Source organism: Nelumbo lutea, chromosome 3, assembly GCF_056320005.1.
Source record: "Nelumbo lutea isolate HS-2025 chromosome 3, American lotus-T2T, whole genome shotgun sequence".
In the NCBI taxonomy this organism is placed as follows: Eukaryota; Viridiplantae; Streptophyta; class Magnoliopsida; order Proteales; family Nelumbonaceae; genus Nelumbo; species Nelumbo lutea.
The window spans coordinates 112,461,684-112,736,251 of NC_142686.1; the positions used below are offsets into that span (position 1 = coordinate 112,461,684).

General features: G+C 37.8%; 8 protein-coding genes and 2 pseudogenes across 19 annotated transcripts; 4 read left to right on the forward strand and 6 right to left on the reverse strand.

The window, feature by feature from the left end:
- Positions 1–12,077: 12,077 nt before the first annotated feature.
- On the forward strand, positions 12,078–73,580 carry LOC148867698 (uncharacterized). Of its 2 annotated transcripts, XM_088979490.1 has the most exons (26): positions 12,078–12,218; positions 12,352–12,414; positions 15,849–15,929; positions 16,092–16,191; positions 16,299–16,383; positions 16,472–16,521; positions 16,607–16,672; positions 18,402–18,481; positions 21,783–21,842; positions 37,547–37,646; positions 37,743–37,820; positions 41,933–41,997; positions 42,160–42,228; positions 42,340–42,417; positions 42,799–42,894; positions 51,202–51,272; positions 51,362–51,439; positions 51,579–51,672; positions 54,713–54,811; positions 70,639–70,853; positions 70,963–71,077; positions 71,924–72,055; positions 72,142–72,249; positions 72,385–72,494; positions 72,569–72,670; positions 72,762–73,580. In XM_088979490.1, exons 2-26 carry the CDS (start codon positions 12,370–12,372, stop codon positions 73,258–73,260), a joined length of 2,676 nt encoding a protein of 891 aa, XP_088835616.1. In that variant the 5' UTR covers positions 12,078–12,218; positions 12,352–12,369; the 3' UTR covers positions 73,261–73,580. The 2 variants fall into 2 exon arrangements, with proteins under 2 accessions (XP_088835616.1, XP_088835615.1); XM_088979489.1 differs by having other exon boundaries at positions 12,117–12,414.
- Positions 73,581–89,148: 15,568 nt separating this feature from the next.
- Positions 89,149–90,693, forward strand: ATOEP16-2 (Mitochondrial import inner membrane translocase subunit Tim17/Tim22/Tim23 family protein). Its single transcript, XM_088978232.1, has 7 exons — positions 89,149–89,418; positions 89,488–89,539; positions 89,634–89,705; positions 89,878–89,909; positions 90,098–90,131; positions 90,213–90,280; positions 90,403–90,693. The coding sequence occupies exons 1-7, from the start codon at positions 89,293–89,295 to the stop codon at positions 90,544–90,546; spliced, it is 528 nt and encodes a 175-aa protein (XP_088834358.1). The 5' UTR covers positions 89,149–89,292; the 3' UTR covers positions 90,547–90,693.
- A 207-nt stretch (positions 90,694–90,900) lies between these two features.
- Positions 90,901–97,149, reverse strand: LOC148867700 (pyrophosphate-energized vacuolar membrane proton pump-like). Its single transcript, XM_088978231.1, has 8 exons — positions 96,513–97,149; positions 94,519–95,093; positions 93,793–94,172; positions 93,609–93,695; positions 92,806–93,136; positions 91,760–92,170; positions 91,565–91,624; positions 90,901–91,388 (listed from the first exon to the last, which is right to left on the reverse strand). The coding sequence occupies exons 1-8, from the start codon at positions 96,745–96,747 to the stop codon at positions 91,182–91,184; spliced, it is 2,286 nt and encodes a 761-aa protein (XP_088834357.1). The 5' UTR covers positions 96,748–97,149; the 3' UTR covers positions 90,901–91,181.
- A 13,842-nt stretch (positions 97,150–110,991) lies between these two features.
- Positions 110,992–116,070, forward strand: LOC148867701 (uncharacterized). 3 transcript variants are annotated; one of them, XR_016110840.1, is made up of 3 exons: positions 111,248–111,436; positions 111,927–112,840; positions 115,345–116,070. XR_016110840.1 is itself a non-coding variant. In XM_088981348.1 (2 exons), exon 2 carries the CDS (start codon positions 112,015–112,017, stop codon positions 112,786–112,788), a length of 774 nt encoding a protein of 257 aa, XP_088837474.1. In that variant the 5' UTR covers positions 110,992–111,436; positions 111,927–112,014; the 3' UTR covers positions 112,789–113,193. The 3 variants fall into 3 exon arrangements, 2 of the variants coding, with proteins under 2 accessions (XP_088837474.1, XP_088837475.1); XM_088981348.1 differs by lacking the exon at positions 115,345–116,070 and having other exon boundaries at positions 110,992–111,436; positions 111,927–113,193; XM_088981349.1 differs by lacking the exons at positions 111,248–111,436; positions 115,345–116,070 and adding an exon at positions 111,475–111,645 and having other exon boundaries at positions 111,927–113,193.
- A 14,649-nt stretch (positions 116,071–130,719) lies between these two features.
- LOC148867702 (Pseudouridine synthase family protein) lies at positions 130,720–134,482 on the reverse strand. 3 transcript variants are annotated; one of them, XM_088978567.1, is made up of 4 exons: positions 133,801–134,482; positions 132,862–133,639; positions 132,500–132,626; positions 130,720–131,042 (listed from the first exon to the last, which is right to left on the reverse strand). In XM_088978567.1, the coding sequence occupies exons 1-2, from the start codon at positions 134,318–134,320 to the stop codon at positions 132,951–132,953; spliced, it is 1,209 nt and encodes a 402-aa protein (XP_088834693.1). In that variant the 5' UTR covers positions 134,321–134,482; the 3' UTR covers positions 130,720–131,042; positions 132,500–132,626; positions 132,862–132,950. The 3 variants fall into 3 exon arrangements, with proteins under 3 accessions (XP_088834693.1, XP_088834692.1, XP_088834690.1); XM_088978566.1 differs by having other exon boundaries at positions 130,720–131,312; XM_088978564.1 differs by lacking the exon at positions 130,720–131,042 and having other exon boundaries at positions 132,356–132,626.
- On the forward strand, positions 134,425–141,480 carry LOC148867703 (Peptide chain release factor 2). 5 transcript variants are annotated; one of them, XR_016110010.1, is made up of 7 exons: positions 134,425–135,040; positions 135,219–135,431; positions 136,284–136,385; positions 136,675–136,812; positions 140,370–140,687; positions 140,813–140,966; positions 141,067–141,480. XR_016110010.1 is itself a non-coding variant. In XM_088978561.1 (7 exons), exons 1-7 carry the CDS (start codon positions 134,600–134,602, stop codon positions 141,199–141,201), a joined length of 1,488 nt encoding a protein of 495 aa, XP_088834687.1. In that variant the 5' UTR covers positions 134,445–134,599; the 3' UTR covers positions 141,202–141,480. The 5 variants fall into 5 exon arrangements, 3 of the variants coding, with proteins under 3 accessions (XP_088834687.1, XP_088834689.1, XP_088834688.1); XM_088978561.1 differs by having other exon boundaries at positions 134,445–135,040; positions 140,370–140,674; XM_088978563.1 differs by having other exon boundaries at positions 134,448–135,040; positions 136,675–136,792; positions 140,422–140,674.
- A 5,156-nt stretch (positions 141,481–146,636) lies between these two features.
- On the reverse strand, positions 146,637–149,141 carry LOC148867704 (ribosomal RNA small subunit methyltransferase pseudogene; annotated as a pseudogene). The gene is made up of 3 exons (XR_016109600.1): positions 149,031–149,141; positions 148,105–148,368; positions 146,637–147,292 (listed from the first exon to the last, which is right to left on the reverse strand). The product of XR_016109600.1 is annotated as a ribosomal RNA small subunit methyltransferase pseudogene (transcript).
- A 1,366-nt stretch (positions 149,142–150,507) lies between these two features.
- On the reverse strand, positions 150,508–235,948 carry LOC148867705 (uncharacterized). The gene is made up of 24 exons (XM_088981173.1): positions 235,321–235,948; positions 225,736–226,111; positions 225,257–225,411; positions 224,785–225,021; positions 223,157–223,266; positions 222,965–223,042; positions 222,775–222,881; positions 201,566–201,660; positions 201,362–201,477; positions 200,317–200,420; positions 200,166–200,243; positions 199,928–200,006; positions 199,543–199,711; positions 192,971–193,041; positions 177,461–177,541; positions 177,298–177,368; positions 173,986–174,082; positions 173,836–173,895; positions 155,020–155,074; positions 154,509–154,912; positions 152,432–154,429; positions 151,745–152,317; positions 151,493–151,551; positions 150,508–151,026 (listed from the first exon to the last, which is right to left on the reverse strand). The coding sequence occupies exons 2-24, from the start codon at positions 226,095–226,097 to the stop codon at positions 150,831–150,833; spliced, it is 5,355 nt and encodes a 1,784-aa protein (XP_088837299.1). The 5' UTR covers positions 226,098–226,111; positions 235,321–235,948; the 3' UTR covers positions 150,508–150,830.
- Positions 235,949–258,918: 22,970 nt separating this feature from the next.
- Positions 258,919–261,877, reverse strand: LOC148867706 (uncharacterized). Of its 2 annotated transcripts, XM_088980662.1 has the most exons (7): positions 261,636–261,877; positions 261,322–261,381; positions 260,762–261,061; positions 260,504–260,677; positions 260,292–260,398; positions 259,891–260,207; positions 258,919–259,801 (listed from the first exon to the last, which is right to left on the reverse strand). In XM_088980662.1, the coding sequence occupies exons 1-7, from the start codon at positions 261,819–261,821 to the stop codon at positions 259,167–259,169; spliced, it is 1,779 nt and encodes a 592-aa protein (XP_088836788.1). In that variant the 5' UTR covers positions 261,822–261,877; the 3' UTR covers positions 258,919–259,166. The 2 variants fall into 2 exon arrangements, with proteins under 2 accessions (XP_088836788.1, XP_088836787.1); XM_088980661.1 differs by lacking the exon at positions 261,636–261,877 and having other exon boundaries at positions 259,040–259,801; positions 261,322–261,617.
- A 6,232-nt stretch (positions 261,878–268,109) lies between these two features.
- Positions 268,110–268,830, reverse strand: LOC148867707 (uncharacterized; annotated as a pseudogene).
- Positions 268,831–274,568: the final 5,738 nt, after the last annotated feature.

Sequence of the window (274,568 nt, forward strand, 5' to 3'; positions counted from 1 at the left end):
CCTCGGTCCCAATGTACTTCGACATTCACCCCAGGTCGGATCTAAAGAGCACTAACTCGTGTAATACTAATAGACCACTACATGGTAACCCCGAAGATCTTGCCATCAAATTTAGAGTCTCACGGGATCACGCCTCATAACAGTAAGCCTTATCTCCTCCCCGCCCGGTTCGGGTGGAATTCATAAGCCCTATCAGTTATTCCCCATTAACGCGGAAATGGATCTCATCGTGACGAGGATCCCGGAACCGCTCCGCAAAACCCGCGAAGACTCAACTATATAAAGGCTCCAATCCCGAGGCACAAGGTATGCGTGATTTCTATGCTCTCTAGCTCTCTCCATTCTAAAGCTTTTCAGCTCGCAATCAAGTATACTAACTTAAGCATTGGAGCGACCTCACCGGGCAAACAACCCTAGGTTCTCTGATCCTTCTTTTGCAGATCGACCTAGTTCGTCGTTTACTAGAAGACAGACCACCTCCAGTAGGGAGCAGTCAGATCGTGCTTTATCGATCATCATTTGCATAATCCCTTCAATCATCCTCGTAAATCATAAATAAGTGTTTGATAATTAATAGACTTCGGAGAACTTACAAATACATGCAAAGATGGGAGATAATAGACCTTCTCCCATGTAATGTAAGCCTCTTAGTGATTCAAACTTGAGGCATGATGGTAGGTTCTTATCATTTGTGACATAATTGACTAATATGCCAAAATCTTCAATATTGTTGTTGGGGGCATGTCAACTTGTAAAATAAGACCATTTAACATTTAGAGCTAGGGGTTAATTGAACCGTGGGTTTTTTTTTTAAGACAAACTAGTACTATCGATTTTTGGAAAATTGGTAATCGAAACTGAATTGAAGCCAATCGGTTTGCCAATTTGGTTAATCGTCAAATCAATTCGTCGGTATTTCAGTTTTTAATTTTATAATATATATAAATATATAATATTATGTTTTAAATAATAAATAATGTATCATGTATTATAAATATATATTTATATACAATGCATGTTTATTGATTTATAATATCTACAAATATATAATATAGAAATATATGTACATTGATCGGTTCAATTAACTGCCTGTTTTCTATATTGATTAATCTAAACCTAACTGAATGGTTCAATTAACCGATTTTTTTATTTGGTTTTGGTCTTTTTTTTTCTCACCCCTATTAAGAGCCACATTGGCATACTAAAAAGTATATGCATGGTATTGACACGTATTGACTTTGAATGAGATGCCCAATACTTTTTTTACCTTTTTATTGGGAGCATGTTGTAGCTCATGATAATTCTTAACGGCATGATTTTGTTGAAAATTGGATTATTTGGGACTAGGTAGACCTTGTCTGTAACCAAGTAATATTTGTTTTCACTAGCGTGACCCGTGCGATGCACGGATATGAAGGAAAGTAAACTAATCAAAACTTATAATTAAGAAAGTAATGCAATGTTGTTTAAAATAATTTAATATTTATGTTAATACTTTGCTATAAAAAGTGTATTACTAATTTAGTAATTTAGATTAATAATAAATCATTTTATGTGATAAAATAATTGTTTTTTCATATTATTTGTTAGTGCTCTATTTTACTTATTTTACTCTATTAATGATTAAACCTTTCAATTTTTTTTTGCAAGTATCACTTAAATATTTAAAATACTCAAAGATCAATAAATATATAAATTTAGGCTATAGTCATAATTAAATTAATCTATAGTTAACTTTTTTAGGCATAATTAAATTAATCTAAGCCAAAATTTAAGGTTTGAGACTTTGGTTTAAGCTTTGATTAATCTTTATCCTAACCCAACCCACTCAAATTGCACGCATCATAACAATCGTAATTAGACTGAACCAAACCAAGTGCAACCTATACATGCATTATTTATGGGTTTTTTTAACTAATTTTAGATGATATTAAAGCCAAATGAGTTGCGAATGATAGGTTACCCCCATTGTGTAGCCCAATGAAATTTTTGATAGTATATTATCAGTTTTTAAGGTTGCCTGGCCTAGCCCATCACACAACTTAAGTGTAATAATATTTGTTTGGGCCTACAATCTTGCCCGTGTTAATTATAGAACTATGATTTTTTACAAACTATATTTTTTATTTAATTATAGTATAGTATAAAAATAAATGTAACATTACTCTATGTATATTAATATAAAATTTGTTATCTAAATACTATATAATAATATTTACCATATATGCATATAATTTTCAAGTTCAGCTTGCTTAGTGTAGACATGCCATATTTGCGCTATTCAGTCTTTCTATAGCACTTTGAGCTTCACTCATGCTTCAGCTAACCCCATGGTCGACTTGGGGGAATTTTTGAAATTTTACAAAAGTTGGGGCCTCAAGGATCCAAAACCATAGGTACGTAGAGACAAAAAAACCATACCCAAATACACCAATATCACAAAAAACCGTTGTTTACCCCTTTGTCTTTAGACCCAAAGCCGAAATCGTTTAATCAGAGTCATTTTGACCCTAAACCACATTTCACACCAAATCGGAAATCCAAAACTATAAGTACATAAAGCCTGAAAATCCAAATCCAACGACACCAAGATCACCCAAATCCAACACCATTTACCCCTTCATCCTGAGACCCGAAGCTAAAACCGATTTCGATCGTCCAATTGGAGTCATTTTAAACATAATCCTCATTTCACATTAGATCTAAAATCCAAGACCATGGGTACATAGAGCAAAAAACTCTGAATCCAACGACACCAAGATCGCCCGAATCCGACACCGCTTACCCTTCATCGCAATACCCAAAGCCAAAACTGATTCCAATTGTCCAATCGAGATCATATCTGATCCTGAATCCTAACCCCCATAAAATCTGAAATCCAACATCATATATGGATAGAGCTTGAAATTATGAGTCTAACGGTACCAAAATCGTCCAATTCCGATACCATTAGCCATTCCATCTTGAGACCCGAAACTAGACTCGATCTGAGCCCTCCGTTTAGAATCCTCTTCACAATAACTTTGAACCTAGGGCATTCGACGATCCAAACCTCCCCTCAGCCTCTAGAGACATCTTAAAAATCTAAGATTTGACCAGTTATAGCCTCCAATCAATCAATCCAATCACCTAAACTTTAAATGTCCAAGTTAGGTAAATTGGTGAAATCTTTCACACTTTATCTTGATTGATTGAGATAATATTTCACAAAGTTGTCTTGACAACCCATTATCTCAATCAATCTCCTTCCAAAAACCATTTAAACATCAACCATTGATCTCCCTTATCATCCATCTCAGCCCTTCATTCCCCTCTCAAAAAATCTATAAATACCCCCCCCTCCATTTTCTTACATCCAAAAGACAAAATATAACCTATACAAAAACTAGTTTAGGGTAAGTGTTTAACTCCCAAAGCCTCCCCACTCACTCTCCATCATCCCTAGAGTCCCTCCATATTAGTTTGAAGCCAAAGAGCACCATTGGGTCGTGCCTCAAATCAAGAGAAAAAGTATGAAGCCTTTTTTAAGCAATATCGGTGTAGAATAAATTTACAAGCGAATGCAGTCGTTCCACACCATTCGGGCTACATGACCAATGTCATTGGTCCACCAAAATGAACAAAAAATCGATCTAAAGCTTGGGAATCAATTAAAGAAAATAAAGCATCCAAACAAGTACACAAGAATGGCAATCGAGGTCAATGGTTTTGGTTGCATGTTTGAAAGCTATTGAATGTTACGTTCCGTAACATGGCTATTCTTCTTTCACTTTATTGATATTTTTTTGTCTGAATAGTAGAGTACCCTATCAGGTAGCTGAAGACGAATAGAGTTTTACTCCAATCTAGTTTATTGTTTTAGGTCTTTATTTTAATACCTTGTGGTTTTAGTTGATTACACTTAAGGTCACTCCATAATATGTCATTTAGCCCCTTGCACTTATTACCTATGTTCGAGTATTTGTTTATCATAATAAGATATTAGTTTTTTTTTTCGTCATTTTAGCAATTGGTTCCATGGTTGAAAACCGGCATTAGAATAATTATTTTACATCCCATGATAACTCGTCTCATTCACATGCATCAAACATTCATGTAATACGACATGGAATCTCACAAGTTATTCACTCCAAATCCTTCCATCCGTGGTCACTATTCATACCATGCATCAAATATTTAGTAATATGACAATCTCAAAATCCCTCCACCCATGGTCACCATTTACATAGTCATTGGATACTTAGGCACACAATGTATATCTACTATTTATTGCTTCTTATAATTCCAACATATGTAGTTAGCTAGTTTCAATAGTTTTCAATTTTTTGTGTTAGTTCTTTAATTAATTATTTATTGACTTAATCCTTTTCATTGCAATTTGGTAATTGTTTGGATCATTAGTTTAGTTAAATAATTTATTTTATCCATCATTTTTTTAATTGTTTTTCTCCTTTCTAGCATTATCTTGTTGTTTATGGATAAACTTTTTTTTTTTTTGTTTCTAGGTAGCTAATTTATCTTTTTAAGCCCAACTTTATTAAATCTTCATTGGAACATTGGTGAAGTAGAGGCCGGTTTAACCGGGTGAATGTGGGGTGCCTAACACCTTCCCACACCGTACCTTGGTCCCCGGACCCTAAGAATCTCATCCCCATTGGGCAATGAGTCACCAAGAAAGCAAAATGTTTTTTTTTTTTGAAAAACTCGGGTTTTTCTATATTCCCAATTCCAAAAATTTAGGTGGCGACTCCATCCAAACCCCATATCCAAATCCGTCCCTCCCTCTGGGTTGGGCAGCCATACTTAGCTTGAACCCTATTCGCCAGGGCCATCATTGGACTTCGAAAGTTTGATACCCAATTAAACTTTGAATCCGATTGCCCCGTATTTTCTTGAGCCTATAAATTTATAGGTCTAGCCGGGTTAAGCTATCTATTAATACTATTTTTTAATTAATCTCTTAATTATTAATAGTTGCTAGATATAATTTTGCTAAATTTTAATTTTATTAACTTTAGTGAAATTTTATTAATTTTATTTACTAAGTTACAAATTAATAAAACATAAACTAATTATAGGGTCATTTTGGTTCACATAAAATCAAAATCACATATTCCTGATGTCTATTTGGTTTAGTCGGGAATTGAAATTAGATTATGATAGTTATTGTTGGGTTCACTTGGAGTTGGAACCAAAATAAACTAAACAAATTTCAAATTTGTATATTTTATTAATAACTTATTATTTTATTACTATTTTACTAATATCGTGTTAACAGCTCATTAATATTTGATTGTTTTATTAATATTAGGATTTTGGGGATTTTTTGTCATGAGTTCTTTACTCTTTAACAATAGACTTTGGATTGGGAATTCCATTCCATTTAATGGTATTAAATTGTCGGTTTTAATTCAAATTATAGGCATCTATTCGAGGAGCCAAATAAACCTTTATTGTATTATGTTATATTTTTATATATTCCTTCCCCCTCTTAAATATCTCTATTAAATGTATTATAACATGCATTGAGATGATAGGCTTGAAAAAACCAACCGTCTATATTTCTCTCTACCTCCTGCTCTTAAATGTATTTTTTAAACGTAAAAATAATATGCATTAAAATAAGAAGCTTTTGAAAACCCAAAGGTTTCCCTCTCTCTCTAACAGTGTCCAGCTTTATTAATCTAATTGAAATAGACAATGAATAGCTTCTCTAAAATGAGAGTCATGTTGACATGTACTATCCAATTTTATTATCATATATAGAATATATGGGTTTAATGGACCTATAACTATCCCAATTATTAATCAAGACAGTCTCGTCTAGCCCAATTATACTTGATACGTATAATTACACCTGATAGTAACAATTTAAATATTAACTTTTTGACAATGTAGTCTCAATAAAAACAACAATACATTATTTGCACATTGATAAAACTGTTATTTTTAATCAAAACTATCAATGGAATTTGGTTATTGATCTTATGTTAAATGTTAAACACTCGAGGGGATAGAGGGCTATACAATCAAGAGAGCAGCTTAGAAGTTGACGATTATGTACTTCCCATATATATATATAATGAATGTATTTAAAACTTAATAACTAACGACAATAATTTTTTTCTATTATTGTGTATACAAAGAACTATAAATACATTAAAGCTATGGGGAATCATTGTTACGACATTTTTTTTCCCTTAAAAAATACATTTTTAAACAACAACCTTTGCATTGCATGAGTAGCCATTATTTTAACGTATTATTTACAATAGAGGTTTATTGTTGCAATGTGACTCATGATTTGGCAATATTAGGGAAAATAAACATTGATGTCTAAATTATTCACCATTAATAAAAGTAAATGTAATTATGGAAAATTACATTACTTTTAAATAAAATGAAATCATTTGTTGTTAATTAATGTAAAACCAATTATGGTCGAAGTCAAAACTAAATGATCTAGATCGGTGTGGATAGACTTAATAATTTTCCTAACTTATTTAATAATTATTTAGTGTTATTTAAATAATTATGATACGGTTTATGGTATATCAATTTCCTATTTTCTAATAATTATTTAGTTGAATAGTAATAAATGGATTATTCATCAAATAGTTATGAAGAATATTTCTCATAGATTAATTTCTTGTTTTTTTAATTACGTATTTATTGTTAGTTAAAGAGTTTCCCTAAATTATTTGATAGTTGTTAACTATAATTATTGATTTTATAGAAATTAACAAATCATGCTAATTGGTAATATCTTTTATCAATAGATTATTATTGTAAATTTTTAACGAAATTTTATTAAATTATAATGATTAATGTGAATTACGATAAATGTTGGAATTTTGAACAATTATTAATAACCAAAAATTATCAATTAATGGATTGTTGATTAATTTTTTTGTAGAATATTAAACTATTTAATATTTGTTAAATAATGGATTATTTCTGAAATAATTATTTTCATCATTTTTGATATAATATTTTTCCCAACAAATTTTAATAACTAATTGATCATTTAACAATAATGGAAGATGCGATGAATATATATAAGAAACTTCGAATTCTCCTTATTCCCCTCTGTTTGTTTGAAATCACGTCTATGGATATAAATATTTTTGATTTGGAAAACCAAGTCTTAATAAATTATGGTAGCATTTTTATGAGAAAATGGGAAGAATAGATGGAAATTAGATATAGAAGTAAAGGAAAGGATAAAACATATATTGAGCTAATTAAGGTGATAAGTTGGGTTGTTATAGAAAGTGAGAGACGTGAGTTTGGGGGGAAAGAGGGAACCCAATGGGAATCGAGATGAATGAAGAGAGAGGGTGTTGAGATGAAAATTTGGGAGTGACGAAAGGGGGGGAGGAGAGAGAGTCAAAGAGAATGCAAGGCTGGGGTAATGGAGCAAGGAAAAGCAATGTGGCATGGAGAGATTGATTTTATATATTTATTATAATTTATACAATTTTTTTAATGGATCATTTGATAACAACTGATGTGATACTTAAAAGCTTATTTTTTTGCCTTTTAACTGGTCTTTGTTTTTTCATTGACCAAGGATCAACATGGGCTTTGGGGAAAAAAAAAATTTGGTGACTGGACCCAAGCCCAGCCTTGAAAACACCCTAGTAGATCATATGTTATAATATGTTGATAATATGTCATTTTATATGTTTATATTAATACTATAATATGACACCTATGAAGCATATTACATGAATACCTTATATAATCTTATAAAATAAAACGCATGTGCATATTACATGATATATTATTATATATTTATAACACATTTTCCCCCATTAAAATTTTGTAGATAGAAATGACCAAGGTAGGGTGTGGCAAATTTGGAGATATTTGTTCCTTGTAAGGACGTGATATGGGGCTAGGAATTATAGCCCAATCAAGGTACATGGTAGGGACAATGTGTAGTACATGTATTTGAGTCCTTGATGACTGTAAATTCTTGCCCCGTCTCTAAGGCTATGTTTGGCTTGAAGGAAAAGACAGGGAAGGGAAGGGAAAGATAAGAAAACCAATACATGGTTTGTAAGGCTCGTTTGGTTTGTGGGATGGGGATGAAAAAAATGTGGTATTCGGGATCCCAAAATCGTGGAATCGGGATTGCACCAAAATAGTGCAACCCTGATGGAAAACCTCGAGAAAACTCAAGAGCGGCAATGAATCAATAGTGATAGCGGCAACGAACCAACAACAACAGCGGCAACGAACCAGCGATGGCCCCTTCCCATTGTCTCTCCACTTTTCCTCTCTTTCTCTCTTTTCTTCCTTCATTCTCATTTGTGGGCTCCCCTATTACCACCAAACCAAAGGTTGTTCATTGCCTTCCTCATTCAAACAAAGGAGGCAGCGATGACAGGAGAACTAGTGCGAGTGGTAGAGGAACGACGGAAATCTGTAAAACAAATCTCCCTCTCTTCGAACAAGGGTGGCAGAGGAACGGTGGTCTCCTCTCCCGATATATTCATCATCTCTCTATCTCTCCCTCCTTCTTCCTCTTCTCTCTTATCCCTCACCTTCTTCTTCTTCTTCCTATTCTTCCTGTCTTCCTCCCCGTTTCATTTATTTTTTTCTCTAATCGCTGTTGCAACTCTTGGTAGTGGCGATCTTCTTTCTCAACACTCCTATCCTGCTCTGCTCTCCCGATCTCCTCACTTGATATGCTTTCTCACTAGCGGCAATCCGATGAAGAACCAGGTCGTGGCGATAGTGTTCCTACTATTTTTCTATATGTAAAACCAAACAATGTAAAGTTAAATTTGACACCTTCCCATCCTATCAAAATCTTCCCACAAACCAAATGGAGCCTAAGGGGGCGTTCTTTTTTTGGATTTTGAGAGGTGGGAAAGTTGATCAATTGGATTTTGATTCCCATTGACCAAGAACCCCATGTTATTTTTTAGATTTATGGGGGGAATAGGGAAAGTTTATTTTACTAGGTATCATTTACCTTGGTAAGTGATACTAATCTCTTATGTGGGTAAATGACTTTCCCACTTTGGGAGGAAAGTTGGCAACACTTGAATACAAAAATACTCCTTTTCATAATGGACTTTTACGGCTACAATGGCCATTGCCTTTTTTACATGAAAAATAAAAGTACATGGGTAAATACACTTACCCCTGTAAGTCTTTATTGGGAAACGCATACCCAGGTATGTGCATTTACCTGGGTAAATAACTTACTGAAAAGCAAATAGGGCCTAAATGTTTCCCTACCTTTCCTGTCCTTTTCCTACATTTTTCCTTCAAACCAAACATGGACTAAGGTTATTGGCTCCTTAATGAATGAAGCTAAAGTTTGGTAGACCACTACCCTTAAAAAATGTTGATTGTGCTATCAACCAACAAAGCAAGACATATTTATGTTCGGCAACTTCAGCCAGCATCAAACGGTTGTTGAGACTTTAAGGCTATATTTGGTTTGAAGGAAAAGGGTAGGGAAACCTATACAAGGTTTGTAAAGGTTTCCCTACTTTTTCCTTCAAACCAAATACAACCTAAATGAAAAAAAAATATTAATGAATTGAGCCTGAATCCACAATCAAATCAAATCTGAATATATCTGATTGTTACTTCGATATGAATATATCTTTTGTCTAAAAGTAAAAGTATTTTTTGGGATAAAATCCTACTGCCACCAGGCTGGGGGAGACCAAATATCCTAAAAGCAAAAAACTCATTGGTTATGACATCTAGCTACACATTAGGAGTATTACACTATTACCCATGCATAGATGATAAATTAATGGGGAGATGTTCCCAATGCGTGGTTGGATGCTTTTGCTTTGAGAGCTTGTGCATAATTGTTGCACTCAAGAGATCCCATCATGAGTTTGTATGGGAGTTATGGGTATAAGGATCGGCTACCATATAGGGATGTGACATGGGCAAGTTCGGGTTGTGTTTTTTGCCAAAATTTGAATGGGCCTAACCTAAAGACATAAACCCAAAGTACTATAAGATGCCAACTTGGGGCCAACTTGAATTGCAACATTAACCAGCCCGCATTGTGTAGCCCTGTGACTCCCACAAAAAACATAAGAAGAAGAAGAAGAAGAAAAAAAAAAAAAAACTCTAAGGGCCCATTTGGTTCACGGGACCAAGGGTTTGGAATTGGAATTGGAATGTCCCATTTTCATTTCAATTGTTTTGTCGGACGGACTTAGAATACTATTCCTAGTGGAACGACATTTCCCTATTTGAAGGAATGGCCATTCCCTCCTCATCACTGGGAATGAAATACCAATACAGACTCCAATTCCTATTCCGATTGTTATTTAAATCAAATAGACTATGGGAATAAATCATTATGGTTTTGATTATGATGGGCCCCAATGCTCTTTTAAGGATGATGAGGATGACTATGTAGGTGTTTGAGATTGATGCCATTTTTCTCAAAAGAATGGTGCCACATTAGCATGATATTTGGTAAAAAAAAAAACAAAACAAAATTTTATTAGACCATGCATTGGAAATCAGAAAAAGAAGGCGTGGTATGAGAAAACACCATTTTTTGGTGTTTTCTCATTTTCTTTTTTCTACATTGTTAGCAATAGTATGCTGATATGGCATCGAAAAATGCTTATATGGCAACAATAATAACGATACCAAATACAAAACCAGAGAAAACGTTTTATAAGAAAACAACATGTTTGCATAACACCGTTTTATGAGCAAATGTTTATCAGGAAACAACATCGATCCCAAACACCATCAATATCAAATTGAACTGAAATGGATTAATCCTTGCTTGAAAAATTAGATAATTTTAGGAGCCTGAATCTGGTGGTCAGATGGTAATAATTAATACAAAAAAAAAATATCTGGTGTGTGATGAAATCTATTAAAGGTAAAAATTTTGCACATATTGTGAAAATACAGGCATTCAGCCGCACACTATAAATGTCTTTCTATACATAAAATGGCATATTTGTTCAGTCCACCTAACAAATCTTACATCGTCTGTATAATTGGTAGGTATCAGCTCGGAATCGATGCCAATACATGAGGGGGTAATGGAAAAAAAAAATTGAGATACATGTACGGAGTTAGATGCCGTATGAAATTTCAGGAGCACGGGCAGGTATCGTATATCCATTGTGTTCGTGTGCTTGGTGCTTACTCAACATTTTCACCGAGTATGCTGTATGCCTATGCCCACTAAATGCGTACCACAAATGGAAATGTGCTATCTTTTACTGCACGTGACGATCGACGACGCAAAAGAGTGGCATCATCGTTAACCAATCAACTCACACCACTATCCCCCACATGCCACGTGTTCTCCGATAGCACCAAAGGTCATAATCAGTTCACTCGTTCTTAACAAGTCTGGATATCGTTGTCCAAATTACTGGAATAACCCTTTCACCATAAGCACCGTTACTTTCGATTATATTTCAAATTTGTCAACTATATACATTTTTTTCTTCTAAATGGATTCAACTTCTTCAATTATTTGTCCAATAACGGCTTGGAGACACGTTTGATGAATAAACGAGTCCAGCCAAATCTCATCCATTCATCTCCTCGTAATACAGGGCCAATAGGTGTGCACCAGCTCAGCCCCGCAACGTGGGGTATATACGAGGTCGATGCAGCTGACCATGGTTAGTCCGATATCCACCGGTTTCCTTCCGTGGGCCGTAGGACTCGAAGAGCTATTATGAACGTTATTGAGCTAAAAAACGATTAACTCGTGACTGGTGTGAGTGGTGACTGGTGACTGGTGAGTAAGACCGTGCTGAGGTTTCGCAGCATGAACAAAATTCCATGCTTGGTCTTTGCTTCCATCTTGCGTTGATACGAGATTGGAATCCATGTAAAGCGGCCCCACCGTGGATCAACGGCAAAAGGCTGGTTAAGGTGCTCACGTGGGGAGTGGGCTGTGTGGTGTGGGGAACCCCAATGTAAATGACTCCTTTGGCCAGCTATTATTTGGACTTTGACAGAATGACAGCCCGTCTGCACTGAGCAACTGCGCAGTCAGGGGATGTTCTTGGTATTTTATATAAAGGAAGAGGATTTTCTGGGGATTCGGCATTCTTGTATGTTTCTCAATTCTCATTACTTCCGTCGAAGGGCGGGGAAAGTGAACAGAAAATAAAAGCGAACGGAGAGAGAGAGAGAGACAAAGAGAGAGCGGAGAAATCCGAGGGTTCTCTTCGACGTTAATGGCGGTTAGGGTTTTCTGTTGATCTCTAAAACTCAAATCTCCCGCCACTTCCACCTTTCGTTCTTCTAAAGTTCCATTTAATTTCCTATCTGTTATTTCCGATTTTCCCAAAGAATTTCCCGTAAATTTTTATTCAGGGAGGAGAAACATAATTGATGGGCGGGCAAGGAAAGACCCCAGCCATTGCCAATTCGATGCAGGTGAGTGTTTTTCGATTACTATTGAAGCTTTAAGTTACTCATTCCGTGGATTTTGATGTTGCCCTAGAATCATAGTTGATGGTTCATCTGTTGTTATTCCTGGATTAAAAGATTGAGCTCGATTTTAGTAAGATAAATACATTTTCTTTGAATTCCAGTTCTTTCAATCCTCTCTTGAAAAGTTCTGTTCGTATTTTCGGCTTTGATTCAAGTAGAATTTCTAAATATTTCAATTTTGCTTGTTTATTCATCTCGATATTTTCAAGATCCCCCCCCCCCCCCTTTTGTTGAAGTCAATTCGCGGCTTGTTCGTGAATTCTTATTTTGCTCTGAGTTCTCTGATGTAGTCGTATTGCAGTAGAGGGTCTACATGTTTTCTGCTAGACTGGCTGCTTGAATTCATTAATCAATTGAGTCACCATTTCAATTCTTCTGGCGCATATCGTAGACATCTTATCCATCAGTTACCAGTTTTGGTGAATAATCATATTGTTGACCATATTAAAGTTACTCTACTCTTCACTCTTTACATTGAACGTATGAGCCCATGGGACCCCCAAACCGTCTTTTTCTGAGCTAGAAAACTGATTATCTTGTACTCTTGAAGCAACAGCAGATATTAGACACTTGTCTTTCTATTCTAAGTTACTACTATAAATGCTGAATGGGTGACTTGGGATCTTGGATGTCTGAAAAATGACGTGATAATGCAATTTTTTGCCCTCACACTAGTAGAGTTGCACAGGGAGAAACCACAATCTTGTAGTGCCTGGGAAAAATTGAAGTATCATTTCTGATATTCAATTGCTATTCAGGATTGTGGTTTATATCTTACTGCCTGAGCTTCTTATTTGTTTCTCATCTAGTTACAGTATGAATTTGTTCCACAATATTGAAGCGTTCTATTGTTACATTCTATTGGTGTCTACTCATCCAATTTTTGCAGGTGAAAGTGTTTTGCTATTTTTCCAGATAAGCAACAGAAACTTTATTGATTATAGGAAAGAATAAGGAACAGCTTCATTACAAAGATAGTTAGTAGCCCCAAAGACAATTGGCCCTAAAAGTCCCATTTCCTCGGTCCCTCCCCTTGTTCTGTTTGGTCCCAAACTATCCCCAATAATTTCTATCTATTAACCCCTTGTAACGTTGTTTGGCTAGACATATGCCAAAGAATTTGCAATCTTGTTAGCCAACTATAAAATCTTTTTCTTTGCCTAACTCTTTTTTTAGAGTTCCAATTTGCAATAAATTACTTATCCATTAATAAAACATGGATTAGTATTATCCAACAGTTTTTTTTCCGGTCATTGGCAACAATTAGGAATATTTTATTCATGAAATTTAAATGAGAGAAATAACCTATATTGCTCCATATGAATTAATAGGGGGAAAGCTATAACTGTCCAAAGTTGACAAAGCTCATAATCTCATGCAAAAGGCAAATTTAGAGTACTCAAGGGTCCAGAGTCCCCTACTAGGACTTGTGCAACCACTCCTGTCCTTGGTCATATTCAAATAATCTTGTAGATGCTCTCTCTTGAATGATAACTTTCATTTTCCTTTCATTACTTGAATCTCACTATTTTTATTTATTTTTTGATAAATGATTAAGTGTTGTATTATAATATAAAAATGAAAAGAGAGGGCAAGATACCCTCCGTAACACAAGAATGAGGGGTTTGGAAAGAGTAATGTGCCCACCATTACAGAAGAATGCTGGAAATGTTGCCTTGATCTTTTATGAGGCACCCGATGAGATACCCTACTTCATAACACATGCTTACATATATGAATTAATTGACATTTATAAATAATAAATATAACATATGGTATTTGAAACTAGAATGATAGAGGGTGCACATATCCATAAAATATAAGGTTTAGCATTCAACAAAATAATAACTGACCGACTAATGATCATATACGTTTTACATTTCAAGTTTCAATGTCCAAAGTTCTCAAATTATTCGAATGAATCATACTGCTTTAGATCATAAAATTCTTCCATCATCATTTTTTTTTTCACTGATGGGATCATATGATGGATCATCCATATAATTAATATTAGATTTCTGGTCATATAACAATTTAGAATAAAGGAGACAATGTAGTTGTTTTGATCTATGTAAAAAAGTCAATAAAAAGAAATAAATCCATTAGGAAGGGAAATGAGAAAAATAACAAACTTGGGCTGTTAGATTTCCATCACCCAAAATGTAGAATAATGAGGAAAAAATTCCCACTTGATTTAACTAAGAATCAAAAGAGACTTATGAAGCTTCTTCTTGACCCTTGTTGCATTGAACTTTCCTGAAAACAATAAGAAAAATTAAGAACTTGATTTTCCTAGTTGGATTTTCATTTTACTTTATTTTCGTTATTTTCTTAATTACCAAACTTCTCCTCATATATTTTGAACTATAAAAAATACATGTATTAAATCAATCAGTTGTTATTGGTTCTTGAGGCTTATGCCTTTCCATGCCTCAAGCTATGCCTCATGAAGCATGCCTTGAGGCATGAGGCGTATGCCTCTTCCTGACAAGGGCTTAAGCCTCACATCAAAGATATGAGGCTTAAGCCTTGAGGCAAAATCTCTGCACCTCGCCACAAGGCGTACACCTCACGCTTCAAGGCTTAAGGCTTTCCTCTTTAATACCCAACTACCTTGCCTTTGTGTAGCCTGTAAAACCTTGGGTTATAATAAAAAGGAACTATACAAATTGTTTATAAAAGAAATAAATTGTACTCTTTGCATGCATAAAATTGTAATAAATATATATCTGTACATATATCTGTTGCATATTATTTATATTTATATATACATGCAAATTAAAAAATTATATGCATATACTTGTATATAATATGATACATACTTTGAGTCTGATGCCTTGCCTCTCTGATACCCAATTGCTTTGTCTTTGCATTTAGCCTTTAAAGCCTTGAGTTATATTACTTCCTGTTTGCTTGTAGATTGCCCAACACATACACACACATACACACACATACACACACACTCTCTCTCTCTCTCTCTCTCTCTCTCTCTCGTAAGTTTTGGTTTTGTAAATCTTATCCGTAATTTATGTGCTCACTCTTAACTATCAGAAAAGTTAAGAAAATTTCGTCTCGCTTGTTTATTAGCCTTATGTATCCGTTCTTGCCTTATGGTGTACCCGAGAACTGCACTTTGCAATTACATGCAGGAATTTGCAATGTTGCTACCTGTTCATCATTTATTAATCTTGTGCCCCTCCACTCTGCTGCTACCTGTGTTTCTGTACTCCAGACACAGTTGAAGTACTTCATTCTTTTCAATCATTTATGGATTTTCATGCGTTTTTTCCTGTGTGCTTGTTGTTTTGGATTGAATTCTTATTGCTTGCATATTTACTAATATTATGATGGACTTGGCGGGTGTTCAAAATTTTCAGCGTGTTAAGGTATACCGTTTGAATGATGATGGTAAATGGGATGACCGGGGAACTGGGCATGTCACTGTTGAGTACTTGGAGGTTTGTCCATATACTTGTTATTCTTTTCTATATATATATATTTTTTGTTTGACCAGTCATATTATTCGATGAACTGTGTCCTAAGTCCTGGAACTTATTACAAAGATTGACAGTCCTAAGTCAAGTGTTATAAATGTTGATCAGCAATGCTTTTGAATGCAGAGATCGGAAGAACTCGGTTTGTTTGTGATTGATGAAGAAGATAATGAGACATTGCTTGTGCATCGTATCAGGCCAGAAGATATCTATCGAAGGCAAGAAGGTATTTCATATTTGTGTGAAATGCAATATATCACTAACCACTCTTCTTATGTAATGTAACAATGTAAGATGATGGTTGACATGGCATGATTTCATTCTTTCCCTCAGATACAATCATCTCATGGCGAGATCCCGATTATTCTACAGAATTAGCTCTTAGCTTTCAAGAGGCTACAGGATGCTCTTATATATGGTAATATATCCTTTTCTTTCCAACTTTTAGTTGTGATAAGAGTTCACTTGAACTATTATTTCATCATGTAATTTTTGGTTTTATATAGGGACCAAATCTGCAATGTGCAGAGGAATATGCACTTCAATAATCTTAGCAGTAAGTATTCCTTATCTGATGGATTTTAAGTACATACTTCTCTATAGTTTGTCTGCTAAGTCTATAATCTCTCGACATTCTGTAGGTATGGAGATTGGTCAACGTCCACCGACAGATGCCTTGGAGACATCTGGAACTTCCCATGCCAATGGTAACTTTCTTATGTGTTCTGAATAAGAATTTCCATGCTGCAATCTGTCTTTTGGGATGAGTAGCAGTTTAGGGCTATCTCCCATTTGTATCTTTGGGGATCACGCACTAGCGTGCTGCCATTATGCTAAAAGTTGAGCCTTTTCTTTTCTTTCTTTTATCTATTTGTTTTTCTGGGCCTGAAAAGTTTTTGATCAGTTAGCGATAAAAAGTCTTATCATATGTTATGAGGATGGGTTGGATAACTTTTTTAACAGGTCATTGGTTGTTTCCTCTTGCACATTTCCAGCTTTTACACATTAACCTTATTACTTTAAGATATGCCTAATCTTAATGTATGTATTGATCGATCAAGATTTTGCACCAAAATTTGGGCTTATCTTCACGCCTTTTGAAATTATTTTTTCTGACACCTAGTTTTTTCCCCTTCTTTTGCTTTTTATTGGTTAAACTGTCGAAGCATTTATTTGCAGTGGATGACAGCCCACCCTCATAGGATGAGAATTTTTGTTCCTTTTTCTTTGGTTGTGGTCAGGGTTGAGGGAACAACCAAGGCAGATACACCTACCACGAGTGGAGAAAACAATATGACTGTTAACCCATTAATGTAGTCTCCAAATATAAGGAGCTAATCCCCTCCATCTCTGGCCAGGCTGTCTTTGTTGATCTTGGGACCCACTGGAGCAAGCTGTTCATATTTGAAGCCAAAGACCTCGTCTTCCTTATGTGCCGTAAGTTTTGTGGATCATCAATGAATGAACACATCTATCCTACCACTATACAGTTTCCCTCAACCTCCGGTCCTAATGTTTAGTTTACTGTGTTCCTGAAAAAAAAGCTTTGCTCTAATGAAGTTCTCCACTCCAATTCATGGTTCTAAGTTTTGGTGAAATTTTGCTGATAGAGAAAAAAGGATAAATGTTGCGAATTTTCAGTTTTGGCCATTTGACAAAATATGAAAAATTTTGGGTGCAATTAGCTGAAATATTGCAATATGTTCTAAAATTTCGGGTGTCCATCACTTGTTATTTGTAAAAGATCATGTTGTGATATCAAAATTAGTAAAGATAGATAATATGCATATATTAACAAAATAAAATTTTTTCCGGAAAGAATTGTTCTGGATTAGGGTCCAAAATGAAAGAGATACCCAATTTCTAAAACCATGGTCCATGGGATTAGAAGATTTCACTATTGCCTCCTTCCTGTGAGAACACCTTGCCCCTCAAACTTAAACCTAACTTGTTTCTGCTAATATTGCTGTCTTTGAGTGGAGAAACTGGCACCTGTTTTCCATCCTTTAAGGATTCATCCCTAGACATGATCCAATTAGCCACACTTGTTGTCACAGAATCTTGGATGGCATTTCCATCTAATCTTTTCTCTCTTCCTAAAGGCTCTACAAAAGTGCTGCTCTACTGCACCTTCACAAGATCTTCACTCTTCAGATATGAGGGGATTGGAATTCTGTCTTAAATAGTTCTTTTTATTAGTGGTATATGTATATGCTTTTTTTTTCCCCCTTTTGGGGAAGATGTTGTTAGTATAAATATTTTTTTTATCAATATTGCACATAAGCTATTAGCCTATTACTTGTGATTTTATTTACCTTCTGTTTCCACAAGTGTCAATTATAGTTGCATGATCCAGTTAAATATTGTATGGTGGATATAAAATTGCATTGTGGTTGGGATGGCAAGATTACCAATTCATACCCGTTACATCTGCAGATGATACATTTCATGGTGTCAACAGCGAGTTGAGGGAGCTGCCAGCAGTTGAACTGTCTACGCTTCCCTTGATATTAAAGGTGTTAATGGGGACACTCAACCTCCTTTCGTGATACAACTATGCTTCTGATCTTTCCAATGCAAGGCCATTAAGTCAATGCTGTTACTCTTGCTTCTACTTTACTCATTTAATGCTGCTAATTATGTATTTAATTTGAATATAGCGGCTTATTGTTTTTGAATCTAGTTCTTTATGGTTGTTCTCTGCCTCCATTTTTCTGTTTTAGTATACTATTCATGAATGTGTGATGTTTATAATCCAAGGCATTATAGTTTACTTGTGTAAGGAATTTATTATGCTGGTTATTTGCTAAATTGTTTTGCTTGATGAAAGCTAAATTTGCATTGAACTTTCTATATGCAGTTTCTATTTTTTAAGTTGTTAATTTTTTTGTACTTCATTGTTTGCTTCGTTTAGATGTTACATACAAGCTTGGGCTAAAGGTAGTAGACATAATGGAAGTAAAGTCATCATATTAGGTTTTGCAAGACACAAGGTAAAAGTATAGAACATGCAAATGTTGGCATACTCAATTGATCAAGTTCATCCACTTATCAAAAAGAAAGTGTAATACAACAGCATGTCCAAAGGCTTCTGGTTTGAAAATAAGATAATTGAGTTTTCTGTTGTCATATATATTAAATTGATTAATTGGGAGTACTTTTGTATTCCTTATTGCCTTTGGATATTCTGTGGCATGTAGGAGGGGCAGGATTTTGGGGAGATGTACTATAGTAGTGGTGCTTTGGACAGTTTTGGAGGAAAGGAACTCAAGAATTTTTGAAGATAAAGAACGGAGTAAGGAAGCTTTGGTAGAAATGATAACTCTAAGAGTGGCACAGTGGGCTAAAAGTCTAAAACTTTTCTCAGATTTTAAGGTTGAGGATTTTTTCAGGTCTTGGTAGAAGTAAGGAAGCTCTGGTAGAAGTGATAACCAAGGATCGAAATATCGCAATGTACTGGGGCGTATTGGCCGATACGAATCGTATAGGGGCCCCTCCTATACACCCCTATACTTAGTGTTTCGGGGTCTTACCTATTTCAGGGGGTAGATGGGTCTTAAACTGACACCCTCCACCCTGAACCAGTTTCAAAGAAAAAGACTAAAATAAAGCTAACTTTGATAAGGATGATACACCGGTGTATCGATATTTTTGAATCTTGGTGATAACTATAAGAGGATTTTAAGGTTGAGGAGTGGTCACCCCCAAACTGTGGTAGGGAGAAATTGAGTTTTGATGGGAGTTGTGTTGGCAATCTGGGTTCCTCAGGCATTGGAGGGGTCATTTTTTTTTGATAGATGGCATAGGAGGGGTCATTAGGACAGAAAAGGAAACATCATAGCCTTATACTAGGGAGCAGCTGAACAAGAAGGTGATGCGGTTAGATCAGAGCTACTGGCTGCAGTATATGGGGTTCAGAACGCCAATGATTTGGGTATTGATTGGTCATTGTGGGTGATTCGAGAACTGTTGTGAACTGGCTGAAGAAGGGGGATGGGATGACATGGCATCTAAGAAATGAATTCAGGAAATTTAAATGGTTATCAAAAGACATGACAATCCGAGTTAAATGGGTTAGGAGAACTGCCAACAGTCTGGCAGATGGTTTAGCTAAGCAAGGGGTACAAAGAATATCCTTGTATTGGGCTCAATTATAGTTCTTGGGTTGGCTCAGCTTTTTTGAAGCTGTGTCTTTTCTTTTTCCACAACCTCTTGTTGTAATTATTTTTTCTATTAATGAAGTCGTTTCTGTGTTGCTGATAAAAAGAGGAATGAGGTTAGCACTACAGCTTGGTCTCAATGATTTGGAAGTTGAAGGAGATTCACAACTAGTCATTAATTGGGCAAAGCAAGCCAAATCAGAACCTTGAAAATATAGACATGCTTTTAGGGAAATTAATGCCATTGCAAAGCAATTAATTTCTAGTTTCAGCTGGGTGAGAAGAGTTGCAAATGGGGAGGCAGATGTTCTTGCTTAACAGGGAGTTGACAGACCTAACTTATTCTGGAAAAATTTGTAAACTCACGTGACCAGGGTCTGTTGGAAACCTCCAACAGTTGTATTAAGTTTTAATTTATTAATGAAATCCTTTTGCTGATAAAAAAAAAACTCAGGTCTGGGGCAGATCGTGGTCTACTTTGCACACTTACAATAATCTAGTCCACTTGATCCCTTCCACCCATATAGCCCGACTTAAATGGATTGCCTCATCTTAATTGGTTTGCCAACAGCGATAGTCCAGTTGAGTCAAGACCCAATTCACTTGAATATTTGATAGCCACAGTTAGAATATTTTACTTGGTTAAAATTTTGGACCTTCTGATGATGCGATCCGATTTATCACTACATGACAGTACCTTCAATTGTAGTTCTGCCCAGCTTCTATTTATGGCAGATTTTAGTCCTTGTATGAGGGCTGATAGCTCTGCTTTTAGCGAATTTCCATTGTCATCAGGCCTTGATTAGCTAAATAAGATATTTCCTTTATCATCTCTAACTACACTACCAAAACCTGAAGTTCCTGGGTTCCTAAGCTGTCTGTTATCCGTCAAAATTTTGTTTCCTTCCCTCTTGCTCTAGGGAACTCTTTTCCCCTATTTACTTTCCACCAAGCAAAGAACAACACATGCTTATGGTTAATTTTCTATGCTCTATGTAAAAACCTACATGCTTAGAGTTAACATCTGTTTTCCTGATCACTTTCTCCTCTTTAATCATCTTTCATGTACTTCTGTTCCTTAAGCTAGAAAAGGAGTAATGTTCAACTATTTAATGACTATGAATTCCCCAAAAATGACACATCAACTCAATCCATCTACTTATCTCAGCTACTTTTGATTTGGCATAGAGATCCTGTACCACCACTCCATTCTATTTGGTATATAATCATTTTTAGATTGTTAATGCTCAAGTTGTTTCTTTGTACCTTAACAAATGGATTTTTTCGTCATTCCCTTGCCCTTTAGAGGTTTCAGCTTGCACCCTATCATAAACCCCAAAATAACAATAGCTAGAAGAATGAAACCTTCAGTACAGAGAATATACAAAAATTTTTAGGTATGGTTCTTGGTTTTGAATTCCAATGCTACCACAATGTTCAATATGGTATTTGCTGTAATAATTGCTGGTTGCGATGGTGGATAATGCAATATTTTTCTTGTTGCTTTCTCAGTTGAGTGTCATTCCTTGTAGAGATTCTATTCTTCCATTTACTATAATTGTCTTAGTTCTCTTGACTAACTGCAATTATCTCACTTTTTTTTTGAATATTTTTTTTCACATGTTTATTTGCTAATGAAGATATGATTTTATTGCAGACTGTAACAGAGAGTGGCATTGCTGATCAGATGCGTGTGACAGACCTCATGTTACATGACGTGAGCTTCCTCTAAGTTTTGTGGGTTTCAGAAAATTCTGATAGTTTTTCTTCTAAGGGTCAACACCCTTATCTTGGGTGGAGACAGTGTATTACATTAAATATTCTCTATTGAAAGTTGCTGTTTCTGATTAAAAAAATTCTGATAGTTTTGTGAGAATGACTTGGGTAATCTTATATTGTTTTGCTTCTGGTTCATGGGATAGATTTTTTATACTTTATGAGCGTAAAACCTAAAAAGTTTTTGACCATATAGAGATAATCGCTTCATCATAGCCAGATTGAGAAAACAGGAACTGATTGAGAAAGTTCCTCAGCTTTGTAGGCTTCTTTTTTGATTGAACTGTCAAATTTATGATGAATGTGTGGAAATTATAAATTGTATAGAATGTTATGGAGGATATAAATTGTCCTTTATCATTTTTAAGAATCCCATATCCCCTTCTTTCATCTTTTGTTTTCCTTTTTTGGGTACATATATGTTTCCTACACTTTCAAATGTCTTGTGGCATTTAAAAAAATACTTAGAGATGAAATGCCACAACATAGAGGAAAATGTTGGGGAGTGGTAGGTGGAGCTGAAGAATGCGTTTAACTAATTAAGAGTTCAGAGAGGGTGTTGGATTTGGGAGAGTTTATTTCTGCAATAACAGACAAATATAGGGTTCATGGTTGATTTATGTAAATTAAATTCTAGTTTACAGGTAGGGGGATGTTTTGGTAATCGAGTTTTGAGATTTATTAGTAAACGTAGTGTTCTCAGTGATTCCAATCCATTTAGAATTTCATATTGTTCGGTAACAAGTGAGTTTAAGACATAATTTTTATTTGAGAACATCATGCACCTTGACCATTGTGGTGATCTCAACTCAGAAGGTACAAAGCATAAGCAGTTTTTACCCCATTTTTGCCAATACAATTGTTCATGGGAAGTTATTTATTGTCCTCCTATGATTTAAGGGGCACTTCATGGCCAAGCCCATTATGTGAGCATGTCTTCAAGTTTTTACGGAAGGGGATCTTTTAAGTGACAGCCTCTTCAGTTACTTCTGAATGTAGAATATTTGAGGTAATGGTGTCTTCAAGGTTTATTTGGTGAAGGATGATGACATCTGTGTTATACTTTTTTTTTGATCAGTAACAGTAAAAAAATTTATTAATAAATACACAGAAAATACAGATTTACAAAACAAGGGGGGTTGGCCACCACTATATGATTCTTCGAATCTCTCTCCACAATGATCCATAGTTGTCAAGGCGTCACCTAGGCGACTAGGCACCCTTGGCTGGGCGCCTTGCCCAAATGCCTTGACTTTTAGCAACTAGGCGCCCTTCTAGGCGACTAAGCACCTGCCCAGGCGACAAAAATGACAAGGTGGACACCTTTTATGATATCATTTATATTGCTGTATCATATTAACGTATGTGTTCATACATTTTATTATATGCTATATATACAATTGTACTTTGTTTTAATGTTTTACTATTGAAATTTAAATAATCAAAGGGTTTTGAGGAGAGAAAAAAAAGAACGAAAGAAAAAAAGAAAGAGGAAAGAAAGAATAGAATTATAAAATTTTTGTCGCCTAGTCTAGGTGCCCCCAATGTCGCCCAGAATCGCCTAGACACCTTGAAAACTATGCGATGATCCTTCTATAATTTAGATATTTCCTTAACTTTAGGCAATGTAACACTGCTAATAGTTCTGCCGCCGTTGAGTCTCCATACTCTATGGGAAGAGGCATGATAGATCCATCTGCACATCTGAATGCCCTGTATTCCTGAGGGTCATGGGTTCCCCAAGCTGCATCCATCAAAGTTCATCTTGAGGCTAGGTAAAGTAGCCAACATCCATGAAATTCTTAATCTTGTTCTTGCAGAATCCAAATTGGCTACAGCTTGTTAATTCCTAAGAATGTTTTCACAGGAAATAGAGAGCATCTTTAGGTATTTCACCCAATACATCTCTTACCATAACTATTTCTTACACCGCTTTTTCTGAGTGGGTCTTGTCTAGGAAGATCCTGTTATTTCTATCATGTCTCTTAACTAGGAAGATACTAGTTGGCAATTTTACTGATGCATGATGTGGCCTTTAATTTTCTTCCTCATCCCTATCATCTCTTAATTCCTTTTCTCACTACCTCATTCCTCTGCAAATTTTTCTCATTAATTTCTGCAATTCATAGAACTTGTGTAGGTATGGGGCCATTTCTCTGGGAAAAGTCTGAAAGGATTGTTTTCTCTATCCTTTCTTCTTCTTTCTCTTCATACTAAAGGACCTAAATTCTTACATCAATCTCATCTTTCCATTTATCTAAGACATAAAGAAAGTTTGTTAATTATCAAGTCTGTGGGCCTGTGGCTGGTAATTCTTTTTTCTCTGCGATTGTATCTCTATTCCATTTACACAGCTAGTTAAGGCAGCTAGTGTATTTCCTACCAAGTCCTAGGTGACAATGAGGGGGCACCAAGGTGATAAAGATGAATACATAAATATGCACATATTTTCTAATGTACATAGATGACCCATATAATTGGGATAAGGCTTGGGTGATGATGATGTGTGCTATATATAAGTATGTTTAATTACATGTTAATTATGAACTATTATACCAGATATTAAGTTATCAAATGACAACTTACACCTGATTTCCAGAAAAAATGACAAGATTTTTGAATATCCTCCTTGGTTCAAAGGAAAATGCAAATATTCATATAGGGATCAAGAGCCCTAATTTCTAGCTTTGCTTGCACTCCTCTTGTCCTAAAATTAAATATTCTCACTAATATGGTCATATCTCATATAGGAAGGTGTTGTGAATCTTATTTATTGGTTCTGTGTTAGTATGCTGTTAGTATGTTGTCAGCCTAGTTTTCTTCCCTTGTTAGTTGTTTGTTATTAGGAACTGCCAGGGGCATTCTTGTAACTTCAGTTCTTATTACATTAAGTGAATATAAATAAGAAGCTGGGAACGACCATTCCAGAGTTTTTGAGTCTCAATCGGCTCTCTCTTCTCTTCTCCTCTACGTTCTCTTCTCCTCTTTCTTCTCTTCTCTCTCTCTCGTCTCTCTCAGGAAGGAACACGGTATAAGAGCAATAATTCTGGGCTCGAAAATTGCTTTTTCTCATCTGAATCTCAGTCTTTTTTATGTTCTCTTGATCTCTTGGACGTGGAAGACCAAGAATTCTATCGGACTGTTCAGAGTTCCTGTGGCTGTTGTTTTTTGGGTTCCTCCTTGGTCGTAACACCAAGGAAACCCTAACAGAAGGAGGGCGATGCTGGAATGACTATCCTCTCTTAGTTCGGTGCAGTGAAAAAGATTTTTCTGGGTTTGCACCTTCTTACAGGTGCTGGACAGGGGTATGTGTCCCCTTTTTTATCTGTGGTCTATGCTGTGAAGGGCTGAGAAGGCCTTGGTTTTGAGGTTTACACCTTTGTACAGGTGCTGGACAGGGGTATTTTTTTCTTTTTCTTTTTTTTTTTAACTCATGTGCTGTGGTCGAGCTGTTAGTAGTTTCTTATTTTAATGATTGCTTGTGGCCGAAATCTTGCTGTTAGTAGACTGTCTTCAATAGCCTGTTAGTAGACTAGTTGCTGGACTAATTTCTGGGCTATTCCAAGGGCCGAACTATTGCTGAACTGATTTCAGCAGTATCTTTCTCCTTTCGGAAGTGAAAATTCTTGGGAGTTTAGCATTCTGTTTGTGTGGAATCTGCTCTGGTATATTTGTGACCTTTTTTTTTTCTCAATGGCAAACTATGATTCAGCATCATCTGGAGTTACACCAACTCGTAGTACAATTGGTATGGGGGGTGAAAACATGATATTTCCCATGCGAATTACCCCTTTAAATGGCCTGAACTACTTGGAGTGGGCTAAAAGTGTGAAACCTTATGTAACAGCAAGGGGAAAAATTGGTTACATAAATGGCAAAGTGAAAGAACCCAAGTGTGAGACAACTGAACATGATAGGTGGGACCAAGAAAACAGTATGGTGATGTCTTGGCTCTTTGCAGCCATGGAACCCGATGTGAAGAAGAACTTTATGTGGGTAGACACCGCGAATGAGATTTGGGAATTGATCAAAACCACCTATTCTGAGCAAAGGCATTATGCCAAGATTTACCAGTTGCAAGCTGAATCCTCAACCTGTAAACAGGGAAATCATAGTTTGTCCGCCTTTTATTCAGCCCTTACTTCCGTATGGAAAGAATTGGATCATTATCAGGCTATAGAGTGGAAACATGGTGATGATGCTAAGGCCTACAGTAAGCTGGTTTCTTAGTAGCGTGTATTTGCCTTCTTGTTGGGACCGAACCCTGCCTATGAACCCTTGAGAGTTTAGATCTTAGGTAGCAAAGAGTTGCCGTCGGTTCAAGAGGTATATGCCCTTGTTCAATATGAAGAAAGTAGGTGGAGTGTGATGGTTACAACTGAGGGGGAGCAACAGGTAGCATTGGCTGCAATGAGTACTAACAATATGGGGAAGAGAAGTGACTCCAAGAAGGCTGATGATAAAGACAAGTTGTTTTGTACCCACTGTCGGCGCTCGTGACATACACGTGACACATGTTGGGAAATTCACGGGAAGCCCAAGTGGGTAGTGAAGAATCAAGAACAGGGTAAAGTGCAAGGTTAGAAGAAGACGAGTACAACACATAATGTAGCACATGTGGCAACCCAAGATACTTCGGTTATTGGTACTACCCGGGACCACTTTACTAATTCTGACCCCAAGGAAGATATCATGAATTCCTTCAGAGATCACTTGGAGTCATATGGAAGGGCTTTGCGACAGATGGTTAGTTCGGTCACTGGTACTCCTACTTCATTTGCATCTACATTAGGTAATGCAGCTTCTGCATTCCATATCACCACTACTGATTCCCCTTGGATCATTGACTCAGGGGCCTCTAACCACATGACCGGTAAGCCAAATTTGTTTCAGACTTGTAGCCTTTTGTCAGATTGATCATTCTCCTCCTTTGCAGGCCAAGGATCAATATCCCTTCCCCACGGCCTTAACCTAAATAGTGTGTTGCATGTTTCCCAACTTCCTATAAATTTGCTTTCAATCAGTAGCATCACAAATTCTTTAAACTGTAGTGTAACCTTTTTTCCTGGTTCATGTGTTTTTTCATGATCTAACTTCTGGGAGGACGATTGGTAGAGGAAGCCTAATGGATGGTCTCTATATTCTCGACAACAAAGCTGGTCTCTTGGTGTTGTCCTCGGAGTCATTTAGTCAGTCAGATAAGAGTCTTTTTTTTGTGGCATAGTCGATTAGGTCATGTTTCCTTTGAAATAGTGAAATCTTTGTTTACATTTTTATTTAAGTCATGTTCAGTGTCAAACGTGTCAGTTGAGCAAACAACGTAGAACAACTTTTCATTCAAATAATAAAAGATTCAATTTTCCTTTTCATATTGTGTATTTTGATGTATGGGGGCCCACCACTATAACCTCTGAGGGCGGGTATAAGTACTTTATCTCTTTGATCGATGATTTATCCCAATATACATGGGTATTCCCGATGTGTAGCAGAGATGAAGTTCCAATGATCGTGAAAGACTTCCAGAGGATGGTGTTTACGTAGTTCCATGTCGAAATACAGATCTTCCAATCAAATGATGCTAAGGAATATTTCCATGATGAGTTGAGTGAGTTATTTGCCTCCCATGGATCTATTCATAGGAGCTTGTGCATAAGAATGCTGTAACAAAATGGTGTTGCCGAAAGAAAAAATAGATACATTCTTGAGGTAGCTCGAGGGATGATGTTACACATGAATGTTCCAAAGAAGTTTTGGATGGATGCTATACTTGCAGCTGCTTATGTCATCAATCGCATGCTCTCTAGAGTGCTGAACTACATGGCCCCTCATTAGTTGTTCCCTCAGTCCCCTTTATTTTCCATTCCCATGAGAGTCTTTGGTTGTCGTGCCTTTTGTCTGTGATTTGTCTTCGTCTCGGGGTAAGTTAGACCCTCGGTCCATTCCTCGTATCTTTCTGGGGTATCCCTACTCTTAAAAGGGGTATAAGTTCTTTGATCCTGTTAGTCATAAATTCTTTGTCTCTATGGATGTGTCCTTTGAGTCTGAACCGTTCTTCCCTGCTTCTCCTTAAGGGAAGAGTAGTGTGGAAGAGGAGAAGCAGGTTCAGGTCCACCAAGTCTCTCTTCTATTCCAGACTTGGCCCCCTTTCGTGTCTTCAAACGTACACGCCGTAGAGATCAACAATGTGATAGAGATGTGGAGCTACCAACCACTGAGCATTTAACACCGTTAGACTCCCATGAGGTTTAATCTAAACCTTGCTACACCTATTGACACCCCTGCTCCTACTGTGGATGACCTTGACATTTCTATTGCTCAAAGAAAGGGAGTCAGGTCATGCATTACCAAACATCCCATCGCCTAGTATGTCTCCTATGATCACATTTCCCCCTCATACCGAGCCTTCCTATCTGCAGTTGATTGCATCCCTGTACCAAAAAATGTTGCAGAAGCCTTAAAATGCCTTGAATGGGCAGATGCTATGAAGGGGGAGAATAATGCCCTCCATAAAATCAAACTTGGGAAGTGGTAGATCTTCTAAGGGGGAAAGACCCAGTGGGGTGTAAGTGGGTGTTTACAGTTAAACATAAGGCAGATGGGACAATTGAAAGGTATAAAGCAAGATTGGTAGCCAAGGGGTACACTCAAGTGTACGGAGTTGACTACGATGAGACACTTGCTCCAGTAGCTAAGATGAACTTAATTCGAGTTCTTTTATCATTAGCTGCTAATCTTGATTGGGAATTGCAACAACTAGACATTAAGAATGCCTTTTTAAATGGTGACCTAGAGGAGGTATACATGGTTCAACCCCCAGGATTTTGTGCCAAGGGAAGTGAAAAGGTGTGTAAGCTAAGAAAGTCTCTCTATGGATTGAAACAATCTCCCTGGGCTTGGTTCAGTAAGTTCCATATGGCGGTTCAGCAAGTAGGGTTCAAGCAATGTCGGTCTGATCACACACTCTTTGTGAAGAGATGTCAGGAACATGTTGCTGTTTTGAGAGTGTATGTGGATGATATCATCATTACAGGAAATTAGAGTTCAGAAATACAACAATTGAAACAATTTCTTGCGTCTAAATTTGAAGTGAAAGATTTAGTCCCTCTAAAGTATTTTCTTAGAATGAAGTTGCCCGCTCAAAAAAGGGTATCTTCATTTCTCAAAGGAAGTACACTCTTGATTTGTTACAAGACATAGGCAAGTTAGGTGCAAGGCCAGTAGATACTCCTATGGATGTTGATCATAAATTGGGTAACTGTGATGGTGAACCTCTGAAAGATGTAAAACAGTTCCAAAGGTTAGTGGGGAAGTTGATTTATTTGTCCATGACTCGTCCAGACATTGCCTATTCACTTGGGGTCCTGAGCCAATTCATGCACTCTCCTAAGAAACCTCACTTGGAGGCAGTAGAGAGAGTTCTTTAGATATTTAAAAAAGTATCCAGGAACAGGTCTACTATTCAGTAAGCATAATCATCTAAAGGTGGAAGTCTTTACAGATGCTGATTGGGTTGGTGCGGTGGATGACAGAAAGTCTACAAGTGGGTATTGCATATTGTGGGAGGAAACCTAGTAACCTGGAAAAGCAAGAAACAAAGTGTGGTAGCAAGGTCAAGTGCTGAAGCGGAGTATTGGGCTATGGCACATGGGGTGGTTGAAGTTCTTTGGCTTAAAAATCTCCTAGGGCAGCTTGGAGTTACTGTTCACAAACCTATGTCTCTTTATTGTGACAACAAGGCAGCCATTAACATCGCCAACAATCCTGTCCTACATGAGAGGACCAAGCACATTGAAGTGGACAAAAACTTCATAAGGGAAAAATTGGAAAGAAAGGAGATTTGCATCCCTTATGTCAACTCCAAGGAACAACTTGTTGATGTCCTCACAAAAGGATTTCCGTACTCGCGACACAATGAGTTGTGTGACAAGTTGGGCATGATAGATATATACGACCCAATTTGAGAGGGAGTGTTGTAAATCTTGTTTATTGGTTCTGTGTTAGTATGCTGTTAGTATGTTGTTTGGGTCTGTGTTAGTATGCTGTTAGTATGTTGTCAGCCTAGTTTTCTTTTTTCCCTTGTTAGTTGTTTGTTATTAGAAACTACCAGGGGCATTCTTGTAACTTTAGTTCTTATTACATTAAGTGAATATAAATAAGAAGCTGGGAACGATCAGCCCAGAGTTTTTGAGTCTCAATCGGCTCTCTCTTCTCTTCTCTACGTTCTCTTCTCCTCTTTCTTCTCTTCTCTCTCTCTCTCTCTCACTCAGGAAGGAACACAAAAGGGCCTATTTACTTGCTACTTCTAAGGTGTTTATGACCAGACAACCTAATTGGTTGGTTATAAGTGATGCGCCTTCAAAATGCTTAGGCAATTGCTTAGTCAATGCCTAGGTGATACTTTAAGTAAATTGTTTTTTTATTAACATAATATACAATACCGGCTAGGGGTGGATTTGAGCCGAATCGTATGAGGCTCGAGCTTGGCTTGCCAAGGTTGTATAAGGCTCGAGCTCGATTTGAGGAAAAATATTTTATAAAAATAAAAATTATATGTAAAATATTTTTTTTATTTGATATTTAAAAATTAAGAATTATAATATTTTTATTATATATTATTTTCTATAATGTTATGTTCTAGTGGACTCGCAAGCCTCACGAGCCGAGCTCTATTAGGCTCGAGCTCGACTCGTTTATTAATTGAGCCTGTAAATTGGGCTCAAGCAGCTCGTGATAAGCTCAGCTCGTTGCCACCCCTAATATCAGCCTACCGGGTCAAAAGCATGTCCACTAGAACCCCCTCGTCTTTTTGATTAAGTTAATGTATCATGGGAAACATTGTCTTCGTTCTCTTTCTACATTATTGTGTTGTAAAACTTAGTTATTTGAAAGGTGCACGTGCCTAGGTGCATCGGCAAGGCACATGTATTTTCTTAAGAAAAATTATCGTTCACATGTATGAGGGGGGAACAAGAAGGTATTCCCCTTGTTCGAGGGGGGAATCAGTCTCAAAGTTGGTAAAGGGGATAGGGTTAAATTCTGGAAAGATCATTGGTGTCTGAACCATACCTTGGCTGAAGAGTTTCCTCTCATCTATCAATGTGCCTCCAACCAGAATGCTTCGGTGGCTGAAGTATACACAGTTTTGGGCAATGAGGTGACATGGGTTCCCCAGTTCAGAAGAGGTTTTTTTGATTGGGAAGTTCAAGAAGCTACGAGGTTGTTGGAAACTTTACAGGTTCAAAACATTGCCTACAATCAGGATTACCAGTGGAATTGGGTTTGGTCCAATGAGGGTATTTTCTCAGTAAAATCTCTGGCCAGTAGACTCAGTAGTAGAGTGGCAGTGGAGGACTTCCCTGCTGAGCAGGTTTGGAATTCAGTTTGCCCATCAAAAGTTAATTTCCTTGTCTGGACAATGGCCTTAAACAATGTCTGTCCAGAACTAATCTTGAAAGAAGAGGATTGCAGATCCCGGATAAGTATTGTGTCCTTTTTGATGATCATCTGGAGTCTACGGATCATCTCTGCATTCATTGCCCGTTTGCTGCACAGGTGTGGTATCACTTTTCGAAGGCTGTGGGGATATGTTGGGTCATGCCTAAATCGGTTAAGGATCTGCTCTGTAGTTGGAAGCTCAGTAATTTGAAGAAAAGAGGGAAACTGGTCTGGATTTCCATCCCGGCAGCAGTGATTTGGTCTATTTGGTCTGAGAGAAACAACAGAATTTTTAAACAAAGAGCGAGAGGGCCTGAGGAAATAGTCCATATGGCTGTTGGTAAACTGATATCTTGGATTTCAGTCACCCCAGAATTCAGACATATAAATGTAACTCAGTTGCTAAGAATCAGTCAATTTGGTGCTTGTAATAGGGGGGTTCTCAGGCTTGCCTTGTTGTTGGCAGGTTCTGTTTTGTACTTTTAATAGTTTGATTTAATAAATTTATCTTACCTTTCAAAAAAAAACCATGATATCAATCCAAAAATCAAACTATTTTGCAAAGATGCCCAAAACAATTGCTCCCTTTCTAACCCTTGTTTAGCTACGGAGTCAGATAACCCATTTGCACTTCTTATCCATTTGAATTCAGCACCCCGATCTCTTGCAATCCTTTCTACTTCCCTATAAACATTCTTGAGGGTTCAAGGAATATTTCTGTTACATCTTGCCCAAGAAATGATTACTTTTGAGTCCCCTTCCACCTCCAATTTGCTGAAACTCAATTGCTTAGCTACCTGAGGCCTTGTAGTAAAGCCACCAATTCATCTTTTATGGAATTAGCCACACCCATTGGTCCGGCGTAAAGAGCCAATAATCTTCCCTTTGAATGTCTTACTGCCCCACCAATACCTTCCATGCTGGGGTTACCAAAAGATTCCATCAAAGTTCAGCTTTACTGCCTTGTGGGGGTTTCTATTCCCATTTTTTATTATGTCTGTCTCTAGAGGAAAATGCTATCTCCTTCCAAGCCCTTAGGATATCTGTCATTGTGAAACTCTGAAAGTAATCCAAAATTTTAATCTAAAATGGTACCTTCACTTTTATTGTCTCTATTACCTCCTCCACAGGTCTACTTTTGCCATTAAAATTCTGTTGTTCCTCTCCTCACAAACCACCCAAATAGTTGCAGCCTTGGTAACTTTCTACATCAATCTTCCTCTTTTCTTTGGTTGCCTAATAAATTGGATCTGAAAATGTCCACCACCTCATGGGGAGGGATCCATCTTCAACCAAAAACATAACAGAAAAACTCCCTAGATATGTCGAACAAAGGAGCAAGAGATTAATTTATGGGGTAGGGTTTCTTCACTTTTCCTACACAAGAAGGACATATGAGGAGAGGCACAATCAAAAGGCCGCCTTTTTTGCAGCACATCACAGGTGTTATCCTTTCTAGGGAAAGATTTTCAATAGAAAGCTTGAACTTCTTTCACCGGGAAGTCCACCCCTTGTGAAGCATGTAAGGTTAAGAACATGAAAAAAGGGGCTAGTAAAGAGTCCATCAGGTGATGGAACCTAGATTCTAGAGTCATCCAAGAGAGGGTCAAAAAAAGAAGTCTCCAAGATATTAAGATGGTTAATCAGAGAAGAAAACTCACACTCACTTAGGTCTCTTTTATAACGTAAGTCCCAGTTGATGCCTGAGGGGGAAGGAGTGCCCAAAGAGGATATTGGTGCACCTTTACGGTTAGAGAGGGCAAACAAGTCAGGGAACTGGTCCTTTAAAGGATATTCCCTTATCCAAAGGTCTTTCCAACACCCCTTCCCAAATCAAAGCATGTAGAACTGAGGAAGGGTATATCTCATGAATTGTTTTCCACGGGGAGACAGGGAGGCTGAAGTTGAATGATGGTTGAGTTTAGTATCCCAACCATTACCTTCCACACCATGAATGCTTGCTGCTTTGTCACAGCTTGCCTCTTTCAAAGGGGACCTCCATAACCATTTAACCAACAGAGCGATATTCCCTAGCCTTAGACCCCCTAGTTTCTTTGGCTGACATACCTGTTTCCACTTAACTAAGTGATCCTTTTTTTTCATCCTTCAGTTTCCACAAGAAATCCCTCATATATTTCTATCTGTCTTGCAATCCTTGTTGGTACACGAAAATTGGATGGGAAGTAAATAGCTAGTTTTTTAGCAATCCTCTCTAACACCGGTTTCTGGAAACCATCACCTCTCAGGTTTCTCTCAAACTCAAAGGTAGTCCTAGGTAGATTACATGCCAACTCCTCACCTCACAACCCAACACCTCTGCAAAACTTGAAAGTTCTTCCTTTTCCAGGTTATTTCCTGCAAAACTTGAAAGTTCTTCCTTTGCAGGATGCACAACATCCTGCAATTCCACCTCTGCAAAACTTCAAAATTGTATCTTCAGCATACTGGAGGTGTGAAACCACAACTTGGTTCCTACCAATTCTCCACCACCTAATGAGATGTTGTGCATCTGCAGCCACAATCATACCACTCAACACTTCTGCCACAAGGGGGAAGAGAAAAGGTGATAAAGGATCTCCCTATCTGGTTCCTCTTCTAGCTAGAAAGAAATCTTTTTCTACCCATTTATAAGAATTGAATAATGGACTAAGGTAACATACCCTTTCACCCAGGAAGTGTATTACAAAATCCATTTCTCTTGGACTTCTAACTAAAAGTTCCATTCAATTGAATCATAGGCCTTTTCCAAATCCAATTTGCAACCAAGATCTCCATCTGCAGTTCTTTTGGGAGCACTTTCAAGACTGTAGGAGCATAACAACCCAGGGAACAACTATTCCAATTAGGGATGTACTGATGTTTGCACAGCTCAATTCAGACTTGTGAACTGATCCATGAGCTTGGTCTTAGCTCAGGCTCATTTTAGCAGTTTAGCTATACTCAGTGCTTGCTTGGCTCTTCTTCTTTTGATATTAGAAGGCAAGGTTCATAATATTGATATGCCCGATACGCCGGTATGGGCGTATTGAGCGAATCGATATTATTTTATTTAGTTTTTTTTTATTTTATTTTTCTGAAACTGGTTCAGGTCTCCTCCATCCTCTGAACCGGTCATACCTCTTATACACCCACTATAAGGGCGTATCGGTGGGGTCCCGAAACGATATGTATCAGCCGATACGGGTTGATACTTTGAACCTTGTTAGAAGGTAGAACCACCTTATCCCAAATATAGAGCCCATGCTTTGAGGTCCTCATCATTAAACCATTAATTTTAAAATTTAAGTTTTTATTTCTTATTAATATTATGTTTAATATTTTTGATTTTCTTTTGCATTTTTTTGGAATTTCTGACATTGGTTTTTTAGCAAATTTTTGTATTTTTGTGCCTTGCTTCAAAAAGGCACGTGTCTTGGGTGCAAATTGGCCCTTGGGCTTTTATTTTATTTTATTTTTATTTTTTGCGCCTTGCTCTTTTAAAATGCTGGTCTACTGCCATAGTTTTGATTGTTAACCACTAAGCGCTGAACTTTGACTTATATTCATGGATGGAATATCCCATTAAAATCTTTAGTGGTGCCTTCCACCACACTTTCACGAGTTTTCTCCATGCCAATGGCAAATCCACCGCACGGTCTATATTAATATGCTAGATTGGTTGAGATGCTCATCTATCAAGAACATCTCATGCAACTATTTTTGGTGCTATTATCAAAAATAGATTGTCTACTCATAAAAAAAATAATAGATTATCTGGCTATTTAGCATTGGATAGGTTGTCAGATGTGCTGAGGTGGTGCACTGCTATGTGCTTTCATATATCCAAGTACACGTTTTTTTTCCTTAGTTTTCTTTTTTCTTTTTTAACCACATGGAATACATGGATACACTAAGGGCTTGTATATATTTGTCACATGATAAATTTGACCACATCACATTTGAAATACTGCTAGATGATGTGGCATGAATCAGCATGGGGACAAGGATGCAAAGTACTATAGCCAAATCTGATGGCAAGAAAATAACTTGTTTTACTTCATATCCAAGTGCAAATGGAACCAAAGTTTTATAATTTTTTATTTCCAGCTTTCACTTTTGAAACCTAAATATTCAGCTTTCAGTATACCAAACAGCCCAATTTAATTTTTAAAAGAAAAATCTTACAAATGCTTCAATCTAAAGGTCATTACTCAATGGTGGTCTCAGCTGTCTGGTGTATTGTGATGGATACACTGTATACAAACTTTATCTTATGTCTCGTTCTTTTCTCCAAGTTGCCTCTCTTAGATTAGAACCTCTGTTCTCATGCTTGTCATTCTGAGGTTTTACCATTACACCAAGCAATGGCCCCCAAGTGCTTTAATGTGTAAGTTGAAATTAAGGCTCAGTTTGGAAAGAGTACAAATACAAATAAGTACCATGCAAATATATACAAAATACCACAAAATATAAGGTTTTTTAGTCTACAAATTTGTATTTGTACTCCTTCCAAACTGAGCCTAATATTTACGAGTGGACCTAGATGCATGTTTATACCATTTGATCTTTGAACAAAATGAATAACTGGCCTCTGTACGTGTTTAAATCTGATTATAGTCAGGCTAGGTCGAGCTTTCCAACTATGATCTTTGGAAAGACCTTAGCTTTGCTAATTGAATTGAGTTTTTCCTTTTGTGGTTATCAATTAGGATCCAAATATGACTTAGTTGGATCAATTATATATCATTTCGGACCCAAATTGATCAATTAACAGCTTTGTTTCTAGATGTTGCAATTTTAAATGAACAATTATGGTCTATAGGAGCTTGGGTTGGACCAAAAAAGAACAGGGATTGGAGTAGTGAGAAAGGATTTAAGGACCCATAATTTAACAACTGATGCGGCAGTGAACAGAGCTGAATGGTGGAGCATGTTTCATATGGTTGACTCCATACAGTTGGGACAAGGCCTAGTTGTGTTGAGTTAAGTTGAATGTTCATCAAGCATTTGAACAGATATCTTACCCGTGAATCAACAAACTACATGGCATTGTGTTGAGTTAATTAAGCTATATTACAGTAGATCTGGGTGTGTATATCACCTTGTGACTTGTGAGGTGTAAACCAAGTGGAACACATTGGTCCTCTCTACTAAGGAGAAAACTAGGGAATCATTGATTTGAGAGTCGCTAGGTTGGCTCATCGGTTGGATAAGGGGAAGAGTTTAAGGTCCAAATTGATGATGATATATTGATTGCTGGATAGATGTGGGATTAATGTGGTGGGTCATCAACCAAATAGAGATGCCCTTATATTAGAATGATTTCCTCCAATCAATCACAAAACCACACTCAGCTTTGACAGAAGCTGTATTGGGAATCTGAAGGCTTTAGGGATTGGAAGGTTATTCAGATGTCTTGATAGTAAAATGTTGATAGCATATGCTGGACCTATAGGAGGTGACTCAAACTGTGATGAGCTTCTAGTGCTTTTGTCACTCATTTGGATGCTATCATTTTGTTAATAGAAGATTTTTCACTAGTCAGAGTTGCTCCCTGTTGTACTGATATGCTTGCTGCTGTTTTGGTTTTATTTCCTTTCAAATCAAGGTGCTCTCATTATTTAACTGATAAAGACATCCTTGAGCTTCATTGTTTAATTAGAACTTTTCTCTATTGTCTCGGGATAAAGTCATAAAACTATTTTATTGCATGTGTCCTGCTATGCAAGTTAGTTTACTTCTGTGTCCTGTGTATGCCCCTTTGGAAAATTATGTTTGAGATGGCCTTTGATTGTATATTCTAACACCATCAATGTAACATCTTGGGGATTTTTTTAAATCTTTGTTTTTTTTTTAATTTTCAATAAATTAATGCACATTGTACCATATATTGGACTATGCTTTGGTATCTGTTCTCGATCCAACTTTGCATTATGATATGTGTGCTAAGTCTGTTTTACATATATGCGTTGCTATGCTTGGTTTCTTATTTTAACTTTTCTTTCTTCAGAGGACAAGCATATCACCACCACCATCACCCATCATCATTTTGCACTTGCGCTTGGGATTTGCTTTATTTATATTTTTCATGTCTTCCACCTGGACAAATGCCACAATTGTCATAGTATTATTTCTGATAGCATTTTTTTCACTGCCTTGCCTTCCTGCCTCTTGTTATTACTACAGGTTTCTAACTGTGTTTTGAAAAGAATTTTATTGTTTCTTTTGCAGCAATATTTTTTCCCCAAGCTGATGGACCTGTTTAGAATATGCGAAGACTTAGAAAATATTGATGGTCTTCACACAATATTCAAAATAGTCAAGGGGATTGGTTAGTAGTTTTGCTTTTGTATTTTATTCTCTAAGCCTATCTTGCAGTTTTTTGCGTTTCTTCTGTTGATACAAACTTCTTTTTGGTTGTCTGCAGTTATGCTTAATAACTCTCAGATCTTTGAGAAAATTTTTGGGGATGAGCTCATCATGGATATTATTGGGTCCCTCGAGTGTAAAGTCCTATACGCTTATGTTAAATTTTAAATTACTTTTTGTTTTGAAAACTAAATTTTACTAACATGATCAGTTTAACATACTGTCTATGGTGAGGATCTTGTTTGTAGGTACCAGGTAGTTAAATTTTCATGGTCATATTACAATATTTGGGACTGTACTTTTTATCTTAATGGTTCATTGTTCTCCCATTTGCCTTTTAGTCAAAATTTTAGCTGAATGGTAATTGGGATTGCAGAACAGGTTGCTGAAAGGTTTTGATAAGAAGCTGTTTTGTTTTAGTGATGGTACAGTTCCTTCTATTTTTGGGTCCACAAGTCCAAACAGTCAAGAGAATTTATCACTTTTAACATATATCATGATAAGATCATATGATCAATTGTAGATTTGTAGGGAATATATGCACTTACTCCATATCATGTTTTTGGGGCCCTGTATAGGTTTCAAGAAATTATCCACATGGAAAAGGAGCTATCAGGAAGAATAACTCTAATTAAATTCACCCTTGTCAACTTTGCAAGTTTATTCCCTTTTGGTTTTAAGAATGCTAGTGTCATGAGAGATTTTCTTTGGGAGCTTGGAAACTAAAAATGATTAGCTAAAGTAGAGTATTGTAATAAAAAAAACAAAAGGGAAGCTAGGTAAAGCTTGGGTACACAATCTCTTAGACATTCTGCCTTGCTAAGTCTATGGTTGTGGTGTTTCTTTCTGGATACAACAAACTTTGGCATGCTGTGATTAGAAGTATCCATTGCGTTTTGGATGATGGATGGGGTATTGGCTTAACGATAGACAGTTATGTCTCCTTGGAAATCTTTTTTTTTTTGATCAGCAGAAAATTTATTTTATTATATTTATTTATAAATGAGATCAGTACAACTTGATGATAAAAAGGTCATCCCCCAACAATCATAATTAAGGCCCGTTTTGTGCGTCTTTCCATGCAGTCTATTGGCTATTTAGAAGCCTGGCAGACTATGTTTTGGTCTTTTCCCCATAGTTTTCAAGGCGTCTAGGCAATGCTGGGCGACATGGAAACGCCTAGTCGCCTAGGTGATAAAATTTTATAATATAAAATTCTAACTTTTGGCTAGGTCCTAGTTCCCTAGTTTTATATACTGTTCAGCATGTATATTAATTGAAAAAATAGCAATTCTCTTTATTAAGAACATTACATTTCCTCTAAAAATGTGGAAAATCATCACATGTAAAAGATAAAAATCTTTTACATATATTAATTTAATTATTTGCAAAAATAATACTGCTATAATAAGGATTTAGTAGAGAATTTCATATCAATTAGCAGCTAAAGGTCAACTTTATATGCTAAATATTCAAGATGGAAAATAAAATAGCGAAAACAAGGATGGAGTTTTTGTTTTATTTAAATGAGAGAGAGAGAGAATAGAAAAAACAGAACCTCTTTATAATTCTATTCTTTCTTCCTTTCTTTCTTTTTCTCTCCTCAAAACCCTTTGATCTTTTAAATTTCAATAGTAAAACATTAAAACAAAGTATACTGATATATATGGCATATAATAAAATGTATTGACACATACATTAATAAGATGCAACAATATAAATGATTATAAAGGGTGCCCGCCTTGTCATTTTTGTTGCCTAGGCAGGTGCTTAGTCACCTAGATGGGCGTCTAGTTGCTAAAAGTCAAGGCGCTTGGGTGAGGCACCCAGCCAAGGGTGCCTAGTCGCCTAGGCGATGCCTTGACAACTATGCTTTTCCTGTTTGGTTTGTTGGAGATCTAGCCGCCAAACGACTGTGTGCTGAAAAGACATGCGAAGCCCATTTTGGGTGACTTTTGGAAAGCTCCAAATGGAGCTTTTTTTTTTAAACTCGTCTTCGCGCAGAAAGATGCGTGGAAAGATATGCCTTAACCGAATGGTCTTTAGGCTGTCAAGATCTTAATGCAAAAGCTCACTACATCTTTTGACTGTCAGAGCTTCCAGAAGATAAAAAGACTTGCCAAACGGCCCCTAAAGTTACATGGAAGCCCAAAGCAATTGTTGCCTCAGTACCCCTTGTTTTGCAAAGGAGTCAGCTAACCCATTTGCAATCCTTATTACCAACTTGAATTCAGCATTTATGTCTTTTGCAATTCTTTCCACTTCCCTTAAAATGTGTTTCAGAGTCCATGGGATATGTCTATAGCCGTTTGCCCATGAAATAACTACTTTTGAATCCCCTTCTACCCCCACCTGTCTATAACCTTGTTGCTTTGCTAAATGAAGACCTTGCAACAGTGCCAATAATTCAGCCTTCAGGGAGTTTCCCATGCCAATTGGCCCTGAAAACAGAGCCAATATCCTACTCTCAAAGTTTCTGATTACCCCCCTATTCCTGCCATACATGGTTTACCAAAAAGAGCTCTCACAGCCTTCAGGGAGTTTCCCATGCCAATTGGCTCTGAAAACAGAGCCAATATCCTACTCTCAAAGTTTCTGATTATCCCTCCTATTTCTCATACATGGGTTACCAAAGGAGCTCTCATCAAAGTTCAATTCTACTTTGTTTCCTTCTGCAGGTTTCCACTCCATTCTTATTTTTTATTTTTCTCTTGAGGCCTGCGTGGCTGTGCTACCTCGGTCCAGGCTCTTAGGATGTCAGTGACTGAGAAAATTTAGAAGCTATCATAGGTCTTACCCACTGTGCTACCTTCTATTTTATGTTGTCTATTACCTCCTCCAAAGTTCTGCATTTTCTATTAAATATTCTGTTTTTCCTCTCTTCCCAAACTACTCAACTAACTGCTGCCTTGGTAGCTCTCCATTGTATTCTCCCTCTTTTCTTTGGTTGCCTCAAGAAGTTAGGATTGAAGATGTCCACCACATCTCAAGGGGGGTCCCACTTGCAACCTTAAAGAGAACAGAAAAACTCCCAGATTCTATACACAAAGGAACAGGAGATTAATAGATGGGAGAGGGTCTTGCCACTACTCCTACATAAGAAGCACAAATTAGGAGATGGTCTCCTTGGAAATCATTCTCTTTTTTTCTTTTTGTGATCTTTGTACCTGAGGGTTATTGTTTCTATTGTTGATAAAACCTGGTTTTGGGACAAGTGGATAACCTATGGTGGGGTGACATGTTGTTAAAAGTTTCCTACCTTGTTTTCATTTGCTTCTAGAAAAGAAGTCTATTTCTCTTTCTGCTTCCTTGACAAATGCTGGGATTTCCTGAGAATTTGGTTTTAGAAGAGGATTGAGATATTGTGAGACTTCGTTGATGTTGGATCTCATTCATTTCCTTCATGGGGTTTTTCCTGATCCAACCTTCCTTGACCAAAGAGTGTCAACCTTGAATTTCAAATGCATCTTCTCCTGTTCTTTCTTTGCCTTGTAAGCCATTTAATGTGATTTTCTGTCAAAAGCCATTTGGGCAGGTCCTGTGCCACCAAAGTTTGACGTTTTTTAGGAGGAATACACTTGAAAGTTAGCACTTGTGAGGTCATGCAAAAAGGGAAGACTTAACTGGTGCCTTACGTGCAAAAAAAAAAAAAAGACTGCTATTTGCCTCATTGTTACTGCGTCCTTTTAAAAGCAGAGTCATAGAGAAAAATGTTTTGGTGGGTTAGTTCAAAAATTATGATCAAGTAATAGTGGAATTTGTTAGTGTTTGTTGAAAACCCAATGATCGAATCTTATGTTTGGGATATATGATCATTTACTAACTTGTCTCTCTTTTTGGTGATACTTGCATGATTTCACTTTGGTTTTTCATTGGTAGAACTTGAGATTCCTCCCAAGTCAATGATTTCAACATTACTTTCTAGCTGCTTTGTGTAATGTCTTAAACAAAATTCTCATTTTTGCATTCATACAAACACTTGAAATTCCTTTTATGTTTTATTTTTTTACTTTAACTGCCATGCTTTCTGAAAACACACCATTTCTCATTGATTTTCAGTTAACATGTGCATTTGTATTTTGAATTCTATGGTCTTCTTGAATAATATTCAAATTCTTCATTGTTGGAGTATTCATGTGAGTAAAATTATCTTAATTGCTGGTTTTGGATGTATAGTTTCTTTTCTTACTGGTGTGTTTAGTGATCCACTAATGTTTCTGCTCTATTCTTCATAATATTGATCTTCAGATGATCCTGACATTCCTCATGTACAACATCGTTCTTTCCTGAAGGAGCATGTGGTTTTTAAAGAGGTAGTATCATACAAAGTTGCTCTTCTTTCAATTTTTGGTTATAGGTATTTTGTTTCCTTCTTTTTTGTGGGGTGGTGGTAGATTTGGAAGAAATTGACAGTCTTCAGTCTCATTCATATGGAATGATTACTTTTCTATGTTATATTATTCTCCCATCTGTAGGCCATTCCTATCAGAGATCCCATAGTTTTGTCGAAGATCCATCAAACTTACAGAATTGGTTATATAAAGGTCTGTATTACTTTATATCGGGTTACTCACTGTTTATTTTTTCTCCTCTTTTCTTTTTTTTTGGTTTATTTATATTTTGGATTGAGGCACTTTAGCTGTTGTCATTCTTAGGATGTTATACTGCCAAGAGTTTTGGATGAGGCTACGGTTGCTAATCTTAGTTCCATCATTCATTCAAATAATGCTGTGGTAAGTTCCTTTTCTTTGAGTGTTTAACATTTTGATGATCCGTGTTCTTTTCATTTTTTTATCAGTAAATAAAGATCTTATTAACTTCAGTTGAGGTATTACTATTACCCCATTAGGCAATTTTAGAGTTTTGCCCAAAATAATTGTTGTCTACCAGTCCCATGTTTAGCCAATTTATCTTCCATGGCGCCATCCCATTTGCTGTTCTTCTCACCCATCTAAACATAACATTCATCTCCCTTGCTAAACTTTCTATTTCCCAAATTGTGTGCCCATAGGTCCAGTTTTCACTTAGCTTTAATATGTGTGCCTATTTCCCGAATTCTGTGTTCTTTTCAGTTTTCACTTAGCTTTAATATGCAATGTTCTGCCTTGCTGTAGGTTGTTTCTTTGTTAAAGGATGATAGCACCTTTATTCAGGAATTGTTTGCAAAGATGAGATCACCCTCCACATCTGCAGAATCAAAGAAGAATTTGGTATTCTTTTATTTTGTACTTGTAGTTTATATTAATTTTATTTATCAGATTGCATCAATATCTTAAATTTAGAATACACACTTTTTTCGTCAACTAGTCCGTGTCTAGGCACCATCTAGTCATTGCATTGACTATTGTGGCCAAAATGACTAATCGCCGCTTCACCACATAGATAACACTGGGCCATGGTGATGTTCTAATGCGTTCACTATGCCTTCTAGATCAATATTGATGTATATTATGTTGCAGTGATTGAAGGTTGCTTGTAGGTTTTCTTTGTGAACAAGAGGACATTGTTGAATGTTTTACATCAGCAATTTTTTTCTGTAACCAGATTTGATATCAGGAAAATTAAATCACTTTCTCCTAGTTTTTTGGCTCTTCATGATCCTTTCTGAGTGAGGTTTTTTTTGGGGGGGTCAAGTATCCTTTCCCATCCATTAAGAGGGGGAAGATTCTGTGGAAGTGTGCTAGCATTGTTATATTGCAGTGTGTGTAGGATGGGAGAAACACTAGGTTGTTTGAAGACAAGAAGAAAATTGTTAATGATAAATATAAATTGTATGAAGATCATATTATTATTAAAGTAAAAAGGAGGGTGAGAAACCCTCAAAGTATAATATAATTGCTGACATGCTGATCATAAGAGTGGCTCACTAGGTAGTAGGTACTAATAATGAAGGAACTTGGATCATCTTGGTAACACTGCTGAGGAAGTTGCATGGTGGCTCACTAGGTAAAGTGGTCTTGTTACACACTTCAGCGACAAGCAAATATTCCATTGCAGTACTAATATAGTTGTAGATTTTTATATAATAGAAAGGATCATGGGCTACTCTAGGGAGCAGATGCTCCAACTTCTACAGAAGTGTTTTAGACAATGGTAAGCAACAAAGGGAAATAGTAAGGAAAGAATAGATTGGGTGTGGCAACTAATTGAAGCATCTAACAAAGGTCGTAATGGATAAGGAGGTGGTGGCTGAATGAAAGGCATTCCTCTGCAAATGCCTGGTTGTGTGATTTGAGGGTAGCTATCCTGTGCTGGGGGAGGTTAGAATTAGCTGTGCTAGGTTGTATGTTCTGTCAGAAGTCAGGTATTAGAAGACTTCTTAGTGGAAACCTCTTCTTCATTCTTTCCTAGGGGGTGGAGGTCTTGGACACTCTTCTTCATGGTCGTTTGATCCTTTTGTGGGAGTTGTCCAAGCTTCTGAAGGGTGTGGATGTTGGTGGTAAAGGTGTTTGGAGTTCCTCTTATTGCATGGTGTCTAGCAATGTTTATGGATATCTATGATACCTTTTGGTTTTATTGAAGTTGATGAAGGCAAAATTAAGTTGGAGAGCTTTGGGCTCTATTCTCCTTAATCTGGGAAAGATCTTTATTTAAGTAAATAAAGATTTTATTAAAATAAAAAGAATACAAGAAAGGCAACAAGAAGTTTCGTGAGAACAAAAAAAGTCTCCCCCAACCAGATATAACCATCTGACCTCCCTGCCTTGGACTCAAAAAAATCCCAGAAGAAAAATCAAAGCTAAAGTCAGTCAGATACACCCAAACCAACATAAGACCAAAACCCACAACCCTAAACCCATGCACCAACTAAATGCACAAAAGCACACACAAAAGATTCCCAAACAAACAACCAAAATTTCCACATGTATAATTGTAGAAACCTAGCTCAACACTACTTAAGTTTAATAAGGTGCACAACTTCTTTAGATATATGAGCAGATATCTAATTGCTTTTGTTCAAGACTTTCTTTGGTTTCTTCACTCTTTTTAATGGGCCCAACACTAAACCATCCTTCTTTAACGTGTGGGAAGGGTAGGTAACGTAACAGATGGGTGTACCTGAAAAGCAGTAGATGGTTCTATGGAGGTAGGAGGGAGAAGAGTTGCAGAGGGAGCTTAAGGGAAGGTTGGGAACTCAAACTAACAGAGCTTACGCAAGGCAAGTGTAAGCCCAAGGTGAGGACTTCAGGCCTCCTCTATTTATAGAGGAAGCTCATGTAATGAGATAGGAAACATTCCCCAAGCATGAAAGTTTGTCATTCTGTTAGATCTGGAACAAGTGGGCACAAGTAGGGTTTTTCCATGTGTCCCTGCAGAGATCCTGGGGTTTGGGTTGCCGCCCTTTCCCTTGGGATTTGCACATGAGCATGAGTGCAGCTGCTGCCCTCTTTGTAGAAGCCTGTTGTGACTTAGGCCTCATTCGTTTTGCGGATTTTGGAAGGGGGAAGTCGGTCAATGGGATTTCGATTCCCATTGACCAACTCTCCCATGTTCTTTTTCAAGATTTAGGTGGGACCCACAGTAAATGCCTTTCCCTTGGGTATCACTTACCTGGGAAAGTGTTACCCTTCTCCCACTTGGGAAAGTTAACTTTCCCTAACCCCCATCCTCTTAAGGAGGCTTACACCTCCTTGTGTTCGGGAGGCTTATGCCTCTTGCATTCTGAACTACGCCTCATGCCTCTAGGTAGTGGAATGCCTCTCGTCACGCCTCCATGTTTTAAAACATTGGTATGTATATAGTTGGGTAGGGCTCGGGCCGGGTTTGGGCTACCTAAAGACTAGGTCCGAGCCCGGCCCGAAAAAAATGCTCGACTTCTTGGGCCTGAGGACTGAAAATCCAAGCCTAGCCGGTGTAAAATTCCGGGCTGGGCCCGCCCAAGTTGCACCCCTTGCCACTTTATCTCTCAATTGTTCAACCATGTGGCCTTTTAAAGAGCCACGTGACTTACTTAAGTCTAAGCCACTTTTTGGGCCACTTTATTTCCGAACTGTTCAATCATGTGACCTTTTAAGGAGTCATGTGACTTAAGTCTAATCCACTCACTTGGGCCGTTTTACCATTTGGTGCACCTGATAAGTCTTGGGCGGTGGGCTTTTTCACAGGCCCATCTTTGGACACCTGTAGCCACTCTTTATTGGACACATTCTGGTTTAGGCCTACAATTGGCCCAACTGCTTTGGACTTTCCCTAGGCCAACCCTTCCCCTATTTTAATCCCTGTCAGTTGGTTTCCTTTAGCTACACGCTTAGGAAAGCCCTCCTGTTCCCTGCCTTTTGGTCTCCCCAACTCTTTAGCTTCCATTTTGGTTCAAAGTCCATTTACATTTGAATCCACCAATTCTATAGTGCCACACAGAGCTTCTTCAACCTTCTCATCTCCCTCTATACGTGCTTCTCTCCAGAGCTGAGCTTCAATGGCTGATAGCCAAACTGAAACAACCTGCCCTTCCTCCATTAGTTCCACTTTCCATGGTATCTCCTCAGGTTTTACTCCATTTAGACTGATATCTGCAAGGTGATCTCCCAGTAAGCACCATCAAGAGTTGCACCACACAATTGTGCAATTGATTCAACAATTTCTTGCCTCCACAGGTGAAAAAGGCAGGCCCAATAGTCTCATTACAACCCCATCTTCCAACAAAGATATCTCTGGAGTTTGATCCTGGACACCAACTTGAGATTGTGAAATTTCCCATATTGGATTGGATGTTTAAGGCCATGCCTTACATTTCTCAAAGGGTGTTAAAATGAAGGTTTTCTTCAGCTTCAGCCTTACTATTAACAGACCTGCAACTGCCTTCCAATCCTTTATCCAGGAGCTAGCTACAACTATAAGTTTCTTTTCCCAATCTTCTTTCTTTAGATTCACTCCTATTCTGTCTCCCTGCACTATTCGCCACTACAAGAAACTCCTGCTCTTCCATCTTATCTTGACTTGTATGAGTGTTATCTGATTCTTTCTCTGTTTTTTCCTCCTCTATTGTACCTTCTTGTTTTTCTGTCTTCCATTTCAGTATTTCTCCCCAAGCCCCCACTTATCTCCTTCCATCCATGACTCTGCCTTCCCTCTGGGAAGCAGACAATTTGCTTCTTTCCCTTAAAAAAGTACTCTGTTAGTGATATGAAAGACCCTTTAGAGTTTACCTTGCTTTCTATCACATATTTTCTTCCATCTTCAGAGAGATATTCTTTGCAGTTGGTTTGCTTGCACTTGTAACTTGCTTGCTCCACAAACTCCTTGACCCATTGAATCACTTCTAACCCTGTTAGCATCACCATCCCTCTCTTAGTTTCCCTAATCTTCAAACCCTGCATCCCTTTCAGCCTCATCTCTTTGAGTAGAAATGACTTTGCTTCTACCTTCAAAGCTTTTTTCCAATGACCTACATCTTGGAACCTCCCTTTTAGCTTCATCTCTGTGAAATTAAGAAACTCCTTCATCCATTTCTAAAATTGACCAAATTCTGGTAAAAAAAATCCAATCCAACAGCCAATTCCCAATCTTTGAACAAAGCTTCTCCTTGCTTCTATTTTTGCTTTGGAAAACTCTCCCATTCCTCTCCTTCCACACTTCACAACAAGCTGCAAACGGAATGCCAAAATAGATAGATTATTGATCAGATATTAATTGCAAATGAGAGTGTGGAGGATTTGAATAGAGTCAGGAAGAAGGGGATTATGTGTAAATTGGATTTGGAGAAAGCTTATGATATGGTGGATTGGTCCTTTTTTAATTCAAGTGATGGAATGCTTTAGTTTGGGTAGAAATGGTGCAAATGGATTCTGGGGTAGGAATGGAAACGGGTGGGGTACTTGTGAAAATTGCTCTTTCCATTCCCGAACCCGTTTAGGTACCCTTGAGCCCAAGCCCATCCCTAACCTGTTTACCTTTTCCTCCCAATTTTCCAAACTCGTCCTGTCCCAAACCCATTTAACCCGCCCCACCCAATTATTATTTGACATATCCTGTTATTGCTATCATTTATCAAATTTTAAATCCGAGTTTAATTACCTTAATTAATAGCTATTTCATTTATTATAATTGACTCCATAACCTTATTTAACACACCACTTATAACATTAATTATCTTCATCTAATAATTAATTCAATTAATTCCATTTAAGTATTTTTAAATAAGTATTGTATAAAGTCAAAATATTAGAAGGTTGAAACATAAGCAGAAGAGAGGAGAAATAAGGAAGAAGAAGAGAAGGGAGAGAGGGGAGAGAAGGGAGAAGAGAAAGGTTTTGGAGTCAACTGAACTGACTGGTGGTGCCAGCTTATATTAATATATATAGGGCGACCATAATTAAAAGGGAAAAGACCCTTATGCCCATACTTAAGTTAGAGTACATAAACAATGATTACAAACTGCTTTAACCAAACCAAACAGACCCTAACTCAGCAGAATACAAGCATAAAAGTAAAGTAAGCATTCCAACAAAACATAATTATTTTAACCACTAGGCCACTTCATGATATATTGTTGAACTAGCATTGATAGGCACCCTTATTATATTCGTGTGTATTGAAGTATAGAAAATATTCATTTTCAAATACCTAGGTCTCGAATCATAAATCCCATAATAAAACCAGATTTGAATGCTTTTACCTCTATAATCTCAATTATCCATTTAAGCTACTTTTTTATGACTAATTTCTTTGGAGAATGTGCTCTTTCAACTATACATAACATGATCATTAATGATATTTATAGTATTAGTTTGTTAAGCTATGCATATGTGTGTATATCAATGTTTCCTTGGTACATTTTGATGGTTTATACATCCCATTTTTATGGTGAAATTACACTTCACATAAAGTCATAAACTATTAAAATACATTTTTCTTATGATATATAGAGTTATTATAGTTGTAGATTATAAAAAATTCATATATTTCTAATATTCATTTAAATTTCCATGGTGCATCCATGTGTATCTTAAATTTTCCATTGTATCTATACATATCCAAAATCCAAATACATTTCTTTTAATTGCATCATCAATATTCTTTGCATTTTTTGATACTTTGAACCTTGCAAGTAAAATGTGATGCCCCTCTTAAAAAGAAAGTGTGCTATGCCAGTTCTAAAGATGTTTAGATAGATAGATAAACATGTTTATAGTTGGGTATTGAGAGCAAATACCTGTGTTACCTATAATTGGGTTCGAGTACTGGGTACCCTAAGGTCAAACCCGAACCCTATAAGGTTTTAATATAAAATCCCAAACCCTATATGTTTTGATAAATGGGTCCTATTAGGGTGGGGACGGGTCGGATATCTTAAAATTTCTATGAAATTTCCATCCCTATTCTGGGGTGTATTGAGACGTGTTATGATTCAATCTTGGTGAATGGAACAATAGTGGACCACTTTTTGACAATCAGGGGGGTTAGGCAAGGGGGCCCTCTCTCTCCTTTCAGCCTTTCCTCTTCACTTTATTTGCAGAGGTGTTGGGTAGATTAATAGAGAGAGTCGATTGGTTAGGGGTTGGAAGAGATAGAATACCTACTACTCATCTATAGTTTGCTAATGATACAATTCTATTTTGTGAAGGCGATGATGTGAGGTTGGTTAGAAATTTGTTGTGTGGTGTCGCAGTGGCCTTTGCATTATTTGGGATGCTTTTAGGGATAATTCGAGAAATATTAACTTTTGGAACCCAGTAATTGATAGGTTCCTGAGGTTAGCCTCTTGGAAGAAGAATTATGTATCTTTGGGTGGTAGAATCATTTTGGTAATATCTACTTTGCCCAATCTACTAGTGTATTTTTCATTTGTCTTTAGAATCTTGAGAGAATAAGCAGAACTTTGGAAAAATTGATGAGAAATTTCGTGTAGGAACCATGAGTGGAGAGAAGAGATCATAGGGTGAATTGGGAAATAGCTTCTAAGAGTAGAGCTGAAGGAGGTTTGGGAATAGGAAACATCAAGAGGAGAAATGGGGCTTTGTTGGAAAAATGGCTGTGGAGAATACAAGGGGATAGTGATAAGTTGTGGGCTAATGTAATTTTGAGTATCGGAGAGGTAGAGCTAGGACGTTGGGATTTTGGCAAGGACTACTAGAGCTTCTTCTTGGAGATCCATACACGCCATTCTTCCGTCCTTTTTGTCGTTTATCAAGTATGACCTTTGCTCTAGGAAACATGTGAAGTCCTGGGAACATCTTTGGGTGGAAAATATGCCATTGAAAGATCAATTTCCTCTTTTTGTTTTCATTTTCTTGGTATAAAGGGGAGGTTGTGTCTACTTTCTTAGTTCCTTCTGAGTCAAATTTTGGATTTGATTGGAACTTAGGTCTTACAAAGGCCTTAGGGATTCAGAAGTTGATAAGGTCTTACAAAGGCCTTAGGTCTTACAAAGGACTTAAGTTTCTGAATGAAATGGTGTTGGATCCTTCAAAAACGGATAGTAGAGTTTGGACCTTGTTTTCCTTTGGTGTTGTTTCTTGTAATAATTTCTTCATAACCCTGGTGCGGTCCCCTAGCAGTAATGCTCAAACATTTCCAGTAGTGGAAGTGTGTGGGGGGGACTGGCCCCTCCGAGGATTGGAGCTTTTTGTTGGGGAGCCTTCTTGGAAAGATGCAACACTTGTGATTTACTCCAAAGAAAAAGGCCTACTTGGTGCTTATTGATAAGTTAATAACCTTTTTTAGCTACTAATTGATATGAAATTGCTCTATTAAATACTTAATATAGTTTTATTTTTTTTGAAATTAATGAAATTAATATATGTGAAAATTTTATCTTTTAGATACAATGATTTGCCACTTTTTTAGAGGAAATTTAGTGTTTTTAATAAAGAGAGTTGCTATTTTGTCAATCAATATACAAGCTGAATGTATATAAAACCAGGGAACTAGCCAAAAGTTTGCTCTTTGTATTATAAAACTCTTATCGCCTAGACATTGCCTAGGCGACTAGGCGCCCCAATGTCACCCAGAATTGCCTAAATGCCTTGAAAACTATGACTGCTTCCATCAAAGTTCAATAAAAGGGCAGGTAAGCATGGCCCGCTAGGTCTGCGTGCCGGCCCAGCACGACCCGTTACAGTTCCGGCAGCTGGCACAACCCACATTACTCTTCTAGATACATGGGTCCTGTTTCACCATTTTGTTCTGTTTGTCGGCATACACATATCCATTGTTTAAGTTATTCGTGCTTAATCATTTCTTTTTACTACCCATAACCTTTTTGGTCTACCTCTAGGCCCTAGCCCTTCTATCCCCTTTAACTTGCAACAAATCACTTCTTAGTTCTTACAGGTGCAGAATCTCTGGAATTCATTATTCTTGGGCAGTAAAAGAACCATTTATGTTGGAATATACCATGTTATCAGAGGCAAATCTGACTTAAAAATTATCTTGCTGGATGTTAAAAAAAACACTAGCGAGTTTTACTTGCTGAGATATGGTATTGCTAGATTCATTGTCGTATGCATGCTTGTAGAATTTTTTTATGTAGGCTGGCTTTTCATTGATCGGTCTAATACAACTTTTCTTTGAATCAGGTATTCTTCTTGTATGAATTCTGTACTTTAAGTAAGAGTCTGCAGCTGGTCCAGCAACTGCGACTGTTTAGGTAGGTAATTGGATATGGTGACTGCTTGTTTGTTGTAAATATATTGGTTCACAAAGATATGTATGTGAATCGTTTTTTTTTTCCTGTAGGGATCTCATGAATGAAGGCATTTTTGACATCATTACTGACGCTTTGCAGAGTCAAGATAAGAGACTTGTGTTGACTGGGTAATGATTAAATTTGTGGTTTGTTTTGACTGTTCCATCTCTTTCAGTATATGCTAACATCTTTTTGGCATTGTTCTCATGGTAAATTATTAAAGGCAATAATTGTAATAATAATCTGGTCATTCTACTGGGGGTGCAGGACAGACATCCTTATTCTTTTCCTGAATCAGGATCCAAACCTTCTCAGGACATACGTCATTCGACAGGAAGGCAGCCCTCTTCTTGGACTTCTGGTATTGTTTGATTTATCATACTTTTTCTATTTGTGTATTTGTTTGTGTTTTTCTTGAGCTTCTTTTTTGAAATTATTAGAAATGAAAAAGAAGCAATATATATATATATATATATATATATATATATATATTCAAAAAATTGAATTAACAGCGTTAACGAGGGTGGGCTTTGGCGCAAACGGTTGGGTTGCTCCAATGTGACGTGGGAGACCGGGTCACATTGGTGGGAACCTTGTGCACTAGGCTGCCATTTTTTAGCAATGCTAGCGGAATAATAGAAGAATACTAAATTATCTACTAGAATATATTTCGTTGTAACCTATTGCAATGGTGCCAAATGTTATTCACATTTCTGCTATGATGCTCCAATTATTTAAAAGGCATGCCTAGTTGAACAGACAAGGCGCCCCTATGCGCGCGCCTCGTTTAGGTCCCAGGCGCACCACTTTCAAAAGGTGCACAACTAGTTTGCCTTGTGCCTGAGTCCAAGCGTGCACTTTTTTTTGGTGCCTTTTGGTGTTTTTTAAGCTTGGTTGAAGCAAACGCAAACAAGTCTTCTAAGAACCCCTATTAAAATTTATAGTTATAAAATCCTTTTTTAGGGGTTAAGAATTTTAAGACCCTAGCGTGGATTTTTTTGGGCTTGCCTCAAGGTGCCTGGTAGTTGGTACAAAGGTGGCTTGTAAAATTAGGAACGAAAGATGTGACATCACATCAACTATTTGAAATATTGCAATTGTGAAAGAAATGAAGAAATTAAAAGTTTGACATGCTGAATATGTTTTGTCTGCTATTTTTTAATTTTATATTTGCATTTTTGACTTTGGATACATTTTATATATTATGTTTATGTATTTAAATTTGAGCTAATAGGCTTTTTTTTAAAACATTTAGTGTAAAATTAAAGTATGATTTTTTTTAATGAATTCTATTTTTAATATTTTCCTTTTTTTTTTTTAATTTTGCGCTTTGCTTGAAGAGGTGTGTGCATTACCTTGCGACTTGTGCTGCGGGTGCAAAATGGCCTTCACTTTTTTTGTGCCTTGTGCTTTTAAAACACCGTGGTGAGTCTGGTGACCAGATAACTGCATGTTGACTAATGTACTGGTTTTGGGCATGTTACTTGCTTGATATGATACCAGATACTGTATAGACACTTGAGTATACCTATTATAACTGATATTTTTGTCACTTTTAAAATATAAATATAAAATCTTGTAAGAAATCATACTATTAAAATCAGTATAAGTTAGAAGTTCAATTAAATTTGACAAAATAAATGTCTTGAGAAATGACTCTTAGCTTCAAAAACTAGACATAAAAGTTAGAAGTTCATATAAGCACATGCTCTTTACTTTAATAATGCAAATGCCTATCCCTTTTTCCCATCTGTATGTATATCATAGCATTCTGTATATAAGGTATCAAAACCGTTTTTTGGGGTTTGCATTTTATATTGGGCTTTGGTGTTGTCTAGTGTGCCCCTGCCTTGTTTTGTTCTTGGGCACTTGGCTTCACTGTTGTGTTTTTTTTTTTTTTTCTGGGTTCGGCTTAGTAGTAGTTGAGCCTGTACATTCTCTTCTTTTCCTTTTTTTTTTCTTTAATTTAATTTTATACTTTATCTTCTTCAGAAGAGGCCTCAAAATTCTAGTCTAGCTTTATAATAATAGGTGTTGATGGTTTTTCTGGTATTGGAGGTAAACCAAATATCTATCCTTGATTGATTTATACCAAAGTACCAATTTGATGCTATTTTCCCCAACAACACTGTCAATTGATTTGTTGGCTTGCTACCTCATGTGAATCCTCATGGAAACATTCTGAATTTCCAAGTTGTTGTTTTACAGCTTGAATAGTTGATATTGTTCAGTTGTAGTTCCGTCCTGGTGGGGATGGCATTAGTATGGGTTTTGAGTGGTGTTCTAACTGCAATTCATTATGTGTGTGGTTTTACACCTTGAATATCTGATATTGTTCAGTTGTGGATTTTGAGGGTTGTTCTACTTATGGTAAATTGTATTTGTTCTTGCATATTTTGGATTGGTTGACAATGAAATTTGATGGGAGATGAGCTGTTTCCCCTTTATCAGCTATTATTTGCCTATATGGTATTTGAGAGTCTCCTGTTAATAGTATTTTAGATTGCGATGGTTTGGATAAGAGACAGATTTCAGTGTACTAGAGGATTCTTTATAAGATCAGAGAGGCATATTCTTTGTTTTTCAGATTGAACTTTTGGTTCTAAGAGATCCTAGATGTTACATCTCTGGAGACTGACAACCTTGCTAGGAGTAGGGGTTAGGGGTGATCATGGACCAGGCAGGGCCCAGCCTGGATTCCGGGCTTGAAACATAGGGATGGGCTGTGCCTGATTCTGGGCCTATTACTTTTTTTTTTATATTAAATATTACACATACATATTTTATATTAAATGGCACATATTATGCATATAAACATATTTTATACATTATGTAATATAATATATTACATAATATATTATAGGTGTCATATCATAACATTTATGTATAACATTTATAATATAGCACAAAACCTAGACTTGGCCTTACCTATCCCACAAATTTCTGATTTTGGAAATTACCCAAGCTGACGTCAGTTCCTGAAATTTGTGGTCTGGGTCTGGGGGCAATACTATATACATATGTGTGTGTAATTCCGTATTATATTATATATTATATTTTAAGAAGCTGGTTGTAATTTTCTGTACAAGGCAGACATATTTTTGGTATTGGACTGCCAAATGCCGATGACTCCATTTGGGTATTCCAACAGTGTGTGCTTCCTATTTGCCTGAAGTTATCTAAAATTATTGTCTTCTTGTCACTATGGTAAAAAGAAAGAAAAATGAGGTCATTATAAATATTGGTGGGAAATGTGAATGCTATATTTTTTCTGATAACCAAAAGCATAAATATTTGTAGGGTAGTATTCAGACATTTTTCCATCTTGGCTTTTTAAGTCTTTTCTTTGCAATTTGTTTTCTCATTGAAAGGATAGATAAGTCATAGTGGTTCATCTACAGGTTAAAGGTATGATAACAGATTTTGGCGAGGACATGCATTGCCAGTTTCTTGAAATTCTTCGCAGTTTATTGGACCCATATACATTGTCTGGAACACAGGTGCAATAATTACTCATGTGTTTGTGTAGTTTCTTTTCTTTCATTCAAGTAATTTGAATAAATTGCAAGTTGAGTTTCTTTTTTCTGAAACTTCACCTTGATGTTGGAGTTCTGATTTTCAAATACCAAAAGAGTACATTACATGATTATGTCTATAATATTTAAATCTATATGGATATATCTACGCTAGATTTACATTCTACCTATTGGTAAAGTTGGTTTAAATGTTGTCTATTTATTAGAGAGTCATTGGTTCAATTTTCATAGAAGTTATTTTCAATTCATTTTATTCTTGATACTCAATATTGATGTCATTTTTTTTTTAATTTTATTAATAATGTACAATGTTTTGATTAATTTTAGTTTATCTAATCAATGCTATTCAGTATCCAAAGTCGATGCGAATTTGATTCAACTTCAATCTAAATCTGATTGATAAGATTCAATTTCAACTCAATTATTAAGTAATCAAATTTCAATCTAGGTATATCTGATTCTATCTGCTCTAATTGCAGCCCTATTGTTGTTTTCATGACATATTTGCAGCTTCATCTATGAATTGTATACAGAAAGGCTGTAGAACTTGACTTTAACTCAACTAAGCCTTGTCTGGTTTATATTGGATCAGCTACATGAATTCTGTTCCCCCATTTTGTTCTGTTTAATGCCATATTCATGTTTTGTGCCCTTAAATAATTTCTTATTACTTCATCCTGTGCCTTTTTTGGTCCGCTTTGGCTATTCAAGATCCTTCAACTTGTAACAGAGCACTATTCTCATTGGTAGTGTGGCCTTCTAAGGGGGTTGGAACCACATGGTTTGAAGCACACCACACTCCACAAGGTGTTCTGTACTGTGTTGTAGATGTATTGTTAGCAAAGTTTTAAATAAAATATTTCAATCATTTACCACAATACATATAGTAATCAACCAATTTACCATGGTGTGGACTGTGGAAGAGAAATTGGATATTTTGTGTTTCAAAACCATCCAGAGATGGTCCAAAATGCACCACGCCTCTAAAAGAATGCCTAATGGGTGTTGCATGTTTCAAAATCATATTGAGTACCCCCTAATCTACTTTTCTTATCATCTATTGAATCTACTCCTAGGTTCTTTTAAACAAGCTCATGTCTGATCCTTTTCTTTTCTGGTTTTCCTACTTATCCATCTCAATATTCTCATTTCTGCTAAACTCATTTTTTGGAGATATTACATATCACATTACTGAATTCATCCCATATCTTTTATCTTTCCAGTTGACAAAATGTTAAAATACTAGTATGGCATCACCAGTTAGCCAGGCCATGCATACCATCAGGTCTGCCATTTTATGGCATGTCGAAACATACCCAAAATAGCTTATGAAGCTGGATACATTGTCTGTCTTGTTGAACTGCCAAAACCTCATTGTTTGTAATAGGCTGCTTACAACCATCAGTTCCGCTACTACTTATGTACACCATATACAGCTATTCTGTGAAAAAAATGTTATAGGTTTTTTCTTGAAGCCTAAGAGCAAATAATTTTTTTTTTTTGTCGAAACAGGCAACTTCGAACACCTTTTTTACATTCAAAATCTCATCCCTTTACACTCCCATCTTAGTGCACCCATGGGGCAAATCACGTTAGGTTAATTGGATGCTGCCCTTCTTGTTATAATTTTTTTGTCAGTCAAGTATGAATTAGGTATGGGGGGCTATGTGGTAGTACTCTCTTCTGGCTGAAACATTAAAAAATGGATATTTTAGTTTAGTAAATATTTATTTTATTATTATATTTTTCAAACAATTAAGAATATAGAAGGATTTCATAGTACCATGTACAAATTAGATTGGTGATTAAGTGAGGTGACCCTCCATGAGCGCCTTACCACCTAGGCATCACCTTGACAACTCAGTGCAACAAATAGGAAGTACTATTGTTAATATTTAAATGACTAAAAATGCAAAAAGAAAAAGGATCTCTAACTTGTGACCTGCTGACCAGGTTGACAGTTCAATTGCTTGATTGACCAAGTCTCTGATCGGGTCGGTGGTTTTTTGCTAAAAGGTGAGTTGTGGGTTAACCCAAGCCAGTATTATGACTAGGCAATGGGTTGAATAGTTTGACCGGTCAGGTCAAGGAGTGTTTGAAAATTGCTAGGGAGTAATTTTGGGTTCCAAGTTCTCCTGTCCATATAGATAACCTTTATCCTAACCTGATGGGAATTCATCATGAAGTGACAAGTGCCCACACCATTGATACTCATAAAACTGAACCTGGTTGCCCAATCCACATCTACAGAAATATTCTTTGTGAAGTCATTCATGTGCTTTGGGATAAAGGACCATACTCCAAAAAGTTAAATGGGGTATAGAATTATATTCTATTTCTTCTCAGGCATGCACACTTGAGCCCATTTCACAATTTTGAAAGATTGGCCTGCCCAATTTTCATGTTTTCTTAAATTTTATTCTATGTACATGGGGACAGATTTGGAAATGGTTGCCCTTGGTGCTTATTGATACTCTAAGAGCATGTACTTCTCATAATTCCTATCTATCACAACTTTTGAGATCGATTTATTCATATTGCCGAGGAAGAACTTGCCTCAGATGGTTCTATCTAGGGAAACAGGAGTGCTTAGTCCATAAGAAGAACAGATAGGATGTTCACAATTATAACCTTATACAGTGAAAGCACCATATAGTAAGCAGTACATATGACCATACGTTCCTGAAATGAAATGTAGGACAAGTATAAGGAACTGACCAGAAAATTTTTGTTCCCTTGGCCAGACTGTTCGCTGACCTGGAAATCTAATTGAATTAGTGATTCATTGTAGATACCAATAACCTGGATTATCTTATGAGATGACTTAGGTTAAATCAGTCAGGCCCATAGCCCATTGAACTACTAAGCTTGAGACTTTGGAGAAGTGCTAATTTTTCAGCCTTCAAAGAGTTTCCTTCTCTAGCTGGTGACTTATCAACAATTTTCTAGTGTGATGTCAAGTATGGTACTCCTAAAGCATCATGACTTTGTCCTTGTGCATGTAGTAATACTAAAATCAATGACTCTTCATATGATCTTTAGGGTTGACTTGTACCCTTAGAGTTGTGTATTGTTATGGTGGAAAGGCCTTGGTACTAGATGACTTTCTTATGGATTTTCACAACAGCTTTAATCCATATATTTGTTAGGCAACATTTATAAGGTGATCTCTAAGGTGTGGGCTAACTGGACTTAGAGGGCGTTTGTCAACGGTTGTCATATCCTTGATGGATCCCTCATTGCCAATGACTGGATTTGAGTTTGCAGGAGGGAAAGGATTGAGGTAAGGGGATCTGGTTGATACAAGGGATGAGGTAGGAGGTCACATTTGAAGGTTGCGTGTAAGGACAATCCTAGAGATTGCCATGAAGAATGATATTTCTGTAGTGCCACATCATATGTTTGAGGCAGTACACTTCCAAATATTAGTGGTAACCCATTCTAATTGGAAAGGTACACTTCTAAATATTGAAAATTGGCTGCTGCCCTATAATGTAGATGTGGATCCTTTATTTTGAGAATGCTCTTGGCCTTTCCTTGGGAATGCCCTTGGTGAGGAAATCAACTAACTATCCTTCAAAAGTGATGAAAGGTAGACACACTTCTCTAGAAGCCACTCTTTATCAAATGAAGTGTCTGTCAACTTCAATATGTTTGGTTTTGTTATGTTGCACTGGATTGTGATTAATGTAGATGGAAGCCTGATTATCACAATACAACATCAATGGCTTATCATGCTCAATACCCAGTTCCCCCATCAAGGATCGAAGCCACAACAGTTCAGAAACTTCATGAACCATGGCTCTTTATTTAGCTTCGGTTGAAGATTTGGCAACAACTGATTGTTTCTTGCTTCTCCAAGAGACAATATTACTTGTTACCAAGCTACAGTATCCAGAGGTAGATCTTTTGTCATCAATATGTCCGACCCAATCAGCATCTATGTAAGCTTCAGGATTCATATGACCATGCTTAGAAAATAGAATTCCCTTTCCTGGAGAACCCTTCAAATAACATAGAATTTGCTCTGTTGCTGCCGTGTGAGTGTCCCTAGGAGCATGTATGAATTGACTAATGCAACTGATAGCATATGCAATGTCTGGCTGAGTCATGCATAGATAGAGAAGCTTCCCAAGTAGCATTTGGAAGACTCCCTTATCTTTCAACAATACTCCATCTGAGGTAGAGAGTTTATGACTCGTATCAATAGGAGTAGCAACTGATCTAGCACCCATCTTCCCTGTTTCAGAGGGCAAGTCAAGTACTTCCCTTATCTTTCCCCCAGATCTTTCATCTCAAACTCTGTATGAAGGAAATATTTAAGATCATTAATCCTTGATACATCATTACCAGTCATAACAATATCATTAACATACACAATCAGATAAACTGCCAAAGATCCTCTCCTCTTCACAAAGAGGGTACGATCAGATTGAGTCTATACAGAGCCAAAGTTAACAAGGGCAGCCCTAAACCTTTCAAACCATGCCCTAGGGGACTGTTTAAGTCCATAAATAGATTTCTTCAGTTTGTAGACTTTCCCTTTCATATTTGTTTCATACATCCCTGGAGGAAGAGACATATAGAACTCCTCATGTAACTCTCCATTCAGAATTGCATTCTTTACACCTAGCTGGTAAAGTGGCCAGTCTGAGTGCAGAGATAGCAGAACTCTCACATAAGTCATCTTGGCAATAGGAGCAAAGGTCTCTAGATAGTCAATCCCATATGTCTCCGTATAACCTTTTGCAACCAACCTAGCCTTGCACCTTTCAATGGTGCCATCAGCATGATATTTGATGGAGAAAACTCAGTTACAACCTACTGGTTCCTTCCCTTTAGGTAAATCAATCACTTCCCAAGTGTCATTCTTGTGCAAGACATCAATTTCTGTTCTCATAGCATCCCTCCATTCTGGAATAGTAAGAGCTTTTGACACAAACCTGGGTATTGGGTTAGAAGCAGTAGAAAAAAGATAGCCAAAATATGAAGGAGAGAGCAAACTATAAGAAAAGTGTTTGGAAATGCAATGTGCAGATCACTTCCTTTTTCCTTTCCTGATAGCAATAGGGATATCAAGATCTAGAAAGGATGGCTCCAAAGGGGTTGTATCAGTACCTGTTGTCTCTTCTATGACTGGAAGTGCAAGAGGTTCATGTGGTGTAGGGGAAACAATCTGCTCACTTATAGTTCTCTGCCATTGGTACAACCTGGAATTAAAAAGAGGACGAGGAGGTAACGGAGGAAGGATAGGAACACTGGAATGAGAATGAGATGACTGATCCTCCCTTGACTCATTTGAAGGAGAGGGGTCTCAAAAGAAGACTCAACTGGGACAGGAAGGGGGAGAGCAAACAACAATGACAAATTCTCCCCCTTTGGACAATGCCTCTCCCGAGAAGAATCATAAAAAGAAGAAAGTTCATCAAAGGTGACATCCCTTGAGACATACCGAGTTCCAGTCTTCGGATCAAAACAACAATAACCCTTTTGTTTGGGGAATAACCAAGGAAAATACACTTGTGGGCTTTTGGTTTAAATTTATGTCTCTGGACACTTGGGATATGTACATAACAAGTGCAGCCAAAGACACGAAGTGGAATAGATAAAAGATCTTTGCCCGGATGAAGAAGACTGAAGGGAGACTTAAACCCCAAAATCCTGGATGGCATACAATTGATTTGGTAGGTTGCAGTGAGAAGAACATCACCCCAAAATTTTGTAGGGACATGTGAGGCAAATAGGATACTTCTCGCAACTTCAACAATATGCCGATTTTTTCTTTCAGCAACTTTGTTCTGTTCTGGGGTCCTAACACGAGCTTTGGTGAATAACCCCCAAATCAGTGAGATCACAAGTTATGTTTTTCTTAAAATATTCTTTTGCATTGTCGGATCTGAAAATTTTATTTTTGTATCAAACCGGGTTAGAACAAATTCATGGAATTGCCTCACAAGTTTGGAACCTCATCACGAGATTTCATAAAAAATATCCAAGTGAATCGTGAAAAATCATCATTGAACAAGATAAAATATTTGTAGCCATTCATAGAAGGTAAGTGGTAAGGCCCCCACACATCAGTGTGCATAATATGGAATGGTGAATATCTTTTATTACTCAAAGGATAACTGCTTCTACAATGTTTTGACAACTCACAAGACTCACAAGACTCACAATGAGGACTGGACAAATTAATTCCCTTCAATAGTTCTGGGAATAAACGACTTAATGCTGAAAAAGATGACCAAACGAAAATGACATAACTTGACTCAACTTACAAACTCTGAAGATGTAGATCTGTAGGTGGGGCCACTCTGTTCGTAGGGTAGAATGTACCTAGTCTATTTGTTATGTTTTTCTGTTATTCTAGTTGTTATTTACTTTTCAGTTTCATATTGTTAAGTGTTATGATGTAAACACCAAGGGCAGATGTGTCCTTTCCTGTAACTAGCATAACATATAAATATTAAGTTGAAGTGGCGGCGGCAGATGAGTTAGAATATGTCCCTCCTTTCAGCAACTTGTGTTCTCTTGCTTCTCTTCTATTCTCTCCTTTTCTCTCATCTTCTTTTATGTTTTACAAACCTAAAACCTTTTAGGATTCAAGACTGATTACAATCTTGATCTTCTACATGGTATCAGAGCCTATCTAGGGCTTCTCATGTGTATCTAGTCCAGCCGACCACATGAGAACTAGCTAGGGCTGGAAGTCTTGAAGAAGTTTTTTGGCGGTTGAATCTTGGAGATTACCAGGAGAGGTTCGCAGCAGTTGAAGATTTGCCGCAGCCTACAGAGAGTTGGTAATTAGGAAGAGGAAGCGAAGGTTAGGGTTCAGGTAACCCTAGAAGACAGTACACCGAAGGCAGGTAATCAGTAAGTAAGTTTGTTTCTTTACTGATTTTTAGAGATTGCAATCAACCGAGATAGGTTGGACCTATCTAGAAAGAGGGGCCGAACTGTGTTCAAGTTTGCTCTAGGGTTTGGCTTGTCGAACTGTGATTAAGTTTGTCTAGGGTTTGATTGTTGGGCCGAACTCTCCTCTTCAAAGGGGATTAGTTTTTAGGGTCTCACAGTGCCCTACGACAAGTCCCACTGGTGCGGACTGCTTGGACAGTGCAACTGAGCATTTTAGTGATTTCAGATCCTCAAACCTACAGTTGAAACCCTATTTTTGCTCTCACAGTAGTGGGCCCACAGTAGTGATTTCAGAGAACAACATATTAGATTGATAGGCGATTGATTTCAGATTAGTTTTGTGTTAGTATTCTTGATCGGATCAGACCAGTTTCAGATCACATCGGTTTTGTGTTGGTATTTCTGATCGGATCAGATCAGTTTCAGATCAGATCAGTTTCGGATCAGCTTTTAGACTTACTTCCTTGACTCTGTTTGAAAAGTAACTGTCTTTTCAGATCACATCAGTTTCTCTACAAGATCCAAAAGCAGTTTTTCCAGGTTGTCTATGGCTCTGTCCAGGAGTGTCCAACAGATGTATTCCATTCGCCTAATGGACACTCCTAATCACTTTCTGAGACTCCAGATCCTGAAAAACATCGTAGGAAGGAAAAATGTTACACAATAGTTCAAAGACTTAGTTAGGCTGCTTACAATCAACAAATTTGTATTTAGTTTGGGTACATGAAGAGCAGAATGAAGTACCAAGGGATTTGTAGCCTTGATGGTTCCCTTGCCAGAGATTTGAGCAAGAGAGCCATCGACTAGGGTGATTTTGTCACAGCTAGGGAGTAAATCATAAGAAACAAACAAGGTGAAAAGGCTGGTCATATGATCAGAAGCACCAGAATCAATAATCTAAGGGATCCTACGATTACTTGAGATAGTTGCATGATTGGTAGAAGTCCATACCTGAATGAGCTAATGCAGAAGAGGTTGAATTTCTTGGAGGGTTGGAATTTGAGGCCAGGCCCTTTAGGTGACTGATCATCTTTTCAACGTAACAACCCTAGTCGTAGGGTTACATCTAGCATGAGAGAGTTTAATCTTTGTGGAGAATTTTGCATTGCGGAACCTCCCTCTTCAGCAAGCAAATTTTACTTGGTTAAACTTCCAAGAAAACCCTACCTGTTGTCGATTGGATAGGTTCCTCTTTATAGTGGATTGGGAAGATGAATGGGGGATTTTTGGTGTTACAACATTGTGGAGACCTATTTCAAATCATTGCCTAATCAGGTTGTCTCTAGAAAGACTAGATGGAGGCCCGTACCCTTTTAGGTTTGAAAACATGTGGTTACTTCATCCAGAGTTTCTAGCTAAGGTAAAAGAATGGTGGGAAGTGGACTAAGTGGAATTCCAATGGAAGGGGTATAGGTTTTACAAGAAACTACAACTCTTGAAAGCTAGACTAAAGATTTGGAATAAAGAGGTTTTTGGTAGATTAGAGCAAAAGAAAGTGGAAATCAGTCAGAGAGTGCAGGAGCTAGATGGACTAGAAGCTGAAAGAAGGCTGGGGGAAGAGGGTAGGGTGGAAAGATGGAATTTGAAACAAGAATTGGAAGATCTTCTTAGGATGGAGGAGATAAGTTGGAGGCAAAAATCCAGGTGCAAATGGCTTAAAGGAAGGGGACATCAATACAAGGTTTTTTCATTCGTCGGCAAAATGGAGGAGAAGGAAGAATTCTGTTTCAAAATTGGGGTGGGATGGGCAATTGTTGACAAGGGAAGATGATATAGCTCAAGCTTTGGTTAATCACTTCAAATTAGTGTATGACAACCCTGGGAGACCTAGTGAGAGCTTAGAGGACTTGGAGTGGAGGGTGGAAGATAGTGTCTTCTTGGAATCTTTGGAAAGAAGATTTGAAGCCCAAGAAGTGAGAAATGCAATCTTCTCCATGGATGGAGCTAAAGCTCTTGGGCCTGTTGGTTTTTCGATGGCCTTCTATCAAGATTGTTGGGAGATAATTAGAGAGGATTTGTTTGAGGTTTTTGAAGAGTTCTATGAGAGGCAAATTTAACTCGGGAGCAAATGCAACTTTTATTGCCTTGGTTCCTAAGAAGGACGCTCTCCAACCAAAGGATTTCAGACCTATAAGCCTGGTGGGAAGAATGTATAAGATCATCTCTAAGGTCCTAGCGCTAAGATTAAAAAAGATCCTTCCGTCTCTAATCTCACCGTATTAATGGTTCTTTGTAGAAGGAAGACAAATTGTAGATCAAATACTTATTGCCAATGAATGTGTTGAGGTGAAGAGGAGGAGAAAGGAGGGTTGGTTTGCTGATTGGATCTTGAAAAGGCATATGACATGGTGGACTGGGACTTTTTACTAGAGGTTCTCAAGCGGAGAGGGTTTGGGGAGAGATGGTGCAGTTGGGTAAAGGGATGCATTTCTTCACGTCATTTCTCAATATTGGTGAATGGTGTAGCTAGGGGTTTCTTTCCTGCAAAGAGGGGTATCAGGCAAGGAGATCCATTGTCTCCATTCCTCTTTACCCTAGTAGCTGATGTGTTGAGTGTCATGATTTCGAGGGCCAATGCTAACAATTTGATAAGAGGTTGGAGGATTGGTAGGGAAGAGGTGGTGGTCACACACTTACAATTTGCGGATGACATCATCTTATTTTGTGAAGGGGAGGAAGGGGAATTACGAAACTTAAAGAGTCTAGTGCTTCAATTTGAATGGAAGTCCAATCTTAAAGTGAACTGGGGAAAAATTCGTGTGGCAGGGCTCAATCTATGGGAGAGGAGGTGGATTCCCTAGTTAGGATTTTGGGGTGTGAAGTGGGGGGGGGGGGGGGCTGGCCTTTACAATATTTGGGGCTACTACTGGGAGGGAACCTAATGGTTGAGAGTTTTTGGTACCCTGTAATTGAAAGATTCTCCAAGAGGTCAGCAAATTGGAAGAGGAATTACATCTCTTTAGGGGGTAGGATAACCCTAATCAAGTCAACCTTAGCTAACCTGCCAGTTTATTTCCTGTCTACCTTTAGAGTACCAATGAAAGTAGCTAACTAGTTAGAGAAGATAATGAGGGATTTCTTGTGGGAACCAGGGGATACTAAGAAGGATCACTTAGTGAAGTGGTAGGTGGTTTCTAAGAGTAGGGATGATGGAGGCCTTGGGTTAGGAAATATAAGATTAAGAAACATGGCTTTGCTGGGGAAATGGATTTGGAGACTATCGATGGAACAAGACAGACTTTGGTTTAGAGTGATTGTTAGTATTCATGGATTGGCAGATAACGGCTGGGATGAAAAATTCGACCCTGGGGCTTCTCAGTGTTCTCCTTGGAAAGCTATTCAAGGTATTTTGCCTCTTATGCTTCCTTATTTGAAATATGATGTCTGCGTTGGAAATAAAGTCTTGTTTTGGGAAGATGTTTGGGTTGGTGAAAACTCCCTTAGAGATTTATTTCCTTCTATTTACTCCTTGTCTGAAAACAAAAGAAAAGTGATCTCTTCGGTGTTTGTTGATAACTCCCGGGATTTGGGCTTGAGAAGAGGTCTAAGGGATTCTGAAATGGGGATGGTTGATGATTTGACCACTCAGTTAGGGGAAGTCTTTCTTGATCAGTCCTGTAGTGATAGCAGAATTTGGAAGCCTTCCCCTTCTGGTTTTTCAATTTCTCTTCTTTTTATAACATTTTGCTTCAGACCTCTAACCTTGTTGGGAACTTTCCTCCAAAGGAGGTGTGGGGTAGCCATGTACCCCCTAAAATTCAGGCTTTTTGTTGGGAAGTGGTACTCCAAAAAATCAACACCTTGGATTTATTGCTGAAAAGAGGCCAAATATGTGCCTCTCCTCCCATGTTTGTTGCCTCTGCTTGGGTTCTGGTGAGACAATTTCACATTTACTAATCTCATGTCCCTTTGCGTTCTTTATTTGGTCTTGGTTCTCTTCTCTCTTTGGCTGCAGGTGGACTCCCTCGTCGAGCGCGGTGAACCTCTTTGATCCAACTTTTTACAGGCAACCAACAGTTCGTGGAAGGATTATGTGGAGAGCCACTAGAGCTGCTGTATTGTGGTCAGTGTGGGAGGAAAGAAACAATTGAATCTTTAAAGGCAGATTTAGATCCAAGGAAGAGGTTGTGGAAGGAATGACTACTAAGGTTATCCATTGGTTGAAATCCTGTGATCTTTTTAAGGATTTCTCAGTTGAAGACATTTATAGAAGTTGGGGTATTGTGGCATCTACTACTACTTCCAAAGCTATGATACAGGAAGTTTGGTTCCCACCAGCACAACAAAGGGTGAAACTGAACTTTTTGATGGAAGCTCTATAGGTAATCCAGGCCCATCTGGTATAGGAGGCGTTTTCAGAGATGATGAAGGCAAGATAATGGCTTTGTTTTCAGGTCCAGTAGGAGTTGGAGATTCCTTAAGAGCGGAAATGTTGGCACTACATCAAGGTGTAAAACTGGCCAAACAGTTGGGGCTACAGCAGATTGAGATAGAGGGAGACTCCAAGTTGGTAATTGGGTGGATGCAATCACGGCAGCTGGGAATTTGGCAATATAGACAGCTGATAAGGGAAACTCTTAGCATAACAAGGGAGGTGGGTGTTTGGTTCAAGTGGGTAAGGAGATCAGCAAATGGTTTTACTGATGCCCTAGCAAAACAAGGGACTGTAAGGGAGAGTCTTTTTTGGGCAGTGCGTGGATGCAATCAAGGCATCTGGGAATTTGACAATATAGACAGCTGATAAGGGAAATTCTTAGCATAACAAGGGAGGTGGGTGTTTGGTTCAAGTGGGTAAGGAGATCAGCAAATGGTTTTGCTGACACCCTAGCAAAACAAGGGACTGTAAGGGAGAGTCTTTTTTGGACAGTGCGGTAATGTTAGATGTTTATTGGATCAACCTTTTCTAATAATGGTTGAATTCTGTATTTAAGGTTAATTTATCCATAATGAAAGTTATCGTTTCTGATCCAAAAAAAAAGGCATGTTCTCCTAAAAGCAGTGGGGGATTAGGACTTTGACCTATTAGAATGATGAACATGCTCTCCTCAGTAAATGATTGTGGAGTTTGGGAGTAGGATCGAGACATTTGGAGAGGAATTATTTGTAACAAATTGCAGCAAATTGGAAGCACCTTCATAGATTGGGAAACACGGCATTCCTCAATATTATATGGATCAAGCTTGTGGAGAGAAGTTTTTTAAAGGCACATTTGATTCAATCTAGGTGCAAAGGAATTTGGGGACAAATACAGTTTCTTAATTGATACACACACTAGCCTTTCAGAATAATGAAACAAGCTCTTTTTTTTTGAGTGATTTTCCTATTTTTTTAGAATGTTTATAATTACTAGTTTAAAAAAACAATTAGTAGTTTCCCTTTTTGTTTATGAAACTATTAGTTTGTATTAACTACCATTTTGTTCAGTTTATATTTCCAGATATCTATTTTGTAATTTTCCTTGCTTATAATTTCTGGCTACTTGAGTTCTTTTCTACTGGGACTGTAATTCGAATGTAAGAAGTCTATAAAAGAGATGTAAAGGGTGCCCAGAAACAGTTTTCTGGGGCTACAGGGATCTTCTTAAGAAAGCTAATTGGCTCACAAGGAATATGTCAGTCAGATTTCAGTGGGTTAACAGATCAGCAAATGCTATGGCTGATTCTTTGGCTAAGCAAGGGGTCTCAAGGATTGAATTATTTTGGGCTACCTTATGATTGTATTCTGTCAAGAGTTTGGTTATGCTGTCACCTTCAAGGGGAGGTAACAGCCTGTGCTTCCTCTTAGGGTGAATTTACATTTCCTTTTCTTATTACTAAAATCATTACTCATTTATCAAAAAAAATTTGCCCATGGGGGGGGGTTGGATTTTGAGGAAATCTGTGGGTTCGTTATTTTATTTTATTTTTCTATCTAGTTTTGATCATTTTGGGACAAAACTCACCAGGCCACCATAGAACTTTCAATCTTCAACCTTGTTTCACGAAGATAAATGCCAAACCTTGAGTTTACCTACTAACCAAATGCTATTTTTTAAAATTGGTCTTAGTCTCCTTTGCATGGCAAACCTTGAGTTCACTGTGTTGTCATAATAATCTCATTTTGTAAATATCTTTTGTTAAGTATGGGTAGTTCTGGAAGATCTGAAGTCTTTTCTCTTCATGGAAAAGTGTTTGGCTGAACTTCCAAGGGTGGTGTTTGCAAGATCTTAGAACCTTGCTCAAGAAAGCAAATTAGGACATGAAAAATATAAAAATATGGTAGCCTTTGATTATTCCAAACCAAGGGTGACATATTCATTTAAAAAACTGAGAGGGCTCTTGTTCAATGGGCTGCAATTATATGCAATCTGGAGGGCTCAGTTAAAATCAATTTAGGAATCAGTAACGAATGGGCTTCTGTATAATTTTAGATCAGTGTAATAGTTTCACAAGATCTACTTCATTGGACAAGCTGCAAACAGTATTTGGTTTCATTCAAGAAATTGATGCATCATTTACATGCTTTTGTAGTAGTCTTGTGCATGGTTTCAAATGTCGCGAAATGCCATTAATGTCGCCCGATATATGTCGATGTTGAGGCTCATTGACATGAAAATGGATAGTAATATAAAAGTTACATTATTTCGGTCGACAAATCGCTCCAAATAACAAAAAAAAAAGACAGTTTTTCCTATTATGTTGACAGGATGTCAATAATGTCAATAGGATATCGACTAATGTACATTAATAATATAATATTAGTATATTATATTATTATAATACAGTATATTAATATAAATTATTCCATTAATAATTTCAATTTAATATTTCAAATAAAATATTAATAAAAAAGAATTAACAAAATATAAAAACAAAAGAACAAATTAATTACTTTATAATGTAAAACATAAAATATTTTTCAAGTAATAAAATATTAACTAGTTAGTATTTTTTAAAGTATTTATTAAAATCAGAAAATGTTTATTAAATCATATTCTACATTTAATATAAAAAATCAGAATAAATTTATTAAGTTTTATACTAAATCATAATTTATTATAAGTTTAGTATTAAAAATCATAATAAATTCATTAAGTTTTATAAGAAATCAGAATTTATCATAATCTTAATAAGGAGAAACAGTTTATTAAATTTATAATAAAACATAATGTATTATAACATTAATATTTAAAAAATCAGAATAAATGTATTTTTATTTACTAGTGTTAAATAAATATATTAGAATTTATATTAAGTCATAATTAAAAATAAGAAAAGAAAATATCAGATAACCTTGTAAGAACATGTAAATGCATAATAAATCACTAAATCGCCATTTACTAATTTATTATTGATTTTAGTTTCTTAGCTTTATATAATGGCTGGGAATAAGATAATTGTCTAGAAATATGTATTAATGCTTCTTTTATCATTTTACAAAGTATCATTGCATATTCCCACATATTTCATAATATTTCCACAATGTCTAATTTTTACAATATTTCCCCTCAACATTTCCGACATATGTCCTATATTTTGGTAAGCGACGTTTCCTTCAACATCGACATTTTAAACCTTGGTCTTGTGATTCAATGATGGTTGAGGAAAATTTTCTCAACTTTGTCACTATCACTGATTTAGAAGGCACGCCTAGGTGCATAGATGAGGCGCATTTTAGGATAGGTGCTTTGCCCAGGTCCTTGGTGCAGCACTTACAAAAGATACATGGCTGGTGCACCTAGGCATGCATCTTTTGAAAATTTTATTCTTTTTTGCTTTTCTTGAACCTAGCGCCTTAGCTCTGGAACCCCCTATTTGATTATGTTGTTCATTCATTAATCCTACTAAAATATCTTCTTAAAAAGCAATTAAAATTATAAAATCATCATTTTTTTGCGTGAGAACTAAGAATTTAAAACCCTAACATGGACTTGTATGGGCTTGCCTCGAGAGGTGTTGCACAAAGGCGGCTCGTAGAATCAGGAATGTAATATGTTTTACATCACATTAGCTACTTGAAGTAATGCAATTGAGGAAAAAAAGAGATTGTGGGCTTTACATGCTTGAAAATGTTTTATATATTTGATTTTATTTTTAAATTTTCATTTGGATATGCTTTACATGTTATGTTTATGTATTTTAATTTTAGATAATAGGTTTTTCAAAACATTAATTTTAAAATTTAAGTTTATATTTCTTATCAATATTATGTTTATTTTTATTTTTTTGAATTTTTGGTGTTTTGTTTTAGAATTTTCTGACTTTATTTTTTGATTTTTTAACAATTTTTTGTATTTTTGCGCCTTGCACTTTTAAAACACTGGTGCCTTGAACTAAATGGTTCCAATGGTGTTGTTTGTGCTGCTCACTTTATTTAGTGGTTTGACTGGATGTCTCACTTTAAAATTTCTGGAAATCAATGTTCTACAATTAGGTTTACTTAGGAATACTTACATCTATCAGTTAATATAGGTTTCTTCTGTTTTTTGTGCTGCTCATTTTCATATGTATGTTTTTAGATAGCTTTTCTAATTTTTCTATTGCTCCATAATATGCTATAATCCTTTCTCATTAGTTGTTTTGACTGGATGGCACTGTTAGGCAGTTCCATCTTGTATTTTTTATTACATGGCATGCTAAATCTTAAATAGTTTAATATGTTTATATGTCCATGATGTATTTTTGCATATGGTGTCCATTGAGTTTCGACATGCAAGGCATTGAATGCCCAGTTGAATTTGATTGTATTTTCTGGTCTGAATTGTTGTAAACTATTTCTACTTTCTAGTAAAATTAGCATTAAGAGCATTTAATAGTTGGTTCTCTATATGATAGTTCTTATGCATTGACAATATTACATTGATTAACACATTCTTTATTTCTTTCTTTTTGTTGCAGAGGGACACTATTATAGAGATTTTCTATGAGAAACACTTGGATCATTTAATTGATCTTATAACATTATCATGCCCCTTGAAAGGTGCTGCAAAATGTAGTAAATCATCTGGCTCTGGTGGAAGGACTGAAAATCAAGCTGCTACAAAGCCTGAAATTTTATTAAACATCTGTGAATTGCTATGCTTTTGCGTTCTTCACCATCCGTACAGGATAAAGTAATTTATAAAAATTTTGTGGGCACGATTTAACTATTCAGAATTGGTGTGGTGGTTCTGTTTTTTCAATAATACGAGCTTCTGACATGGTCTTGTTTTCTGTTTCTAGGTGCAATTTTCTCCACAATAATGTGATAGAAAAGGTCTTGTTTCTAACTCGCAGAAAGGAAAAGTACCTAGTTGTTTCTGCTGTCCGATTTATGCGCACTATCATTTCTCGCAATGTGAGTGCTTGCATTCTAAATATAAGATGCACTCCATAAAGTGTACTAATGCATAGAAAACGATATTTGTAATTTTTTGCATGTAATTATCTTATTTCATTATGCATTGTGTGGTAGGAAAGTGTTGTTACTTGTGTGCTTCACATCTGAGTTGTGAATTGTCTGGTTTCACATGAGTGCCATTGAGGAATTAAATTAAGTTCTAGGATAGCAAATAAATACCATGTTCTGATGTGCAATATGTGTCAGCTTTGGATTGTGAAATCCTTCAGTTGGTTGAATTGGCATTGGATTATATTGTTGCTTTTTTTCTCTGGAGTTGGAAAAACTGTTGGAATGTGATTCTATATTGTCGCTTTTCCTTAATCCTTGTATTTTATATCCTCGTGACTTGATGTCATGCCACTGGGAAGGACCATTCCCCAGCTTGGTAGTCGTATCAAATGAAATCTGCAGTCCTCCTTTTCCTGTTCTGATTCAAGGGTTACTTAGACTACAGAGATTCTAGTGCATAAACCTTTAGTGCTAAGAATATTAATTAGGGTCAAACTAATTTACACGTTAAATTGTTTTATCAAATAAGAGAGAGAAAAGAAAATTCTTCATTCAGTTTATGCATGGATATTAACCTCAAGATTGCCTTTGGTTTGAAAGAAAAGGTAAGGAGAGGAAGGGAAAGGTAGGGAACCCTGTACCAAGTATCCCTACCTTTCCCTATCTTTTCTTCCAAACCAAACACAGCCTAATATTTATACTTTCATTTCCTATTCTATCTACTGGAACAGCATTTGTGATAGGCTCCTAAGCTATGGATGTGAGTTGTTTACTGAACTCATGATTATGCAGGATGACCATCTGCTGCGGCATATTGTCAAGAATAATCTTCTAAGATCAATTGTAGAAGCTTTCGTTAGTAACGGAAACCGTTATAATCTACTCAATTCTGCTGTTCTGGAACTGTTTGAGTATATTCGAAAGGTGCTTCTCTTTCTTATTCTACTCTCATTTTATGGTTCTCACAACTACAATTTGTTCTGCTAATATATAAATATGTTTTTATGCAGGAAAACCTCAAAATCTTAATTGCATACATAATGGATTCTTACTGGAATCAGCTAGCCAATTTTGATTACCTTGGATCTATTCAAGCACTGAAAATTAAATATGAGCAGGTGGATAACTATATTTTATGTATTTCTTTTTCACACACACATGCAGACGTATAGGTAGATGGATGAATAGATGGATATATAGACATACAAGCTTGACATTTAACAGCTCTTGTTATATGACATGTTATTTGTCAGTCCCTGGAGAGCTGTGAAACTAGAGGTCCTACCAATGTGGTTGACCCAAGAAAGCGAATTGATGAACGGGCTCTTGAGAAAGAAGAGGAGGATTACTTCAATGAGGACAGGTTACAACTTGTGAAGATAATATATGTTGTTTCCATTTTGAATTTATCTCCACTGAGTCGTTTTTATTTGGCAGTGATGAAGAAGATACTGCATCTGCTCGCACATCACATGTCCATAGCCAACAAAGCCAACCTGGCTTACCCAATGGAGCCACCGTCAGTTACCCATTGCTGAGGTATTAATGTAGCCTCTTTTTTAGGAGATTTAGAATGTTTTATTGCAAATGTCATTCTGATGCGTACATATGTTTTGTCTTGATTTCGTAGGCCTGGATCTGGTGGATTGGTTGACTATGATGATGACGATGATGATGAAGATTACAACCCACCACCAAGGAATAAAACAGAGACTTCTTCAGATAACAGAACTACAGACTCCTCTCCTAGGTCAAAACGGAAATCAATTGGTAAAGAAGCGGAGCTTGAGCTGACAAAGAAGCATAGGCTAGATAAGAACCCAAAAGATACTGCCATCAGTTCTGTTGCTTCAACAGTGAGCCATGGATCTTTGGCTGGTAGGAAAGTAACCGCCACGTGTCTTGCTTCAAGAACACCCGATGGTAATGGCAGTTCAGATGAAGAAATTCATGGCGACCAAGATCCCGCGGTTCCAAGAGGCTGTTCCAATTGCTCACCCAACAATTCGGGCACTAGGCAATCAAGTGGGGAAGATTGTTCATTGATACCCCCCAGCGGTAACAACTCATCAGAGATGGCTGTAAATGGCGCCAATGTCACAGGTTCGGAACCATATTCAGTACGATGACTTCATTGCATCCATATATTAACATTATTTGATTTCTGCCCGAGCCAGAGGAATTACAAGAGGTGTTGACCGGGACAGCTTTCCTCGTTCAAATGGGAAAAAATGATCCATACCTAAGGGTAAGTGGACCAAACAGAACGAGTGGTTGAGTTTCGGGTTCTCTATCAACGGATGTCACCGCAGCGCATCGGAATTCACAAATCTCTTGGTTATGTTGATCCTCTCTGCGTCCATGGTTTGTCCTTCGTGGGCCAAAAAAAAAAACAATCTTGTTGCTCCTGTAAACATTCATTATACTTGAAATGCCTCTTTTGCCCTTCTGTTTGTTAGTCCTTGCCATTTTTTTCCGTCATCCATATCATAGAAGGGCAGCAATATTTGCCCTCGCATTTATCCTCGTTTCTTTCTTTCATATGTAAATTTTGCCGGGTTCTTGGGAGTAGTTTAGGCTTAACTTATAAAGTAATTCTTTTCCTTTTCTTTTATCGTTTTCCCCCTTTTCTGTCTTTTACAGCTGGGGATCAGAGTCTCCGACAATGTAATATGTTATGTAGACTTGACTGTAACATAGTTGTTGGCAGGCGTAACCATGGTATATTGCATTACTTGCGGGGAGGGGGGGGGAATAACTAGTACAGTTCATATATTTTTTTCAAGGCCTAGAAATCAATTGCATAAAGTGGATATTGCCTGCTTGTGCTACGCCACATTGTATTTAGTCTTTCCTATGGGCAACATGATTATCTATTTTTCATTTAAGACTGCACAAATAAGGGCTTATTTTGGAAATGTGATTGGTTCTCAAGATGGTGGTTCTCCCGCTGTCCTGCAATTGAAGGGTAAGAAGTAAGATGCCAGTATCTCATGCCCTTTTGGGCTCCCTTGTAAGTTGACACTGAGGAAGATTTTCCGTTTGTCTAGAATTAAAAATCTTTATAAAATGATCGACTACCATTTCCGTGTCTGGGTTTTCCTAGATCTCATTTTGTTTGTAGTGGAATTTTATTTGTACTGGTGCAAATGCACGAGAGTTGCAAATAAGAATAGTGAAAATTCTTGCCTATTTTTGCTTTGGTTTTTCTTTTACTTCATCTGCTCTGCGAACAAGCAAAACTATTGTTGTATGGTTCTCTCTCTCTCTCTCTCTCCAAGAACAATTGTAACTGTGGCAGCCGCACAACGCGATGTCCAGGATTTCGAGATGCAATTAGTTGGTCGATGGTGAAAACCGGACATGTCTTGGACAATAGAGAAGCTTCTGCAACTGTGGTTCGAGTAGCAGCAAAGAAGCTCTAGATGTCGATCCCAAAGCTGGAGTCTCATTTTATAAGCCTAAATCCTATGAAGCTCGTCACATGTTGCAGATTTTGATCCCAAAGCTAGATTTCATCTAGGAATTGATTTTCTATGGGTTTTCTTACCAAATTCTGTCTACAAATCCTATGAAGCTTGATGTGGGTTAGTTTGGCCCAACCTACATAGGACTGGGAGGCCCAACCCACTAACGCCTGTTAGCGTCACCAACAATCAGGGAGCCCTGCTGCCTCCATACGGAGACAATCATATAACTGTTTGGAGTACTCGCCAGGGCCTGTAGCCTGACCTCGTACGGATTTCATCCGGTGCGTTCATCTTCATCTACCACCAACACGCTGAAGTATACATAAGAGGTAATTGCCCCTTAAAAGAGGTTGGAACGGGATAACTCCAATATCACTCACTCATTTACTTCTTGCACCTACATTGCCCACCTAGCATTAATTCAGAGAGATCTGGTGCATCCGAGGACTCTCTCCTGTTTTACACCTCGTACTAACTTCAACTTCGGTGCCTCTGCCTCTAATATCCACCCCGATGCCTTTGACATTCCTTGTCTTGTAGTAACTTTGGTCACTAGGAATTCGCCTCTGGTCCTCGGAAGGAGCACCTCGCCTCGGCTTACAATCCTTTGCTTTGGGCAATACTTTCCGAAGCCTTGGGGTCCTTGGCCAACCCTCGGAACTTGAAGAGTGAATTTACCTCGTTGCCCTCAGCTAATTCACGCAGTAGCAATTGGTGTTGTCTGTAGGAACGTGATTGGTAAGACGACCCCCACTTCAGGATAAACAATAATAACACTCTAGATCCAAACCCCCTTTAGGCTTAGATGTCATGGTGAGGAGAGCTAGGAACAATCCAAGTTTGGTTACCTACGAGCAGTTTTAGGCCGTCCTTGATTGTTTGGACCACCTCACCAAACGAATGGAAGAAGTTTGCCCCCGAACAGGAGGTCCCTCTCAAGGCAACCGCCTCGCTGGGGTGTCAGAGGATAAGGGATGACACGAGAACATCAAGGTACTGGCTCTCGACCACGATAATCCGTTGGCCGAACTGTCAAAATCGAGCAACAACCTTCTCCCAGATTCACCACGAAGGAATATTTGTCCTCCTACCCGAAGGGAGAGCATGCCTGCTTAATTCGAAAACATTCATCAATCTTTGGAGCAGCACCACCATCGTCGCACGGAGGCCCCCCAGGACGATGGCAGGCAGTTCAGCCGCTTTGGAGTTCGCTCCCGAGGTGAGAGCCGACACCACCCCACTTCACCTCCTGTCTCAAACTTCATGGATGTTCAGAATGATCGTCGTGCCCGCTGAGGAGCGCGCGACCCTATCTTGGAGTATTCGGGAGTCCGATCCGACACCCATCGAGTCCACGAAGACAAAAGCAGGGCCCATACTCATGCTGACCCAGGGCTTTCCAAGATTGAGGTTGTCAAAGGATGAGCTCTGCTGGACACATGGACGCATTGACCCTGGAAATTATCGCAGAGCCTCTCCCCCCACACTTCAAAGCTCCCACACTAGAGACGTATGACGAAAGCATTGATCCCGATGACGACCTAGGGGGTTTCAGGGTGCTCATGGTACAACACGTATATTCCAACGCTTTGATGTGTCAGATCTTCTATCTACCTTCAGGGGGGCCACTTGCCACTAGTTCTCCAGCCTTCCTCGATCAATCAGCTCATGGGAGAAATTTACAACCTTGTTCCTCGCCCGCTTCATTAGTAGTAGACGATGCCAGAAGAGCGTAGTGTCTCTGATGTCACTCAAACAGGAGTCGGGTGAAAGCCTGTGGTCTTACATCGACATCTTTAAGAAAGATGAGCTTGAAGGTCGAGACATCGACCCTATGGTCTCCATGCACGTAGCCATTAACTGCCTCCACCCCGGCTTGGCTCTCGAGTGCTCGGTTGCTAAGACCCCACCGAAGACTAAACTCGAATTCCTCAAAAAGGCCCAAAAATACATCACGGCCAAAGAGGCTTCAGTTGGGGACAAACAAGAAAGTTCAGTCGAGCGCCACGATGGGACCCCGAAGAATAAGAGGAAAGGTGCGGACCAGCGCCACTTCGGCAACAATGGCAGCAGAGATAACAAGTAGCCACTGGCTTTGGCCTAAAAGGACTACACGCCACTCAACTCCACCCGCACCCAAACACTGATGTAGATAGGGGAATAGAAGTTCGTGAAGTGGCTAACAAAGCTGAAGCGGAACCCCAAGAGGGGGAACCCTACGAAGTACTACAAGTACCACCGCGACATCGGGCACGGCATCGAGAACTTCTACGATCTAAAAATGAAATAGTCCCTCATCCACAGAGGACACCTCAAGAAGTTCGTCGGAGGAGAGGTCAGCGCCTGATAATCCTAGCACAGTAGCAACACCACCACCACTAGCAAGTGGCAGACATCATCGACGTCATCGTCGGGGGCATGGCCTAGGGTGGAGACTCAGCTTCAGCTCGAAAAGCCTATGCTAGGCAGCTCAACATCCAAGAGCTTGTCCCAAAGAAGCAGAAGTACCCGGACACTGCACAGAGGTCGAGCTGTCCACATGCCCTTGTCTTCACCAATGAGACTTAGAGGGGGTTACTGTCCCCCACGACGGTGTCCTCATGGTTGCAGCCATCATCTTCAATTTTATGGTGAAGAAGATCTTGATGGATAGCGGTTCGTTAGCCGATATCTTTTTTTTTACGACACCTATGAAAGAATGAAGCTCACGCCAGAAAGACTCCAACCAGTTGATGCTCCCCTTGTCGGCTTCTCTAACAGTGTCACCAGGCCGTGAGGCCGGAAGGAAAAGTTACCTTACCCATCACGGTAGGGACAAATCCACACCAGGTGACTTGGATGCATGAGTTCCTAGTGGTGAAGGTTGCTTCTCCCTACAATGTGATACTGGGAAGACTAACCCTTCATGCGATAGGGGCAGCCATGTCCTCTTATCACCTGGCCCTTTAAGTTTTCCATCGAGCATGGCGTTGGAGTCATTCGTGGGAACTAACAGATTGCTCGCCAATGCTACGTGGCAGCACTAAAAGGAAAGAATAAGGAGGCCTTATCACTAGAAGGCCTCGACCCCTGGGAAGAACCAGCGAGTTGAGGACCTCGTCTCAATTCCCTTGGATGAGTCAACCCCAGAAAGGGTAGTCCGTGTCGGGTCCAATCTCCCCCCTGAACGCCTATTTGAACTGGTAAGTTTCCTCAGAACTAACGCCGATGTCTTTGCTTGGTCCGCCGTTGATATGCCTAGAATTGACCCATTAATCATAGGCTAAGCGTGGACCCGAGCTCTAAGCCAGTTCGACAAAAGAAGAGTAACTTTGCATCGGAACGATGGAAGGCTATAGGAGAGGAAGTTGATAAGCTACTTGACGTCGATTTTATCCGTGATGTACATTACCCCAACTGGTTGTCTAATGTGGTTTTGGTAAAGAAAGCTAATGGGAAATTGCAGATTTGTATTGACTTCGTAGACCTTAACTGAGCCTGACCGAAGGATAGTTTTTCTTTGCTGAGGATAGACCACCTCGTTGACGCCATTGCAGGGTATGAACTACTCAGCTTCATGCGTGCCTTCTCCGGGTACAACCGGATCTAGATGCACCCCGACAAGGAGGAGAAGACATCTTTCATCACTGAGCACGTCACATATTGCTACAAGGTGATGCCGCTCAGCCTTAAGAATGCAGGGGCCACTTACCAGTGCCTTGTCAACAAGGTTTTCAAGAATTAAAGGGGGATTGACACCAACCCAAGCAAGGGACAGGCCATACCAGATATGGCACCCCCTTGGTCAGTAAAGAAGACTTAGAGACTCACCGACAGGATAGCCGCCCTTAACCGTTTCATGTCGAAATTGACAGACCGTTGCCTTCCCTTTTTCCGCACCATCAAGAAGCTGAAATATTTCTAGTGGATGGAGGAGTGCCAGCGTGCCTTCGACCAGCTCAAGCTATACCTCGCCTCACTCCCGCTCTTTGCTCGGTCAGTATCAGGGGAAACCCTGTATTTGTACCTATTAGTTGAGATCTTTGATACTCTGCATAAATTCAACATTAAGCTCAACCCGAGCAAGTGTGCATTTGGGGTTACTTTGGAAAAATTCTTAGGCTTTGTCATCACTTAAAGGAGCATTGAATCCAACCCAAGCAAGGTACTGAGCCATACTAGATATGGCATCCCCTCGTCAGTAAAGAAGACTCAGAGACTCAGTGGCAAGATAGCCGCCCTCAACTGTTTCATGTCGAAATTGACAGACTGTTGTCTTCCCTTCTTTCGCACCATCAAGAAGCAGAAAGATTTCTAGTGGACGGAGGAGTGCCAGCATGCCTTTGACGAGCTCAAGCTATACCTCGCTTCACTCCCGCTCCTCACTCGGCCAGTATCAGGGGAAACCCTGTATTTGTACCTATTAGCCGGAGATGAGGCCGTCAGCTCGGTCCTGGTGAAAGATGACAGAGCCCAGAGACCTGTATACTATGTCAGCAAGGTCCTCAGCGACACCGGGACCCAGTACCCTGAAGTGGAAAAGCTTGTTTACACCCTTGTAACCTCGGCCAGAAAGCTTAGGCCATAATTCCAAGTGCACTCCATAGTGGTCTTGACAAATCAGTCCCTTAGAGTTGTCCTCGCCAAGCCACAGACTTCAGGACGCCTGATTAAGTGGGCAATAGAACTGTTAGAGTTTGACATACAATACCAGTCGAGGCCCGCAATCAAAGCACAAGCCTTGGCTAACTTCATAGCAAAAACCACTTTCAATAGGCCCCTCGGCCGTCCTCACGAAGATGAGCCGGAAGAAGCATGACCGGCCGAGGAGGTCCCCCCCGCATGGAGACTTTTTGTTGACGGTTCATCCAACGTCAAGAAGAGTGGAGCAGGCTTCATTCTCTTCACCCCAACAATGTCGTCATGGAGTATGCGCTGAGATTTGAGTTCCCTACGTCCAACAACGAAGCTGAGTTTAAAGCCCTCTTGGCGGGGTTGCAGCTCGCCTGAGATCTCGGCTCCAAGCACGTCGAAGTCCTCAGTGACTCGCAACTGGTGGTGAATCAAGTGAACGGTGAGTACGAGGCCAGAGAACAAAGCATGGGTAAGTACCTCGCCAAAGTTCAAGAGTTAGCCCGCCACTTCCAACGTTCTCTCTACAGTAAGTCCCGCGAGCCAAGAACTCCCGAGCCGAAGCTCTCTCCAAATTGGCGAGCACCTCGGATGTGCCCCTTGGCCGCACTGTGCACGTGGAAAGATTAGCCTGGCCCTCCATGGAGGACGCCCAAATCCTACCCGTAGAGGCCGAACCATCTTGGATAGATCCTATAATCGACTTCCTTCTGACGGGAAGGCTACCCGATGATAGGAACGAAGCCCGAAAACTCCGACGACAAGCAACACCCTACACTTTTATAGAAGGAAATTTTTATAAGAGGTCCTTCCCCTTGCCTTACCTCTGATGTCTCCGCAGGGAGGAGGGCGAGTACGTGCTCTAGGAAATTCACGAAGACATCTACAGCAATCACCTCGACGGCCGTACCCTAGCCCAGAAAATGTGATCAGTGTTAGAGATGTGCCAACCTTTGCCATCAACCATCCACCACCTTCTTGGCCCTCTATAGCCCCTGGCCCTTTGCCAAGTGGGGGATGGACCTCCTCGGCCTCTTCCTTCAGGCAACGGGAGGTTGGAAGTACCTTGTCGTTGCTATGGATTACTTCACTAAATAGGTGGAGGCTGAACCCCTAGCCACTATCATTGCATAGGAAATTCAGAACTTCTTTTGGAAGAACATTATTTGCCACTTCGGCCTCCCCCACATGCTGGTCACGAACAACGGAAAACAGTTCGATGATGCTAAATTCTAAGAATGATGCACCTCCCTCGGCATCAGGTAATGGCACACCTCAGTGGGCTACCCCCAAACGAACGACCTGGCCGAGGTCACGAACAAAACCTTCCTGGACGGACTAAAGACCAGGTTGGATAGAGCTAAAGGTATATGAGTAGATGAACTACACAACACCATTTGGGCGTACCGAACAACACCTTGGACAGCGATGGGAGAAACCCCTTTCGGCCTGACATATGGCACAGAAGCAGTGATCCCACTGGAGATTGGCCAACCAACGCTTCGGATCCAAGGGTATACTAAGGCCGAGAATGAAGAAGCGCTCAGAGCAAACTTAGACCTACTAGAAGAAACCCAAGAACAAGCATAAATTAGGATCACCACTTATCAGTAGCGAGTGCCTACTACTACAACTCTAGAGTGAAAGAGAGGCACTATAAAGAATGAGACCTTGTCCTCAGGAAGGTCATCGTTCCCGAACTTGGAATAGGAAAGCTGGGTTCCAACTAGGAAGGCCCTTACCGGATTAAGCAAGCTCTCGGCCCCACTCATTTCAAATGGAAAACTTAGATGGATGACCCGTCCCCCGGACGTGGAACTCAGAGAACCTTCAGATGTACCCCAAATGAATGTAATTTTTTGATAAAAGTAATGAATGAATAAAGAAAAGTTCTTCTTTACCTCACCTCATCACCTCATCATCTCAGAGCGTAGTGACCCCCTCGGCTATCTACACTTAGCACAAAGAAAATAACGAGACAGAGCCCTCCGCTTCGCCGATGGGATGCCTCGGCCACCCCTGAGAAAACACTTGGTAAGAATGAGTTAGTGGAGCTGCACCCCGTTGGTGCTACTCCTCCATGGATCTTCATCCACCCAAGTACCTTGGCGGTATACCTTGGCCAGGGTGCTAGGTCTCTTCGGCCTTGCCAGGGATAGCACGAGATTTGGAAGCCAGGCGAGCCCCGCCTCGAACGTATGACTCCTCCTCGGTTCCCAATAACCCGACAAGTCGAGACGAGCGTGCAAATAAACAAATACTACAACCGGATCGTGTGTGCCTTGTGTATCATGGTATCAACCTTTCGGAGGGTCAAGGACCTCTCGCAAAAAAAAAAAAAAGAGAAAAAGAGAAAAGGGAAGAGACAACATGCACGAAATACAATATGCACAAAAAATGGCTTCATTCACTATTCAGTGTTGGTCTTGTATAGCCTTTACAAAATTTTGTATTGCCTTAAAAAAAAACAAACAACAAAACAGATGGAAAGTATTAGAACAATAGAACAAAAAAGAAGGGGGGGGGGGGAATCTACGCCTGCGCCTTGTCATTGGAAGGAGGGGGAATGGCATCTTCGGCTGGTTGGGCCTCGGTAGGAGCGTAAGTGGTCACTTACAGTCCCTTGACATCAAAATCTGGCAGCACCAGTAGGAGTGCCTTCTTGGTATCTTTAATACCGTCGAGGTTGGACGATGAAGCACACTTCGTCAGCGCATCCAGGTAGTCGGAAGACTTCTTGTACACCTTCACTACCTCGGCCACTGCCTTCTTTGACTCCTCTATCGAAGCTAGGGCTTTGGAAGCTTTCGCCTCCACCTCGGTAGCTCGTCTCTCCGCTTCCGTAACGTTGCTCTCCAGCCGCACCCGCTCCATTTTCTCTTTGGAGAGCCCTTACCATGCCTCGTTCAGCTGAGCCTCATGGCGATCCTGAAGCGATTGTTCGTCCAGAAGCGCCTTTTGGAATTTCTGGTGCTTCTCCTCAACGGTGGCGGTTGCCTTCTAGAGCTTCTCCCTTTCCCTTTGTAGCTTCTCCTCTGCGACCTTCTTCTCCTTCACGGCCTTGTCGGCGTGACCCATGGACAGCCTTGTTCGGTCCCCCAATCCGACGAAGTGTAGACATGCCTACCACAAAACTGATAAGTGAAAATAAAGAATAAAAATATATACATAATGAAATATTGAAGAACGTCTTACCTTGGCCAAATGGTACAGGCCCTCATCGTAAATGGACTTGGGGTCGCTTTGCAGAAGGTGGTAGCGATCCCTTGACAGGATGGATCCGCTAACCAACTCTTGGCTGACCCCCTCGTCACGGATGGAGTCCCTCTCTCAGAGCTGTCATTGGGGAAGAAAAGTCTTACCAGCCCCTTCGATCCTCTCAGAGACACCTTGTACTGGTGGAGGGGCTGAGGAAGGCCCGGATGGGCGCTCCCCAGGCGTGGACCTCCGCACCACCTCCTCGGCCTCCCTATCCGTGTTGGCAAGCTTCTGTGGGGGCTCCTCCCTTGGTGTGTCAGCAGCGGGCCTCTTCCTTCCCGCCTCAGGCCCCTCTATGGGCCTCTTTGGCGCCTCTCCCCTGGTGGTAGGGTTCTTTGGTACCTCAACCGTCCTCTTCAGCACCACCACCGATTGCTTCCCCTTGGCGGGTACCTACTAATCTCTCCCTTCACCGGGGCAGGGGGCAACTTCATCACCGAGCCTCTTTGGCGTTTGCCCTTCAGCCTTCTTCTCGGCCTGCTTCGCCCGAGCCTCTACCAACAAACATTCCTTATCGTCCATTGGAACTTCTGTGAAACAACAAAGGAAAGAAGTTAGCACATTAGGGAAAAAAGAAAAGAACGTGGAAGACGTAGTAACCACAGAACCTCTCCTACCGAGGGGGTTGGGCTAATCTCAACGAAGACTAAGGGGATCTCCTCCTCCACCAACGGCTTCGAGTGGAATGTCCCCATCACAAACAAGTGAGTTACTACTACAACCTCTTCATCTCAGAGCGGTGGGGGACATCTCTCGACGATGACACAGGCCTCCCCCCAATCGGACCTGAAGCGCCAACCCTCGAGGTAGGAAATGTAGAAGAACCTATCCTTGCACCCATGAACGGACAAGCAGTTATGCACTGGCTTCCCCCTCTTCGGGTGGAAGTGATACATGTTGGCCTCGGAAGCATACTTCCTGGGCATGAACATGGCGTGGAACAGTCTCAACGTCAGCTCCACACCCCTGAGCCGAGCCCACACCATCATCGCCATGATGGTACTGAGGGCATTGGATACGAGCTCGTTGATAGTGATGTACCACTCTGGTAGTTCAGAGATTAAGGTTGGGAGGGGAAACCTAAAGCCATACTCTAAAAAATGCTGGTAGATACAGATTCCCCCTCCTCGGGGGCCCACAGCCTATTGCCCACGTCGGGGACCCTCAACCTATAAGACCAGGGTATGTGAAACCTCTTCACCAAGGATTTGACCTGGCACACGTCTAAGGAGCTATCAAACTCCAAATGCGGGACACCAGCGCCAACCACCCTTCGGGAAACACTCCCTCCAGTTGGTCTGGTGACGAGTTTCATGGCATTGTCCTCGGAGAGAGGAGATCCCTCGGTGACACCGAGGCGGTGCTTTCATGAAGAGAGTCCTTTCTGTGGTGACTGCCCTCGGCAACCCCGAGGTTAACCTCTCCCTCAAAATGGCCACTTCCTGTTGAAGGGGGGCTACGACTATAGAACCCAGAGAAGATAGGGGAGAGGGGGTTGCGGGAGAGCTCCCTCCCGAGATGTTCAGGAGTTCATGGCACTCAGGACCAGAGTCTGAAAACGACACGTCTTGATTACCTAAGAGAGGGTGAAAGTACCAAAGAAAGGAAGAAGTAGAAAAGTTCTGGAGAATTGAGAGTTGGGGAGCTGCATTCATTCGAGAGCAAGGGCATCTAGGTTTAAATGGAGAAGAAAGTCACTCCAAGGTCCTTATTTAAAGGAAAATGAATGGCTTGGATTTCTCTAAATCTGACGGTTGAAACCAATCCGCTCCCACCATCCAACTGTGACGCGCCACCTAGCGTAAGCCCTCGGAAGACGAAACGATGCCCAAAGCAACAGTTCAGATTGACGCAAATCCAATGGATGTGGGCCTCCTGCGAATTAGTCTCACCGCACCTCCTAGCGCATGCCCTTGGAAGGTGAAACGACATTGAGTGGATCACGAAGATTGCCTACGGAAACTTGCCGAGCGAACCAAAAGGCTTGCTCATCACGGATTGCTGAGTGGACTGTTCAACCTGGCAAACATAGGACTCCTGGGACGGCCGTCCCCTACACGGTAGCCCCGCTAACGTGCTTTGCTCGTGTGTGATATGGGACACCCCCGCCAAGCCGAGGCATCCACATCGCTCGCGCTTCCGAACCGAAGAGGGACGACACAAGCAACGAAAATGATGCCACTGTAGGACATCCCTCGGTTGACAAATCCGAAGGCATAACGACCACTACTCCCAATGACCGAAGTCGAAGCCTTACTTTGATTACTACCCTCATTATGAGTAGAAGTCGAGGCCTCACCTTGGTCTCGGGAGTGGGGGGGGGCAAGTGATGTGGGCTAGCTTGGCCCAGCCCACTAACGCCTGTTAGCGTCAGCAACAATCAAGGAGCCCTGCTGCCTCCGTACAGAGCCAATCACATAGTTGTCTGGAGTACCTGTCAGGGCCTGCAGCTTGACCTTGTACTCTGGGGCGTTCATCTTTACCTACCACTAGCACACTCAAGTATAAATAAGAGGTAACTGCCCCTTAAAGGGGGCTGGAACGGAGTAAGTCTAACATCATTCACTCATTTACTCCTTGCATCTACAATGTCCACCTAGCATTAATTTAGGGAGATCTGGCGCATCCGAGGACTCTCTCCAGGAGCACTTTTGCACTCTCCCCTGCTTTACACCTCATACTAACTTGAGCGTCGAAGGCTTTGCCTCGGGTATCCACCCTGAGGCCTCTAACACTCCTTGTCTTGTAGTAACTTTGGTCACCAGGAACTTCGCCTTGGCTTGTGGTCCTCAGCCACTATAGTCCTCGGAAGGAGCACCTCGCCTCGGCTTATAGTCCTTAGCGTTGGGCAATACATTCCAAAGCATTGAGGTCCTCGGCCAACCCTCAGAACTTTAAGAGTGAATTTACATCGTTGCCCTTGGCCAATCTGCACGGCAACAAAGCTCTTGTTCTTTCTCCTGTTTTTCTTTTTAGTTTCTTGCAAATATTTAATGCCAATTCATCATTCATCCGCTGATTCACCATAAAAAAATAGGGTTTCTTGTTCTATGATGAAAACAAAAAGCATTTAATCCCAACTGCGACTTAGGCTTTTGAAGATCATGCTAAATGTTGGGAGTGGAGAAAAGAGGAGAGGGATTGAGCAACCGAAGAATAGAGCAACGTTTCCTTTTACATTGATCATTCACACACACAATAGTGTAAAATGAGTATAAAGCCAGTTTGTTTTTTATACTCAGAAGTCTGACCGTTGTTAAACTCCATCCGTGTACTCTTGTATTTACACCACAAACAAATGCAGCCTGAATTGTTGAAGTGAACCGAAGCAATTTATATCACTGTATGATACAAATTAGATTTGGCTAGGTGAGACGTTCTGAACTCTTTAACAGCTTTTTATTAGGAGATCCCTTTGCATACAACAGTCTGGGATTCCATGCGAGGATCAATTATTTGTTTAGTATACTGAATGGCGGGTGAACAGCAACACACGAACCAATTGAAGCTGATGTATTCGGTCCTAGGCATCACTGGATGCGGACGAACGACAATACTGAGTTACCGGTGGGAGAAGCGATTGCCAATGCTGATAGCCAAGGGGCACTGCAGCAGTCTAGCCAACGCGATGTATGTAGCAGTGGGAGAAGGAGACATGGACGTCAATGGCAAATTGGCAATGCTGCTGCTCATTCGATTCGACAACCCGTATATTCCTCAGGGAACCAACCTAATCTTTGCATAAAACGCATCGGCCTCAGGGTCTGCCAAGCATTTCACTGTGATTACCCTGTAGAGGATGAGTGCCAAAATCTTTGGGCTCAGGTCGGAAGGAGTATAAATACATATACGTAGAGTGCAATGCTTGCATTTTGTTTTTGTATATTTTTGTTGTACATAATTGTATTTGTACTCCTTTCAAATTGAGTCTTACGAATTTCTAAAATTGAAAATCCACATTCCCTGTTTCATGAGCAGGAAATGAAAGAATTGACGTTCCCATGTATTTCAGGATAAACAACTAACAACCTTGAACAGGAAATGAAAACTTCTTTATAAAAGGATAAAATCCTGTGTCATCTTCTCTTTTTTTTTTCCTTACCAATGAACAATGGTTTATGACTTTATGTCCTTATCAGAATGTGTAATTTTTCTGAAATTTAGTCGTTTTTCCCTTACCAAAACTAAGAAAAGAAAAAATAAAAAGGAGCAATGAGTATTTTAGTCATTTAACTCCTTTCGTGAGCAGATTCCAAGTTTCCATCGGGAATGGTGTGATTTCAACGGTGTTGGATGTAAGCAACTACTAGAGAAGTATCAACAATTTACCATTTTATTTGTCTAATAATGCATATGTCACATGATTTAGTGGTCAAACAAATAAAATCAACCCACTATTAGAGTTATTCGGTGGATTGAATGCAGTTGCACATTGATAATATGTTACATGTTGTGTTTTTTTTTTTTTTTTCTTTTTAAATAAAACGGAAGAGGGTTACACAGAACGAAGTAGCATGTCCTCAGAAATTTAAACAATTAAATGATTAATAACAGTTAAAAGGTTTAGGCAGGTTTTCAACACTTACAGAATTGGCTAACTAATCTGGAGCTTTTTGTTGGTTTTCTGGATGGACATGACAAAACTTCGCTTCTCCATCAATCTTCAATGATGGCTTTCAATCTCTTAAAGGGTTTTAATATGGTTGTTAAGACAGTTAATAACAAGCTTGGGGTTTTATACGGTTGTTGAGAGCTTCCTGGTTCAGGTTTCCGCAGTATTTATGGTGGTGGAAGTGTGGAACCAATTCTAAACGGAGAAGTACGGAGACATGTTCTTAATGTGTGGCGGGATTCTCGTGCAATGTGCATAGAGTTTTTGCTTGCAGTTGTATGGGATTTGTTGCTGAAAAAACCGATACGTATAAAATGATACACAGTGATATGTTTCAATATTTTGAGAGTTGAGACTTATCAGAATTCAGATTTTCAATGTTCTTTTATCGGATATTATTTAAAATTTATCATGACTTTTTAGGTGCTCACGTATATTATAGGTGTAAATTGGGCCGTACGGCCGGCGGGTGGCTCGCGTAACTGCGGAATGTCCCGGGCCGTGCCACTTAATTTGGGGGGTCGGCCCAATACGACCCATGGCCTAAGTCTGTGTAGACCCGTATTGTGTCATGTTATGCCACGGTCCGGGTTAATCTTTGTGCTAAGTCTTGGGCCAGGCCGAGCCATGAATTAGGCCAAAGTTATTTATTTAAAAGATTTGAAAAAAAAAATTTTATATATTATATAATTATAATATATATATATATATATATATACATACATATGGGTCATGTTGCACTGGGTGTGTCGTGCCGTGCTGGCCCGGCCTGTGGACCTAAAACCCTAGGCCCAACACGGCCCACATGATCATGCCGGGCCGTGGGCAACATGAACCGATTTACACTTCTACTTAGGTAATTAGTTGCTAAAAAGTCATGATAAATTTAAAAGAAAGGGAAAATTCCCAAGTAGTACCTGTACTTTATGCCTAATGCCACTTTGGTTCCCAAATTTTAAAATGTGATAATTCAGTACCCGAACTTTCATAACGTGACAATCTAGTACCTGCATTGATCAACAATTAACTTGTCATTAATTGACATTTGAAAATGTTCTTCGAGTGTCATTTAATTTTTTTTATCAACCATCTAAACATTGACAAAAAATTAATAGTCCCAAATACCTGCTTCTTCCATTCAGGAAAGTTGGGGTTACGTTTGAGTGGGCATTTTAGTGACCTCAACTTTTTCGAATAGAAGAGGCAAGGATTTGGGACTATTAATTTTTTTGTCAATGTTTGGATAGTTGATAAAGAAAATTAGATGACATTTGAAGGGCATTTATTTCTTTTTAAAATGTCACTTAACAATTATTAACAACCAGTTAAAGACGGGTACTGAATTTTCACATTTTGAAAGTTCGGATATTGAAAAGTTCGGGGATCAAAATGACACTAGACCCAAAGTATAGGGTACTACTCAGAAATTTTCCTTAAAAAAATGTAAAAGAATCATGGTGAGAAATTCCTGATCAGTACCTTGTACTTTGGCTTGAGTGACAAATTGGTCTCTGAACTTTAAAATGCGACAATCTAGTACCTGAATTTTCAAAATGTAACAATCAAATACCCAAACTTTAAAAATGTAACAATTCAATACTTGTCGTTAATCAGCCGTTAAGTGACTCTTGAAAAGTCAAAAATATCCTTTGAATGCCATCTAATTCTCTTTATCAACCATCCAAACGTTGATAAAAAATAGAATAGTTCCAAACCCTATCATTAATTATTTAGAATAATCTAGAATTTGGGACTATTTATTTTATTATTTATTAATAAAAAGAATTAACGCTGATTAATGAACTGGTACAGCAGGTAATAGGACCAAATTGTCACTCGACCCAAAATACAATTACATCAGTTTCCCATATATTTTTTAGTAAACCATATTTTCAATATTCATATGTCTTGAGAGGGTCAATTTTTCATTATTTGAATGTTGACACGTCGTTCACCCAAGCCTGTGACTCGCCACGAACTCCGCATCACTGTTGCAGGGTTAGACATGCAAGACTGCGATGATACGTGTCCACTTTTAACCCTTCTCTAGATCTCTTCAAAGCTCGCTCTCTCTCTCATCCTCTCCTTTCCCGTTTGCAGTTCCAATAATAACAGTAGTCAGTGCTCTCTCGGAATTTACACTTTCTGTGTATCAGCCTCTGCTTGTTCTATTCTCAGATAATATCTATTCTTGCTTGTATACATAGAAGATGAGTATTAATTTGGAAACTCGATCCCTCTTCGATGAGATCCGAGGCTTCCACAAGGAGTGCTTGTTCGATCTTGGCCATCCTCTTCTCAACCGTATCGCAGAGAGCTTTGTTAAGGCGGCTGGGGTATTAATTCCCATCTCTCTCTCCCTCTCTATCTATCTCTCTCTCATAAGGGTACTGCATCTTTTTCAGATAGGAGCAGTTCAGGCGGTCTCTAGGGAGGTGTATTTCATCGCTATTGAAGGTACAATGGTTGATACTTGAATATTGTATCTGCTTTAACAGAAGTCTGCAGTTGCGAAGCTAAAAATGTGGGGATATTGGTCTTTGTTGTTCAGGAGCAGGGGCAGATTCTAATGGTGCTCCGGTTATCACAGGGAGCAAGAAACAACGGTTGCCAGAGCTCAAAGGTAACTAATAAAAGCAAGAAAATCTTCTTCATCCTTCATCACTGCATCTGCATGCATCACATACTCTTACATGGTTGTTGCTCGTTGTGTGGTGGCCATTGTTGGTTTCTACTTGGATCTAATCAAACGGGTCTAAATAGCTCTTTTTCCTTGGTATTTCGTTGTTTTGCAGGAGAAACCAATAGAAAATCTCTGGAAGCAATGGTAAAGCAGAAATCCTGGTTAACGTTTTACTTTACCTATAGTCTGGTACTAGAGTTGTCACATTTCTGTTTTTAATTCACATTATAACGGTTTGCCTCTCTACCCCGCCGGCGGTTCTATACTTTCCTCTCTACCGCAGGCGCTGGCTTCTCTCTCTTTTTCTCTTCTCACCCCTTACTTGTTTTCAGGTGAAAAGCACAGCCAAAGAGTGTCTCCAATGGGGTAAGCTATGCAGACGTTGCTCCAATCCACAAACACAGCTTTGAGGAAAGAAATCTAACAATGCGTCCACCTCTGTAACAGGACTAGCTGCTGGGATGTATTCGGGCCTCACATACGGTCTAAAGGAAGCTCGAGGAGCTCATGATTGGGTGGGAAGACTATTTCTTATTAATTTATTTCTCCACACTCGATTAGAGAGAGAGAGAGAGAGAGAGAGAGAGAGAGAGAGAATGGAATGGGATGAATGAAACCTTGTGGTGGTCTTCTGCAGAAAAACAGTGCAGTTGCAGGTGCAATTACGGGAGCTGCGTTGGCACTTACTTCGGAAGAAATCTCCCATGAGCAGATCGTGCAATGCGCTATTACTGGAGCGGCCCTGTCCACAGCAGCTAATCTTCTTACCGGAATATTCTAGCCTGCATCCTATTCCATCTACAATTGTCAATTATATTTGCAATGCTATTCATAGCTACGGCTTGTTTAAGGATTCCTGTAGCCCCACCCCAATTGGTTGGGATTGGCTGAGCTGAGTTGGTTTTTTTAAGGAAGATGGTCTCCAAAAGAAGGTCTCACCCTCACCCATCTAATCTAAATTTCATCAAACAATCATAGTCTTCCTGTTTAGCTGGACGAATGGATGCCTGATTGTCTGCTTCAACTTTCTGTGACTATACAAGTAAAAAAGAGGAAAAAAAAGAAGAAGAAAGCTTTCTATTACTTCAGGCCATCCACCATCAAATACATATAAAATGGAGAGACTATAGAACTGTTTTCAGGAAAATTAATATTTATATTAGATACAAATATACAATGAGCAAGGCAGCTAAGAATTAAGAGGAAATGATTAGTTAAATCCAGTCCAGAGACAGATTTAGGTATACGTACAGTGGGAATATCTATTTTATTCTTACTCAATCCGATTTATGATTCTAAGCAGGGAGGTTGCTTAGAACAACTAAGTAGATAGCAGAGCAAAACCATGGCAAACTTTGCTTCTTGATTTCCAACTCTGTTCACCACCAGTTCAAACCTGATCACTAGAACTCCATCTCAAAGCCACTTGAAAAGAAAACCCCCGTGAGTTGCAAAGAATGGAGCAAAGACCAATGATTCTACCGCCATGAGCTTTATCAGGATGTTGAGGGAAGGACCAGAAGTATCCTTGAGGGGATCTCCAATTGTGTCCCCAATCACTGCTGCCTTATGGGGGTCTGATCCCTTTGGGCCTAATGAACGTGCATGTTCAGAAGCACCAGCCTGTACACAAATCATGGGCATATCAAAGCCAAAAAAATTAAAAATCAAGCTCTGATGATGACAACTAAACTAAGTAATGAAAATCAAGCTCTGATGATGACAATTAAACTAAGTAATAAAATTAATAACTAAAACTAACACTTCTGTGGTTGAGGTTTCATGGACCAACTCCTTACCTCGATGTATTTCTTTGCATTATCCCAAGCACCACCAGTGTTGGAGGCCGAGATGGCAACCTGGAAAAGGATGGCCAAGTAATTCTTTTAGTCTCCAGAGGAGCAAATCTGTGACTAGAGGTATAATTTCATAACCAATCACAAGAAATTTCTATAAAAAGGATTCATCATTAAAGTAATGCAATTGCAGCATACCTGCACACCAGAGACGAGTGAACCAGCAAGAACCCCAGCTAGAGTTTCCACCCCAAAGAATGTTCCAGCAATAAGTGGTGTAAGCATAACCAATGCACCAGGTGGGATCATCTCCTTGAGCGAAGCATCAGTGGAGATCTTCACACAGGTTGCATAGTCTGGTTTTGTCCTTCCCTCCATGAGCCCTGGAATTGAGTTGAATTGTCTACGCACCTCTTCCACCATCTTCAGAGCAGCACTTCCAACACTCTTCATTGTCATAGCTGAGAACCAGTATGGAAGCATGGCCCCCACAATCAATCCAATGAATACTTTTGGGCTCAACACATCAACAGCCGTGATGCCAGCCCTACTCACAAAGGCACCAAATAATGCAAGAGAGACGAGAGCAGCCGATCCAATTGCAAAACCCTTGCACATTAAAGAAACATCACGTCAGGAATAGCTTGCATTGATCCAAAACAGAGGAATCCACGGATTAAAAGATTAACAATGATGCTGGTTCCCACCTAAATAAACATGGTTGGCTGAGCCACTGACACTGATCCTGGATTTCTTCCACTCAAAAGCTGGTTTACTTAACTATTAATCAGGCTTCCCTTTGTTGGTCTATTTGTTTGTTTGTTTTCCTTGCTAACTAGTCTATAAACCTCCTATTTTTTGTGTTCTTTTTTTTTTTTTCTCCTGTATCAAAAACACTGATCTATACTTGTAGCTTTTTCATTGAAAACCACCAGGAACAATCATGCCTAAGGTACAAAACAGAAGGTAAAAGTTCACTTGGATTAGAAGGACCTGAAGTTTCAAGTAATATTCCTGCCTACAAGATATTGATTGCTACTCAAAACAATGGGGATTTAAATATCCAATTCGAATAACTTTGGGTAAGAAACCATCCATGAGGTGTGACCCAAGCATTATGTGATTGTGATAAACAGATGCACAAACTGCAATAGGTAGGACATCATCAGCATGGCCGGGTTGTGCTAGAGTGCTACAGCATATGCTCTCAAACTAAATACTTTTTGGGATTGAATTGGCCCTACCTTTCCAATAGCAGCAGTTGTGTTTCCTGCAGCATCCAGAGCATCTGTTCTTTCACGGATCTTGCGGCTCATTCCAGCCATCTCTGCAATTCCACCAGCATTGTCACTTATAGGCCCATAGGCATCAATTGCAAGCCCAGTTGCTATGGTACTCAGCATTCCCAGAGCAGCCACTGCAATTCCATACATGGCACCAAAGCTGAAGCTCACAAAAATGGCAATGGCGATGGCGAATATGGGAATAATTACGGATTTGTATCCCAAAGCAAGGCCAAAGATAACATTTGTTGCTGCACCTGTCCTGCAAGAGTCAGCTACATCCTGCACTGGACTGCAATGTTCAACCAATTCCAAAGAATAAGAATCAACAATTCTTCAATGAATAACATAACCCGTCCAGTAGGCAATTTACTTTTTTCCCACTGGAAGAATATATGCATTAAGACCAGAGAAAAAAGAGGAACCCCACTCTTTGGGAATTAATGATAGACAAGTTTATTTTCTCTCGTTCACCAAAAGAAACTAATTTTATCCAGTGTAAAGGATAGCTGAACCAAGTGGAATAATGCACTTGAGTGTGTCAACCGAAACCACTCAATAGTGAATCATTTTACAACCTAAAATATTATCTTGATCAGATACATTTAAGGTGGAGATAGGCAAGTAGACGAGACAGTTTTTCCCCATTCTCCCATTTTGACATGACTATCATAACAGTAATACCTGTAATAGCAAAGAGAAGCATACTTGTCCAAATATGGATAGGATAAGAAGTCAGGATAAATCTTAAGAGCATATTTTACCTATAAGCATTACTGGTATAATATTCAGTAGTGTATCCAATTACAAGACCCGCCCACAAGCCAACTGAAACGCATATAGAGAGGTGCCTGAGATTGAAGCAAACAATCAAAATTAACTAGTAATGCACAAGAAATAGCTCAACCAGTTAAAAGTGCAAAGATGCAAAACCGCAAGGAAGCATACCAGTTTTTTACAGTCTTTTCTGTCCCAAAGTTAAAGAGAGTGAATTCGGATGGCAGAGCAACAAAGCTAACAATGGCAATCCCAACAGTCATCAGAATTGTTGATATGAGAAGCTGTCGCTTCAAGTATGGTTCAATTTCAGTCACATCTTTTATTTCAAAGAGATCAGTAGCAAAAAGTGTGGTTATGAGGCAAACCACAATTCCCATTGAGCTTATAATCAGAGGATAAGACATGGCAGAGAAGTCATGACCAATGCCAAAGGAGGAAATTGATGCAACAAACAGTGCAGCACATGATGACTCAGCATAGGAACCAAACAGGTCAGAGCCCATCCCTGCAATATCTCCAACATTGTCACCAACATTATCTGCAATAACCTGCAAAGATCCAGTGAAGGTAGGTTAGACCTATTCTTTTGATGGTAGGAATCTCTAGCATGTTATGTGTATACCGACATAGTTTATAGCTAGCACTAATTAAATGTAATTCTAGGATATTATACCACCACTTTCCTTCTAGTTCCTCACAACTGGAAGGCCTTAATTTGATTATTTTTCAAACCATTCTTTGAACATTGTTTAATATATGAACATATCAGACACCTCTCACGGTATATGTGTATATTTTATGCAGGTAGAAACACCATAAGTAAATAAAGAACTAGCTAATAAGCTTGATAGGAAAAACAGGAAACAGAGAGGCAAAAGGCACGAGGAAGTTTACAGCTGGGTTTCGTGGGTCATCTTCAGGAATGTTTCGTTCAACTTTCCCAACAAGGTCAGCACCAACATCAGCTGCTTTTGTGTATATACCTCCTCCAACTCTTCCGAAGAGTGCCATCGAAGAACCTCCAAGGCCATAACCAGTAATGGACTCATAAAGCCCCTCCCAGTCATCCCCATAGTATAATCTGAAGAGATTAATGGAAATATACAGAACCAAGAGGCCATTGGCAGCCAGAAGGAACCCCATGACAGCACCAGATCGGAAGGCCGTAATGAAGGCCTTACCTACACCCTTCCTTGCTTCCAATGTTGTTCTTGCATTTGCAAAGGTTGCAATCTTCATTCCAAGGAATCCCGAAATAACAGAGGTCAGAGCACCAAGCAAGAAAGCAACCGTGCTAAAGATGGCATTGGCCAAAGCTGGTTTACAGAGGTTCTCCTTGTTATAGGTGCAAGGTTCACTCTTAATGCTGAAACCTTTCACTGAACCGAGGAAGAGGAAAATGATGGCACCAAAAACAGTCATGAAGATGCTCAAGTACTTGTATTGAGTGAAAAGAAATGAAGTTGCCCCTGCAAGGGTGATACTGATAAGACTAAAGAATAAAAATGAGCACATTATCAATGGCAATTTTTTCGGTGTATCCATGTATATGTAAACGTGTAAATAAATTTGTACAGTACATATTTGTATTTGTACTCTTTACAAACTGAGCCTTAAGTGAAACTAACCACCCAGAAGGAAATCTTACTGTGGATAATTATTTCGTTCCAAAAATAAATACCGAGAATACACAAATCCTTAGGCTGCGTTTGGTTGTAATATAAATAAATTTGCATTGATGCAAAGCTATGAAAATGCAAATGATTCGAGTGTAAATTCTGACCTATTTTTGTTTCAAATTTTAACTTTATTTTATTTGATTGAAGTACCAATGAAGTAAATTAAGATATGAAGCAGAATAAAATAAAACCTAGAACAAAATTAAATGAGAAATTTCATTTTTTTTCCATTTGCACTCTATGCATTTGTACTAGTACAAATAAATTTGCACTACAACCAAACACAGCTTTAAGAGAGAGGTTTGCATATTAAGATTAACTAGGGTTGGTGTAATGGTAAAATCTCGGGTTAAATCAACTCCGAGAGCAGCCACTTTTTGCATAAAAATGGCCTTGTGCAATTGTTGTTCTTGTCCCTGAATTCCGAATGTCGGTAATTTTCTTCCGAACTCTATAACAACGAAATTATCATCTGCTGTTGCTGATGAAAAGTAGATTTCTATGAAATAAACTTGCTCTTCAAAATAAAATTATCTGCTAGAGTACTTTAATTTGCAAACGAGGGGTGGAGCAGAATGAGATACAGAGATCATTCAAGACCAGAATTATGTAGAGCCATGAAATCAAAGGGAATAATAGAAAACAATCAAAATATAGAACAAAATCAGTTGAGCAGTCGGGGGAAAAACAGAGATGTATCAATCCTGAAAGAACGATGGACGATGATGCATTCCTTTAGAATGAAATCTGGAACCAAAGTAGCAAGAAATTTTGCATATAAATAACTAAATAAGAAAAGCATATGAAAAATAATTGAATAACGGATAGAAACTCAAGCAGAAATGCAGAAGACACATACAGAATGAAATAAAAATATCTTGGATACAGAGATAAAAGATTAATTGCCTTTAACTATAATTTTTGAGCCAAAATAAAAAGAAAAAGACAAGCTCGTCAGAATAATTAATTAACCAATTAGTTACTAAAACAATTAACAAGAGCAAAACAAGATATCTCAAACATAAAAAAATAATAATAATAATAAAATAATAAAATAAAATAAAATAAAAATCACAAAGCCGTCATTCCGACTACCAAACATGATAATAGAAATAAATAAATATTAAACACACTGATAGAAACATCAAACTTTCATCAGAAAAAATAAAGCACCCACGAGTCCTTTCGAAAATCTCTTAAAAAGCTCACCAACAGATATGGCGTTCTGAATCTCTGCACATTTGGCGGCAACACCATGAATGTCAACAGACTCTTCCTCCTCTTCAATCAACCTATCACTACACCCATTGTCCAAACCGGAGTCAGGGTCGGCCGACACCCTGACCCTTGAAACCAAGAGCCACTGCAACAGAGCAAACCCAATCCCAACTATTGCAGCCACAGGTATCAGAATCTGTGTCAGGGTTTCCCCCAGCAAACCCATGTTCAAAACCCCACTTTCTGAACCAAACAACTCAAATGAAAGGATTTATGACGTGGGTTAGTCAGTTTAAGCACTCCCACTGAAACTGCAATTGATTTTGGAGCTTCCTCTGCGTTCCAAAACTACCACTATTACGAAAAACCCTTCCAAGCATATTGGTGTATAGCAGAGACGCAGGAGCTAGCCTTATAACGCACCCTCTCCCGCAATTTATCAGAGAGACCATTTGGTCTGATTGACGGTTGGTGGGATAAGACTGAATATTTTTATAGTTTCCATTTTCCATGAAGTATAATCCAGTCTCACGTAAAGTCTATCCTGCTGTTTGGTGTTAGCTTTTACGCCCTCGATCGCCATCGAAATTTGCCAAATGAAACAATTTAGAAACAGCCTTCCTTGGAGAAGTGGCATTTCAGAGGTTTTCTATATAAACAAGGTTAATAGGTCATTGGTATGGTAGATATTTCTGAAATTATCTTAGGAAACTTCCTACTCATTGAATTTTCTCACGTCCCTTTTCACCAATTAATTAATGCTAAGTTGATTGGAGGACAAGAAATATGACCACTCAGATTCACCACTCAACGTCCATTTGGTGCAGGATACTACGATCCAGCTTCATGGATATATACCTGGTTAACCCGGTGCAATTAGTAAGTGGTAACGGTTCAAAGTAGGTGAATTGAATGAATTGTTATTTATTTTTTTAATTTATAAATTAGTGCATATGATAATAGTTAAATTTGATTTTATAGTGTTAATTTATATATTTATATTTTATACATATAATACGGGCCATTTATACTAATTTATTTACAAGGTTGTAGGTATTTTGGAAATGGTAAATTAAAAGATAAAATAACAAGTGATTCAATTGGTTCACTTTAGCGGTTATCAAATAATTACTTTGTCATTTGATTTGGAGCTGTGAGATTTTTTCGAACCCAGATTTTCTACCCACTCTTTGTGTGTCTCCAATTGGATATAAAAAAAAAGTAGGAATTCCCATTTGGATTTATTTCTTGTAGAGTTTGGTATGAGAAGTGCTACATAAGAAGCAAATCTGAACCCTTCAGTAAATTATTATATCTTAGTTGTGAGATAGGTTTTATGGGCCTCACAACGGGGTATAATCCATCTCCCATCCCATAACATTCCCTCTCCAACCCTCAGTATTTGATCCCAAAGCCAGATTGCACCTTCTCCACGTTTTCAGTTTCGAGATTGGATCTGCTCCTCACACCTGGCATCTCACACGTACATCCTATTATGTACTGGGAACATCTCCCGTAGATGTTCTCAGTACACATTGAATGTGCCTGTGAGGCGCTCATTTGTGAGAAGCAGATCCTGTCACTTCAGTTTTATACATTAACTGGAACGGGATCTGCTCCTCACATAGGAGCATTTCACATGCACATCCAACGTGTATTGGAAACATCTCCCATGTATAATAACTTATAAATACAAAAGATGTTCCCAATATATGGTACGATGTACGTATGAGAGTGAAGCGCCCTCTGTGAGGAATACATCCGGTCTCACATTAACTAGTACGTATTCTTTATTTTCTTTCTTTGTTTTCTTTTTGATAGATTGGATTTTACATACTCAGCTCCAGCACATAAGATCATTAGACTTCAACCATCCAACCTATTGATAAGGATAACTGTTACATCTACTTAATTAATAGATAAATAATAATAAAAAAAAACGAATAGTTTGTAGCTGATGACACATGACTACACATTTGATAAAAGCTTAGGGGCTGTTTGATATTGTTGTCATTTTTTGGAGTAATGGCGTCACATAGGAAAAAACAGTATTGTAGGAAATGAGCATTTGTTTAGAATCGTTTTTTTATAAAAAAGAAAATGGTGTTTCGAATCACGCCTTGGAAATCGGGAAGCCATGGCTTGGAGCAACGCCAAATTTAATGTTTCTTGGAGTTACAGCTTGTAACTCGTTGCTGCCAATAGAGTAGTGATGTGGCACTAGATAATAGGTACCAGTGTTAAAAACGTTTGCTAGAGCAATGGTATCAAACAGAAAAAGTTACTGTTACTCTAAGAAAGAAAACGGTACTACAACTGCAGCATTGATGCCAAATACATTGTTAATTAATAGGAAAGAAGTTTTCATTAATTCATTCACCTTGAATAATTGCCTGCCACACGATGCACATCCCGGTCTTGATGGGGGATTACCTTTAGGCTATATTTAATTTGAAAGAAAAAATAGAGAAAAATAAAAAAACTTATATAAGATTTGTAAAGATTTTCTAATCTTTCCTTAATCAAACTGACGTTTGAACTTTGAGAAAGGAATTGTTTAATTAATCCAAATACATGGACTATATATTCAAGCCGCTTGATGTAAGTCTCTTTGACTCCATTCATTTTTACTTAATTGGGTAAAAAAGTTTATCAGGGCAAGCGTTTTTAGGGAAAATTTACTCCAATAACTTAGGTATCAGCATTCGTGTGCATTTTTACTTATCCAACGGGAGGAAATTAGTGTTTTCAGTGGGCAGGTAAATAACTTCTCTCAAGAGGGTATTGATTACCTAGATGATTAATACTCTTCGAAAAATTCGTTTACTAGACTCAATATTAACAATATAAATGTGAGAATCATGATCAATTATCCAATTGACTAATTTACCCTTACAAGATACAAGTAAACAAATGAATCTTTGTGTTCTACGAATAATAATGATGCATCACCCTTCTTCACTTCGATCCCACCTTACATATGTGGTGGCGCTGAATTAAGGGTGATGCACCTTGCATTTCTTGTTTAATACACGAGGGATCCATGGTGATAATAAACAACCAATTTATGCAACTCTGTAGAAACTTCGCCCTAATACTTTTCCTCTTCCAAACTTAAAGAAGAAGTAAAAGAATCAGAAGCGTTGACAAGGTAGACAGGGTCTTACCTTAGCTATTAAGTGATTGAATCTTACTCCGCATGGTCAAAGTAAAATGCCAAGCTTGGTCTAGGTTTGATTAGCTTTGTCAATGAGAACGTATTACTACTTGTTCGTATATCAGAAAAACAGAGAATGTTAATTGGGTTCGTGGCGATTTCTTTGAATGAGCCACCTGCAGGTTTCATGTTTTGGAGACTTAACTACTTAAAAGGATTAAAATATTAATATGATATATATCATATTCTTATTGGTATATCTAGATATGTTTGGATACATTAATATAAAAAATTTATAATATTTAAAATACTGGAGGTCACTCTCATAATTCTCTAATTCTTATAAAATATAAAAGTAAAAAAAAATATTAGGCATATCAATATTTTAATCCTAGACTAGATAGGAAATTGTTTGGTTTGATTTTTTTAGAAGTTTGGAGGGGAGATGCATTTAGTCCGGAAAAAAAACCATTAAATCTCTCAAAGTTATGTTTTCAATCACAACGAACTGCTATATATAGTTTTCAAAGAGATAGGATTAACTGAGTGCATAGTTGTTCAACTGGTTGTGGGACCAATTATAATGCCCCTCACCTAGGGATGCAATTTGGGTGGGTCCAACTCGAGCCCAACCCAATTTAACTTGAGTTTTTGCACTAATTGGACATAAGATTCTGGACTATGGGCTGGATCAGTGCCTTAAAATTTAGACCTGACCTAAACTTGGGTTGAGGCTTCGGGTAGCTCAAGACCAGCCCAGCCCAGCCCAATCCGAGTTTGCCTAAAGAAACACATACATGCCTTATTTTCCACTTATTTATATAAGTACATATATGTATGTATGTGGAGAAAAAAACACATACATTGAGTTAGCCTTGGACTTGATTCTATTAATTAGCCTATGACAAAAATTGACATAAAACCTATGTATGTATGTATATATATGTATATATGTATGTATGTATGTATGTGTATGCATGTGTGCAAATATAATTACATATATTTATTTATTTATTTATTTATGATTGTATATATATAAACAAGCTTGGTTTTAGCTACCTAAGGGCTAGGCTTAGACCCAACTTGAAATATAAAAAATCCCAAACTTTTGAGCATAAACATAGGCCCAAGTCGAGGATTGAAAATTGAATTTAGCTTGTTTAAAATTAGGGTCAATTTGAGCTCGAATTAAGCCCACCTAATTTGCCTCCCTATAGACCATTGATCATAAATTAAATGCAAAAGCATTTTTTTTTATGTTACTCTACTTTTTAATTATTTTTCTATCAATAACAAAAATAACTCTTATGTATCACACTTATTTTTGTTTAATAAATATATAATATTAGAGATGCACCCAATTTTTTTTACAAAATTTCTATTTTTTTAACAATTTTTGTGTCTCTATCTTTTTTTTTTTTTTAATTTTTGTAGTTTATTTATGATATCATAAATTGATCCATTTGACCTAAAAGGTTAAATCATTGACCCCTCACTTGAATAGGAAAATGGTTTCATTTTTGGATCAATTTTAAATCTTTTATTTCATTTTCATTGAATAAAATATTTTTATTTAACATGCTTATTGTTGTTTAATATGGTAAATAGATAATATTAGAGATGTGCCTAATTTTTTTCACAAAATTCTTATAATTTTTGTAATTTAAATCTTTATTATTTAACTATGAGAACATTATTGGTTAACGTATTTGATGTTGATGGTTGAACTATTTACTTTCCACGTAGACAAAAATGTGGTTTATTTAATTATTTTTCATGTTGGTTTTGAACATAGGTTTTACATTATTAAAAAAATTGGATATAGATTTAATTTTATTGGTTAGAAACAAAAAAAAAAAACACTTTAAATAAAGTATATACGGAGAGAGAATGAGAACTGATGCCTTAATGAGAGGGGATTTAATGAAGTGGAAATTAATAGTACTTTAAATTACTTGTTTTGCCCATACAATTAAAGAGGGACTAAATTAATAGATAGGGGTGTTTTTGTCCAAAAAAATCCACAAAGCTCATTTACTTAATGCCCCTTAAATGTAAGATTTAATTAAAAGAAATAAGATTTAATACCTTAAACATATGAGTTAATGATGAAGAATATGTTGAATTTAATAAAAGTAATAGTCCAAAATATATTTTTTTGCCCTCATAATATAGGAGACCAAGTTCAAAAAATAAGGATATTTTAGAAATCCAAAATTTAGATCTCATTCACACTTTTAATAGTAGTATAGATAAGAGTCTACTTTTTTTATATTCTTTTGCCCATTGCTTTTAGTTAATGTTATAATGTTATGATTCCATGCAAAAGGTCATATAAATTAAAATTATTTGACTTTTAACCCAAAATGATTTGGATATACATCCTCATTTAATTTGATATGGGCATATCATATCTGGTTGATTTAATTTGATAAGGGCACACCACAGGTGATTTAATTTAATATGGCCACACCACATTTTGCATCCCATTATGTTCATGTGATATTAATGGAAACAGGAAGAAAACTTTATTGTTTGGGGTAAGGCTTTAAATGAATGAATACTTTATTGTATAGGTAAAGCCAAACTTGATTCATTGATATTTGAAATTGAATATGATCTTATATATTGGATATATGTGATTTTTACTAGAATTTGGTTTGCATCAAGATATTGAGAAGTATAAAGAAGTCAAATTTAAAATGATTAAAATAACATATATTATTAATAAAATGAATAAAAATGACTTTAATGTATATCAGAATTCATGAACAAAATGAATTGAAAATTACTTGCATGAAATTTAAATACAACATTCAAATAAACTTTTCTAAACTATACAATATAAATTTTTAATATATATGACATAGATATTTAAATAGAATCCGATTCTTTTTCTTCAAAAAAAAATAAAAACAAAAAAAAAAACAAAACAAAACCAATTGGGTTGTATCAAATTGGACAGACATGAATCCATATTTGATATAATTATAAATGGATCGAGTATGAACATATAAGTTCAATCACTAAAAATAAAAATAATAGTTGTGTTTTAACTAAAATCAAGTGAGCGTGCACATCCTTGTTTTAATCTATCTATACTATACATAAAAGTGTGAATGCAGTGTAGAACTTTTTTGTGGATTAAAATTACCCTCTATTTTTTTGTTTGAGAGAAGTATAAAAGTCATTTTATTATAGTTTTAATGCCAACTTTAATGGCTATTATAATGGCCATATTTGTGTATTTAATACATCTAAAATTATAATTGTAAGGGTTGAAAATATAACTTCAATTATTACATTCCACCTCATTTAATTCCCTCTCATTAAATCTTATATTTAAGGTATTAAATCCAATTTTCTCTTATTAAATCCAATATTTTTAAGCTACTTTTACTAATAAATGCTACTAATTATATCTATGTCAATATTTTTAACAATATAAACCAACATATTTTAAAATTGACTCAAAAACAAAAGCATTCATTGTCCAAGTGGTGACTAAACAATTCAACTATCCGAATCAAATTGATCAACCAATGAAACCATAATTAGGTAATAAAATTTTTAAAATAGAAATAAATATAAAAATTTACAGAAAAAAATGTAGAAAAAAGTAGACACATTTATGATATTTTTATTAATCAAATTAAAAAGTAAGTGTAATAAACAAGAATTATTTTTATTGATAATAAAAATGAACTACATAATTTAGAACTAACTAAAAATGAAATATAAAAAAATTATAATAAAAAGTTCAACTTTTGGGTTAAATGTGTTAACCTTTAATGTCATAAATAAATAATAAAAATTAATAAAATATAAAAATACAAAAATGAAAAAATACATAAATTTTGTAAAAAAAGCATTCAGACACATGTACAATATCATGTATTTATTATGTTGAGCAAAAAGAAAGTGTGGCATATCAGAATTATTTTTACACACAAAAATATAAAAAAATAGAAAAAATTGAATACATATATAATTATATGCTTACACTACTACTAAAATTATGAATAAGACTATGGAACTTTCTTTTGATTAACAGACTTTAAAAACCAACCTAGAAATGGATCCGCTTTGGCTTTCAGTATCCGATCAGTGATTCAACCATCCAGTTTGAGTGGGTTAAACCGGTAAGATGTAAAACACAATGTAACTTTTTATTTAGACAGTTAGTTTAGGATTGGGTTAAAATCTAGCATACATATACATTATTATGAAAGGAGAGTGTGAGACTTTGAAAATGAGGCGATTGTTAAAGCTGGGAAATGAGAAACAAGAAAGAGAGAAGAAGATGATGGTGAAGAAGAAGAAGAAGAAGAAGAAGAAGGAATGAAGTGTCGTAAGAGGTGGTTATCACCATGTTCACCAATTGTTGTTGTAGAACCGTTTTGCCCTAAGAAGGAGGAGATACCTATGCTGCTTGTTCACCAGTGGTTAGCGTCATGTGTGAGGATGCTATTTAACCTCTAAAAATGAAGAATATGATAAGAAGCAATGACAATGAAGAAGCCAAAATGAAAGAAAAGAAGGAGTTGCGACCATGAATATACCTAGAGCAGTCTTCAAAACATAGGCGGTGATGGTCTTCCTCATTTGAGAGAGAATGCAGAAATGAGATAGGTTTTTAGTTTTGGGTTAAACAGGGAAAAAGTCGCACCATTTCAAAATAGGTTGGGGGTATTTTTTACTTTATGATAGCTCCGAAATGCATTTGAGCATGTTAAGAGCTGGGCCGAGCGTTTATGGCTTTAGATTTGAAAAATAATTTCAGATGCAATACCAAATGAGGCTAGTGTCTGAAAAGTAGATATTTCAGACATTAGATCTCTAAATAAAGTTATCAAATGCCCCCTTAAGGTATTAAATTCCATTTTCTCTTATTAAGTTCTATATTTTTAATTTATTTTTCACTAATAAATGCTACTAATCAGATATATGTTAATATTTTTAACAATATAAACCCATATATTTTAAAATCGACTCGAAAACAAAGCCTATGAAGTCATAGTTAGGTAATAACATTTTTTAAATAGAAATAAATATAGAAATTTACAAAAATTAGACACATTTATACTATTTTTATTAATTGAATTATAAAATAAGTGTAGTAAACAAAAATAATTTTTATTGTTAATGAAAATGGAATACATAATTTAAAACCGACCAAAAATGATTAATAATAAATAGTTCAACTTTTGGGTTAAATGTGTTAACCTTTAATGTCATAAATAAATAATAAAAATTAAGAAACTATAAAAATAAAAAATGATAAATACATAAATTTTGCAAAAAAAGTGCATTTAGGCACATGTATAATATTATGTACTTATTATATTAAACAAAAAGTAAGTATAGCATATTAGAATTATTTTTACAAATAAAAATATAATAAAAAATTAAAGAAAAAATTAAGCACATTTATAATTCTATATTTACACTAGTATTAAAATCAATGTTTTAAAAACTGACAAAAAACGGAACCTCTTTGGCTTCTGGTTTCTAGGTCAGCGGTTCAGCCGTCCAGTTTGAGTAGGTCAAACTAGTAATATGTAAAGTATAATTTAACTTTTTATTTTGACCGTTAGATTATAATTAGGTTAAAGTCCACCACATATATACATTATTATGAGAAGAGAGTGTGAGACTTTGAGGAGGTGGCTGGTTAATGCTTAGAAGTGAGAAAAAAGAAACAAAACATGTAGAAGAGAAGGAAGTGTTGTTCAGAGGTGGTTGTCACCATGTTCACCAATAATAGTAGTAGTAGTAGTAAGAAGAAGAAGAAGAAGAAGAAGAAGGAATCGTTGGTGGCAGCTATATCCATGTTCATCATCATAGCCACTATAGCATTGTTTGCCCTACTCTTCAATTTTTCTCATCTTTTAAATCCCAGATCGCTTGCCTCATTGGTGTATCTTAGCCTTTAATATAAGATTGATATTTAACCTCTCATCTCTTGCATCAATTTTTTGATTTCTTCATTGGAGTTGTAATTTTTTTTTTTTTTTTTTTGTTACAACTTAAAAAGAATTATAGAAATAAGATAACTCAAAATCAAAATGGAAAAACTAAAAACCCTAACTACTTTTTGCCATTTGAACGATACTATGACATATGAAAGTTTTTTTTTTTCATTTTCTAATTTATATTTTAAAATAAATAAAAAATTTAGAATTAGTTTGAAAGCAACTCGAGAACGATTAATTGGGTCGAACATTTTACCAATTAAACTGTCCAAGTCAATGGTTCTCTTACCATTTCAACTTTTTTTTTTTGTAAAATAGCGGTCAGGGTCAAAATGGAACCAATGACCTGACCAATTCCCGAGCTAAACGGTTTGATTGTTGGATTTGGTCAATTTTTTTACAACATTGAATAAAATACTCATTTTTGAATTTAGTCCCTATTTAATTGTAAATTGAACTATTACTTTTCACTTCATTCAGTTCACTCTATTTAAATCTAGCATTTTTTTTATAAATGAACAAAAGAAAAAAGATGCATCGAAAAGATAAAACACTACAAAAAGAAAAGTTTAGCCAAGCAGAATGGCCTGTCAATGATACTTGAAACTTCACAATTCAATCTGATTATCACATATATGGATGAGGTATTTATGTAATTAGATTTAGATTTTGCAATCTACATCTGATTAATAATAATAAACAAAAAATAAAAAATAAATAAAGTTTATAAAAAATTTTGGATATATAATTATCATCATTTAGAATTGCCGCTATGTGTGTGCCCACTTACTAGTACATAGATATGTATTAATCCATCACTTAGTTAAAGATCTCACAATCTCATTAACTAATTTAATCATTTAAAACAAAACTAATTTAAAAACAAAAAGAGTGAAGGAATTATGCGAAACCAAACTCAAACTAGAGGCGTCAATTGGATTGAACTTGGTCCAACCTGATCCATTTCAATGTGAGTCCACTTACAAATGAACTGGACCCAATCCGGTCCAAATCCAATAAAAACTTTATAAAACAATAATAACAAAGAATTTAAAATTGCTTTACATTTGGGGCAGATATAAAAAATAAGTCAATATAAAAAAAAAGGAAAAAAGGTTTGAACTAGTGATTCATAAAAGGAGAAAACTTAAAAAATAAATACTATGATCAAAATTAACCAATGGAGGTCTGGCTCGTTGGTGTATTAACTGATTTGTTTTAGATGATATACAATCAAATTCTGCAACCAACATTTTGAGGGAAAAGGGATGAAGGGGGAAGTTAAACAAAATCTAACAAAGGGATCAACTTTAACCATTACTTCAATGGATTTCAGCAACAACCTGAAGTTGAGAGAAAGGGGTTTTACTTTTACCGATTCAAGATATAACTACCTACCGGTCCTACCCATGCCGATCAAGTTGTACAAAATCAGTATGGACATTACATGCAACCATGAACCATCTCGACCTTGGCGGGCCACGCGGAATACGGGTTACGGCAATCAATCAAGGGGCTTATGAATGTGAAAGTTATTTCAATCCTTTACCAAAAACGTTATTCCAATCTGACGGTTCCCTTTACTAAGAAAGTTATCCTTATAGTTTAGTTAATTGATTGTTATTCATATTTTGTTTTAAAGTATTTTTGTCGTTTTTAATAATTGTCTAAAACCTTCTTTGTTAATAACTTTACGCTCTATTCACATATGATATTACATAACTGTATTTTCTTAAATTCCTAAAATACCCATCCTGTGACTTATTCATCATCTTCAACATAGAGCTCTACCTTCTCCCTCCATGTTTCATGGCCAATTGAATGGAAATTTTAGGAGAGCACTTAGTTTGTAGTTGAAATTCACCGACTATTTTCGCTTTTTCATTATTTGCGAGTCCTGGAGATGATGCACTATTTCCGTTTCCACTGTTCCCGGAAACGGTTGAAATTCGAGAAGAACTCTTCTCCCTCCGGCTTTTCCACTGTATAACACTAGGGATGATGCACCGCACCGCCTTTGCCTCTTCTATTCCCTGGAAAAGCCAAAGGAATTAACATCTTTAATTCCGATAGCCAAATCTCAACGTCCAAGAGAATTTCACAATTCATGGGGTTGATACTCCCCTCGGTCCAAGTGTCGTACATTTCTAGATGCTCATTTGACGAGTGTTGCAACCTCTCTGTACTCGAAAGTTGATGATGATTCGTTTCTTGATGATGCAGTTAAGGTTTTGAGAAGTAGAAATTACAGCGTAGTAGCAACGTCAATGGTTATGCATCTGACGAATCTAACGTGTGCCACTGTCACCGTCTTTGCACCTCGTGACATGAGTCTTTTCACCCTTACTATCCATTTTTCTTGCCGTATATTAGGACTTGGTTCAATTCTTATTATTTTTCATTTTTATCCAAGATGAATTTATAAAATGAAAAAGAATGGGTAAAAATAATGAGAAAATATTATTATGAATCAAATGTTTTTTTTCCTAAAAATGGATTTCTTTTAAATGACAAGTGTCTTATGTTACTCATTTTCATTCTTCAAAAAAAAAATTGTCGATATTCACAAACCACCAACCTAGGTCTCCAATAGTCAATGTTTATCAATTGGCAAAGATGTTTTTGTAAAAGTACTTTCATAAAAGTGATTTTATAAAAGTACTTTTGTAAAAATGCTTTTATACTTTTGTAAAAGTGCTTTTACAAATGTACTTTCATAAAAGTGATTTTATAAAAATGCTTTCGTAAAAGTACTTCCATAAAATTACTTTTATCAAAGTAGTTTTTGACAAAAGTGCTTTCATAAAAGTATTTTTGTAAATGTATTTCCATAAAAGTGCTTTCATAAAAGTATTTTCTTAAAAGTGTCTTTATAAAAGTGTTTTCATGTAAAAGTACTTTTATAAAAGTGCTTTCATAAAAAGTACTTTTGTAAAAATGCTTTCACAAAAGTAAACATCTCTCAAACAATGAAATGAGCAAGATGGGACATGATTATTTTTAATGTCGCAAGGTAATCAATTTTTGTGTTATGGGACTGATTTTTCATTCTAAAAAGAATGTGGCCGGTGTGCAAGAATTTTGTAACCAATCACTCTAATGTTATGCATTTTTGCACATTATTACCTAGAATGAACAAGAATTAAGAAAATGAAGCCCAAGATGATGAACCAAAACATGGCCTTAGCTTCTCCATTTGTCCGATCCTAAGAGTCTAAGAACAAATCAAAGATCAAGACTCTCGTTTTAATCAGGAAAAAAGATTGTAGTTCGTTCCTTTAACAACATTAAAGTCAACAGTGCACAACAGTTATCGTTTCTTTACTATCGCTCTTCCCATATGAACTTCGAATCCTACCAATTTGTGGGTGGCTGGTCAGATTTTAGCATTTCTCCAATGTCCGCTGATCCTCCATATTTCCCATAAACCGATGCTAGAGTTTTATGTTAATGTGAACCGCATCGTCACTAATTATTATTCCTGATATTTCTATTTCTGTTGTTCTCTACATATTCATCTTTGGTAATTGTACATTAGGCTGCATTGGAATTAGTGTAGAACATCATTGGTGTAAAAATCCACTAATAATATTTTACATTGAACCGTGAAAATGATTGTTGCTTTTTGAAAAATACAATAAGTGGAAGAGGGTAAAATTTTTGCATCGATATAATTAATGAAATCTTTACATCGATTTAAAACTTTATGTTTGATGAGATTTTATATCGATTATCAACGTAAAACTCCACTTCATCCAAATGCATGCAAAACTGAACTAAAGTGGAGTTTTACGTCGATTATAATTACACGCTCATTCCAAATACCTACAAAACCGAACCAATGTAAATTTTACATTGGTTCTTGATTTACATTGCTTTTAAATGCTGCATTAGGCCTTTAGTAAATACATTCACTAAGAAGAGGGAAAGGCAAATTTTTATCGATTGAGTTTTATTTTAAAATTTAAGTAATTATGGAGGGAAAATTTAACATTTTATTTTTTTAGTTAACATTTGTTGATATTCTAATATAATATATAAACAATAAGGATTGATGATATAATTATGGGTAAATTTTTTAAACTACCCTTATGGTTTAGCTAATTGATAACTCTACCCATGTTGTTTATATATTGTCTTAGAGTACTCCCTATGTTTTCTGATAATTGTCTAAAACCTCTCCCATTGTTAACTTTCTATCATATTCTGTCATATATTCGATACTTTTTCAAAAATTCTGACTATACCCTTTCGGCCTTTTAATCGTTTTTGTAGTGATTTTTGGGAGAAAGTCTCCTTACCTGGAGGTAATGATGCTTTTCATCTCCCCCTCTTTGCAACTACTTCTGAGTTTGTTTTCCATTCCCAAATCGTTGAAAACTATTGGGAAAGATGTCGAGAAAAGGTGAAAGGTCCAATTACGTCCTCAGCTCAGAATGCCAAAATGGACAAGAAGAAACATGTCTTTCGCTCTTCTAGAGTAGGCTTGCAGTTCCCTGTTGGCTATATCCATCGTCTCCTGAAATTTAGGCCGGGTTGCAGCTAATGAAAGAGTAGGGGCAACAATCTTGGAGTATCTTACTGCAGAAGTCTTGGAACTGGAATTGGCAGACAATGCCAACAAGGATCTGAAGGTTAAATGTATTACACCAAGGCATTTGCAGCTTGCAATTTGAGGGGGTGAAGAACTTGATATACTGATCAAATGAACTATAGCTGGTGGAGGTGTAAACATCCTCCAAAGACTATACGTTTGAAGATTGGCTGAACTCCTTTTCTACTATTGAGGCTTTTCAATTATGAGAACCATTCACGACTGACGCTGCCATGTATAAGTGTAATACGAGTTGTACCTCCTAATCAGAAATAAACTCGTCAACCATCCTTTGTACATGGGCTTAGAGCTTACAATCACAATAGCTCCATACATCAGCTACGACACTCCTTTTAAGCCTCGTCCAATGATTAAATTAGACAATGTGATTGTATGCCTCCCGATTAACATTACAGCTGATGATTCAGAAGTTTTATAAATAGATTAGAAACAAGATTGGATGATAGGGCAGCAAAGGAGGAAGAGGATGAGGAACATAGAGGGATTTCTGACGATGATCTTGATGGAGGAAACTTGTTCCTAGCTCTTTGAGGCAAAAATTCTAGCGTCACTGACCCAAAATCAATAACCTTCTTCAATTGCTTCACACTCCCTGCATTTCCAATACATTCTGGATAATTGTAAATAAGAAAAAACACAGAGCTGATAGAGGGTGACGAAGGCACCCATCTCACTATAGTTTTATTTATGAGGTATATTATTGCTTGTGAAGACGATAGAAGAGAATGATATTGAGTTGCCGTATTACGAACTGTCCCCCCAATCCGGAATAGAGTCTATTCAATGGCAACGATTTCGGACGCGATTCCATTTTTTGCGTTGGTGACGACAGTGCAGCGATGATTTCGTCAATTGATGTTGTCAAACTATAGTAAATTGAGGGTTGAAAATTTGAACTAAAATAACGGGTAAAATATCTTTTTACGTTAATGGTAAGAAGTAAGTGTATAATTAGTCAAGGTAGCTTACCATTAAGGATAATTAAAACACAAAAAAATTCCAATCGAATAAGACTGTGTGGGTCTGTTCTCACTCTAAGATCTACCGACATAATCGCATGCCATTGCCAGTGATTGTTCGGTTGTTCCAAGAGGTGTCCGTCGGTGCCCTCCACCCCAACTTCCCTCTACTACTCCGGTGAAAGAAGGTTTCGCTCTCGCTGTCGCAGGTACGTATTTGAACCTTATTCCACGCGGTTCCACATTTGTTTCATTTATTCTTGTTCATTAATGCCTACTAACGTGTTGAAAAACCCTAATATGCTTGAAACCTTTTTCGATTACGAAAGCAGCTGCACTCTTTTTCGTTGAATGAGTTTTTAGCCTAAGATCTTGCTTGAAAATATGGTTTTATGCACTGAAGGTCGAGTGGAACAAGGTTTTTATTGATATCTGTTTGACCTTAGCGTTTTTGCCTTTGCAAAACTCAGCGTTTCTTTTGGAAGATAGGGTTAGATAATATGGCTTTATTCAAGGACCTTGATCATCCTTCCGACTTTGATTCGTTAGTATGTGAAGGGTGTAGGTTTTAGAACGTGGATTTTCCTTCACATTGTGATTTTTATTTCTTTTGCTGACGGATTCTCATGGTCTTTTGAATGGATAGTTAAGATTTTGTTATTTTTAATCGGTAATAAAAGGCTTCGGTTTGAATTGCAGAGTTTTTGAAGGATTCGGGATTGCAAATTCTTGTTTTGCCGGGGCTGGGAAATCTGCTTATTCTGATTTGCCTTTTCTGAGGTAGAAAATGTCTAGTAAGAAAGAAGAGAAAGCTCAGGTGGCAGCTGAGAGAATCAAGGCTGCCGCTTTGACTGCTGCAAAGGGTCTTAGCCGTGCTCAGGCCGAACGAGCGGCTGCAGCTGCAGCCCGGAATATAAATGCTTATGGACAGAAGGAGGAAGGACCAAGCCGTTGGCAGGAAAGGAAAGAAGCCAAGCGTCAGATGTATCTAATGAGTACAGAGAAGGCAGTGAAATTGGGTGAAAGGAAAGACCTTAAACCCTCGGTTTCTTCCATGGGTGGAACATCTTCCCAGTGCCAGAAGTGTTTCCAGACTGGTCACTGGACGTATGAGTGCAAGAATGAACGGGTTTACATCTCAAGATCCTCTCGGACGCAGCAACTTAAAAACCCTAAACCGAAGATGAAGCTATCAGTCTCTTACGAATTGGATAACCCTGATATTCAGAAGGTCCAGAAGGGTGAAAAGAGTAGCAAGAAAAGTAAGAGGAAGCATCGATCTGATTCTGACTCGGGAAGTGAGGATAGCGAGGCTTCTGTTTTTGAAACCGACAGTGGGTCATCATCAGTGACAGAGTCAGATTATTCTTCTGATGAGAGCAGTTCGAGTTACAGTTCATCATCAGATTCAGAGGATGAGCGAAAGAGAAGAAGGACGAAGAAACAGAAGAAGAGAAGGCACAAAAAGTATAGCTCATCATCTGATTCCTCCGACTCAGACTCAGCATCTGACTCTGATTCTGATTATAAGAGTAGCAGAAGGAAGAGTAGAAGGCGCTAAGTGAAAGTTGAAACAGCCACAGATGAAATAAGATGCAATGTGATGAACTATGGTAATAAAGTTAACCTTATAGCGTACTTGTGTTTATGGCTTATATCTTTACTTGCTGTTCGTGCTTCCTTGTCGTATGGTTCATATCTAACAGCAAGGGCCTTGAACAGGATGTGCTTGCTCATGAAGCTTTCTAAGTTAAGCATGTCCTGGTTGTTTTGCCAATGTGTACTGAATGTAACGGATGAGAAATACTGTTGAGGATTGTATTGCATTTTGTTCTCTGTGCATTTTCTGGATTTTGATTTTTCTTGGCCATGTAAATAGGGCAGCGATGCTGTCTGTGATTGACAGATGCTAAGTCAGACATTTACCCTGATATAAAGAATATGATATGTTTCTAGGATTGTTATACTTATTTGTTTTGATAAAGATTCAAGTAGTCAACAATATGAATCTTAATGGGATTTTGATTTTGGATTATAGTATTATAAAACTATAGTATTGTTATACCTATAGTATTATAGGTGAATGAATTACCTCAGTATGCTGAAGAATGAGAAGGGAGAATGGATGAAAGTAGATGAGATAGCAACTGAGTTTAAAGAAATGAAAATTAGCAATGATATAGGGATGACAACAGATTTTAATGAATTAACACAGCTGAAGATAAGTCAGGTTGAAGAAGAAGATAGAATGGAGATGGATTTCATTCCAGCGTCCATGAAAACCCTAGAGTTAGTTCCATCACAGTAGCTCCCTCTCATGCCCTGCTATGACTGGAACTTGATTGTTGCCATCTTTTGAGCTTCCCTTACAAATCATCCCTCAGTGTCCATAAAAAACACTAGATTTACTTCCATCTTTTGACAGAGCCTCCAGACGCCCTCGGGGAGAGAAGTTTGGGACCTTTGGGTGCGTGCAAAGATAAAATACAAACTTATTATTAGAATGACATTAATAAGATAAAATGCAAACGTATTATTAGAATGACATTAATAATGGGTATTGGGTAATCCTTTATTCTTAATGAAATTTGTAATTCTTTTTTACTTTAATGAAATATACTGTCAACTTGAAAAAAAAAACAACAAACAAAACTGCAGCCAAGCCATCAAGGAGACAGAATATTTTGATCTCCCATGTAGCAGGAGATCCAGACCCGTTAGCAAATGGATTTGATGTGGTACACAATAAATTAGCTTTTGAATTGTTAAAACATAGGAAACAAAAATTGGGTGGCAGGGTGTTAGCATTTATTTATTTATTTATTTTTTGTGGGTGGGGGGTGGGGGTTGGTTTGAAAGACAGTAATCTGCTTTGATGCCATCTGCAATGGAATTATTTTATTTTAGTCTTGCATATCACCTGAAATTTAAAGCTGTGATTATGTTAAGACTTATGAAGGGCTTGACTGCTTCTCTCATCTTTTTTCCAATATTTTTTCTCATTTAAGATTTGGCTACATGGCTGGATATGGTAATTCAATTATTTATTCGGTGGGACCTGTTGAATCCCAATTTAGATTACTCCCCCTGATTTGATAAAATAAATCTTGAAAATTGGAATTATCCATTGATTAGAATGTTTCTGGATGGTTTATGCAGAAAACATCTAGAAAAACCATATACACATTTATTAAAACTGGCTGGTGAATCAAATTACTGTGTACTTACCCATCTTAAAGGTAAGATGGTTACTGGTTAGTGTAGTGGGAAATCCGGACTCCATTACCTTGAACTCCATCTCTCTAGCCTTTTTTTAATTGCGGTTGTGAATTGCGATCACTTCATCTTATTTTCTCCAAATTCGTATTCTTTTACATGGGCAAACAGCATCTCTTTGAATCTTACCCTTCAAAATAAACCTCTTCCTACTCTCCATTTTCTACTTGTACCGTGAGTTCACAACTAAAGTGATGTTTTGTATCGTGGCTATTTATACTTGAAATGCTTACACATCACTGCCACCTAGGTGTTTTGAGTTTAAATGCAAATTTTCTGGTTGGTTGATACTGTTTCGAGTTAAAAGTCATAAAATGCCTTTTCAAGAAAGTGAGAAACATAAACGAGGGGGTGTTGAGGGGAAACATGGATGATGTTTCCTCCATCAGCTACCCATCTGAAGAAATAGTCCAATGACCTCTCTCTTGCCATGTGGCAGTGTGGAGATATATTTTGGTGCATTGCATTGTTTACTAGCAAGGATGGATGTGTATCATTTTTTTTTGTCAAAAGAAGCAGCAGCTTCATGTATTACTATTGGCTAATAACTGTACAGTAGCAGATTGTCTATGATCATAATTTATGATCATTTGGCCTTCGCATGCAGCATATGCAAGTACGTGAGCAGCTTTGTTATAGTTTCTATTTACATAAACAAGCAAAAAGAGTGGTGAGAGATGTGAGTTTGGTCCAGTGTATCTGCTCCATCCATTCTGTTGGTTTTCCCTTACTAAGAGCTGTATCAGGTTTTCAGAGTCACTATATACAAAAAGATCCTGGTCTGTTAGGATAGAAGCTGCTTTTAAGTCCTGCTATTAACTCCTTTATTTCTGCTTCATAGCTTGTTGCAGCCCAGCAAGGTCTCCCTTCAGGAGTGATTTCTCCTGTATTTCGTTGGCAGAGGAACCCTCTTCCCACGTTCCCTGTTAAAGGATCAAAGGAGCCGTCAACCTGCAGTATATTGTTTATAGAGGTAATGCTAGGCGGTGTGTCTGTGTTCATGCTTCATATCTGTTTGAAGATAAGCTGCAAGTAATTATTTATATGATTCAAAAGATCTAGAGGCTCTATTAGGGTCTTTTCAAACACAAGCCTGTTGCGGGCTTTCCATATCAAGTATGGTGGAGCTCAAGTGTGAACTTGATGATGGTTGAGTTTAGCCAACCTGTGATGATTTCATGGGAAGGTTTATCTTTGATTTTATCTGGATTCAGTCCCGTTTGACTGTGCTACCAGATTGCACGAGCATATGGGCAGGTGAACAATAACTGATGCATGGTTTCTGCACTTTGCTTACAGAAAGAACAAGGAGCCATGCAGTGCACTTGTCCTTTGTTAGGATTGCATCCCATAAAAATCTCCACATGTAAATTTTATCCTTGATTTTATCATTGAACACTCCTAAATCCTACGTCCAAAACAGAAGTTCTTTTGGTTACATGCTTATGGAGCAACTAGACCTGTATACAGATGGTAATCTGTGTGATAGTGAGCCAGTGATCAAAGAATATTTATTTTTAAATTTGATCATTAGATGCAAGATCATTGTGGGATGGTTTCACTTTCACATCAGTATAAACATTTCAGCAATGTCAATACCATACCAAACACAATACTGTTCGTTTACCAAAAAAAAACACACTACTGTTCAGAGCCAAACACAACCTAAGCTTTTCATTTAAACGTTTGACATAAATATCGGCATTTCATTCAAGATTAGTCAGCAAAAGTACTAAATCTCCTTTGTGTGTGTGGTGGATGAGTGTGGAACTGAAAAGGAATTAGATCGAATTGGGTGTATCAAATTTGATTCGTTAAATTTGGATTGTAATTGGATAATTGGATATTTGGATATTGAATAGTATTAATAAAATAAAATGACAATGGTCAAAAAGTATTTTATATTATTAATAAAATGAGTTAGAAATGACATTAAACAAAATGAATTGAAAACTTGTAAAAATACGAACATTTGAGTCGATTTTACTTACACATACCAAGTTAAAAGTTTTATACCTATAAGCAATCTGCATTTAAATTGAAATCAAATCAGATCATATATCGGATAGGGTGGGATTTATATTTGATCTAATTAATTGTAAACGATTTCCTTTTTGTTATTAAACACAATACACTAACAACTCTCTAAAGTAGGTGGTAATAGATTCAGCATATCCGCTGGACTGCTCAGCTAACATACCAATTGAGCCACTACTAGGTCGAATTTAAATTGTCACTGGATTTAAAAAAAATGGAAAACAAATAAAATAAGTTTTCACGCAAATATTGTTTGAAAAACTGAAGACCAGAAGCAGAAAAAAGAAAGCATTTAATGCGGAGCAAGATAATCCGTGTCAGCCAGTATCCTATTGCTTTGGCACATGCAAACAATAATATTGCCTTTTTGGTTTTTCCTTGGATAGACATTGTCGAATAGAATGACACATGCACTAAAACAATTAGACTCGTTTCGAAAATATTCTCAGCAGCAATCGCTGTGCATATTAGGGGAAGTTGCTACCTTGAGATCAGAGTTGGAGCTATTTTGATGTAGTTAAAACAGAAGCAAAATAAGAGCGAAGAATGAGATCAAGAAATAAAAGAACAGTATTATTCATAGAACATGAGAGAGAGAGAGAGAGAGATTTGTTACTTTTATAAGAAAAAAACGCATAAATTTTGAGTCTCTTCTAAATAGGGCTTGACGTCACATTTGATCCGCTACCCATACCTGTTCACAACCACAAGACATTACAGCTGTACATTAGGAACCTCTCCCATTCTTGTGAATTGCAAATCTGGATGCCTTCGGTATAAGAGTAGAGGCATGTGGAACCTCTCCCAGTCTCCAGATGGTTTCGTCTGTCCACTTTAAGCTCACTCACTCTTTTCTAGAATATCCAGGTCAGAGTGTTTTGGATGGTGAGCAGATATTGAGAATACAAACAATTGGTTGCTTCTAAGGGGGTGTTCTTTTTTTTTGGATTTTGAGAAAGGGGAAAGTTGGTCAATGAGATTTTGAATCCCAGGAAAAACTTACCTAGGTTATTGCATTTATCCGGTTTAGTAACTTACCAAAAAATGAACAGGGCCTAAAGGCAAACTAGAGGTAAATGTTTCTAGAGAAGTTCAGCTAGAAACAGTTTAACCAACGTTTAGACACTCGAAAACCAGCTAAAGGCATTTTGCTAAAGGGAAACGAACACCCAATGCAACTCAATCTTTCAAGTTGCACCCAACTCGGGAGTCATTAGAAAACTCCTATTTTTCAATGCTTGAACATGCAACGTAGTTTAATTTTCAGACCATGGGCTTGTCATCAATTGCTTAAGTATATGTTTGGCATCAATGCTGCAGGTACAAAATGGTGCTGCTGATGTATAGGTTGGAAGCACCGTTTTCTGAGAAAACGGTGTCTTTTTCTTGTTTGGAATCGTTGCTGTCAGGTAGGACGTTTCCTGAAGCAACAACAATGTTTTCTATTTGGTACCAATGCTTTAGGAAATGTTTTCAGCACTGGTACCCATTATCCAGTGCCATACCCCTGCCACCTCACATCCCTATTGGCAAGAATGAGCTGTAGCTTCAGGAAACACTCCAAGCCACGCCTTCCCAATTTTCAAAACATGGCTTGGAATACCATTTTTTATGAAAAAATGGTTTCAAACAAACACCCGTTTCTTAAAACACTGTTTTTTCTGACATGGCACTGATGTGGTGCCATTTTCTGGAGCAACGGCAATGGTGCCAAACAGACGCTAAGATGTTCGAATTGCTTCCTTAATGCTTGCACATGTTTTCCACACATTCCTCTGGCTATCATCTATTGATGATTTGATGGGTCAATTCTGAGCCCCAAATTCCTTGCCATGTGATCAGAATAAAGACATCTTTTTGGGTAATATTGTAATATTAAAACTTTCAAGTTTCAATGGTTGATTACTTTTGGAAAACTTTCCTAAAAAAATTACTTTTGGGAAACACTATAAAAGGCATGATACATGGCTAATGTGGATGATAGGATTGAATAGGTAATCGATCCACTGGGCTTTCCTACTTGAACTGTTTGGTTGGCCGTGTTACTTGTGGTAAGTTCTCATGAAAGGATTGAATAGGCAATTTTTCCCATCCTTGACCGGGACTCGACTTCCCTGACCCAATGGGGTTGGGGATGGAATTGTTTTAGCAGGACGGGAACATGGATGGAGATTAATAGGAATTCTTAATCGGAGTCGGGATCAGGGATGGGGATTGAGGTCCTTGACCCTTATTATATATATATATATATATATATATGTATATGTTATTTATATAAAATGTATATTATTTATATTATATATATAATTTTAAAATTTTATCTATTTTGAGTAATTTGTTTTCATAAAAACTTATTAAAAAAATTTCGGGGATGGGGATGGGGATGGGGATTGAGGTCCCTGCCCAACCTCGACCCCGACTTTATATTTATATATATCTAAATGTTATTTATATTAAATGTATATTATTTATATTATATATATATATATATCAAAACATATTTAAAACATTATTTATAATTTTAAAATTTTATCTATTTTAAGTAAATTTATTTTAAAAAAAAAATCATTTAAAAAAATTTTGGGGATTCAAGTCCCCACGAGGAACCCATTCCCATCGAGGATCGAGGACAAATTTTATCCCCAACGGGAATTGGGGATGGAAATGAGGGATGAGGGTAAATTTCAGAATTGGGGGTGGGGACGGGGATTATTATCCCTGCCCCGTTGCCAATCCTACTTGATTCAACTAGTGAAGACTTTATATTCTTATTTAGCAATCATATTTCATGCCATTACTTGGTCTTAATGGTAAAATGTTGGGCTGACAAACATGGATGGCTCCTTGGGTGTTGACACATAATCAAATCCCGCAATAAGCACTTAGGGGAAAAAGAGGTCTGGGGGAAGCTATTAATGGTGCATAGCATTGAATACAAAAAAAATGGTAAATTTTTTAAATTACTCTTATGGTTTAGTTAATTGACTAATATACCTTTACTATTCAAAAATTGATTATAGCTACTTTACTATTTCTGACAATTGTATAGCTCTACCCTTACCATTAATGAGAACGGAGAAAGGAGAATTTAACGCCACCGCAGATGCGTTCTATCTTCAACCTCCGCCAATGTGTTCTATTTTCAACATCACGTTCAAGAAAGTCTGAAAATTCCCTTCGCAGACCAAGTGGCTTACGTTCTTCTATATCAGAGAAATGATACCATGGAAGAGGCAAGCAAATCCTAGCGGCCTTCATAAAGTACACCTTTTTGAGGAAGCCTTTTGGAGAAAAATCACGTCTAATGGTGCTCCTACATCAGACCCTATTCTTTGCACCCTCATATACTCATAGAGACTTCCACTGGAACCATTCCTACCAAAGCCGAATAAGGTGGAGAGAGATTTCTTGCCACCGAGAGGAGAGATGTTTCTTGCCGCCGCTACCCTGTTTTTTGTCTCACGGTGGGAGACGATGAATAGTAACTTCTCTCTCTCCCACAATCTCCGCTCTCCATGTTCCACTGTCCACCAGTGGCGGTTGAGAACGAAAAGAACCATTCTTACCAAAGCCAAACAGGGAAGAGAGAGATTTCTTGTCGTTAAGAGGAGAGAGGTTTCTTATCGCCGCTACTTTGTTTTTCGTCTCAAAATGAAACAAGGTTCAAAATATCGATATATCCGATATGCTGATAGGGGATCGATACACAATTTTATTATTTTTATTATTTTACAATCGATTCAGGGGGCCGGTTTAGATCTCCTCTATCCCCTAAACCAGTTAGACGTCCGATACATCTACCATATCATTTCGGAGGGTATATCGATCGATAGACGTTGAACGGTAAGTTCTTTCTCCCACAACCTCCCTCTCCACTGTTCCACCGTCCACCAGCAGCGGCTGCGTCGTTGGTAAGCACGACCATATCTGCTCTCTCTCTCTCTCCAGATTTAATGGTCACAGCTTGGAGGAGCGGCAACAAGAAATTAAGCTGCACCTTGAGACGCTACTGTTTTCCCACAACAGTAAATTTTCTCTCCCACAACCTCCAGATCTAATGGTCGTTGCTGTCCAGATCTCAAGCTGCACCTTGAGAAGTCACTGCTCCACCTTGAGACGTTACTGTCTAGATCTGGAGGTTGTGGGAGCTTGATTACACTATCAAAGGTGGTATCAAGCTGCAACCATTAGATCTGTCGGTGATGAACGGTTACTGTTCCAGATCTAATGGTCACAGCTTTGATGAACAGTAACACTATCAAAACGGTCACAGCTTCGGACTGTTTCTATGTTATTTCTCTCGCTGTAAGACAAGTGGTCAGCTACCTAAACAAGTTGCTCCAGGTGGTCAATTACCAAAACAAGTTGAGACTCCCTGTTTTCTCCCTGTTTCGCTGATCGAGTGTTTTAAAGGATCAGAGGAGAGGAGGGCAATAGAGATCGCAGAAGGGTAAAATGGACATTTGATTTTTTTTGTCTATATTTAACGACGCTTGGAAGATTTAGACAATTGTCAGAAACACTAAGCGTAGCAACAATCAATTTTCAAGTAAGCCATTTTGTGCAAAGAAATGGTATAAAAGTAATTTTATTGTAGTTTTAATGTCAATTTTAGTGGCTACTAAAATGCCCATATTTGTCTATTTAGTACATCTATAATTGTAATGGTTGAAAATGTAACTTTAGTGTTTACATTCCACTTCATTTAATCCCCTCTCATTAAGTCTTATAACTTATTAACTCCCATTCTCTCTTATTAAAGTTATTTTTCATTAATAAATGATACTAATTAGATTTATGCCAATATTTTTAACAATATAAATCTGTATATTTTAAAGCTAACTCAATAACAAAACAATTCTTTAACAAAGTGGTGACTAAGAAATTCAACCATCTGAATCAAATTGATGAGCTTATATAGTCATAGTTAGTTAATAAAATTTTTAAAATAGAAATAAATATAAAAAATTACAAAATGTAGAAAAATTTAGACACATTTATGATATTTTTATTAATGAAATTAAAAAATAAATGTAATAAACAAGAATTATTTTTATTGATAATGAAAATTAAATACATAATTTAGAAATGAGCAAAAATGAAATTATTTTACTATTTGGAAAAGATCAATAGTTCAACTTTTGGGTCAAATTTGTTAGCGTTTAGTGCTATAAATAAATAAATAAATAAATAAAAATTAATAAAATATAAAAATGCATAAATTTTGCAAAAGAACATTCAAGCACATGTATAATATCATATATTATCATATTAAACAAGAAGTAAGTGTGACATATCAGAATAATTTTTACACATAAAATATAAAAATAATTATAGAAAAAATTGAACACATCTATAATTTTATATTTACACTACTATTAAAAATGTGAATAAGATTATGGAACATTCTTTTAACTAATATACTCAATTTTGAATTTAGTCTCTATTTAATTAATTGTGAAGTTTAAATTTTAAATTGAACTACTACTTAGGGGTGCCAATTGTACCAGATTTTGTCCAATCCAATCTAGTCCAACGTGAGCCCATTACAAATGGACCAAGTCCAATCCAATCCAATAAATATTTTGGACCATTTTGGATTGGTCCAATTCAATGTCTGGACCGTCTAATCTCTTCAAATTTGTTTTAATTTAGATTGGTTTCAACCTAAATCTGGTCCATTGATATTCTTCTCTTATATCAATTGACCAGATATTGGCTTAATCCAACCCAGTCCAATATAAATTTATTATGGACGGACCAGGTCCAATCCAATCTAATAAATATTTTGGACCGGATTGGTCCAATCCAATATGACTTGTTGGTCCATCAAATTTGTCCAAATTGATTTTGGATTGGATGGGGTCTAGTTCAAAATTGGTCCATTGACACTCATACTACTACTTTTCATTGTTCGGGTGATGCCTTAGTTGGCTGAAGTTGCTACATGATCTACCTTTTTGGCCAATGACTTTGGACCTTGTTGGCTTACATCACCACAATCGTGTCACAGAGAGGACTCACGAGGAAGCAAAGTCCCGCACAAACAAGGAAACATGGCCCACCAGAAGAGAGGGACCTCTCGAGAACCTCAGTGGGCAACCTCATCCTGACAACCCTACAGACCTCATCCAACTACAACATGGGTGTTCGGTCTATATAAAGGCATCTCCCTCTCAACTAAGCTCTCTAGGATCTAGCACACATTACTCTCCTTGGCTTTGACCAACTCTTTACCTACCCGGGGATAAATTCCTCAGGCCTCTGATTTTCTCTATACTTGTAGACTATAGTGCACGGTCTTGTCCTTCCACCTCGACTTCATCCAGTTGACAAGACTATTTGCTATATATTTGGCTTGACACACCTTAGATCGAACAATATCATTTACCTCATTCGATTCTCTCTATTCAAATCTTACATTTCTTTGATAAATGAACAAAAAAAACACCAAAAAGATAAAACATTACAAAAAAAAAAATTATAGCTAAGTAGGTAGGCCTATCAATGATACTTGAAGCTTTATAACTTGATCCGATGATATTTGAATGAAATGTTTTATGTAATCAGATTTGGATTTTGCAATTTATAACTTATTAATAATAATAAAAAAAATACATATAATAGAAATCTACTGAATTAAAAAATATGAAAGCAAGTACTTTCTTGAAGAGAGAATGAAGAGAGAAGGAGAAGAAGAGAAGTTGAAAGAAAAGAGAGTAATCATCTGGCCGCCCCCTTCACTTATTATTTATACTAAAATAATAAAACAATACAAAGATAACTATGCCCTTATAGGGCGGCAAACATAAAACAACATATATATAACACTCAAAAAACATAATAAAATTTGGATTCACATATATACTATGGTCCCCACCTCCTATCTAACAACTAACATAAAACATCAACTCAGAAAAATATCATAGAACTAATTAATCTTCAATACTCCCCCTCAAGTTGAGAGTAAATATCACACATTCCCAATTTGTGCAAATCATGTTCAAGCTTATTCCTTGCCACCCCTTTAGTGAGAACATCAGCCAGCTGTAACTCTGAAGAGACATAAGGCAAACAAACTTCTCTGGTTGTTACTCTTTCTCTTATAAAGTGTCTATCAACTTCAATGTGTTTTGTCCTATAATGCTGAATTCGATTGTGGGCAATATTGATTGCAACCTGATTGCCACAGTATAACATCATAGGTTCATTTGCTTTCACCCCAATCTCACTCAAAAGAGATCTAACCCAAAGAAGTTCTGAGACATCATGAGCCATGGATCTATACTCAGCCTATGCACTTGACCTTGCCAAAACTACTTGCTTCTTATTCTTCCAAGAGATCAATTTTCCACCTACAAAGGTACACACTCTTGATGCAAACCTCCTGTCATCTAAGCATTCTGCCCAGTCTGCATCTGTATAGGATTTTAACTTCAGATTCTCATGATTTGAGAAAAGAATGCCTCTGCCGTGGTGCTTTATCAGATATGCAAGTATTCTCTCAATAACTTCCTAGTGCTGAACCCAAGGTGCATGAATGTACTGACTCACAACACTAACAACATAAGAAATATCTGGTCATGTCATACACAAATACAACAGTCGGCCCACCATTATTTGATATCTCTCCATATCCTTTACCAATTCACAATCCACACCATTAATTCTATGATTTGGATCAATAGGAGTGTTTGCTGGTTTGGTCCCCAGCTTCCCAGTCTCTCGTAGTAGGTCAAGTACATATTTTCTCTGTGAAATGAAGATCCCATGCTTGGATCTTGCAACTTCAATCCCTAAGAACTATTTGGGCTTACCAAGATCTTTGATTTCAAATTCTTGTTGCAATGATTTTTTGAGATCATCAATCTCCTCTAGATCATTTCCTATCACCACTATATCATCCACATACACAATCGGAATTGACACCAAAGCATCTCTCCTCTTCACAAAGAGGGTGTGATCAGACTGTATCTGTGTGTATCCAAAACGGATGAGTGCCCCTTTGGACCTGTCAAACCAAGCCCTAGGTGACTGTTTCAGTTCATACAAAGATTTTATGAGTATGCACACCTTTCCTTTACCAACATTTTCATAAAAGCCTGTTGGAATGTCCATATATACCTCCTCTTGTAAGTCACCATCGAGGAAATCATTTTTGACATCAAGCTGGAACAAGGGCCATGAATAGGTGGCTACTAGAGATAAAAGGATACGAACTGAACTCATCTTAGCTACTAGTGCAAAAGTTTCCAAATAATCAACACCATAGGTCTGAGTATACCCTTTTGCTACCAACCTTGCCTTGTACCTCTCTATCTTGCCATCGGCCTTATACTTCACTGTGAATATCCATCGACATCCGACTGTCTCCTTGTCTGGGGGGAGATCAACTATTTCCCAAATTTGGTTTTTGACCAAAGCATCCATCTCATCTTGCATGGCTATTTTCCACTCAGGTTTGGAGAGAGCCTCAATAACATTCTTAGGTATAGACACAAAATCCAGGGAAGAAAGAAAAGCACGGTAGGAGGGTGATAAGGCACTATAGGAAAGATGGCGTGAAATGCAGTGGGCTGTACACTTTCTCTTCCCCTTACGAAGTGCAATGGGAAGATCAAGGTCAGTGGGATCAGCTACAACAATGGTATTAGGGACAGAAACATTATCATCAGAAACATAACAGGCTCAGGCTCAAGAGAAATACCTGGAACTTTATCTGCTGAATCTGGAGTTTCAGAAGGACTACAGAGAGTGGTGTGGGTCGAGGATATGTGGAGTCAACCATCATCTGCCGGCGCTGATATTGCTGTGAGGCTGCCCATAGTGGCTCAGGTAATGAAATTGGAGGTGCAGGTGCTGGCTGAACTAATGGTGCAGGTGGTGGCTAAACTGTTGTAGATGCTGGCTGAACTGATAGAGGCACCACAGAAACATGAAGAGGAACAGATTGTGAGTTCTCTTCCCCAAAACTCCCCCTAAGGAGAACCACTCGAGAAGAAGAATGTGGATTCAAAAAAGGTAACATCCATAGTGACAAATCTGTTCGACACTAGGTCATAACAACAATATCCCTTTTGGTTCTGAGCATACCCAAGAAAAACACATTTCTTGGCCTTAGGATCCAATTTCTTGTGATGAGGGCCAATAATTTGAACAAAAGAAACACAACCAAAAACCCTCAGAGGTATATTAAATATCTCTCCATTTGAAAAAATGAGGCTAAATGGCACCTTAAACCCCAAAGTCCATGAAGGAACACGGTTAATCACATGTACAACTATAAGAATTACATCTCCCCAAAACTGCACAGGAACTAAAGCACACACCATAAGACTCCTTGCCACCTCCACAATGTGTCTGTTTTTGCTCTCAGCAACTCCATTCTGTTGCGGTGTATATGCACAACTCCTCTGATGAACTACACCATGTTCTAAGAGACACATGGTTAGGTCCTTCTCAAAGTACTATCTAGCATTATTTGATCAAAAAACCTTAGTTCTCACTCCAAATTGTGTGAGAACCATCTGATGGAATTGTCATACTAAGTTATGAACCTCATCACGTGATCTCATCACATATATCCTAGAATATCGTGTATAATCATCCACAAACAAAAGAAAGTAACGGAATCCTCCCACAAAAGGGATTTGATATGGCCTCCATACATCAGTGTGAACAATATTAAAAGCAGAAGTACTTCTTTTATTACTTGGTTTAAAAGATTGTCTATAATGCTTTCCTAATTGACAACTCTCACACTTCAAAGTAGATAATTGAATAGACTTAAGCAATTTTGGGAAAAGACATTTCAAAGAAATAAAAGAAAGATGTCCCAAGCGATTGTGCCAAAGCATAATCTGGTTTACTGACTCTGACCCACTATTACTGTTGCTGCTAATATGATGGCCCTGATGTCTCGAAATCTCATCCAGAAGGTAGATTCCATTCATCTCACGACCACTCCCAATCATCTTCTTTGACTCCAGATCCTACAAAACACAAATATTAGGAAGAAAGGTCACAAATAGTAGATTGGTATAAAGTCTAGGGACATGTAAAATAGAGGACAAAGTTATATCATTGGTCACTCTAACTGTCCCATTCCCAGCAATGGGCATATGTGGACCATTTGCTGTAGAGACAAAGTCTCTACCAGAGCACAATTGATAGGAACTAAAAATGGTAGGGGCATTAGTCATATGCTCAGATGCTCCTGAGTCTATAATCCAAGGAGGTCCCTCCTTACCTGAAGTGGATGCAAGATTTGCAGTTGCATATGAACTACTTGTATGTGCAAAGTGGTGTAGTTGGCTTCTGCATTTTGCTGTTCATCTAGAAGGTTAGAGCTGGGTGAATCTTTCTTACTCATAAGTTGTCCAAACCTCTCCAATTCTGTTCTCACTGCTGCTACTGTAATGGATTACCAATCAGTTTGGGAGAGAGGGGCTGAAGAGTATCCTGTAGTGGCTACATTTGCATTTTCTTTCTTATTTCTTATCCGAGAAGGCATAAGATTTGGATGAAGGTTCCAACAAGTGTCCTTAGTATTCTTAGGCTTCTTGTAATAATCACACACCAAGTCCTTATCTTCCCTTCTAGTCTCACTACTCCCCCTGTCTCCATTCGGCTTAGGTTTTATTGTACCAATCATAGCCGACTAGTCAACTCCATGCTATCTCAGCATTACATTCCTCCTACTCTCTTCTCCAGAGATAAAAGCATAGGCCAGAGAGAGTGTCACACCCTCCCTAGAAAGAATATGCTACCTAGCAATGTCAAATTCAGGGTTCAGCCCTGCCAAGAACTCAAAAACCCTATTCCTCCCTACCGGTTTGTGATAAGTTGCTGCATCATTTACACTTTTTCATACCACAGTTTTTAAGTGATCTATTTCCTACCATAGGGTTTTCAGCATGGAGAAATACATAGCAAGAGGTTTTTCTCCCTGTTTCATATTTATCACTTGATTTCTTAACTAATAGTCTTTGGCTTCATTTTGCTTATGAGAGTAGGTTTTAGTCACTCCATCTCAAATCTCCTTAGCAGTATTAGCCCATGGTAAAATTTTTGCAATATGAGGTAACATAGAATTACACAGCCAAGACATTACCATGTAATTCTCTTGCACCCATCGGGAAGAGTTTGTATCGGGTTTCTTTTCCTCCCCAATGAGATACCCTAATTTTCTATGGGCACCAATAACCATCTTAGCTAATTGTGCCCACTCCAAATAATTTGTACCATCAAGTTTTACTATAATAATGATCACAGACGCAAAAATATCACTACTACCTCTAGCATCTAGTTCCACAGTACCAGTAGATTTTATCTCGGTATTCCAACTCTCCATTTTACTTCAAATAGTTCAACAATAAGAAAAAAATAGATTGAAGACTTTTAAAAAATAATTTAATACCACATGCACAGAAACCAACCCTTCCGGAAGAAGAAAACCCTACCTGGAGGGAAATCTCTCTCCTCTCCATGCCTCCCAACAGAGAGAAAAGTGAATCAATCACTTCGAGAAGCCTAGAAAATTTCAAAAACCAAATCGCCCTCTTCAGAAAATCAAAAGAAAACTAACAATACTTGGGCGCCCAAGATCAGATAAAAAACAAAGAGTCCAACTTTTTTGGGATTCTTCCCCGTATTCCAATTCTTCCTGATTTTGATGCCAAATAGTAGATCACCTTTATGATGTCTAGATCCCACCAAAAACTCCAAGAACTGGTCAATCTATACCAGATCGATCAACCCTTTACTACTTCATGCAGTTGGCTGATCTAGGGTTGCATGAGAATGCTTCCAGAAACCCTAGCCAATGCTCTGATACCAAGTAGATATCTGCTGAATTAAAAAAATATGAAAGAAACTAGTTTCTTGAAGAGAGAAGGAAGAGAGAAGGAGAAGAAGAGAAGTTGAAAGAAAAGAGAGCAATCATCTGGCCGCTCCCTTCACTTATTATTTATACTAAAATAATAGAATAGTACAAAGATAACTATGCCCTTATAGAGCGACAAAACATAAAACAACATATATAACACTCAAAAAACATAATAAAATTCTGATTCACATAACTACTGTGGTCTCCACCTCCTATCTAACAACTAACATAAAACATCTACTTAGAAAAGCATCATAAAACTAATTAATTTTCAACACATATTAATATAACTTTTTTGATACATTATTACTATCATTATCATCATCTAGAATTCCCACGTGCAAAGCACGTGTATGCTTATTAGTATTTTAAAAGGTGTGGGAGATGTACCTCCACGCAAGGTGCCCTCAAAATGCCTTGATGTGCATGCCAGAGACTAGAGGCATTGATGCCTATGGGTAAGGGTCTTAATGGACCGGTTTTGGATTGGACCCTATCCAGTCCAAAATCAATTTGGATAGATTGGACAGACCAACAAGACATATTAGATTGGACCGGTGCAAAATATTTATTAGATTGGATTAGACCTGGTCCGCCCGTAATACAATTATATTGGATTGGGTTGGATTAAGCCAATATTAGGTGTCAATGGACCAGGTTTGGATCTAAATCAAAGCGAATTTGAACAAATTGGATGGTTCAAACATTTAATTGGACCAATCCAAAATATTCATTGGACTGGATTGGATTGGACCAAATCTAGTCCAATTGACACCCCTACCTATGGGGCGTACACCTCAAATCATGGTTTTTGAACCTCTATTGACCTAAACAGTCGGACCATTTGACCCGAGAACCGTCTAGGCAACTGGTTCCGTTTTACCTCAAACCTAGTCCTTGGCCAAAAGCTGTTGAATTGGTTAATGACCCGTTGATCTGGGTGGTCAAACCGTTCGACCCATTCAATGGTTTTGGCCATTTTTTATTTTAATTATTTTTTAATATTTTAATTTTTTTTTGTTAGAATATGCCATCCATTTGGACTAGATGGTCAAACCATCGACCTAGAAACCGATGGTCAGAAAGGTTCCGATTCTGGGTCGCTTTTTAAAACATTGCCTCATATGCATTTTGCATTAAGTGTACAAGGGGTGTATGGCATACCCTTCACACATGCTTAGGTGGCATAGAATAAAAAAGCAAGTTTGGGGCCTCTAGAGTGGCCCCTGTACCCTTGGTCGCACCCCCTTCCCCGTTAGCTAGTGTTATGCATCTTCATTTTGCTTAACTCGGAAAACCTTTCATAAAAAATAAACAAGAAAAAAAAAACAAAACAAAAATTCCTCCTCTTCCTCTTTTTTCTTCTCCCTCCACTTAGAAGAGGCTTATGTCTCTTGCGCTGAACTATACTTCTTGCCTCCAAGCTAATGGAATACCTCCATCATGCCTCCGTTGAATCCACCCTTCGTAGGTAATGGCCCTTCTTTAGCAATCTTGTAGTGAAAATAGATGGTTTTTGGGTCGATGGTTTGACCATCTGATCCGAATGGATGGCCTATTCTAACAAATAAAAATTAAAATATTAAAAATTAATTAAAATAAAAAATGGCCAAAACCACCCTCTCAGTTACTTCTCCCACATTGCTTCTCACGGACTCGGAAGGAAACTTCGAGGTAGAGTCCGTAGCAGTGCTACAAAGGTGATAGGTTGAAAGACGCAATTTTCCGATTGTGCAGGTTTTGGCTGAATGGAGCAATTTGTCCCTACATGGGGAGGACTGGTCTATAGAATCTCATTTTCCAAAATTTGACCCTTAGGACAAGGGCACCCTTACGGGGAGGGGAATGTAACAGTCACTACTTAAATAACAGCATTCTTGTAATGAATTGAAGTAGCTAGGTGGTCTGTTAGTTACTGAGTTGTAATAGTCGGATGTGTGGGCAGGAAATAGCCTTATATAAATACGATTAGAGAAAGCAATAAAAGGGATATTGATCTCTGTTTTCTATTTCCTTCTCTATTTTCTCTGCCGTTCCCTTTTACCCTAATTCTGGTTCTTGTTACTCAGAGAGAGTATTTGGTTCTGTGGGCGTTTATTCAATAAATGCTGCTACCTAGGTGCCACTTCAGCAGTTTGCATCTCTTGTTCTTCCGTACGCATTAAGAATGGCAAAAGTGGACATCGGTTTTTGTACACGTCTACTGTTTGGAGAAGTTATTTTTTAAAGCTTCCACAAACGGTTAGGCATTTTTTTCACTGTTACGCTAATATGAAGCCTAGTGGCACCTAATGGTCATAAACGGTTATAATTATTACCTTTCTCAGTTTTACAAACAAATAAAATACAAACGTTGAATGAAAAAACATAAACGGAACCAAACACATACTGAACAATTGCCTATCTTCTTTTTCAAATGGGAAACATGAAATATAGGATGAATCTGAGTATGTGGGGGTAGCTCCAGTTTGTAAGCAACTCACCGAATCTTTTGTAGAACTTGGAAGGGTCACATAGTATTTTGCTGAAAGCTTCAAGTCTGGGCTGGGGGCTCTGCCCCTGTACTCCCTTGGCTTCACTCCTCCCCCCTTTAGCTAGTGTTGTGCATCCTCAATCTGCTTAACACAGAAAACCTTTCATAAAAAATAAACAAGAAAAAAAACCAAAACTCCTCCTCTTCCTTCTTTTTCTTCCTCCTCATCTTAAAAGAGGCTTATGTCTCTTATGTTCTGGACTACGATTCTTGCCTCCAGCTAATGGAAAACCTCCATCACGCCTTGATTGAATCCTCCCTTCTTGGGTAACGGGCTAATGTCCCTTCTTCTTTAGCAATCTTGTAGTGAATTTGCTAAAAAGGAGATTATCCACCATACATGCCTCCTGGCCTGTTTAAACTCAAAATTTAAGGCAAACCAGTTTGTTATATATACTTAAATATTTAGGAATCTAAAGTGTTATTTAATCTGGGCTTAGTTATCAGATTTGATTTAGGAATGGTTATTTTTGTTGATCATGTTGTAATTTGCGAATAACTATGCAGGCTTCTTATAGAGGAGAGGAAGCTAGGGCATTATTTTTCATTTGCTGTAATCCCCAATTGTGGCCATAGCTGCAGAGATTGATTGATGTCTGAATGGGTACCATTAGATAACTAATTATTATTAAGCAGTCATTTGTACCAATGTTGCATTTTTTCTTTTAAGGTTTTAAGTTTTAATAAGTAATGTTTCCGAAATGCCGATTCATATGGCATTCTTTAAGGGGCAGTTAGGGTTTCAGGTTTATAGTCTGCGCTTGTCTTCTTTAAAACATTACTATGCAGGACAATGTTGGATTTGGTAAATTATATCCATCTGCCAAGGTTTTCACACCAACACAATTATATCAATGATGGCCTAAAAAATTCTATCAATGGTAAAACAAGTTTTGTGTAGTGTTTATTCTTTAAATTAAGTATGAAAATGTATCAATATATTCTTACTCATGGCTCTTTCCTTTTTAGGCTATGATGCAACATCAATTTTTGGATTTGACAATGCACTTGTTTCAAAGGAAATGAAACATCCAATATTCTTCTTTTGCAGGAAAAGAAAGAAAAAAAAAAAAACGAAAGAAAAACATCCAATATTCTTCTTTTTGTGTTTTTTGCCCTTTTTGGTACATCTTCTCATGTACATCCCTTCCTTTTTTGTTTGAATGAAAGTTACCCTTCTCTCAATGTGTCAATTGCATTCTCTTGTAGCCCTACAGGATCTGTTTTAGTCAACTTTTAGAGCAGATTTCCTCCTTCCCCAATTCATATGTGCATCCCTGATCTTTGACTATATACTCTTCGAATGCTTCTTGGAGATGCATCTCATTAATTGGTAGGAACAATTGTGGAAGGAGTGGAAGTTGGAACCAAATTGGTTATGTGGGAAACAACTTGTAAGTTGTAACTCTTCTAAAATTCCAATTGATCATTTACAGTAGCTTAAAGAACCTACATACTTTGATATAAATATAAGAAGAGATACATATCACACATAAGCCGATCTGATATATTAGATCTGTGGAAGGACTGCAAACGAACCTAACAAGTTGTCCAGAGCAGAAATGAAGATTGAATGCAGACCAATTGGCCATCGATAGAAGCTTTCCATGTGACACAGACTGCAGATTCCACCAACCACCTTGACTATAGCTTTCATATCTTTATCCTGAAGATAACAAAAACAACTTAAATAAACGATGTCAAGCCAGATAATGGAGGTACACATATTAAGAACCATATTTCAGAGATATTCTTGTGGTGCAACATGAGTCAATTAATGAGCTCAAGCAAGAGTATTTTCACACATAAGTGTGACAAAGAAAAGAAAAAGCATCAACCAGAACCATCAAGTAATATATCTTTGAATCAATTTCAGCCCATTGAATCAGTTGATTACTAACCGGATAAAAGTTGGACAGATATCCATAAAACAATATCTGATGTGAACAATGCCAATCGTCTGGTATTTAGCAGAGCATCACTGCAAAATCTATTGGGAGGCTCTAGCATCAGCTGTAAATGCTTGTTCTGCCCACGGGGGCAGAGGTGCCTTGACTTCAACTGGAAGTCCAGTGACAGGATGATTGAATGACAAGCTCTCTGCATGAAGGGCATGACCATCAAACATTTGCCCCCTCCACTCATAGACACCTTCATATTTCACATCCCCTCTTATTGGAATTCTGAGGTACTGACAGTGCAAACGAATCTGATGCGTTCTGCCGTTCTTAGGATATGCTCTTATCAATATCTCATCCTTTTTATCATCGTTGCTTAAACTGACGCCTCGTTCTTCAACAAGTTGGAATTCTTCTTCACTAATAGTATGTTTAGTTGGTTCTCTGAAGTTCCCTTGCCCATTCACTGAGAGAACTTCAAATGAAGTTGCCATGTCTCTGACCACTGAACCGCCAGGGAGTGTCCGACCAACATCTGATGCAGCATAGACTCGCCATGCACCAAACTTAGATCTACCATGGCCTGATTTTATGCTAATTGTCTCCCACTTTGGAGCAGCTCCAATGCACAGAACCACGTACGTTTTTGAAACCTTGTGGTCTGTGAATGCCTTCACAAGTTTTCCTGCTATCTTGTGTGACTTGGTTATGACCATTACACCGCTAGTGTCGCGGTCAAGTCGATTGGCTAGATGGAGCTCCGGTGGGTTAGATTCATTTCCTGTAAAACAAAAATTTGATTCAAATTCCTATCTTTTCTTTTTAAACATTTTTGGCTAACCAAAGTATTGAACTATCAACAAAAGACACCCGTAAGTGTAACAGGGGGAGTTGAATTTTGAACCACATACAATAAAGGAAGCAATTATAAGGAAATCCTACTCAGTGTTGAGGAATCAGTGGAATTGCTCCAAAGACGAGGAACTGAAGCCAATACGCTTTCGCAGTAAATCCCTTGGGGTTTGTTTACGACGATCAGCCACTCGTCTTCGAACAGCACATCGCTTAAGGAGAGTGAAAAGAGACTCGATTTTGAGGACGCGGACATGGCTCTAGCCAGCTCCATCTGCTTTGAAATCGCAGGCAATGGCGGAGACAAAGGGATTGGATAATTTACAGTCTTGTTTTCACCATTTGGGTCCCCCTCTTTTGCTGAATCGGGGTGACTCCTATACGCCATTATTCGATTAGGAGGAGGAGATATGTTGCAGAGAGATCGAACGGCTGTTGAGGGTTTGAAGGGGTTTTTGATCCGTAGAAAGAATAGGTAAGAACTAGAGAGGAGGCGTGGTGTGTTGGTCATGTAGATGTAGGTCACTGTAAGAATGACAAGTTCGCCGTTACCACCATTTCTGACTTCAGAGGCTGCCCGAAACGCTGAAACAATGGCGACATCAGACATCCAGACTCCAGAGGGGCTCTGATGTAAAGGAGATTGGTCTACAATGACGCAAATACCCTAAAAATTACATGACTAAACTACCCTTCCCATTCTCATTTCAATATGAGGTTTTCAAACTGCAGTCGAGTTTTTGATCTGTTTTTTTTTTTTTTTTTTTCCTCTGTTTCCCCCCCCCCCAAAAAAAAAAAGTCCAGTTTTTGATCTGAAGACTTTTCGAGGCTTTAAAACCCTTCCGAGCTCTCCGGCTCTCCCTCTAGCGGAAGATCCTATTAGTAAAAAATGGGGACTTTTATTGCGATGAGAAGATCAACAGATGGATCTTTACATCTCCGAAACCCTGCAATTCGGACCTACCTGGTTTCACTTCTGTTCTCTTCGCTCTCAGAATCACACAATAAACCTCCCAATATCTCACACCTCAATTCGCAGCCCGTGATTGGTTCTAGTTTTAGGGTTTTGCGGAGTTTCTCGAGGTTTTCTTCTTCTTTTGAGGTTGAAACCATAAAGAAACTAGCTTGTTTTCATCACTTTTTCGTTCCACCAAGCGGTGTGCACTGGTTCAGTTCTCAGGCCGTTATTGAACCTAAGACCTCCGATGGCCTTACAGTCGATAATATTGTTGCTCGCCGATGGACGATACTCGATGAAAGCGAAAGTGATTGGAAGAGTCACGCCGCTGCCATCGCTCAATCGATTCAGCTAATCAAGAAGCGGTTACAGGTGGAATTACTAAGTCCGTTATTATGTTTTAGTGAACAGAAGTTCCGCTATTATGTTTTTTCTCATTCTGTTTCCAATTTGTGGTTGCCGATTCTTCTCAAATTTCGTAAGGTTTGTGGCCATGTTTTCACCAATTCTGGTTTGGTGTGAAATCTGAGTTTTTCCTGTATGGTGACAGTGGAAGAAGATGGTAATCAGGTTGGAGATGCTCTCAGCAGAGCTGAATAGGTCCGACCTTTGGGACGACCCCGTTCATGCTGGGAAGATAAGCCGCGAGCATGGTTCCCTCATGGGTAAGATGAAGGAGGTAAATGGATTCGAGCAAGAATTGTTCGAGCATATTGATATGCTGAAGCTTGCACGTGAAGAAAACGATGGAGAGTTGGAATCGGTGGGCCCTTGCTTTTTCTTATAGGCATGTATTCCATCTGCTACATATTATACATTTAGACAGTTTCTTCCTTGGATTTAGCAATATATTAAAATGATTCAAACTCAATTGAGATTCAGCAGAAAACCTCCAATTACTATTACAATTATGTGAGCAATATACGTTGAATCTTCACCCACAAAAGATGTAATTTACATCTATGTCATATGATCTGAATTGACAATGGGAATTCAATGTGAAACACAATTTACACTTCGCGTAAATCATTTGCGTTGAAATCAATTTGTAGAGTCTTCTATTCATTGACAGGTGGGATAAATTTTCAGTGTTTGCTCCAGGAAGCATGTTTGTAACGAAACTATTATCTAGAGGTGCAAAACAGTTTCTGAATCCAAAAAGCATACTGCCAATATAATAAAATAATACAATATAAAATAAGACATAGTCCATTTCCAACTCAGAGAAGTATCCATTTGGTAAGAGGTGATAATGACCGTGTATGTAGCATGATTGACCGAGGCATATGTTTAGAGCCCCATGAAAGTGATCTGGTGGATCCCTTTACTAGAATCCAAGTATGAAGCTTAAACAGAATATTGTTTTGTGTTATGTCTTATGTATTTTTTTATTGAGTAATGGATGGAGTCTTCATCTATTTCTGTTGTAAATTGAGAAATAAGTGAATGTACTGCATGTTTGTTCTCATATAATCCATGTTGGAATATATGTTCCTCTGCATGTTTTGTGTTATGTCTTGTTTGCAATAACTTATTTGATTTCTTGTTCTCAAATTGGATTTAATATCTTATGATGGGTACTTCCCATCTTGATGTAAGTTCCCTTCTCCTATAGGAATCCATAAGAGCTTTACTTAGGATGAGAAGAAGCACAAAGGAGAAAGAGCTTCAAGCTTTGTTATCTGGGGAGCAGGATTCTTGCTCTTGTTTTATAGAGGTAATTCCTTCCACTAAACTTTGCAAATATTCTTCATGGGTAGGAGAATTTGTCTGTTTGCCTGGACCACAAATTGCGTCTAATACACACATACACACACTTTCTATCCAGATGGCCCTGATTTTAATCTACATATTCCCTGAAAATGGAAGGGGATTAGTGTCATAACTGTGAAGATATTTATGCAAATTAAGTTTCAATTGTTAATTTGTGTATGACGCCTGTTTTTTAGAATTTAAGTTAGTTGGTGCCAATTAAAATATTGATTCATTGTTTGTGCATGATGCAGGTTCAAGCAGGAGCTGGGGGTACAGAGAGCATGGATTGGGCTGCCATGGTCATGCAGATGTATAAGTCATGGGCTCAACACAGGGGATATGGAGTAACTGTAGTGGACGAAATGCCCGGTGAGATTGCTGGAATAAAGGTTTACTTCCTTACCTTTTTTTTTCTAACCATGAGAGTATTCTTCTGAATGCAAATATGTATATGACGATATTCAAGAGAGTATTCTTCTGAATGGAAAACATTGTAGAAATTCTTATCCTAGAAGTAATACAAGAAGTTCAGTTCCTTTTGCTTTTGTTCATTTTGATGTGTGGATTCCTATTTCTACAACTTTATCTGGTCATCATTATTTTGCTACCTTTGTGGATGATTTTTTTTTGGTGCACATGGGTTTATTTGATGAAAACTAAGGATGGAGTCTACACGATTTTCAAGAACTTTCGCAACATTGTGAATACCTAGTTTGAGAGGCCTTTTAAAGTCCTTCGATCAGATAATGGAGGAGAGTATATGGATGCTAAACTTCAAGCTTATTTTGTTGAACATGGGAAAGAACATCAAACAACCTGTGTAAAAATCCCTCAACAGAATGGGGTTGTTGCAAGAAAGAATGTCTTTAGAAGTTGACTGGGCTCTTATGTTTGGTATGAATGTCCCTAAAACCTTAAGATCTGAGGCTGTTCTTACGTCTTCCTTTCTTATTAATCATATTCCTTTATGAGTCCCAATTTCAAACATTCATTTGGACTTTTCTCTCCTTAGTGGCCTCTATTTTCTATTCCCCCCATAGGTGTTTGGTTGTGTTCGTTATGTTCATGTTTCTTCCTCCTCACTGGCTAAACTTGATCCCAAGGATATCAAGTGCATATTCTTGGGGTATCTTGCATCTCAAAAGGGGTACAAGTGCTATCGTCCTACTTCATGGGAATGAATTGTTTCAATAGATGCCTCCTTTTTTGAGTCTACTACCTTTCTTCGTTGCCAAAGAGCCCTCTCTTCAGGGGGAGGTGGGCCACTTTGGGGAAGAGAGGGTGCCTGTCTTACCATCTTCCACTCCTGTTCATCCCTCCTTTTTTTACTATAGTGCACTGTACACCTGTTGCTGTTCCTATGGAAGGTGGAGAGCCAAGTGATCAGGAGTTGTTATAAGTGTATTATCTCCTTCAGATCTAAGTACTATCTCTACTTGTCCTCCTTTTACCTACCTTTTGGAAAATGTCCAATGGGGTGTAAGTGGGTATGTACAATTAAATATAAGCCAAATGGCTCTATGGAGAAGGATAAGGCATAACTTGTTGCCAAAGGGTTACATAAGCCCAAGGTATAGATTATTAGAAAAGCTTTGCTCCAGTTGCCAACTCAATAGAAGTGCTTCTCTCCATTGCTGCACTCAAATGATGGCCCCTATTCCAACTTGATGTGAAAAATGCCTTCTTACATGGAAATTTGCGTGAAGTATATATGGACATTCCTCTTGGAGTTAACATCTTGAATGCCAATGGCAAGGTTTGTTGGTTAGAAAACTGAATGCCAAGGGCAAGGTGTGTAGGTTTAGAAAGCATTATATGGTCTAATGCAATCTCCAAGAGCCTGGTTTGAGAGGTTTAATTGTGCCATGAAGAAGATTGGGTATAACTAGAGGCAAGCTGTTCACTCTTTTTGGTAAACAGGGAGATAAGGGTATTGTGGTTGTCATGGTTTATGTGGATTGTTATTGGGGATGGCCAGGAATAGATTTAACAGCTAAAGTCCTTCCTAGGGAAGGAACTTGAGATCAAGGATTTAGGAGATCTTTGATATTTCCTTGAAATTGAAGTCAGCAGATCAAAGAAAGATATCTTCATTTTCCAGAGAAAATATGCTTTTGATCTTCTCAAAGGGGACTGGAATGATGGAATCTAAACCTACTGAAACTCTAATTTATCAGAATCGTCACCTTGGGGATCAAGCTGGCTATCCTTAAATTGATGTAGTAAGGTTTCGGTGCCTGGTTGGAAAGTTGATTCACTTATCTCACTCTAGACTTGATATTGCCTACGCTGATAGTGTTGTAAGCTAGTTTATGCGTGGTCCTAGAAGCATACATCTTGAGGTTACTCATGGAATCTTGAGATATCTGAAGTCATCTCCAAACAAAGGAATTCTTTTTTCTAATCATGGATATTTTCAGGTTGAAGTGTACACTGATGCAGACAGACTAGGCTAGATCCATTACATACAGGAATAGGAAATTACCTTAGGATATTGTTCATTTGTTGGAGGTAATTTGGTTGGTTGGTGAGAAGCAGAACATGGTTGCAAGGTCAAGTGTAAAGCTGAATTTATAACAATGGCACATCTGCACATGGTGTGTGTGAAGCATTGTGGTTGAAATTGTTGCCTAGTAAATTAGGAATTTGCCAACTGGTCCTTTGAGCTTGTACTGTGACAATAACGCAGCCATTAGTATTGGCCATAACCTGTTTCTACATGACCACACTGAGCATATTGAATTTGATCACCGCTTTATTCGTGAGAAGTTTGTGGATGGTCATATTTGCACTCCCTATACAACTTCATAGGCCCAACTAGCAGACATTCTCAATATAGGAGTTAACAAAGTTCAACTCACAGAACTTGTTCCCAAGTGGGGCAGGATAGATATCTTTGCCCCGACTTGAAGGGGAGTGTAGAAACAACATATTCTTTAGGTAAGGGTATTTTTAGGATTCATATGTTTGGGGCTAGATCGTATAGCATTCAAATATGTAAGGGCATTATTGTAATTCTGTCTTCCATCTTACTACAAGAAATAAAAGAGTTTGGAGGGATCGGGTATGATAACATTGGACCCTTCTCTTTCTCCCTCACTTCTTCCTCTTCTCTCCATCTCTAAACCCTAACTGTCTCTTATCTTTCTAATTTATCTATGTGAAGCTACTATCTTTCTTCTATTGTGTTCAATTTATGGGTGTAAAAAAAAATGTTCAACAGACAGTTTTTTGGTCCCAAGCCCATTGCATGCTAACAACCAAGGTTCAATGTATCGATACAATCGGGGTGTATCGTATCATATCTTTTGGTCCCCGATACACCTGTTTATAGGTGTTAATAATATATAATATATATATAGGCATTTTGACATGTAACAAAATATACTTGACCAGTTTTCAAGAAATAAAGACGTCAAGACAAATCATTCCTATATAAACAGTATGCAAATGTCAATGTAAATACTTGTGCTGTTTCCCTTCTTCCTCGGGTTGATCTATATTGTTTCTTGATTTCTTCCCTTCTCTCCTTGGCCCTTCTCCTAGTCTTCTTACCTGTAGCTTTTGAAATATTTTTCTGTTAAGAGTAATGGGAGAAGATTCTTGGAAGTGCTCTACTGGATAAGATGTGTGAGTCTTAATATGTTCGACACTCATTAGCTTTCATGATTTACAGACAGTGAGTGCTTTGGCAGGATATTAATTGAAACATAATTATTTGATTGCATAACTTAACACAGAAATATTACTTTTGTTATACTCGTATTCCCCAAATATTTGGGTGAAGAAAATATTAGTCAAGTTGCACATAATATTTATACAGTTCTATTTGACTTGTTATAACCTTGGATATGCTGTAACTATTTTATAATGATCTGAAATTAGTACAAGTACATTTTTGTGAACCACTAAATGGAAATAAATATCTGATAGTATATATTTTTAGCGTGCAACAATCAAATTAGATGGTGAATATGCATTTGGATATGCCAAAGCAGAAGTTGGGGTTCACAGGTTGGTGAGAATTTCACCTTTTGATAGTGGAAAGCGACGACATACATCTTTTGCTGCTGTAGCTGTTATTCCCATCTTGGGCGATGTTTCATCCCGATTTCAGATTAACGAATCTGATCTTCGAATTGAGCGGTTTCGTGCTGGAGGAGCAGGTGGCCAGCATGTTAACACAACTGAAAGTGCAGTGAGAATAGTGCATATTCCAACAGGAGTCACTGCTACTTGTCAAAATGAAAGGTATGCAGTACACGTAAGTCACATATGCTTTCGCCTGCAGCTTTACAAGTTACTGTTAGATGTTTGGAAAAGAAATGTCTCCATTTTCTTCTCTACAACTACAGCCCATAAGTTTTGCTTTCCTGCATGCTAAAACAGATCACAACATCAAAACAAGGCAATGGCAATGGCAGTGCTTCAATCCCGGCTAGACCAGCTTGAGATGGCTCGACAGGCTCAGTTGAATGCACAGCATACACAATCCCTCACCGAAATTAGCTGGGGCAATCAAATACGGACTTATGTCCTCCACGTATGTTCTTTGGCAGTAACCACCTTTTTTTCTTAGCCGCTAACATTTTAAAATTTAAACCTCACTAACTGCGTTTCTTCTGCTTTCCTGTTTCTTGCAGCCTTATCAGATGGTTAAGGATCTGAGAACAAACTATGAGGTCTCTGATCCTGATTCTGTTCTCGATGGTGATCTTGATGGCTTTATATTGAGTTTCCTATCTTCTTCCTTGGATAAAGATGAAGACAATCTGTGAGCGAAAATTGCAGTTCACAATATCACAGTTCATTGGAAGAATCCCCATATTAAAAAATCTGGTTAAACAATATCAAACTATCGGTCCTATTAATGTGGGAGTTATGCCACATAAGCATCTAACAAGATCATTTTTGTCTACCCGCTCTGGATCTTGGCATTGGGATCAAGGGCTAATTAAATCAATACTATGATTTTAGGAAGCATATATGCTTTATATTGTCTTGTTTAGTATTGCTGTAATGAATTGAGTTTATCTCATTCTCACTCTTTTACTTAATCCCCTACCATATCCTCCGTCCTGTACTTGCAAGTAGATTAATTTATAGTGCGACCATGCTGATCCTCAATCTCAGTATCAGCATTCTCAACATTTTTAGCTTAGTTACATACAAATAGTCAAACCCTTCTAGCTTCTTAGGCCAATCCATTATTTCTAATTCCAATTGAGAGGTTATTACTGGCTGCACTTTTGTCATTTCAGGGTGTTATCATTTCTTTTGAAAATATGAAACGAGATCCGGCATTTTTCATGTTATTTATGTATAATACAGTATGAAGAGGAGAAAACGTGGGTATGAAGTATAATATTTAATGGGAAAAAATATTAATATAGCATATTGTGCTTATAAACATTTACCATACTTGAAACCATGCAAAGCAAAAGAAACGGCTGAACATGCATTGCTTCATTTTGATATAGCAGGTCGATCTGTTAACCACGTTTTAGTAGCTTGGTGAGCATTATATCGTGGTTTTTAAAAACCTTGCATTATGAATATCCACCTTTTATTGAAATTTGGGAATCTTCCCTTGGCTATACTTATAGATATCTGATGTGAATATGTTCCTAACAGAACCGCTTCCAACTTGATCAAACACTGCCCATTTCAGTATGGGTTCAGTGTTCACATGACCGTGCTCACACCATCTTCACAGTCATTTATGTCGCCATACGGTACGAATGAATAGCTTGTCAAATCACTGCTCCCAGTTGTAGACCGTAGAGGACAACGGTGCACCTTGAAATAGGCAGCTGCTGCATTTCATCCGGAATGAATGCATTTCCTCTATCTTTTCGTAAATTGAAAGATAAATGGACAAACAAAGCGGTAAGGAGACATTCAGAATATCAAATCATGTGCAGAAATTATTGAGTCTCCTATAATGCATTGGTTCCTTTTAATCCAAAGGTGGAAAGTGGGGACGATTTTCTAATTTCTATGGTAAGGTTGCACCTTTAGCTATGTTTGGTTTAATTCTTATTTTTCTCATTTTTATCTAAGATGAAATTCTAAAATGGATAAGAATGGATAAAAATAGGTAGAATGGGAAAATATTGTTATGAATCAAACACTTTTTCAGAAAATAAATAAAACAATTTGCGATATTCATTAACCGCCAGTGTAGGTATCCAATAATCAATGTTTATGAGTTGGCATAGATGTTTTGTAAAAGTACTGTGTTTTTGTAAAAGCACTTCCATAAAAGTATTTTTTATAAAAGTACTTTTATAAAAATACTTTTTTAAAAGTGCTTTCATAAAAGCACTTTATTCATAAAAATACTTTTAATACTTTTATAAAAGTGTTTTTGTAAAAATGCTTTCGCAAAAGTAAACATCTATGGCAATAGTTTTATAGGCAAGAGTTTCCTCAAAGAATGAAAATGAGCAAGATGGGGCATGATTATCTCTCATGTTGCAAACTACTTAGTTTTTGTACCATGGGGCTGGAGGTGTAAAGTGGGGCGGGCTGCAACAAGCTATGTTCTCCTCCCTGGTGGAAAATTTGGGCCAAAGGGCAGGCATTGGTCTTGGGCCGAACCGAGCTGCACTATATTTTTTCATTTTTTTGTTTTTTTTTAATTTTGATTTCTTTTCTAAGTAAAATTGTAAAACTAAAATATTTAACTTTCATATGAACTTTGGTAATTGGAAACTATTTAAAATTTTAAGAAATGAGAAATTTAAGTTATTTAACACATAAATGAAAAAAAAATTAACCAAATCAAAATAAGAATGATAAAATAACAAATTGGAAGAAAAATAAGAATTTTATTTCATTTAAATTTGAATGGTACAAATTAGTGAATTACAAAATGATTGGATCATTGCATACTTGGATGAATAAAATATAAAAATGGAATAAATTAATAAAATATAAAGAATACAATATGGTTACAAATTGAAAATATAAAATTACATTGTTAAAAATTTTAAAAAAGAATATCAAATAAATTAAATAAAATTAAAAAAATACAATATTTTGAAAAATGAAAAATTCTATACAAGTAGTCAAATTCATGAATCATCATTCACGACTTTCATCATTTGCTTCAAGTGAAATGTCCGATGTTATATCATGCCCTCCCTTGTCTTGTAATCTATCTTTTGCATCTAGCCAATCCTTGAAGTAGATGCACATCTCTATGCTCTCATCGTTCATTCAGCTTCTTTTGTCATCCAACACCCTAGTACATGTACTAAAAATAAGATTTTGATGGAACTATAGACACCAGAGGGGTTAGTAGATCACGTGCCATGATGGTGAAAACTGGATAATTTTTCAAGGATTCACTCCACCAAGCTAAAATATCAAAATTATTTGATACTTCACCTAAATTAGAAAACTTTGCTTTTAAATAAAAATTAAATTCAATAAATGAACTTGTTGTAAAACTAGCAAATTTCTGCCTTCTACTTATTAAATAAAAAAGTTTTTCTCTTCCACTACTGGGCTCAAGGTCAAAAATAGAAGAAGATGATGAACAAGTTGTAGGAATATTTTCTACAACTTCAGATTCATACAAACTATACATTTCAAATAATAAATTATTAACTTCTTCTTTTTTATTTCCTATATCGATATTCATATTTTCACAATATGTTTCAAGTAAAATATCTAAACCATCTTTCTTAATTCTTAGGTCTAATATTGTAGCTAAACAATAAAGGGGAGAAATGTTCTCCCAATATTTTTTAAATTTATTTTCTATAATTTCAACAATACATTAGAATTGAGGATTATTTCTATATTTAGCAAAACAATCACTAATTACCATTAATTGATATGGTAAATTACAACTAGTTGGATAATAAATTCTAGATAATTCATTTGTTGCATCATAAAAATGTTTTAAAAAATCTCTTATATAGACTGTTTTTTCCTAGTCTTCCTCAAATATCATATCATTCGGCATTTTTAAATTATAAAAATCACAAAGAATTTGTTTATAAGATATACAACTTTCTAACATAGCATAGGTAGAATTCCACCTATGCTTTACATCTAATATAAAATGTTTAGATTTTAAACCATAATTTTGGCATAAATATTTAAATTATTGTTTTCTTGCCCTTAAACTTTTTATATATATAATACAATTTCTAATTTTTGAAATATGAGTAGAAATAATATTCAAGGCATCTTTAATACATAAATTTAAGATGTGACATGCACATCTAATATGAAAAAATTTACCATTTAAGCATGGTTTTAATTGAGATTTTAAAATATTTATTAAAGAATCATTATTGTTGGCATCATCAAAACTAATAGAAAACAATCCATAAGCATGCAAAGTATTTAAAATACTTGCAACAATAGCTGAGCCACTATGTAGCCATTCAAGTCTAGTAAAACTTAAAATTCTTTTATTCAAAAGCCAATTTTCATCAATGAAATGACTAGTAACACAAATATAACTAATATTAAATTTGGATGTCCAAACATCCAAGATAATTGCAATTTTAGAATTAAGATTTGCTAACAAAAAAAAATTAGATTTTGTTTATATGAATAAAAAAAAATTAAAGCATTAGATCTTATAGTATTCCTATAAACTTTTTTATATTGTGGGTTTACAGAACTACGCAACCATTTTTCTAACTTTGGATCTTTAGCTAATATAAATGGTTGTTCTACACGTACAATATACTTAACAAGTTCTTGTCTCATTTTTTCTTGTGAATATCTAAAAGTACCAAAATTAGTCTCCCTCTCAATCTGTGTTTGGGTTGTTTCTCTCCCTTCATCTTCCTCTCGCTCATGTGTGAGCAGATGTCCGCTCAAATGACCCGTACCACCCTTGCTACAATAACTAAAGTCTTTCCTACATTTTTGGCAAATGGACCTTTCCCCTTCCCATCAATATCCTCTATTTTGAAAACTTTTCAAACCGGGCTACTCAACTTAGAAGCCCTCATTTTTCCCCAAGTATCACTACTACCGGGGGTGAAAGTTCCACTTCCATTGACATCAATCGCATCAGTACTAAAATTATCGTAATGTAATTGAATGTCATCCATGGTGAACATGTTGGGGAATCAGTTTTCAGAAGAGTCGACCATTTTTTTAATTCTAAAAAGATAAAAATTAATCTAATTTGACTTGCCTAGATTGCTGGTTCAAAATTCCAACTTGATTTCAATGGTTGAAGCCTTTCAACATCCAAACCTCCCGAATTGAGATAGTTAAGTTGGTTGAGCAAGCCTTCTTGTTGAAAGTCAAAATTCGATAAAATTGAGACTTGAGAATTGGAGAATGCAGAATTAAACAATCTGCTAATCAAAATTCCTCAAATTGCAGATAATTGAGAATGTATGAGTATGTGAGAGAGAGAGAGAGATAAGAGATTAAGATAATTATTGAATTGGTATGATGAGAACAGTGGAGGATAAGGCTATTTATAGGAATTGAACATAATTCAATTGCCCAAAATACCCCAAAAAACTATCTGTTATTTGATTGTTGGGAGGGGTATTTTGGTCATTGTAAAGTTACTTATGACTTTACCCAAAATGCCCTCCTAAACTAGTTATATACTTGGGGGGCATTTATGTCATTTTTTAATCCATCATGAGCAAAATACACAAATACCCCCCTAATATGGCTGTTTATAGCTGTTGGGGGGTATTTCTGTAACACCCCCCCCCCAAAAAAAAAAAGCTGAAACTAACTATTGGGCCTCTTTGGGGGGTGGGGGAGGGGGGAGGGCAATGGCTATATTCTTGGGTAGGCCGAGCGTAGCCCGCTATGGGCCGTGCTTCGTGCTGTGTCGCGGACTGGGCCGTGTCGACATGCGGGCCCATGGGCCTCAAACCCCCGGTCCAACACAGCACGAACCTCCATGCCGGGTCTAGCACGGCCCGTGAGTCTTTGTGCCGGGCCGGTCTAAAATTGGACGGCCCGACCCGATTTACACCTCTACATGGGGCTGATTTTTCATTCTAAGAAGAATGTAGCCATGGCAAGAATTTTATAACCAAATACTCTAATGTTATTCATTCTTGCCAATTTTTGCCTAGAATGAGAAATGAACCAGAAATGACCTTAATTTTCAATAATTGAATGGGCAGCCATGACCGTAGCAACTCATGTAAAAACGCTTAAACGCCAAAGAAAAAAACAAAAATAAAAAGAGAACCCAAATATGTGACGGATTGAAAAGTAGTAATGAAATAACAAATCCAAGAAACAAATCGAGTATGATTGCATTACAAGGGGTGTTCGAACCCCCCCCCCCCCCTCATTCTCCACCTCCATCTTCTATCCATGCTAAGGTCCTCAAAGGTATCTCCTAAAACAGACACATCCATCTCTGTATCATTTAAATGCCCCTTTTGTGATTGTTGTAACACTTGCAGATTTTTGTAGTTCCTCTCTAGCAAAGAAAGGACAGTTTTCTGCCTGAATATTGAACCTAGAGTTTTATTCTTCCGGTTGGAGCAAATTCTGATTAACCTATCCCATCACTTGAATCCACAGGTGGATGTGGTTTTCTTGGCTCAATTCGGACCACAGAGGAGCCTCCCTTAGGTGAAGACCGGAAATTGTTCTTTCCTACTTTGAGAAGATGATTAACACGGGCTAGCAGTTGGGTGTTCACTGAAAGGTGGAAATAGGGATTATCTCCAGACTGAGCAATAAGTCCCATGGCAAATTCTCTCTGAAACATAATAACAGCACGCCTGAAAGCTGGTCAATGTGACGGCAACTTAAAGGTGAGTGAAGAAGAGATTTGATAAGGGATGTTCGCCACACAATATCAAAATGGGGAAGATCACACTTAAGCACATCTCCTTGAATAATCTGTTTACATTGAATGGTTAACCCTAATTAGTCTGAAGCTCAAGGACATGAAGCATAGTAGACTAACATATACAATGACATTGATAAAGATAAAGAAGGTTCAACCACCATTGCATAGGACAGAGGACCGTGACTGAAAGCAAATCTTAAATCATTACTAAGTACCTTCTAATACGATTTGTGATAGAGGTTAGAGGAGTTAAACCTACTAGAGGTAATAAGTTTCTACATAAATTGTTGTTTTAGATGTCTTTTAATCTAACGGTGCCAAGTACACCGATAGGAGAGAAAAACTACTGTTCGGGTTGGGGGGTTCAAAAACTAAAGGCAAATTCTCGTATCAGTGGTGGAGGTGTCAAATTAGGGGTTATGAGAGAAAAACTTTTTTTTTTCAAAAAAAAAAAAAAAACTAGCTGGGGCTTATCTGTGTAAACAGACAACCATTGTCAAACCACACTAAATGCAGATTGTCTTCTCTCTGGGTGCATAAGCTTCTCTTCCTGGTTTGCTCTGGATTTAGTTTTACATATTATACCGGGGCATTAATTTGCATAGCATGTCATACTTGAACAACACAAATATGAACAACTAAGGTTATTCGTTTGCAGTGGACGCAGTAAACATTACGAAGCCATAGTGGTTTCTGTGTCATATTTTATATGTAATATGCCCAATTCCTAGATGTTCATGGTACCCTGCAAGCAACGAATCCTCTACCTAAGCGAGAGGAAAAAGCAAGTAGAAAGAAAACCAAACAAGAGAGGAAAGAATTTAGAAAATGAGAGATGGAAAGTGGATGTATCTATACATACCGTCAACCGATTGGAAAACGGTGTCCCTTAGAAGCGACACTGCAATTCGACGGCAATCACCTTCTTTCCAACCTCGAGTAGCTTCTTGGTGAGGTTTCCTGTACCAGGACCAATCTCAAGGATCGCATCCATGATTTTGATTCCAGATTCCTGAACGATCGTGACGACAAGCAGAGGATTCTTGAGTATGTGCTGTCCTTTTGATTTGTGGAAAGGTATACCACCTTGAAAGTGGTTTGTCGTAGCGCGGGAAGGCTTTTCAATCTTGATTTAGTTGCTAATCAGCAATGCCGTGAACTGATCAGATTAGCTGAACGCATTTAAGCAGTTAAGCGGGCCGTAAAACTAAAACCCATGATAACGCTCCACGACGCCAGTCACAATCATTCAATAATTTCAATCGCTCATCTCATTCTGCGTCCCATGGATCGTATCCAGGACTGGCATTGGGGGCGTTGTCCTTTTTAAGGGTGTCAATGGGCCGGTTTTGGATGGGACCCTCATCTGGTTCAAAATAATTTTGGACGGATTGGTCCATCTATAATAAATTTATATTGGATTGGATTAAGTCAATAATTGCTCCATTGATATAAGATAAGAATATGGGTGTTAATGAATCCCGTTTGGATTGAAATCAATTTAAATCAAAATGAATTAGGAGAATGATCGATTAACCCAGGGTCAGAATTTGTAGGCCCAAAAATGCTAACTTGGAATTGATGTCAATACATAGGCGAACATTGGTGTGAAGAGTGAGAAATTTTTACCTTTTGAATGTTTATAACTCTACAATAAAAATCAGAAATCTGCATTGAACCTGTCCGTACTTCTCCCAAATGAATTTGAATAAATTGAACAATCTAGATATTGAATTGGACATGGCCTATTTATAATGGATTGGACCAAATCCAGTTTAATTGACACACCTCCTTGTCACTTGTCAGGGTGGGATATAGCTGTGAGGTCGGGGTGAGGCATGCTTTGTCGGGAGCAGGTGCCAACTCAGCAAATATGTCCATTGAAACAGATTTTGGCATTTTGCTGCACTTGTTTGCACAAAATTATCGTACGTTTGCATCACTAGTCTGAAATAGGTGTCCCAGTACTGTGTAAACACTAGTATGAGACCAAAAAAAACACGAGACACTAGTCCGTCGTCAGAGTGTGAATGGAAATGGAAGACAAGTGTAGCGAAAGTGTAGGTTGGGCGTTTCAAAAAATAGCATATATAGGCACTTGCCAACTCAGCAATGAGAAACATTTCCCACCTTATGCTGTTTGGAAGGGTGTTTCAAGAAGTGGGCCATATGGGTGATTCGGTGTAACACCTCTCCTTGATTTTTAAGTGGCATTTTGAAATCTAATGGTCCAAACTATCCTTTGTGCATATTTTAAAATCCAATGGTTGATTTTGGATGAAAGTCACATCCAACGCCCAAACTCAAATGACAGGGGTGTTGGGAGGAAACATGGATTGAAATACCAAACATTAATAGATCAATAATCTGTAAAAACAGATTTCAGAATATTGATACGTATCAACCCCTATCAAGAGATTCCCATTAGGCCCCTACAGAGTGAGGTTTTGATCGGCTCAGGGGGGGGTGGACGGACCTTTAACCGTACCCTATGAACCAGATTTGACAAAAAAAACAAAAAAAAAATGGATACCACCCAATAACCTCTATTTTGAACATTGGGCTATCCCTATGCAGTTATCCTTGTGAAAAGCCCCTTTCACACTGATAAAGGTTTGAAGCATGGGGATTTTCTTTACAATTTCAATGATCCACGAAGCACGAGGTCTCTCTCCCTCAATCACCACATCACCGTCCACATATGCACCACGTCAAATGCATGTTTCGTGAAACACAGTCATTGGGGAAGCAAAAATTTTTGACTTCCCCCAACCAAGGTTCAAAATATCGATACGCCCAATATGCTAGTAAGGACGTATTAGGCCTTTCAATACTCGCATTTTACTTTTCTTTTATTTTTCCGAAACTAGTTCAGGGAAACCAATCTAAGACTCCTCCATCCCCTAAACTGGTCAGACTCCCGATACACCCACTGTAGGAACATATCGGAAGGGTTATGGAACAATACATATCAACCGATACATAACGATACTTTGAACCTTCCCCCAACGTCTCATTGCACGAGTTTTTTTATTTTTTATTTTTATAAACGGTCGCACAAACAGCCGGTTAACCTCTAATACGTTTATTGCGCCAAACGCCTGTGGCACCCTACGTGGCAGCGTTTTTTGAGCAAACGCCCACGGTTCCAAACACAGCCTTAAGTGGTGGAAAATAACCGACACTCCGCTAACCATTTAGGATATGCATGCCTATTGTAATTATTAGAGATGGAACACCACTAAACAGACCCAATGGGTCCAAATATTGTTAACTATTTAACTTTTTTTTTTTCCTTTCTTTTCTTATTCCTGATGATTGATGATGGAAGTGAGCATCTGTCTATACAAGAATAAATTTCTGGTGGTTGTGATTTTCCACAACTGGCTCTTTTCTTCAGATCATTCTCTCCCCAACAACAATCTTCCCAAAGGAAAACCAACAAATCCCCAAAATTGGATCAATGGGTACAAATCAAAGACCTTGCAATAAATAAAAATTAAAAGAATATCTACAACAAAACCAGAATAAGCTTTGCTCAAACCTCATCGGAGACTGATCCTTCTACAAAATTGTCTCTGCCGAGGACTACAATGAAGACAGAGCTCGTGTAAACCAATCTGCTAGGCGTCTCATCTTTCCTGCAAGTTCTGCATTTCTCACAAAGTATGATTGGGCATTTGACAGTGCAACCGAGATATCATGCTTCACGGCCTCCAATTTGCGATAGTAATTATGCTCTAACCTTGACTGGACTAATTCAAGTGATAGTGGAACAGGAAATCTGCAACAATCCCAAATAGCCAAAATTGTTTCATACAATATCCTACTCAATTTTGCACTAAAAACAAATAAAAATAGGGCTCAACTATGATACCAGAAAAAGCTTGTAACCAATCAACCAGTAACCAATCAGGTAGCATTTATCAAAATTCAACTGGAATGGGGGTGTTGATTGGTCAAAGCTCGACTGGTATCATGTCTTTCCAGTAACATAGATTTTCCTGAAAAATAAGATCCTCTGGTTTACAAATCAGCACGCCAGGAATCTTGATTTAGAATCAAGTTTAATTTTATAATATTCATCTCATACAATTCTTCTAAATTTGTTACTAGAATCTTCGAGGGATCAGCTCATTACATACCATAATTACAAAACAATGTTACTATATATATAAGCATTTATTGCATCCAAGATAAATTAAGGATTTGTCAAGTTGAGAGAGAGAGAGAGAGAGGTAAGGGGATACCTGTTTAGATAATCCGACTTCTGTGCTACTTGTTTCAGCTTCTGAATCCCGTAAGGGTCCTGCAACATTCATAATAGAATCACAACCTCATATAAACCTTGAATTAAAAAACAATTCAGAAAACCTTAATAACTGGCCATCCACACAAAGGTTGAAAGAACTTTAACCTATAGATGACTCTTAGATACTCCAGAAAAGAAATGTAAAAACAAATACAGAAATTTAAAAGCCAAACAAGAATAGAAGGCAAACCTGACTTCTGTTTGCTGACTGCTCTAACTTGGCAAAAAGAGATAACAGCTTCCCACTGCTTTCATAATCAATATGAGGGTGCTCCCATGGGATATCAGGATCATGCAACTCCCAAGGGCTATGCGGATGAGGGTTTGCAGGATCGCTCTTGTATTGAATAAGATATCTTTCCCATGGGCTGTCTGGAAATTCAAGAGACTTGGGTTTTACAACTGTAACACGACCTTCCCACCAACTCCCACCTTCCTCATCTGCATTCCTCCACCAGACTTGGCATTTATCCCTATGTGTCCAATTTCTCTTAATGGCAGCATCATACCTTGTCCTTTCCACAAGAAAGTCTGGAAAATTGATCAATTCAGGCAGAGTCAACCTGAATCTTTTACCAAACTCACTGGAAGAAGGATCTGAAAATTCAAGTGTGATTTTACAGCAGCTTTCCCCGGATCCAGCAAGGGTGGAATAATCAAGACCTTGAACCTTACAAAATTCAACAGCTCTTATGTTCCCCTTAAATGACCTCCAAGGCCCTACTTCAGCTGAACGACTGGATTCTATAAACTCTTGATGGCCCTGAAATAACCAAAGCCAACATGTAAACCATTGTACATAAATAATTGAATGCCATACTACAATCAAGAACATTTTTATGGATCATAAACACTAATTCATAAATGAAGTACCTACCTGCCTAAAATATACAACTTCATCACCTAGCTGGGGAATATATCTGTAGCTCTCTTCATGCTCTGCCAATGTCAACCATGACAATTTTCTTGCTGAATGATGTGCCTTCCTCTTATCTGAAAGATTCAGGTCATTGTCATAATTGCCCCTTCTGTTTCTAGATGACCTTAATCCAACGGTCACTTTTGAACCTGACATCCAATCTTCACATAGGACCTGCTCACGATTGTTTGTGGTCAACTTCTCTACATATTTTGATGTCCCCACTGATCCATAACCTTCCCTCTCTTTTGTTGTTGCCTTTGTCCCCGTTGATCTTGTTCTACGGGTGCCATCAGGTCCAGCTTCAGGGAAATCCATTTTTACATCAAGGTTATGGTTGCTAGCATTTGAAATACTTTCATCCAAACCACCAGTATCCCCTTCTAGACTACTTGTTAATCTGTATGACTTTGACCTTTTGTAAACAGCATTGTACATCTTATTGTTGGAATCTGAATGCAACTTCCCTAAATCTTCCAAACTGGACGGACTGCAACCTGTATCAATATGAGTATCAGGTTTTCCTAAGCGATGCCAGTCCTCATGACTGTCTCTTAATGCACCTTCATCCTCTTCAGGTACTCCTGAATTTATATTCTGTTCCATGTGCAGGATATTTTCAGACATTAATTCACCTCTAGAACTTTCCCAGTCTGTTATTCCAACAGCGGACTTTTGCTTGGAAGAACTTTCAGGGTCCAAAATCCTTTTTGATCTGATCCTCAACTTAGTATGAATAGATTGAGGGTTCTCCTTGACTTCTTTGGAGTGTTCACCTCCATTCTGAGAGCTAAAGAGAGAAGATTCAAATTGATCATCATTAGTTGTATCAACTCCTTTTAGTGAGTCATCATAATTTTTACAATCACCAAACTCAAGCTGATCTTTGGATTCCTTACTGGCATTCCCATTACAAGTGCCTGGTTCAAATGACGAAAATGCATGCATGTACTCAGGAAATCCAAGTTCTTTATTTCTTGCACCATCCACACTCTCTAAATTGATTGCTGTCAAGTCTTTCCCATCATCATCAATCTTACCTTCTATCCTATCTCCATGGTTCTGAATTTCTGGAGGAAGTGATGTATCATGTTCAGATTTCACAAATCTGTTGACATTCTCATTTCTGGCATGGCCATCAAAACCCACAATAGATCCAAGGGATGCATCTACTGCCATGGCATCTGCAAATTTGAAACGCTTGGACGAACGAGCCTTGACCTCTCCCCATTTAATCTTGTTTTCCTTGTAGCCTGCAGATAACTCCAAATGATCATCAACCCTTCCAGACTGTGTTCTCTCTCTTGTTTTTGTTCCAGCACTACTTTGAAACTGCAGACTATCAACTGCATCACCAGAAGAGGAGCCAGGATCATAGGATCCTACACAAGTCTTGTTTGCTCTAGTAGTTTCTTGATGAAATCTGGATGATGAGCTCATTAAATCAACAGGCTTGCCAGATTCGGATCTTGTGTTCTCTGGAGGAATAAGCTTTTTTGAATCACGAACAGGCAATTTCAAAACCAACCTCTTCCTGTTTCCAACATTCATCTGAGATTCAGAAGCCTCAGGAGGTTTGACAACATTGTCAAGATCATCTAAGGATGTCTCTTTCCCTTTTGATTGTTTCTGTTGCAGATTCTGCATAGATCTATCAGATTCATAGTTCTGAACATTTGAATCTTGTAGCACTGAATCACTTTCTGATGAATCATTTTCCAAGTTTTCTTCATCTTCTCCATCTGTTGATGCTCCACTAATCCGACAGAACAAATTCAAAGCATTACGTGCAGCAACTCTCTGAGGTCGCAATGACTTTGATGCGGAGGATTTCTTCCTTGAAGCTTTACGGCCATTTCTTGATTTCTTACTCCTATTACTCCTGGGCAAAGTGCCATCACACTCATCCAGATTCCTCCTCTTAACACGCCTCCCAGAAGAAGTTGTGAACTCAACCTACAAAAGTAATGGAAGCTTAATACTTAGTAGGTGTGGACAAGAATATCAAATGAAAACACAAAACAACAAAACTTACTTCTGCCTTGTGTTTTTTCCTTTTTGATCTGCGAAGGCTATCTTTAAGACTGTGTTCAACGTCACTATCTTCTACACTGCACGCTGAATCACCAGACGAGCTGGTATTTAAACTTCCCTGCTCTCCTTCACTAGAATATTCATCAGTAACATTGTACTCTGAATCAGTGTCATCACTCTGGATTTCATTTTCTGGTTCCCAATCCATTGCATCAATAAACTCCGGTAATGGTTCAATCATTCTGTCCAGGTCTGCCAGTGGCAGCAGTTGGTAATCTGGGAGGCCAAGAGTAATATCCGCTCCAACAGCATATTTTATGGAGGGAGGACGCCACTCAATATTCAGAGCACCTAATCGTCGTTGCTGATACATACTCTGATAAGGTTCTGGGTAAGGAATCATACCTGACATTGTCCAATAAAAAATCAGTGTAATAGAAAAGCTACTTCCAAGAATAAAAAATCAGAAAGTAGAACCCTAATTGAGTTGGTGAAAGAACATGATTACACACTTGAGTCACAAAGGAGATCTTGCATATTCCTTAGATATGGATTTTGCTGAGTTTCCTGCATCAATATAGAAATGCTTTCAGTAGAAGAACATGGGACACAAAAGATCATAGATAGTAAGTAATTCAATCCTGCATTGATGGACATTCATTTTACTTAGGTATATTCATGTGAGACAAGCGGTGCACAATGAAGTTTGTATTGTAAATTACAAAAAGTTGTTTTAGGCCATTTTACATTGAAACAGGATATTTATACCATGTGGCTGATAGTCATGTTGGGCTTCCATTCAAGATGGTAGAAACAAAACCTTTTTTTGTCTGTTTCCAGTCATGTTTCACTTGTTATTTGATTGGTCTTTTAAAATAGCTTCATGTCCTAATACTTTTATGATGTATTTCCATTCCATCCTCGTTTAGAGAAAACAAGGAGATAATGTATGCTCATATTTTGAATTCTATTTCCTTATCACAAATTCAAATAGTGCAGAGGCAGAACCTGAGGCAATAGCACAAAACAGACATGGACTCCAAGACAACTTTGCTGCTCAAGAGAACTAACAGGAAAACAACTTATGTTTTTTGATGAATAACTAGGAAAACAACATATGTTCTAATGGCAGCTTCAGTAAAGTGGAAATAAACTAAGAAATGGAAAACAATAAAAAGAAGGCGCCATGAAGGTGAAGTCACATCATCAGAGGAAAAAGAGCTTCCCTTCTCAAACCACAAATTACAGAGAAAAAATGGCAAACTTCATTTGTTTTTTTTTTTTTTTTTTGAGAAGTATCAATTCAAAAGGGAAGTACAAAGATAGCACCCAAACTACATAACCAATGGGAGAGACAAACAGGCTTTTAAAGTAAAAAAGAGAACTGTAAAAAGAACTGTCAACTTTTAGCTGAATCGAAGACCAGGAAAACAACTTCCCCGCAATCTTCTGCCACACTTCCTCTTCTTGAAAACTTTTGTTTTGGAATATCCTTGAGTTTCTTTCTTGCCATATAGACCATAACATAGAACCTGGAATCAGATACCATAGAACTTTCCCTTTCTTGCTTAGGCCTTGTACCCTCCAATTGTTGACAAAATCAGCCATTGATTCTTGGAAGCGACTTCTGATTGAAAAAAATCTGAAAATCCTCACTTCTGTGAGTGAAGCTCCAATGCAATAACAGGTGGTCAACAGTCTCATCATCACTGTTGCACAAGACACATCTTTTAGAATCAATCACCACACCCCTTCTAACCAGGTTGTCTCTAGTAGGAATCTTGTTCAGGTAAGCAGCCCAAATAAAAAAAGAGACCTTCGATGGAATGTGCTTGCACCATATTATATGCACAGGAAATTCCAGATCTTCCTCTTGGGCCAGCTTACCATAGAAAGGTTTCACCGAGAACTGGCCTTTGCTATCTACAACCCAAAACCTTTTGTTTGCTGGGTCGATTTGAGTATTGTACAACCTTTGAAGAAGCCTATTAAATGGTTCAATCTCCCAATCATTCAAAGCCCTTCTGAAAAGAGGATTCCAGACAAGCATCCCATTTTGAGACTGGACACATTCAGCTACTTTTGCCTCCTTGTTTGCTGCAATTGCAAATAATTCTGGGAAATCATCCGTTAGTGTATTGTTACCACTCCAACGATCCAACCAGAACTCAACTCTAGTACCCCTTCCCACTACAAATTTGATTTCCTTGCTGAAAGCAATATAGCTTTTTTCGATTCCCTTCCAAACTGAACAACCATACGACTGATTTGCATCAGTAGGCTTGCTTCAATTACTTGCCAAGTAAGGCTAAATTCATTTCCCGAATTCTTCTAATTCCTAGCCCTCCGTTCTTTTTTTGTTTACACACCTTTCCCAGTTAGCTAAATGAATTTTCTTGCTCTCCTTCCACACCATCCAAAAAAACTCTCTTATTTTCCTCTCAATCTGGTTTGCAACTCCAGCTGGAATTGGAGTTGCAAATAAACAGGTAGGGATGAGAGGAAAGCAAATAAACAGCTGGAATTCTTCTAAGGAAATCAAATAAACAGGTAGGGATGAGAGGGCATTCTTGATTAGAGTGACCTTACCTTCCTTTGATACGTACCTCAATTTCCATCCAGCCAACCTCTTCTCAATCCTCTTCAAAATTGGATCCCGAATACACTTGGAGTTGCACCTAGCCCCTAAGGGCATTCCCAAAATTGGATCCCAAATGGGAACTTACCAACATTAAATCCCCAAGAATCATCCCAAGACTGCAGCTCTTGAACCTCTCCCACTGCCACCAATTCACTTTTCTGTAGATGCATCTAGGGAGCAAATTGATGATTTAATGGCCATTCTCTAGTCCATTTCATTAATCCCAACAACAAAATGCCTTCTATAGAGATAGGTGGATTTTCCTTTTAGGCAAAACCCTAACCTGGAAAGCAACAATAGTATCTACAGAAAATCTTCTAAAAGGACCATTTAGGTTCACTATAAACTCATGAAAGTCTATGGACTTGGGCCTGCATGTATAAGACTTTAAGGCTCATGGGATTGATTGCATTATTAAATCAACTGCATTGGATATTTAAATTAGCCTTTGTTTTACAAATGGATTTATTACATCATAGAATCAATCAATTGAACTAAATAAAGCCATTTCTCAGCTATTTGGATTTGGCAGTGTTAACGCTAATCATCATTTTTCTCTATCAGATATAAAAAGTCCTGAAATCTTCCTCAATACTTCGGTTTAGATCTTTTTTCAGGCCCTCTCTTCCAGTTTGCATCAAAGCGCACTCTTACTTCAAGGCGCCAAGGCAGGCTAGGTGACAAGGGGCGTCTTGTCACCTAGTTGACTAGGTGATGGATTTTTTTTTAAGTAAAAAACATATACCCTAGAGCAGTTCTCTAGGTTCCATAACCATATTTCCTTAATAAGTATCCACAATTTTCATAAAAAAAAACTTCATGTTAAAGTATACAAAATCAATATATTCCAACATATTCATGAGAAGAAAAAGAAGAAAAGAAAATTCAAAAAATATAGGCACTGAACTTCAATTTTTGTTATAGGAAAAGAAGAAAAGAAAATGTGGAAGAAGAAGAAAAGGAAAAAGATGTGAAAGAAGAAAATGTGTTGATTAGACAACATTTTAAGTTCTTCCTTATTTGTTCAGGTTTTGAAGTCTTTGAGGGTTCAATACATCATTTAGCAATGTTTGTGTTGATTAAACCCTAACAAATAAGAAAATAATAAAAAGAAATCAGTATATAAACACACAAAATAAATATCGTAATTTAAAAATGTCTATTTTATAATTATAAAATAAAAAATTAAGAATATAAAACACACTGTACAAAACGGCTTGACAATTAGGCAAGGCAAGCCACCAAGGGCGCATTGTTGCCTTGACAACTATGCTCTACATTTGTCCAGTAACTGATCTTCAATACATTTTTCATCAGAAACCTGATCTTCAATACATTAGTTAGAATAAAGCAAAAGTTCTTTGACTAAAGCCTATTTAATATTATAATTGTTTTAATTAGACTAGGTGGTACTTGCAGTCAGCCTTTAGCAATTTTAAACTACATCATTAGCATGTATAAATACCTCAGGCTAGGGGTGTTCATGGATCGGGTTGGGTCGGTTGTAGGCATTTTTCTCAACCGAACCGACCTAGTCGGTTTGATAAACAACTAATCCGAAACCGACAGGTTATAAGGGAAAACCAATCCAAACATGAAGGGTCAGTTTTTCTATCTTTTTGGAAGTCTGGGGTAGACGAATTCCTCCCAGAGTTGGTGCATTTTGTTGGGAAGTTTTCCCTGAAAAATGTAACACTTGTGACTTACTTCAAAAAAAAGACCTAATTGGTGTTTATCCCCACACTAGCGCATTCTTTGTAAGAAGAATGGTGAGAATTGTTATCACTTACTGGTTTCTTGTCCATTTGTTTCAGAAATCTGATGTTGGTTTTTCCATCTTTTTGGATGCAGGTGGACCCCTCCCTTGAAATGTACAAAGCCTATTCCATTATACTACTGTTAGGGGGCTGAAGAAGAGAGGGAAAATTGTATGGAGATGTGTAAGAGCAGCTGTATTTTGGACAGTTTGGGAGGAAAGGAACCAACGGGGGAAAGAAAGAAATAAAGGTGTAATTACTGAATTAATTTCCATAAGGGTGATTCAGTGGGCTAAGACTATGCACATTTTTTAAAACTATTCAGAAGGAGATATCATCAGGAAGTGGAAAGAAGTGGCTTGGTCAGTTCCAAGGAAGAATGTAATTCACCCAATTTGGTCCCCACCAGCTTCAGGGTTCACTAAATTAAACTTTGATGGAAGCAGCGAAGGAAATCCAGGTCTGTCGGGTATAGGGGGAGCTTTTAGGGATGATGAAGGTCGAATTATCGCATTGTATTCGGGTCCTATTGTCTGGGGGGACTCTCTTAGAGCCAAAAAATATTGGCTGTTATGGAAGGTTTAAAAAGAGCTCGAGAATTAAATATCAGAAACCTGATAGTGGAAGGTGATTCTAATTTGACTATCAACTGGTTAATGAAAGATAATTCTAGTTTGTGGAAGTTTCTGAATGAAAAAAAGAAAATTAGATATCTCATACAAAATATGGAAGTCAAATTTCAGTGGACTAAGAGGTGTGCCAATTCCTTGGCAGATTCATTGGCTAAACAAGGGGTGGGAAGAGATAATCTGTTCTGGGCAGCATTGTAATCTGAAATGTTCTCCTGGGAGGGTTAAGAGTTTTTACCCCTCCCTTTGTATTTTTCTATATCAATATTTCTGAATAAAAGTATTTGTTATTTATCAAAAAAAAAAAAACATGAAGGGTCAGTTTGGGTCGGTTTTTCGGTTTGGTCGGGCCATTTTGGGGATGGTCAATTGGTCAAACACCATCTTTCTGTAAGTCTTTTTCCTATTTATTGATTTGCAATCTCTTTTTCCTATTTTGTATATGTCTGTTATTGGCTGATTTGTCTCATTGATTATTTGAGTCAAACACCATCTTTTTCTATGTCATATAGGCTGTTGAGTGTGGTGTCTATACTACACCAAACCCAAAGATAGTCGCCATTTTTGTGTAAGTCTCTTCACCTTCAAGGCTAATACAAAAAAAGTAATGAATGAAGGGGAGCCCAATTGTCTCCAACTTCAAGACTAATATAAAAAAAAGTAATAATTAAGTGGAGTCCAACTGTGTATAATTGTAAAAAGTACTGTGTAAGTCTTAAAAGTGGAGAGAGTCCCATTGTTTCTATACCAAAACCAGAAGTATCAGCCTTCTACTATCCATAGTCGGTTCGGTTTGGGTTGGTTCCAGTTTTCAGATTGAAAAACCAAAACCAACCAGACCAGTCGGGTTGTTTATATTTATAAACCGAGACCAACCAAAAGTTTTGAGAAACCGACCAGATCGGGTTGGATCGGATCGGTTTGGTTGGTCTGGTCGGTTTGGTTCTTCTTGTCAACACCCCTTCCTAAGGCAAACTTGACATAGAAAATGTTAAATCCAAGGAAGAGAAGCTTTCGAAGGGTAATATCACTATTTAAGTGATTGAATGAGAACTACAAATCCTCAAAAAAGCACTTTTCCTTGAATCATATAAATGCCCCTTAGGCTTAGCCACTTAAATTTCCTTGGACATATGTTTTCTGGTATAGTAGGCAAGAGAGCTCGATTGTAACAAATTTATCATTGAGGGCGATTCAAAAGTGGTAATGGGGTGGGTATTGAATGAAGAGGGAGCAATGCGGAGTTACAGAAATGAAATTAAGTTTAGATGGCTGACCAGTAATTCCCAAGTGAAGATTCAAATGGTACAAAGAGGCTACATTGTAGTCACATGACAAGGGTGAGGTAGTAGGGTGTACCTCTTGTAATGACTGGATGTACAACTTGTACACATTTTAACTTTTAATAAAATTCTTTCAATGGTTACTTGTACCAGAAAAAAAGAGGCTAATAATTAGAAGTTTCTACATTTTAGTTTTATTTTTTTATTAATTTCTTATTATTTTTGACACGTTAGTTAATTGCATATTGTCCAATCAATAACGTTTCTACAATTATAACAAATAAATAAGGCACATAGATATGCACAAGTTACTATTTACTTCCTTTTCAAGGTCTCATCATTAACAGATGGTGAGAATGGCAACATAAAATCTTGATGCTCCTCAAACATTTTTTTTCACGTTTTTTCTTTGCTATTCCCTTAATTTTGAGCCTCTAGGTTTTTTTTTTTTTGGGTTTCTAGCTGATAAAGGCAACTTTTTGCCTTGAACATCAAAAAAAAAATCAATATTTATACAAAATAACTAAAACAAGACAGCTTTTTCAGAAAAATATCAAGAAAGGGCAAAATAACATTGTTCCTCGTCTTCTTCCTTGCCCTCTGTAATCATGCCAATACACTAAATTCGAAGACGACGGCAATACTTGGAGGAAGACGAAGGCACTAGAGACTGAACTACAACCATGAAAGTAAGCGAAAACTACCATTTTTCTTTTCTACTTTGCTTCTATGTAGAAAAAGAGGTGATGGAATGGTCACTATTTATAAAAGATAATGAGACTCAACATCAGATGTTTCCTGTAGGGAGAAACAAAAGAGGAAAGGAGAAAAAGAGGAGAGGAGTGTAAAAAGGGAAATGGCGCCTGCAATTGCAACTACTGGTTACCGTTACCAAGGAAGCAACAAGATTATAGGAATGAAGACAAATCCATTGTTCCTTTTCATGGGTGTCGTCTTCGAATCCAGTGTATTCGCATAGGCGAATCCTGTGTATCTCCTAAATCAACATGAATTTATAGTAAACCATGAAGGCGACGGTGCCTCCACTGATATGGGTGAATCCATTGTTCTTTTTCATTCCTCTTTCTTTTCTTATCTGCCCATGTCAGTAAGTAAAGTAGAGGAAGACGATCGCCTTATCCGCCCATGTCAGTGCGCAAAACTCTCCTCTTCCTCCTCTCATCCGCCTTGGTCTTCCTCAAAGTCTCGCCATCGTCTTCGAATCTACAGAGGCAAGGAAGAAGACGAGGAATAGTGTCATTTTTCCCTTCATATTTTTTTGAAAAAGCTATCTTATTTTAATTATTTTATAAAAATATTAGTTTTTTGATATTCAAGGCAAAAAGTTGCCTTAATAAGCTAGAAACCCGTTTTTTGAGAAAAAAAGGGAGAGGGAGATGTACATGAGAAGATGCACAAACAACACAAACAGTTTTTTTTTCAAGGTCTCATCATTCATAGATGGTGAGAATGGCAACATAAAATCTTGATGCTCCTCAAACATTCTTTTGAAGTTTTTTCTTTACTTTTCCCTTAATTTCGAGCCATAGGTTTTTTTTTTTTTTGAGAAAAAAAGGGGAGAGGGGGGATGTACAAGAGAGGATGCACAAACAACACAAACAAAACAAAGCAAATAAAGAGCATCCCCACTCAAGGGTTAATCTTGTCATTTTACATTTTTTGGTTTGTGGTCCAATCACTATATGTTGTTAGTGTTTTTTCTCTCAATTGGGTGTCAAACAGCAATTTCATAATTTTGAGGAAAGTAAAAGAGAGATTTAGATGAGTTGGAGGGGGACAAAACACCAGGGTCTTGACGATTTTACCATTTTCTACAAAAATTATTGGGATGTCATAAAGCATGATTTATTGAGAGTTCTAGAGGACTTTCATAGTTCTGTAGCCCTAGAAAGAAGCTTAAATGCATTATTTATTTCTTTAATTCCAAAGAAAAAATGGAGTTGTGGAATTCAAGGACTTTCAGTCGACCAGTTTAATTGGAAGTCTATAAAATTTTGGCAAAATTTCTAACCAATGTTTTAAAACGTGGAGGCATGACAAAGCATTCCACTACCTGGAGGCGTGAGGTGAAGTTTAGTACGTAAGAGGCATAAGCCTCCCGAACAAAAGGAGGCATAAGCCTCTTTAAGAAGAGGGGGGTAACGAGGAAGGAGGGATCTCATTTTTTTCTTTATTTTTAATAGAAATCTTTTATATTAAGAAGAATGAAGATGCATAGCACTAGTTTCTTTCCCCTTATCTTTTCTTCCCTTCACTTTCCTTTTCTTTTCTTTCCCTTCCTCTTTTTTTTCTCTTTCTTTCCTGTCCCTTTCTTTACTTTTCCTTTCCTTTCCTTTTTTTTCTTTTTTCTTCTGTCTTTTCATATGAGGTCTGCATGAGGCGTACGCCTCTAGCACACCTCACGAAAAAAGCATATGAAGTGTATGCCTTAGAGGTGTTAGCGCCTCTGGCATATGCCTTAGGGCATTTTGGGAGTGCCTCGCCTAGAGGTGAGGCCCACGCCTTTTAAAACATTGTTTCTAGATTCAAGGTTAAGGTGTGTGTTGGACTCTCGCATCTCCATCCATCAAGGGGCTTTTGTGCAAAACAAGCACATTCATGACAGGGTATTAATAACCAATAAATTAATCGATTCAAGGAGGAGAAGGCCTACGATCATGTCAACTGGGATTTTCTAGACTATATGTTGGCTAGAATGCGCTTTGGCACTTTTGACAACAAATCTGACTAAATATGAGAAAGTAGAGAAGAGAAGGAAAGAGAGAAAGGAGAAGGAAGAAAGGAAGAAAAAAAGTTTGGAACAAATAGAATAGTGCTGGTGGCGCCAGCTTTTATTATATTATATAGGGCAACAGAAATATGAAGGGAAAAGACCCTTGTGCCCCTGTTGTAAGTGAGTACAATAAAAGCCATAACAGAAATAAAAAGCGTTTTAACTAGCCAAACAGACCCTAACACAAATAACTAAATTATTCCAACACTCCCCCTCGAGTTGGAGCATAGATGTCAATCATGCCCAACTTGTCACACAAATCGTTGTGCCGCACATGATGAAGACCTTTGGTGAAGATATTTGCAAGTTGTTCTTCTGAGCTAACATATGGAGTACACACTTCTCCTTTTACAAGTTTCTCTCTAATAAAGTGTTTGTCCACTTCAATGTGTTTCGTCCTATCATGCAGGACTGGATTAGCAGCAATATTGATGGCAGCTTTATTGTCACAGTAGAGTGACATAAGATTGCTCACTGCAAAACCCAGTTCACCTAATAGATTTCTTATCCACATGATTTCAGCAACCCCATGAGACATCGCTCTATATTCTGCTTTAGCACTAGATCTAGCCACCACACTTTGTTTTTTACTTCTGCATGTGACCAGGTTTCCTCCTACGAAGGCACAATACCCACTGGTAGACTTTCGGTCATCAACTGCTCCTGCTCAATCAGCATCAGTATATACTTCCACCTTTAAGTGATCATGTTTCTGGAACAACAAACCAGCTCCGGGAAACTTCTTGAGGTATCTAAGGATCCACTCTACAGCTTCAAAGTGAGTTGTCCTAGGATTGTGCATGAACTGACTAAGGACACCCACTGCATAAGCAATATCAGGCCTGGTCATAGACAAATACAAGAGTCTCCCTACGAGTCTCTGGAACTTCTTCACATATTTCAAAAACTCTCCCTGACTGTCTCTCAGATGATGATTAGATTCAATTGGTGAGTCAATTGGTTTTACCCCCAACTTGCTTGTATCTTCTAGTAGATCTAGTACATATTTCCGTTGGGAAATAAAGATGCCCTTATGAGAGCGGGCAACTACAATTCCAAGGAAATAATGTAAGGGGCCTAGATATTTCACCTCAAATTGAGTGACTAAGAATTTTTTTAGTCTCCGTATTTCAGCCTCCCAATCTCCTGTGATCACTATGTCATCCACATACTGCAATTCTCCCTTCACCTCTTTTCACAAATAGAGTGTGATCTGAGTGGCATTGTTTGAACCCCATCTGTTGAACTGCTAAATGGAACTTACTAAACCAAGCCCGAGGTGATTAATTCAATCCATATAAAGATTTTTTTAACCTGCACACCTTTTGTTCACTGCCTTTGGCACAGAAACCTGGAGGTTGGGTCATGTACATTTCCTCTTCCAAGTCACCATTCAAGAAGGCATTTTTGATATCCAATTGGTGAAGTTCCCAGTCAAGATTTGCTGCCAATGAAAGAAGGATCCTGATAAAGTTCATCTTGGCTACTGGAGCAAAAGTCTCTGCATAATCCACTCCATATACCTGTACCTTTCAACAGTTCCATCAGCCTTGTGTTTCACTGTGAACACCCACTTGCAACCCACTAGTTCCTTCCCTTCAATGAGGTCCACCAACGCCCAAGTGCCATTTTTGTGTAATGCATCAATTTTTTCCTACATTGCATCTGTCCATTCAAGTTTAGATAAAGCTTCAGCCACATTCTTAGGAACGGGGACACTATCCACAGAAGAGAGGAATGCACGGAATGAAGGTGAAATGTCATCATAGGACACAAAATTAGAGATAGGATGATTAGTGGTACAAGATCTAACACCCTTTCCCTTAGCAATAGGAATGTCAAGATCATTGATGACAGGTGAATCAACATTTAGAGGAACAGGCATATCAATAGGAGCAAGTATACCTGGTTGATGAGATGGATTTGCCTCTGGTGAATCTGATGATGTTGGTTGCATAGTGTCAAGTTTCACAGCTCTTAAACTCTGCTGGCTTTTATGGCAACGATGAAAAACCCGAAATGGAGGAGGATCGAGTAGAGGAGGTAGTTGAGTTTGAGTCACTTGTTTTTCCTCAACCCTACTCTCCCCTGAGGAGAAACCGAGAAGAAAGGTTGATTCTCAAAGAAGGATACATCAATGAAGACATAGTACTTGTGAGAGGTAGAATCATAGCAGCGATACCCCTTTTGAGATAAAGGGTAACCAAGGAAAACACAAGGAATAGCCCGAGGATCAAGCTTACCTCGAGTAGGGGACAAGTTATGGACAAAGCAACGACACCCAAAAACACGCATCGGAATGGTGGACAACAAAGCTGTAGGAAACAGAAGCTAATGTGGGGCCTTATACTCTAGTAACTGAGATGGCATACGGTTGATGATGTATGTAGCATACAAAATTGCATCCATCCAAAAACATTTTGGCACATTCATATGAATTAATAAGCCACGAGCTACTTCAAGAAGGTGACGATTCTTTCGTTCAGCAACACCATTTTGTTGGGGTGTCCTAGCACAAGAGCTTCGCTGAAGTGACCCACTCGAAGCAAAAAACTCCGTGAGATCACTATGGAAGTATTCCTTCGCATTGTTCGACTGGAAGATATGGATCTTAGTTTGGAACTGAGTGAACACCATGCGCTGAAAGTCTTTCACAATTTTTGGCACTTCATCTCGAGATCGCATAGGGTAAACCTAAGTGTATCTAGAGTAATCATCAATCAAGGTAATGAAGTACTTATATCCAGCCTCAGTGGGTAGAGTAACAGGGCCCCAAACATCAGAATAAACAATATGAAATGCAAATTCAGATCTTTTATTTCTCAAAGGTAAAGAACTTCTACAATGTTTACTCAATTGGCATGTCTGACACTGTAACTGACTCACTGACAAGGACTCAAACAACTTTGGGAACATAACTTTTAATGACACAAAAGAAAGATGACATAGATGACTAGGGCATAAATAGGCTTGACTCTCACTTGACAAACTCATGGACTCTGTAGCCACAAGACCAGCTTTATTCTCCAACACGTAGAGACCATCCACCATGCTTCCTCTACCAATCATCTTCCCCAAGGCCAAATCTTAAAACACACATGAAGACGGAAAAAAAGTGATTGAACAGTTCAAGGAGTGAGTTATACTACTAATGGATAGCAAATTAATAGGTAATTTCAGAACATGCAGTACATTAGAAAGGATAAGGCCGAGTGGGAGAGGTACGGTACCTTGGCCAGCTATGGTAGAGAAAGAACCATCAGCTAGTCTTACCTTATCTCTCCCAGAGAGAAGGTTATATGTTTGAAATAAATTTGGGTTACCGGTCATGTGGTTTGAGGCTCCCAAGTCAATAACCCAAGGAGAATCAGTGGTATGAGATGACGCATGGAAGGCAGTGGCAGCGTTACCTGATGTAAACGCGAAAGAGGTAGAGGGAGTAGGACCAGAATCCATGTGGCGGAGAGTCCTACCATACAATTCCAAATGGCCACGAAAGAAGTTGATAATTTCTTCCTTAGGGTCAGAACTGGGATGCCTCTCCCAAGTTACCAATGGACTAGTCTTTGTCAACGCCATATTAGCTGAGTTATACTTTTTCTGATTCTGCTGGCTTGGTTTCTTGCCCTGATCAGGTGTTGACTTCTTACCCAAATCCTATGCCCATTTAGGTTTTCCATGGAGATCCCAACATGTATCTCTCGTGTATCGTGTCTTCTGGTAGTGAGTGCACCAAAATTTACTCTTATCATCTGTTCTTTTCTGAGAGTCACCTTTCTTAAAAGCACCTCCGACATTTGTATTTGAATTTCCCCGGACAGCTAGGGCAACTGACCCCCCCTCTACACAATTCATCACACTTCTTCTACTCTCTTCTTACTGCACTAAGGCATACACCTCCTGAACTGATGGAAAATCTTTACTACCCAAGATCTGCACCCTGATGGACTCATATGAAGGATTCGGCCCTAGGAGAAAGGCAAAGACCCGTTGCTGAGATACAAGTGGCTTATACGCCTTTGCATCTTCATCACACTTCCAATTCACATTATGGTAGTGATCAAGCTCTTCCCATATCGATGTCAAATCAGAATAGTACATCAAGAGACTCCTCTCCCCCTACTTGCAAGTAGTGGATTCAATTTGCAGTTGATATATCTTGGCATAGTGTCTCTGCTCTGAATAGGTGAACTTTGCTTGTTCCCATTACTCACAAGCAATTTCAGCCCACATAAAAGTCTTCCTTACCTGTGGCAGCATGGAAACCAAGAGCCATGACATCACCATACTATTCTCTTGGTTCCACCTATCATATTTAGCACTTCTGTACTTCGGTTCCTTCACTCTCCCATTGACCTATCCTATTTTCCCCCTAGCAGTGATGTAGAGTTTTATTCCCCTAAACCACTCAAGGTAGTTCAGACCATCAAAGGGAATAACAGCCATGGGGAAACTCATATCCATTCCCCCACTCACTCCATTGTGGCTCCCTAGAATCTCCGAAGTAGCAGAATTCTCAGACGACATGGTAAGCACAAGTTTTTTTTATCTAAACTCTCAACTTAGGATCCCTCCTTATATCGACAAAAAACTCCACACACAACAATTCAGTTCTAGACTTCCAAAGAACTATGACGAGACTGATTTTCACCACAGCATTAATCAATAACGTGTAAGTTCCACCACAACATTAATCAATAAGAGAGATCCTAACACACATGAAATCAAACTAATGAGCAGAGAAAACAGGTCATCTACGACCTGCAGTCACCTTTTCATAGGTACAGGATCACATAATCCAACAAATAACAGATATAACCCTCACAAAAGTCTGCCGACATTTCCAGGATCACACGATCCAACAAATAAAAAGATATAACCCTCACAAAAGTCTGTCAACATTCAATGGTTTGGATTCATTCACTCTCCACTTGGTACACAACCAAGGGAAGAAATAAAGGAAGAAAGAAAACTTTAGGGTTGTACCAGCTACAGATCTGATTTGATCAGCCCAGATTCAATCCTCTGTTCCGCCTAGATTCAGCAACTTGAAGGGAGAAAACTTGATCGCCCAAATTCAACAGCCTTGCTCTGATACCATCTTGATAATAAATCTGATTAAATATGAGAAAGTAGAGAAGGAAAGAAGAGAGAAAGGAGAAGGAATAAAGGAAGAAAAAGTTTGGAGCAAATAGAACAGTGCTGGCAGCGCCAGCTTTTATTATATTATCTAGGGCAGCAGAAATAAGAAGGGAAAAGACCATTGTGCCCCTGTTGTAAGTGAGTACAATAACAGACATAACAGAAATAAAAAACGCTTTAACTAGCCAAACAGACCCTAACACAAATAACTAAATTATTTCAACAGGCACCAAGTGGAGAAATTGGATGAAGGTTTTTGTGACCAAACCAAGGTTTCTATCTTAATTAAGGGAGCATGGAGCTGCTCATGGGAATTTCAAAAGCTTGAGAGGGCAAAGACAAGGGGATCTGTTGTCACCATTGCTCTTTCTTGCTGCCATGGAGGGTTTGAGCAGAATGGTAGCCCAGGTTGTTGAAGCAAGTTGTATTGAAGGTTTCAAAGTTAGGAACAATGGCCCGGAAATTGTTCTCCAATTTATAGATGACACGTTTTTTTACAATGCCTCTTTGGATCAGGTGACCAATTCAAAATATTTGATCTTTTGGTTTGAGGTGGTGTCTGGCTTAAAAGTGAATCTGGCCAAAAGTGAGATAATGGCAGTTGGAGAGGTAGAGAATGTGGCTGAGTTGGCTCATCTATTGGGATGCAAAGTTGCATGTCTCCCTTCTAATACTTGGGCTTGCCTCTAGGGGCCAAGTGCACCTCGAAAGCTATTTGGAGCCCAATAGTGCACCTCGAAAGCTATTTGGAGCCCAATTTTAAAGAAGGTGGACTCAAAGTTTGCCCCTTGGAAGCCCGGTATCTATCTAAGGGTGGAAAAGTAACTACTCTAATTAAAAGTGTGCTAGCTAGCCTCCCAGCTTTTTACATGTCTATCTTCCCATTACCATTTCAGGTGGCAGATCAGATTGAAAGAAGAATGAGAGATTTCCTCTGGAATGGCTGGAAGGACTCTTCCAAATATCATTTGGTGAAATGGGATCATGTCTGCAAACATGTGTCTCATAGAGGTCTGGGTTTCAGGAGGGACTAACCAGTGTTTTAAAAGTCATGCCTCAGGTGCGCCTACATAACCAAACAAGCTTTGGAGAAAGGTTATATAGTTGAGAAGTATGGTCTTTGTAGCAACAGCTTGGATGCAGAAACTGCCCTTTCATCCTATAAGTGTGTGGAAGGGCGTCTCAAGAGTTTACAGAAGTTTCTGTGAAGGATTTATCTTCGAGGTGAGTGATGGGAGGAAGGTGAAATTTTTGGCTGGATGTTTGGTGTGGTGACTTGGCACTAAAAGACAGATTTCCTTCCTTGTTTAATATATATGGCAGAAAACAAACTGGCATGGGTGGAAAATTCCTATGAGGTAAATGATAGCTTGATCAGCTGGAGTCCTTTCAAGAGATGTTTCAACAATTAGGAGATTGATCAGGTAACTGGCCTTCTGGCCCTTCTTCAGAACCAACACAGGACCTACAGACTCAAGACTCTAGATGTTGGAAGTGGACTTCAACTGGATTCTTCAGAACCAACACAGGACCTACAGAAGACTCAAGACTCTTGATGTTGGAAGTGGACTTCAACTGGGTTCTTCACTTCGGTGGTAGGGGTGTCAATGGATCGGTTTTGGGTTGGACTCCTTCCAAATCAAAATCCATTTGGACGGATTGGACAGACCAACAAGACATATTGAATCTGGACGGACTGAATGGATCAATATGATATATTGAATTGGACCTGGTCCGTTCATAACGAATTTATATTGGATTGAGCCAATATTTGGTGCATTAATAAAAGATAAGAACATAGGTGTCAATGTACCGGGTTTGGATTGAAACCAATCTAAATTAACAAGAATTTGAACAGATTGGACAGTCACTGGACTGGTCCAAAATTCATTGGACCGGACCGGATTGGACCAAATCCAGTCCAATTGACACCCCTATTCGGTGGTAGCCCTTGAGAAATGTTTGACTTTGACCAAGGAAATGCTAATGAAAAAGGGGTACACAGTACACTGTCCAAGATAGACTGTTCACGCTCTGCAATTGAGGAAGAGACAGTTGGCCATTTGTTTGTGCACTCTAGTTTCAGTTCAGCTGTGTGGTCACTTCATAAGGGCTATGAATCTGCAGTGGTGCTGTCCCTTCTCAGCTATGTGTGGAGTCACTCAAGAATGGGGCTTTCCAGACACACACACATATATATATCTGTGTGTGTTATTTTTTTTCTTTATTTTTTAGCCAAATGGAATAACAGTCGGATGCTTTGCTTTTGGAGCTTGTGTTGGTTTTCTTTCGTTAAACTTTTTATGAGAAAAAGTGAAGTATAATTTCAAAAACAAAAAACATGTACGACAAGCCGCTGAATTTAAAATTTTCAAAATGCACTAGGCTCTCAAGGGAAGACCAAAAATACCAAATACCATGAGAATAAGCAAACAAAGTAAAGGGCTTTGTTCTGGTGCTGGTCACTGTAGGAAGAAAGAAATTCATGTATTTTTTCAGACAAGGAAAGAACCCTGGAAGAACTGTTAAACCTAATTATATTAAGGGCTGCCCACTGGCTAAAATCTTTGGAGTTGTTTTCAGACTTTCCTGTGGATGACTTGCTGAGAAATTGGAAAGAGGTTGCTACCACTTCTCGGTGCAAGAGGACTCTTTGTCCCTCTTGGTCCCCTCCCCCCTTGGGTTTTATGAATTTGAATTTCGATGGCAGTAGTGTAAGGAATCCAGGGCCCTCTGGGATTGGAGGAGTTTTCAGGAATGAGAATTGTTATTGCTTTGTTCTCTAGCCTTATTGGAGAAGGTGACTCTCTTAGGGCTGAGATCTTTGCAGCGCTGGAAGGAATTCAAAGAGCAAAGGAATTAAATATCAGCCGATAATCCTGGAAGGCGATTCGAAGGTGGTGGTTAGCTGGTTGAAGAAAGAGGACAGTGGTTTGTGGAGCTATAACAATGAAAAGAAACAGTTTTTATGGCTGTGTAGGGACATGGAGATACAGTACAGATGGGTGAAGAGGAGTGCCAACTCATTTGCAGATGGGTTGGCCAAGCAAGGAGTGAATAGGGAGACTATCTTTTGGGCTAATTTTTAATTTTTTCTCATTGTATTCGCTTTGTATTCTGTTATTGGGGAGCTAAGATATTTTATCTCTCCTCTTGTATCCATAATATCTCTTTTCTTTTAATATTAATGAAGCTGTTGTTATTGATAAAAAAAATGGTGGAACCCCCCGCCGAATGTTCAAGGGTTGTTTGCTTCTTCCCTTGTTTACTTGAGAAAGAAGAGGGGGAGACACCATTGGAGGTGTACAAGAGCGGCAATATGGTGGACAATATGGGAAGGAATCAAAGAATTTTTTCTGACAAGGAAAGGAGCACAGAAGCAATCATGGAAATCATCACGTTCCAGTCATGAAATAGATGAAATAAATCAAAAAATGGATTTTTGTTCAAGAATGAAATCTTATTGGAACTGTCCATATCCGGTTCATCCTTCGGAACCATATTACATCCCGGATCTGATAAAATAGGATGAATTGAGACGGTATTTTGTAAATACGTAATTATCTTGAACACATCAACCATTTCTTTATTTTCCGATCGTCTGGCCATGAACCTCCTTTTCTTTGGGTTTTGGATTCACTCAACTCTTCTATTTTCGATTCGAAGCGAAGAAAATAAAAGAACAAAAAAAAACAAAAATAGACATTGGTAACTCGAAATCCAATTATCAAAAATTTTGTTGGAATCGAATCATTAGAGTAAATTGGAATCGAATCAACAATCAATAGAGTAAATATAATAATAAGAGTTTTCAATTGGGTTAAATCCTTGAGAAGTTGATGACATTCCCACAAAAGACTTGCTTAGAAAGTGGAAGGAGGTGGCTGATTCTTCTCTTCCAAGAGCTGTTATTAGGCCGGTTTGGGCCCCACCTCCTAGTGGGTTTTTTAAACTGAATTTTGATGGTAGTAGTGGGGAATCCAGGCCCTTCGGGTATTGGAGGTGTTTTTCGGAATAAGGAGGGATGAGTTATTGCCCTTTACTCGGGACCAATAAGTGTGGGAGATGCCTTGAGGGCAGAAATCCTGGCTGTGATATGGAAGAGATCCGAAAAGCAAAGGAGATGAATACAAGAAAGTTGATCATAGAAGGGGATTCCAAGTTGTTTGTTAGCTGGCTGCAGAAAGACGAGACTGGCTGGTGGAAATTTGTTAATGAAAGGAGGAAGTTTAACTCAGGATATAGAGATCAAGTTGCAGTGGGTTAAAATGAGTGCAAATGCTTTTTCCGATGTTTTGCCAAAGCAAGGGGTGGAAAGGGATCAACTTTTCTCGGCTTTTCTGTAATTGCTGCCCGCTATTGTCATCTTGGAGAGAGTTAAGAGAGTTTATCTCTCTCCCGGATGTTCTCTTGTATCTTTTTCATTATTAATGAAATTTCTGGTTATTGATCAAAAAAAACACACACACACACACATACACTATATTCAGCTCAGCAACAAGCTTAATTAACACTAGAATCTCTGACAAGGCCTGAAAGGAACTACCAAACTCATTTCCTTGAACATTGGCAAAATACGTTTATGAACCTGTCAACAATCACCTATCCAATCCCCAAGAAAAAATTTTCCCAGCTCTTCTAACATTTTCAAAAATCCTCCAATTCCTCTCTATCCATAAAAAGACTTTGCTCTTCTTTCCTTCATGGATGGCCATAAAGAAAATTTTTCATTGGACTGTCAAGGCTGCCAAGTTCTAGTGTTGAAAAGAAATAAGAAAAAAAACCATAAGAATCTTGGAAAACTGCATGAAATTAATAAATGCTGCACATCTTAGGCCCATGAATTCTAAACCACCCCTTAAACCTATCCCCATCCTTCCTAGGCCCAAATCCTAGCTTTAAACCTTATTGTCACCTTGATTCTTTTCCATTATTTTTACAACAGTTCCCTATTTTTGGCACCCACCAAAGCGTGTATAAAGGTAAGCCATCCATCCCGCATCAGATATGAAATAATATGGAGCACAGACACAAACATACCAACAAAAGACAACTAATATAAAACAGATACAGTTAACTAACCTGATCAACAACATTCCCATGGGTATCTTGCATTAGCGGGCGATAATCTCCAAGGAAAAACTGTAGGGGAAATGAAAAAATATCAATAGAAAATTGAACAAACTGAATACACTGCTAAAATATGAAGATCAACTTGAGAAATTATTATACCTGATCATATTTGGCATCTTTCTGGGACTCCCCTTGTCCAGTGTTTAATATGTGTATTTGACCAACTTCATCCGAAAGTATAATTGATGTCCCATCCCTACAGTAAGAGAAAAAAGCATTTCAAATACAAGACTAAAACCTACATAGCACCATAAAGAACTATGAACAGCCATTGAGACCTGGTAAAAGGTCAAAGTTAAATTCCAAAGGTGCTAGCTCAAACTAAAAAAAATGTAGAAAGAACCTACTGCCCCCTATATCACTAACCTAGCACCAAAGTTTAAGGCTAAAGTTGCTTTGATCAAGCTTGTTATGTGCATTTGGATCTACCTAAAACATGAATGGCTCTAAAATAGAGCAAAATCGATTGATACCTGATTGACACAATATTACTTCAAAGGTTCTTCCAACTTCATGCCCAAGTCTTTTAGAAGAATCTTAGCCACTGTAATTCAGCTACTTCATGAGCCATAGCCTTGTACTCTACCGCAACACAAGACCTAGACAAAACTACTTGCTTCTTGCTTCTCCAGGATATCAAACTCCCTCTTACAAGGTACAGTATTCCAATGTAGATCTATGATCCTTAGAGCCAGTCATTTGAAAATATTCACATCACCTCGGAATAATATCCAGTCACTTCTGGCTTCTCCAGAAATATCAGGCAGCTCAAATCAATCAAGTTCCAGATTCAGATATTGCTCCAATTGAGCACTGTAATCAATGCATCCAAATCTGCACATTTTTCTATTTTTGTAGAAAAAAATTGCAGAACATTACTAAAATAGCATTGCCTCCTATGGACTTCTGTATCAAAAATCTTCTAAAATTGAGCCTAATTGACTCGTAGGAGTTTCTTCTATGACACCATGCTCAGGGTCCTATGAAAGAGACAATAAAGAATAGAAGCTCCCTATGACCCTCTTGCATGGACTAATACCAACTTAGATTGCTTAGGGAAGAAAAGAGAAGAAAAATAATAAGAAAGAAGGGGAAGAGAAGAGACAATTGAGAGCTATCTTAATTAAGTTAGTTGACCAAAATGTGTATATTATAAAACTGGAGTTACAAATCTGCCCTTACACAAATGTAGATGAACATTAACAAACTCCAATAAGAATAACATAAGGCTGCATTTGGTAGCGGTAAACACAAATATGTATGGTGGAAATCGATCACGTACAAATTTAGGTGAAAGCAAATGGGAACCAGATTGTCAAACCCATTTGCGCTCATTCGTTTAGTATCAACAATGCAAAGAGGCTCATATTGGGCATTTGAATTGATACAAAAAACAATGGCGGATTATTGGACCCATTTTTTTGTTGCAAGTAGAGGCTGACATGCCCACATTTGCAGTGGTAACTGTTCTTTGTGAATCAGATCTGGGATTCAATGTTTCCAAGTGAAAAGTGCCATTTCTAGGCATGGGCACGAATCAAGCTTTTCACGAGCTATTCGAGCTAGGCTTGTAAAAGCTCGATTCAGATCAATCTAAACCAAGCTTCAAGCCCAACATATAGGCTCGTTTGCTAATTGAGCTGAGCTCAAGCCCAATAAAGCTTTGCTAATGAGGTGCTCGAGCTGAGCTCAAGCCCAATAACTAGTTTTTATAATTCTTAATTTTTCTTATGTAAAAAAATATAAGTATAATTTTTTATAGGAAGTTTGGCTGACAATTGAGCTTTTGAGTCGCGCCGAATTCGAGCTCAAGCTCAAGCTTGAGTCACATAGCTTTTTGGCAAGCCAAGCTTAAATAGACGAACATTCAGCTTGGCTCAACTCAATCCACCCATCCCATTTCCAATATGAAATCCAAAGAATGGTTTCCTCGTAGGGTGAAACCCAATCATCCTCTAAAACTGAGCTCCACCATTAAAGTTGTGAATTGAAATGGTTTCCTTGCAGGATGAAAGGCTTTAGAGCGCCACAGCTCAATCTCCCGATGCCCGTCTCTATTTTCGTATTAGATTTTGACCCATAAGAGATAAGAATGAGAGAGAGAGAGAGAGTACACTAAACCAAAACCAGAATATTGTTCTTACCTTGGCCGTCGATGGTATGGAAGGCAAATGTGAGGTGAACGTTGTATCGTATCCGGTGGGAAGAGAGGAGATGGAACAAATCTTTAGTCTTTACTACGATGGAGAAGAAGGGAAAGTTTTAGATCAATTGTAAGCTTCCCATCGATACATCGATTTTCAGGGTAAAAAGTGACATGAATGGAGTTTTACACTGATTTATGAACAAGGTTATAAGAAGCTAAAAGCATAGTTGAGGTGTACTGGCCCAAAAAGGCGAGTTGTAAGCCTTAAAATTTAAGAAAAAAATAATTAAAGTTTGTAAATTGATGAAAATAACATATAATATACTAAATTAAAATTATAGTAGGTATGCATATCTATAAACTAGAAGTTTATAAGCAATAAGTTTTGGCATTTAAGCATTAAATAAAAATAATAATAACTAATCAACTAATAATTATAAATATTTTATATTTCATGTAAAGATATTATTATTATTATGAAAAAAAAAATCAATTAGGAGAAGAACTGAGAAAAATAACAAACTTGGGACGTGTAGAATAATAAGAAAAATCTTGTTTGATTATTAAAAGGAAACTAAGAACCTCATTAGTCCTTTTTGTATTGAACTATCTTAACACTAAGAAAAACTAATAGAATTTGATTTGCCTTATTAGTTTTTTATTTTTACTTTTTTATTTGGTCCATAATTATTTAAGTGTTTTTTCTATACTTTTAATTTATAAAAAAATACATATTTTTTTGCATTAAATCACTAATTAATCATTGATATTTGAGGCTTAAACCTTTTAAAACAATGTTTATGAGGTAAATTAATACCTCTACCAAACACCTACAAAACAAGACCGAATGCAATATAACACCGGTTTGGAGTTTAGACCGCAAATAAACGCAGCCTAAGGAAATATTTGGTTGACATTTCTATAAGTTCCACTTCAGGGAAGGGAATATATTAAACGAAAGAAATCATTTTATTATCAATAACTGTGAGAAATTCTATTTGATCGACCATGTACAACAATTTCTTTTGAAACCTGGATTGGACTTATCACACTAGCCACCCCTCCTCTCATCTTCGTTCCTCTTAGAGAACCAACCCCCAATGCACGAACTTTCAATTACTAACCCTCCATTTGCTAGCTCATCAGCCAAAATAGACCTTGAGATCCAAATTGTAATTTGTATTCATTAAATGCAAAGAAATAGTTGATTATACGATGTAAAGAAGCCTATAGAAGATAAATCTTATGTATCCTCTTTAACTTACGGAGAAAATTTCCCATCCACCAACTTGAATCGTCCAGTTTCATATACACGAATGGGAATGCCTTCCCATATCTACAAAAAAATCATAATACCAAGACATCAAAAACAAGAAGTACAAAGAACAATAAAACCTTATAAAAGAGTTTTAACATCCAGAAACTTACATCCCAAAGGATGGTTTTTCCATCATACCCAGCACTCATAGCCATTCGTGGATTGAAAGGATGTACATCCAGAACGTAAGTCTACCAAGAATATAAGAAGGAAATAGTCAGAAATAAATATCCTCTGAATTTAAAAAAAAAAAAAAAGGTTGTCAGAGAATTCACAAACCAAAACAAATTATCTTAAAAACTTATTAACAATGAAATGAGCAACACAAAATGGACCTACCACTAACAGAATTGAATTAAAAACTTATTAACATCTTCTCCATTTGTGTTAAGAGAAGGAAAGGGATATAATGATAAAGGAAAATAGAAACATAAAGAACATAGCACAACTACATGCAATTAAGGAAAAAAATTCAAGGACAATGTAAAAGAAGGGAAGGGGAGAAGTCAAGGATGAATGAGGGGAAGCAGGCCATATCCATAGTTCCAAACAACTTTGGGTAGCATTTATCTTAGGGAAGGAGAGCAATTAAGATTCTATATCTAGCAAATTACAACTTATGGATTAACACTATAGATGCAAATCAGATCGAGCTGAGGTCAATCCTGACCCAACCCAATTGTTGAACCCCCCCAACCCTTAAACTTTGTGTTGGGTTCAGGTTGGCCCGACTTCTCTACTTCCTTTTGCCAAATGTACCTATTTCCTACACTCTTACGGGTTTATGTTAATTCAATATTAGCATTATTATGTGTAAAAGAATACAGTACCATGTTTTAGAAAAAAATTACCCTTAAACTTAAAATTCTTGGCATACAATATACACGCATAAATATATAGATAGATAAATACATAAATACTTGCAACGAAAAATAATACAAAAATATATAGATATACACATTTATGGATGCTGCATGATACACATACTCTTCCACCCTAACCCAAACTTCAAACCAAGCCAACTATTTGGGCTGGGTTCAGAATATATTTGTCTCTATGAAAAGAGATGTAAATCGGTCCTCAAATATTAGGTGTAAATTTGAAGATTAGAAGAAAAAGGAAGAAGAGAAGTAAGAGCAGCAACACAAGAGAAGAAGATGGCGAAAAGAGAAGAAGAAGCATCGAATTATCTTCCCTTTCTCCTCTAATCCTTTTTTTATTAAGAATTAAAGTTAGAGTAATGACAAGTATGCCCTTAAGTGGGCGGCCAGCTAGGCAGTAACCTAAAGAGATTAAAAAAATAGAAATAACAGGCCCATTAAGAGAGGCCCATTAGACAACAATAAAAGAAAAGATATTACAAGAGAAGATACTAGGACCCATTCGGCCCAGTCTCTTTACACTCCCCCTCAAGCTGAGCATAGATGTCAATCATGCCCAGCTTGCTTATATAGTGTCATTTTCCCTCTTGGAACTCCCTTGGTCAAATTATCAGCCAATTGCCCGTCTGATGTGATGAATGGCAAACAAACTTCTCCTGAGGAAACTCTTTCCCTTATAAAATGTCTAACAACCTCAATGTGCTTAGTTTTGTCATGTTGAACAGAATTATGTGCAATGTTGATAGTTGCTTGGTTGTTGTCACAGTAGAGCACCATTGGCTTCTTGTAGTCAACCCCCAATTCTTCTAGAAGGGATAGTAGCCACAGTAATTCTGACACACCATGTGCCATTGCCCTGTAATCTGCTTCAGCTGAGGATCTAGCAGCTACAGACTGTTTCTTACTCCTCCGTGACACAATGTTCCCAACGACCAGAGCACAATAACCTGAGGTGGATCTCCTATCATCAATACATCCTGCCCAATCAGCATCAGTGAAAGCTTCCAGCTTCATGTGTCCATGTTTAGCAAACAGGATACCTTTCCCTGGAGTACCTTTCAAGTAACACAGAACCCTTTCTGCAGCAACTAAATGAGTATCTCCGGGAGAATGCATAAATTGACTAATAACACTTACTGCATATCTGGCCAAGTCATGCAAAGATATAACAACTTCCCAAGCAGTCTCTAAAACACCCCCTTATCAGATAAAAGCTCACCATCTGTAGCAGAAAGCTTATGATTAGGATAAAATCTCACCATCTCTGAAACACCTCTTGAGTGTCATTACCCGTGACCACAATATTATCAACATAAACTATCAAGAAAGTCACTGGAGAGTCATTTCTCTTCAAGAACAGGGTAATGATCAGATTGAGTTTGTGTATAGCCAAAGGAGACAAGAGCAGCCCTAAACCTCTCAAACCAAGCCCGAGGAGACTTTTTGAGACCATAAATAGATTTCTGCAGTTTACACACCTTGCCTTGCATTTCCTTCCCATACACCCCTGGAGGAAAAGACATATAGACCTCTTCATGCAGGTCTCCATTCAAGAAGGCGTTTTTAACATCAAACTGATGTAGGGGCCAGTCAAAAGTAGCGGCTAGATATAACAAAACCCTGACTGAGGTCATCTTAGCGACAGGAGCAAATGTCGCAAGATAGTCAATGCCATACATTTGAGTGTAGCCCTTAGCAACAAGCCTAGCCTTAAACCTCTCAATAGAGCCATCAAAGTGATATTTAATGGTAAACACCCATTTACAACCCACCGGTTCCTTCCCTTCAGGCAAGTCAACAATATCCCAGGTATGGTTCTTATGCAAAACATCCAGTTCAACCATCATAGCATCCCTCCATTCAGGTTGAGATAAGGCTTCCGATACGGACCTGGGTATCACATGGGAAGAAACAGATGCAAGAAAATAGTAGGAAGGAGAGAGAAGGTTGTAAAACAGGTGTTTGAAGATACAATGGGTTGTACACTTCCACTTGCCCTTGCGGAGAGCAATAGGAAGGTCAAGGTCCGGGAAAGCTGTATATGGGTCAGAAGAAGGCTGACCTGTTACCTCAGTAATGATGGGAGGAGCAAGAGGGTAGGAGTGGAAACAACATGCCCATGTCTGAATCTCTGCCTTTGGTACCACCTTTGGAGAACAGGAGGAGGAGGAATTATAGGAGAATGAGGTGGAGGAGGAGGAATAGGAATATCGAAGGTAGGTCCAGTGGGAGAAGTAGACACCTCATTATAGGACTCAAGAGGAATGGGAAGAGGAGTAGCTAGAGACATCGCAAAGGGCTCTTCAGATTTCTCCCCCTTAAGAGAAATGCTAAAGAAAGGAGTCAACTCAGCAAAGGTGACATCCCGAGATACAAAGCGGGTGCCACGAACTGGGTCAAAACAGCAATATCCCTTCTGTGTGGAAGCATATCCCAGAAAAACACATTTATGAGCCTTAGGTTCAAACTTGTGCCTTTGATGACTACGAATATGCACATAGCAAGTGCACCCAAAAACACGACGAGGAAGAGAAAAAATATCATCATCCAGGAAGAGAAGGCTAAAGGGGGTTTTGAAGTCAAAGAGCCGGGAGGGCATACGGTTGATCAAAAAAGTAGCAGTAAGAACATCTCCCCAAAATTTTATAGGAACATGGGATGTAAACAAGAGGGATCTGGCAACTTCAACCACATGTTTGTTCTTCCTTTCTGCCACCCCGTTTTGTTGTGGAGTGTAAGAACAAGAACTTTGATGAATAACCCCAAAAGTTTCAAGATAGGTGGAGAGGGTTCTCTCAAAATACTCCTTAGCATTATCAGAACGGAATATTTTGATACGAGTGTTAAACTGGGTGAGGATGAGTTCATGAAATTTTTGCACAATAACTAGTACTTCAGCCCTGGATTTCATGAGATAAATCCAAGTGTAACGAGAGTAGTCATCAATAAAAAGGATAAAGTACCTGTAACCCCCCATAGTTGGCAAATGATATGGACCCCACACGTCAGAGTGAACAATATGAAAATGAGAAAGAGATGTTTTGTTGCTTACTGAATAAGAATGTCTACAATGCTTTGCCAATTCACACGACTCACGATGAAGACTCGATAAAGACACTCCCTTAAACATATCTGGAAACAAATGACTCAAAGCAGAAAATGACAAATGACCAAACCGAAAGTGAAATAACAAGACTTTGTTAATATACTCGAACAAAACTGACTCTAAGGCAACTCCATGAGGTGGTCCCAAAGCTCGATCCAGTGTATCCAGCAAGTATATTCCGTTCGCCTCATGGCCACTCCCAATCATCCTCTGAGATTGCAGGTCCTAAAAAACACAATGAGTGGGAAAAAAGGCTATGTTGCAATTCATGGATTTAGTTAAGCTGCTAACAGATAAAAGGTTTGTGTTAAGTTTAGGGACATGACAGACAGAGGATAAATAAAGGGTGTCAAAGGTCTTTATATCTCCTTTACCAGGGATGGGAGCAAGAGACCCATCAGCAAGGGATATTTTCTCTTTGCCAGAGAGAAGGTGGTATGAGCAGAAGAGATTAGATAGGCTGGTCATATGGTCTGATGCACTGGAATCAATAATCCAAGGGATTTTATGATTACCTGAAACTGAAGCATGATTTGCAGAAGCACAAATACCTGAGTGAGCAAATGCTGATGAAGATGATGTGTTGTTGCCAGAAGAGTGAGGTGAAGAAACAGTAGCTTCCAAGTGATTTAGTAGCCTCCCATACTTTTCAAAATCCGCCTTCATTGCTACCAACTGCTCAATGGTTGATTTCTCTTCACTCTCCTTATTTCCTCCTTCAGGTACTGTAGCAACATTAGCTGCCTTAGGCTTTCCTACCTGACTGCCCTTCTTAGAGTTGTTGTTATTCTTAACCCTATTAGGAAGAAGCTCAAGATGAAGCTTCCAGCAAGTGTCCTTTGTATGCCTCGGTTTCTTGCAATATTCACATATATGCTCCTTTTTCTCAGTAGGACCCTTTGACTTTATTCCAGCATGTGCAAGGTGTTCTGTAGGTGGACCCTGCAACTGAACCTGTCGCCTACTATCCTCACTGCTTATCATAGCATATGCCTGGGAAAGAGTAACCTCATCTATGGCCAAGATATTTTGCCTAATGATGTCAAACTCAGGTTTGAGTCCAGTGAGAAATTCAAACACCCTATTTCTCTCCACCAACTTCCTATACATTTCAGCATCATTCTTATTCTCCCATACAACTGTCTCCATAACATCAATTTCTTGCCATAGGGATTTCAATATAGAGTAGTAGATTGCTACACTCTTCTCCCTCTGTCTTAGGTTCTTCACATCACTTTTCAACTTAGAGACTCTGGCTACATTCAACTTCTGTGAATAGGTCTCAGTAACACTGTCCCATATCTCCTTAGCCGAGGACATCTAGAGATAACACTGACTTATATGAGGTTGCATAGAATTGATCAACCATCCTATGACAGTATAGTTCTCTTGCATCCATTTCTCAAATTCAAGGTCTGTCTGTTCGGGTTTCACTTTACTACCTATGAGATACCCGAGTCAAAACGGAGTCTACCGAGCCAAGGCCTGAAACCGGCACTTGCTTGAACTCACTTTCGTATGGCTCCATTAATCAAACGAAAATCAAAGAACCAAAAATTTTGTCTATATAAACTTACTTGAAGTCAAACCAAAACCCAAATGCTTGAAAACTAGGATTTTTCTCCGTTCGGCTGTTGGGGAGGAAGAGAGAAGATACAGTCGCTCCTACCAGAACTTCCCAATCTCTTCCAAACCTGAACCGCCCTCCATTAGGAGTCACAAGACACCTTCCAAGCATAGAGCGCCACACCCAAAGCTTTACCTTTACCTATACCTTCGAAAATCTCTAATCAGCTAGGGTTTTGGGCAACAATAGAACAGCACCGCTTCTTGGCAATATCCAGCAAGATTTAAACTCTCCAAACCCTCTACCAACTAGGCCAGAGATCCTCTGAACTATAGAGAATCTATCTCTCCATACACTCTCTTAATCTAAGGGTGTATGGGAAAAGAAGAAGAAAGAAAAAAAAAAATGAAGAAATAGACCTGCTCTAATACCAAGATGTAAATCAGTCCTCAAATATTAGGTGTAAATTTGAAGATTAGAAGAAAAAGGAAGAAGAGAAGTAAGAGCAGCAACACAAGAGAAGAAGATGGCGAAAAGAGAAGGAAGAAGAAGAAGTATCAAATTATCTTCCCTTTCTCCTCTAATCCTTTTTTTATTAAGAATTAAAGTTAGATTAATGACAAGTATGCCCTTAAGTGAGCGGCCAGCTAGGCAGCAACATAAAGAGATTAAACAAAAAGAAATAGCAGGCCCATTAGCCAACAATAAATGAAAATATATTACAAACAAAGATACTATGACCCATTCGGCCCAGTCTCTTTACAAAAAGATAAATGAAAATTTACCCAATGGTTCCAAGACCCTATCAAACCAACAAGTTTAAACTTTGAACCCCCCCCCCCAAAAAAAAAGAGGATGCAAAAAGTTTGCCTACTCCAGCAAGAGGAACAATACAAATATAGTGCAATAATACAAAAATAATCAAGGAAAGTAATATGATTGACAAATGATCATAGCTCAAGTGATAAAATCCAGGCTTTTCAGTGCCTCCCATACAAGGCCCTGTCTGCCTACTCTAGCAAGAGGATTTTTTTTGATAATTGTTTAAATACAGTGTTCTTCGTAGGGTTATTTCAGTCTTTTCCCTCTCCTTTTAGTTCTGTTTTGTCTCTGTTCTCAAATTATATTATCAGGGGTAATTCTGTAATTTTATTTTCATTATGAATATAGACATATAGGGGCGGCAGTTGAGTCTTACTCAACAGAGACTGTTAGCCCTATTCTCTTCGTATTCTTCTTCTTCTCTATTGCTTCTCTTCTTGGGTTTATACCAGGTGTTTTTCTTTATTTATTTGATTAAATACAGGTCTCATAACATGGTATCAGAGCCTGGTTGATCGACCTTCTCGACTGCATCTGTGAAGGACACCTAAGACAGTATCAGCTGAGGTTTTCGGCTAATAAAAGGTGAAAGGAAGGGGAAGGACCGAAAAAGGACTGATCGCCCAGAGGGTTAGGAGACTTCCATGCCTTAAGTAGCACTGTCAGTTGGTTTTCTGATGGCATATTAGACTCCCTCTATTTGGCAGTTTGAAGAGGGAATGTGAATGTCCACATCGGATGATCATTGTCTGTGTTTGGTGGGGTTTGTTTCTGTGAATGGTGAGGTCAGTTGACTTGTAGAAGGGTTTCTTGTGTTGATGTTCCGGATTAAGGAGTTGTGGCTATGCTGTTGATGTTTCCAGAATAATAGTTAAGTCGATTGAGTGCTTTTGTTGACTCTGGAAGGTGTTTGACTAGGGAGTGTGTTGCAGAAATAACTTATTTGTGACTGATTGCAGCTTCTGGCAGTGAAACCAAAATAAGTTTGATGGTGCAATCTGATTTCATGGTTGTCCAAATGATGTTGATCAAACTTAATGGTACAAATAATGTACCATGGGCAAAATATGTTGAGGTAAATTTGACAGCCAGGGGAAAATTAAAATATATTAAAGAAAATAAACCAGGCCCAGAAGCTACAGAGTATAATGATTGGATCCAATAGAATGCGCAAATCATGCCATGTCTTTGGAACAGTAAGGACCTCATATTAGTGTGAATTTGATGTTCTTTGATACTGTGAAAGAAATTAGGGAACATGCCAAACAGTTGTATTCTGGATAGGATAATGTAACTAGTATATATCAATTACACTAGGAATATTTTCAGCTACAACAAGGTGATAGGAGAGTGGAGCACCATGCTAGTTTAAAGAGTTTGCGCAATTAGTTGGATTCACACCAGCTCCTTTTGATTGATCTCAAAGTACAGTAACAACAAGAGTGATATACCCACACTATCAGAAGTTTTCTTCTGAGTCGGAAGGGTTACAAGCCCACATACAGATAGTTCTCCGGTATTGATGAAATCAACCCTAGCCGCAACCCGAGGTGATAGAGGTGGCTTGCGTGGTAAAAGTAGCTATTAGAGGGGGTAACTGTGGCATGAGAGGAGGTCATGGTGGTGGTAGTGATGGGAACATTAGAGGTCGTGGTGTCGATGTTGGTGGATTCGGTCAAAGAGTGCAGCTATTGTTGACAGTAATGACATACTGTGAAAAACTTGCAAAATCAGGTACAGCATGTCTTATTTCCTCTTCTAAACCCTAGATTATTGATTTTGGGCCTTATATCACATGATTGGATCCTAAAACCTATTTCAATCTTTATCCCCTCCCTCCACTGCCAGTCGATTGCTCTAGCTGATGATACTACCTCTCTTGTTTTTGGTACCAATGATGTGACTTTACATTCTAATTTAACTTTGCATTTGGTGATTTATGTTCCTAACTTTGCCTTCAATATTGAATTGTGGCCAAAAGCCTTTGGCAATTCTTCCTCGATTCAATAGCTAGGGGCAGGGTTTAAAATTTCGATACGGTACGCCCGATACGGGGCGAAATGTATCGTATCATATCTTCGAAAAATAGGTACAGGATATGCACAGAAATTGGGCATCTCGTCTTTTTTCAAGCGTATTGAACCCGTACCGGACCATGTCGGGGGTGTATCGTGGCGTATCAGTAGTGTATCGACGAAAAAGATACGACCAAAAACTGGAAAAAAAATAGAGAAAGCAAGCTTCTTTGCCCTGAAATAAGCCTTCTTTCACCCCCCAAATGACTCTAAAACTCCAAACCTCATTCCTAGAGTGCTAGATTTGCAAGAAACAAGTGTGAATCGTTAATTTTTTTGAAGATTTTTCAAATTTTGAAAAAATATGGCAAAAATAGGTAAGTTTTTTTCAATTTTGTGAAATATATTGTGATTTCTTTTTTTTCTTGAATGTTTAAATTTATGTTGATCTACATTTCTTACATTCAAAATCACAACTTTTTTTGTGTTATCAATAGATTTATGGAAATTTCATGAAGATATTTGGGGAAATATAAATTAACAAAAAATTTGAAAATTTTAATTTTTCTCTACCTATAAAGATAAATTAGTTTTAGATATATGTATCTATCATTTTCATAGAGCAATTGAAATTTCTTCTTTAATATTTTTTCATTTTTATATTTTTAGAATTAAAAATAAATAATAATTGATTATATTTTATCATTTGATCACAACAATTGAATATATTATAATTCTATGGATGATATATCATATCCACAAACCAATTGAAATTTCTTCTTTAATAATTATTATTTTTTTGTTTTATCGTTTTTTTATTTTTAGAATTAAAAAATAATTAATTAATTATATTTTATCATTTGATCACAATGATTGAATATATTATAATTCTATGGATGATCTATCATATCCACAAAGCAATTGAACTTTCTTCTTCAATAACTATTTTTTTAATATATTATATAAATGCTTATTTATTTTTTATAATTTTTTGAAATAAATAAAAAATAAGTATTAATTATAATTTCACTTAGAAGTTGTGCCAATGCATGTTTTATGTTTGGATAGGAGAGTTGGGGTTTTCTCATCCCATAAAACATTAATTAAAACTTAAGAATTATAATTTATAAATTATAGTTAAGCATAGGATTTTTAATGAATTTATAATTAATTACAATATATTTTCTTCATAAAACCATTAAAATAGTTTAATTTAATGTATACACCTCATTGAAGTCTTATATTTCGTGTTATTGATGTGATTTTATGACTTATTAAAGTATTTATAGTGTTTCCAAGCATATCCATGTGTATCTTAGTTTTCCTCCGATACGCATGTGTATCCAAGGTGTATCCCGATACGTCTCTTAAAATTGCCTTTCCGATACACTTGGAGTTTCCGATACATTGAACCTTGGCTAGGGGCAGACTTAATTGGACTCCCCCAAACTTCGTTATAAAGTCTATCAACTATTGGCAAGGTCTAAAGTTGACTTCAAGCAAGAGAGGAAAATGTTTCTAGAAAGTAATTGTACATGTCATCCTGTGGAATATCTGGGAGGAAAGAAATAGGAGATTATTTGATGAGAGTTACTCTTCCTTGGAGACTCTTAGAGATCATATCCTAGCTAACATTAGCAGTTCGATGGTGAATAGTTAAGTGTTTGAGGGTATCAATCAGAATGACATACAAAGAGATTGAACAGCCCTTCTGTCAACCTCTCGTTTTCACCCTCAGCCTCCCCTGAAAATCACCCCAAAACAAGTTTGTAAGCTCATTCTGAATTTCGATAGCAGCTTTAGGAGGTCTGTAGAGAACAGCCCAAATGCTGGAATAGGAGGTTTGACCCGAAGAGTGAATGGAGATGTGACCTAGGCCTTTTGGCCCTGTAAAGATGGCTGATGCGTCTTAAGCAAAAGCAAGGGCCCTCCCTGAAAGGCCTCAAAATTGCCAAGTCTCATCCGCTCTGTTTCATTGCAGTCAAAGGAGATTAGAGGAATGTTATAAGCTGGGCTTCAGGACAGACTATCGACCCATAGAAACTATCTCATTTGCTGTTAGAAATCAGAGGCCTGGTCTCTTGCTCACAATGCACCTTCAGATGGATTCCTAGAGAATTGAACCATGTGGCTGATAATCTAGCTAAATCTGGGCTGGGAAGGAATTTTTAGAATAGTGATCATACTTTGCCAATGTAGTGGGCTTTGTCTTTTGTGTTTTTGATGACAAGGCTTTGTACATCACATGTATTATACCCCTCTCCTTTTTTGATCTTAATGAAATCTGTTATCTTTTCTCAAAAAAAAAAAAAAAAAAAAAAGAAAAAAACTTCCCTTTAGTCTCGTGTCTGTTAGCAAGTTCACAAAATCTTTGAATTGCTCTATCTCATTCTTTCTGTCCTATTGTATTCTCCAGGATATCGAGATGGAAAAGACAATTGGTGGCGGGCATGAAGCTGGAGGGTTGTATTATCTAGATGGTGGTGAACATAGTTTGCATGGCACCAAGGCAAGGCTAGGCGACTAGGGGGCGCCTTGTCGCCTAGGTGGGCACCTAGGCAATGGATTTTTTATGTTAAAAGCATAGATCCTAGGGTAGTTCCCTAGGTACCATAACCATATTTCTTTAAAATGTATTCATGAATTTCATAAGAAAAGTATAAATTTCATATTAAAGTATAGAAAATCAACATATTCATGAGAAGAAAAGGAAGAAGGAAAATAAAATTCAAAAAATTAAGGGGCTGAACCCTTATTTTTGTTATAGGAAAAGAAGAAAAATAAAAAGTATTAGTAGTAGTAGAAGAAGAAGAAGATGTAGAAGAATATATGGAAGAGGAAAATGTGCTGATTAGATAAAATTTTTAGTTCTTCCTTACTTATTGGTTCAGGTTTCCAAGTCTTCGAAGGTTCAATACAGGCATACAGCATTTAGCAATGTTTGTGTTGATTAAACTCTACTAAATAAGAAAATAATAAAAAGAAATTAGTATATAAACACACAAAATGATTATTATAGTTTAATAATGTCTATTTTATAATTATAATCTCAAAAAGGAATGAATGAAAAAGCATTTTATATTAGGAAGTAGAAAACTGTTAGGCAATTAGGCGAGGCGAGCCTCAAAGGGCGCCTTGTCGGCTTGACAACTATGGTTGTGAATCACAAACAGCTCTACATTCTTCCATTACACTGCTGCAGTCATCCCTCTCTTCCATCTCTCAACAGTCATGTTTCAAATGTTGTGTCTATTCGTGAGTTACAGTTTGAAGTTTTTTTAGCTTAGTAAACATTATCGTGTTTCTTTTGTTCCAAGGGAACATACTAGAGTCTCAAGTCTTTTGAACTTGTTCATTCAGATGTTTGGGGTCCTTGTCCAATTGAGTCTTATAATGGTTTTAAGTATTTTGTTTCCTTTGTTGATGATTTTTCAAAGTTGACTCAGATTTATTTAATGAAATCTCGTACAAAAGTGTTTGATATTTTTCTCTCTTTTTATGCTGAAATAAAGAACCAATTTAGCATCTCCATTAAATATTTTTGTTCTAACAATGCAAAATAATATTTCTAATGCCTGTTTCATATGTTCTTTGAATTTCATGGCATTATACATCAATCATCTCCCTTACTCCACAACAAAATGGAGTGGTTGAGTGGAACAATAGACATTTACTTGATAATGCTTGGGCACTTTTGATTTAGATGTCAATCCCTAAAAAATATTGGAGTAGCGTTCTTACCTCTTGCTTCCTCATTAATCATATGCGATCTTCAGTGTTACGTTTTTTTATTAAGTCATCTTCAGTGTTACGTTGTTCCTCTCCTTTCTCTATTGCCTTTCCTTCTCAATCTTCGTCCCCTTTGTCTCCACATGTTTTTGGTTCTGTTTGTTTCATTCATCACCTAGGTTTGGGTTTGGATAAGTAGGGCACTCGTGCTCTTAAATGTTTGTTATTGGAGTACTCTCGGACCCAAAAAGGGTATAAGTGCTACAACCCCTCTCTTCATCGCTCCTTTGTTCTTCCTGATGTTAGCATTGAGAATTTTCCTTTCTTTTCATCAGTGAAGCCTACTTCTCTTGATAATTTATCCCCAACTCCTCTCCCCTTAACTAGCGGAGCCCACTTGTCCTTTGTCCAAGAGTCAATGCGACCACCAATCCCTAGAGTGTATGCTCACGGCCCTAGTGGTATTGTGCTTTAGCCTATTCCACATTTCCAACTCCATCGACAGATTAGTCTCTTCCTATTGCACTTCACAAAGGTAAGCATGCCTATATTGAACATCCTATCTCTCGTTATGTTTCATTTGCCCATTTATCACCACCCTATCAAAATTTTGTCTCTTTTATCGTCTGTGTTTGTTCCTAGATATCTTCATGATGCTCTCCTCTCTCCAAAATGCAAAAGGGCAATGGATGAGGAATTTCATGCTTTTCAATCTAATCATACTTGGGCACTTAAGAAAAAGGGTATACACAAACCACCTTAAGCATTGTGCAGATGGTTGTAAGTGGGTTTACACTATTAAGCATCATGCAGATGGTAGTGTGGAGAGATATAAAGCACGCTTAGTAGCCAAAGGGTATACACAAACCTATGGAGTTGAGCATACTAATACCTTTTCACCCATAGCTAAAATGGGTTCGGTCCATGTGCTTATGTCTCTGCCTACACACTTTGATTAGCCATTTTTTCAGTTGGATAGTAAAAATGCATTTCTCCACGGTGACCTAGAAGAGGAGGTGTATATGGAATAACCTCCAGGGCATGCTACTCAAGGGAGGAAGGAAAGGTGTGTCGATTAAAGAAAGCAATTTACGGGTTGAAGCATCTCCAAGGGCCTGGTTTGGGATGACATAATGTAGGGTTGATCACTCACTGTTCAATAGAGATTCTACCTCTGGGAAGATTGTGTTGGCAATCTATGTTGATGATATTATTATCACAAGAAGTGATGAGCATGGCATTGAAGAGCTCAAACAGTTCCTACAAAGGTAGTTCAAGACTAAGGACTTGGGGCACTTGAAATATATTTTGGGCATAAAAGCAGCAAGGTCAAAGTGGGGAATCTCTCTCCCTCTCTCTCAAAGAAAGTGTGTGCTTGACTTGTTAGAAAAAAGCTGATCTATTAGAGGCAAAGCCAATGGATTCTCCTATTGATCTGAATGTGAAGACGTCTGATAGTGGGGGGACCCCCTAGCAGACCCTAAAAGATACAAGAGAGTAGTTGGGAAATCGATTTATTTAACCATCACAAGGCCAAACATTTCCTTTAATGTTGGACTATTGAGTCAATTCATGCAAAACCCAAGGACAATCCAATGGAAAGGTATTGTTAGAGTTCTACGTTATTTGAAAGGTGCTCCAAGTCAAGGGTGGTTGTATAAGAAAGGGAGAGAATTCTCCTTGGAGGGATATATAGATGTTGATTGGGTAGGTTCAGTCACAGACAGGAAACCAACAACTGGTTACTGCATGTTTTTTGCAGGAAAGTTAATTACTTGGAAAAGCAAGAAGCAGAATGCAGAGGCTAGGAGTAGTGTTGAGGCCGAGTACAGAGCCATGGCCCACACTACATGTGAGTTGGTATGGTTGAAACAGCTGTTATAAGAAATGGGAATATCAGTCATAACTCCCCTTAAGCTATTTTTTGACAACTAGGCAGCCATTCGTATCTCCTCCAATCCAATGTATCATGAGAGGACTAAACACATAGAGGTAGATTGTGACTTTGTAAGAGAGAAGGTGGTTAGTGGAAAAATCATTAACCCATATGTGAAGTCCAAAGATCAACTAGCAGACCTATTCACCAAAGGTTTGAGTGGTGCTCGGATGAAATATATCTGTAACAAGTTGGAGTTGTATCATATATACGCTCCAACTTGAGGGGGAGTGTTAAAATATTGTGTTCTTCGTAGGGTTATTTTAGTCTTTTCCCTCTCTTTTTTACTTCTGTTTTGTCTCTGTTCTCAAATTATATTGTCAGGGGTAATTGTGTGATTTTTTTCATTATGAATATAAACATATAAAGGCAGCAGTTGACTCTTACTTGACAAAGACTGTTAGCCCTATTCTCTTTGTATTCTTCTTCTCTTCTTCTCTATTGCTTCTCTTCCTGGGTCTATCCCAGGTACTTTTCTGTATTTATTTGATTAACTGCAGGTCTGATAACAATAATGAAAGAAAATATATTAAATAGGAAAAAACCATACATGAGAGGGGTGACAAGCAGTCACTGCCAAGACACTAGGTGACCGCCCTACACAAAACTCAAAACAAAACAACCTAAAATAACGACTTCCTTCAAAACCAATCAACCAACCCCCCTTGTAACTCCTTGCTACTCCAGCAAGAGGATCAACTGGAGCATAAGGAGCCCACATGAAAGATCTGTCCGGGATCTCCTTAATTTTTTTCTAGAAACTGAAAACTAACTAATAAAACATTAATATAATTAAATCTACTCCTATGACAAGTATGACCTGAAAAATGACACCAAAGAAATTAAAAGTTAATTCAAATTGGAAAGGCATAGGAAACTGCCACTGGAGGCCGAGAAATTTGAATAAACTTGATTCTTTCTTCACAATTTCTTTCCCTTTCCCGGAAACTGAATCAAATAATGATAAAAACATTCAATAGACAAACAAAATAGAACACACGACCACTAGAAGCCAAGAAATCGGAAGGAACTTGATTTCTGTCTTCATAATTTCTTTCCCTATTCAATCTGAATCAACTAATGATATAAACATTGTATACAACTATCCAATATACAAATAAAATAGAAAATACAAGGACACACAAAGCTGTCACATGTGAAAAGGGGAGCATAATTTATATTGCCTATATATAAAAGTAAGAGTTTTGTTCCCTTTCATTGGCTCTCCTCACATTTTTTATACCATCATCATCACCCGAGCCTTATCCCTACTATATAGAGTCAGCTACATGGTTCCAATTTCACAATTCCATTCTGTTTAAAGCCATATCCGTTGTTAAATTATGAGTGCTTAAATCATTTTTTACTACTTGGATACATGTTCTTTTTGGTCTACTCCTAGCCCTTCTAGCACCTTCAACTTTCAATTTACACATTTTTATACAAAGCTAAAAAATCAATTTTTTCTGTTCAACTTTTATTTATTAACACAGCATGTTTGAGTTTCAAATAAACATTTGAACAGAATAATCATGAAATATTCCACACTCAAGGTAATACTTACAGATTCACTATGACCAGTCAATGAATGAACTAAGCTACCATCAGCAGCATTCCAAACACAAATTCTGCAATCTGCATCAAAAGAAACAACATTATGAAACAGTAACAGCAATAATGAACAAATGTTACTAAATCTCCAGAATAATGTAATCACAACCAACATACTGCTACCTAAAAATGTCAACCATTGATACAATGGTGAAACTTTTGCAAAGAACTTTGTAATTCTAAACAGTCTACCATTCACAAAGCAGTGTTATTTCCCAACGAGTGGACATAATTACCACCTTGAATCAGCTCAAAATTCTTCTCAAACATGAAAACAAATCATAGCTTTTATCGTATAATAAATTATTTAGTCTACTTATTAGAATTATTTGTACTGTCTATGAGTTTAAATTTATGACCTTATCATGTAGTTTTGATGATTTGGAACATGATAATAATTTAAAAGGTCTACCTATGCATCTTTTATCATTACATAAATAGTATTCTATCTTTTTGCATATTTCACAATGTTTCCACTATGTCTATAATTTTTAGAATATTTTCATACGACATTTCTAACAGTTCCAACAAGTTTTCTATATTTGGATATCCCGACAACAACATTTTAAACCTTGATATTTATCATTCCCTGGATCCCATAGAAAGGTAACTACGAGATTAAAGGACGTTGATCTAATTAACTTAACCCTTCCACCCTTAGAAAGGTGATTCTTTTCCAGGTGGCTAATTTTTTCTCATTTCATGCTCAAGATATGACTGATGGATACAGCCTTCTGAATTGCTTGCTCCAAGGAAGAATCTTTGTTCTCAAGCATTCTAAAATTCTCTCTCCCCCATACAGTCCAAAATATTACCACTGGTATGTTCCATAATATCCCTCTGTGTTCACTCAGGCCTTGCAACTTTACCTTTAAACAGCTCCAACACATTCCACTGGCAGCACCATATGAAAGCTCAGCAGCTTCCAAAAATAAATAAATACCCCAAGCCAAAAATGGCAGTACAGAATTAAGTGGTCTACTGTCTCCCGTTCAAACACATGCCAATGAAAGTACGCCTAATCCTCTCGAGATCACCTTATCCCTTGAGACATTTGCCAAGCCCTGCTGTCCATGCCATAAGGGAGATACTACAGATGGGATGTGAGCAGCCCAAGCCGATACTACATCATTGAAATAAGTGAAGAAAGATTTAACCATGAAGTTCTCTGACTTCAACTTCCATATATGTCTATATTAACTCTTCAGAGTGGCTTAACAAGATTATAGTTGCTGCAATAACCTGGACAATATCTCCCAATCACTTAAGTTTCTATTTTCTTCTAAATGAAGGAGACTGTACCCCCACTAATACCTCATACTGATCGCCTAGCCGAACTTCCCTGCTTTGAGAGGTAATAAACAGGGAAGATAAAGCTTCCATTAAAACCCTCTTGTGTACCACTAATCCATCCAAAAACGTGTTTTGTTTGCCTTGCCCACCTTCATTTTTACCCCTTTTATAAAATCATTGTCAAAGCCTATAATGCGCTTCTGCGTTAAGAACCCAAGAGTTAAATAACCAATACCTGGGTCCCAATCAAAATTTCTTGTTCCACATCCTTATCCACAAATATTCTGATTCCATAGTCAAACACCAATGCCACTTTCCCAACAAAGCTCTGCTTATCCCCTTTAGCATTCTCAAAACTCAAATCTCCTGCTAGTATCGGCTTGCATATCAGTTTCAGTCAACCAGGTGAAATTTCTTCTCCTCAACCAACCCCTCGTAAAAATTCTTTCCAACCTTGTTTCCACTCCTGTTTTATATGTTTTCTTTATGTATTCTAATTGGAGTCAATAGGCTTTTCAAAACATTTAGTTTCTTTTGAACTTCAAGTTTGTGCAAAGAACCCCCTGCACTTTTAAAGCACTATCAATAATCATATTTCTGCTACATTTTTTATGAATAAAGTTAAAATTTCATTGATATCATAAATAATAGGTAACCATTACAAGCAATGTTCAGAGAACCGGAGAAGGGAGAAGTTCACGGGAAAAGAGGTTCAACCGGGGTTGAACCGTGATGATGTCGTGTGTGTGAGTGTATATATATATATATATTATGGGTTATATAAATACTATAAAAAATATATTTTATAACTTTTAATATGCTTAAATATGGTGGATGGATGGCAAATTCCTTAAGTTTTAAAGCAAATGACCAAGGTTCAAGTCTCTTAATTTACATTTCTTTAAAATATGTGTAATAAAGTAATATATACAATAAAGAGTCATTAAATACCACAAGTAAAGAAGTGGATTGTAGTAATTAAGCAATATATGAAAAAAGAAGTCATGGGATCAAGTCTTCTCACAGTCCTTTTCTAGTTAAACCGAACAGTCAGCCGGTTTTCACCGGATTTTTAGACAACAGTTCTTGGTGTGTGATCAAACCAGCCAGGGCCCCAGATCACGGTTCAATTGGTCCAAACGGTCGGTCCGGTCTGGTTTTCTGAACACTGGTTACAAGTGTCCCAAAGAGAGGCGTGAGGTGCAGTTTCACTCTTGGAGAAAAAAAAAAAACAGAAAGATTTACAACAGTGCCCAAAACAACCATCCCTCATTACCCCTTGCTTGGCTAAAAAATCAACAAAAAAAATTAGCTTCCCTCCCCACTCATTGTATAACTAGATTCATATGTTGTGTTAGTCATTTGAACTTATTGATTTCATCTCTATAGCAGGTTCTCCACATTCATTTCTTTTCCTATCTGGACACCTTGTAATGCTGCATAAAATCCAGCTTTCAACGAGTCTCCATTCCCAACCTGTCCTGAATAGAGTGCTATTAGATTCCCTTCCTTATCTCTTATGGCCCCTCCAATTCCGGAAGGACCTAGGTTGCCTTGACTATCTCCACAAAAGTTTAGTTTCAAAAAATCTTCAAAAGGAGGTACCCAAGCCAACCTTGTTTTAACTTTCTGCACTAAGCTTGAAGCCACTGAGTACCAGTTCCTCCAAATATCATCAAAGGAGTATTGTCTAAACAGATCCAAAGTTAGTAACCAATGTATAAATCTTTTATTTTTATTTTTTTTTGATAAATGAGTGAAATTTTATTAAACCAGCAAATAAGAGTTACATGCAACCCGTGGAAAGGCACGAGATGCGACCTTTCCTTTAAAACTAATTACAGAATTATAAGTACAAATGAATTTACACTGAAGCCCAAAATAAAGTATCTCGGGAAACCCCTTGTTTTGCAAGTGAATCAGCCCATGAGTTTGCTGATCTGCCTACCCACTGAACTCTGACTGTCATATTCCTTGTTAACCATTTAACCGTTTTGAGAAGATCTCTAAAACCCCAAATAACAATGTTTGGATCCTTCAGCCAACCCACTATCACCTGGGAATCCCCTTCAATAATCAAATGCTCTATGCCTAGCTGATTTGCAAGCTGGATTCCTTGTACAGCAGCCAGTAATTCGGCCCTTAAAGAGTCTCCCACACCCGCAGGACCTGAGTACAAAGATATGACGTTACTATCTTTGTTTCTCAGCACTACTCCTATGCCTGAAGATCTGGATTTCCCCGGCTACTTCCATCAAAGTTCAGCTTGATAAACTCCTCCCCTGGTGGCATCCATTCAACCCCATATCTGTCCTTCCTGGTAGAAGTATTAGCCACTGCTAACCAACTTCTCCAATATGTCATCAAAAGAGTATGCGTCAAAGATCTTTAGAGTTTTCAGCCACTGAATTGCCCTTGTCAAAATACATTCTTGTTCCAAGCATTTCTTTCTTCCCACAAGGTCCAAATCAAGGTTCAAAATATTGATACGCCCAATATGCCAGTAGGGGCATATCGGGCATTTCGATACTTGTTTTTTTATTGTTTTTTTAATTTTTTTTCAAAACTGGTTCAGGGGAGCCGGTCTAGGACCTCTATATCCCCTAAACCGGTCAGACCCCCAATACACCCACTGTAGGGGCGTATCGGAAGGATCCCGGAACGATACGTATTGGCCGATACGAGCCGATATGTAACGATACTTTGAACCTTGGTCCAAATTACTACTGCTCTAGTGCAACTCCACATTAATCTTCCCTTCTCTTCTTCCAAGCAAAAGTTAATAAATAAAACAACATCTTGATCTCCATTGGCACATTCCACCTACACCCAAACAAAGAGAAAAACTAGTCCCAAATATCTATAATGAAGGAACAGGGAATTAGTAAGTGGTAACAAGATTTACCATTAGGTTTACAAAGAGTACACCAATTTGGAGAAATACACAGATAAGGTCTCTCCTTTAGCAAGTAATCTAGAGTCTTAACTTTCCCATATACTACTTCCCACAAAGCCTTAATTTTAGGGGGAATCAACTGACACTAAACTTCTTTACAAGGAAATGGATAGGGGCAGGGAGACTAGCAAAGTGCATTGAAGAAAGAGGCACAAGAAAAGACGCTTTTAGGACTTGAGCACCAAATTTTTATATATGAATTCGAAGGTTCTAAGCAAACTCTCTCAAGAAGAAGTAAAAGCTCTGACAATCAAGTGGCTTCATCATCCATCAGTTCCCTTCGAAAGCCAAAATCCCATTTATGACCCAAAGGAACAATGGGAGGGACTAGGAAATTCCCAATCACCACATTTTGTACAAGGAAATGGAATACAGAGTAGGGAACAAGTCTTTAAGGGGTCGATCACCAAGCCAAATGTCTACCCAAAAACGAGTTAATTCCCTAAACAAACATCATACCTCACAAACATGAGGAATTGTGGAAGGACGCTATGGATTCATTTCCAAGGTGTTACAAAGTCACCTGACATGATACACCAGCATCCCAACCACTCTCCAAACTCCCATCAATAATAACCATTGCCTCATGCCACAAGTTTTCCCTCTCCAATGACCATCTCTGTAGTCACTTCCCTAAAGGAGTTATTTTTTCCTCACATTCCCTAAAGGAGTTGTATACTTTTTCACTTTTGCGTATAACCACCCATTTGACTAAGTGGTCATTGCTTGGCTCTCCCAATTCCCAAAGGAAATTCCTCGTATTTTTTTCTAGTTTCTTTTCTCCCCTAGGTGAAATCCTAAACACAAAGAGGAAGTGGATTGGTAGGTTAGGCAAAGTTGATTTTATTAAAGTAATCCTACCTCCCAACAAGATATAATAACTCTTCCACGCAACCAATCTTCTTTCACATCTTTCTACAACTAGGCTCTAGAAACTACTTTCCTTAGGGTTGCCACCTAAAGGGAGATCTAAATAGGTCAGAAGCCAAGAGGTGATGATACAATCCAAGCAATCCGCAACCCGATTTAGAGCATTATCCTCCATATTAATCCCTGCTACACAGCTTTTGTCTAAATTAATTTTCAAGTTTCAGATCCTTCACAACTTTTTGATCAATTCTCTTAGTTTCCTTGCCCTTCTAATGTCTCCCCCTCCACAAAAAATGATGATATCATTTGCAAATTGGAGGTGAGTAACTAGGACATTGTTTCTGCCCACTCTCCAACCCTTAAAATCATCTTCCCTATTTAAGAGAAGAGCCTACTAAAAAACATCAACCACAAAGGAAAAAAAGGAAGGGTGAGAGGGGATCACCTTGCCTTAACCCTCTACAAGTTGGAAAGAAGACTCTCTCCAATCCATTAACAAGGATGGAAAAATGGCAGGACCAGATACAACCAAATATCCAATTGCGCCATCTTTCCCCAAATCCATATTGCTGCATCACCTCTATCGAGAAGCTCCAATCCACCAAGTCAAATGCCTTCTCCAAGTCAAATTTGCACACAAATCCATCCTTCCTAGGATTTCTTCATTTCCTCTACACATTCATTGGCTATAAGGATTTGATCAATTATCTGTCTCCCTTGAACAAAGGTTCCATGATACTAGCTGATGAGAGAGGTCAATACTGTTTTAATTCTCAAGGATAGGACCTTAGCAACTATTTTGTAGATACTAGTCACAAGACTAACGGGTCGAAAATCCTTAGGATGGCTAGCATCAGATTTTTTTGGAAATAAAGCCATGAAAATTGCATTAATTCTAGGGCTTATAACATGTGCGTTCAAGCATTCCCTAAAAATCTCAAATACATCATCTTTCAGCACTTCCCAACAATCCTGATAGAAAGCTATTGTACAACCATCCAGACCCGGTGCTTTAGATCTATCCATGGACAAGACTGCCATCTTTATTTCCTCTTCCTCAAAATCCCTTTTTATCCACCTTGCTACTACTTCTAGTGCCATCCATTCTAACCCTTTTATCCTCATTCTTTCATCTAAGGGTCTTCTGTAAAAAGATTTGAAGTGGTCCACAAAGATTCTAGTTATCTCATACTGATTAGATGCCATTTCTGCATTTCTGCTACATTTTTTCGGATATGTTGTCTCTTAACTGCCAAAGACTCTGTTCTATATAATGTTTCCGGCCTAATAACCATTATATAGTATTTATCTTTTAGCCCCATAGATCACACTTCTTAAAATATTTCTATAAATGGCATAACAGTCTATCTTGATAAATTTTAAAACGCAAATACATGGTGCCTCACCCATGATAGCAGCAAGCACAAAGCGGTTATCCAGGCTCCATACAATCATGTTAACACCACGAGGAGTGGGAAGAAATCTCTGGCGTGGGCCTCCACGAGGAGGTTGAGGAGGCATTGGCGGAGGTGGAACTTTAAGATGATATGCACGTGTCCAGCGTCCAGCTTTGCCCTAAAATAAAAACAATAATACAGAAAGAAACAGAAATCATAATCATGATATTTTATTTATGTGGTTTAATAAATACATTTAAGTGCATCAGAAGTTGAGTGCAATAGTATCTCAAAGGAAACGTTTCATAAGAAACATTATTATCCAACTAAATATATATAAATAAATAGGAAGCAATCAAATCATAGTGGGAATTCATCTTCAAGATTGGCTCACATGAGATCTACGTGATCTTGGAACCCAAATAATAGCACTGCCATCACGAGAACAGGTAACTATGTTGTCATGAGAAAACCTGGAAATACATGGATACAAAAAAACATTGTTCGTCAACATAACTTTCAACAATAGATTACAAGAATTGCTGCTCATGCACTTAGACAAATCAGTGCTCAAAATTGCCAGAAATAGTAGTTACACAGTATTACAGAGTCAAAGGAGAATACCAACATACCAGGAATTTTTGAATTTTGGAATATTTTCTTCCTTTGATATGTCAGTTGTTGAAAATTTAGACGCCACAGAACAGCCACTGCATGGTAGATCAGCAAGAAGATCAGTATGTAAGACCATGATAAATTGTTTGTTATCCACAACAACCCAACCTGAATTGCACATAATTGACATCATTTTCATGGCCAGATAGCACATCAATCTCATGATTCGGTTGCTCTGAGTCATCTGTGTTTGATTTACACGCATTCCACACCTGCAAGTAACTGTTCTTGTTAAATGGATCCATTCATTCACAGCCAAATCTCAATAATAAGGTTTGAACAAAAATTCTCAAATTCCCGAGGTTTACATCCAATGTGGGAGGCAATGATACTAATGTATATTAGAAGCTCGGTTTGGGGAAGAGCTTAGGAAGATTACTTTTTTTTTATATGTCAGGACTCAGGAAGGCTACTAATTAAATGTGTACAAGACCATTACCCAATGTTCATCCCAGCTATCTGGGGTCTTCAAAGAGGTGGACTGGATGTGGTCCTAAGTCCTAACCTTGAGTGTTTTTTACAATTTACACAAGGTGGCTGCTCTCAGACTTGAACCGACATTGTCACACTTGACAGCCAGAGAACCATCACAACAAGTAATCACCCCTTACTAAATAAAGATGTGTATGATAACTACTTTTCTGTAGCAAAATAAAAAATTTTATTAAGAGAAAAAGAAGATTGCAACAAAGGTGGCTGCTCTCAGACTTGAACCCACATTGTCACACTTGACAGCCAGAGAACCATCACAACAAGTAATCACCCCTTACTAAATAAAGATGTGTATGATAACTACTTTTCCGTAGAAAAATAAATAAAAAAATTATTAAGAGAAAAAGAAGATTGCAACAAAGGTGACAAGAAACCACCTAAGAGAAAAAAGAAAGCCACTAACAGAACCAGCTTCAACCCTAAACCACTCAGACCAAACAAAATCATCTCAACTCAAACCAAATATGCCAACAATCACTCAACCTCATCAAACTCGCCCTCAGCATCTGAACCCTCCGAATCTTTTGAACCATTTCCTTTCTTTATTCTAGACACCAGCTCCAAAAAGGATTTTCTTGCATACTCCTCACCCAAAAAAAAAATAATCCCAACGATTGTTCTTTATAACTACATAACTAAAAGCAAAAGCATTTAGACATACCCTTGCATAAGTGTCTGAGCTACCAGTGACAAAAACGGTTCCACTAGCATTGAATGCACAGCACAATATCTGATGGTTCTGCGGACCACTGCTTGATGATGGAGCATTGTTCTTTCCTGCGATCAGTTTCATTATCCCTGTGTAACTTCTAAACCCAAACCCCAGGAAAGAAATATAAAACACCATATATGCTAACAAACTAACCAACTATCACATCTGGAGGCTTTGGAAGATAAATTCGTGGACTAAAGTTGGAATTCCTAGCATCCCAGATCCGACATGTTCCATCATCTGATGACCTACAAGAGGCAAAAAAGAGAAGAAATGCAGAACAAATTATTAAAGCACAAAGCATCAAGTAAATCCAGATCTCAATGCAGGTAATTAGATAGCTCAAGAGTGGATGGTAGGTAGCTATCACCAACTCACATATACAAAAAGGAAAAGGCAAGCGGCAATCCCATATTCATGCAGGAAACAATATATAAGAAATGAAGGGAGGAGTTAGGTAGCTATCACCAACTTAACTAAAAGAAATCCTCATTGTACATAACCTGGGGTCACCCAAAACAAAACAAAAAATAGAATAAAATAAAATAAAAAATAAAAAGAAACAATAGGAACAGAAGCCCCCATCATCAATATTTCTTGATCCTGCTTAGTTGGTAAGCCTTAATACACCCCTTTTTAATTCTAGCTTTGACTTTCGCTCCCTTCCTCTTCTACATCCTCTTAAGTTTGTTACATGAACCTGCTCCACAGAGACCTTTCAACCAAGAGAAATATATGAACCAACTGACAATTATTTGATCCCTTTACTTTTTTCAGGTCCAATAGAATTTTTCATTTAGTTCCATCCTCTTTTACCAATCCATCCTTGTCCACCTCCAATCCCTTCCTCCCCAAGTCTCTGCCCAGCATACATTCCTTCATCAGGTATTTTCACAATCCTGTCTTTCTTTTTTTTGTTTTTTCTTTTTTGATAGGTAATAGAACTTTTATTAAGATTAAAAGAGACAATACAAAAGATACACACCAAAAGCTTCGCACAAAGACGGGCAAGATGCAACCTCAAGAAACAAGAAGGAGAAAATACAATTGAGCCCAAAATAATTGATTCTTATGCATCCCTTGCTTAGCTAAACAATCTGCTACCCCATTTGCCAATCTTCTTTCCCATTGAAGCTTTACTACCATGCTTGTGGTTAGCCACTTGAATCTTCGCAAATAATCTTTTTGATAGGTATTTTCATACTCCGGTCCAAATGTTAACAATAAAAAGAACACAAATAGTTCTCCAAAAAAATAAAAAAATTTGGTTTTTCCAGCTTTATTATTACCCTCCCAACAATAAATGCAGAAGCAGAGGTGGTGAATGGATTATGCTAACCTTAAAGAAGAGGTCACATTTCATGCCTCTACTTAGGCTGTTTGTATGCTCACACTGTTTCACTATTGATAACAATTCCATTCATTTATCAAAAAAATGGATTATGCTATCCTGAAATCAAGCTGAGAATAGATAATCATGCATTGGATAAAGCCTATAACTGATGAGATTTATGATTGATTTAAGCATTTGTTAGGAACACAGAGGGAGCTGTGATAAGCCAGCTTATACAACACGTGTATTCAAGAAAGAAGAAAGGAAGCCATGTGACAAATTGGAACAGATTACCTGAAAATCGTAACTACCAATCTTGAATAAAGCCTATAACTGACCATCTAATAAAGAGAAGAGGGAAATCAAATTTCCATCACTCTCTCTCTCTGAATAATAGGAGTCTCGCCCCCTCGAAGCGGTTACTCTAACAGAGGCTAACAGCATTGCCATAGACTGACAAACAGTCCAAAAATATGGATTACTTTAGGCTCTGTTTTTTGCAGTGCAAATGAAATTTGTACTGTTGTAAATGCATGGGAGCGTAAATGGTCTGAATGTAAATTCTGGTATATTTTTGTTTGATGTTTGACTTTGTTTGTGAGGAAGAAAGTGAACTAAAATGACACAGTCCCACTTTATATGAAAGAGAAGAAAAGCAGTGTGGCTTTTTGTTTGGAACTAAGGTAGTAAAATGATGTGATCCCCACTTTGTATGAGAAGATATTAAGGTAGGAAGAAGCTGGTATAAATTTTGAATACATTATTGAGGTACAAAACTTGCACGGCCAATGAGACAAAAAGTATAAAATTTGCATCATGTAAGACCGTAAGATTGCAAATAATAATTATAAACAAACATATGCAAGTACAAACCAAGTGAATTTTGCATCGGTCCAGATTAGACTGCAAATGAAGTAAAGGTGGACAAATGGATAAAGAGCAGGGGGCGGATCAAGTTGGGTGTATGGAAGGGTTGGGGGATGACCAGTGAGGACACCATAAAATCCAGTAGGTAAAAGAAAATAATAAGAGAGTGAAAGGATGATAATATTGATTCTGTTTTCAACTTTTCTTCTAATAAGTTTTACAGTTATAAATCAAAACGAAAAAAAACAAAAGAGTGGGAATACAAAAAGACAACACAAGTGATATGATACTTCTGTGCTTGTGCATTCAATACCTTGCAAGCATGTTCACCCAATGCTTCACCTGCTGCCATATGATACTTCTGTGTCCAACACCATTTGCCTTGATGAGCGATTTTAGGGGGCCTGCCTTTAATGACTCTTGGCTTGGCTAGTTCAGATGATCCATGAACACTTAAGATCAGATGAGAGAAGAAAGGATTGGGTGGGTCTAGGTTAAAGAGTTCATTCAGGTTGGTTCCTAAAAAGAGCCAATGAACTTGCCCACCCAATTGCAAGAAGTTGGTAGGTAGATCTTAAGTTGTACAGAGGATGCCCGATCCAACCTCCTATGAATAGGAATGCAAGTGTTGTGTATTCCAGAAGGCCTGAAGCGGAGAGGGTGGGCTTCCTTCGCTTTTAACCTTCAGGGTGGAAGAAGCCCCTGGCTTGAAGGATTGTCATCTTTCTGCCCTGTGTAATCAGGTGCCCTGCTTTAAGCATTACCCTGAAGTTTTGGTGTCCAGCTCGACTGCCCTTCAACAAGTAGCTTTGGAAGTAGGGAGTGGGAGCTGGGAGAAGAGGGTGGTCGTAGTGGCAGACAGGGTGATAGAAGATTGGACGAAAGTTTTAGAAGTAATTGCAGAGAGGTTGGGATTAGATGAAGATGTCATGCTGCTGCCTTTTGCTGAAAACAAAGCTTTATTAGATACTGGAGATAAGAAACTGATCTTCAGTACTTTCCTTGTAGAAGGAAGTTTGATTCAGGCCCAGATTTGAGCTCCAGATTGTAACGAAGTTGAATCTAGAGCCGGCAGCTTCTTGATTAAATTTCTCGGTCTTCCTTTCAACCTTTCGAATGATCAAATACTGAGGAAAATTGTTAAGAGTGTTGGGTGGAGTTCTGTTGAAGGTTAACTTAAGAAACTTGAGAGCTGTGGAACTTAAGGTTGCTGGGATCAAGCCGGAGAACTTGCCGCGTGCCTTCGAAGTTCTCTTAGAAGGTGCTTGATACAAGGTCTGGTTAGCTTCAGAAGATGAAGCCTTGCTTTGGGGAAGACGAACAGAGGTTGAAGGAACTGACGAGCTTGCAGGTTGGTGTACAAGTGGCCTTCAGGGCTGGCGATAAAGCCTGGCGCATGTGGGCAAAATACAAAGGAAGGGGAACAGTCGCAAGGGTGCCCCAAGTCTCAAAGCTTTCCCTTTAAGGCTTCTAATTCAAGGTTGGAGTACACGTGGCCTTCAGGGGCTGGCGGGAAAGCCTGGCGCATGTGGGCGAAATACAGAGGAAGGGGAACAGCCGCAGGGGTGCCCCGAGTCTCAAAGCTTTCCCTTTAAGGCTTCTAATTCAAATATTTTCGAAGAGGGGTTGTTTAAAGAGGGCAGCCTGTCCTATGCTGACGTGGCTAAAATGGGAAAGAGTCGTTTGTGCTCAAAGTCTTTCTCTAAACCGGCTTTAAAAAAGGTTGGGCCAGACGGGTCAATGGGTGAGCCTTCACTTGGTTTTAAAAGCCCATGTGACAACTTAAGTCATCACGTGGGGCGAAGCAGGCTTGGCAAGATGATAGATGGCAACATTCATCTATCATCGTCCAGGTCTTGCCCTCTCGACTGTGGAGGGGCTAAGTTGGCGAGCAAAGTAGAAGGACGCCGTCCTCTGTGCTGGGTCCGACGGACAGCCGGCGACGCGCAAAAACTCAACACTTCTGATCATCTGAACCCACGCTATTCGAGAGGTAGTACAGAAGAGAAGGAAGAGGTCAACCATGGTTGGTTAAGCTGCGGCTTAGATTCTGAATATGATGAAAGTTCGGAAGCCTGTGGAAGTTTAGGCAGTGCGGCAGATGAAGCTCCTTCTAAAGTTCAAAACAGGGATCCTTTTAGCCTGGATTGTTTATTCTTAGGGGATTCGATGGGGGAGGGAAAGGAGGAAGGGGAGGAGAGGGTGAATGATCTTAACCCAATTCTGGTTGAGCCCCCCCTAGTTCTAGTGCTTTGCAAGAGGCCGAAAAGGAGGTAGCTCGGGTCTTCTTAGAGCCGAACAAGGGTACCTCACAAGGAGGTACATACTTGGGTACAGAAAGGGGTCATTGTGTTGATACGACGACAGGGATTTTCTTCCCCCAACTCTGGGAGACAGAGTGCTCTAATTTCTCAAAAAAGAAAGTGACTACCACTCCTTCGCCTTTGCTCTCTCCTCACTTCTCTGCCTCAGGTAAATCCCTCAACTCTGTCAATATAGTTTTGGATACTGATGAGCGCTTTGTGTCTCTTGTTCCAGATTCTCTTCCCAACCAAGAGTCGGAAGCCCTTGGTCTGAAAGCCACAATGTGTCTACAAGGGGGGGGGGGGAAGTGGGTGAAGAAACTTGCAGAGAGACAATAATATGGGAAATCTTAAAAAGCCTTTTGGGTGAAACTTGCAGAGAGACAATAATATGGGAAATCTTAAAAAGCCTTTTGGGTGAAACTTGCAGAGAGACAATAATATGGGAAATCTTAAAAAGCCTTTTGGGTGAAGTGGAAGGGAAGGAATTGCAGAGAGAGAGCCTAGAGGGGACAGAAAGGACTGTAGTTGGAGGTAATTTGAGAAGGAACAAGAAGTTTCCTAGGATTGAGGAGAGTGCATCTTTAGAAAAAGAGGAAACTAATGGGGAAGAGTCAGTTGCAGAGTTTGTGAAAAGGTTGGGGTGCAAACTAAAGAACCCGAATTATCTAAAAGCCTACATGCAAAAGAAAGAAGACAACAAGTTGAAGTTTAGAAGGCAGAGTGAAGTGGAGAGGTTAAAAAAAGATATTGAGGGGGACAAGAAGTTTGAAGTGAAAGGGATTAGATGAAAAGGGTCTAAATAGATCATGGAGGAGTTAGGGTTAAGGCTAAGAGTTTTCAATGAGAATCCTAAGTTGGAATGTGAGGGGGTTGGGCAGCATTAGGAAGAGAGCAACAATTAAAGAGGTAATTAAGAAGTTTAATCCGGATGTGGTAATGATTCAGGAGTCCAAAAGAATGGATTTTGATTGCAAATGGGCAAGGAGTGTGTGGAGTTATAGGGGTATAAAGTGGGTGGTTGCTCCTTCGTGGGGTTCCTTAGGAGGGATTGTGACCCTGTGGAAAGAAGAGATACTCATAGGTGTGGAGGAGCTATCTGGAGATCATTCTGTCTCCCTAAAGTTCAGACAGGTGGACAATGGATATGAATGGGTACTAACAAATGTGTATGGCCCCAATGACTATAGGCAGAGGGAGAAATTATGGGAAGAATAAGTGACATTAGAGGCCTCTAAGATGGACCTTGGTGTGTGGGAGGGGATTTTAATGTAGTTAGATTTACGGAGGAAATCAACAACCCCAAACAGAGAATCACAACAAGTATGAGAAAGTTCAACCAATTTGTTGACTCTTTGGAACTCAAAGAACACCATTTCCTAAATAATAACTTCACTTGGTCCAACCTTCAATCAAGGTCAATTTAATCTAAGTTGGACAGATTTTTGTTCTCAACAGATTGGGAGGAACACTGGGGCAATATTACTTCTAGGGCTCTCCCTAGACTTACTTCAAACCACTGGCCTATAGTGTTGGTCAAGGAGGAAATAAGAGTAGGGCCTACCCCTTTCAAGTTTGAAAATATGTGGTTGACTCATCCGGGTTTCATTGAGAAATCAGAGAGTGTTGGGAGCAAGCCATTCCGGTAGTTGATTGGGAGGGAATGAGGTTCCACAAGAAACTCTAATACTTAAAATCTCAATTAAATGAGTGGAATAGGCTGGAGTTTGGAAGATTAGAAGAGAGAAAACAAGTTCTGGTGGAGCAAATCGAGGATTTGAACCTGAAGAAAGAGAGAGGCCCCTTTGGAGAGGAAGAAAGGAAGTTGAGATGGGTTTTGAGGAAGCAGATGAAGGACATCCTAGTTAAGGAGGAAATCAGTTGAAGGCAAAAATCTAGGTGTAAGTGGCTAAAGGAGGGAGACAGAAACACAAGGTTTTTCCATTCAGTGGCAAATGGAAGGAGAAAGAAGAATTCCATCTATAATTTGGAAGTTGATGGAACAATTTTGTCCCACCCGGCTGAAATTGCAGAGGCTCTAGTAAACCACTTCAAATCTATTTTTAGAAGGCCTATGAATGAGAGAGTGTGGTTGGAGGGTTTGGATAGGCCAACTCTAAGTGCGGAAAAGAGAGAGTGGTTAGAAAAAAGGTTTGATATGGAGGAGGTAAAGGAAGCACTATTCTCAATGGATAGGACAAAAGCTCCGGGTCCAGATGGGTTCACAATGGCCTTTTACCAGGATTGTTGGAATATTTTGGTGAATGATCTTAGATTGGTTTTTGAGGAGTTCCACAAGAGGGGTGTAATAAACCCGAGCTTGAACTCAACTTTCATTGCCTTAGTCCCAAAGAAGAAAGATGCTTCTCAACCTAAGGATTTTAGACCTATTAGTCTGGTGACTAGCTTGTACAAAATCATTGCAAAGGTGTTGTCTCTCAGGATAAAGAAGGTGCTCCCCTCTATAGTTGCACCCAACCAAGGTGCTTTTGTGGCGGGAAGACAGATCACTAATCAAATTCTCATTGCAAATGAGAGCTTAGAGAGCTTTAGGAAGTCAAAGAAGAAGGGAGTGGTTTGCAAATTGGATTTGGAGAAGGCTTTTGACTTGGTTGATTGGTCTTTCTTGATGGAGGTGTTAAGGAGTTTTGGTTTTGGTGACAGGTGGTGTAAGTGGATCTGGGGCTGTGTTAGGACTTGCCATTATCCTATCCTAGTGAACGGGACTATGGTTGACTTCTTTCCTGCGTTGAGAGGTCTAAGACAAGGAGATCCTCTTTCCCCTTTTCTTTTCACCCTGATTGTTGATGTGCTTGGGCGATTGATCCATAGAGCAGACTCGAGGAATCTGATAAGAGAGTGGAGAGTAGGAAGGGAGGAGGTTCCCTTATCTCTTCTACAGTTTGCAGATGATACTATCCTTTTCTGTGAAGGAGGGAACTTCGATTGGATCCGGAATCTAAAGTTGACAATACAACTTTTTGAACAGATATCTAACCTCAAGTTAAACTTCAATAAGAGTTGTGTGGCGGGAGTGAATGTGACCGAAAAAGACCTAAGAGAATTTGCAGGTGAGCTAGGTTGTGCAATTACGGACTGGCCCCTGACATATTGGGACCTCCCTTTAGGAGATAATCCTAAGAGTGTAAGCTTTTGGGCTCCGGTAGTGGAGAGGTTTGAGAAGAGGCTAGCGGCATGGAAGAGAAATTATCTTTCTTTAGGTGGAAGAGTCTCTCTCATTAGGTCTACCCTAGCTAACCTACCTGTTTACTATCTGTCAGTGTTTAAGATCCCCTCAAAGGTTTCAATTCTTTTGGAAAAATTAATAAGGAACTTTCTCTGGGAGCCTGGAGAGGAGAAGAGAGATCATAGGGTGAGTTGGGAGGTGGTCTCTAGGTGTAAAAAACTAGGTCTTGGGATTGGTAATTTCAAGGAAAGGAATATGGCTCTACTGGGAAGTGGTTGTGGAAGTTCTCTTTGGAAAGGGATAATTTGTGGACTAAGATTGTGGCTAGCATTCATGGGCTCGAAGACTGGCTAGGATCCTGGAATCTTGGCAAGGGCTTCAGTTGCTTCTCCTTGGAAATCCATCCACAATCTGCTTCCAGTTTTCTCCCCTTGGATCAGGCATGGTCTAAATTCTGGTAACCGAATAAATTTCTAGGAACATCTTTGGGTCGGGGATTCTCCTCTGAAAGACCAGTTTCCTTCCTTGTATGCTCTTTCAGACTTGAAAAATGAACCCATATCTTCGTTCTTGGTCCCTTCAGCCTCCACTTCTATCTTTGGATGGAACCTTGGCTTGCGTAGGGCAATTAGGGATACAGATTTGGATAGCTTGGTAGCTCTGCTAGCCTCCCTTGAGGGTGTTTTCCTAAACCCTGCTAAGGAAGACACCAGATTTTCTTGTGCTTCATTCTTTGAAACCTTAACTCATCCTCCTTTTCCCTTGGGGTTGTCCTTTCCAGTTAAGGAAATTTGGAGCAAGCCCATTCCTCCTCGGGTTGGTTTTTTTTGTTGGGAAATTTTCTTGGAAAGAATCAACACTTTAGACTTACTTCAGAGAAAGAGACCCAACTATTGTCTACGTCCTAATAGATGTGCTCTTTGTAAAGCTAATGGGGAATCTGGCTACCACCTCATGGTCTCTTGTAAGGTTGCTAAAATTGTTTGGGAGTGGGTTTTCTCCCATTTTGGGTGCTCTTGGTATCCTCCGGAGACTGCCCAATGTTTGTTTTCTCCTTTTTTCAGTTGGCCTAAGAAGCGAGGGAAGACTATGTGAAGGTGTATTAGGGCAGCGATTTGCTGGTCTTTGTGGGAAGAAAGAAACACGCATTTTTTCTGACAAGGAAAGAACATTGGAAGATTTGTAAGATCAAATCCTTTTAAAAGTTGTCCACTGGCTAAAATCTTTGGAGTTGTTTTCAGATTTTCCTACGGATGACTTGCTAAGAAACTGGAAAGATATTGCTTCCACTGCTAGATGCAAGAGGACTCTTTGTCCATTCTGGTCCCCTCCCCCCTCGAGCTTTATAAAGCTGAATTTTGATGGCAACAGTGTAAGGAATCCAAGGCCCTTTGGGATTGGAGGAGTCTTCAAGAATGAGGAAGGGATTGTTATTGCTTTATTCTCTGGCCCTATTGGAGAAGGTGACTCTCTTAGGGCTGAGATCCTTGCAGCGCTTGAAGGTATTCGAAGAGCAAAGGATTTAAATATTAGTCGCTTGATTCTGGAAGGTGATTCGAAGGTGGTGGTTAGTTGGTTGAAGACAGAGGACAGTGGTTTGTGGAACTTTAACAATGAAAAAAAAAAACAGTTCTTATGGCTGGATAGGGACATTGAGATTCAGTACAACTGGTGAAGAGGAGTGCCAACTCATTTGTGGATGGGTTAGCCAAGCAAAGAGTGAATAGGAAGGCTGTTTTTTGGGCCAGTTTTTAAATTTTTTCTTTGCATTCCCTGTGTTTTCTGTTTTTGGGGAGCTAAGTTATTTTACCTCCCCCTTTGTATCCTTATTCCTTCTCTTCTCTTAATCTAATGAAGATGATGTTATTGATCAAAAAAAAATGAATAGGAATGCAAGTCATCTGACATCACAATAGCTACCTAAAGTGATTCAACCAAGATACAAAGAGAGATTCATAGGAATGAATAGTGGATATAATGTTTTAAAACATGGAGGTGTAGTGCAAGGCATTTCACTGCCTAGAGGCATGTTCAGAATGTAAGAGACATAAGCCTCCCGAGCACAAGAAGGTGTAAGCCTCCTTAAGAAGAGGGGAGATGTGGAGGAGGAGGAAAAAGAAGAAGAGGAAGGCAGATCTCATCATTTTTTCTTTTTTCATAAAAGATGTCTCGTATTAAGAAGAATGAAGATGCATAATATTAGATGAAATGGGACGATCTTGTCAAAGTGGAGGCAAGCATGCTGACTAAATGAGCTAGAATCAAGCAAGGCCCCTCTTGGCACAGAAAAAAAAAAAAAACGGTTGCATTTAAAAAGGTGGGGGTGAAAGGGGTCCAAGGCAGAGCCCCCTGCCCAAAATTTCTTTCCTTTCTCTTTCCTTTCATTTTATTTTCTTTATTTCTTCTGTTCTCTTTCTTTCTTACCCTCCCCTTTTCTTTCTTCCTTGTATTTTCTCTTTCTGCCTTTTTAGCATGAGGTGTGCACCTTGCACCTCATGAACCCAAGGCATACACCTTAGGGCATTTTGGGGGCACCTCGCCCGGAGGTGCACAATATGTAAATATAGGCATACACCTCTCACGCCTTTTAAAACACTGAATGAATATTTGAAGAAAAACTTTGGTATGATTCAGATCCACATCTATAATAGGGTGTGTGTGTGTGCACGCATTTCTTTTATTTTTCCCTTTTACAGAAACAAGAGCTCCTACCCCTCCAATCCCCCCCCCCTTTTCTTCCTTTGTTTACTACCTAAAGCAAGGGCTCTAGCCCTATTTATCCTCTTCCCTATCTATGATTAAATCATTTTATGGTTATTGTGAAAATTTAAACTTAGGTTACTTGACCTTATTAAAGCATCTGTGGCTTTGTCAGAAGATGTACAAAACCATCAAGATCTCACAACTATAAAATCTCCCCACTTAAGGGGGCAAACTATTAGCACTATACAAAAAAATTCTATCCACCGCAGATTTAGCCAATAGATCTGCAATTGAGTTCAGTGCCCTAGGAATCCATCTAAAGCCGCAATGCAGAGAAGAGGTTATTTCTGAAATCTCATTGGGGAAGCGACCCAACCTCCAAGGGCCCTTTTCTGGGTGGGAAGCCCAATTAATAACATTTCTGGAATCCCCCTCAAGAGAACAGAGTACAGCTGCAGAGATCTAACCATTCTCAAACCCAACACCAAAGCTCTGATTTCAGCTTCAGAAGCATCCACAGAACCAACTGGGCCACTGAAAGCCCAAATCACAGAACCTTCTCTGTTTAAGATAACTCGCTCGATGCCAGCCGCTAGCAGTTAATTGGGAGATGATCTGCTGCTGCCATCAAACTTCAGTAAGAAATCTAGATCTGATCTTGGAGTGCTGGATTGTCCGGGCTGATTATCAAAGTGGGACGACTGTACAATCTCTAATAAATTTCTTTCAAGATCAGAATAGCTGAGATCTTTGAACTGATCAGAGAGAGCAGCCAGGAGAAAATGTAAGGATAGATTCTTTTTCTAATGGCCTGCATCCCAAACTTGTTGTCAAAGATTCTCTTGTTAAGTTCACCCCAGATACACCACATAATAGCATGAGTTAAGGCTCTCCAAAAGGTTTTACCTCTTGAACCCATCTTGCAAGAAGGCCGCTGATTAAAGAAACTAGCACCAAACATCATATCAAGGAAGTATTGCCAAAGAGACCAAGCCATCTCACAACTAATTAGTAACTGGCTAGTCAACTCACCATCTTTCAGGCACATGACACAGACGTGAGGAAAGAGGTACTGGGATCCTAATCTTCTTTCTTTGTTAAGTCTTTTATGTTTTGAACTAAGGTGTATTATAGATATTGAGTTATTGATATTTTTTTATGAAATATGGTTACGGATTATCATGTTACATCATTACAGAGGTTTATGTGCTTTTTTTCTGATATAGAAACCAGATTTGCATATTCTTATATATCAAGTTTTTTATATTTATTTTTTGAAAAGTTTTTTCTGTTTGCTACAAGAAAGATTATTCATTAAAGATGGGAATTTTTTCAAAAGCTTTGCCTCACTTTGTTCAAGCTTTTTTTTTCAAGAAGAAAACAGAAAATTTTATTAAAGAAACGTGTAATGAGAAGATGTACATCAAGAGTAAGAGGCACTCAATAATTACAAAGGGAAAATACTATCGCTATACAAACAGACCATCAGAAAGAGTTCAGCTCCCTAGGAATCCAGACACAAAGTTTGATATTATTCAGAATACCCCTTGCCTCAGACAAGTAATGAGCCAACCTACAGGGGCCTCCATCCCTCTCCCCAAACCATTTGATTGTGTTTGCTGAACTGCCTTCAATGGTTATGTCCAAGAAGCCCAAGTCTCTGGCAATCCTGATCCCAGTAAAAGCTGCAGCGCTAGGGCTGTCAACAGGTCGGTTTTGGGTCGGAACCCGGTAGAACTGGTCCAAAACTAATAAGGAAAACCATGGACCTGGTACCAACGAAAACCCTATAGGGTCTGTAATTTTGGAACCAGAACTAAATTGATCAGTTCGTGAGACAATCAGGTCCAACCGGATGGAACCAATTATAACTGGACAAAAAATAAAGAGAACAACTGTGCAGTCTTGCAGATGGACCGGGAGAGATGGACATACCTGTAAGGAGAAAACAAAAGTGAGAGAAGACAAACGGACGGAGAGAAACAGACGGACAGAGAGAAACGGATGGATGATGGATGAAACCCTTAAAAAATAAGAAGACGTGAAGATATCAATCGGCATGACCGATGGAGAGAGAACATACCGATGAGAGAGGAAAGCGACAACAAGAGAAGAAAGACAGACAGACAGCGAGAGAGATCAGACGGATGGATGAAAGGTATATTCAATTTCCAGTGATCAAGTTCACTGCTCAGTGCTCACTGGTTGAAGTCTCAGAAGTTGCAGGCAGCAGCCCCTTCCTTCTTTCCTTGTTGCAATGGAGAAAAAAAGAAATGCTCAATAGTCATTTCAGTAGAGTTTTGAATTAAACCCTGCCAAAATGACCATTTTGGACATATCTTAAATATTACATCATATGTAATTTATTAAATATATTATATACATTAAATAGGGTGGACCCGGTACCGACCCAATAATAATCAGGACAAGAAATTAGGTTCCAAAACCAACTTCTCAAGAAAAATACTGGAACCATTGACAGCCCTAGCCAGCACCTCAGTGTTAGAAGAGTCGCCAGTCCCTATTGGAACACCAAAAGCCCAACAAATATTGGCATCCCTTCCTCTTATCACACCTCCCATGCCTGCATAACCCTGACTCCCTAGAGCACTGCCATCAAAGCTTAACTTCAAGGCTCCCCTCCTGACAAGTGAAAGGGCCTTGGAGGGTGGACAGGCTATTAGGGGAGGAAAAGAAACAACTGGTTACAATTCTCTGCATATCATTCATAGAGATTCCTTTGAACAACTCAAAATTTAAAGCTCATTGGTAGAAGAGGTAGGTTATGTAGGAGATCAAATCTTCAATTGGTATGGCCTTGTTGCCAAAGATTCTCCTGTTTCTTTCTTCCCAAAAACCTCACATTACAGCATGGACCACTCTGATCCAATAAAGTTTTCCTTTTCTGCTGAGCCCCGTACCTTGCCACTGCCACATAAGTCCAAAATAAACTCTGGAGCAACCCATCTATAACCAAGGAGATTTAAGAAATGGTTCTGGATTTTTTGAGTTTCCAGACAATATAATAATAAATAGTCAGCAGATTCACCATGCAGAGGCAAAGGATACAAGTATGGGGAGAGATAATACAGTCTGCCACCATTCTTCCTTTGTATGAGATCTAATGTGTTTATTCACTTCAAACAGGTTTCCCAAAGCTTGTCTCAGACAGGAAGTATTAAGTAGGAGGGTGTTAGAATTCAGCATCCTAGCTGGCTCTAGTGTCCTAAAAGAAGCATTCCCCGTCTCAAGTTCTCAATATTCAATTGGGAGAAGTACATGTACATTCTATTTATATATTGAAAACCCAGATAAGCTCAGGCAGAATTCAAAATCCACTCCATTTGTCAATGGACCAAAACCAGAAAGAGACAAACAGCTAAAGGAAACTCTTCAAGAAGGCCAACCAAATAAGATAGGGACAAACTAGGTTTGCTCTACTATGGGCCTGCTGGTGATCTCAGCAGCAGCATGGGAGAAATCCCACTGATTCAGGAAGACATTATAATCGAACGATGGTGACAGGAATACCTTCAAGCCAAAGAAATGACGGTTGATTAAGCTATTAGAAGGAACACCAAAAGCAAAGGTGAACCCGAAGAGGCGAAGAGATAGTCAAATAGACCACCAGCAACCTAGAGCGTTTGCTAGCATTATGCTATTGGTGTTCTTGGCATGCAGAGACAGCACAGAGCAAGCCAAGTTGCATGGCAAAGATGAGAAGAGCAGGTAAGAGTTGCCGATGGCATAAGCAGTGTCAATGAAATTATTTGATACAGTTAATGAACTCTGAACTGATAACAAATGTAATTAACAATGAGAGTATGGCACTAACAGTGCCATTGAAGAATGGAATGATTACTGCAAACCCATCAAGCAACCCAAAGAGAAATGCAAGGGGGAGGCAGAGTTGCGAAAATAGTGGTTATTGAATTTCAGATGCTTGTTGAGTTGGATACAAAATGAGAGAAAGAAAGAAAGGTGTGAGGGCATGAATACAACTGCCATATCATTATTTTTAAATTAGAAGAGGATGCAGTGTGGTAATGTGGAATTAAATCATTAAAGCCAGGCTTGGGCTTTTAAATTCCACCCAGGCATTTCTGGATTTTCATTTTATAAATAGCATGAAACTGTACTTTTCCCTAATCAATTTATCCTAGAAGAAAGAACATGCAATCTTCTCAACATGAAAACTAATACAGAGAGTAGAAGAAAAAGGAACATATTATAAACCTAATCTTCACTAGAATTCTGTTAAACTTAGGGTTGAAGAGATATTAAGCAGACTAGAAGAAGTAGAAGAAGAAAATTCTGGTTCAAACTAGAGAACTCAGCTCTCTCTCTCTCTCTCTCTCTCTCTCTCTCTCTCTCTCTCTCTCTCTCTCTCTCTCTCTCTCTCTCTCTCTCATCAGTAACAATGAATTTTATTAATGATTGAGAAAATCAGAATTACAAGAGAAGGAGCTAAAGAATCTTAACTGCCAACTATCCAAAGTACATCCTAACCATGAAATAATTACATAACAGCCCAAAAGATAGAGTTTCTGTTCACCCCTTGCCTCGCTAGACCATCTGCCATGGCATTTGCACTTCTCTTTATCCATGTACAATGAATTTCAATGTCCTTGGTGAGCCACTTGAACTTCCTCTTTTCATTGCTGTATTTCCAGAGCATAGAACTGTCCTCTTTTAACCAATTCATCACAATTACAGAATCACCTTCTATGATCAACTTTTTAATATTCATTTCCTTGACCCTTTGTATCCCTTCAAGAGCTCCAAGAATCTCAGCCCTCAAGGAATCTCCCACCCCAATTGGACCAGAATACATGGCTAGCAAATTCCCTTTTTCATCCCTTATCACTACCCCTACTCCGGAGGGCCCTGGATTGCCTATGCTGCTACCATCAAAGTTCAGTTTGGTAAACCCATGAGGTGGAGGTGTCCAACAGGAATTTAAGGTCTTTTTAATTAAGCCTGAGTCTGCAATCTCCTTCCAACTTCTTATCATCTCATTAACTAAAAACACTGAAAACAATTCCAATGTCCTCAACCGATGTATCACCCTAATGTGGATAGTCTCCAGGATTACTTCCAAACTTCTCTCCTTACTTGAGAATATCCTTGAGTTTCTCTCCTCCCAAACAGTCCAACACACCACAGCCCTACCACATCTCCACATGATCTTAGCCCTTTTGGTTGGCCAATTAGGCATGGAAGTAAATAAGCTTTACACATTCACGAGGGAGTCCACCTGCATCCAAACAAAGTAAACCATTCCCAAATAACTTTAACAAACTGAAAAGAAATTAGTAAATGGTATCCAGACTCACCATCGGATTTACAAAGAACACACCAGTGAGGAGACAAACAACTATTGGGTCTTTTCCTTTGAAGTAGATCCCATGTATTAACTCTTTCCAAAAAGGCTTCCTAACAGAAACTCCCAACCTTTGGAGGTATAGGATGACACCACACCTCTTGAACAGGGAAAGACAATCCAACGGGAGGAGGGGGTAATAAGGCTTTAAATAAAGAGGCACAAGTGTAGGAACCCGAGGGAGTGAGTGTCCATATTCTATTATCTATCTTTGATGGCTCCATGAATACCCCTTCAAGAATGGATAATAAGGCTAAAGTATAGGCTAACTCTATGTCCCTGACATCTCTTCTCAAACTCAGGTTCCATCCGAACCCAAAAGGTGAATTAGAAGGTACAAGAAAAGAGGAAACTGGTTCATTTTTAAGGGTAGAAATAGCAAAGAGGCCTGGAAACTGATCTTTCAAAGAGGAATCCCCAATCCAAGGAGAGAATAAGGGCAAGATGGCTTGAATAGCTTTCCAAGGAGAAGCTCTTGCAATCCTTGCTAGAATCCTAGAGTCCCATCCATTATATGCCAACCCATGTACGCTTCCCACTATCTTAACCCACAGCCTTTCTTTCTCCACAGCCATTTCCCTAGTAATCCTAAGTTCCTAATCCTTATATTCCCAATTCCCAAACCTCCCTCCTTCTTACCCCTACATACCACCTCCCACCTGACCCTATGATCCTTCTTCTCCTCCCCCGGCACCCAAAGAAAATCTCTCATTAGTTTTTCCAGCATGCTAGCCACCTTAGCCGAAATCTTAAAGACCGACAAAAAACAGACAGGAAGGTTAGCCAGAGTAAACCTAAATAAGGTGATTCTCCCTCCAAGAAATAAATAATTTTTCTTCCAGTTGGCAAGTCTCTTTTCAAACCTCTCCACAACAAGGGCCCAAAAATCACCTTTCTGAGGATTATCACTAGAGGTAAACCAAAGTAATTTAAGGGCCAATTAAATACTACACACCCCAAAATGTTTGCATACTCTTGAACCTCCCCTTCCCCCGTATTAACTCAAACTATACAACTTTTCTCAAAATTCACCCTAAGGTTTGGCATTTGCTCAAAAAGTTGTATAGTGAGCTTCAGGTTTCTTATCCTATTGATATCCCCTCCTTCACAAAACAGAATTGTGTCATCTGCAAATTGTAGGTGTGTAAGTGGTATATTTTCTCTTCCAACTCTCCAACCTCTTATTAAATCCCTAGAATCGGCTTTGGATATTAGTCTCCCCAACGCATCTGCAACCAATGTAAACAAAACAAGGGATAGGGGGCCTCCTTGTCTAATCCCTCTCAAAGCAAGGAAATAGTCCACTGTCCCATTCACCAAAATAGAATAATGACAGTCCCTAATGCAACCCATCGCCTATTTGCACCAGATGTCTCCAAACCCAAAGTTATCATCACCTCCAATAGGAAAGACCAATCAACCAAGTCATAAGCTTTTTCTAGATCTAATTTACAAACCACTCCTCTCCTCCTGGATCTCTTATAGTCATCTAGGCTCTCATTTGCTACAAGTATCCGATTTGTTATCTGCCTCCCCTTCACAAAAGCTCCTTGATTATTTGCTATAATTGTTGGGAGCACCTTCCTAATTCTAAAGGACAACACCTTAGTGATGATCTTATAAAGAATATTAACTAGGTTGATTGGCTTGTAATCCTTTAGATGACTTGCATCACTTTTCTTGGGTACCAAAGCAATGAAAGTGGAGTTTAGCCCAGGATTAATTACTCCTCTAGTATGGAATTCATTGAATACCAACATTAAGTCCTCATTTAATATCTCTCAACAATCCTGGTAAAAAGCCATCGTAAAATCATCTGGGCCTGATGCCTTTGATCTATCCATTAAGAAGACCGCCTCTTTTATTTCGTCCAAATCAATTTTCTTTTCCAACCACTCCCTATCTTCTCTCTTCAGTGTTGGCCATTCCAGACCTTCCAGCCACACCTTTTTATTTAGGGGCCTTCTAAAAAGGGTGTGGCTGCCACCACCCTATCTTCTCTTTTCCAACGCACTGCCACCACCATCAAGATAATACAGTCCACCAACTTCATGCCCTCCACCAATCTTCGTCCCCGTCTTGAGATCCTAAAAACACAAGAAGGGAAAAAAGTGATAGAGCAATAAAGGACTTGGTCAACTTACTAACAGACATAAGGTTAAAAGGAAACTTGGGAACATACAAAATTGAGGATAAAGATAAAGAGTCTATGTTAACATTACCAAAACCACAAATGGAAGATGTGGAACCATTAGCAAGGGTAACAGAGTGTGATGTTGGGCACTGAGAGAGGGAGGAAAACACACCTGGAGTTCCAGTCGAAATGGGATTCAGTCAATGCAAAGCCCATTCAAACAACCATCATAGCCATGCATTGGGAATATCTCCCCATGAAATAAAGCATAGAAGTACGGAGATGTTCCGGATGCAAGGTTGTTCGAACAGTGTTCAAACGGGCCTTGCCCTGACCAAAGTCGATCTCGTTCCAATCATGTGATCGGAGGCTCTAGAGTCAACAATTCAGGGGTTGGGTTTAGATGCCAGACAAGCCATACCTGAGTGTGTAAGAGTGGTTGTATTCTATTGAGGTGTGGCCTAAACAAACCTCCCGTACTCATCACGTGGAACACTCATCATCTCCTTCCCAAGAACATCTATAGATATAAAGGGCATCTGATCAGCTGGATGACCCTCCTGTCTAGAACTACAATCACCAGTCGCTGCATGATTTGTCCAAGTTGAAGGTGGGCCATGCAAATCATAACAATAATTGATGGTATGTCCTTCCATACCAAAGTGCATACATCTTCTTGGACCAGAACTACATCCTCTACCACAAACTCCCCTGAATCTCGACCTCCAATACGTCCACCACCACCACTATGACCATACACTGGTCCACTACTACCACTACGCTCAGATTGAGCTCCCCGAAGCTTCACCTCTAACACCATGGCCTCCCCCTCTTGATAGTGCAAAGGCCGACCTGTCAGAGAAACTAGAATTCTCTGTAGGTTCAATAGAGATCCTCCAAAGACGAGCAAACACCTCTTCTAAAGATGGAAGAGTTGACCCTCCTAGTATTTGTGCCCTCACTGGTTCATATTCAAGTTTCAGTCCTACCAAAAATCTGGTCACATTTAGTTCTCTCTATTGTTGCTGAATTTTAACATCAGAGGTGAGGGGATGGTACACATTCAACTCATTGCAAAGGTTTCTCATGCTAGCATAATACTCCTCAAGACTCTAATTACCCTGTTGCAGATTAAAGTATTCCTAATAAAGCTGACACACTCTAGTTGTGTTGTCTTGTCCCGAATACAGCTTCTTAGCATGGTCCCAAACTTCCTTGGCTGTATCAAGAAACATGAAATTCATACTGATCTTGGGTTCCATACTATTCCATAACCAGGTTATAATATGCGCATCCTCTTGTTCCCAATTATGGTTTCAAATGTCGCCAAATGTCACTAATGTCGCCCGACATATGTCAATGTCAAGGCTCACCGACATGAAAATGGATGGTAATATAAAAATTACATTATTTCGAAAATGTCGACCAAATCGATCCAAATAACCAAAAAAAATGCAGTTTTTCCTATTATGTCGACAGGATGTCGGCTAATGCCGACAAGATGTCAACTAATTTCGACAAGATATCGACTAATGTACATTAATAATATTCCCATTAATAATTTCTACTTAATGTTTTAAACAAAATATTTATAAAAAGAATTAACAAAATATAAAAACAAAAGAATAAATTAATTACTTTATAATATAAATTATACAATATTTTTCAAGTAATAAAATATTAGCTAGTTAGTATTTTTTTACATATTTATTAAAATCAGAAAATGTTTATTAAGTTTTATAATAAACCATATCCTACATTTAATATAAAAAATCAGAATAAATTTAATAAATTTTATACTAAATCATAATTATTATAAATTTAGTACTAAAAACATAATAAATTCGTTAAGTTTTATAAGAAATCAGAATTTATCATAATCTTAATACTACAAAAAGAAGAATCAGTTTATTAAATTTATAATAAAACATAATGTATTATAACTTTAATATTTAAAAAAATCAGAATAAATGTATTTCTATTTACTAGTGTGAAATAAATATATTAGAATTTAAAATAAATAAGAACTAAAAATAAGAAAAGAAAATATCAGATAACCTTGTAAAAACATCAAAAATACATAATAAATCAGTAAATCATCATTTACTAATTTGTTATTGATCTTATTTTCTTAACTTTATAAAATGGTTGGGAATAAGATAATAGTCTAGAAATATGTATTCATGCTTCTTTTATCATTTTACAAAATATCTTTGCATATTTCCACATATTTCATAATATTTCCTTAATGTCTCTAAATTTTACAATATTTCCCCTCGACATTTCCGACATTTCTGACATATGTCCAATATTTTGGTAAGCGACATTTCCGTCGACATCGACATTTTAAACCTTGTTCCCAATCACCAAACTCATGAGATTCAGTAGAGGGTTTTTCTTCTCTTATATGCTTCACTTTCTTCATAGCTTTAAGAAAGACTTCTACAGATTTCGCCCAAGGCACATAGTTTTCCCCATTCAATTTGATAGAAGTCATCTAAACATACAGGTAGTCGGTGGGAACCATCACACTAGTTTTGTTTTCACTGTTGTCTCCCATATCTGGAAAAAAATAAATCTTTCCAATTCACCTCTCACCACACTGAACTTGGCACCACTTGTCGCTGAATTCTTCACTCTCCACACCAAAACCCTACTTACACGACTACCTGAATTCTCACCACACTACTTGGAACTCACTAACCATTTGATCCACACTGAAATCTGCATAAAACCCTACTACACGATAACCTAAATTCTCACCACTACTTGCAACTCACTAACCATCCGGTCCACACTAAAATCTGCACAAAACCCACTTATCTAATCACAAAACAATCAATCTGCACTCAACACTCCACTGCATCACTCAAACCAGCCCTCTTCTCACCATCGATTAGAGGGGGCTTTCCTACGAATCACTGCAAACACCCACAAACTTGCTGACCGGAGGCATAGAAACCTCCAAGGGAAGAGGGCGACCACTCCTTTTCAGCCCCTTTCCCTATCTTCAACTGATGAAGAAGGAAAAAAATAAAAAACCCTCTACTGAATTCTGGGCAGATTCGATTTTTTCACAGTGGCTCTGATACCATATTATAAACCTAATCTGCACTAGAATTCTGTTAGAATTAGGGTTGAAGAGATATTAGAGAGACTAGAAGAAGAAGTAGAAGAAGAAGAGAGAAGAGAGAAGAATAGAGAAGAAGAAAATTCTGGTTCGAACTAGAGAACTCGGGTCTCTCTCTAGTCGGCCAGATTTAATTTATATGCTTCTATTCATAATAACAAATGACTCCTTTGTCCCTACTTAAGTATGGGCCACATCATCTAACAGAACATTACACATCAGCTTTAAAACATAAATATAAAGACTAAAATACCCCTACACAATTGACACTAACAGAACAAATAATGCAAAAAGATATTAGACTGAAAGGAATGATACTCACGATAACAGCTGAAATGCAGCACCAGTCCTGGGGCTAAATGCAATAGCAGTAACAGCTCCAGTATGTCCACGCAAAGTTGAAACTGGCATCCCATCTGGCAAACGCCACTGTGGTAGACCAGAATGAAATGTCCTTTCATTGAAGCAAACAAAAACCAAAACAACTTGCATGAAGGAAAGGGAAATCTTACAACTCGAATAACAAAGTCATTTGAGGAGGATGCCACCACAGCATTGTTTGAACTCACAGCCAAGTCAGTAATGTCACCCTTTGAAAAGCATGTATTGAAATAAGTAAGACAAGTACAAATGAAGCAAACTTAAAAAAAAAAAAAAAAAAAGTGACAGCATCAACAAAACATAAACCATCTAACTAAACTCACTTCATGTCCACGACAGCTTGCCAGGCAAAATGCAGTTTCCATTGACCAAATCTTTACAAGGCGATCATCAGAACCAGTAATCACATATCTACCCGAGCGATCAAATATGGCTACAGGATATATCAAAGAGAAAATTTTTATTCAGTACAAATCCAGGTGAATAAATGGCAATGATGAACCAAAATTCCTGTTGCAGAAATATGTAGAAGGATTGAGAAAAAAATAAAACAAAGACATTAGTGCCAATTATAATGCCTCAACAAAATACTTAAAACTTTCATGGAAACACTTTGCTGAAATATTATAATCCATGGGATGAGCAAGTCACTTAAAACAAAATCGATTTGTGCATCTGCAAATGCTAGAAAGAAATTCAGCAACATTAAGTATGAGAGATGTACGTAGAATACACATGAACTTCATGAATTTCTACACATCGGAAGAGTGTCCATTCTGATGTTGAGGCAATTAGAATTGTCTAGACCTATGCTGGAAGAGTATAGTAGGATCAGTTGCCAGATTGATGATGATGAGGTGTAAGAGGCAGTGAGAAGAAAGCATAGCAAGATGTTCAGAGAACATCTTCTAGAAGAAGTATTCAGATGTAGAGTTGATTTCCTTCATCTCATGACTCATGGAGTTGTCAAGCCAAACTTTGATGGTTGTAGTTTTGGAAACCTTGGAAATTCTGGAAACCAAGGTATTTTCAGAAATTCAGTTGGGAAGATTCATTATATGTACTCGGTGCTCATATCTGATTTGTTATGGAACAGCAATTAGAGCTAAGACTTTGCATTATTGCAGTAGTTGAGGTTCATGCTCTCCCTTGACTTTCAAAGGTTGGAGGTGGAAGACGACTCTCAAATGGCCATCAGACGGATGAACAATGTAGAGAAGGAGCTGTAGCAGTTGAGGAACCATATTGAAGAAGCTAAAGCTCTTGCGTCCATAGTGAATATCTTACTCATTTGAGCAAGGATTCAGCTAACGAATTTATATATATATATATATATATATATATATATCAGCTAACAATTTGACTGATTTTTCAACCAGATTGGGGTGGACAGAAACAGGTTATTGCTTATTGGGCTACAGTTATTCCTTAAGAAAGAGGAAGTTTGAGTATGAAAGGGACCGAGTGATTGGGAGAATCTTCAATGAAGACAGGGATTGGACTTAATATGGGTCTTATTGTTTCTTCTATGCCTCTTAAAAATGATTATTAATAATGTTTTCTGCTACCAATCAATAAAAATGACGAAGTTGATTTAGATCATTAAGATAGCTAACTAGCTTGCTAGAAATTATAAATTTATCGTTCAATGCATTGAAAGATTCTTTGATACCTTATCCCCCTCCTCCCAAGCATAAGAGCCTATGAATACTAACTACATCACCATCATAGGTTTATCCCATCAAAACAAAAGAGCAGGCAACTGTGAACAGCATTTTAACAAAGGTTACAAAATCATATGATTCATGCCAGCAAGAATAGATCGATCTCATTCTGAAACGATATTTCAAACTTGTCATTGTTAGTTCAGGTATTATCTTTTATAGACGAGAACCTCAAAGTCTAAAAGTGAATTGAAATTTCATAGGTATAACAGAGAGGAAAACAATACCACAATAGACAGCATCTCGGTGTCCCCTTAATTTCTTTATGTTTTGCATCTTTTGCACCATAGTTGCCGGCTTAGCAATGGCATAACATGCTGCACGAATGGATGGGGCACGGTGGTGTTTTTTAAAACCACCTCCAATTTCCCTCAAACTTAGCCCACGCACCTGATCGGCCTGCATGTGAGGCCAACGCAAGTAGCGAGGCAGACAATTCACTTGCGTGTCTTTGTTTCTATCAGCTAGAAAAACAGAAAGTAGAACATCAAAACAAATAAAAGGATAACAAAATACCCCCGACATAAAAACAAACCAACTACAAGTATGAGAGCTCAAGAAGAAAACCTAGTACAAACTCAAAATGGTCTCAAATGGTCAAAAAAAAAATTTAAATGTTGATATGGTGTACAAAGACTTGCGATATTGTGCATGCTGTTCAAGAAAATTAAGTAATGTATACAACTCAATGACTCATACATTCTAGAAGTGAAAAGGAGCCTGATCCAAGAAGTGTAGGAACATCAGCTGCATTTGGAGCATTTCCTCCAATCATTCCATGCAATGGTGGAGCTGTAGTGAGTATCAGTTGCTTCAGAAGCTTGACCAAGTGATCCTTTTCAATGTGAGGATACCTTAAGGCAGGGGGGAACACACAAGTCAATAAATCCAAACAATTATTGGGGAAGATTTCTATGAAATAAATCCTACACAACCAATGCAAGTTGTTTTGTTTTCCAATTAAAAAGTAACAATTTTGATTTGACGAATGGAAAGAACAAAACTTGGGTAACCAACTACAATAGTTAATGGTACTGTCTAGAACAGAAAATAAAAACTTAAAACCAAAATACAAATATTGCCTTAGATTTTTCTGTGCAAGGTCACGCCATAAGTTAGTGAAGACAATACCATAAATCTTGATAAAATCAGAGCAAAAAGAGAACCACTTATGTTACCTCTCGACCAATTTATTGTAATTCAATGGGAAGGATAACCCATTATCATTTTCATCCCCACTATGTGCACCGCTCCTTGAATACCAAGCATGATATCTCCTAGGCAAAAGCTGATGTTCCAGGAGTTCATTCCAAAATTGCCCATAAGTTCTATGACATGGCCCAGCAGATAGGAAATGCATGATCAAAAAGTAAACTTCTCGAAGATCAATATCCACATCAGGCTCCAGAGGAGGACTTGCAGCTTTCTCTGGCTCTGCAAATTGACCCTTCTCATGCACCTTACTAGAAAAATTCAAAGGTGCCATGCTAGGAGAAGATGAATTACTCAAAGGTACATGTACATGTTTCTGAAGAGCCATGTTTCATGTAAAACCTGGAATAAACAGAAGAAGCATACAGTTAAAAGCTTCATCTAGAAAACATAACCAACCTATGAGAGAAGAGACATCTAGGATCTAGCACTTCTCAAGTCGACAAATCACATAACTGCATGGATTTCAACCACATATTTAGGAAAGAAAAAGACAGCCAGTACCCAAGGAATGTCATCATCATCATCAAAGCTTCACCCAAACCCCAGACCTGCGAGAAAGAGACATCTAGCATTTTTCAAGTGAACAAATCAAATAACTGTATGGATATCAACCACATATTCAGGAAAGAAGATAGCCAGTACCCAAGCAATGTCACCATCATCATTGCCATCATTAAAGCTTCATCAAAACCCCATAAAATGATAAAATGACTAAAAATCTAGCCCAAAGTGCAAGAGGATCATCCATCCTCAAAATACAGTACTGCCCAGCAGTTAGCTGGGTACTAAAGAGTAGCATAACTGCTAAGCTTCCATATCCTAAAAGTAGTAGCACAAATTAGCAGAAAGAGTATAATAAACAAACAAAATGTCAAAGGCCGGAGGAAAATGTTGATATCCAACAGAATAGCTTTAGATGAATCAATCAAAGACTCCAAGAAAGGTGAGTTGGTGCAATTATGTAAGTTGTTGGTCACAAAAGGTACCAAGTTCAGGTAGTAAATGATTTATCAGTTCAGTCTTCAATAGAAGATAAAATTTCAGGTAAAGCAGAACCAAAGGACAGAATTTGTTCTACCAACTCCACGTAGGTAGCAAAAGGCAAACGATGATGATGACGATATCTCCAGCCATCTGGGACATGGTTATCAAAAGGCTTTCCCAAGCAGCTGACTGTATGGAAGAAGAACAACATCTTCATGGGAGTATGGTTATCTTAAGTCCACTTAACCAAGCTATCAGTGTACTAACTCATACCCTTCCGGGGTGCAAAAATGACCACTTTGTTGATTGGAAGACTGTAGTAGAAGAAAAGGAAATGAAGGTGTAAGAATTGGAGACAGGAACATTCCTCTCCTACAAAAGTGGTTACAGAAATTCCAAAGAAAAATCAGCATCTCTAGCATTCAGTTCTAAAGAGCAAAAATCAGCTTCACATTAATGGATGGGATTCAGTGTTGGCAAATAGGGCTAATTCGAATTGCCATGTGAAGTCATTGAAGCCATATACCCAACTTTTTTGACAGTTTCATTATGTTAATCTGGTGTCATAATGGAATTTGAAGGATGTAGAGAACACTGATGTGGGCCCCACAGCTACGGTCCCACTGTGTTCGTAGGGTAGAAGGTGTTCTAGTCTTCCTAGGGTTAGCTGTTGGTCATTTAGTTGTTTCAGTTGTTATTTGTTTCAGTCTTATTTTGCTTTATTTGTTATGTAAAGACTAAGGGCAGATCTGTCCTTTCCATGTAATGAGCATAACCTATAAATATTAAATAAAGTGGCGGCGACAAAACATTAAGCTTCTGTTCCTCCTTTCAACTCTTGTGTTCTACTGCTCTTTCCTCCCTCTTTCTCCTCTCTTCTCTATACCTTTTTTCCTTATTTTCGAACCTGAAATCCATTAGGGTTCAAGACTGATAACAGTCCTGAACGTCTACTTGGTATCAGAGCTAGGGTTTCTCATGTGTGTCTAGTCCAGCCGACCACATGAGAACCATCTAAGGCTGGAAGCTGAGAGAGTTCGTTGACTGATTCTTGAAATCTCCAGAGGGTTTAGCAGCTGCTTGAAGAATTGCCACAGTTGCAGCGTGTTGGGATCAGGAAGAATCAGAGAAGACTAGGGTTCGAGTAACCTTGGAAGGCAGCGAACAACATCCTCTTGTAAGTTTTTTATTTTCTGAGAGAAGTACTATCAGAGAAGATAGGTTGGACCTATCTAGAAAGGGCGGCCGAACCACTCTAGAGTTTTATCTTTCTATTCTCTAGGGTTTTGTCTTAACCCTGCGGCAAACCCTAATACTGGGCTGAACCTTGTGATCTAACACTGCAGCAAACCCTAATAGTCCTCTCCTCAACATTGATCAGTTTTAGGGTTTCATATTAACCCTACTACAAGCCTTATCCGTACGGTACTGTCTGGAGTGTACGGCTGAGAATTTACTTTTAGAACTGATTAAAACCCTAATTCTGCTTCAGCATATCAGATTATTCTCCAAGCTGTTTTCAGTTTTCTTTTGGGGTTTCGAACTCTTCTAAGGGGGTCAAAACTGCACGGACTGTTGTTGTGTGTGGTAATTGGTTTCAGATCAGCTTTATACCTGTTTCATGCACATCTACTGTGAGTACAGATTGGTTCTATACTGATTTTGTGATTGTGGTTGATAGTTCAAGTGCTGTTTTTACTATAGTAACCCTAATTTTTAGACTACTGGTTCTTGACTGAAATGGAGTTTAAGAATCAGGTAAAAGGCAGTTTTGGGAACAGCAGTTATGGTGGTGGTTCTGAGACAGGTTTTCAGATTACAACCGTAAGATTTGATGAATCAAACTATTTGGAATGGGCCCAATCAGCCATGATGGCTATTGGGGGAAGGGGCAAAGTAGGGTATCTCTTGAGAGATGTGACAGAACATTTCAAGGGAGACCCTATGTATACCAAGTGGGTCCAAGAAAACTACTTGGTTATGACATGGTTGTGTAATTCTATGCAACCTCATGTCAACCGAAAATACTTGTGGGCAAAGACAGCCAAGCAGATATGGGATGTGATGAAAGAAACTTACTCCCAACCCCTTAACGTTGCCAGAGCATATGAATTGAAATGTGAGGTGAATACCCTTAAACAAGGAGAGAAATCGGTTTCGGTCTACTTCTCTACCTTGAAGTCCCTATGGCATGAGATTGATCACTTAGAGACTCTTGAGTGGGAAAGTCCCAAAAATGCTCAGACCCATAGAAAACACATCGAGACAAACAGGGTGTTTGAGTTTCTAGCAAGACTGAATTCAGAATATGATATTGTGAGGCAGCAGATTTTGACCAGAGATAGTGTAACCCTCTCTCAAGCATACTCCTTAGTGCACAGTGAAGAGACCAGGAGGAAAGTCATGATGCAACCTCAGCCGCTTACACCTGCCTTGGTAGCTGTCAAACCCAAAACAGGGGGTGATTCAGAGAGGGACAGAAAGAAGGAAGATAAAATGGATGTGGTATGTGAGCATTGTAAGAAACCTAAACACACAAAAGAAACATGTTGGAAGCTGCATCCACATTTGGTCCCGACAAAGTTGAGAAACAAGAAGGGTAATGCTCATGTGGCCATGACTACTGATTCAACATCCTCGTCTGGCACAAGAGGCACACCCTTAGAGACCTTAGTTGTAGTTCGGGCTGCTTTAATACAGTTGAAAAAGGAAATTGGCAACTCAGCTCAATCACCACAGTCACCATCAGCCCCTGCCACATCGGCCTTTGCACATTCAGGTACTCGAGCCTTAGCTTACCATGCCTCAGCTCCAGGTACTACTGAACCCTATTGGGTAATAGATTCAAGTGCATCTGACCATATGACTAGCTTGCCCTCATTGTTTACTACTTATCACTTATCTTCTGGTGGGATAAAGTATCTATTGTTGATGGCTCTCTTGTCCCTATTTCTGGCAAGGGTGACATCAAACTGTCGGATACTATCTCCTTGTCTTCTGTATTGCATGTTCGTAAAATTGATACTAACCTTCTTTCAGTTAGTAGTATTACCAAACATATGAACTGCTCAGTAACTTTCTTCCCTGACTGATGTGTTTTTCAGGACCTGGAGACGAAGAAGGTGATTGGAACTGGCTGAGAAACTCGGGGAGAGTTCTCGTCGAGAAGAGTCAGTGGATAAGAAGTCACTTGTTTCTCAGGTTGTGAGTCCGGTTATGCTTTGGCATAACCGATTGGGTCATTTGTCTTTTCGGTCCTTAAAGAGTGTTCCCTACTTTGTTTAAGTCTGTTGAGTCATCTCAATTGAAATGTGAAAGTTGTGAGTTTGCTAAACATTGTAGAAGCTCTTATTCATTGAGTAATAAAAGGAGTAATAGTTCTTTTGATATTGTGCATACTGATGTTTGGGGGCCATATCACATTCCTTCTATGGATGGGTACAGATATTTTTTGTTATTTGTTGATGACCATACTCGGTTTTCTTGGATTTATCTCATGCGTTCACGAGATGAGGTTCCCGCCCTTACCCAAAACTTCCACCAAATGATCCTAACCCAGTTCGATGCCAGGATCAAAGTTCTTAGATCTGATAATGCAAAGGAATACTTTGCTAAGCCATTGGCATCGTACCTTCTTAATCATGGTGTTATCCACCAGAGCACTTGCCTTCATACACCTTAGTAGAATGGGGTTGCAGAAAGAAAGAATAAGCACATCTTGGAGGTGGCTAGAAGTAATATGTTTACCCTATTCGCTTCTGGGGTGATGCTATCCTCACGGTGGTATATCTTATTAATCGGGTTCCTTCCCGGATTCTTGATATGAAACCTCCTTTTTCCCTTCTATACCCCAATGAGGAGTTGTTTACTAATCCCCTGAAAACATTTGGTTGTACTTGTTTTGTTCAGCTTCTCGATCCCCATCACTCCAAGTTCAAACCCAAGGCCTCCAAATGCATCTTTCTTGGTTATGCACAAACTCAAAAAGGTTATTGCTGCTATGATCCTGTCTCAGGGAAGAAGTTTGTATCCATGGATGTCACTTTCTTTGAGGAGACACCCTACTATTCTCGGGTCTCTCCTCAGGGGGAGAGTAGTGAGCGTGGGGATTTGGGTCTTTTTCTTCAAGGGGAGTGCAGTGAGGGCAGGGTTAATACTTTTGGGGTTGTTCCTTTACCTATTCCATTGGGTGATGAGGGTTGCAGTAGCGAGGGTGGTCAAGGGGATCAGGATTTGAGAGTCTATCATAGGCAATGCAAGCAGGTTGATCCCGGTCATCAGAAGTCCCGGCCAGCTCCAACCTCTTCTACGGCTCCAAGTCCAGATATTACAATCCCAAGGTCCATAGAGACTCCTTCCATTGTTGCCACTTCACCCCCTGTAAACGACCTTGACCTTCCCATTGCCATCCGTAAAGGAAAACGGCATTGCACCACATCTACAGCCCACTACATCTCCCAGTTCTTATCCTATGATCGCCTATCTCCCTCCTACAGGTCCTATCTCACTTTCGTTGCTAATGTCCCTATTCCAAGAACAGTGCAAGAAGCCCTATCAGTCTCGGAGTGGAGAGGTGCAATGCAAGTTGAAATGGATGCCCTGTTGATAAATAATACCTAGGAGCTAGTTGATTTGCCCAAAGGAAAGAAATTAGTTGGATGCAGATGGGTATTTACTGTGAAGCACAATGTGGATGGTTCCATTGAGAGGTACAAAGCTCGGCTAGTTGCAAAAGGGTTCACTCAGACTTATGGTATATATTACTTGGAGACATTTGCCCCGGTAGCCAAGATGACCACCATTCGAGTTCTATTATCTCTTGCAGCAAGCCACACTTGGCCTTTGTACCAAATGGACGTTAAAAATGCCTTTCTGAATGGGGACTTGCAGGAAGAGGTTTACATGTAGTTGCCTCCTGGATTCTATGATACAGAGGCAGGTAAGAAGGTCTGCCAGCTCAATAAGGCATCGTATGGTTTGAAGCAGTCACCTAGAGCTTAGTTCGACAGATTCGGACTAGCCCTTGAGAAGTTCGGTTATGTACAGGCCCAGTCAGATCATACACTGTTCATCAAGAGGGTGGAGTCCTCTCTGACACTATTTGTAGTATATGTTGATGATATTGTAGTGACAGGAAATGACAGCCATGAGATTGAGTCCCTCAAACAGCTCCTTCATCAAGAGTTTTAGGTGAAAGATATGGGTGCACTACGGTATTTTTTGGGTATTGAGGTTGCTAGATCTAAACAGGGGATCTTTGTCTCTCAGAGGAAATATGTTCTAGATCTGTTGGCAGAAACTAGAAAGCTATGTGTCAAACCTGCGGATACACCCATTGAACAGAACCATAGGATTAGTGTAGAAAGTGGGGAGCCTCTTGAAGACAAGGTTATGTTCCAGCGATTAGTGAGAAAGCTCCTATATCTATGCCTCACTTGGCCAGATATCAGCTATGCAGTTAGTGTTGTCAGTAAGTACATGCATTCTCCTAGAACCATGCACTTTCTAGCAGCAGAAAGAATATTAGCATACTTGAAGAGATGCCGAGTAGAGGTATACTATTGAAGAACAATGGCCACATGAAGGTGGAGGTCTATGCAGATGCCGATTGGGTTGGGAGTGTTGATGACAGAAGGTCTACCTCTGGATATTGTGCTCTTGTGGGAGGTAACCTGGTCTCTTAGAGGAGTAAGAAACAGAGTGTTATCTCCCGATCTAGTGCTGAAGCTGAATACAGGTCAATGGCTAACGGAGTGGCTGAAATTCTTTGGCTGAGATCACTACTTGAGGAGTTGGGTATTGAGTATGAGAAGCCCCCGATGCTGTATTGTGATAATCAAACGGCTATTAATATAGCACACAACTCAGTGCAACATGGCAGAACTAAACATATTGAAGTTGATCGACATTTTGTACGAGAGAGGGTCTCATCACAAGAAGTGTGTCTCCCATACATCACCTCCCACATGCAGCTGGCAGATATCCTCACCAAAGCTGTACCACGGAAGCTAGAGGCGGACCTATCCAAGTTGGGAATGATAAACATTTATTCCCAACTTGAGGGGGAGTGTAGAGAACACTGATGTGGGCCCCACAGCTACGGTCCCACTGTGTTCACAGGGTAGAAGGTGTTCTAGTCTTCCTAGGGTTAGCTGTTGGTCTTAGTTGTTTCAATTGTTATTTGTTTCAGTCTTATTTTGCTCTATTTGTTATGTAAAGACTAAGGGCAGATATGTCCTTTCCATGTAATGAGCATAACCTATAAATATTAAATAAAGTGGCGGTGGCAGAACATTAAGCTTTTGTTCCTCCTTCAACTCTTGTGTTCTACTGCTCTTTCCTCCCTCTTTCTCCTCTCTTCTCTATACCTTTTTTCCTTATTTTCGAACCTGAAATCCATTGGGGTTCAAGACTGATAACAGTCCTGAACGTCTACTAAGGATTAGTGAAAATGCTATTTATTCTGCCTTCTAAATTTTTATAGTAAACAATAAAACTTTAATTACAATACAACTGAAGAAAAGAAATTTACGAGAAGAAAGGAAAGGAAGGCATTTTTTCAAGCCCCAGAAAGGAAGGCAATGAGCGGACACAAATTGCCATAGCCTCATGTCAAGACAACCATACCAAAAAATTTTAGGCCATTTATTGTACTCTCCCCTCCCCCCTCTTTTTTTTTTTTTTGTAAGATGTAATGTATGTTCTACTTGACAAGTATTTGGAAATAACATAACCAAATGACCTCCAAAGGCTTAAAACACAAGAACCAAGCCCAACTGAACTAAACGTTGCACCTGGAGACAATAGAGAGCAATCCTTCTCCTTTTACTTCATTTTCAACAACAAAACCCCTTTTGATCATGCTACTTATCAAAGAAGAAAAATATGCAATTGACAAAATAAATATTTTTCTACCACTTCACTCTAACCAGGGCCGTACCCTCTATCAAATCACAAGTACTAAGCTATTCCTATTAGTTAGGTCAATAGACTTTTCTATCATCTTAGGTAATTGCTTTTCTTCACCAGTTGATACTGACCCCAGGTTCCAGTAGGGTGAAAACCCATAATGAATTGCAGGGCATTGTATTAATCCTAGAATATAGGAGTGGTGTAGGACCAGTCGGAGGTCCTACAACTTTCAGACCTTGAGGTGGATTTTGTAGAATGAAGAAAAGACAGTTTGGGTGATTAATAACAAATATAAAGAAAGAAAAGCAAGTAGATAGCTTATTGTCCGCCAAATAATGAACAGGAGATTATGAAGAAAGAAAAATAACTCTTGTTGTTAGAACATACAGCAGAGAAATAGATTGCTTAGACGAACAAATAAGTAGGGGGGAGAGAAAGAAATCTGGATATCAGCAGAATTTATAAACCAAACTTTTATTTGTCAAACAAACACTACTAAATTTCAATTGTAATGACTCCATTTATAGACTCTAACATAAGGGCTCAAATTTCCCTTTACAGACTCCAAACTCAATTAGGAAACTGACCCAAAAGAACTTATAATTATTCTAAAACTAAAGCCAACCCATATATAACAATAAGGACTTACACTTGTTAACTGACTGTAGTAGCATTCTAATTATCCTATTACAACTACACAAACCCAAAACAACTCTAAGATAATCCCAAAAATGAAAACTTCCTAATCTCGTTACAAACTTGTACCCTATCTCTTAAATCGCCATAGCTCACTAAAAATATGTCAGAATTACAAGATATTGATCTAGCTGGACTCAATTACCCATCTGATGACACCAAAATTATGTAAAATAGACAAGTTTTGACCCTTGAAAACTAAGTTAAAAAAGTGACAATTAATCCTATTACTATTACACTAGCAAATTAGAAAAATAACTCTAATAAAAATTACCTGTCCTTGTATATTCTTTCGTTTTAACGATTTTTTTCTTTATTATCAGAGAATAGCTGGCCAATAACCAAAAACTACAAAAATGCAACTGGTGTAGGAATTTGAATAAACTTGCTTTCTTCTACGGTTGTTTTCCCTTTTTCCTTGATTTTCTCCCAGTGACACAATTGAAGCTCATTTTTTAGATGACCTAGGGGAGATGCCTTCCGCAGTTGCCAAGTTGAACCTTGACAGTACCCCATTTGGCAAACCAAGTCCACAGAGGTTACAGACTAGACTTTCATGAGGTGGGTATGCCATCCCTCTCCTTCCTTTTGCCACGGTAGCCGGTAGCCCATGCATGTCCACCAGGCCAATGCCACAGCCTATGTAAAAGGATTTTTTTTTTTTTGAATACCATATAAAACCTAAGGTAACCTATAGGATTCATTCCTCATTCCTTTTGCCCATATGATTAATGTCAACATGAAGACTAAACATAACCAGATTCACAAATCCAAGTAATCATGTGCATAAATAAAACGCATTAATGAGTTGTGCAACAATCACAAATCAGCGAATCCAGCTCTAATGCTCTATGCCCCAAAACGACTTGAAATTAGAATTAAAAAACAGTTCTGTTACTGAACAAAATAATCCAACCATAATTAGTTACGCTGATAAGCAAGAAGGAAATTCTTACGTCCGATTTGAACCTTTCAATTGTTCAAGCAAGTCAACCAGATGGGAAATTGCCCGAAGCCTGAAATTCTTCTATATGCCTCCAAAACCCTAACATGCTGGAATTCATACTGCATTTCTATGCAACAAGAAAATTGCAAAATTCAAAGTCTTCTTAGTTGTCAATCCCCGGTTCCGCGAAATCTTTTCAGATAATTTGCCAAAACAAGCGAGGAGCCAACGCGAGATCTATTCACAGACATGCAGAAACCCTATGCGATTTATCAAATTGCATTTCTTCCCCGAACCAACCTCCAATACCTTTAATGAAGTCGGATTAGGGACGAAGAGCCAAGCGTCTTAGCGGCAGCAAATTCTACGCATCAACTGACAGATTTGAAAACGATATCGGATGGATCGAAAGATTGTAAAGCTATGGATAAGAACAAAAATCAGCGATTCTGAGGTGCTTCGCAGGCAAGGATCTGAGATTTCTTGGGGGAGCTTGGCTTTTCTTCTATTTTCTTTGGCTTTCTTTTTGGTTTTCTGCACAGAGAGAAAGAGAAAGAGAGAGAGTAGAGAATAGAGAATAGAGAGGAGAAAGAAAGAGACGGTCGAAGCAAGCGTTTAAAACCTTGCACCCACTCCCCTTAAAAGACTTTCGATAGAAATAAATATATAATATAATATTTAGTGCAAGCAATAAGGAAAATAGAAAATTACTCAGAAGTATGCTTAAAGTTAGTATTAGCCACACATTATACAGCTCCTAACCTTTGCTTTGCAGGTAATTAATGCTAATTACTTAAACAAATTAAATTAATTAACAAAAAATTATAATTTACTTTTTGCAATGGAAAAAAATGGAGAAAATTAAAAGAAAAAAATGGAGGAAACTGTAGACACGCGGGTTAAAAGACCTTCCAACTTTCGAAGAGCTAAGAAGACACCCTCCCTTTTTTAAATGTAACGGCTACAAAAACATTGCTCTATTTCACCTTCTTAGCCTAAGGGATGTGTATGTCTATGTCTATGTGGTATTTATTTATAAATAAATTAATAAAAACATTATCTGGAAAATGCTTATATTCTAATGTCACAAACAATTAATCCGGTTCAATTAAGGATGCCGGTCTAGCCGGCTGGTCAAAGCTGCAGTTGACGTTTCTAATGCTTACAAAGCAGGAAAAAAAATCCGAGCGAGGATGGTCCAACCAACCACCATTAGATTATGCAATTCAATCTATGTATACCACCAGATGACAACACTGTAATCGCAAATGCCATGCTGTTGGGATTGGTTCACACGTGTTCAATCATGATTGGTGTACAACTGGATTAGTAACAAACAACGCTAGGCTAGGCACGCTTAGTGTTTTGCCACCTGTCATCAACAGTGAGTGTCAGGAATGACACTAGGTACAGGTGTATTTTTCTCACGTGTTGAAAGCAGGTGGGGGTGGTGTGCTATGCACTACAACATGATGAAGTGCCTAGCGTAACGTTGTTTGGTTAATGGCAGATCCAATCATCCAGACTAGTTGGAGAGGAGAGAGTACGAGAGATCGGGGTGGTGAAAACTGAAAAGTCGATGACAGTAGGGCCCACAAAAGAAAAGGCCGGTAACAGTAGTACACCCTTGTTGCGAGATGCGCCCAACAATGCGGCGGGGTGGCGCAGATGCAGTGGCCAGTTTGTTTGTAATATAAAACCGTTAAGGAACCACCAGGCTAACAACAAGCTAATTACTAAAAAACCCCGTTTAGCATTGGATGCTGTACGAAAACCCGATTTGATCCAAACGACACTTTTATTTTTGAGTTCAAATCCTCGGTAATACATCACCAATCACTATTTGCCACGTCATATGGAGCTGACTTGGTTGGTTGGACTGTGATTAATCGGAATCACGAATAGAAACTACTGGATGATTCGGGCTATTTATCCGTGGTGGTTAGAAAACTATGAAAATTTGTTGCATGCTGAGCAGTAGCTATGGAAACTGTGGACGATTCGGCATGAGTAGTGACAGGTGAGTGAGTAGCTATCTGGAGATGCTAGCAATTGAAGCAGGGGGCCCTGCCAGTGGGGAGACAATCCTAACTCGCTGAAGGGAAGTTCGGCGTCCAACTGGGCGGGCCCACGTTATCTTCTATCAAATCACGTTTGCTACGACTGCCGAGTGCGACTATCAATAGCGTTGCGCTGAAACAATAATCAAACCTTTGATTGATATGTGGATCCCATCTTAAACTAACACTTTTACAGGAGTTTAAGGTCACGTTGGATATTGTCTATATATCAGTGTTTATGGTAAAATATCGTGTTTTTCTATGTATGGATAGTCTCCGTTTATAAAATAATATGAAAAGGGACCCGTCACACCCTAATTTATCATTAATATTATCTTCTCTCTCCTAGATGATAGTGTGGACAATTTGTATGAAGATTTCGGTGTAATGCACCTACATTACATTGGTCAAATTACTTTTATTTTATTTAATCTTTTAATAATTTTTAATATTTTATCAATAAAATAATAATTTTTAATATTAATTCTAGCACAAGTCCAACGGTTCTCTTTCTCAGTTCTTTCTTCATTATTTAAATATTAATTTTTTAATATTTTTATCAATAAAATAATATTTAAAATAATACTTTCTAATTATTTAAAATTTGCAATTGTTGTCTACATATTAATGCCTTTTTTCAATTTATTATTACCATATAAAATGCAAAAAAAATACACCTACAAAATGCCCCCGTGGGTGTGGATTGGTCTGGTCCACACAATCTATCCACAGTTTAGAGCAGTTGTGGACTGTGGTGTGGTTGGGATTGGTCCCTGCCATAGGGTGTGGAGTGGATTAATCCACACCCACCAATTTCTCATCCACACTACAGAACACCCCCTAAGGTGCCCATAAACCTTAGTTTGAGGGGAATATTATTTTTAATAAATTGAATTAAACATCCCCTGAGTTTTTAAAATGGACTTAAACATACCCTGAGTTTTTAAAATCTACTTAAACATACTTTGTACCAATTATATTTGTCGAAATCAATTGAAAGATTCTTTTACTCTTCATTATCCTTCAAATTTTTTAAAAGAATCAAAGAGAAATATTTTTGGATGGATTGGACTCTCACATTAATTGACTGTAAAAGCCGATGATTCTTTGTTGTAATGCCATACACCAAAGAGAAACTACTCAAACATACTAACACCATTTTTATTGTACTTGGACAATATTAGTGTGTGTTTAGAACCGTGGGTGTTCACTGAACAAACGTTGCTACATAGGCACCACTTCAACATTTTCCCTATTATGTGGATTCGTATGCATAGAGACTTGCAAAAGCAAGCTTTGATTTATGTGTGTGCCTACCATTGGGGGAAGCTTCATTTTAATGCTTCCCTCAACGGGTAGGCATTTATTCACTATTTTGCTGATGTGGTGCTTAATGGCGCCTAAGTGTCAATAAATGGGTTCATTATTGCTTTTATTAGTTTTGCAAATAAATCAAATACAAACATTTAGTGAATAAGTGCCCATGGTTCCAAACACATACTTAATGTGTTATTGGGAGTCTGGGTATAACTCGTGATGTTTTTTTATTGAAAATGTTTTTTATCCTAGTTATTATTCTAATATGATTGTTGAAAGCCAACAAGACCTTAGACTGATTTACCAAATATTTTTTTGGTTCTACTCCAATAGAATATCAAGATTTACCAAACTACCAATGCCAAGTAAAAAAATAAAACTTCCTTACTTGTGTAATTGGATTTGGTAATTCCATTTGGTATTCATTATTCCCTTTGGTGAAAAGAAATGAAAATGGGAAAAAATGGATCCTATTAAAAAAATAGGAAGATGCATGATTACAATCATCTCACATGCCCTGACATTGAAAATGGCTAAGTCCATGTTTAGGAGTGCTTAAATTAAAAATAAGTGTTTATTGAATAAGTCAAGGTTCAAAGTATCGATACGTATCGGTCCATATCAAGAGCTCCCTGATATGTCCCTACAAAGGGTGTATTGTGGTTTTGACAAGTTTAGGAGGTGGACGGACCTTAAACCGGCCCCTCTGAATCGGATTTGAAAATAATCTAAAAAAACTACTGATACTTCCCAATACGCCTCTACCGGCATATCGAGCGTATCAAAATTTTAAACATTGGAATAAGTGCTTAGTCAAATAAGCACTTATTTGCATTTGGCACCCAACTTTTTCAACTACTTATTTTTTAAAATAAGCACTAATTTTATATTGGATGTTTGGTAGTCTTTTTCTCTAATAAGCATTTATGACTATTTTGTCCTTCATTTTTTTTCAAATTTTCAAATATATACCCTTTGAAAGCACTTTTAAGAAAGTACTTTTTAATGAAAGTTTTTTTATAAAAGTACTTTTATGAAAGCACTTTTATAAAAGCACATTTATGAATGCACTTTTATGAAAGCATTTTATAAAAGTTTTATAAAGTGCTTTCATAAAAGAACTTCGATAAAAGTGTTTATAAAGGTTCTTTTGTAAAAATGCTTTCATAAAAGTACTTTTATAAAATTCAACTAGGGATAATTTTGGAAGAAAAAAATTGAATATATGATTATTGTATAAGCGCTTAAAAAAGTTGGAAATTTGGGCTTAAAAATAAGCCCTTATTTTTTAAATAAGCACTTATTTTCTAAATACTAATAAGTGCTTAATGGCCCAAATAAAAACTTATTTTTAAGCACTCCCAAATATGGCCTAAAACTCAACCAACATCTTTTTTTCTTAGAAAAAAGAAAAAAAATTGTAGCTTTAATCTTATTAGTTTTCATAGTCAGACTAGCTTTAAGTAAAGATGTAAATCAGGGGCATGATTTTGAGCCAGCTTGGCACGACAGATTGCGAGCTGTGCCGCCCACTACCTACATGCAGCCACCTAGCTCTTCCTTCCATTTTTTTTTCTTTCCCTCATTCCCTTCTTATTTCCTTTCCTTTTTTCTTTCATTCCTTTCTTTCTTCTTCTTTTCTCAGCTAACAACCACATAGCTCTAGCTCCCTCTTATCATAAAAGGAGATAAAGCTCTAATATACTAAATTTCTTATTAAAGGTTAAACCACCCAAACCGTTCAACCTGGACGGTCAAATTGCTAAGCCAAAAACCAGTGACCAAAGTCATTTCATTTTCGGACTGATTTTTAAAACGTTGTCCTTAACTGTGGATCCCGTATAGTAATCATGATTGGAACAATTAGCCATGGCCACTTTACAAGCTTCATCATGACTATAGCCAATAACGTCAACATATAGGGGTGTAATTGAACTAAGGTGGCATTTGATAAATCTAAAAAGTTAAAAAGAAATTATTTGGGTCTGAAATATGAAAGCAAAGCATAGGTGCTTTTTAGTTTTAGAGGCTCTAAATCATTAAGTTTGATTGTGATAGATCAACCCTTTAACATTTGAAATTCACTAATTTTATTATTTTACCCCTAGAACATACTATTTGGAAATTTTGACTTCAATTTGCATTATCTCATAAAAATAATTTTCAACTTCAAAATAATATTGAAACAATATGAATCAAAAATAATAAATTAATAGTTAATAATTACTAATTAATAAATAACATAATTAAAATAAAAAATAAATATGAATATAAAAATATTAAAATAATTAGTACTTAATAAATATTAAACTAATTAATAAATAATAATCAATAATTAATAAATAACACAAGTAAAATAATAAAAAATTAATTGATGTTTAATAAAAAATATTAAAATAATTAAGACTTAATAAAAATTAAAATAATTAACAAATAATAATTAGTAAAAATAATTAATTATTAATATTTTACATAAATAAAAATTAACATAACTTTTTAAAAATTAATAAAATAATTACAAAATACTAATTAATAACAATAATTAATAATTAATAAATAACCAACCTAGTTATCCAATAATTAAAACTACATTTTAATCACCAAACTCGTTATCCAATAAGAATGAGATTAGCTATAACAGTCCCAACTATTCCTTCTAATGGAGTATGATAAAGAGAAACAATGACAATGGTGAATCCTAAATATTCCAATACGACAGTGGCAATCTGCTATAACAGCCCCAACTATTCCAATACATATTCGGGTTATCTGTAACAGTCCCAAGTGTATATGAACTTTAAACCCTAACCATTACAGAATTCCATGGAGAATATAAAATACACGAAAGCACAACTCACCACAAGCAATATACAACGACAATGGAGAGAAAAACATGAATGTTGGATGAAACGAAGCAAGAAACAATGGCAATAAAGAACAAAGTAGACATACTTGCAAGATACTAGATAAAATTGAAGAAGCTATCAATAGCAAATGGAAACTGCGAGACATTGGACACCGAGAAATTGGAGAAAAAAAAACAATCAGTAGCAAATGGAAAACCCTATGCTTATGTAAGAAAACGTGAAGAAATCAAATCCATCTACAAATTGAAACCATACCTGCAAAAGAACTTGACAGTGGTGAAGCTTGGATCTCGTCCTAGTGAAGGTGTCGAATTACCTATCTTTTCGATTTTATATAAAAGGACAAAACAAGTCATTTTAAAAATTTTGTGAGGACATTTATGTATTTCATACTGATTTTAAATGTGTCTAACCGCGTTGAGGACCCGGTTCACCTATTATCAATTAAGATATGAATTTGGCTTTCAAATATACTAATTAGAGGGGAACCCAAATCAAGATAGCGTCTGAAAAGTAACATTTTCATACTTCAGAGGTCTGAAAAATGTTGTCAAACACCACCTAAGTAGAGCTAAGTTTCGACATGTCATGCCTTGATTCTATTAAAATACAATAATATTCGAGTTTGAGTCCAATTTATGTCACTTATTCTTGTTTATCGAGGTGCTTTTGTCCATAACAAACATATTCATGATGGGGTACTAATGAAGGCAGAGCAGAGAGAAATGGTCTAATATGCAAAATAGAACTAGAAAAGGCTTATGAGTTATGATCATGTTGATTGGTTTGAGGTGATTTCAGGTTTAAAAGTAAAGTTGGCTAAAAGTGAAATATGGTAGTTAGAGAAGTATAAAATGTGGATGAGTTGGTTGATATACTAAGCTATACAAAGTGGAGTGTCTTCCCTCTAAATACTTAGGCTTGCCACCAAGGGCCAATTTTAATTTAATTGCCTATTCATTTTTTGGATTTTGAGAAGGGGGAAGTTTGTCAATGGGATTTTGGTTCCCATTGACCAGGATACCCATGTTCTTTATTCAGGTTTATGTGGGGTCCATGGAAAATTTATTTTCCCTAGGTACTCATCTCCCAGGTGGGTACTTACCCAACACTTGGGAAATAAGCGTAAATGCATTTACGCGGGTAAATAACTTCCTGAAAAGCAAACGGAAAGGTGACTTTAATAAAATGTATCGACTAACCTTTTAGCCTACTACATGTCTATATTCCCAATCTCTTTGAGATGGTAGAATAAATTGAAAGGAGAGTGAAAGATTTTTTTTTTTTGTGGAATGGATAAAAGGATTCATCCAAATATCATTAAGGCTATGTTTAGTTTGAAAGAAAAGGCAGGGAAACCTTTACAAACCTTGTATAGGTTTCCCTACCTTTCTCTTCCTTTCCCTACTCTTTCCTTCAAACCAAACACAACATTAGTGAGTTGAGAGCAGGCCTACAACTTATATCTCATGGAGGTTTGGGAATAAGGATGGTAAAACTCTTTAATAAGGTGCTTTTGGGCATATGGTTTTGGATATTTGCCATAGAACCAAATGAACCTATGGAAGAATGTTATAGCCAAGAAGTATGATATCAGTGACAATGATTGGGATGTATAAATTCTTCAATCACCATATGAGTATTAATGGCTAAAAATATAGGTGTGCAGACATACCAATTATCCCCTCATATGTGAGTACTATTTGAAATATAAGGGTGAAAGCATACAATTATCCCCTCATATGGGCCATATAATATCCAATGAATGAAAACCTACTCTCATGGATAAGAAGAAGAAAATGTCAAATTTGTTACATTTATTAGAACTTGATGCAATCATATAGCGAGAACCACTATATGAATTAAATTTAGACCTTTTTTTTTGGTTTTACCACAAACTTAGAGAGCAATCACTAAAATGGAAAATGTTATTAGGACTTTTCTCGAACTCTAACTTAGACAAAAACATAAAAAATTTAAGTTTGGAAGATTAAGGAGTGGACTCCCAAACCAAAGGAGTCGCTTACTTGAGTGAAGTAGTCAATCACCCAAAAGGCATTAGTTGATTAATTATGGTAGCCAAGCATGTTTCGCTAATAATAATTACCAAAAATGTAGTAATGGACTAATTGTAACAGTTGAGCCTGGTATCACATTAGCATCACTCGGTAATCAACTATCTACAAGGCAATACTTGACTAATCATAATACAACACTAAGTTTCATCTTGCAATTGACTACCAAGTGGTAGTACTCAGCTATTAGAGAAAAGAGGTGCTTTCATATGAGTAGTAGTCAACTACTTACCTTTAATAGGATGAAGCAATCAACTATTTTACGACGAAAAGCCAATTTTTACCATTGGAAGGCTTAACATTTCTTTCCTCTTTTGGTAAGACTTCAATATTATTAGGAACAAACTCTATATGTTTCATAGAGTGGATTGTTCCTCTACCCATGGCTTAATAGTAATCATATGCTTTCTACTTTCGATTCATGCTACTTATGCATGAGTTTAAGTAAAATATTGTAAATAAGTGCATCGAGCAAAATGTTCTAAGTGAAAAGAGATAAAAAAAAAAGGAAAATAGAGAGCAATTAGAGCAAAGAGATTTTGAGATAAAAAAAAAGTTTCATCTTTGTGATAAAAGTTGAATAGTTAGTTGTGCTAAATTGGATCTCACTAAAAAAAATTGAATTCCTGAGTGTTATAGCCCTTATATTTTCTTGTGTATTCTCTTGCATTTGAATAGTTTAGTTTGTATTTTGCATATCATCCTGATAGAGTCGTTATATTGTTTATCTTTTTTATTTGTCACGGATATACTTGTTATATTCGATCAACTAGTGGTTTTATAGCTGAAAGTTGTTTATCGTTGTTTGATTAAACACTACATGGATTTGATAACACCCACAAGTCTATTTAATGAAAGGTTTTCTTGGTACCTATAAGTCTAACTATTGTAAAGGTTTTGTTGGCACCTAAAAGTCCAATTGATATTGTGGAAATTCTCAAGTGGGGTGCTTGGAAAGAGGACGTGAATTGGGTTTGGCTGAACTTCTATAAAATCTATTTATGTTTTTTATTCTTGTCGATATTCAATTTTGATCTTATTATATATGTATATTATGCACTTCACATTATTGCTCTCAATCATTCTTGTATATAATTTATTTTGAGAGGGCAATTGTTGGGGAAGAAATGTGTATAACCTAACTCACTCCTCTTGGGTTAGGCTACTTGGGCAACAGTGGACACCCTCTGGTTTTTCCAATCAAATATTCTACAAAGGTCTAGTATGATATCTTGAAGGTGGGCTGCACATTAAAAGTTTATCTGATGTCCAAAAAGCACTCAGGTTGAAAGCTTTGTGGCGATTGCTATTTCAAAATTTTTTGTGGGCTGAATTTTTCAGAGCCAAGGTGCTGAAGGGTGATCATTTCTATACAGCCATCCCTCCATGCTATGCTTCTCGTACCTAGAAGGTGAACATGGAACTAAGAGGTGATTTAGTCCTTCTCTCGAGGTGGTTAGTGGGAAGGGGAGAAATCAACTTTTAATTGGATAATTGGACCATGGATGATCCTTTAATTGAGAAAGTCATTCAGCTAGGTGGTCTTAATTTGCAATTGAGAGTTTGTGATGTTGTTGATGAGGCATGGTTTTGGAGTATGGATCAGGTTAGGGGGTTTTTTGAAGATGAGGATCTTTGACAGATTCAGAGGTTAGGTGTGAAGCTCTCTAACAGCCAAGACAAGATAATTTTGCTTCCTGAAACGAAAGGGGAGTTCTCTGTTAAAACAGCTTGGTCCTTCTACATGGATGCTCATCATACAGTGGAATGGTACAAGGTAGCTTGGAATACTCTAGTGCCCACCAAGATAAGCTTCTTTGTCTGGAAACTTATGGTGGGGAAAGTAGGGGTGGACTCTGATATAAAGGAGTTGGGGATCCCTTTTGTATCCAGATGTGTCTGCTGCCATGATCACCCAAAGGAGAATGTTAATCATTTGTTGGTGCATGGCTGTCTAGCTCAAAAACTTTGGCTTTTCTTTAGCAGATTGTTTGGGCTCCCCTTCAAGGGTAATGAGAGTATTAAGGAGTTTCTCTCTATTTGGTTTTTAGCAGCCTCAGGAAAAAACCAATGGGCTGTTATAGTAGGGCTGATTGCTTGTTTTGTAGTCTGGGTAATCTAGAAGGAAAGAAACAGGCGTAGAATTGAAAATAAATTTAGATGCTCTAATATGGTGATTTGGGTAATTGTGCAATGGATTTATGAGGTATTCTCTCCTCTAAATCTCACCCGTAAAATGAGTTTTACTCAACAACTCTTTTTACATGGTTTGGGGTTGTGAATTCACCCAATTAAGAATATGTACATCAAGGTGGTGCATTTATTAGCAGTTCCGAAGGGTTATTTTAAGTTGAATGTTGATGGTGCTTTCTAGAGGAAATCCTGGCCCATGTGGTGGAGGGGGGGTATCATCAGAGATAGAAGAAATGGTTTCATTAGTGCTTTCTCTAATACTTTAGGTTTAGATTCCGATTTAATCGTAGAGGCTATGGCATTGCTGGATGGCTTACACCCGGCGGTTGCACTTAATTTAGAGAAGATAATGGTGGAATCAGACTCCAAACTTTTTATTGATATTCTCAATGGTATTTGTACAATCCCTTGGAAACTTTGGTTTTGGTTATCTCACGTTCAGGAGTTTAGAAATAGATTGGATTTCTTTTGTATTCATATTTACAGAGAAGCTAACCAACCAACGGATGTTCTTGCAAAGCTTGGTTGTTTTGAGTCTCAGAAAACTGTTTATAATTGCACTGATACACTTCCTTCACACATACAACACTTGGTTACAACAGATGATTTAGTTCTTCATTTTTTGAGAATTCATTGATTTTAGGTTGCTTGGATGCTTAATATTTATATGAGTTAGACTCCCTTTTGTATAGAGCAAGAGGTAAGGCTTCACATCCCCCCTCCACGATTTTCTGCATATTAATCAAATTTTGGCGGCCACCCCTCCACCAGGAGTAAATTTTAGGGCCTGAAAAAAAATGTCTAGTATGATATCTGCCAGCCCTCTTTCTTTTTTCATAGTAGGCCTTTTCTAACTCCTAACGAAGAGATCATTTCCCTAGCTCTACCATCTAAGGTTTTGCTACACCTTCAAAAGTGAAAACTTCTAGTTCGATAGTAGCTTAAGAGAAATGCTTGACTAAGGAAATATTGTTGAAAAAGGGTTTCACTCTCCAAGGCAGACTATGCATGCATTGCAATAAAAGGAAGAGTCATCCGACCATTGGTTCTTGCATTGATTGTATTGGTGCTTTCCCATTTCAGTTAAAGAAATATTATAACTTATAAGAATGGGGCATCTCTAGTTATGTCTAGAAAATGAAGGGTTTATTGGTCAACGATTCCTATGGTGGTTAGGTGGGTTATATGGTCTTTAAGAAAAGTAAGGGCGATAAATAAGGCAATAGAGGAACTTGGAAGTTGGTTTCCATATATGATATACAATTTCTTCTTCCTTTTTTTTGAGGGTGGGTTATGTTTTTGGGTCCTTAATGATCTATACTAATAGAGCATCTCATTGTACATAGCCATTTTTTATTTAATGAAAGTATATTTTAACCTCTTAAAAAAAAAATATATATATATATATTTTATAAAAATATAATTTTATATTATACAATAGATACTTTGAAATGGACATTTCATATGCTTAATTTGGGTTAGAAGAAATAATAGAAATTACCTTGAGATTCAAACTTGATTAGCATCGAACTCGAGTTGAGTGTAATCAAACCTCAGCTTGAAATTTAATTGCACCCTTATCAAGCTATGCAAAACCGGAGATTGGATAAGCTAAACGCAATAGTGTGTGTAGCGGGCTACGGAACCGATCATCAGTCATAATTACATATGGTCCATGACCATTCAATCTCTCACTTAGCATTTATCTAACATGCAGTATTATCATTGGTTCCAAAACCCAATACACAACAATCACATTCAAGTAACTGGAAATATACAAAATTGAGCCCCCACTTGGTACTTGAAAACCGCATACTATTATTTTAGATATATCCACTGCATGTTAAATGCATGTATGTAAAAAATTATCGATACCATGAATAAATGAAATCGGATCATGTGGACGGTAAACTAGCATAAAGAAAGGGAAAAAAAACTGTCACAAATTCTCTAATAATCTTATAAACTTTTCATGTGTTTTGATCCTAATGTTCAATTTGGAAAAGGTACAAATGTAAATATGTATAATGTAAATACATACAAAAATATAAGATTTTTGCACTCTACACATTTGCATCTGTATTCCTTCCAAACTAAGCCTAAATAAAATCTCTTATAATTTGGAAGGAGGTAAAAATACCTCATTTTTGTTGGATTTTAAAATGAAAAAATGCTAATATAATGCACTATTTTTTTTAAACACCACATTTACTCTTGACCAAAAAGAACAAATTCACTTATCACTTTGTTGTATTTAATGCCTTTCCATTCCTACTACTATTTTTTTTAAATACCACATTTACTACTATTACTACCATTCCTACTAAAAGTAGGAATGAGGTCTAGGACTAAAATGCCCCTCTTTTTTGTATTTAATGCCTTTCCATTATAAGGGTAAAATGTAATTTGAACTACCACTTTTAAATTCAATGTATTTCTTTTTATTAAGTTTTATATTTAAGGTGTTAAATCTCATTCTCTCTTGTTGAATCCTATATTTAAGGTATATTAAATAAATTAGTTTTGTGGAGTTTTTCTTGACTAAAATAACCAAAGTTTTAAATTTGGTCCCTCGTTCGATTTGAGGGCAAAAAACATAATTTTAGCTACCACTTTTCACTTTGTTTAATTTCCTCTCTAAGTCATATATTTAAAGTGTTGATTCTCATTCTATCTCATTAACTCCTATATTTGAGGTATTTTTGTTTCTCATCAATAAATTCTACTAATTAAATATACACAATTGTTTTAATAATGCAAAGCCTATGTGTTCAAAACTAATGTGAACATGAAACTACTATTCTATATAAGTGTTGAATAAGTAATTCAACCATCCAAGTCAAATAGATCAATTCGTGATGACGTAATTAAATAATAAAAATATAAATTACAAAATTATGCACATCTCTAATATTTAAGTATTAGCTCAATAGTTTAACCTTTTAGGTCAAATTGGTCACACCATGATGTCATAATTAAATTGTCAAATTTTAAAAGGAATAAGACTTTGTTTGGACTCAGGAGTAGGACTTTAATCATGCTTTCCAAGGAATTATGAACTTCACAAAATGGGCCTTTCCACTTGAAGATTCAAAGAGTCTTACACCACCCAAACAGATGGGGGACCGTAAATGTGGCAAACTCCGAGGCCAAATCCAGAGAATTGAAAATCAGCTCAAGGAGGTACTCCAACAGCCATTAACAAACAATACTATTGTGGAGGAAAATGAGCTACGTATCCAACTAGAGGATAAGCTACAGAAAGAAGAATAATATATTGGCACCAGAGGTCGAGAGTACAATGGCTCTCACGTGGAGTTCGCGATACACGTTTCTTCCAAATTTTAGCATCTAATAGACATTGAAAATAGGGCTGTTCATCGGTCGGGTTGGGTTGGTTTATTGGTGTTTTTTCAACTGATTTGACCTGGTCGGTTTACCTAGAAATGAAATCAAAATCGACCTTGTACTAAGTAAAACCAACCTGGTCGGTTTGATTCTCTCAGTGCGAAGGGTAAAGGATTCAACTCTAAGAAGTGAAGGCGGGATTATTTTGTGGTCCGTAACCCCGAGGGGTGGCCCTTCCCAACTACTAGGAGGGCTGCCATCCAGGATTCGGGGGTTGAGTTGGACCCTGAAGTTCAAAAAATGCTGCAATCCTGGGCAACAGTAGGCCTTCACTGTTCGGATTACTTGACCGAGGGAAAGCTCGTGCAGGCTGGCTTGAGTCCGAGTAGGTTGCCTTTTAGGTCGTGTAGTGCCTTGTAAATTACTGGACTAATACCTTGTGGTTTTTTGGCAGCCATCATGTCTGGTGTTGATGCGCGCCACCTTCTTTCTAGCAACCAGAAGTGTAAGGCGAAGAGGTCGCAGCCTGATCGAGCTTCCACTTTTGGGGGCATTGAATTCGAGTCTGTTGAGCCAGACTTTGTTTCTCCACTGCTTGAGTTTCCACTGGTCCCATCTAAAGGAGTTCCCAAAGAAGGCAGCCTCGAGGAGGGCGAGCTCCCGAGGCAAGGGTTGTTTCCTCCTGGGCCATCCCATCCATTCCCCTACCTGCAGTTCCCGGTGGGGAACTGTGAGGGTGTCAATGACTACCTTGTGGTTGGGCGGAAGAGCCAAAGGGCAATCTGCCACGAGGAGGTCGCTAGGTGAAGGGAGATGGAGCCCAAGGTGCTCGCCACGTTTGCCGCTTCTCTCTGTATGGTGGTAAGTGGTCTTTTCTCTTTCTTCTCGTTCGCTAGGTGAGGGGAGATGGAGCCCAAGGCGCTCGCCACGTTTGCCGCTTCTCACTGTATGGTGGTAAGTGGTCTTTTCTCTTTCTTCTCGTTCTTTCCTTTCTTTTCCTGTTTTCTGACTTACTCTTGTTGGCAGGTGAACTCCTCCATCCATGCCATGACCCTACAGACCAACATCCACTCTGGCGATGCTCGCAATCAGAGGGCCAACGTCCAGAAGCTCCAGGGCGAGCTCGACCAAGCCCGAGGTGAGATCCTTCAGGCTCGCAAGGGGAGCAAGGCCTAGGAGCTACTCGTCCATGACCAAGAGGCGCAGATCGCCAGACTTTCTGAGGAGAGCACGTGCTATAGGGAGGAGTCATCGAGGGTGGCAGCGGAGAGGGAGCTCCTTCGCCAGCAGGTTCGAGACTTGGAGTCCACGCTTTAGGACCGAACTCAGAACTTCAACACCATGGTGGAGGCCGAGCGGGCTAAGGCAGTTTGGGACTTCAAGGACTCATAGGAGTTTCACGACCTCCAAGTGGAGTATGGCTCGAGCTCGTACCATTCCAGATTCAAGTTTTGTTGCTGGTTGGTCCGAAAGAAGTTCTCTAGGCTCAACCTCGACAACATCACAATGAAGGGTCTGGCTCCCGAGACGGTGGACTAGGCGGAGGAGGAGCCTGACTCATTGGAGGACAAGGACGAGGTGGAGGAGGTGGACCCTTGAGGCTGACGACTCTTCTATTTTTCCATTCTTCTGATTGACTTCTGGTGGTTCTCGGGTGCCAGAACCCAGTTTTCAAAATCTTTTTCTTGGAAAGTTGTGCCCTTCTTTACTTTCTGTTGGATTCTTCCCGAGCTGTTTAGCTCGGTTTTTTATTTATGAAATAGTAATGAAATTTTTTCTTTTTCTGCTAAGTATGGTGTGCTCTTTTATTTTTTGCCAAAGCGATCTCATCACTCGAGTTGTTAGAGCTACATACCCGAAGTAGGATTTTTTGGTTATTGTTACCCCGAGCTATCCCTTAGTGTTTGAGGCATTTGCATTTCTATAGTATACCCCGAAGTAATCACCATATATGCCTGAACTGTATGTTTGTAGGTTGTTCCTTATCTAGTCTAACTGATGTACCGAGATGAGCTATGCTTTGTAGGGTTCAGACCCGAGCCGCTTATGCCTCTGATACTTCATACTTTGCCTTTACCAATGAAGCAGCTAAGTATTTCACAGTGTTGAGGTCTTAGTTAGCTTGGTGTTTTAGTCCTTAGGCTGAGGGGGTGACTTATAGTCTGCCCTTGGAGTTCGCCCATGCCATGGAGGTGACTGGGTCTTATTGCGCCGAGGTCATGTTAGCTCAGCATTTTGGCCCTTAGGCTTTGAGAGTGACTCATGGTCTACTCAGTAGTTCGTCCATGCCATAGAGGTGACTGGGTCTTATTGCGCCAAGGTCGTGTTAGCTCGGCATTTTGGCCCTTAGGCTTTGAGAGTGACTCATGGTTTACTCAGTAGTTACACGTAATACTATCTTAAGTTGACAATATTCCATGCTTGAGGTACTTGTATTCCTTCAAGGGTTTCGAGATCGTGTGTTCCTTCCCCGAGCACCCGTTTCATTTGGTAGGGTCCTTCCCAATTCTGTCCAAGCTTGCCAATGTCGGGATCAGGTACCAAAACTTTACAAAGGACCAGGTCGTCGATGCGGAGGTTCCGCTTCTTGACTCTAGCGTTATAGTACCGAGCTACTCTTTGCTAGTAAGTTGCGGTCGTTGAATAGGTCGAGGTTGGTATGTAGCTTGTCTTCATTTTCCTTGTCGCCATATGCTTCCAGTTGTAGCGAGGGAACCTCGATCTTAGTTGGGATGACTATTTCGGTGCCGTAGGTGAGGTTGAAGGGGGTCTCTTCTATGGTGGTCTTCTCTGTGGTTCGGTAGGCCTGTAGGACATTGGGTAGCTGGTCAACCCATAGTCCTTTAGCTCAGTCTAACTGTGCCTTCAGTCCGCGGAGGATAGCTCTATTCGTGACTTCTCGTTGACCGTGTGCTTGAGGGTGTGCTATTGAAGTGAAGTTCTGTCAGATCCCCATGTCTTGGCACTAATTCGGAAATTTAATGTCCTCGAACTGCTTGCCATTATCAGAAATCAATACCCGAAGTAACCCGAAGCGGCACACTATGTTCTTCCAAAAGAAGTTCTGGATGTTCCGGGCTGTGATCGTTACAAGAGGTTCAAATTCTACTCACTTGGTGAAATAATCCACTGCTACCCCTAGGAACTTCCTCTGGCCTGTCGCTGGTGGAAACGGTCCAAGTGTATTGATGCCCCATTGTGCGAAAGGCCATGGGTTGGTGAGATACTTGAGGTTGATAGCGGACTGGTGATGGATATTGGCATGCTTCTGGCACTTGTCACACTTTCTGACGAACTCGATAGCGTTTGCTTTCATTGTTGGCCAGTAGTATCATTGTCGTAGTGCTTTTTGGGCGAGGGCCGCCCTGCCCCCCATGTGTCCGCTGCACAGGCCCTCATGAGTATCGTGGAGTACGAGCTCAGCTTCGGAAGGTCACAAACAGCGCAGGTAGGGGAGCGCGTAGGATATTCGGTCTAGTCGTTCGTCTATCTTGAGGTATTTGTCCGCCTAATGCTCTACCCTTCTGGCGGCATTGCGATCTACAGGGAGGGTTCCATGTAGTAGGAAGCTCGCGAGTGGGTCAATCCAACTCAGCTCTGCTTGAACGACAGGAGCGACCTCCTTTGCCCCGCCCCCCGAGAATTCTAGGCCGAGGCAGGTTCTCTATGTACACAGTTCTCATGGTGTTATCATTGGTGTTGGCTAACCGGGACAGGGCGTTGACCCTAGCATTATCTAACCTCGAGACTTGCCTGATGAAGTGTGACTAGAAGTCGAGCAGAGCCTTTCTTACTTTGGCTAAGTAGGCAATCCTAGTCGGTTCGCGAGCTTCATATTCGCCTGCGACCTGATTGACCAAAAGTTAGGAATCGCTGCAGATGATGATATACTTGGCTTTTACTTCTTTGGCTAGAGCTAGCCCGGCTATCAACGCTTCATACTCCACTTCATTGTTGGATGTCGCAAACTCGAAGCGTAGTAAGTACTCCAATTTTGTGCCACTTGGGCCGTGCAAAACTATTTCGGCTCTGCTGCCCGACTAGTTCAAGGAGCCATCTACGCGAAGGATCCATGGCTCCTCATCCCAGTTTGCACTTGGCCTAACTAGGAGAGATGCCGCACTGGTTGCTACCTCACGATGCTCGGACTCAACCGGCTTGGGAGCTCCGGGCTCGCCTGAACTGGGGGTCTCGTGCTCAACCGGCCTAGGGACTTCGGAGCTGAAAGTGCACTCCGTGACAAAGTCTGCCAAGGCTTGGGCCTTAATAGCAGTTCGTGGCTTGTATTGGAGGTTGTACTCGCTGAGCTCAACGACCCACTTCGTTAACCGACCAGAGACCTCGGGCTTGAGTAGGACTTACCTCAGAGGTTTGTTGGTGAGGACAATAACAGTATGAGCTTGAAAGTACGGACGGAGCTTTTGGGCTACAATAACCAGTGCATAGGCCAGTTTTTCTATCTCCAGATATCTTATCTCTTCTCCCTGCAACACTTTACTCACATAGTAGATAGGTTGTTGGACCCGATCTACTTCTTTTATTAGTACTGAGCTGACCACTTCGTCACTTGCCGAGAGGTACAACTCTAAAACATCGCCCTCTTTGGGCCGGGTTAAGACCGATATGTTGGCGAGGTACTTTTTGAGCTCGTCAAATGCGAGCTGGCAATCTTGGGTGTTGGGTCCATTCAAACCATTTGCTTTTAATTGCCTTAAAGAAGGGTAGGAAATTGTTTATCGACTATGACATGAAGCGGCTATTCTGCCATTCAACCTATGAACCTCCTTCATTTTCTAGGGTGGTCTCATATCTAGGATGGCCCTTATTTTGTCCGGGTTGGCTTCAATGCTGTGCCGGTTAACAATGTATCCCATGAATTTACCCAAGGTGACGCCAAAGACACACTTATTCGGGTTCAACTTCATATTTGAGCGATCGCAAGTGCCACTGTGAGAGGCACGTTCAGACTCGGAACTCCGTCCACAGAGAGGGCGATGGTGAACTGTCCAATACAGATAGTGGGAAGTTGGGTTTGCTCCCCAGAAGCGTTCTAGCTGGCCCCACATCCGGCATTACTGGAGGAGGCCATGAATGCTGAGTTTTCCAAAAGGAAATTGTAGAAGCTTAGAGGAAGGCTTTTTGAAGTGTTTCCCACATACAATGCCAAATGATGTTGCGCAATCCGGGCACTCCTAGCTGGCTGCTGACTGGCTCCTACCTAGCAATGGACGACACCTGAGAAGAAGACGGTGAAGAATTCCTGGGGTAGTTGACCGGTGGGAATACTCCGATGCTTAAGTTAGAACGAAGAAAATAGTAAAGAGTGTAAAAAAGGATAAGAGTGTAGGTCGCGTTAGAGCACTGAGTAAGATGATTCAAGATCCAAAAATCAGATCAGATGTTCGAGGGAGAGAAAAGTAGCAAAGAACGAACTTTTATTCTGTTTAGTAACAAACAAGCAAAGGCCTAGAAAATGCAAGCGTAAGGGTGGGAAAATGCTACTTGATCATTTTCTGTCTACATGTGCATGTCTAAAAGGTCATATTTAGATAAAATTGACACACTCATACTTTTTCCCTTGAAATAGGTCACTGACACGGCCCCAAGTGTATATCTGCAACTAAGTCGGCTCACATTGCTTTGAATCCTGCATAAGGAATAGGAAGAAAAATCCCCGAGTCCCTGACATCTCAACTATATCACCAGGAGCTACCTTATCAATCCATAGAACAGAAAAGGTGAATAAAACGGCATGTTACAATAAAGTGAGCCGCCAATAAGAGAGCAAAAAAACAAAAAAACAAAAAAACAAAAAAAAAGAAAAAAGAAAAAAGAAAAAAAAGATCATAACAATGCCATGTATGAGCAAAATACTTCAATGTAAGCCATATTACTTGAAATTACAATGAAGCTATCGTCTAGATACTTGAGTAGTAGTTAACCAAACAATATAAGAAGGACGTCGTCCCTAAGACTTACTAGAAACACATAATTTCTGAGGGCATTCTCTTGAGCGGATCAGAACCATCAGCATTCTCCATTCCTTCCTCCGACCTCTGAATCACCAAGATGTCACGATCATCATCCGGAAAGGCTTCGATGGGTTCCGGCATGAACTCATCGATATATCATCAACCAAAATACCAACATGTCGACAGGTATTTTCAGTAATTCGTCTAAGAATCTCCCCGTGGTTCAACCGCTCAAGTCCGCATACTCTAGAGAAAAGGTTGTAAAAAAATTAGGGTTTACTTAGAAGGTACGAGTATGTATACTCCATAGAGAGAGAGAGAGATCGGCATTGAAGTCGAAAATCATTTTCAGGAAGTAGAGAATTCTCGTAATTTTCCAATTTCCATTTGCTACTGGACATTTTGGCGGGAATTTCTCGGGGTGTTTATTGGATTTTAAGCATTGGAGGGAAAAAACAAAACAAGTAGGACATGTGGCTGCTGGGATTCGAGCCCAGGTCTCCACGGCCACAACGTAGAATTCTTACAACTAAACCACAGTCACAAGATGTAATGTGAAAAAATAATTTATTTCTTTATTTGTGCTGAAGCTCTATATTCACGTGATGCACCTTCTTAAGGCTGTGTTTGGTTTGAAGTAAAAGGTCCCTTCCTTCAAACCAAACACAGCCTTAGTTGTAAGCAGTCTTATGTTTTGAAGTAAACCATAAGTACTTCAAAATTGATAGTTCTCTAATTCGGCCTATTACCATGGCCATCCCAAATTCTCAGCCATCAATTGGGCTTTTATTTGGCTTATACGGCATTAAGGCCCCATTTGGGACTGCAGTGCACATTGGTAATACCTTCCATGAATGACAAATGAGAAGGGAGATATTTCCAATGTACGACGGCAGTGACTTGTTGAAATAGTGTTGGGAGCATTCTATTGGCACTATATCTCTATCCACCCCTACTAGTCAATAGATATTGTGTGAAGTGCGTGTACTCAATGAGTCAGACTTTTTTATTTTGGATTCACATTGGCACCCCATAGGTGGTCAGGAGTCCCACATGCATATCTCAGCATGCATTGAGAACATCTTTCATAGTTGTCATTGGGAGATGTTCCCAACACACGTTGGGATGTGCTCTTGGGTGCTCGTGGGGTGCGCTCTATGCAGCATAGATGCGAATTCCATTTTTTTTTTGAAATGCATGTAACGACAGGCTAAGCTACTATTTATAAGCTTTGTAATGAAAATTTGATTCCAATAATTCCATAGTGTGGCTCATAGTCATTATATAAAGTAGTCATACTAGAGATTCCCCCTCAAACAAATTTCATCCTATTATTTAAAAAAAAAATCTAAGAAGTGAATACTTCCACTCTCTCAATAAAATGCAAGCAAGTATATGCATTTTCATTAGTGATAATTAACATTTTATTGAAATAATACACAAATTCTACATTTTATTGCAAGTAAATGCATTTTCTTCAAAATATCTACGATATTCAGCAAATTCTACATTTTATTGGAAATTTATGCATTTTTTAAAAAAATCTATTCAACTGTTTATGATAACTATTACTAATTTTAAGAGAATAAATAAAATTTCAAAAATATATGTATTTATAAATAATTAATTACTTAAAATATCAAAATAAATTAATATTTTAATTATCCTATACGTTTAATGTTTGGGAAGTTTTCGCCTTTGTTACGATAGTGAAAGGAGAGGTAGGGTGACATGGCCAAAGGCCTAGGTATGGTGAAGGCAAACATGTAGTGAGTTGGATTTGTTGTATTTATTTTTCATTATTTTAAAATTAAAATTAAATTCAGTTAAATTAATAATTTTTACTTTTATTAAATTTTAATTTTTTATTAATGCATAATTTAAGTTATGATATTATTTTTAAAAATTTTCAATAATGTAAGATTTTTTTTTTATTATAAATTAAGTATGCTATTATTGTAATTAGTTTTAACAATTATTATTAAAATAAAAAAACATTAACTTATTTTGAATTTTCTATTATGTTAGTCATTTTCAAATTGAAATTAAATTTTATTACTTCATAATTATATCAATATTTTTAATTAATTATTAATTTTATTACTTAAGTTTTATTGTTTTTCTTATTGTATTATTTATTTTTTCTCTTATGAGCATTTTAGATATTTTTTACTCATCTTATTTTAATGTTAAAGTTTTAACTTATAGTGTTTTTATAAAAAAAAAGTTTTGACTTGAATACTTTACTACATTGACGAAAAATTAAATGCTTGTATTTAGAAGGTAAAGATAGATAGAGATAGGAATAGATAGAGAGATAAATAAGGGTGGGAAAGAGGCATTAGAAGGTTTATAAGATAGGTTAGAAATGTTTTAAGAAAAAGTTTTAGGTGGGGGTAGTTTTTAAGATAAATATTAAGAGAGGATATTATTTATATGCATAAAAAAAGAGAGAGAGAGAGGAGATTATTTAGGTTATAGTGATTAGACCTATTCATGGGTTGGGTAGCTCGACGTCATGGCTTGGCCATAGTCGGGCTTGGACATATTATTAGGCATGTGGGCTTGAGCCCTATTATCTAAGGCCAACTCAATTTCGGGCTGGGTTCGAGATTTCACATAAAAGCCTAGCCTGACAGTATTATATATTATCAAAAATATAATAATACACATTATTTTCCTAAATTTAAACCATAATTTTATTTTTCATTTGATATTCTCCCTCACTCAACCTGCTTTTTGTTCAAAACTAAAAGAACTTGGAAGGTTTCTTCTATTCCACAACGGCAACCAACCAATAGCAATGGTATCCTCTCCTTCCACAAGCAGTGGCTGGTATCATCTCTCCAACGAGGTCCCATTCTCTGATTCTCCCTAATCTTTGGATACTCAAACCAGAGGCGGCACCCCTAATCCCCATTCTGCAACAACTTCAGCGGCATCTACAGTAGCACCCTGACAACTAGTGGTAGACAACTCCAGGTTTCTCTCTCTCTCTCTCTCTCTCTCTCTCTCTCTATCTCCTTGGCAACTAGTGAGAGCAATACTCTGGCACTATAGTGCCCCATTTCTAATCCTAATTTACTTTTTATTACACTAGTAAATATGTACGTGCATTTACATGTGACAATATTTCAAGACAACTATTTATAATTCATGAACAATTTTTGAACAGTTATAAGTGGACAATTTCTTAACTATTATAAGTGGACACTTTTTAAACAGTTATAAATGGGCAGTTTTTGGAGTGAGACTAAAGGACATATATGCCATTTTTTATGCCCATTGTATGTTGCTTAGATAAGGGGTAAAAATGTCTAATGAACACTCCAGAAAGTGGGGCTATTCACTCTTTTATTAGTAGTATAGATAGGTGTTTTAGAAATCATGTTGGGCTCCAGGCTTGGGTTTTATGAGGGCCCAATTCAAGCCTTAGATCTAGGCCAAATGGTCAAGCTGGGCTTCAGACTCAGGTCTGAATTATTGATGACAATTGAAAGCCCATCTCAGCTCATGGATAATGAATGGAAGAGAGAGAGGGGGGGGGGGGGGGAGTGTATTATTGATTGTTTCAAAGAAGTCATAGCATAAGAAAAAAAAATAGATAGACTTCTTACCAAAATCAAATTTATCATATAAGCATAATTTGTGAATCTCAAATGAAATAATAAATGGTGTGGGCCCATTCTTCTACATAAAATACGATAAGCCTCTTAAATCAAATAAAAATCTATAAAAATGAAATAAAAACCTAACATAAATCTAATATAGATGCTTTGAAAAAATTGAAATAGTTTAGATTATGGCCCGGGTACTTAGTAGCGGGACGTTCCTATTTCCTAGATATCAAAGAATTTGTTGGCTTGAATAATCTTAAAAGCCAAGGAAGGTGGGAAGTTGGCTTTCAACAGTTTGTTTTTAAGGACACACTTCTACAGCAATGCTCTATTTCATCAAAAATAAGAAAAAGCAAACTATGGACCATGAAAAAGAAGAAATCTGACATTTCGATTTACAGTAACCCCTATTGAGGTTGGTATTTCATTTCTTCCCTTGCTCGCTCCAGCACCACCGTCATCTTCGTTGATCCACCATATTGATTCAACTCCAGACCTGCACCAGCACCTCGTAGCAATGGATCCATATACGAATACGGCAACGATGAATTCTTTGGGAGATACATCGCTGTTCTGTAACTGGAATACTGATCAGGCAACCAACTTAATCGTTGTTTCTGGGGCACTAGTTCATCATCAACATTTACATCCGACTGCTGAGCGCTTCCCGGCATCAAACGATTACTGATGGCATTATTCTGAATGTATCCCGTGTTCTTTGCACCAGTGTCGTCAATGGACTTTAGCTCCTCCAGGAGGGAACTCATGGAATTCACTTTTGCCATGAGCCTCCGCTCGTCGGAGAACACCACTGTCTGTGAGTCATTCAGCAACTGATCGGCTACCTCCTTGAGTAACCAGTTATCTGCAGGAGGTTGTCCCGATTCAGTCAGTAGGCGATGAGAACCCCGTCGAGAGAAAGGTGAACACAATGGATCCGCTTTTCTTCTCTGAATGCTTTCGACAGCGTCTGTTCTTTGTCCCCAATTGGAACTCCGGCTATGGTTATAACCTTTTTCTTCCATGGGTGGGAATTCCATAACTGCATCAGAATAAAAAGGAAGATATCAAGCAAATTGTTGTTTTTAGACTCAAAAATCAGAGTACTCGTAGGAAGCAGATAGATAATACCCGACAATGGTGAAGTTGAACTAAAGGCACCGACGGGCAGTCTGTTTATTGGCTGGATATTCTGAACACATTGAAGAGGGGCTGAATCGGGCCTCTGGAAACTCAAATGGGAAAACTGAAATTGGGGTGGTATTTCCGGTTGTGGCGCATTGAATTCGTGGGAGAAGTCCTCAAGTCCATACAGATGTGATTCAAAGTGAGGACTGTTAAATTCAGGGAATGGTCTCTGGCTCAACATGAGCAAACGATTATCGCATTGTAGAATCTTCTCATAGTTCTTCTCAAGAGTTCCTTCAGGGAATTGGAGAAAGTGCCTCCTGAAGAAACATCATCAGACACAGACAATCAGAAAACAGAGAGAGAAGAGAGAAAGAGAGAGATGTCCATTATGTATTAAGAACCTGAATATTGGTGCTTGGCCTCCAGTAAAATCCGAAGCATGCTGCCAGAGAGTATGCTTTCGGGGCTGAGGATTTGTTTCCTTGAAGAAGAGTGGGGGACGTTTCAACTGCAGAAGTTTTACAATGCTCAGAATGTAATCTGAACTAAATGGAGTCATAATCTGCTGAAATAAAGAAATAAATCAATAATTGAGAGCAACAACGGTGGAAACCTCAATTTCTAGAACCCCGGGCTGTTTCTCCCGAAAGATTGCTCTGATCGCAGAAATCTCCGCCCATTGGATCTCAATCTTGCTCTTCAGCCCATTTTCCAACACTTCCCACACCAGCTTTCGTTTTCCATAGTAACATTTAGCTACCACGTCACCTTCGTATTTCGACTTTCTCTGTGAAGATTACAGATATTTAATCGTCTCTCATGCAAATTCGTTGTGGTGTCTTCAAGAAGAACAGAGACCGATAGAAAGTACCTCCCAATTGCCGATTCTGATAAAGGATGCTGGGAAATTTGAAGCCTTCATTTTTTCTGCAACTGGTTGGGTAACAAGTTGATCTGTAGTCGTCCTTGTATCCTTAGAGCATATGGTTGGATTCAAAGTGGTAGTGGATAGAGCAGAATGGCACTTTGCTGATACAGTCTTACTCTGTAGAGGTTCTTTTTTCTGATTAATTACCATTGTTACAAGGTCTAATAATGATGCAGTCTTACTCAGTTTCAACCCAAGAGGGCTAACTTGGTGAGAGACATTCGACAGGTCAAGTGATCCGCGCTGCAAATTAAAAAAAGAAAAGAAAAGAAAAGAAAACTCAATTCAATCATCCCATAAACGTCGGCAATATATATGAACCATTGAAAAACAGATCTTCTGGTAAGGAAAAAAAACCAGTGTGAAGATGGGAAGCACGTCGAAGGTCGAACAATGAGAGATTTTCTAAAGGATGTTACGTGCAATACTTAGAAACGTGTTAATATCAAACATCTGAGAGAAACAGAACGGAGAAAAATCACCAACAAAAAAGAACTCTGTACCTGTTGTTGATCGCATTCTGTTAGCTTAATACGCTTCGGATCAGTTCCTGAAGATTCACGCTGCAAATAAAAAAACTCATTCAATGCATCCCATAAATTCTGCAATATATATGAACCATTGAAAACCAGATCTTCTGGTAAGGAAAAAAAGAAAAAGAAAAAACTCGGTGTGAAGGTGGGAAGCACGTCGAAGGTCGAACAATGAGAGCTTTTCTCGAGGATGTTACGTAAAATACTTAGAAACGTGTTAACACCAAACATCCGAGAGAAAAAGAACGGGAGAAAAATCAACAAAAAAAAAACTCGATCTGTACTTGTTGTTGATCGTATTCCGTTAGCTTAATACGCTTCGGGTCAGTTCCTGAAGATTTAAACCCATCAACAGCATCGCCTGTATCAACAGTGTTTTTATTAAAGCCATCTATAGCAGAAAACCCACCAACTCCACGTTCTTTGTCGCTCCAGAAAAATATCCCTTGAGACCCAGTTATCTGTACCATGCTTTCCTCTGTATCCAAATCAAAACTCAGTTGTTATCTTCATCCACTCGATGAAAGTCAATCTGTTCTAATCTACTTTGACGATGACGACGTTAAAAAGAAAAAACAGATAAGAGAGAAGAAGAAATAAAAGCAGGGAACACGAAAGCATACATGAGAGAGAGCGAGAGAAAGAAACGTTGAAACTAACAAACAACTGATCTATATACACGAAAATCTATGACGTCGGAAAAAAATAAGGGATGTTTATCTTTTATTTTTTCTTTTTTCTTTTTTTTTTAATTTTATTTTCTTCCATATCAGTTTTACAAATATAACAAAAATAGAGTCCTACTCTAATTCACCTCTATTCTCTCCTTCATCTTTCCAACACACCAATTATTCTCTCCTAAATCATCTCTAATTCCTATTTATAGTCTTCCCCACTTTCTCACTTGTATTTATTTAAATAAAATTTTGAATTAAAAAAAATTAAGAATTACTTAAATATTAATAAATTATAAAAAAATTAAGTAATAACTTTAAAATAATTATTAAATGCACAAGAATAATTATAATAGCTTTAATAATATTCAGATTGTTAACAATTTTATATTTTTATGAAATTCATAACGAAATTATGTAATAACTATAAATTATAATTTTAGGGATTATTCAATTTAATAACTAAATAATATTTTAACGATTTAATAAAAAGATATTTAAAAATTGAAAATTAAAAACAAAAAAATATAATTAAAATATTTTAATAATTAATAATTTTAAATAACAAATATTAAAACTAGAAAAATAATTCTATAACAAAATATTTAATAATAACATTAAAAAAAATCTTAAATAACAAAATTTTTTTACAAGAAATTCATCTGCTTCTCACGTTCCGTGAATAGCCGGGACATTGAGGAATATCCAGAAAGGCATTTCGGGAATCGATCTGATTCTATCTCTGTTCGTTCCGTTTGAAGAAAGGAAGGATCCCAAAGAATCGAGCTTTCTTTTAGTTGTTGAATCTCTCTTTGATTGATCAATGTGTGATATTCCGAATCCTCATTACTAATGGTAATGGAATCGAAATGATCTCTGGATTGATCAGAAGATCCTTTCAATTGGTATTTAAATAATATAATATTTAGCATAACTAAATTTTAAATGTTAAAAAAATTAAATAATAAAGTTAAAATATATAAATATAAATAATTATAATATATTTCACTATATTTGAATTAATAATAATTTTATATTTTATAAAATTAATAATTAAAAAAATTAAATAATAAAGTTAAAAAATATAAATATAAATAATTATAATATATTTCACTATATTTGAATTAATAATAATTTTATATTTTACAAAATTAATAACAATATTATGTAATAACATTAGAAATTATAATTTACAGATTATTTAATTTGATAAATAATTAATATTACTAAATTTCAATAACAAAATTACTTAAATAACTAACTTGTAAGTATTTTAAATATTGAAAATTTTAATATCTAAGTCATATTTTAAATATTATTTAAATAACAAAAAATATATTAAATAGTGAAATTAAGTAATTTCTTTAAAAAACTTATTAAAAACACAAAATTAATTATAATAGATTTAATAATATTTGATCATAAGAATATAAAATATAAATAATAAAAAAATCAAATACTATTGATATAATGAAAATAGATTAAATAACTTAGAAGTTAGAAGTATTGGAGCTTCCAAATAAAAAAAATATGTAATAAATTTCAAAAAATATTTTTAATAGATATTAAACTAGAATCATAATTATAATTATGATTGTACTAATAATAAAAACATTATTTCACTTATATCAATTAATAATTCTAGAAAATAATTTATTTGTTAATAATAGTTTTAAAATCTTTATCTATATCTATTTCTTATTTATATACTAAAATTAATATTTATTGCATCTTCATTAATTGTTTATTGTATTTTTATGATAAATATATTTCCATTAATTGTATATTTTTGCTATGAAATGTTAATAGTTGTTGGAGATTAAAATATTGTTATTTGTTAAAGATTAGACAAATAATTTAATCAAAATTAATAATTATTATTTTTTATATTGTAAAAAAAATATATAACAAAAGTATGTAATAATTTTCAAAAATACTAATTATAAAAGCATCATTTCACTTATATTGATTAACAATTCTGGAAATTAATTTTAAGAAAATTTAATATTTACGAATAATAGTTTTAAAATCTTTATCCTTATCTATTACATAGTTATATATAATTATTTAATATTTATTATAATTTTTGTAATTATTTATTGTGATATGTATATATATATATATATATAATTATGTATAAATCTATTTTCATTGTGTTATTTAAGAGTAAAATTTCAATAATTATTAGATATTAAACTATTGTTATTTAACATTTTGAAATTTAATTTATTATACTTAATGGATTTATTTTATTTTGTTATAAATATAATTTCAGTAGTTATGTATTTTCATTATAATTTATTGAATAATATTTATTAGAGATTAAACTATTATTAGATATTAAACTATTTATTGTTTAATTTAATATAATTTCTCTTTTGCTTAACAAAGCCTATGCATTGCACGGGTCCCCACCTGTTCTACATTCTTAAAGTGCATTTGTGAATTATTTGGCAATAGTTTTCTTTACTTTTTTCTTTTTTTATATTTATTTTCCAAATAAAACAGTTCACTTAAATTTGTTCCCGATCTTTTTGATTGATTCTCTTCTTTTCTTTTCTATTTTTACATTTCTTCCATTATTTTTATTTATTCACTATTGAGAGAAAAATACCTTGGATGATAGAATTCTATTGACCTTTGCCCCTTTTGACTCTATTTTAGAAGGAAGCTAACCATTAGAACTAGAATAACGACTCCATATTTGACACAAGTTTCGTAACATACATGGAACCTTTGAAGACCACGTGATACAAAATACTGTACTATGAACACATATAGGCTAATTAATTTTATCAAAAAGTAATACATAATAAGAAGTAGTAGAAAATAAAAATAAAAATGCTAAGAAAAATGATTTCAGTTGATTTCAATTTAATATTAATAATTTAAAAATACTAGATAAAATCACTTCATGTTATTCACATATTTGTTATTTTCAATATTTATTGTATTTTTGTTATAAATTTTTTTCAATAGATATGTATTTTCACTATAAATTTTAAACAATTATTGGAGATTAAATTATTATTTTTTATTAGAGATTAGACTATACGTTTAGCTGAAATTAATTATTGTTATTTTTGTGCTGTAAAAATTTATTAAAAGTAATATATACAATATATATAATTATTAAGTATTTAAAAAGTTAAAATATAAAAATTGTCTACTCATGTTTCTATTGTTTCACTTTTTCTTAACAAAGCCCGTGCATTGCATGGATCCCTACTAGTTATCTATGACACCGGAAATGTTGAAACGATAAACAAACAACTGATCTATATATGGGAAACTCTATGACACTGGGAAAAATGAATGTTTTTCTTTTTTTAAAATTTTAATTTTATTTTATTACATATCATTTTTTCAAATGTAAAAAAAGGAAAGAGTTCCACTCTAATTCCCCTCCATTCTCTCTTTCATTTTTTCCCAACACACCCATTATTCACTTAAAACTGCTCTATGGTCTTATTTTGATCGATTCTCTTCTTTTTTTTCTGTTTTTACATTTATTTCATTATTGGAAGAAAAATAGCTCTCTAAGATTCTAAGCATTTACCTTGGATGATAGAATCCTAATGACCTTCGCCTCTATTGAGTAAATGAGTGATTATTGATAAATGATTTGGAAATATAATTGATAAATACGTATTAACCAATAAGATTTTATTTTAACAAAAATAAATTAAAAAAACAAAAAATTGGCACATTTATTAAATTATCGTAAAGCATTATTAAATTATTTAAAACTTCAATAACAATAGTATAAGTTATGCTAAAAAAGTTAAAAGGAATATCATCAAATTATAGGGTTTCATTGGTTCACATAAACATAGCACCAAAATATTGTTTCCATTGGTCATACATATTAGTGCCAATATTACAATTAATTACCATTTAAGAAGAAGAAATAACAATACCAATATAGTAAGACAAATAAAAAGAACAATGCAAACGAGTGAAATAAAACTCATAGTTGAAGGGAAACCAAAAATGAGAGAGAGAGAGAGACGGAGATAATTCATATTTAAAGGGAAAAAAACCCACAATTGAAATATAAAGAAAATGGAAGCAATTAGGGTTGTTCATAAGAAGGTCCAACCCGATTAAACCGACCAATCCGGACCGACCCAACCCGAGTCGGCTAGGTTTTCATCAGCACGAGTTGGTTTCAGGTTGTGCAAAATTCTAAACCGATGATTCGGGTCGGTTTTGGTTTTTACACAACTTAGTTCCTAGTTCAAACATGAAGTTCCAAAGCCCATTAGGCCACCTAGTTTTTGAATGGTTGCAAGAAACTTTGGATTAGCGAATAGTGATTAATGAACAATTTTGTGATTAACTTTTCATTTAAATTTTATCATAGGAGATGGCTGAAATGATGTTCAATTTATGACTGTTTTTAAAATTAGCAAGATTTTATCACAGGGGTGAACTTAGAACCGAAATCGACCTAACCCGACTCAAACTGACCAGGTCGATTTTGCTTAACACTGAGTCGGTTCCGATTTCTATATCAGGTAACCCAACCAAGTTAAATTGATTGAAAAAAACCACAATAAACCAACCCCACCCGACCCGTAAACAACCCTAGAAGCAATAAGTGAAGAAAATCCGTGAGTGGTGGTTGGTAGTGGGTATTTGCTCTATTAGCCACGAACAAAGGAGAAAAGATAGAACAATGAATGATATCACATGCCTATTTTTGTCCACCGGTGTATTGGAACCATCTACGAAAAATAAGCGTTGCTGAGAAATTAGTTTGGGATGGTACCTATCCACGAATTATTGGGGACAAAACCCATGATATCCGAACTCCTCTTATAATATTGGAGAATACCAATGGACATGGTGTCGAAAACCCACTAAACCTGTTCACACCTACAAGAGTGTTCTACAGGTATGGAGTATGGTGTGGATGGCTAGTTTGAGTTTGTTAGGAGCTTGTATTTTAATGTGGATAAGATAATGAGGGGTGTGGATTTGTCCGCATCACATGTTGAGGTAGGGACCAATACATACGACAACACTGTCTGTAACTACTATAGACAAAAATGTGTGGATTAAAATTGTCCACACATAAGAGCTTTTTGTAGGTGTGGTATGGAATTGGTTACATACATCTTAATATTACTTGTGAGATAATTTGTACAATCAATTATGAATGAAAAATTCTTATATTTTTAGTCCAAAATAATTTGGAATAATAATACAAAATAATCATGGATAAAAATAAAACAATAATGCAGAATTGTCAATAAATAAAAAAAAATGTATTTATCATACATGCCAAATATTAGAGGATAAAGAGTATACAATATGAGTTTATGTAATAATACAAAGTAATTTTTATTAACAAAAATGGTGATAAAAATATTTGAAAAATGAAAAAAAGCTAAAAAGAAACTATGACGAATTTGTAATGAAGGGGTTTTGGGGTTTCAAATTGTAAATAGAAAGTGGTTTGAGGCGGTGTGTATTGCACTGAATTATATCCATGGGTTATACACACTATAGCTTGGGCCCATAAATTATATTTTTGCTGTGTGGATCATCTCTGTTGATGATATTTTGTGGATGAGACGATCCATACTAAGCCAAACACATGATTATCCTGTGGACAAAACTGAACAACATTAAAATGGCTTAAATGAATGACTTATTGTTTTGTTTTCGGTGAAAGGCATTTATGCTCCTTTGGTTTGTGAAAAGATTTGAATGAGATGGGAAAAGATGTGATGGGATGAATTGGAAAAGTGTAAAAAGAGACAGAAATGGCATTGTTCACCTTCCTCCTTCGTTCGATACAAACAGAGGCGAGGGCTACCCCCTTCATCTCCCACCTCTGAAATGGCATTGTTCACATTTCTCCATTCAAGACGAACGGAAGGATTCTAATTTCAATAGTTTCTACGTATTTACAATTTTCCTTCTTCCTCTTCGCTTATCACGAAAGAAATTTTCACACAAACAAAAAAATTCGTTCTTGATTGCGAATGAAAAATTAAGAAAGAAAAAGAAAAAGGCAAAATTTAAGTCACTGAAATTTACAGACTCCAGGAAAAGAAATCAAAGAGAACACAGTTGGATACCTGATCACACTTCCATTTATCCACCACTAATTACTTACAGAAAAATATAAATAAAAAAATAAAACAACTGAAAAAGCAGTCGGAAAAGAATGAAAGAGGGGAGAGAGATTAGAATTTAGAACGGGTGAAGAGTTCTGCTCGACCCGTTCACGTTAGCAAAGAACCCAATGAGATCGGGCCTGTATGGAAGATATGATCTCCGCCGATCTCCCTCCTTTAAGGCTCTATTTTTCACGTAGTGAATTTCATGAGCCGATACTGCCTCGGTGACTCCCTTTGTTTTCGATTTTCCAGCTACCTTGACATCATTGACATCAGTAGAGTTTCTCCTTTCCTTCGAAACCTTAGGCTTCTCAGGTTTGTCGTCTTTTTTCTCCATCTTGGAAGAGTTGCTATTGGAAGGAGTCAAGAAAACGAAGGTATCCTTCCCGCCGATTTTCCATCTCCTTTCATCTCCGGCGACGCTTGAACCGGTTTCGGTGTCCAAACACAATACAGTAAGTATCGGGCGGTAACCCTTCAAGTTCATTGGTTTCGGACGAGGAAGACGACGGGGGATTAGGATCATGTTCATCAACCAACAACTTTCTCAAAGGGAATCGAATGGACGAAGCATGGGGAGGGAGGAAGAAGATGGAAACTCGAATTTTCTCGAGTTTGGAGTCGCATTGTTTTGGTGCGACCTCAAATCCATAATTTTGGAATCTTGCATATCACATTTTTTTCATCCCATTCCACTCTTTCCCTCAAAACAAATATGAGAAAAATAAATATTTTTTGAATATTTACTTTTTCTCATCCCCATTCCACAAAGCAATTGGAGCCTTAGAGTTAGATCAAGATTTTTAATGTCAATTGGCTTTAAAGCTAGCTTGTAGTAACTTTTAAGTTCTAACATGGAGACTTGATACATAGGACGTTTCTCTTTTTATTTTCTATCCACTAAGTTTGACACATGTACTTGTTATTTTCTTATTACCCAAAAAATGTTATTTGTTAATCCAGTGGGTTTCTAACCTAAGGGTCCATTTGGTTTGTCGGAATATGGGTTTGGAATGGTCTAATCCTTCTACATGTTTGGCTCATATTGGAATTAGAATATCAATTAGAATGTATTCTCATTTCCCAAGGAAGGGGAGTGAATAATCAATCTCTCAAATGGGGGAATGCCATTACACCAGGAATGGGAATAAAACTCCAATTTCGCCCAACCAAACTGTTAGAATTGGGGTGGACCATATGATTCCAAACCCTTATTCCCACAAGCCAAATAGATTCTTAACCATTTTGGTCCTCATTCCTCAACATGGAGAAAACTTACACCCCATCAACTCAAATTGCATTTCAACTCTCTCTCTCTCTCCCTACTTGGTAACTTTTTTTTTTTCTTTAAATGTGTTGCTTTTAAGCTATAATCTTTGCAACAATTATTAAAGATATATCACAATTTTATTTAATTATTAACATCCAATGAAGTAAAAGAATCGTATAATTATTGATTTATTGATTATGGGATGTAGTTTTCTTGAATGCGTATTTAATTTCTTAAAAAATAAAAGCATGTTTAAGCCGGTCCGAATTTCCTGAATTAATGCTTTTAGAGCTCCTTTAGGAGATCTGAGCTGAACATTCAACTAAACTGGTTCAACTGCCTTGAGTTTTGATTGATCATTGCTAAAACAAAGAAAAAATTTATGTGGGTGGTTTTGATTGATCATTGGTAAAACAAAGAAAAAATTCACATTGGCATTATGTGTTATTCCAATCCCCCGGGTCTTAGTGACCTCTTTGGTTAAGAACAAATATGGTTAAAAGTACACAATAAACGAAAATAACACAAGGGAAAAGGTGGGAAAGACAGATGCATTCACATCAAAAAATCATTGAATCGTTGACAAACTATATTAATTAAAAAAAAGTTTGTAAAACAACGAAGTTGACCTTGAATGTGAATCTGATGTGAAATAGTTGTGGATCATCTCCATTTGTACCTGCCAACGAGTTCATATTGTTTGGTCACGTCACAAGTGGTTAAATAACATATATGCCTTCTTTATGCCCGCTATTTGCTTAGATAAGGATAAAAAACATTCAATGAAATTTCTAAAAAAAAGGGACATTCGCCTTTTTATAAATAGTATAGATTACTCGTATTTTATTCCCCTTTTAAGAGGAGTCCAACGTTACTACCAATTTGGGAGGGCTTTTGGAATGTGGTTTTTGGTATTTCAAGTTGACCTCTCCCAAAAATGCAACTGAAATAGGTGTTTGACCAATGAGACTCACCATATTTGAGATGTACTGATACAGATTATGTTAGAATATGCTATAACAATGACATACCTAACTACCTATTACTAACGAATTCATAATATCCAGCAATGGAGATGAATTTATAAGGGTCTAGTAGGGATGTAAGCGAATTAGATTGGATTTAATCCGATTCATTTACACCCCTAGGGTCTAATAAGTATTTGGTACAATAGTATCATGTTGTGGTAAAATATATTTCTCACAAATTTGTATTGGATAATGGTCAACAAAAAAAGCAACGACAACCCAATGTTACGGAACCAAACAACCCTTAAGCGAGAGATCTCAGGAGTCAGGACTTGGTTGGAGAGAGATCTCAGGAGAGAGATATCCGTTCGGTGGGGTCTCCATGGTTTAAGGCTTAAAGGCCGGACCACCGGTGGTATTTCTTCTTCTTCTTTGTTTGTGTTTTTTTTTTTTTTTTTAAATTATTATGTTCGGAGGGAGTGGGAGTCTACTGATGTAATTGGGTCCCACACCACGTCAATGTGAGCTCGGAAATTTAAATGGGTCCCACTGTCAAGGTGGGTTCTGACTTTTAGTACGTCACATCCATTAACTTTGACTAGAATATACCAATGCTGACAAGTGACAACCCAACACAAGTTTACAAGGGATAATTCCTCTTCTGCTCCAGCCGAGGCACTATCTATTCTCGTTTACATAGAAATGTAGAGGTTATGTCATATGTGGTGTAATTACTAAAACCCACTTCGATTGGAAAAGATAATCGGCATGGACATTTATTATAACTTATAAGGAGTACACGTAGATACTGACATGGATTAAGTGGGGCATTTATGGTATTTTCAGCATTCATTACTTTGCTCAGTACAGGTGACTAAAAAAAAAAAAATATTGGGCATCCAAGATGGACCTTTTGTTTTGGTGATGCAGTCAGATATCTAGTAACCCCCAGCAGACATGAGCTGAATTCTTGCTACGTCATTATTGCCATTATCAAATGAAGCAGCCCTAATTTTTGGATGATTTGGGCACAGCACAACCCAACTCAGCCAAAAGACAAAAAGATATTCCAAACAAAAGGGGAATAGATACACACCTCAAAGAAAGTAAGAAAGTGAGCGCCCAAATCAGATCAGGCTGATGGGTTGGGCCTTTTGGAGGAGATGGGATTACTTCTATTTACTCATTTTTTTCTTTGTATTTATTCTTGTTAGTGCACGTTTAAGTAAAGCAGTGGGAGGTCCACAGTGAGAGCCCATAAATGGATGTTGGGGCACGCCTAGAACAAGAACTAGAATCCCCCTCAGCCTTTAGCATTGGTGGATACTCTTCATGGGTTGATGGGTCATGGCAGTGCAACTGAATTTGATGGCCCAGAGACTAGTTGGATGACTGAGATAGTTGACTTTGCCACTTTGGCAAATGAGAGATTCTGAGTTCTGACTGATATATGGGTGGTGCATATCAAAGAGGAGCAATAAATCTCAAGCAGTAAAATCATGAATACAATCCATGTATTTGGTCTGAAATCCAACAACCAGGCAAATCATGGATGCAATCAGCAAATTGGGCTTACACAGGATTATTTCTCCTCCTGAGAAGTGAAATCTTTTCCTTTTTTTTTCTCCCTCCTAAAAGTCCCAAGTCCCACCACTAAGTGTTGGTGGTGGTGTTTTAATGGATAAAATCATAAAATCCTAGCTTGGAGACCCAACCCACATTCAGTACTCCTGAAGTAGGAAAGCCCACGTGGAGTTGAAACTTAAAAAAGCTCAAAAAAGTGGTGGGCCTCCAACTTTCCGAGCAAAAGTCCAAAGAGATAGTGTTGATTCAGCCAACCATGGACTGTCTTTTCACATTGCTTTCATCTCAGTAGTCTTCTTGACTGTCAATGCCATCATGCCTTATGCAATTACAACTAATCACTTAAAATGGCACACGAACGTAAGCAACCAAATCAATTTCTTCAAAAGAGTTTGGTAAGCTTGATAAGGATGGTCTCACTCTCATCACTCACAACAATTGAAACTGGTGGAAAGATGAGCAAGCTCTAAATAATGGGTCTCATTCTTAGTCATACTCAAGATGACTAAGCATCATCACATGCTTAGTCATACTCAAGATCTTAGTAGGATTTCATAGGATTATCAATGAATCGACTCAAACCCAAGGGGAAAAGGGCATACTGTTAGAGTTGTTAGTTTCTTTTGGCATCTAAATATCTGATCCCAAAGCTGAAGTCACACAAAATCTTTAGTAGGGTCGTCTGAGAGTATTGACCCTTAAGCCATACATGCACGCCAGGATCTCTTGTCTGGGTTTCTCCTAATTTTAACATGCATATGGCCCCAGTACTTTGATAATAATTAATGTGATGTTGTTAGGCATGGTGTATCTTATTTTCATAGTCATTTTCCTTTTTTTTTCAACATTAGTGTTCTGTGTTGTCTTGAAATAGAAGCAGCTTATGGTAGTCCTAGCAGATCAGCTTCTATTAATTAGCCTTTTCTATCATGAATGTGATTCCCTGCAAAGGATGTACTTCTTTTTAAAGTAACTTTGTCAATTATTTGTTAGATTCCAGCCAAATGCATCTTGTTTGCACAGGGAGCAGAAAAACTGTTCTCTATCTTGCTTTAAAAAAATAGATGGCTCTCTCTCTCTAGGAGTTCAAATTTTCTCCTGTACTTGTATGTTTTCATTCATCGAGAGATGTTTCTTTTCACGGTTGAAGTGCTGTGAGGAAATCCGACCTAAATAGGACTGTTTGGTAACAGCTGAAGTGGCTGAACTGAAAAGATTGTGGGCTGCTCGTTAATGGCGGAAGCTAAAATTGGGTGGATCACTATACCCTTTTAAAAATTTCATTATTAAATTATTTTATCAAGTAAAAGACAAAGCAATAAGTCTTTTAGTTCAGCAAGCAACTTCAGGCCTACATAGTTCATGTAGGACTAATAAACATATTGCTGAAAAAACAAAATTTTGGCGAAAGAACTTAAAAAAAAATTAGTTCAGTTTTTTAGGGCCTGATAATCGACTCTTATTTCAAATCATGACGTCTTAATTTGGTCTAAGAACATCACACTTGGGTCACTGAGAGCAGAGCCCACGAAGCGAAGTGGGTCATTTGGGTCAGGTAATGGTCCGCTTTGGTCCTCATGAGTCATGACTTTCAACTGTAAAAGGTGCTAACGACCTAACGCCAACAGCCCGGCCAATACGAGAGACCCCGGCTTTTGGAACTGAAGTCTGAGACTGATGAGTGCTGGTGAGTGGTGACTGCTGGTGATTGGTGAAATCAAAAGCAAAACTAATCTCAACTCTAAAAAGGAGTCGTCGCTTTCGTACATATCCCACACAGGGCTAACAGTGACCTCTTTTTCTTCTTTTTTTATTTTGAGAACAACTATTGAGGATTGAAATCTTTGATTTGGAGCCGGTGAATCCCTCAACAGATTCCAATCCAACGGTTCCGAAGCAGTGAATTTAGCAAGGTACCACACTAGACACTACCACCCACATGGAGAAGTTTTTCGCATATGGGACATACATGTGATCTGACAAGGCTTGGTGGGGTCGTGAGTTATGGATTCTAATCTGACGTTGGAAATTAAAACATCTACATTTCGTAAATTCCTGTAAGTTATGTTCTTTGACACTTCTGTCCTTTCTCTGTCAAAAAGGTTCCCTCCAAAGTACATACCCAAATCAGAGGGACCCTGTCATTAAAATTGCCACCCTTTATAGATGTCATAAACTGTCCAAAAGAACCTGAGATCAGCATGAAAAGACTCGACTGTTATTTCTTAAGTTCTTTTAAACTTTAAAGAAGAGATAAGGATTAAACCCTGGAAAAGGGAAGGTTGATAAAATGAGCAGCATCTCTGTTTGGATTTGAAGTTATTAGGTTGTTGAATGGATAAGATAAAATAGGACTGCAATTTCAGCAATTAAATAGGATTCAAATGGAGAACACGCAAGGGTGGAAAAACAAAAGACCCAGTTCACCAGTTTCTAGCTTTCTACATTCTTGATTCTTGTAGTAGCCAGTAAGGTATTTGGCATTTTTCTTTTCCTTCGTACAATAAAGGTGAATCCAGAATTCAGAAAACACCACAAACGGGGAAAAAACGAACCCAAGGATTATCAGACACAAGTAACATAACCA

What these genes read in the sequence shown, in the direction of transcription:
- LOC148867698 (XM_088979490.1), top strand. Translation starts at nt 12,370, where the DNA reads ATGGGCGGGCAAGGAAAGACCCCAGCCATTGCCAATTCGATGCAG. An exon ending in TCACTGTTGAGTACTTGGAG is followed by an intron (nt 15,930 to 16,091) that starts GTTTGTCCATAT and finishes TTTTGAATGCAG; the next exon opens with AGATCGGAAGAACTCGGTTT. An exon ending in CACCATCCGTACAGGATAAA is followed by an intron (nt 70,854 to 70,962) that starts GTAATTTATAAA and finishes TTCTGTTTCTAG; the next exon opens with GTGCAATTTTCTCCACAATA.
- ATOEP16-2 (XM_088978232.1), top strand. Translation starts at nt 89,293, where the DNA reads ATGAGTATTAATTTGGAAACTCGATCCCTCTTCGATGAGATCCGAGGC. An exon ending in GTATTTCATCGCTATTGAAG is followed by an intron (nt 89,540 to 89,633) that starts GTACAATGGTTG and finishes TTTGTTGTTCAG; the next exon opens with GAGCAGGGGCAGATTCTAAT. An exon ending in CAAAGAGTGTCTCCAATGGG is followed by an intron (nt 90,132 to 90,212) that starts GTAAGCTATGCA and finishes CCTCTGTAACAG; the next exon opens with GACTAGCTGCTGGGATGTAT.
- LOC148867700 (XM_088978231.1), bottom strand. Translation starts at nt 96,747, where the DNA reads ATGGGTTTGCTGGGGGAAACCCTGACACAGATTCTGATACCTGTGGCT. An exon ending in TATACCAGTAATGCTTATAG is followed by an intron (nt 93,137 to 93,608) that starts GTAAAATATGCT and finishes TGAACATTGCAG; the next exon opens with TCCAGTGCAGGATGTAGCTG. An exon ending in ATGCAAAGAAATACATCGAG is followed by an intron (nt 91,389 to 91,564) that starts GTAAGGAGTTGG and finishes ATTTGTGTACAG; the next exon opens with GCTGGTGCTTCTGAACATGC.
- LOC148867701 (XM_088981348.1), top strand. Translation starts at nt 112,015, where the DNA reads ATGTCTAGTAAGAAAGAAGAGAAAGCTCAGGTGGCAGCTGAGAGAATC.
- LOC148867702 (XM_088978567.1), bottom strand. Translation starts at nt 134,320, where the DNA reads ATGTCTGATGTCGCCATTGTTTCAGCGTTTCGGGCAGCCTCTGAAGTC. An exon ending in CACTGATTCCTCAACACTGA is followed by an intron (nt 133,640 to 133,800) that starts GTAGGATTTCCT and finishes TTTGTTTTACAG; the next exon opens with GAAATGAATCTAACCCACCG.
- LOC148867703 (XM_088978561.1), top strand. Translation starts at nt 134,600, where the DNA reads ATGGGGACTTTTATTGCGATGAGAAGATCAACAGATGGATCTTTACAT. An exon ending in TAATCAAGAAGCGGTTACAG is followed by an intron (nt 135,041 to 135,218) that starts GTGGAATTACTA and finishes GTATGGTGACAG; the next exon opens with TGGAAGAAGATGGTAATCAG. An exon ending in CTTGCTCTTGTTTTATAGAG is followed by an intron (nt 136,386 to 136,674) that starts GTAATTCCTTCC and finishes TGCATGATGCAG; the next exon opens with GTTCAAGCAGGAGCTGGGGG.
- LOC148867705 (XM_088981173.1), bottom strand. Translation starts at nt 226,097, where the DNA reads ATGGCTCTTCAGAAACATGTACATGTACCTTTGAGTAATTCATCTTCT. An exon ending in GTCAATTATGTGCAATTCAG is followed by an intron (nt 200,244 to 200,316) that starts GTTGGGTTGTTG and finishes TCTACCATGCAG; the next exon opens with TGGCTGTTCTGTGGCGTCTA. An exon ending in ATGGGAATGTTGTTGATCAG is followed by an intron (nt 155,075 to 173,835) that starts GTTAGTTAACTG and finishes ATATTGATGCAG; the next exon opens with GAAACTCAGCAAAATCCATA.
- LOC148867706 (XM_088980661.1), bottom strand. Translation starts at nt 261,582, where the DNA reads ATGTTTGGTGTTAACACGTTTCTAAGTATTTTACGTAACATCCTCGAG. An exon ending in CAGAATGCGATCAACAACAG is followed by an intron (nt 261,062 to 261,321) that starts GTACAGAGTTCT and finishes TTTAATTTGCAG; the next exon opens with CGCGGATCACTTGACCTGTC. An exon ending in CCGGGGTTCTAGAAATTGAG is followed by an intron (nt 260,399 to 260,503) that starts GTTTCCACCGTT and finishes AAACTTCTGCAG; the next exon opens with TTGAAACGTCCCCCACTCTT.